Source organism: Accipiter gentilis, chromosome 10 (genome assembly GCF_929443795.1).
Source record: "Accipiter gentilis chromosome 10, bAccGen1.1, whole genome shotgun sequence".
NCBI lineage: Eukaryota > Metazoa > Chordata > Aves > Accipitriformes > Accipitridae > Astur > Astur gentilis.
The window spans coordinates 21574721-21863078 of NC_064889.1; the positions used below are offsets into that span (position 1 = coordinate 21574721).

The 288358-nt window shown below is 41.1% G+C and overlaps 3 protein-coding genes and 1 long non-coding RNA gene across 8 annotated transcripts in view; 2 read left to right on the forward strand and 2 right to left on the reverse strand.

Annotated features, from left to right (window-relative positions):
* The first annotated feature begins 4901 nt into the window (after window positions 1-4901).
* On the forward strand, window positions 4902-16303 carry PGPEP1L (pyroglutamyl-peptidase I like). Its single transcript, XM_049812584.1, has 5 exons — window positions 4902-4935; window positions 7561-7613; window positions 14281-14397; window positions 14875-15104; window positions 16099-16303. The coding sequence occupies exons 1-5, from the start codon at window positions 4902-4904 to the stop codon at window positions 16301-16303; spliced, it is 639 nt and encodes a 212-aa protein (XP_049668541.1).
* Window positions 16304-17799: 1496 nt separating this feature from the next.
* On the reverse strand, window positions 17800-213182 carry IGF1R (insulin like growth factor 1 receptor). 4 transcript variants are annotated; one of them, XR_007507444.1, is made up of 22 exons: window positions 212601-213182; window positions 180495-181040; window positions 69010-69322; window positions 66272-66417; window positions 64339-64483; window positions 57711-57925; window positions 55609-55735; window positions 54403-54641; window positions 53756-53923; window positions 53345-53549; window positions 48711-48997; window positions 47043-47179; window positions 46548-46707; window positions 45376-45481; window positions 43962-44032; window positions 41506-41735; window positions 41100-41210; window positions 38861-39020; window positions 36445-36574; window positions 31803-31937; window positions 24945-25453; window positions 17800-23517 (listed from the first exon to the last, which is right to left on the reverse strand). XR_007507444.1 is itself a non-coding variant. In XM_049811824.1 (21 exons), exons 1-21 carry the CDS (start codon window positions 212692-212694, stop codon window positions 25087-25089), a joined length of 4089 nt encoding a protein of 1362 aa, XP_049667781.1. In that variant the 5' UTR covers window positions 212695-213182; the 3' UTR covers window positions 17800-25086. The 4 variants fall into 4 exon arrangements, 3 of the variants coding, with proteins under 3 accessions (XP_049667781.1, XP_049667779.1, XP_049667782.1); XM_049811824.1 differs by having other exon boundaries at window positions 17800-25453; window positions 45376-45478; XM_049811822.1 differs by having other exon boundaries at window positions 17800-25453.
* Window positions 213183-266441: 53259 nt separating this feature from the next.
* SYNM (synemin) overlaps window positions 266442-288358 on the forward strand; it is a 23978-nt gene continuing 2061 nt past the window's right edge. The window contains exons 1-4 of one of the 2 annotated variants that reach the window (XM_049811682.1): window positions 266442-267304; window positions 273530-273654; window positions 281267-281340; window positions 282876-288358. The exon at window positions 282876-288358 is cut by the window's right edge and continues 2061 nt beyond it. In XM_049811682.1, coding sequence (XP_049667639.1) covers window positions 266519-267304; window positions 273530-273654; window positions 281267-281340; window positions 282876-286699 — 4809 coding nt within the window. In that variant the 5' untranslated portion in view covers window positions 266442-266518 and the 3' untranslated portion in view covers window positions 286700-288358. Of the gene's footprint in view, window positions 267305-267595; window positions 268684-273529; window positions 273655-281266; window positions 281341-282875 lie in introns of those variants that run through there. The other variant, XM_049811683.1, reaches the window with a different exon arrangement.
* Window positions 269343-275958, reverse strand: LOC126043391 (uncharacterized). Its single transcript, XR_007507435.1, has 3 exons — window positions 275344-275958; window positions 272768-272846; window positions 269343-271711 (listed from the first exon to the last, which is right to left on the reverse strand). It is a non-coding gene; the product is annotated as an uncharacterized LOC126043391 (long non-coding RNA).

The window sequence follows — 288358 nt, forward strand, 5'->3', positions numbered from 1 at the left end:
GAGAGGGCAGCCCTCGTCCTCCGCCATCGGGGCCCGGCCTTCGTCAAGTACCAGCCCAGGGCTGCGTCTTAACTTGCAAAGCTCCGAACGCAAGCTCCAAATTCTTCATTTAAAACGCACTAAGTGACAAACCGTAGAGCTAACGCCAGTTTCTTTACGCTGGGGTAGCAGAGGCAGAAGGTTTACGAGGGAGAGTTAAGTACAGAAATGACATTGCTATAGCATTCGTCAGCCATGTACTGCAGTGATGATTTTCAATATGAAAGAGGCTTTTGGAAAACCTAGGTGAGCAGCCTGCTGTTCATTATTGCGAACCATAAAAATGAGGTACAGGATTAAAACGAACAGACAGCTGTCAAAATTAGGAAGTAGAATCCAGGTGTTGACTCCTGGGAGCCAAGTGTGGGATGGTGCAATTATTTTTTAAGTAGCAGATACAAGTATCAAAGTCAAAGAGGTGAAGAGAAAAGTACATGGAAATAACAGTAAATTTGCAGAGGAACAAACGTACCTTTGCACTTGTGCCATCTCAGAGCACAGCTGTGACCTGGAGACAAGGTTTCAAGATGGCATCTTCATTGCTTCACGTTATTGTTAGGTACTCCATTGCCTGTCAGCACAGTGACCAGAAACTCCATAAGGATGCTCCTCCTTTCAAATAGTTTAAGACACATACTAAAGTACATTTGTATTTTCTTTCCTCAACAGGACAAAGCAATCTCAGCCCACAATCTAAAACTCCCAGAAAGCAGATGTCACACAACCAGACTTTACAGTACGTCAGTAGATTTCAGCACTTTCTCATGATCACTTGAAGCTTTGTACCTTCCACCACTCCTCATGTCAAGCTGTGGCATGGTCCAAGGCCTAGTTTGATGCAGCGTTGCCGTGTGACCTTGCCCCAGTTGTACTGAGAAAATTGTTAAGCTGTGAGAAACTACATGAGCTAAAGCTGTGAAAGACAAGACTCTAAAGTCACAGAAGCACCGTTGTTGGGATGACAGTAGTTAGCTGGTGAGAGATTCAGGAGAAAAGATACAGAGGGAAAGAAAAGCAGAAAATGCAAAGATAACTTAGTAATGCTGAGGATCATCCCATACCAAAAAATGGCAGAGACCAGCTTTCCCCAGCGTATTGGAAACTTCCTGGCCAGCTAAGACTCATAAGTTTTCTTATCAGGAGTGGTAAGCATATTACTGTTTAGTCTAGTAATCTGTTAGTCCTAGCTATCTACTTTGCATATTAGCTGATAAATTATTACTTAAATTGTGCATATCCTGCTTACACAGTCTCTTTGTGCATGGTAAATGACACCTGAACAAAAGCAACCCATTGATTATGAATTGCAAGTTCTCCTGCTAAAGTATTTTCTCCCTGCATTAAATTATTATAAACAAAAATAGAATTAAAAAATCTGTCCATACACAGCAATTAGTTTTTGCTAATACTGCAAGACCAGAACTGAAATTATAACAGCCACCCAACAGCTTGTCTACATTTAAATTATATAAATTTCATTTTTTTCCATTATTGCTAAGCACTGGGTATACACCAATGGTATCAACTGCAGAAGAACTAAGATAAGTAAGGCAACAACATAAAATACATAACACTTTCTATCCAAAAAAGGTAAGTGAAAGTGCTGTTACATTTTTCCATTTACCATTTCTATGGAGTTTTTATAGAAGAGGCACTGGTCCACAGGGAACAGTGAGCTTTACACTGAAATGTTTGTCTCCTCTCTTTTTGTGACATTGCATTCCATCTACCTAAAGACCAGCTACAGTCTTTCCTGAGGATCATTTATTTTTATTAGAATGGAAAAGAAATATAGAGTGTTAGATCCTGAAATACCTATTTAAAGTCCCATTATAGTTTAATTTTAAATAGCATAACAGCTTGATTTCTCCCTCCTCTCATTAAATGTTGAACAGCTGAGATAAAAATTGGAATATATTAAATACTTCCACTTAAGAGTTTAAAACATTGGTCAGTGCCTGCCAATAACAAGAAATAAAAAAAATCTATATGTAAGTGATAATAAAAGAGATAAAAATTAAAGAGCTCTTTCTAAATGAAGGGCCATATTCAGTTCTTGTTACTGTCAGTACTAAAAAGCTATTTGAGCAGTGTTCTGGCAGTTCTGCACTGTGGTCAGAATGCATTTGCAGAAAATATATTTTTCTCTTACTCAGCAGTTCAAATAATTTTTAACTGTATCAGACAACTGCACAGAAAAATATTCATGGTGATAACCAGGGCTTTCATAGTTGAGTTGCTTCCATTTCTTCTTTACCTCAAGATGAGTGCCATGCCAATCACATTTGTGTATAGCAAGAAGAAAAACAACCAGTGTTAAGCTGAGTCAGCTGTGTCTGTGACTTGCCTTCAAATATCCAGGGCTTGGTTTCTTAATTATGGATGGGGAGATTAATGTGCACAGACCTCAAATATCCAGTGACTTGGGTACCTATTGTTATGGGCACGTATACATACGTGAGTGCTAATATTAAAGCTACAATTACACTTTCGCAAAAATTTCAGGAGTAGCTTTGATTTCAGCTGAAGAAATGTTAGAGGAAAGAAAAGGTTTCATTTCTGAATAAAATTCTCAGTAGAACTTAGGCCTAACCAAAAGATTTTTTTATTCATTTTTGATCTACCATATCCTTTCTTTTTTGCTTGTTACAGAAATGTAACACAGCTGCAATACATACATTATTCCTCCAAGTATACTACCATCCATGTAAAGTTTGGGAACAGAAGCAATCAATTAAATCAGTGCAAAAATTAATTTCAGTGCACTCTGTAAAATTTCTGGTTTATTCAAATCACTAGCATTCCTCCCACATTTGCACAAGCATATAACAGCACTAGAAAGGTCTTGGAATCTTTACTACCAAATCAGCAAACCTCTACTTATGGAAAGGGACTAACTTAACTGTTGAAGATGATACTTAACTGATGAGTCATTAAAAAGTGTCGGGGGGGGGGGGGGGGGGGGCTGTCCCCCAGATTTCTTCATAAAAGATTAGTGAAATAATCTTCCTTGCTCTCTATTTTTTTCTACTCTCTTTTTCCAGTTGTGAAAAATTTGAAAACTATTACTGCAGTCCAGACAGGTAATATCAGTTGTTTCAGAGTGCATGGATCTAATAGACTTACATCTACACTATGCAAGCATATCTAATAAAACACCTACTATTTCAGAGCATTCAAGCCATACTGTTCATATATATCTATAAAGCAGCTATAATGTCCCAAACAAAACACATAATTTCTCATGCAGGAATTTAATTAAGCAACTATAGACCTTAAATCTTGCTTTATTCCTTGCATATGCTTTGTTCATTAGACCACCCTGTACTTAGATTTTTTTTTTAATTTTTTATTATTTTTTTTTAAAAAAAGCACAAATTGGAAGTAACTATGAGAAGACTGGTATGTCATTGTCCTGTTCAGTATAATAGGAAAAGTTTTACTAACTGGTCACACAGAAAAATCAATTGATAAAAATCTTAATTGACATAAGAGAATGAAAGACTGTAGAAATTTAGATGTAATTCACTGATGTCAGTGGCAGATTCTGCCTTATTTAAAGCTGCAGAGAGTTCTCTGTTTACTGTATTAGCTATTCCTTCAGCCTCAGCAGCTAGCAAAAGTTAGTTTTGCAAGCTGTATTAGTCAGGGAAAGCAATGGATGGTGGAATCGGGGTCTTTTTATTTGAGAGTCCACAAATTTCTCTGTGTCTCAGCACAGGAGGATTTAAATGACAGACACAGCTCACAGCTCCAAACCTCATTCAGCCACCACCCAATCCAAGAGATTTCTCCAGAGATTTTTTTTTTTTTCTTAAGGTCTCAACAGTTACCAGCTCTCTTGAGATTATATAGTGGCTTTCTATTCTTAGCATATTTCTCCCCTCCCTCCCTCCCTCCCTCTCTCTCACACACACACATACACTTCCTACTCAAAACAAGACCCAGCGAAACCCTCTGCCCACATAGTTATAATTCCCAAGAGAACTTTCATATGCCTTTGTTTTGGGCAGTGACAATGTGCATATGTTTTGATTTCAGCCCCCCCCATTGGTTCTCATGCTTCAGTTTAATGAAGACAGACCAGCTATTTAACTCACCAGTTTCAGCAAGCTATAACCCAGCTTCTACAGTTCCTTTGACCTTGCAAGTTGGAGTGAGATTTTTTAACATGTTGCCTGTTCAAGGATATTACTGAGTAAATGTTTTGGTTTAGCAAATACACACCTTTTCCTATTGGTGTTTGGTTTTAAAAGTGTAAGGTGTTTGGACTCTTTTATAAAAAGCATAAGAGCAAGATTAGTAAATTAGATAACTGCTAAGAAAAGGACCGGCAAAGTTACCCGTGAGTTAAGTCAGTAAGAAAAAGTCTAAGAACAGTGGAAATAGACAGATATGTTTTTGTACTTAAGTCATTGCTCACAATTAAAATTAATTACAGCTGTGCTAAAAATAGAATATCCACAGAGATACAATAAATTTATTCAATTAATTTTCTGTTTACTTGTACATAAACAGGTTTCTGATGAAAAATATTGCTGGATATTTTGCAAGAAGTTTCTTTAAGCCCTTCCTGTTCTTCCTAAATAGTATTGCATGCCTGAAGAAGGGAAAAGGAAGTTTAGGGCAGTCCCAGTCAGTCAGCCAGTCAGTCAGACTGCTATCTTTAATACAGAGACGTAACAATTTTTGCTCTGAAATTTACATGAATCACAAATCATCCCTGCCATATGAATCCAGACACATCACAGTTTGAAGAAAAAAAGGTGACCCAAATGAAGAAGTTTGCCACAGATAAATGAATTATAATACTGTTTGGAACTGAAAGGCAACAAGATTTCACCTTCTGGAGCATAGATTTCATGGATTCAAATTCCAACATTGTGGTTGTAACTGGTAAGATTTTTATTTTATTATTCTTTTAGCTGGAGATGGCATGCACACATGCTTGATCTTTGTCATAAACAGTTCCCTGGAGGGAAGACAGTAGCAAATGGTCATACTAACAATTCCAAATGGAAAATAACGTGCTGCTGTGCCTTCCTAAGAAAAATCAGATGCATGTCAGAGGAAACAGACTGCAGTCTGCCCTCTTTACTGCCATGCAGTTTGGTTTGTTGTTCATTCTCTCCATGTTTTAATCTTTGTTGACATTCTCTCTGATCCAAACCACATAGCTCAAGGCAGTGCAGGCTAGTATTAGATAAAGCTTACCCAAAAGGAGCTCTGAAGCAAGAAAACCAGGTTGCATCACAATGTCACATAGTCAGCGTCCAGAATTAGAGCAACACATGGCAAGTTTCAGGGTCTCTGTTTCATGGCAAGGTAAGGGAGATGTAAACAGGAGATGCTGCCTCATCACTACTAAACTAGTCAATTAAATTTAAATACACCAAAGAAGCATGCCAGAACATGCAGCACAAGGGACTGAATTTGGAGCTTCTCTTCCTGGCTCTAACTACTGCTGAATCACAGTGGCAGAACCACCAGCTAGAGACTTCTGAGCTTTAAAAGGTTAAAGCTCTTAAGGAATGCTGCTACTCACTATTCCTCTTGTTGCCACTGACTCATCTAAAGGCAATCATTACACATATCTTGACATGTGAGTTGCTGGATAATTTTCCGCTGCAGGTCATCTGAGGACATAGGAATGAGGTTGAAGCTACATCAAAGAGATTTGCATCTTGCTGTTTTCAGTTAAACACTTTTTTTTTTTTTTTTTTTTAATAGCTGCAAGATGGGCAGAACTAGTTTGGCTTGCTCTAGACATAACTGCAATTGGGCTGAATGGGAGTGCAGGAGAGAGCAAGAGGTATTTGCTAACCTCTTAAAAGGCTGACAATCTGGTTCTCTCCTATGATATTTAAGGCACTTACCCTTGATGGGTGCACTTCTTAACACCCTATTAGTTTTTCCCTCCCCTTAGATAGCCATTTAGGTGCAGAGATCTTGTTGGAATAGTTTGACTGGGGTGTCCCATTAAAGACACAGGTCCATCTTTAAGCTGTTAAAGAGATTATCACAGCATGCTTCTGTCACATTCTCACCTGCTCTAATATAAACCTGCTGGCAGTGAGCCCAGTTTATTATATAGTGCTTAAAAATATTCAGCCAGTTAGCTCTCTAAGTTGTTGCAGGTATTTCAGTACTGTAAACTCTTGCATTTCGTAATTTCTTTCACAGAACAATTTTATCCTAAGCAGTAGTTTCTTACGGCCACCACCAAGATGCATGTATTTCATTTTGAGCTATCTGATAACCTTATTATAATTCTACAGTTCTGCACACAGAGGTATGCAAACATGCACAACAATCACAGCTTCAAAATGGAGTAGGTGTCACTCTAATTTTGCTCTGAAAGCGGAGTGGGACTAGTGAGGGTTTATGTTCCCTGTTAATGTGAAATGAGTACTATTTCCCTAGTTACTACTCCATAGTACAAACTTAAACCTCAGGAAAACATTGTCAAAAACTATTAGCACCATCAGGCTTTTCATAATATTAAAGAGAAAAGATTGTGCAGTTATGAAATAAGTATTAACAAATTAAGAAATTCTTAAAGTCTAGCATTAATTAAGCTGTCATAAGCCTGCGTTTAGGCTTAATTGTCCCCCCATACAAGTACTTTCCACTGTGCAAAATAGCAATCATATGCTGTCAAGTATTTATTTGTTCATTTAAGGATTTTTAAATATTTAATAAGAGTTATAGTATTAAAACCATTTCACAAACTTGTTTTCCTCCCACCCAGTATCTAAGATTTGGCAACACTCTGGATTGAGAACAGTAATTGAGATTAATAAAGATAGTAGGAGTTTTCCACCAATCTTTCTCATGACAAAATGCCCATCTAGCTCAAAATGAGTTTTTTTTCCTTTTTATTTAAAAAAAAGTCTTTCACAAAAAGGATGCATAAAATTAAGTTTAATACTTTGGATTCATAGTCCTTTTCCCTTTCCTTCTCTCTTTTCCTGTGGGGAAAAAAGTAAAGGAAGAGATTTTGCCCAGCACCACAAAAAGCACATTTTCCCTGACAGAAAGCGTAAGTTTTCATTACTTGAAATAAAATTGAAATAAAATTTTACTCTTTCAAACATTTTCATTAAACATGCATATCTTCATGAGCATTTAACAATAAGAATGGTACATTGACTGTGACCTGGGAGTATTTAACACCAGATCTTTTAGTAGCAGTATTTCTATGGATGATGATCCTTGCCTAAAATCATGATTTACATGATCTGTCCTATTGGCTCCAGTACATTTACCAGCTTCAGTTAAGTTTATCTCATAAGTAAGTCTTGACATGAATAAAGATTGCAGGATTAGTTCTTATATCAGTGCACGCAAAAAATGAAAATACTATTCCCTTAAGTGTTATAAAGGCTAAATCCCATCTAAAAATCTCAACTTCCATAACCAAAAATACGAAGATAAAGAACAAATATGTGTGTGCATACATGTTGGCACCTAGTCCAGTATTGCAGAGCAAGCATAGGTTAAAATTACCTTTCTTTTCAGGTTTCGGTCCCTTTAGACAACACCTGGTTAATTCTAGCTGGGAAGCAGTGAAGGTAAGCATAAAAAAAAAAAAAAGGGAGAGAAGTGTTTTGTTTTGTGGAGATCCCAATACAAACTGTTTTCAGGCTTTCCATTCCCTTCAAAAAAGTAATTTCTCATGACCCAAACAGAATTGTGCCTGCTGGAGCAGACTCCCAACATGGAAGAAAGAGGATAATTAAGAAGTGAAACATTGTTTTATTTGGAAGAATATATTTTTTATGCTATTTAATCACTTTTCAAAATATTATTCTTGATTTTTAAAAAGGGTATTTTTTTACCCAGGGTTCCTTCTCTGCAACTAATGCATATGCCATAGGTTATCTCTGTCTTCAGTAAACAGATCATCTCATACCACAACTCATTTTATCATGTCTCTGTGAGGTGATTTCCTTCTCATACAAGTGTAGCCTATTGAGTTCTTACTGCCTACTTCAGGAACACAAAACCTAAAGCATGCCAATTCTAAGTATGTTTTCACATTTCAGCTTTGGCTTCCACTGTCAAATGACAGTGAAGTCTACAGTTAAAACTTAAAACAAGGTCATCCAGATTTCTGTCCCCTCCATACACTTGGACTAGCAGTAACAGGTCTAAGATGGAGTCTTGAAAATTCCCGCTTATTTCCTAGATATGTGTATTAGAACAAATTTAGCTGGGTGATACAAAGACATGGTTTGGATACCTGGCTTTCAGCATAAACTTTTCTGTTACAATTGTTTATTTTCAAATTATTGTTTGCGTGAACCCACATTTCGTGGGCCACACCAAAAATTTCCACAAACACATTATTTTTCAGGAACAGAATTATTCATTTTTAAAATATTATCTAAGTTTTAACAATAATATAACTTCTGTTTTTAAATATGTCTTACAAAATAAATACCCAAACATTGTATGTAAGAATATTTCTGCTACAATGAAATAATTTACTAGTTTGGTACTTTAGTACTCTAGCTCGATCTAAAGTGAGAAAGGTCATAGTATATATGTTCAAACAGTAGGAACAGCTGCAGAGATTTGCTGAGTATGTGTACAAGTCGCATGCAAGGTTCATTCATTCTCCCTAGCACAGACAACGGCCTTTCCTTGAGTTCAGTTACTCTCCTAAGATATTTATGAACAGAGTTATTTTGAGAGGGTCTTTCACACAAGTTCTTAGCAATTCCAAGGTAGAAAGAAAGTTAACACAATGAAACCTGAAACTAGTTGGGGAACAGTCAAGAGAGTGAAACTGAATGGGAAGATTAGTCCAATATCTGCAAGAAACAACAGATAATACTGGTAAAAATGAAAAGCAAGACATGTAAAACAAACTGAGGGGACTATGTTCTATTATGGAGACTGAAATAAGCCCATAAATATTTAAATTCTTCTGGACACCGAAATGAAAAAGGTAGCTATAAGAAAGTATTAGTAGTGCTAGAAAGATGATGACTCTACAGGACTATAACCATGTTACAAGTTTTGGTGAAAGCTACTGAAGATCTGTCTTGAAAATGAAGTGCAGTCAAGCCAAGACAATTGAAAAACAAGGAGCTAGTCCATTCTTCCGGAGACCAAAGCTATAGCAACTCCACCAACCCATATATATTTTCTATTCTAGCATTGTTAGGTGAAGAATGCTGAGTGCAGTTTGGTATTTGGTAGAATAAATCTATTACCCACTCAAAGTCATGAGGGATGTTATCCCTGTAGGCTAACAAGAAACAAAAATACTTCTATGATAGCTTTTCACACCCCAGTCATCACAGGAGACCCATAAATTACCTTAATTCCACCTTGACATGTGGCCTAAACCACAACTATTTGTCAGTTGACAGTGTTCTTGCTCATTATTTCCTGATTCCTATTGGTTCTAATTTTGGGTGCAAGACCATCCTCTTCTGGCTGAAAATAAAACATGTTCTTTAGCTGCAAGCAAAACAGCCTAAAGCGAAAATGCACCGATGAGATGAGTTTTCTGTAACAATGCCATGTGCTGGCTATGCCAGGAAGTTATATAACAGGGGCTACAGCATTCCATAATGAAACAGATGTCAGTTCTTGTGTATGGAGGAGAACAAATCCATTTCCCTCCGATGTGACACCCTCTGTGTGGAATTAATTTGTATTCATACTGGGGATGCTACTTTGTTTTCCTATTCCCTGGCAAAGGTGGTTAATCCAGGCAGTTCAGGGACATTTGCTGCAAATCTGGAAGTACTTTGAATTTTCATAGGTTTCTCCACACTAAATAGCAATCTCATGGTATTGTTCCATTGGCCTTGTTCACAAGAGTAGCCCTATGGTCTTCAGGAAGCTTATGCACATATATTGAAGTTAGCAAAATTTAACGTTTACGTCTGGAAGTAATCCTGTCTTGACTTGGGGTTCCTGCATAGATCACTAAAGTGACATAAAGCCCTCCTGCCAAGTCTCTTTTCTGAGAACAAAGCAAGAGTACACTCCAACTCGTCCTCAAGAAAGTACTTAGTAGCTCTGGTCTAGCTGCTCAGCATGATTGCTCAGGCTTCATGCCTTTGTAGCGTTATCCAGAGCTATCCTAATTACTACCTCAAAATGAACTGGGTTCTTATCAAAAGCCTGGATACCATGGCACCCTCAGTGATGTTGTAATGCCGATACATGTAATCTTAAGAGTTCACATTCCAGAAGGGTCCTCATACCAAAAGCATCCGAAATCCTGTAAAAACACACGTAACAGGAGTTCCAGAATCCTAATTCTCAAAGCATAGTCTCACCCTTCATGCTTTTTGAAAGTCTTTGCCAAAGAGCAATGACTTCACTTCTGTGAGCAATACTTGCTCTTACGCACCACTGCTTCCTTAAAATCCCTGTTACCAGCTTCTCCGTAAGATGCTCTTGCACTCTGCCTTGCTGATGGGATCAGCTGTTTTCCCAAACCACTTTTCTTGCTGTAGGGAGGATCAGAGATTGATCCAGTGAGCACACACCCCGTTCCAACAGTCACAGCCCTTCTATGCCCTTATTGGACACTCAGAAAAATGGTTGTGTGACATTGTTTTTCTTACAAATTAACTATTTACTACTACCTTTTTGGTGAATAAGCCAATTCTCATTTTCTGAAATCTCCAGTAATCAGATGATAAATGTTAGTAAAACTCTCCAAACCTCTATTTCTGTTGGTTTAGAAAGAGCATTTATTCTCAATTCTTGGATTTCTTATTGATACTATGTAGCAGTGCATTGTCCTGCATTGCCTGTTTTGTAATATGGAAATATAATTTTCCAAGAATGTGACAAGTACCCTGTTGTTTTTGCATGAACCCAGGTTCTCAGCACAGCACAAGATGACTCATGAGGCTTTCATCAGCATTGCATACACGGAGCTCTCATTCCTCAGCAAGTACCTCTCGAGTGTTCAGGGAAAAGGATAGTCAAATGGATCTGAAAGTACAGGTGAACCTGTCAATTCAGGGTCACTGAGAAAAGCTTCAGAGCTTTTATAGACACTGTCACATGGCCCAACATGGTTGTCTAGCACTAGAAAGACAGCTTCTCTTTTAGAAACCTGTCTCACTAAGTTTTTTATGGTTCTCATAACTCCATTCACCTGAAATACCCTCCTAAAATACGCACGAAAGCTCCACCAGCAGCGCTTTTAACTCTGGAAGTGCAAGTCGTTCTCTCTAAAGGAAAACACCACCAAGTATTTACTCTGCATTTGCTGACAGATCACATTGAGTTACCATGATGTGTTAGTTTTTCAGCACCACGTGGGACCCTCAGAATCCCAGATCCCCTGAATTATTTATTCCCTATTACAGATTGACGGTCCCACCTAATAACCCTCGATCTGACCCTGTTTCTTTGTCTCCTCCAGAAACTCCTGTATGCAACTTGGCAGCTAAACCACCTATCAGGGCAGTCTACCAGCAAGGTCAAAGTCCCCAGTTACTAGGGCACAAATTTGAGTGACTGCATTCATAGTAATTAAACTGTTCGTGCAAAGAACAGGTCACATTTCCAACTGCTTCTGGGAACTATGTTTGCTATCAGGAGATGAGGATCAGATCTCCGAGTGCAGTTTTGATCCTGCCACTGGCCACGTGGTCTTTGGAAATTTGACATCTAATCTCTCTCTCTCCCTCTCTGCTTTAGTTTCATCGTCTGTGAAACTAAGATGACATTGCTATTTAGTGCCTTCATTTCTGTTCTGGAAATTTCTTACATCCCTAAAGCTTTAAAAAGGCATCTTCAGGATTAAAACCAATCAAACAACCAAACAAAAAAACACCCAAAACCCAAACAAATAAACTTTGTTTGCCACACACTTGCAGACTGACTGGGTGGACTGAAAACTTCCAATTTTCTTTCTGCACCAACACGCGCTTTTTTGAATGAGGTCCACAAAATTAACACGTGCAGCCCCCTGTCCCCCTCACCCTTTCCTTGCAACCCAAATCAGTAAAAACTCAGACAAATTCAGTGAAATTTTCTGGAGTTTTCTAGAAGTTCAAGATGCTTCCAACACCCCATGTGACACACAACCACTGCATCTGAGCACAACGGTTCTGTGCAAATCACTGCTTTGGGGAGGGCTGTAACACCATGGGCCAGAACTCCAGTGGACTGGGACTACAACCATAACTCACCAACAACTCAAGTTCAGCTGATAATGCGGAATTTCATTTCCCTTTCAGAAGAACTTCCCAACAAAGAATCTTCATACTTTCTTTTGAACCACTTTCCCCACAAAGAAGTCCTCCAAAGCTTTTGTCCTCCTTTGAAGTTTCAACTACAAAAGACAGACACTTGTTTACTGAATTAGCTCACCAGTGTGAGCTCTAGTTTCCAAATGCAGTCATCTTCCTCTAACCATCTTCTGTCTCTCACCTTAAATGCAAAAATGGTTTTGGTTAAGGCTGAAACTTGGCTGAGACAAGGAACCTTTTTTTGTTGTTGTTCCATGTTTGCACAACATCTGGTCTAATGGGGTGTAAGCCCATGGTTAGGATTCTTAGACAACAGAGTAATACACATTATTGACAACATGCTGAAATTGCTTAGCACATAGCAAACTATATTCCTTTGACACAAATTCTTAGCTTTTTGGTATTGGCCAGCTTCTGGTTTTGTCATGCACAAAAGTATTTCTGCATGTTTCTCTCATGACAAATGGTGACAACAGAATGTCAATACAGAGAACATGAGAGGAGAACAGCCTAACAACTTGCTTGGGTCTCCACATTCTGTATCAAAGGTACGGGTAGTTGAATCCTCTAAGCCTTACAGTCAAAAAGGAAGAATCTCATTAAATGTTAAAATTAAAGATGCTTTAGAAAAGAAAATGCTAATTGTGAACCAGCTGGGGTTTTCTTTTTTGGAAGCTAACACAGAGTACAGCATTCTTAAGCAAGATGATGCAATGGTCTCTCAAAGACTGTCAGTGCCCAGAGGAAAAAAGGCTGGCACTGTTCTCTAAATGTGTTTACTTCCCTGCAGGCATTGTTTCCTTGCTTGTGTCAAATAGTTTATTGAGCACAGCTAATCAATGTTTCCGCTGACAAGAAAATTGGAACAGTTTATATAGGAAGCCAGTGTTGAAGGGCAAATTTCCCAGTTAACACAGCTTAGAACTGTGGGCCTCATCCACACGAGCATCCTTAGAGAGAAATGAAAACTTGAGAAGACAATGACATTTAATAAAATGTTACAGGTTTCTTTGACTAAGTAGATACCTCTGCTGATGAGTTTTTGCCGAGGCTACCCCATAGAAACTTCATCTGTACCCTCCTTTGGTAGTGGTCTACTCAAATGCAACAGGGATTTTCAAAGACCATTTTACTTTTCTTGGGACAAAGCTTTCTACCTCAGATGCCTTCCTTCTGCATCCTGCCATTGCAGCAGCCTCCCTTCTACTTAGAGGCTTATGCCTTGTGTTAGCCTTACTCCACTGACAAAATGATTTCAAGTCCTTTCCACATGACATTGTGCTCCAGACCATCTTCCAACCATCCAGCCAATCTGCTGCTTTGAAGGGTGCCTTTGTTCCTTTCACCTCAGTCCTGGACATAATTTTTGCTTCCTTCAGGAAAAGGTCCCGTGTGAAACTTCAACTCTATGTAAATGACAGAAAAGTGACATGCCAGTAATTGACATTTCCTTTTACTAGGGAAACATATTCTAGACCAAAAAAGAAATTAAACCCGTTCTAAATGTAACCTTCCTCAGTGTTGACAGTCACCTCCAGCAGAGCTTACCTGAACCAGTTCAAGACAGCAGATTGCGTGTCACTTGAGTGGACAGCTAATGTGAATTCTCCTTCATTTCTGTCTCTTGATAGTGCAGGTTTATCTACTAGACCTTTCAGAGGAACAGCTCTTACCTATTATCAAAGCCTATTTAGATGCTTTCTGAGAGATCCTGTATTTCACGGTTCCCCATGGAGCTGACCCTAAGCAATAACCACTCCCACCCATTGGAGCCTGAGCATCTCTCTGGAAAACACAGCAATGGCTCCATATGGACGTGACATTAGGGAATTGTTTAGCACATTTTAGTCTCTTCCAGTTAAAAAAGGGGGAGCTACTACAAAACAGATGAATTTCACTGCTCTTTCAGATGTTTTCTTAGTTGGTTCAGCCCAATTTCTTTATCACAGCCTGAGAAATCCAATGCTCTTGCAAGTCCATGGTGGCTTTTTTGTAAACACAGGAGCTGTCCAAGAGAGGCCTTGGTAAAAACATAGATCTCCGTATCATGCAGCTGCCGGTTGTTTACCAAAAAGCAAAGGAGCAAGTCTTCAAGATATGGAAAACTCTTCAGCCACTGGTGAGTAATTAGAAAGTTACTCTTCATTCATGAATATTATTATTCTGAGTGGATCTCTAAAAAGATCTCCAGAAGAGTATTGCAAAATAAGTGCATCAAACAGCTCTAGAAAGTGACTATTTAAAACTGTGATAAAGGTTTCAAACTGAAATTTGGAGCACACAATAATTAGCATGCTGCTTTAACCCCATGCCATTTAAACTGAAGAAAGGAAAAAAAAAATCCACCGTAAACTGCAAAAAAAGGTACCACAGCTCTTAAGTCCTGAGCTGACTAGACACAACACAAACTAAAGCATAATCTTCTTCTCATTTAAAATCTCTTATCAAAAAGGTTTCTTTAGGTATGAGCTACAGCAAGACTCCCTACCTTGCAGCTAGTATTTCACATAATGCTTGGCACTATTGCATTACGTGTTTTTAAAAAAACAGGTCTCATTTTTAATTTCCTGTTATTCACTCTGGTGGGAAAAAACAGCTTACTGTTCACGTTGGGCTGGCTTCATCTGCCAAAGCAATCATCATCCTTGAGCAGTGTGGGAAGAACAAAGGCTATCAAGAGATGGATGCTTGTGGTTTTCACCCAGAAGGTGACTGTTGCATGCTAGATGGCCCGGAAAAGATTGAATCTACAATTAATATGAAGACTCTCTGGAAAAACATTTCAGCGGAAGGGATTGATATAATCTTTTCCAGAGATGCGGGAAGGTAAACGTTGCATATCAGGGTCTCACAGTAAAAGCAGAAGTAACTCAGTCAACTTATTTAACCTTGAAAAATCTTTGCAATCACTTTTCCTCCAACCAAAATTGCTTTAAAGCAAAATCTTCAGAGGGGCACAAGTAAGAAATTGGGATAAATGTAAATTTTATGTAAAGCAGCCTTCATGAAAAACTACAGCCAGTAGATATTTTTCCATGGATTTGTAAATTCTAAAAGAAACAAGTTTCAACATAGCACACCCTGTGATTAACAACCCCAGTAAACCTGAGCTATTAAGAGAGTCAGAAAGCAATACTGACTAGTAGCAGATTTTAATCTATTTTTCCCAGCTGGGAGGGATACAAAACGTAAATACATACACTGAAGAACAGAGCAATTACAGGTACCTTTAGAATGATGTCTGTGATTTCATTATGTGTTTCAGTAGTAGTGAAGCAATTTTCTATTATGCTAGTCTTCATTGAAAAGGAACACACAGAAAAACAGAAAATGATCTCATTAAAAAAAAAAAACTCACCACACCAAAATCTTCTCATTTTGGCCCTTAATTTCAGGATTTGCACCTGCAAGTTAGAGGGTAGGGTGATAAGAAAAAACCCAACCTCCAGATGATGAGATTGTATGACTTACACAAAACCCAGTACTGCAGTAATCTACTAGAATGGCGTGGCTGTAGTTTCCAGTGAGCTGCGTTGCCTTTCTTACCTCACATTGCTTATAGACACCTAGAAAAGAATGCTTCTTATGATTTTTTTTAAAGTTCTTTCTAGGTGGGTGTCTGAGAAATCAATGATCAGATAAGGAACATGTTTCTCAAACTTGGTTTATTTCAGCATGCCCTTTATTCACTAAGCAAATATGTTTTTAATAATTTCATAAACCAGATTTGGTTTGGCTACTTAAAGAATATTTAAATTTAATCAAAGTTTACTGTTACTTAATTCAGGTTTCTGGTTTTGTTTTGTTCTGAACATTGCAGGTATATCTGCGATTATACGTACTACGCTTCACTGTATTACGGCAATGGAAGAGCAGCCTTCATCCATGTGCCTCCACTATCCAAATTGCTAACAGTGGACCTTCTAGGAAAAGCATTACAGACAATTATCTTAGAAATGTTAAAACAGTGCGGGGAAGAAAGAGAGTACGATGGATCATATAAGAAAAAAATGGGGATTTCTTAGAATGCAGTTCCTTTCTCTCTTAAATGAAGCATATCTAAAGATTATTTAAAAACCTTACAGAAAGGATTTTATATTCCATGTTGAATGAAATTTCCTTACAAAACCCAAGCAACTGTCAAGATCTTTGTGGTGTAAAAAGCTTGAGAGAAAAAATGCATGAATGGCAGCCTGTAGTGCTAACAATGATAAGGTTGCTTCAGATTTAAGAAGGCATAAAACTGGACTTAAAACATTTAGCTGCTTAATCCCAGTTCTGATGGTTAGAAAGACATTAATAAAGACTTGCTGAACCAAGATGGGTGCTTACAGCCGTACGGACATTCAGCATTGGATGGACAGAATAGGGGTGCCCTCAGCCCCTGCCCAAGTCCAGAGAGATCGTTCAGGCGTACAACGTGCCCACATAAAAAATGTAAATATGGGGGAAACAAAACACACATATGGATCCTGTTATGTGAAGTGTTATAATTATCTCTTACTGACCTGCTCTAAATGCTGGTTTCCACATCAGAAATGGGCTATGAACCCATGATGACTTAAAAGAAAGTGAACAACGAGCTGGAATCCAGCTTGTCCCAAGAAAGGCAATTGTTGAAGACCTGTGCTGTGGCACATTATGTTACTTACAAAACAGGAAACAAATGAGACCCCAAATTGTAAAACTCTGAATTGGACAGCGACACATCACTTCTGTGGTTCCCCCATGTCTTAAATACTATGTAGACAAGGACTGTGCCATGAAAGCTGGGTATGACAGAGGTTTACCGCACGTCCCCTTTAGCACACAGGGAACGTCAATGCATGGTCTCCTTGATAGCTAGTATCATGACAGACAAGGACGAGATAAAATTAGCAGGTATTTTTCAGAAAGAGTCACTAGAACAGGACAGCAGCAGCTTTATCTGGACACCTGGGATTCCTCCAGGGCGACAAAAGCCCATTCCTCAAGCAACACATCATTAAAAAGGACAACAGACAAACGTAACAGCACGGGCACACGATGAAGCTTTGGGCCACCATCGTGCCTTATTTTAGTCAACACTTCGATGACAAAAGTCAGAGGAACTGGAAATGCTGAAATAATGCTAATTTTCTTGCCACTGTCTTTTCCAGTGACACTTACAGAAAACTGATAACCACATGCTGGATGGCTGAATGTCTCATCTATGCATTGCTGTAAGGGTAAATAAACAGGTTTTCTTCAAATAAATTTCAAAAAAATGCTTACCTTATTCGAGGCAACTACCTACTGCAAAACAGGACTCAAAGACCCATCAAGAAAGGGCCCACAAGCTCAGTGTCACTGGCTGAAAATACTTTTGATTTCAACACAACGTAACGGCAGTACTGACCTCTACTAAGATTTATTCAGAGTAGCTAAATTAAATGCAGCCAAAAAGGGCAGAAGAAAAACAGAGAAGATTTACTGTGAGTTTTCTAACCTGTTCTTGCTTTGCATAAGGAGCAACAAAAATTCAGAAACAGGCAAATGCATACAGAATTCTTTTATTTAACTTAAATCATGTAGTACTGAAACTACTAGAAAAAAGCAGAGTAAGAGAAACTAAAGGAGCCTTAGCTTCAGCCATTCAAAATAGACAAAGTTCTTCTTTTCATAATGTAAAGAATCCCGAGTATATCGCAATAACAGGAATAAATTCTTACAACAGAATATACAAAAACATTTTGAAATTTTTTTTTTATCTACTGATTCATTTTAATATAAACACAGGAATTTCTTTAGGAATAATTTATACACAGCAAGTCTTTTTATGTAATAAATTGGCCATGTTATTGTTTAATTTTGTCTTAAAAAAATTTAAACAAGAAAAACTGGAAAATGTTGTATTTGCAACTGCATCCATTCCTTAGCACTTTCTAGTTTTGTTTTTATCCCAGAGGTAGACAAACTCTGGCCAATCCTTTCATCTCAAACCTCACTGGTTCAGAAAACAGAAGAGCTGATTTTTAAACAGTATCTAAATCACCCTTCAGCAATGTGGTTAGTCAAATTTGGGGTGAGTGAGGGGGAAGGGATCTTCAATATTCTTAAATAAAAATAAATAGGGACCCTGCCTTGCTCATTTCAACAAAGGTTCAAATGGTGCTCAACATCTTTAGAGGCTGCACACAAACTTTTCAAGTGATAAGAAATCTGCAAAGTTCTTCAATAGTAATGATGAGAACCGTCTTCCCTCTTTCTCTAACGCAGTCACATCCTTCAAACCACATGGCCACCGTAAAGCAGGTACTGAAAAGCACAAGTGAGACTGGGTAGCAGCAAAACCTGTTCTGTTTCCCCGACCAGTGAGGTTCTTGTAATCCGTAAGTTAACTGCCCTAGACAGTAAAGTGAAATGACCAGTTAAGATGATCCCACCCCAACCAGAGGGCTCTGGAAGACCAGGATACTGAAGATACAGAACATTTCCCCAACTCCTTTATTCATTCGCTGTATACTGGGACACAAAGCTTGGGCGGGTAGGGGGAGAGGGACATGCCATGAATTGGACAAGTTAGCGATCCTTTTTGGCATATTGTAAAGCTAGCTAGTAAACTGGTACCATCAAAAAACCTGATCACATACAGACACACCCATACACAGACACAGAAAAGTGCCCTTAAATTATATTTTAGGCATTTATAAACTACAAACATTTTATAAAATTATTCTATGTACTTACAAAATGCAATGAAACATTTAATTAGTTCTTGTAAACCAGATCTTCGTCAACTGACTACCCGTAATCTACTGGACTTAAAGCCCTATTGAAAATGCTAATGGATTACTAATCAACGAAACGCATACCAAAAAAACCCCAAAACCAAACAAAAAACACACGCATATGCACACACACGAACTAGTGATAGTCTTCAGGTACTTGCAAAACAGACCAACTGTAAGTTGAGACCGATTCATACAGACCAATGATAACAACCGTTAAACTCCCGGTAATGAATTTACCGCTCCAGCTGGGAAGTCCAGAGGTTTATTTACAAGTACCAACGATCAGAATTGTGATACCTGAGCTCTGATGCTGTCCCACATACCAAGCTCAGGAAACTACTTCAAACTTCTACCAAGCCCTGTGTCTTTGTAAATACCCATTTCCATATCCTTTTGTTTTTGTGTGTCTCCACACAAACCTTTCTCAATTCTGATTTACCTGGCTGCACTCAATTTCAGAGGCTGTTCACCGTCTCCGAGCAACCAGTTTCTGAACTGAGGCATCCTTCAAAGCCCTCCTGCCTATTTATAGTTCTGTATCTTCAGCACCCCTGGCCACTAGTGTTGTTTCTACATATCAGTCTTAAATTCTTGTCTGCACAACTACTCATGGGTTAAGTTGCAATATCTGGCTTTTATCACTGGTTAGTAAGGAGTGGATCCCTTGCGCCTTCCTCCACTGTTGTTCAGCCCAGTGATTAAATACACTGTTGACAAACAAAATAACAGGAAACAAGTGTTACTTGTATTAATGGAATGAAAAGGGTTTAAATATATATATCTATATTATAGATATACATATGCAGATATATCTATATGTATATATAGATATATATGTATGGAGTTATACCAACAATAGGAGTGTTGTTCACTTAGACTCAGATTGTACTACTGAACACCCCTCAGCAGTTCCCAGAGGACCTGAGAGCAGTTCCATCTGGTGACCAGTCGCCTTGGCAAACTGGGCTTGCTTTCCTTTGTTTTTGAAGACTGAGAGGAGCATCAGTGCAAACACGCCTCGAATCATACATCACTTGGAACCAGCTTTAAAGAGCAGAGGCATCACGCTGAGAAAGACTTGGTGCACAAAGGCTGGCCTCACACTTTCCATCACGCTCGGCTTCTGCGTCTGCTTTATCACTCCCCCAAAAGAGCATCTTATTTAGTACCACACAGCTGACACTTCTGTGTTTACGCAGGAGCCACATTCCTTTGCAACCAAACCACCTTCTGTGCCACCGAGCAGCGTGTTAATGCGAGTCAGGTGAGAACAATGGCCAAGCACTAAAATCAAAGCCACCTGCTCCCCACAGTGACACCAATTCTTTATCCTACTGCATTAAAACATCTTGGTACCATTTGTCAAAATGCTGGTTTTCTGGGCTGGGTGGGCTTTTGGTTTTAATTTATAAACAAACTGGATTACTTTAACTTTATTCAAACATAGCTGAAGTTCTAAATAAATTTTCCATACCAGACAAGCCAGTGGTCTCAGGGAAGAACAACATTACAAACCATATTATGACTCTATCAAGCCAACATTAATTCTCAGTTGTTCACATGCACAAACGACTTGATTTACTGTCCAAGGGAAGTCTGCATGAAAAACCCATGTAAATAAAGCTATTCAAAATGCACAAAACACAACAAAAAAAGCTATGGAAACAGAACAAAAAAGGAATTAAGCTTGAACTGCAAACACAGAACGCAATGGTATCATGAAGGTGGTTTGGTCCAGGAGAGCTGACTGTCATCACGCGTGCGTACGTGAGGTCATGTGACTGTCTTCTACTGAAGTGCTTTTTGAAATGTTTATCATGATGGGTGCTACGTCATTAGTGTTTCTTCTTAACGCATTTTAAAACCACCTACATACAATTATAAAAACCAGTAACTCGGACAGTTTTAACAAAACCCTCCTAGCCAGCTGAAAGATCTGAGGATCTCCAGTTGTGGTAATCAGTATGTGCAAGAGAAGGGAACAGCCACTGCACCAAAAGGTCACTAGAATCTAATAAAAAAAAAAAAATGGAAAACCAAACCAACCAAGTAAAAGCTTCAAATGCTGCCGGTTTCTTGGGGCTAGAGAGAAACACTCCCTCCAAAGACAAACTCTGTATTACTTAACCACAGTGCTGTGTATTCAAGAAGCCGTGTACAACTCAAAGTAGCCAAGCACCACATTATTCAGATACCACAACCAACACCTGCACGAACAGCTGCCAGAGCTGGAAAAAGAGAAACATTATACACCAAGTTGATGGTAAGCTCATGTTAGTCCTGTGTGCTTGTAAACCAGTTACACGCTGTCAGAGGGCTGTCAAAATTTGATGGCTGGTCCATCAGAATCCACAGTTATGAAGCATATAAACAGGGCAAGAAAAGGGAACTGAATTTTTACTGGCACGTTAAAAGAAATCAATTCAATGTTAGATTTGAAAAAAATATCAGTGCTCTCATCAAACAGAAGCAGCAAAGATCCAAAGCTGTAAACTTGATGTACTAGTATCATCAGGCAGCCTGTGACAGGTTCCTTCACTGTTTTTTTGGTCAAGAATGCAATGCTATTGCTGTACAAGCCAATTTATTTTTAGGTGCGGATTCAGCCAAATGTCTTTTTGGTGCTTGTGGCATCCAAGGAAAAACTGGCAGGAATGACTTAGCCCATTCCACAGGACAAACAGAAAGACCATTCCCTTTACTCTAGTAATTCTTCTGGACCTTCAAACATTGTAAATGATTGATTTCTGTAACAGATTTCATCAAATACTCATAATTTGGAGTTCTCATATCAGGTCAGCCATGTCTCTGCTCATCTAAACACGCAGCATTTTGTTGTTGACCTGAGGACTGCCATGACAGCACATTAAAAAACCTTTGTGTTTCCTTAAAGAATGGTCACACTAAGTCAGACAACTCTTGGATTTCCCCTCACAATTAATGAATCTGAACCAAAAAATTGGAGAAACTCCTTGGAATTGAGGCAAATATTCTGAAGTGACCCTTTGTGACAGGCAGCGACTGTTCCCCTCCACAACCTAGAGCATGTGGTATATGGAGTGAGAGGTTACCAGCATCAACGGCATTTATTGGCTGCTGAGAAATGTGAGATGTATTTTTTTTATATACACACATATAAAAAAAATAAGTGAGGTAGATAAATGTTTGAAAAAAATCAAAAACTGTCCCCCATCATACTCAAAAACCCTTATCTCAGTATTTAAATTTATTATGGGGCATCTCTACAGTGATTTAAACTGGTATCACAAAAATAAATAAAAAAATCCTACATAGAATACCTTCTTAATTAACTTTTTTGTCTTTTTCTTTTTTTAAAGGGAAAAATAACTATGGGACAGAGGCAAGAGAAGATAATGGGACCTAAACTACACAAGCAAAAAGCACTACAAACTTTTTAAAATCTCCAGTCAAAACTAGCAATCAGTATATTTTAATTCTTTGTTCTTACTCAAAAGATTTAAACATTTCCATCCCAGAACCACCTCTTCACTGCCATCATTTGGTTGGATCAGTGCTAAACAAAGGCTTAGATGCTGTAACTAACGTAAGATGAGCAACTGGTATGAATCCTTGGTTGTAGACTGTCTGATGGCCCCCTCCTTCCCCTTTCAGCAAGGCTTCTGCAACTGAGCAAACAAGCTTACTTATTTTCTTTTGTTCTGAGGTTTGGTCTATAATTTAAGCAACGAGCTTGTACGCGTACAGGTTTCTATAGCTGCCAAGACTTAAATATTTGCTAGCCAAGCCACCGGCCCCAGCTACATGCTTTCCACCCAGCCCCATGGATATGGCATGGTGGGTTTGTTCTTTTGTTTTGGTTTGGGTTTGTTGTTGGTGGTTTTTTTACCAGGGGTGCGAAGTGCAGCCCAGGGTGCTCTCCACAAGGGCTTGCTCATCAGGAAGGTGAAGAGCTGGGGTTTGCTGGAACCAGGTGTTCAATGGCCACCCTAAGAATGCCTGGCACCAACAGCTGCAACTGGTATAGCTCTTGTTCACGGGATGGAAGGGTTAAAATAGTATTTTTAAATATCAGTGACCCAAAAGCCTGGTGTCTGCTGTTGTACCCAACAAATAAAAAATAAAAAAAATAAAAAAAACCCCATATGTATGTGTGTATGTGTCTGTGTGGGGAGTGTGTGTGGGAATGGGTGGGTGGATGTGTGCCACAACCAAAACAAGCGGGAAAGGAAGGAGGGGTAGGACCCTTGTACAACAATGAATATAAACACTGAACAAGAATGTACTAAATATTTAACCTTTTTTTCTGACCTGAGTTTGTATCATGCCTTGCACTGTAAGAGACTTGCATGCTGTCTGGGCAGAGGTTAGTGGGAAGGAAGGAAAACCAGGGTTTAAGAACACCACACCACAGCACTGCTAGAATGTTTCCATGCGGGGTGTCCCTTCTTTCTCCGTGTGCCCCTCAAAAGCCCTGTAGCCCACACAGCCAAGATGTTGTAAAACAACTAATGGGAAAAAAAAAAAAAAAAAAGGAAAAAAAGAAAAAAAAAAGGAGGAAATGTATTTATAAAAAGGCATTGAACAGTTCATGGCAAATCATATGAAAGGTATCAGTTACTGGGAAGGAGGAAGTGAAAGTTACACACTATAGTAAAAAGCATAAGAAAATTTGTTGAAGTGGGAGGGAAGGGTAGGGAAGGAGGGCAGACCTGAAGGTTTTCATAGATTAAATCCACAAAGATAAAGAACAAAAAAAATAGCAGCTTTTTTCTGTACAGACATATAGATGAGTATCTGAACCGTAAAAAAGTTATAAAAGTGACACAAAAGACAATGTGTATGCAAATGATCCATGGTCTAACATAGAACTGCAAGACCCTTCGAGAAGTCTTAATAAAGAGAAAAGGTCAACAAAGCATCATATACTTGAATCCGGTTACTGCTTTTTTTTGTCTTCTCCAATTTATGTTTCTAGGTGTTTTTTTTCCTTGCAAGCCTGTGAAGGAAGGCAGGCTGCAACGATGGAGATCTCTGCCGGTTATTTTCATGTTTTTCATGTTTCATTTTTGGCGTGCAGTTGACTTTTTTTGTACGAAATGCACGTGTTTGTTTAGCTCACCACTGCCAGTTTTGTCCAGAATTCATTGGGATGGGGATAGGGGTGGAGGGAGGGCTGTTTCTTTACCCCATCCCTTTTATCTTCTCCATCATAAGAAAAAAAAATAAAAATCACATTTTGTCCAGTTTTGAAACAAGATCTAGACAATTTGATATTTTTTTTAAGGTTTTTTTTTAAATACCAGTGTATGATTGAATAGAACATATTGGTCAGGATCTCTTTTAAACAGAGCAGTTGATTACTGTGCTCCTTCCATGCCTACAAAAAAACAAAAACAAAAAAACAAAGAGTTCATTTTTTTGGCAAAATTTGGCAGCGTTGAAAATGGTAACAACCTTGGACGAATGATGGCCCTTTTTTATTTAACGTGTTCCTAAAAAGATTAAAGAGCAACATTAAAAATCCAGTCTTTTTAAATTTTTTTTTGTGTGGGTTTTTTGTTTGGGTTTTTTTTTGTTGTTTGTTTGTTTGTTTTTTAATAAAGACCTACAGTGTTAGGCAGGTGCTTGCAAGGGTACCAGGGAGCCACCTGGCCTGCGATATCTTTGATCTGATAAAAGTGCTGTACGGTTGAACTTGCACGCAGATATGTTTCCCATTATGAAGCAAAGAGAGAGATAGAAAGAAAGAAAGAGAGAGAAAGAAGAGAGAGGAGAGAGGAGAGAGAGACATCAGATCTCAAGTTTTCTGTTGCTATTAAGTGTTAACATTAGAGTTTTAAAAGGCCAACTGTGTGCCCCACGAATGGAGTCCTTTACTGAAACAAACATCTGCTTGCATATTGAAAAAAGAAAAATACGATAACTTGTTTACTGAAAAAAGGGTTCTCCCAAGTGCAGCTATGGCAGTTCTGAAGATCCACTGAGGTACAGTAGGCTTTTGAATATATTGTAATTTTCTTTCTTTCTTCCCCCAATGCATGTGTTTTATTTCTGTGAGATTCTGGTTCTAAGGATCAGCAGGCCGAAGACTGGGGCAACGGTAAGGCCCTCTCATTCTTGCGTCCCCCGTTCATGTGTGCGTACGGCTGTCTCTCCTCGAAGCTGGCCCGAAGGACCACCACCCCTGGGCCGTTCTCGGCTTTATGTCCTGAGTGCTTGTCAGTGGGTTGGAGGGTGGAGGAGGGATCTAAAGGAATGCTCTCCATATTTTCAGTCTCCAGGTCAAGCTCTTCTGTATCTGGAGGCTTGTTCTCTTCACTGTAGAAGAAGGAGACCTCTTTGAATGCTGGATCCAGCTCATCTTTAATGCTACCGATTATTTCCAGGAAGGAGGGCCTCATTTTTGGATTGTACTGCCAGCACATGCGCATCAATTCAAACCTGGACAGGAAACACACAGCAAAACCATTTACTAAGGTGTTTTATGAGCCTCGGCTGGAGCTCAACCAACCATGACTGAATCGGACAACACGTTTTAGAAAATCATTCAATTCTGAGGAACACAAAGTGACCGAATTCTTATAGGCCGAGATCCCTGTACTGTACTTCCACCTTCTAATCACTGATTTACTTCCATAGCTCCTGTGTCAACCTTCTCTACTCCCTTCCACACACTTGCCCATAAAACAGTCTCATAGATACCTGACATCCAGAGCATTTTATATTTTTATTCTGACGTGGTATTTCTCCATTTTTCCTCCAAACGTCCTGTACTTACTCAATCATACCACTACATGATAGTGCCTCTCGGAGTATCTTTTTCAAACAACCAATCCTACCCTATCAATATTGCCTTGGAAAAAATTAAAATAGAAAACACACACAAAGCAAAGCACCACTTTCCCCCCGCCCCCGAAAGAAGAAAATTACATTAAAATGAATTGTAATCCCCAAAAGACATTTTCCAATCCCAAAGATATTCTCTAATATTTTATTTTAAAATTATGTTGTTTTCATTTACGGCCAGGGATGCATTAATATTTTACGGAGTGTGAGATCATCTGTTTAAGCACATCCACGATTAGATCTGTACAATGTCCCATGCTGGCACAACAAAACCACAAAATGAAACAGTAATACATGCATAATGAAAACAGTATTTTCATGACACAGCAAAATTGGATATTCCTGAGAGACTGCCCTGAGCTTTAAACACAACATAAGAAAGGATTTCTCTGTCTGTGAAGGTGGAAGAGGGATGTCTTCTGCTAATACAGCACAATAGGACAAATTTAAATAAGAAAAGGAAGATTCACATTAATTCTTCGAGCCAATCCTCTGTGTACACAATAACACAATCATCAGAGAAACATGCTGTGCATAGGAAGTCAACACTGGCCAAAATGACTTTCTGTGCTAGAATCAGAATGGATCTTAAAAAAAAAAACAACCAACAACAAAAAAACCCAAACCAAACATCTTTCAGTTAATGTAACGTGCTAGAGAATCCTTCACACCTCTGACTTACCTGCCAGCACTGTGACCTGCAGTTCCATTAAGACACCCTTTTTCTGCCAGACCCCCTTTCCTTGCTTGCCCAGCATCCTGGTCCAGTGGCCAGTCTGGGTTCGTTTCCCCACCTTTGCCAGCCTTCCCATGTAAGTTTAGCCAGGTCACCTAAAATTTTAGTTTTGATTCTATAAAGCAACACCACCATTTTCCTAACTTCCACAGATTTTCAGAAAGTAAGCAAGCAATGCTATTTTATGCTTTAATTAGGTCTCACTGCCTTATCCCCCCAGCAGCAGTTTACTAGATCTCTGCATCAGTGTGTGGAGTGGTTTTATATTATTTTTTAATTTAAAAAAAGACAAAACCAAATGAACAAAAATTCACTCCTTTTTTGAATAGCACCTAAGTCCATCACAGAGTAATGTCTTAATGTCTCCAGAGGCCCTGCTCTAGAACAAACCTTTCAACAGGACTGTCACCGAGCTGGAAAACCCTGGACTCTGAAGCCTGTTGCTGTGCATTGCTGCGCACAGCGGGGGCTGGAGAGTCTGGGAACACTGACCTGAAACAAAACCAAAGCAAAGAAATCCCCTCCCCCAGCAACTCGCTCCTTGGGAAATACTGTTGCATTTCCTCATAGGGTGCACTATGTTCTCAGCTGACGTGAAACAGCAAAGAGACAGAAAAAGCTGCTGTGTTTGGGATGCAAACACTGCTGAGAGCGCTTCAACCAAAGCAAAAGCAATCTTAACTGAAGTGCCTTTGAAGTCACAAATATTCCTGTTAGAACTCAGCTGGCAAAACTGCATGAACAAAAGTCAGCCACCTGAGCATGGCCTTCTGACACCCAGAAAAGAAGCTGGCAAAACTGGTCTGTGCTGGGAGAACTCCCCAAGTACTCAATACTGTATTGTAACAGGCAAGTAGACATATAAACACTGTTAAACTATTGCTTGTTTTTGAGTATTGAAAAAGTCTTTGATAGTGAAAGTGAACCTAAACTATAAAACTGCACTATACCCTCACCCACAAACAAGGAGGAAAGCTTGAGACATAAATATATAAAATCCACTTCTGTTACTTCATTGCTGTTTCCTTTCCAGCTGACTGCTGCGTCCCTGAATAGAAGCGTTCGCTGGAGCCAAGAACACTGGATATTCGCTGGCGCTTTGCCCTGAGGCCTAAGGGCAATACTAAGGAGATACCACAAGCAGTGGAGTAATGCATGTGACATCAGCACAAACAAGGACATGTGATGTTTCTTTTAAGCCATTCCAGATTTAAAAACCCTACACAGTTCCCATAAAAGTATTTCTTTTTTTCTTTTTAACTTTGTGGGTTCAAAGACCTTGTTTACATTATCTTAAACAACAACAACAAAAACCTTTCCAGTAGACAATGGAAGAATTTACAGCCTGTTAATACAACCTGAGCAGTTTTATAAAGTATGTTGCTGACTGGTGGCAAGTAAGCTGAAGGAAGTCGGAGGCATTGTCATGAGATAGAGGAATAGCCAGTCTCTCTCATGCATCTCTTGCTGAATGAACTGAGCAGAAACAGAGTTACTTTTTGCACTGAGACAGTAAAAAACAAAAAATGGAAAGTTACTATAGAAGCTGCATTCCATTTGAGTGTGCATTTGTGCTTTGCATCAGACTTGATTTGGTGGGGAAAAGTGAAAGGACCTCTCCCATTCTGCTGTTGCTACATGCTGACATTACCTCTACACAGCAGACCCTGGTTTCTAACCCAGGCCTCGCCAGGAACAAAGGGAAAATCAGCAATGCATAAATAGCCTAGTCATAGACAATACATATGTGGGAAGCAATTCTGCTTCAAAACCAGAATGGAATTCCAGCCTCCACAACTTTTAAAAGCCCCATGTGAACACATTATCTGAGAGCTTCAGCTGTAACAAGCCTTCTTGCCACGCAGCCACCACCTGATGAACACTGCCATAACCATGATAGTACATAAAAACATAACTTATTACACAGGAAGAGAAGAAAAGCAGCAAAGCTTCTCCTGGCACCATCTTATTGAACCATCTGTCTTATTGCATAGTTCTGTCTGTAAAACCATGCAAACTATGCCAAGAGGGTGTAGCATAAACAGAACTGAGTCTTGTTTCACCCTGTGTTAAGACTAAAAAGCCTCAAGAAATACCGTCCCCTTTGTGCTTAGTCCTTTCACAGGGATTTACCACCTCTCTGAGCCACAAGACAATTGTGCCGTAAAATCCCCCTTTGTGCAGGCAGCCAATACAACCAAGTTGCAGAACAGAACCTCTCCAGTTCTTCAAGTGTCGTTGGGTCTCTGATCCATCTAAAAGCTACAGACTTGCTGCTACCAGGGGTTAGCAAAGCACAGCCACTAACAAGCGTTATTAGCACTGCAGTCTTAGGAGAGATGGAATGTCCAAGACTGTTTGCACCATGTAGCATTCATGTCGGGGCCTGCAATAAAAGGCCTTTACGAAAACTACTGTACTGTGGCTGGAACGTGCATGGCTGTGTCAACACTCACATAATCTGCAAGGTTAAAAATAGTAGATTTGGTGACAGTTGCAGCAAGATTCTTCGCTTCCCCACAGCAGTCTACCTCTTCCACTTGTTCTGGAGGTTTTTGTATTTCAGCATACTCACCTCTGTCTACAGAAAGGTAAATTTGTGTTCTGCCCATAATTTTAGTTGTTTCCAATTCAAATTAATGAAAAGAAGAAGAAAAAAGTATCTCTGCATTTGTAGCCTACCACATGAGATACACAGAAGTGCAGTTCTTGGCTCCCCTTCTCACTTGGTTTCCCACAATACCAAGCACAAGAAGTATACTGACTTCCCTGCAGCAGGTGGACTTTGCTTTCTGGACATCTTGAGTTAATATTGTGAGTTAATACTGAAGTATCACAGATGAGTCAGTCTCCACCAGTAAGAATTTGTGCTGTCTAAAAAATACCTTCCACTGGCAGACATGCCAAGAAACCTGTCTTTAAACAGAACCTTTTAGCAACCTCCACAAAAAAGAGGACCCCCTATTTTACAAAGGATTTCATAAAGTGCTTGCCAAAGCAGTTGCTTGAAACATGCTGGAGATGCATGGCAAGATCCCTGCAATGTCAGGGCTCTTTGCAACTCTGTTACAAGCACCTTTCTGCCCATTCAGTAATTTTCTTGTTACATCCCATGCTGAGAAGGAGGTTATCAGACAGCTGGAAAGGGGAGAGGAACCCTGCCTGCAGACCAGGTTTCTGTGCCTGCCAGCAGCAACACATGCGAGGTTCAAGACTGGCAGTAGTTGTAAGGTTACCGAGTGTTGCACAGCCTCTTTACAGCATCTTGGGCAAATGGGATGAAAGACAGGGAAAGAAGCAAAAACATGCAAAGAAAAAAGCACTATAGTAACGCAAAATAGGTTCTTTGAATGCCAAATGTATGTGCATAGAAAAAAGGTGAAGGTTATTCCTGGAGCTCCCTACTGTTATTCCTACAACAGCGTACTTGAATTTCAGCAGACTTGGGTGTCTGTCTTAATACAAAGACAAAACAAGCTGAAAGGGAGCGAAAGCAAGTCACAATAAGCTTCTAAGGTCAATGCTTTCAATTTACTTTTTTTTTTTTTTTATTTTGGACAGAGTCAAGATGTTTTATACACACTGTATCACCAAAAAAATGAAGACACCACTAAACTGGATGTGCCTTAGTTCCGAGTTCAGCGCTGTTCCTTGTTCTAATGGAGAGAAGGGGCTAAATTAAAAAGATTTTTTTACTCTGCACCTCTGCAATGTTGGACTACAGTCTTGGTTGTCATAACTAATGTGTGAACAGCTTCTTCATTAAAATCAGCACAAAAAAGGCCTTTGCTGTTATACACCGGTGCAAAGATTTGCTCTGCCAGACATTAACCAAATTCCTCCAGCTCACAAGCCAGTTACCCTAAAGTGGATTCACCCAGTAGCAACACCCAGCAAGCAGAGAAGTATCTCTGAGGAGGAGGAGGAAGGAGAAAGGGCCAGGTGGGCAGCAGCAAAGAGCTTCTTGCTGTCACTCCCCTCCCGCCCCCCTGTTCATACCACACATGCCCTAGGCTAATGAGGAATATCTAATGCTACATCTCTTGCTGAGTTTGCTCTCTCTTTAGAGGTATTTTTTCCTCCTATGAACTCGGGGAGCTGACCCCTTCACACAGCCTGTTTTTCCCCCATTTCTGCCTACTCCCCACCTCCATTATACAGCTCTGACCATGTTAAACAATCTCCAGTCAATCTGACTGCCAGAAATTCTCCACAGCATCGTGGAAGGGAAAGAATGCGAAACTGAGGAGTCACATGGCAGCTACACCTCCCCCTGCATATACCACCCACCCCCCTCAAACAACAAAACAACAGTGCCTGTCATCTGAAACCAAAGACAGTGCTCCAGCCAAAAAAGCTCTTTTCCTAAGAATCCCAAGCAGCTGAGGCCCTTAAGTGATTGTATCCCTTCTGTGGGCCTCCAAAAAATTTCAATAACTGCAAGACACAGTATTTCCTTCCCAAAAGCCAGTTTGGGAAGTATATCAAAGTAATAAAGTCTGAACAACTGAAACTGCTGTACACAAAAGCCAGCAGAAGTATTTCAACAATGTAAAGCTAAAAACTGAAGCCTGCTGCATTCCACGCCCTCCTCGGCTGCAAGGCTTTGTATTGATTCTAGGGGTAAGCAAAGGTTTTTCTGTGTACTACTTTCTGTGCTTACAGGAAAGGAAACTTAGCAGGGAAGATTTGTTTATCTCTACGTGATGAGCACTGTGACCGAAATAGCAGATCCAACACTGCTTCAGATAAAGGACCAATACCTCCGTTTATCTGTATGCTGAACTAAAAAGTTGAATTCCACGGAGTTTACACACAATACATTTAATCTCATCCTATGTTCTTTTTATGCTCAACAGAATTACCTTAAGCAGAAGAGACAAGATTTAGGCACAAAGTCTTCTGCTGTAGCAAATGTCACTTAGGAGCTTTTATTAAGTCTAATTTTATTCAGGAACACAAAGATTGGGGTTTGTTTCTTTATTAGAGGAGATAGCCCAAAGTGAGATTCTGGCCACAAGCAAAGTTGTTTTCTGCTATGTCTAACTACTATAAAATACTAGATTGACAGAGACTGTTCAAGAAGCACCTCACATTACTACCACTCTTTAGTAACCCCTCCTTTGGTAGATAGGACAGAAGCAGACCTTGAAGGGATCAGGAAGAATTAACTGTGCACAGAGAACAGTGGTAACTGCTGACACTTACAGCATATCAGGACAATTGTCTGGTTTTTCCAGCAGACCTCCTTCCATCACAAAGCGGAGCACTTGTTCATTGGTCATGCCTTGGTATGGCTGCTCCGCTAATGTTGCAATCTCCCAAAGTACAACACCAAAAGACCTGGAAAACAAATCAGAACTTTAGAAAGCTGAGCAATCTTTACAAAGATATTTTTCTTAGATGATGGTGACCACTAGGTGTCCACGGGTATTTTCTTTTACCAAAAAATTCCTATTGCTCAAAAATATGCAGCTATGGTGGTAGCCACATCACCTAGCATAAGAGACTCTTGATTTCAAACACCTCTAGTCAATGGTGAGAAACAGGCTCCCACTTCTGAATGACTCTCAGAATGCCCTCTGTAAGAAAAGACTGGTAATATTGCATCTCCATTTCTCACACCATAATCTACAGCTCAGAGCTGGTCATGATTATAATCATTCAGCTGTCCAACATTATTTGGTTACATTGGATCTGTACAGGTCAATCAGTAAAAAAGCCACCGCAAGCTCACTGCATTGACCAGAAGCCTCCAACTCAGAGGAGATTTAAGTGGTGAGCTTGCCTGGAGAATCAGCTCGCAGCTCATCTCCCTTTCCCATGGCTTTGAGTTCAGACTTCAAGTGCACTGTGAGGTGGAAAGAACAGTGGAGAGGGAAAAAGGAAAGATGCAGGTAAGGAAGAAAAAAGAAATTTTAAAATTCTGTTCCTATCTATGTACTTTCTGTACAGAGGACCTCAGGCTGGATAGACAACTGATCGTTAAAGTCTGCAAAAAGATCCATGTGTGGCTGGGTGCAAGGAATCAAACCTTCTAAGCAGGTGAAGAAGTTGCAGAGACTGGTTAAAGTGAGCTCGACAAGCTCCCCTCCCCAAGCCACAGATATAACAAGAAAAAAATTCTGTACATTTAAAAAACTAAACTCAAAATCTTCATGTAACATCTCTCAGGCACTCCTGATAGCAGTTGAGAAGGCAGTAATGCAGAACTGTAAGCTCTCATTCCAGTGCAAGCTGCTTTTCATCAGAAATACTCGAGTCGCACAAATCCAATTTAAAAGCTGCATTTTCCTCTTACTGCTCCAGCAAGCCGAGAGCTAGAGAGCAAATGCACACCACCACACCTGTGCATCTCATCTGCCTTACCACTAAAGCAAACAAACAAACCAACCTCTATTCCCCAGGCACAAAAACATTTCTTGGGCAATACTTTCCATTTATCCCTCTGCTTTGGTTTCTTCCACATTCTAAGTCAAAGGTGCAAAGGAAGGATCATCAACATACAGCAGCAAGCAACAAAACCAATTTTTGAAAAAGACATGGAAGAAATGTGAATGTTCTCCCACTTCTTGTACCAAGACCCTAATTAGCCACTTCAGCAGCAAAACATTTAAGCCCCCAGGAGAAACTTAGTTACCCCTTCTTGAAACAGAGGTTCTAGCTCCTTCCAATTTACTACAAAGGACAGTAAAAGTGAAAAAGTATGTCTGTCTAATAATAGGAATTGATTACTGGTGAAGAAAGATAAGTATAGTTATGTAATTGGGTAGTCTGGACCTAACTATTGACACTTCCTAAAAATAACTCTATTTAAAAGTAGTTTATTGAGCAGACATGGCTCAAATTGTCTGCCCTGCACCAAAGAGTCATCCACTTTCAGAGCTGCTGTGCAAAGAAAGGAAACTAGATGCTGTCTTGTCTTCTGTGGCTAAAATGCTGAGTCAAGCTTAAGAGAAAAAAGCATAGTTTCAATAGGGTATTGTTGTGAAAACAGGAGTCCAGTATTATTAGCTGGTTATGGTAGAGTGGTTTTATCTTTCAGTTATCTACTTGATCTAAAATGGTTTGCATCTGGAGCCAGAAGCCACAAACAGACTTGCAATTGTTTGCCTTTCAGGGGAGGCAGGGACAGAGGGTCAACTCAACATTTTGGTGCCTTTGAAGCTACTTTGATCACTGCAGGAATAATAATAATAAGTGTTGCGCACCTACTAGTCATATTATCATAACAAATAAACTTAGGTTGCTCCTTCAAGGCAACTACCAGCTCTGAAAGAATGCAAGATGCCGAAGACTCATTTATAGAAATACACCCTCACCCTGAACAGTATTATATTAATTTTAAAATGTTCTCTTTCCCTAACTACAACAAAAACAGTCTTGTCTAATTACCTCATTCTTCACTCTGAAAAGCAATAAAAGAATGAATTGCTAAAATAAAGCTCCACCCTTCAAAACCTCCAGACACTCTTTTTGCAGTTTGCCATTTCACCTTACAGCTTATAAATCTTGGACTCTGACCACTCACACAGTTTTGTCTTTTTGACATTTTGGCTTCTAAAACTGATCTCGAAGAACATGGAACCAGATGTCACAATATCTTACCAAAAAGGCAGGAAAAACAAATCTCAATATTTTTTTACTGTTTGATGAAAATAAATGGCCCCCAAAACAGCCAAGCTACATGGTTTACATAAAGCAACTTCAAAAACTGAATCAATTCAAGGAATCAGGTAGTTTTTCCTGGTGTGCATAGTGTTTGGTCTAAAAGTTATTGAGAAGTAAACCAGAATAATCCTTTTAGCCATAAGCAGATCAAGTAAACATTATTTCATGACAGTGAAAAGTCGAGCTCCACTTCATTTGGAATTCTGATTGAAATTTCTGAATCTATAGCTGTGGATACATGGCAAATGCAAATGTATACATGTTCTAAACAACTGGCTATTTCTCATGTTAAACCAGTTTTTTTTTTAATACCTCAACTATGTGAACCAAATTTCAGAATAAGTCACTTCTAACAATTAAGATGACAAACCATCCCATGGAGGAACTGTCTGAAATACTGAAGAGAGCTGTGGACCTCCTTTCCATAAAAAAACCTTTTTCCTCTCTATGCTTTCAAGTAAAAATCTGTCAGATGTTAATCCTCCTCCTCTTAAGTTTTCCAACCTTATAATCAGTAAGCTACTTTTTTTGATGTGAGTTCTGGCTAGGGTATTTCATCACTCAGACTGGCCCATTGATAAACTGCAATATTGTTTGCTCAACTCTGCTCTGGACTGAATGATGATGAATGCCAAATCTTGTTAACGTTGAAGAGAGAATTCACGTCCTTCCTGCAACAACTAAAGTACCAATTTACTTCTGATGACTGATTTGGCGTCAGATCTGTGGGGTTTTTTTGTTTGGAAGTTGAGTTATGTTTAAACAATACTGTCACTTAACAGTTATAGGTTAAAAGGAAAGCATGCATGGAATAAGTGCAGTACGTCACCAAAGCTGAACACCTGATCTGCTGTAGTCCGCTTTTGATACAATGGCTGGAGATGACAGCTGGACTTTAAAGTTACTGTTGTGTGGTAAGAAGAGGCAGGTCTGCCAGCCCTTCACCCCAGGCTCATTCAGTTCTACATCTGGGGATTTTCTAGTGATACATTCCAAATTTCTGTCTGCTTTGTGAAGACATTACAAGTCCCAAATTCTTTTACTGCAGGAGGACTGACAAAAGCATGTCTGTGCTGTTCCGTTAGATAAATGGCTGATACAGGGCTTCCATTTCAACTCAAAGTGGTTACTTTCATCTGTTTCCAAGTTTGAGGGGTACTGGATTCATAAACAAGTTACTAACCATAGGCAAAAAATTTTAAGCAGCATTCTGGTGCTTTGCTTTTCCACTTGCTACATAATTACTCTTATGAACCTTTCACTCAAAGCTGGTGCTGTGGACCACAGTCCACTGACTCCAAAATCCTCAAGCTGTTTAAAGAAAATGCAGTTTACTACTAAAATATCATTCCTACCGACTTCTAGACATTTGGAGGCAATCAGCTGCCAATTCTGTAACAGATCAGCAGTAAAAACATCTTGTTAGGAAGGCAGAGGAACCATAAAAGACAGAGTAGAGGTTTTGCCAGTACATGTTAATGTTCTGCCAAGTCCTCCCCACCTATCTGCAAAAGTTTGGGGGGTGGGGGGAGAATTGTTCCAGAGTATTATTTCTTCTAAGAAGTGTATTTTGAAATTTCCTGAAGGCCTCTATTAATAACTTCACAGATACAGCAGCTAGGCAATGTGCTTTAAAGAAAAACCTATTTCTGCATCTTGCACTATATAAAACAAGCAAACAAAGTTCCAAATGGAGAAGGATATACACAAGGGAGAACTCCAAAGAAAAAACCTGCTAGTGTACACAAACCATCTGCGTGAAAGTAGAATTATTTACACAGAAGGTTTTGATAGAAAAGCAGGTCAGCACTGTGAACTTTTCTCTATTCTTGGCAACTTTTAATGCTTTTCTTAAAGGAGGGCAATTTGAAAAATGACAACTTGCTCTTCCAGGTGAAGGTAATGTTTTTCACTGCACAACTGATTTTACAACCCACACCAGGAAACACGCCGCCACCTCCCGTTTTGGAAATCCATTTAATTCTGCTCTCTCTGAGAGCAGAATTTAACCTCAAGAGTTTTTGTTTTTGCAATGGAAATATGAAATACAAAGCAGAATGCTTCACAGTGGAAAAAGAGACAGGAAAAGCAGTATACTTAGTTAAGTCTACTACAACAAGGAAAAGAGGCTAGAAAGAAGAGGGGCTAAACCAGTTTTTCAGAGTCCCTTTTTTGTTACCAGACATCGGAGTGTGTTGTGAAGACTCCATCTTTCAGTGATTCTGGAGACATCCAGCGGACAGGCAGCAAACCTTTCCCTCCTTTACGATAATAATCTGTCTCGTAGATATCTCTTGTCATGCCAAAATCTAGAAGGTATAAATGTTTTCAGTTTGCATGATAAAATGATGAGCATTTCCCCTTACAACAAGCTATTGTAGCTAGCAGAGAATCACAGTTTGGTGCAAAGAATCTGCTATCTGTTACCACGACACCTTACTCTGCAGGCACTTTACCTGCTGCCTTAGGATTGGTTAGCTTCCCTCCCAACAACACAACAGACCATTTTACCATTTACTTCAGTGGGTGAGAAGTCTGACTGATTTAAATATATTAATATGAAAAGTTCCAGGATTTATGCTCAAGCTTTGCAGTAAGCTAAGAATTCTGATGGTCATATAATTTACAGATCTGTTCTCTGAATTCAATGCTTTTCTTTTCTTTTTAAAGAGTGTAAAGAGCTCCTTTAGTACTTAATACTATTGTCTTTAATTGAAGAACTTCATATGTTGAGAGGAATGCTCCTCTCGTATTTTATCCTCTCTCCAAAGGTAATATCCAGTTCCTGTATAATATTCCATTTCAAATGCTAGAGGATTAGGCTATTCATTTATGACTAACACAGACCAATATTAAAGACATACTTCAGGTTATACGCATGTCCTTAGCTGTAAATACGTAAGCATTTGCAAGACTTGCATCTAACAATACTCATAAGTCTGAGTTACAGTCAGGAGATTCCAGCATTTTTTTTCTGTACAATCAGCTTGGTGCACACAAAACTGCTGGGTCTTCGACTAGCCTATTTAAACCAGTTAGTATGTTTTCATACACTAACCAAAAAGTTAATTAATCAGGTGGCATCAAATCTCTTACTAATATTAAATGCTGTCTGCTAACACAGCAGACCTAGGGCAAAATCCATTTTATCGATACAGACCTGTAGCTGCCTCTTTTGTTCTGGGAAAAGCAGAGTGAAAAAAGGACAGAATTCCTCCAGTTCTCACAGTCATTATTACCAGTCTACAGATGTCATTATTACCATTATTACCACTTGGATGAGTGACGGACCACTGCTCCTTCTCATTCCTGGTCTGCTAGAGACACTAGTACCCTCAGTGATTTATGACTAAAAAACCCATCTGTACAGCTATTCCATCACTCCCACACACCAGGGTGACTTTATCCTGGCTGAATGGAAAATTCTTTAAAAATGTAATGCAAATAAGAAACAGATATTCAAAGAGCACAGGACAGTGTAGCATAAAGCTCCTCCTCTGAGATCTAAACAGTCTGAGTTGGTGTGTTCCAGTCAAGATGCTCCTAAACTGTTTCTGCATGAAGAGATTTTCAATACTGGTACCTAAATGACAGCAATGCAGCATATTTAACAAAATGCTTTCAGGGTAACCATGTACCATGTTAAAGGGAAGAAATGCACCATCTTCATTTCAAAGAGTTGTAAAACATGCTGGTGGGGGGAGGAGGAGTGAGAAAACCAGCATGGGAAGGATTCAGGCTGACTTCCCCCAAACCTGCAGAAAATGCATAAAATCCCCCAAAGATCTTATTTCCTAATTAACTGACTCAAAATGAAATCATTTTTTCTTTCTCCCAAATGACAGGATTACTTACACAAATTATCAAAATAGCTGAGTTAAGCTCAGAGAAAAAGAATTAGTTTCCTACAGCAGAAGGCTGCTGCTATACATGTTATTTTAATATGCACAACTCAAAAACAGCCAAAAGCTTAAAATCACTCTCTCTGGAGAGAAGTCTGAAAAAACTCATCTGACACTATTTTAGAGGGATGGTGAAGGGAAGATAAAGTGGTGTTCTAACAGCAGAGCAGAAGAAAAGCCATTCTGCTGTCTGGAAAGCAGAACTCCAGTTCAGACTGGAAAGCACCCAGCTGAAGTCAAGCCTTACATTCCACTTCCAAATCAGATATGCATTAAAATAATCCTAAAATTCTTAATTCTTGAATCAATAAACAGGAGGTGGAATTATTTTTGCGCATTAACAGAAAAGCAAGTGACACACTACTGGTAACTATGCCATCCACCCAGATGTCTGCAGCATCTGCACCTCAAATCACTGCTTCACTCGCTCTTTTTAAACCCACACGCTATACTATTTCCTCACTGGAACAGCAGCAAGTAGAGGTATTCCAAGAGTTTCAAATCAGTGTTGACTGCTCACAGGTCTTAAATCACAGCAAGCCTTCATAAGGAACATATTTAATTCTGCAGAAATTTAAACTAGAGCTAAGTTTTAAAAGGTCTTTCAAGCATCTTTCAGAAAATTAAAATGCCTTCTAAGACTGATTTTTCAGGATGATTTTTTTTGTTTGTGTGAAAGTCAAGAAAGCACACCTCCAATTTTCACTGTGAAGTCTTCTGCCACCATGCAGTTTCTCGCAGCAAGGTCTCTGTGAACAAATTTGTTGGCGTTGAGGTATGCCATCCCATCAGCAATCTCTCCTGCCATCTGAATCATCTTCTTTAGAGTTGGAGGTGCCTGGCCAGGATTATTCTGAGCAAGATTAAGAAGACAAAACAGGTAAGGGGGAAACAAATAAGTAACTATTTCTACATCAAACTGTAACACACTTTAAAAAATTTTTTAAAAAATCTCTTCATCACAATTCAGCCTGACGTGATCCAGGCTAAACAGAATCTCATTATTATATACACCATAGCATCTGCTTAGTGGGAAAACTGGCCATATCAAGCTGGGTTACAAACAGAACTCCCAAATATCTTTTATAACAGGCCATTCTATTATGGCCTTCTGGAATACAAGCCAGAAAGACTTTTTGGTATAAGGATATTATCTTACACCTATGGAGTTGAAATGTCCATTCCTGTGCCACACAAGTGCTGAGATACAAAGCAGAGGGCTTATTTTAAGAGATTCCTACTGTTTTACCATCTTTGCAAACAAACAGAAGGTATTAAATGATTTCATTTCCTGTTGCCCAGTTCTCCATAACCAGATGTCTCTGGAATTACTTCTGTTTGCAAGTAGGAGAAAAGCTTATCGGACAATTTCTTCAGAAGCAAATTCACTCCTTAGCATCCATCGATATATGGCTTCTGCCACTCTCAATCTCATGGATGATGGAGTTCAGGTATTTATACACAATCAGTTAAGTCCCACCATCCCTTACCAGTATGAATTTGCATAAACTTTACACCCCTTGGATAATCATCAGTGACAGAGTAACCAAAACCACAGCCTCCTACACTGAATTCTACTAATGACAAAAATCCTAAAGCACATAGACCAAGTCACTGAACTTGATCAAATCCCCATCCAGAGATTCAATGGTCCCTTACCCACCTTCCATGGAAAGTGTTCATGTCCAGTCCCATCATCACTTTCAAACTGTACTACTTTGTGTTGAGATAATGAGCCATACCCACTGCTTCCAGGCTCTCAAGTGCTGAATGCAACATACCCTACGGGAGCCAAGATGATACAACCAAGAAAGCCCAGAAGGACCAATGAGAACTGAATCCCCAGGAACAAGAGAGAGGTATGGGAGCTGCATGGTTAAAGTACGGGTAAAGCCAGTTTATCAGGCAAACCCTCCATCCAGACCTTACTGAAGTATCCTGCCTTCCCCCTCATACAGGTCCTCAGAAGACTTTGCTCAACTCTTTACATTGCCCATCAAGGAAGACAGGAAATTCAGGCACAGGCCTACCACAGACTGCTTTAAAGAGCACCAGCATACAAGACAGAAAAGCCACGTACAGAGCTCATCATTTTGTGAAGTTCTATATAAAGTCACTGTCCCTTTTTATGAAGTTTGTTGAATTCAACCAAAACTATTTAATATAACCTGAAACATTATTAATCATAAATGCTAGTCAAGCCCTCAGTCCATAGTCATACTGGTATTTTCTGAATGTTGTATTCAGTATGATTGTTTTCTGTATCCAATCACTTAAGCATTATCCTCATGCTACATGCAATGCCCTCCATTTATACCATATTCATTCTCCTTTGCACATACTGTGCTCCTGTTCTGTTCCTTTCAGTTATTCACATCAGAATTTCTAGATCAAGGGCAAAAACTGCTGAGCTCATTTTCTACATAGTCTACTATGATTTCAGTGGCAAGTGACCTATGTGTCAACTTTATCCTTCAGACCCTGTATCATATGTGGCAATTTTAGCTGTTAAGACTGATGGACTACATATTAGAGTCTGCCTATTAGCTATTAGATTTGTACTTGCCAACAGAGGCAACAGGCAGGGTATACAACATGAAACAATTATCCTAACATGCATGCTTCAACTAGCCAATTTTTTTTTTAACATCTTGATGAGAAATTAGATTAGACAAGAGATTTAATTCAAATCTGGAAAACAGGACTCAATAACACAAGAAGGGACCTATTCCATGCAGTACACTGGGCTATTTGCAATAGCTGCCTCATGAAAAAAGGCGTTGCAGATCACAGAGCAGCTCATGTTTTGTTCTTACGGCTTAAGGAGAAGGGCAAGAAAGGCTGATTGCCTGCTGCTTCCAACGTGACACTGTTTCATTCAAGATGATTCTAACTGAAGAAAGAAATAAACATCCAGCAATTCATGACTCACCTCTGTGTCTGGCCTCAATGATCTCAGGTAACTTTTGAGGTCCCCACGTGTCATCAGCTCCATGATAACCAGCGTAGGTTGGCCCTGAGAAACAACACCAAGCAGCCGAACCTGGAAGAGGCAAAACAAACATTCAATTACAAATACAGCTAACTGAACTGTAGTATCATTTATTCATGTCCATTATGTAGCCCCAAACACCCGTGAACCTGTGGGAAATGTCTGAAAGTAGATGTGGTTCCACTCTCTGACCCTTGTTGCGCAGTAAGATTATAAAGCTGCACAGAGTTGAAGCTAAAACTCCCAAGTTCCTGCTTCAGTCAGTGAAGACATGCCCTGAACACCCTCATGCCAATAAGCAACACAGCTGTGTGAATCACAGCCTTGTTACATTTTCATGACTTACCACATGGTGACAATTGAACTCCTTCATCACTGAGGCCTCATTTAAGAACTCTATCCTCTCACGCATGCTTGCAGACTCATTGACAGTCTTTATGGCCACCCTGGTCTCTGGCTCATCCTTCACCACTCCCTTGGCTATTCCCTCATACACCATTCCAAAGGAGCCTTGCCCAAGCTCCCGACACATGGTGATCTTCTCACGGGGCACCTCCCATTCATCTGGAACATACACTAAGGAGAGAGAGAGAACAGGCCATGATGTTCCACTTCTGCAAGTAGTGCGATCACTCACTGCTTTACAACACCAACTACCCAAACGGTTTTACTGTAAAAAACACTATACACAATGCCGAGACCTTACATGATGTGCGCATATAGTCCACCGTCTTTTCCATACAGAGATAGATAGATGCTTGGCATACAAATAAATCTTAAAGAAATGTGTAGATGGACCTGAAGTGGCCTCACTATGGTACTGACATAATGGGATAGAAATAAACCTCAAAGCACAAAACCAAGGCTGGAAGAGGCCTGAATCAATACTTTAGCTTGAACTTTTCTTGGGACCCTTGCTTTTCTAATTCTTCCAGACAGCATCAAACATACTTGATCATCTGTATCAGCTTAGTGTCTGCTATATTCTCTATTAATAGATTGATTTTATGACTAGAGGAAAGCAGACTCTCTGATCTAGTAGGCTCTTTGCATGAAACTATTCTGATCACTTGCACACATACTGTTGCATCAGTAAAGGCAGAGCTTGCTGCTGCAAGTCTTTGATCTGAGGCAGAAGAGAGATCTCAGAAGGTGACTGCCCGGAGGGAGTACTGCCTCAGGCAAGAAGACATCTGAGTAGTCACTGATGCTGCCGCCTATCAGTCACCAAAGGAGGGGACAGTTGTGTCACATGCTCTGGATGGGTGATATGACAGGATGCAAAAATAGAGGATTATAGCATGAACATTGACAAACCTTTATCCCTAATGGTGCCACTAGAAAAAAATAACAGTAAAATAGTCCGCTGCCACTCTGGCTAAACCCATGAGCCTCCTGGAGGCTTTTGGAAAGACTATTCCAGCAAGAAGTCTACAGCAATAGCACCAAATTAAACCATAAATAGAAGAACTGATACCTCAAGGAAATTCAGCTGACATTCTAATTTTCTCCTGCACTTGAAGAGCTCCACATGTACATAATCTGTACAGTATGGGCACATGCTCATTACAGACAACCACACCTCAGGGCGGGGGTGGGGGGCAGCGATTAATTATCTAGCAAGTAGGGTTCCAGTAGGAACATCGTGGCTTTTTGTATTGTATTATTTTTTTTAAAGCAATTCATTTAGCCAGAAAGCTGAATTTCCAGGGTTCTCTATTCCACAGCAATCACAGCCCACAGGCTTTCTGGAGATGCAGAGCTGAGGATCCCTGGACTGCCATGCTCACTCGGCTCCTGCTGCTGCTCAGGGACAGCCAACACAAGAACTGGCAAGAAGTTCATCTACACCATCAGCAGGCACAACCTGCTGTGATAGTGAAGTACAGCAATTTTGTTTTAAAGAATTTTTATTTTCTGGATGGTTTTAAACACTTGAGCACTATCCATATTGTGTCTCCCACAGAAAATTGTAAGAAATTAAAGATGTCCCCCCAAAACCCCATACCTGACTTCAGAACTACAATTATTTCATTGTTAGCAAAGCACTCAACACAAATATACCAGCTGGGATCTGAACACTGTCATAGTCTAAAACCTCTAAATATTGTCATTGCCAAGTATATACATCAGTCACAAATATATTAGACCAGTTTGAAACCAGCTTTAAAAAAATGTTTTGCCAGCTAGAGAAAGATGGGCTTATCTACACTCCAGATATTAAGAAAACCAAATATGGATTACATTAAACATCCCTGCTCATTTTAACACAAAATTTCTGCATATGACTAACTGTGAAAAGTTGTTGGAGTTTTATTGGGATACGAAGTAGGAGATACTGAGGAGACAGTACTGCTTTTTGTAAGTGTTAACTATTTTCCACATGAGAAGTACACAGAAACAAGCAGTGGGTTTGATCCAATAGGTCATAATAGGGCTTAAAAGGGCAAACATGAAAGACCATAAATTCATTAATTCTTCCTTCATTCCAGTGAAAACATCACTGGATGAGCAGATGATAATCTGAAAGTGAAACTAATGTCCCCACATTTGCCTCAGCTGAATAAACTACAGGAAAAATTCTAAGAACTCCCCAGATTCAATAGACAGGTGACATTTACTTATTATCAATGATGGATTCCATGGCTGTCCTAATAAAAAAAAGAGGGAAAGTGGTTTTACAACACCCCTTTTAGAGTTTCACACCTTTCAAAGTCAGACACAAATATATATACTTTCATATATATATATATATATATATATATGAAAGTAAAAGCATCAGAAGTGTAAGGCCACACTTACCATCTGAAGCACTGAAGTACTCGGGGTTCACAGATGCATAAAGTACTCCATTGCCCAGTCTGTCACTGTTCCTGTTGAAATATTTTTTCTTTTTTTTTAATCTTTAAACTTAAGTAAATTTCAGACCACTTCTTCTACAGCTTTTCCACCATTTGCTCAAACACAGAATATTATTTACTGTATGTGGAAAGCTTTTCAAAGGGCACATACCAAGTTCTCATTCTACCTCACATAATCAATGGGAAAACAGCCCAGAATACTTTCCCAGGAAACCTGCAGTCTTCTCTATACCAAATCAGCACCAGAAAAGTGTAAACACAAGGTACTTTTAGCTGCTGGGTAAACTTCCTTTAAGAAAGGCAGCTGTATGGTGGTACACCCAGGCGACATGTGGCTGAGAACATACTTTATAACATCATCTACTCTACTGTGGGAGAGAAGTGATCTAGCAAAGGGCAAGATTGTTTTTAATGGGGAATTCCATTCAACTATTTTATAAGTGCTTCTATTATTTTATTTTAAAAACACACACACATCCCGCCCCCCTCAATTTTACTGGGGTGATTTTCAGAATTAGACATATTTATTCGGCACTGTGAGAGCTCTTGCAGGAGGCAGGCTGTGAAAATAAAATTATTCACCAGACCTCAGAAAATCAAAGACAAAACATTCTTGTGGGCTAGAACAACAGTTTAAAGAAGGATGAGTAATCAGGCATTTCACCTACAAAAGCCCAAGGGAAGGCCAAGCAGGTATGGTACTTCACTAGATAGAAAGTCCTTTCTGGAGTGCCTGAGGAGAACTGTTACTACTGTAAGTGTAATAAAAAAACTCCATACCTAGAAAGTTGTAAGGCTGAACATTTGCACTGACTTCTATTAAGTTCTCATTATGTATTTCAATTAAATAAAAAAAATAAATTACTAGTTACAAAAAACCCAAAACTGAGGAAAACAAATCAATAGAACAGTCCCCTAGACTGTTCTGTCCAGAACGTAATTTTTTAAGTGGAAGACTTCAAAAAACCTCTAGAATTTGCAAGAAATCAAATTAATCTAAATAGAACTAAGTTTTCATGATTTATGTTGACCCATATTTCAGTCAAATCTTCTGATTATATAGGTCCAGTGTCTGCCATCGTTGTCCCAGTGGATATATTCCTGACAAGCCTTCCTCTTCCCTCTCAAACATGATACTGTAATGAAAAGCCTCTTCATATCTCAAGCAGCAGCCAGATGCTTGCTGGTAACTCTAAACTGCCTCCTTTTACACACCAACAAGACAGAAGCTACTTTAGCTTCTCGAGTCCTTTGAATGCCATTTCCCTTTTCAATTTCTAACTTGCTCCATGGGCACAGGTTTGAAAATAAACATTTCTCTTCTGCAGTTTTAACCACAAGCATATACAACTCACCTTTTTTTGTTAAAGACATACAGCATTATTAGTAATCCCCCAATGATGAGCAGGAAAGCAATAGGGAGCACAATTATCAAGTGCAGGAAGTTTCCATAGTTTGCTGCTGCAACCAACAAGAAAACAATTGTATCAGGGTTTCTATAAAATCTCCATTAACAAAGAAACATTCAAAACACACTCGGTGTATTTCCATACAGGGAAGAAATCAAAGTACTCATTTTCATGTCTGATGTGGAAAAATGTACTCAGAAACACTCCCTGACTCCTGAGTGGAACAAGAAAACAAACAGTGAAAAGCATTAATTTTGTACAGAACAGTGTCTGCCTGGAGTTTGTTTTCACAAGTTATGCTTAAGGACTTGCACTCCTCAGTGAACAATATGTAATTGTTCACTTGTATATTCATCTTTTTTCTACCTTTTGTTCACCTTGCAATTGCTTATACTTATATTCAGAATACACACACACGGCTCTTTACTTCAAGTTCTTCAAAGTCCAGCAATTAGAAAACCAAAAAGGAATAACAGATGGAGTTCCAGTCTTCTGTGTATACATCTGCTCTACAACTAAATGCAGAAGTTCTTGGGAGGGTCTCTGTGGACACTATGGTGGTGTTCTTCCAAAATATAAATTACTCCCATTGTCAGGACCAGCATCACCCTTTTGTCAGGATGTTATCTTTATCAAATATCACTCAGAACAGCTCATATGAAAAAGCACCTTGGTATTTAAAAAAACCTGCCAGCCAAAACCCTAAGCAAATTATTTGTTTCTTGAATTGTTTTGCAATTTAAAGCAGGTTTGCCTTATTACCACAGATTCTGTACAATCCAACTCCATGTTGTTATGGCTAACATTACATCCCCTACATAGCTGTACATCACAGAAAGCCACAGTAGTGTGTTCTACACACCCACCACCTGGTTGTACCTCTCATATCTATATACAATGCATGCAAGAAAAGGACCACACCTCAGATACACCTCCTGGTAGTCAACACTTGCCAAGAAAATGGAAGAGAGGAGTTCCCAAAGAAGCATCAGCAAGTAAGAGAAGTATTCAGAGAATAGGCAAGAGGCTCATACGCCCAGTTACATATGTAAATATCAAGAATTATTAAAAAGGCAATAGTCCCCCAGTTTGACACAGCCAACAAACATTCATCTTACATTTGGGTTGCACATAGAAAGAGACTGGCTCAGTCCATGACCCGTTCCCAGCTAACGAAGTGGCCTGAACTCTAGCAGAATAGTTTCCAGGGTTCAGATGAGTTAGTTTAGCTCCTCCAAGCTTCTTGTATTCCTGTCTGGAAACACATTCACGCTTCTCCTAAAAGAAAAAAAGCAATTCACTGTTCATGTTAATATCTTCACATTCCTTCATTCTTGAGAAAACAATATAGTTGCAGGATAAGCTAATTTTTCTAACTAAAAGCCCCATCTGATCAGTTTTTCTTCAAACATCTTAAGGAGATATGTGGAATTCAAAAACTGTCGAAATAAACAAAACAAAGGAATGGCATGCTGGTTGGTGCTGGGTGTTTGAAATCACAATTTGTATCTTGGGTCTGCAGCACTGCACAGAAGCATGTTAAGAAAGATCCCATTTTGTGTATAAATTAGTTACAAGCAGTAACTCTTAACAGAGAAATGTCAAATCCTCACCTCTCCATGCTGCCCGTATTTGATTTCATACATTAGTATCAGCCCATTTGGATTTGCAGGCTCTAACCACTTCAGGTAGACAGTATTTTCTTCTTTTGCTTCCCATGCTACTGTTCCTGGAATGTTATCTGCTCCCTCTGTAAAATATTTACATGTGATGTGAGAACACCACTTATTAGTGAAACAGGAACTTACGCAACAATTGAAGAAAATAAATGGTTCGTGCTATTCTTTAGGTATCAAAGCATTGCAGTAAGTGCTATTCAGAGATCCAGAGAACAAAATGCATTGGCCAGAGGCTTGCTGGAGAGACTAGTGGAGTCTGAACTGCTGGTTGCCTGAACAACAGTGCAGTGTATACAGCTTCACCAGGTACGGGCTCCGTGTTAGTCACTGTGCTCTGTGTGCCAAAAAACCTGATTATCAGCATCTGGTTCTTCCTTCCAAACTTTCCACTACACCAAAACAGTGCAGACAGCTATTCCCACCAAACGGCTGTGAACAGCAACCTGTCTGCAAATGGCTGTAAACACACAAAATCCACCCCAGTGACATCCCTTTCCTAAAACAGCCAGTCTTAGGAAATCTGTCACAGTTTAAAACCAAGTCTCATCAGCAATTCAGGAACTGCTTTATCCCTATTTCATTCCTGATAATTTTATGTCTTATTCAAAACTTAACAGGAATACAAAGACTGTTTCAGTCAAAGAAAAAAGACCACTTTCTCAAAAATACAGTTGTTAGGTTTAGAAGAAAACAGAATTCTTTAGCCGAAAACAGAATTCTTTAGCCTGTAATTTTCAAAGCCATGTGCTAAAAATCTGGGAACACTTATTTCCTTTTCCCTGATCTCACAGATTTCCTTATTTCCTTGAAATAAGCAATACTTTTTGCTTTTTTACTGACACAGCTGGATCTGGATTATGATAGTCTCTCCTTCCAGAAACAAAACAAAATTGCTACCATTCTGCATCAAATATTCCCACACATCTGCTGGAGTCAGAAGCTCTTTGCTGGATGCATATGAGCTTGCACTAAAATCATCTCTATTCTTCTCAGAAGTAGTACAATCTGTAAAAGTCCCAAACATGAGTACAGTATTCAACGCTTCCTATTTGAAGTACGCTAGATGCTGGCGATTGGGCACAAAGCAACACAGTACTCCTCCTGTTTCCAGGCTGGACAAATGCATGGCCATTCTGTGACAGAAGAAACATTTGGCAAACATTCCCACCAGCAAAACTAACATCTGCAAACAGTTCAGAGTGAACACAGCAAAACTATAAGCATTAGCAGAGAAATGTTCCCCCCTCTCCATTCAGCATACAGGGAACTGAAGAATAAAACCTTTCAACCCACCATGTCTGTGGGTCTCACCTATATCACTGGGAAATGGATTCTCTCATAATTACCTTGGTAGTTAATGCACACACCTCTACCTTTCTCCAGGTCACAGGACAGACTTGATATGTATCATGCAGTACACACAAGAGACCAAGCAAGGACATTCAACTACTGTAACAGATCTTTATACGCTTCCAATTTGTTTTCTTGCATATAATTTATTATATCTTAATGTTTTTCTAACTGTTTTTGGAGAGTTTGTCCTCCCTGAGACTGATCTCTCCCCATAAAACAAAACAAAGCTTTATACTTGTGAGGGCATACCTGAAGGCATGGTTCTTGCAAAGACAAAGTTGGAAGCACTGCAACCAAGTGTGTCAGCTTCATGGTTGCAGCTGTGAATATCAATGCGGTAAAGAGTAAAAGGCTGGAGATGGGAGATCACAGTTCTCTCCTTGCCATCCACTTTGGTCTCAAAGAACGGGTATTCCACCTCACTCTCCTCTGCATCAGAAACATTGGTGAAGTGATCTGTCCCAGTCGCATTCCTGTTTCGAGTAGCCAAAGTGGCATTTGCGATTCGGAACACATCCCTCCGCTTCCGATCGGGTCTGTGGAGCAAACAGGTATAGAAAAGGTCTCTTTCGAGAAAATCCACATTTCTCCAGCTCCAGGAAAACTGTGAAAAAAACCCCGGTAAAATAGGTAACTCTGCTATTAAAAAAGCTGAATAAAGGAAACTGCAAAACAAGATGAAAGCTTTCTCTTAATCTGAACCTGCAGCATGTCAGCACATCCTATTAATCTCTCTTGTGGTCAGAAACCAATCAAAACTCTGAAGCTCACACTGCGCCCCAAGATAAACATGCAAACTTCTGACCTCACACAATAAACCAAATAACAAAAATGGCTTCATTGTTATTCAATAAGCATCCTAGATTTGTATTTAATGACAGTAATGTTGATGCTTAAAATAAAAATCAGATGTTAAAGGTTGAAAAGGTTAGGGGAAAAAAATGTTTTGAAGTTTGCTGGATTAGCAAAGCTAACTCTCAGTAGGCTTAACCTTCTTTTCAGTTGCAATGAAATTACAGAACTTTGAATGTGTGGCACTGAATAAAGAAACCTTGGAAGGCAGCTGAAGACCATGAATGTTAATCAACACTAATGTGTGGTAATATCTCCAGTTCTCTCACCCAAACAAAAGCTCTGCAAAGAAACAATCTTCCTACATCAGAAAACACAGTACTAATACTGTGTATAGCAAAGAGTTCACCAAGCAACTTAGCTCTGCCTTACAGGCATCTATATGAAATTTAAGCAGAGTTAAAAAACTGAGGGTTTACAGCAACCCTACTGCTTTCTCAAGTCTAAGAAACTGTTGTAGTGGACAGGCCTGAATATCAGTATAAGCATCAATATGAAAAAACTCTTATAAACATTTGGATGGTATTAGCTAACCAACACAACTGCTACATGTTAGACTTGTCACTTGGTCTTGTGTCAGATCCAGGGCTGTTTTGCAGAGGACCACTAACTACATAGGGCAAGCTGGCTTTTCCAGCTCCTGCTCTCCTAGTCTCCAAAATTTGCAGGACTGCTCACACCTGGAAAGCAATGCACCAGGGGATTTAAAGAAGAATGTAAGAAGAGTCACACTGCACAGTTTTGGCTTGAAACCTACCCCACCTGAAATCACTTAGCCAGGGCCCATTTAGCACCTGGTCAGTGCAATAGTTATCAAGGGCAAAGGTGAAGTCTAACACATTTCAATCCGTCTAACACATTTTGATCAGACAGAGAGTTACAAACCAGGCAAATAAGGCCTCCCTCAAACACGCAACAGGAAGGAAGATGACTCAACAGGAGAAGTTAATTCACTGTCAAATATACCATCTTAGTACAGTCAGCCACAAAACAGCATGCTGCAGAGAGCGCCAAAACCAGACTGACTCGGTTTTGAAATCTTCTGGCAGAGATTGGATGTTTTTTTTTTTTTTTTTTTTTAGGAGTTCACTACAAAATTTTCCAAAATCCTTTTACTATGTCTTGAGTAGTCATTTTGACACTTTCAGATGTCGTGTAAACCACAGCACAGAAATATACAAAGACAAGGAAAAAAACTTCCTAAGTTACCAAGAAATTGTTTTAAGCAACATACAAGTGAGTATCTTAACCTGTCAGTGGAGCACGGGGGAATTTCATAGATGTAAGCACTTGTGCCTCCTCTACACTGGTATTTACGGAAGTTACTAAAGCTATTCACCTTGCTTAGGATGAGTATTCACATACTGCTTTAACTCAGTGGAAGGAAGAAACTTTCCAATCACTAAAAGCACGCAGGATGCCTAGCACTGAACTGGTGAACATTTGCACAGATTTTGTGATAAAAGCAGTGAAAACAAAAAGTTCATTTTCAATCAACCACAAAAGCATGTGCCAATGCAAGAATCCAAAAGGCATGACTTAATCACTACTTTTATGGGATGCATGAAGTTTCAACTCTTGGCGGGGGGGGGGGGGGGGGGGGGGGGGGGAGGGGGCGCCAGGCCAGCAGTGTAGGAAGTACAGTCCTACCTTGCCTTTGGGGAAAAACATAAAGAGAAAGCAACACAAAACTTGTTGGTGAAAACTACAGTTATATCAGGAAGAGAAAAAGACCTGCAGAATAACCACAAGGCAAACATGATTAAAACATCAAAAGATTTGACACCATCACATTTTGGTCAAGCAGCTTCCTGCTTTCATAAAAGGCATAGATAAAGACAAAAAACAACCATCCAAGGAAATAAGGGAAAGTCTAGATATAAAACATGAAAACTCACCTATTCTGTTAAAGGAGAGGAAGGAAGAGAAATGCAAGAGAAAAATTAAAAATAACACTATAAAAAATTAAATCAATTTGAAATTGAAGAAAAAAAATGTGGGTCATTTAACATAGAAGCTAACTGTTTTCACACTTTATGGCACTTTTAATGTTACTTCTCAGATACCTTCTACTACACACAGAGCCCATCTCATCCTGCTCATTAGAGAACCAAAAACCTTGAACAATAACTTATCCTCCTGTGGTTTTGAGTGTCTCTTCAAGACTAGCCAGAGTCCTAATGTCTGAAATCTACCTCACCACTGCATTAATGCACATGGGGTCATCCAGAAGTTGCACACAAGATTAGATCAACAGGCTTTTTAAACTGCCTTAAAACCACTCAGTCAAATATTTTCATGCTGTATTACATGCTGCATCTCTTTCATTATATCCTGGAGACAGGTAGAACACCGGAAACAAATACTACTATTGAGGCTTGCATTAACACATTAATTAACTTCTCCTTTGGGAAAGAGGAAAAAAAAATAGACATCAGCAAGTAACAAGCTGCTTGGATTTGTCCCACAGAGACGTCTCACTAGCTCATAATCTTTAATTTCCCTGACATACAGTCTCTTTAAAGTTGCTTAGCTATGCAGCTATTTCTGAGCATTGTACCTTATCTGCCCTTGCTGTTACAAAACACACCCTTATGTCAGTAAGTTAAGAAAAAAGGGAAATGCACAAGCTTTCAGGAAATTCTTTGTGAACTGGTCAGTTTATTTGTTACTGTTTGAGTTCAAGGTTCTGTGAGTTTCCTTTGAGAAGGGGAAATGCAAGAAAATTTGGGAGAAGGTAACACATTTAAAATGACAAAGCTTTGGTGAAATAAAAAAATCCCTTTGCAATAGACTTTCAAGTAATTTAGAACTGACACATGCCTTTCACAACTCCTTGCTGTGCTACTTCATAAATTCCAAAATCAGATCACATTTATGAGACTTCACATTGCTCAAGAATTACATCCTGGCCACTCATGGTGGCTGTTACTTCTCTACCTCATCTTTGCTGATGGTTCTCATCATCAGTAGGGAAACATTGCACAAGTTCAACCACAAATGCTAAATGTGACTCAAACACAGCTCAGACACAATACTTAGCATTTCCAAAGAAAGGCAGTATTTAGTTCCCTCATTTTTTGGATAAAGCTAAGAAGCTCTGCACATATCACAGTCCCAAACCCAAACAAGTCAATCCAACACTTCCTTGAATAAAGGTCCAAAAAAAATCACAGTGGAGAGTGATATGAACCAGTTTTAATGAGAAGCAATACCACACTTCAGAGCTCTCAAACACAGGACTTCACCATAAACTTCACCTGCCCAGAAAGACAATGAGATAACATGCATGATTGAAATCTGATTGCTTATAGACTGTAACATAACAGCAACACTGTGTGCTAGGCCCAGGATCCAATTATCTAAAATAAGAACAGCTTACATGAAGGATAAATTGGAAACTCAAGGATCAAAATCACCAATTAATTTAGTAGTATCTACTCTATGTTGCAGCACAAAATCGTTACTATTCCACTTAATGTGTAAGCTGTAGTGTTTATAATGGAAGAGTGGGCATATTTAATACTTCTCTGCAGCACAGACCAATATGCCTTTGCGATTAGCGCAATGAGAAAGGAAGACTAGTTTCAATTCTACGAGGTGACTATGCCCTCAATTTCAAAGGCAAATAAATCTTCAGATTAGGAACACGAGCACTTAAATGGCTATTTAGAGAAAGATCACATCTGAAACTCTATGTTTGCCACATGTTGCTCATCTCTGAAACCCTTACAGACAATGAGCTCCTCAAGTGACTCTTGACTCTGAAAAGAAACCATCGCTAAAGTCCTTGAACAATGTAGGTAAGAACCCTTGCTACTAGCTAAAATTAAGAGAAAGAGATGAAAATTAGTGAATAAGAGAAACTACAAAGGCTGCAGACTGTCTCACATAAAAGGAAAGGCAACGCTTATGTGTTTCAGATGTTATCTCCATATGCTTTCACATCCAGGAAGACTCAGCTCTACGAAATGGTAAAAAATAAAATTATTAGCCCCACTTGCAAAGAGAAAGTGTCCAAAATCCATCACCTGGGGACAAAGATGGAATTGTGAAGGAAGTTCTCAAAGACTTTCCGGTACTCTGCTTCCTCCTTCTCAGCTTGCTTTTCTGCCTCTGTCTTGGGACAAGCACAACAAGGTCCTTTTTCTCCCCCACAGCCCTCTGGCTTGGTGGGTTCAGTAGCTTCTTCTGTATCAATGGTCCCATCAGCATATCTTCGAATTGGGACTTTATCTTAAAAGAAAAGAACAGAGGCAGCTTGTTTCTTTTCTCTCCATATTATGAATACAGCAACAATCCATGTTTACCTACTCCCTTCTACTTGCTGTTATTCACAAAAGAGTTGTGAAGCAGGGCACAGGCTTTAGCTCTTGTCAATAAGGTGCACTGGCAGGGAAGAGTCACAGGCATTTCAACACAACCGCATTTCATTTTCCTACCTTTGGAACAGTAATTGTGTCTGTAAAGGTAACTGTCCTGAGGTTGCTGCTGCCATCGTACGATGTAGTATGAGAGGTTGCCATTGGGAAGAGAGGGAGGATTCCATTTCACAATCAGTTGGGATGAAGAGTTGGATGCTGAAATAACATCCAAGGGAATGGATGGCACTGGAAAGGAAAGAAGAAAAAAAAGAAAAAGAAGGTATTTAAGTCTAGAGCATTCTACAATGTATTTTAATGCAGGCTTTCAAAATGAATCCCAATCCATTTCTACACTGCAAGAAAAAACACCATCCTATAAAAGTTTTCCTACTTATGCTACACCAACAACAGTTAATAAGGATTCAACTGCAACCACGTACAGTCCCAATCCAAAGCTGTACTTAAATTCACCTTCACCAATGGAACAAAGTCCAAAATCCTAACTCCAAAAAACTCCCATAGTTCCCAAGGAAAATAATGTCTGAGCAACTAGGGAGTTTTAATTCGAATCTTAATGTTGCTTTCATAATTACTGAAACTTTCTAGCATTATGCATGTCATCTGCACATAAATTCAATTTCTGTATTAACAACAGAAATCACATAATAATACAGTAGCATCACTGCAGTGTTACCAACTTCTTACCCAAAAGCCTAGGATCTCACCTGCAGCATTGGTTCGTATATATACAATTTCACTTTTTGCTCCATGAATATGATGGTTTTCCATCATTGTGAGGGTAACAGCCTTCACATAAATGGCATATTGAGTCCAAGGTTTCAATCCCTGCAGTAGAATTCCAGGATTGTTCTCTTTGTTTGGTGGCAGGTCAACGTCGACCATGTTCCAGCTATTGGAGCCACATGCATCTTGTCCATCATACTCTGTCACATTTTTGAATGGTCTGAAATATTAAAAGAAAAAAATAGTACAAAATATTTTCTCCTAAAAATTATCATGTATTTATTAGAGTGCCTCAATTCAATGTTGCTCAATGAAACAAATAAAGCTTACTTGTTTTCCATAGCAGAATAAAACAGAATAAAATTCTTATTTATTTCTAAGCACTACAAAACTCAAAGTTCGGCTTTAGCTGCAGGTCTTCCCTTCAGTGACTAGTAATAAGGTAAATTTTCCAAGAAAACACTATGTTTATCTTTTTTTATCCAAAACAGACACTGAAATGCTTCAGACATATTTAGACTTTAGCTAACAATTTGTGCTTCTGTGTCTCGCAGAATGTCATTATCAACATTTTGAACCTCCCTTTCACACCTCCAAACTGCTTGGAGAGTTATTAGTGTGCTTATTTGTATTTTTTACTATTTTAAATCTGAGACACTAGAAGGATGTGCAAAGGCAGAGACACCTCCCAAGAAATTAGGGTGTCTCCAGTAACTGCACCACTCCTTCATTATCAAGAGACGCTAATACAGAAAACTACCAATGCTAGCTAATCTAAATAACCCAAACCCTGAGCAGACAAGTCATTAAGGTGATAGGGCAAACTCCTGAGCTGTGATGCTCTCTAGTCAATACCATGACTAGAGAAGGAAAAGATCTTGGTAAACATGACATGACTTATGAAGAGCTCCAAATTAGGCCCCTGAGAACAGCCAAGCCATCCATTTCTATTTTTTTTTTTTCCCCCCAAATTTGAAACTTCCTGATGGATTTGGAATTCATTTGTAGGCTTCAATCAAAACAATACTCTTTTTAAAGGGGGTTTGTATTCCACCAAGAAAAGAAATAGAACAAAAGCAGGATTTGAGGATGAAACATGTAAACTGGATGAGATATCCAACAGTCAGAGTAGAATTGTCTACTATCTCTTGGACTGCCCTGATTAGTCTCTGACGACATCTACTTACGCTTCTTTGTAGTAAACAGTGAAGCTAATGAGATCTCTATAATCTGGAGGGCGATACCGTTCCCATGTTAGTTTAATCCGATTTTTGAGTGTAGTGTTGGAAACAAAACGCAGAATGTGGCTTTCACCTGCAATAGAAAAGGACAGGACATGACAGAGTTAGCATCACATGGCCTATTAGTTTCTGATATTTCTTCGGTATCAGTTTTAGCTAACTAGCCTTTCCAGTAATGCCTATGATACCACAGTACACCAACAGCCTTTGTCTCTGTAGAGCTTCATATTTCATCCTACTACATTTGAGTGCTTAAGGGCAAGCAGTGACCTTGGCAATCGTTTTAGAATATGCTGGAGCTACTTGTTATTATTTTTTCTGAAGCAGATTTTCTTGTAATGCATCATCAGAAAGCTCTTGAAAACTACTTCAGACTCTCCCTGACTGAGGAATGAAGTCCTGGTCATTCACAGGACTGGTTTAGAAGCACTAAGTTCATCACCCAACTCCAATGTATGTGCAGAGCAGTAACTGGCCTGTGTGTTCTCACTTTCCAGGACAACTTTTGACAACTACAGTTTGTTTTCCTGGGGAATGGACAACATGGAAAGGACAAAGGAGTTTACATTGCTATTCATGAGAGGCTGGACCAAGAACTCCAAAACTCAGTTCATATACAGCACAACCATTTGATGGCAGCAGCTTCCAGCTACTCTTCTGAACAGAGCTGGATGGAAGCTGGCAGTTTTGAAATGAATGGCTTCCTCCTACCAACTCACTGACCTTTCCTATCCAAAACAAAATAGCATTTTAAAAACTTAATTCTTGGATGAAAAAATTGTGTTCGTTTCTAATGTTCCATAGAAGTCTCTGAAAATAAAGGGGTTTTCACCCTCATGTACACTGGCACTATTGGTGCTATCTTTTCAAAGGCAGTTTAGCTTTTGTTGATTCTTTTCCCCTTCTCAGAGTCAGAAAGCTTTCTGTAATGGTTTTGAAAAAAACAGGCAGTGGCTGGCACTAGCCTCAGTGGTAGTAAGGACTGGCTGTGTGTCTGTAACTCCTCCAGGACTGCAACCCTTTGCTCTATTGAATGTGCAAAGAATGGAGTGTGCTTACAACAAGGATCTATGCCATTTGCATTTATGCATTGTGCCTAAAGAGACATTCAGCAGAGTACATGTCCTACTTTTGTAAACACCATCCAGAACAAGGGGACTTGACTTATACACAAGATCCATTTTAATTTACTCAGCTCCAAGAACACCACGAAGACCAAAGAAAAATGCACCGTCAGTTCTAAGAGTTTGAGTATGAGGTCAAATTTGTAAGCATTCTGTCACCTTAATTCCTAGATGAGAGATTGCTTTTACATGTGTTGGTTACACCTGGAAACCTGACATGCAGACCACCAAAGCCAAAAGAGAACTTTCCAATAACTTTGACCATTGCAGAATCCAAAATTAAATGCAGAGACACTGACATTTAGGAATACTGTAGAAGACTACAAAGTGTTCTCAATTCAAAAGCAAATAATCTGAAAATAAAGCACAGAAAACTGAGTTTACAACAAGCATTTCTAGCAACAAGGTACAATATTTGGTAGGAGCTGAAAAGAAGCATGAACATAATAAAGTTTGTTTTGGTGTCTCTGTAATTGTTATTCAGCAGCTTCCTTAGTATCAAGAAAGAGCAGATACCTGAGAGAGGAAAATATCTATAATGATGTACACTTGCAAAGGAAACTGAGAAACTGCTCCTCATTGGATATACCAAAACACTGAATTTTATTTCTCATTTCCCAGGTATGTTCATATTGTCATATATGCTGCTGTCACATAAAATGGTATTTGGAAAGCAGTCACCTTCATCAAACTTTTTTTACAGATGAGAAAGTGACTATATAACCACGCAATTTTCCATACATGCAAACATACTTTCGCAGCTACATTTTAGAAACTGAACAAGTAGAATAACTGAAAGCCTACTTAATTTCTGAACTCTAAATACTGTAATGGTCAGCAACATGGCAGTGTGTTGGGTTGGGGTTTTTTTGTGACACCCTCCTATGCAGTTTGCCTTGAAATCCTTTTTGTTTGTTTACTTACAAGAGGCTCTCTCCCCATTGTTCCTTGGATTTATATCTCCTTTGCTCTGTCGTCCCTTGGTTCCTGAAACTTCCTCCATACGGTAAATCTCAGAAACACATAATTTAGGATTAAACGCAAAGTACATTTTCCCCTCCTTGATCGTCAAGTTATGATGGTTCCAGTCCCACAGCTGCTGAAGATTGTGGTTGTCAAGCACATAGAAGGAATAATTCCTAGAAGGAAATTTTTGAAGGAAAAACATTAGTTTTAATTCATAGCCAATTCCAACCAAGAATACCTTAATATAAGAAAACCTTAAAACACTATGTTTCCTCTTATTACTTTAAATTGGTGCTCAGCAGATTAAAGGATTTTCTTCTCTTCCATGGAGCAAGTTTTCCCTGAATGCTCACTTTGCATTCAGAGGGCAGGGAAATGACTGTAACACAGGACTTCAAGGCTGACACCACACCATGTAAAGCCCACTCCAACACGTGTTTTAATAATTGTATAGAAGCTGCTATGAGAAATATAAATTCATGTCCTGTGAACAGCAGGTCTCTACACTGGATTTTCCATTCTGTGGCAAGTGGGAAGCAATAACCTTACATACCTCATGGGAGGAAAAGCACGATGCAGTTCTGACAATAAAATACAGTCACGAACTTATGTTTACAAAAGCAACTCTAAGAGTTTGCATAGTGAGGTTTCCTTGCCTCTCTGTCTTAGTTTACCTCTTGGCCCAATAAAGATTTCCCACACTGTGCCAAGTACAGTTGCACTTATACATCAAAACCTGACAGTAAACAGTTGCACTGACTGCACAGCACAAGATCCAGACTTCAAAGTACAGAACTAACAACACAGGCAGCAGTATGTGCTGAGCCTATTCCCTAAGCACAGCAGTGGAATAACACGAACATCCTTTATTTCCACAGAAACTAAATATAAAGTTGTGTGTGGAAATCCTATTATATGTTAAGAAGAAATTCCCAGTACCACTCAATTGTCCTGAATTGGAAAAAAAAACAAACCCAGGTGCAGCCGAAGCAAGATTATAGGCTCTACACCAGCAGCAAGACAACACCTGCAAAGACACATTTTGGGATAGCAGGGACAGGAATGCACAATCGCGAAATGAGTTAAAGGTCTGTGTACCTGATGAACCTAAGTCAAACCAACCCATCATGGCAGCATTTATTATATTTCTGCAGAAAGTCCCACCAAGGTTAACTACACCAGCATGAAATCCATTATTAACACAATGAAGCCTTGCAACCTCTGCAAGCCATTTCGCATTGGTAAGCACACATCAACACAGTTAAACTAGGCTTTCTACAAATCCTTTTAGTCAGAGTTTCTGCATGGTAACATGGCAGACAACCATGGGGCTCATAAGAAGCTGACTTAATAATACTCATTTATGGCTTTCCTTCAACTACGTTGTTTAGAATTTCGCATTAATTCCTCCCTCACCCAACCTGAAGTGAAACCTGTGCATTCTGGTTGCAGTCTGCACAGGCCACATTTGCAGTTTCTTGTAACATACCAAAATGCTGAGTGTATTTTCAGAACAATGCAAAAGGGAAGTGGTTTCTCCTATTTCCAGCTGCCCTCTAATTATTCAGGACTTGATTGCTGATGAAATCAATATACCTGGTACCACTTCAGACAGATGCCAAGAAGAATGTGCTCAGCTGACAATGGAGCACATACACATTTGTGCTTTAAATGCATCTTGTCAGGAGAGAACAAGGATGCTAAACTGCATATGGGATTTGACAGACATCACCAAAAACTGTGTTTATTTGAGACACCTATTACTCTGTTATAGATGACTAAAATCCCTGCAGCTCCCTGTGCACTGCTGAAAAGATGACACTTCACCATAATTAACCACATGATTAGGTGATGGCAACTAAGCTCTTCAGGAAAGACCAAAAACTGGACTCAGACTGAACACAATAAACAGAGGTGTGCCTCCACGACTACAGAAACCATCTTAAATATTAAATAACAGCCTAGCTTGTCTCCTGCTCACAACTGCGGCAATTATTCTTTAGATACTAGAGATAATTCTTGTATCAAAGCAATGTGGCTAAGCTTTCAAGAGTGTGAATAAATGAGGCAAATCAAGTACACAACTGCACAGTGACTGGGCCAGAGCTGGGAGTTAGTGTGGCTTGTACGTCAAAGCCAGATGCACAAGTTTCAGCAGCCATCTGAAGCAAGGCAAACAGGTCCTAAGCGTTCATATATACAATGAAAGTATAAATTAGTGGAAGTTATTCTAGCATCATTCAAAGCACCAGGGAAACCACGTTTGGAGGGCTATATACAGTCTCAGTCACAGGAGTGGTGCAGCACTGCATGGCTTGAAAGATGGAGCAGAGGGCAACCAGACTGCACTTAGGGCTTAGGTTATAAATAAAGTTATAAATAAACATTATATGAGACTTTGGTTCTAACAGCTGTAGAAAAAATCAGGATGCCAAAGAAGATAGCATGGAAAGAATAAAAGATTCACTGTAGGAAAACAAAGCACTGCCAGTCAAACCCTGGAGACAGTAACTAATGTAGTGACTGGAGATTATGGCCTGAAGGACAGGCTAAACCTCTGAACAGGAGCAGGAGGCACATCTGGTCCCAGGCTTGCCATAAAAAGCCTCAAGACAACCTGCATAACCCATGTACACCCACAGGAGAGAATTCCCACAACATGATGTGTATCCCCAACTGTAGAGCACCCACAGCCACTTAACTATTGACTGCATACATTAAAAACCTGCTTCACACTGTATCTGCACACAACGTTAGATCTGGCACATTCATCCACCGTAAAGCTATTAAGCAGAACATGAGATCTAAACCAAAAGGAGACGTGGGTGACGAAAACATTTCAACAAGCTTTCCATCAACCTTCATCCCTTCCGTAGCATACAGGACACAAAAAAGCTCCTGAAAGCGGTAATGACCAGATAAGTGCACTGTTAATAAGAGTGCAATGCATTATCTGTAAAGGGAAGTGATTTGCACCAAAAAGGGAATGAGAACTGGCATAGGACTGTGAAGGAGAGCACTTGATGAGCTGGCTACAGAAGGTGACCAGACAGCAAAGGTTTATGGCAGGCTGACTACCCTGGGACAAGACGAGCAACCCTGCAGGACATAAAGAATAGAAAACTTTCATCTCTCAGTGCTACAACGATGAGAAAGACAGAAAAATCTCACTAGACCAGATAGCTGGGACATCAACCAGAAAGAGACAGGAGAAAAGGAAAACCCCTATTGCTTTAAATACACAGAACATGCCACATGTTGGCTAGAAACTGTCTATTAACATGGTATATGTTCTACACCTGTATCACAGTGTGACCCTGATCCCCGATGAGGACCTGACAACAAAGTCAAACATATATAACGCAATACCACAACAGATAACAATACAAAGGACAATACTTGAACAAAATGCTCCATTTGATAGTCTCTCTTTAAGCAGGTTCATTCTTCAGCATTTCTCTACAAGCCTGAGCTTTATCAATTTCCAAAACATTGCTAATGTTTTAATAATGCTGGTATATTCTTTTGCTTGTGTTTGCCCACCAGCACTTCAAACAGAACCACTGAGGTTATTAACAAAATACTTGTCACTAATAGATACTTGAACACACCTTGCTAACATAAATTGTAAGCAACTTAGAAACAGCTGATTTTGGCCAAGAATTGCATTTCCACAGGCAAATACGTGGGTAGGAAACTAGGGGCTTTTATACTAATCCATGGATTTGGAAGTAATGCACCTTACTAATACTAATAAAAGTTCAGTGTTTTCTTGTCTGGTTTGAAAAGGTGAATTGATGAGCCTCTTAAACCCCCACACAAATCCAGCCTCACACCTCAGCGTATAAACTCCCCAACTCACTTTTTGAAAGTTCACTTGCACATGGATGGCTGAGAAACAGTGTTTTTACAGACTCCTCTTCAAACAAAAAACAAGCTGAGGAGCATTCCCCCATGGAAGCCTGCCACTGCAGACATGCTCATCACCCGTGTTTACCGCCAGCCCGGAGGGTGTTATTCATTCCTAAAACACTCTCACACACAGGGTGACTGCTTTGTTAAAATGCTGTGGCTAGAACAAGCCCTGCTGCTATCATGCTGACTGTCTGAATTCACCATAATCTGACAATAATGATCCCAAGAAAACAAACAGTAAAGTCTTCAGCGAGGAGCCACACAACAGCTAGAGATCCTGTTCACACCTTCCAACAAGCCTGACAGCTACTGATGTCTCTGCTTCAAAATGATGCAGAAAACAGGGCGGGGATGGGGGGTGTTTTGCTCTTATAGAGATTGCCCCCAGTTTGCTGCAGAAGTTGAAACACAACATCAGCAGCCGGGCGGTGCCACAACAGACACTCTTCCTCAGTCACCATCTCCTTGCTTGCTCCTGAAGGCCACAAATTGCTCATTTTCCAGGTACCCAACCTGGAGGTGCTTTGAGAAGTGCTGCCCACGTACCATCCATCAACATGGCAGCTGCAGTCGATGACAGCAGTGAACACACAGTGCCCCAGCAGAGGAGAGAGATGGGCCTGGCAGAGTGAACACCAGACTAGGAATCAAAATCCTGCAACATACACCGAGACCCCTCCAGCACATCTCCATTTCAGTTTCCCTATTTCCAAAGAGAAATTTTTTTATTGATATGGGAGCACATTCACTACAGACATAGTGTTCAAAAGAGGTAATGAATACTCCAAAACCAAAGTAACCTTTCCATTTTCTGTAATAACCAAGGCAGGCACCAGAAACTGAATAAGGAAGAAAGAAATACTGAAGTACTGTTTTGTTAGTCTAGTTCAATTAAAAAAAAAGGGATGGTGGTGGTGGGGTCAGTCGTGTAATGAACAACTATCATAATGGATCTCAAGTTAACCTCCCTCTCACCCCCCAAGGCAATGCTGGCATAAACAGCTATTGTTCCAGCAGACCAGTACTTCCCAGGTTAAGACCCCACTCCCTGTTGTTCATAACTCTGCCAAAGTAATTGTTCAACCTCAGTCCCTTCTTGCCAGGTGCCTACTTCCATCTAAGTATTGTTGGAAACATGGTAATGCCTAAATTATGCTAGGCGTTTTCCAAGCAAAGAGCCTGCCCCTGACCCAAAGTATGTAACTGCAGGAATGTCCTAGCATGGGTAAATTTTAGCACAAAGTAGGTCTTAACTATAGATCTATTATTTTACCTCCTCCACTCAGCTCCATTTTTCCTCTTCAAAGCTGCACCTATTTACTTCTCTATTTGGGAATCCAATTTAAAAACCTGCCATTTCCCTTCGTATCAGCTCTGCTTGCTGACATACAAGGTACCAAAGACATAATTACTACTTGAAACACAAAGCTAAACTCAAATTTAAAGAGAGCAAGAAAGAGAGGGTGAGAGAAGAAAAGACAAATCGATAATTGGAGTTATCTGTGAGAGCACGCCACATCGTAAGTGGGCTGAATGAGCCTTGTGCTCGGCAAAGTGACAAGCCTCTAGGATTTGCAACTAGAAGCAAGCTTTTCCGTAGAGCCAGTGTTCTTACTGAAAAAGACAGAGTGCTTTTCAAGTGCAGGATGAAGAGCTGCCCTTTAACTCACTCTGTCAGATGGTGGAATTTTAAGAATTTAAGGCTGACCAAAGACTAGCCTGAGAGAAAGAGGGAGGTTGTGAAGAATCCCTCACTTTATCCTGTCGGGGCAGATAAATTAGACTCAAGCAACCTTTCCCATGACCCTCCCACTACCTTTTCTTATACGATTTCCCAAAATCCTTCATTTAATAGTTCTGTCATTCCTGAGGGAAACTTATTTCTTCCAGAGAACACTGGTTTAAACTTGGGATGGCTATCTGATTGAAGAAGAGAAAGCAAGGCAGTTGGCTGAAAGACCGTCAGCACACCTCAGCACTGCAAGTTTTGCGGAGATGAAAGCTTGTCTCAACTATCTCTTACCATTATAGGAAAACAAGAGTTACATACGGCAAAAAATATCATACATTGTGTAATTATAGAAGCAATATAACCCACAGCAAACATTACAAGGGATCAACTTTACTTTTCCTGACCAGTCTTTCTCCTGCTTGATAGATAATTCATTTAATGTTAGCATTTCAAGGAGTTGCAAACAATTGCAACTTGCAATCTATTTCATATTAGTTAGGTCACTTCCAGTTGCTCTCCTTAGTTAGTAAACTTCAGGTTTCCCTTCAGCTGACATTCTCCATAAAACTCTGCTAAAAGCCAACCGTAAAGAATTGCAAGGAAATCCAGTTGTATCTGAAGATGCTCTTTTCTCAAACAGAGCAAAAAGAACAAATGAAGACACCTATCAACGTCAAGAATCTCCCTAGAAAAACCTAAAGTGAAATACAGCAGCATAGTTACCATTAAAATACTTTTAATATACTCAATTTAATATGCTGATTTGGATAGCAATCCAAATGAGCGATGGCTGTGCAATGATGTTCATTAGGAGAAAAACACTGTGTATTAGTGGAAGAGGAGATTCTATAAATGGTACGTGACTGTTTACTAGGGGACTTATTCTCTGCAGCTTTCTATTAAAGTAAAATTGCATCTACAGATTATCTGAACACTTACCCGTCCACCTGTTCCTCTCCCAGAATATACCGCAGGTTCTTCAAGAAAGACAGGGAGACTAATGCATGGGAATGACGAATCTTCACATACCCTGTTACTGTCTCAATCAGGCCCATAAAATTCTCCAGTTCTGAGGCGATGTTATCTACAGTAAGAAAAATGTAATTTTATTATTGCAGAATTCGTAGCTTTAACTGCTATTTTGCTTAATGCACTATTAGCTTAGTAAATGTTTGTATTTGTTGCTTTTGAAAATGAGAGACACTGGTAGTCCTCCCTAACAGTTGCCTGTACAGACAGATGGCTGAAGGGCAAAATAAAGCCACAGAGCAACCGTGGAAAACCAGTCTTGCTTTTCCATACCGGCATACCTGCTTTTTCCGTGGACATTGCACTCTGAAGCCAGCACCAAATGTTGAGCCAGCATTCTGGCAGGGATGAAAAGACCCTTGTGTAAATGTACACATCCATGAGACTGGAGCAAAGCTCAGGCAGAAAGCTCCATTGGAAAACAGAGAATGAGACTGAAGATGAAGAGGTATGCTATCGGTCTTCTCTGGGGCATAAAGCATTGCTTTCAGTGACCTAAAAAGCTCTGGCTACAAAACTGAGAACTCTTGATGAAACAGCAAAGATAAAACCGTAAGGGTGTCCTCATGCCATGGAGCATGTTCCATATAGCTCACTAAAGGTGATTTTCTATAATAAATTATTAAAGTGACCGCAGAGCAAGCTCTGCTCTTCAGTACTGCCCCCTCCCTAGGAACTATACTGTCCTTGCCTAGGTCTGCAACACCCCAACCTTCACAAGACTGAAGCTTTGAAGTCCTTACCTCCAGCAACCCCTAGCCCATGCCCGTTGCATGGTGTCATTATCCTGCAGAGTTACACTGCAGTTGTGAGGGGAAGGTTTTAAGCACTCAGGATGGGAGAAGCTGCTATGGGGTATGTTTGCTGCCATAAACAAACTGAAGTCCTAACAGATGGCTGGGAAGCCCAAATACCAAATACCAATGCTTGGTTGCCATACCAAATAAGCTGGGAGGAAGCAGATGCTCTTCAGCACTCTAAGATAATACTTAAAAAATAAAAAACCCCACACTTTCCCCGGGTAACTGGAACATCTCCCATAAGGGAAAGATTGTACCTGTAGCAGCAGGACCACAAGTGAAATAATCCACATGCTGTTGTTTCTAAACCCTGAAGTTTTCATTCAGCAGGAGGAAGGGAAATCAAATATATCTCAATCTTCCAACCTTATTCAGGAAACCAAAAGGGACCTTCCATACAGAGATACATTTCCAATAAAAACTAACAGTGATTTTTACTCTGCTTTTAAGAGTTCATCAACTGTCAACACTTCCCTGGCTGATGAATCACTGCTCTGACAAATTTAATCCAGAGCTTGTTCTAGACATGTGACAAAGGTGGCCAGCTCACTAATGATGACCATCCAGAAGCACGGTGCTAGGCTTTATATGAGCTCTCAGCACTCTGGATTCCATGTTTTAGCAAGACACCACACCTTGCCTTAAAAAGTGATGATATGCAGTCTTACAGTGCCATGCCTTATTTGCAGACAAGTTATCTACCTACCCAGATGCAAGGATTTTCGACTTTTCCACATTCTCAGGCCTTTATTATGCCTTTGGGACTACTGCTCATCTCACTGCCTAATCCTGGCTCCCTGCCAAAAAAGCTAACAAAAATACCAGCTTTCAGTGCCTTACAACTCGGTAGCTGAATACCTATTCCATCCGCATGCTGGAGAACGGTGCTACAGTGGGCCAAATCAAACAGAAACACTGCTATAGGACTGCAAAGCAAACAGTTTGCTGAGTTTTTAATGTTCTTATCATTATGCTGACAGACAAAAGGAAAAATATTAAAAGCAGCCTTATCAGAGGTTCATAAAGGGAGGGCAATCACTTACTTCCACGACGGATGTTAATCAGCAGATTTCCCTTAAGTATTGTGCATCCCTGCAACATTTGTGCCGACGTGACAGAGTCAATGGTCTTTGTTTTCCCGTCCTCACAAATTTTGGGGCAAGGCCCCTCACAAGGACTGCAGAACATGCTGTTAGGAAAGAAAGGGAGACTGAAAATAAGCAACGATACACAACTCTTGAGTCTATGGACTGCTTTGAGTTAAATTTTGAAAGACATTTCCCTCTAAAGCTTAAATGAATCCTTCAAGTTAGAATTGAAGTTACCATATTATTGCAGAGGGCTGCAGATAAATTAGCACACTTGCCCACTGGACTTAAGAGGCTGCAGCATCTTACCTCCCATTTACAGCAACACAGGAGTGAATGGGACCCATACCCACTTGTCTGCTTCTGAAAGGCTCTGTGGTCCTTCCAAGTGAAGGGCACTTCAGGTAAAACCCAGTGCCCTTGTATTTGTGCATTTACTCTAATTATACCCAGAAAGACCACCCTTCTCATTTATGCAGACAACTTCAGAGAGCTGTGAAGTTTCATGCTAATCCAGGCCCAACCTCCAAAAATAGGCCACTCAGGAACTGGAGATGGGAAAATACTGTTCAAGATCTTATAAATGTTGTCTGTCTCCACACCCTTAAACCAACATTTGAAGCTCAGCACTAGGGAATTCCAAGCTCCTGGACATTTTAATTCAGGAAAGACAACTGTGGGAGCATACAGTCAGGAGTGATATGGAGAAAGCAAGTGGTGAATTAGTCACTATTTCTTATAGCTTAAGAGGTATTAAAGCAGCAAGTTTAAGCAAACAGAAGGATGCATCTTGATGCAAGGCAAAAATAATTTGCAACAGGAATTGGGAGTGACAGGTCAGAAGTCTAAGCAGTTTCAAAATGGATTACACAGATGGAAAGAGAACAGGTCTACCACTGACTATAAAACACCAAGACAGACATAGCCCCAAACTTGGGAGAAATCAGATTGCCAGAGGCTGGGAGGAAACACTGAAGCACAGGCTCACTTCTGCTTCTTATACTCACAAGCATTCACAAGCATTTTTTAGTGGCCAAACTCAAGGAGCAAGAACTCAGGTCAAACTAGCCTTTAGCTACAGCAGCTTTTTAAAGGCTCCATGTTATACTGTCTGCATACTCATCTCAAAGTTGAACACTCCATGTATGTATGAAACATGCCCTCTGGTCACTCCTCTTGGTAAATGTCTTTCCTGATTCAAGGTCATATTTATTTTTCAATTTGTTCTAGCACTTTCCTTCATATTTCATTATTACTTAATCCACCTTATCGCTTTAGAGGGGAAAAATGAAAAAGAAAAAAGCAAACGCAGCTCCAAAGACAAAGGCTTCTGATGACAACACCAATGAACACAGGCTTACTATTTATTCTTTTTAAAAGGAACTGACTCACTTTCTTGAGGCTTAAAGAAACACGTAAATTGATAACAACAGTTTTTCATCCATAAACAATAAAAGAAAGAAGGTTCCTTTTCTCAGTAGTAAGCTCCTATTTCAAAATCCTGCACTATAACATGCCACAAACCACTAAAAGCTGCAGACACAAGCAAGAGGCATTCAACTAAATGTACAAAGAATGCTGGAAACGCTTTCCATTTGCAACTATTTGTTAACACCACCTCTGGGGAGCAAAACATTCACTAGCCTTGAGTTACAGCTCCTTTCAATCTTTGCAGCAGCTTTGCAGCACAACACTGAGATAAGATAGGATGGCCATGCACTTCAGTGTAAGCGGTTCAAACAGCTGGTACTACAAGCTCAAGTAGATAACAAAAGAAACATTTCTCATGTGAATATCTGGATTCGAGCAAAGGCGTGTTAAGTTGCTTACATCCAAATGTCAACCAGAGACTGCCTCACTATTTGATCAAAGGAATGGATGACACACATGCATGCACAGGCACACAACTAGTGCAGGAACCATCACAGCCACCTTTCCAAAAAAACCAACATCTTAGAACAGCCTACAAAGATATCTTTTCAGCACAGTATTGAAGCACTACGGATTTTAGCATGCTGACTACATTTACTCAAATTCCACGACTTCCAAGGGTCAGTATGCTTGCTTAAACCACTGGCAAAATAAGAAAATCATAAGCATGCAGCACTCCAAATGTTAGAATTAAATAAGAGTAGGTGAGTGACATTCTTGCAAGAAATTATTCTGTATAATATTGTCAGCTGCTGCATTATTTTTGTCATCATCTACATGATTGCTCCCTTCTAAAACACCATTGTTATCTTCTGGAAACAGTGAAAAAAGGAAAATAAAATTAAATACACTAAAGAACACAAGTCTAAAATGCAAGCACACATAAAGCAAGTAATACTGGAAGCAAGATAACTCCTACAGTTTGTTCTGTATGATAATGGTCATTGGCCAACCTCCAACCTTGTGTTCCTGGGCTTTCACTTTCATTTTGTTACTATCTACTTGAAGACCCAGTCCTGCATTGTACTGACCTCCAAGTCCTTCAGAACAATCAGTGGCACCTGACAATGCACAGGACTACACACAACCAGATCTTTCAGTGGGGATTTCATCTAAGCAAGCATTTATCAGGAAGTCATGCAATTCCCCATCGTATGTTCTCATTTCTACCTACTCCAAATTGCGTCACAAGCTGCCACAAAATATGGGGTGGAAAAACCCAAACATGACAACTCCGATGGACTTTTCAGAAGCTGAATTACCTTTGGCTCCCATTGCGTATGAATCCAGAGGGGCATTCTGCCATGCACTCATCATTGTGAATCACAAACCTCTCATATTCACTTGTTTCAGTGGCAGGAACTTTGGAGCAAAACTCTTTAGTCACACAGCGCCAGCCCTCAAACTTGTAGGTGTTGGGAGGGCAGGTGGGCATGCAGACTCCTTCATAGTAGTAATTGCGGCAGGCCACGCAAGCGGTGTTGTTGTCAGGTGCCGTGCAGCTCCCCAAGCATTCGTGATGGCAACACTCATTTTGGTCTGTACAGGCTCGCTTGCCACATGAGCTGGGGCACACTGCAAGACAGAAAGCAAGGTAGCATGAACAAGGGCTATTAAAGTAAATAGCATTAAAGGAAAAACCCTGATCCATATAATCTAGGCTTTCATTCCCTGGGCTCTAGAGTATCTCTGCAAAAGAACCAACTCCTGTAAAACCGACAAATTAATTCTGTTTTTCTCAGTTTTAGTGGGCTGAAAATATCTTTTTCTCAGATCAAATGTATAACATGAACCAATTAAATAATAAGGAAAACTGCTGAAAGCAATATCAACATAAGGATAATGGAAACAGGCAAGTATTGGAACCTACTCCATAGCCCCAGTTTTACAGTTAATTTTTTTTTTTTTTGAGTGCTGACTTATTGTCTTTCTAAGCATTTCTTGTCTTCCCTATTTGTACTTCAAATTGGTCTTTTACTGGCAAGAAGACAAGCTTCCTTTAAACAACTTAATTACACTTGTACAATAAAGCACTGCTATACTGTAGCACACATGGTTAGGTTGACCCCAATGTAGCATCCCAATGTTGCTTATGTATGCAAAATGAGGTTTAATAAAGTACAGATGGTACACATCAAATACTGAGGAATCACAGAGCTACTATTTTCCCCTGAAGAGCATAACAGAATTCTGCCTTATCCCCAAATTCTGGGTTCAGAACACAAAATATGAAAGGGAGAAAAAATGGGGTGCAAATTTATGGAGACATTAGTTTTATGTGAAAGCATTTCAGCTTGGAAGACATGAACAAAGAGCAGAATCGTCAGCAGACAAGCTCACCACTGTTACATCAAAAGAAGTGGCAGCATTATATTTATGTAACAACAACATTTTGATTACAGCGTTGTATGGCCTTTTAGCCATGCGAGTTGTGTGCCAGAGGCTCTGTAAACAAACACAGATAGGAAATCTGGTTTGCATTAAGTAACTGTTTTCTAATTTCTAACTTAGCTAAAACACAGTACCAATAATAACAGCATAAAACAAAAATTTCAGTAGTACAACTACAGTGAGATCCAAGCAAAGCACCACGAGACATTTAAAATGAACAATCTGAGCAAAAAGCATATAACCAGCAAAGAAGTTAATATCTCAAAATGAACACAGAAGCAGCAGAGCCCAGCCTGTAGAGAAAGACAATGTTTATGAAACTGTGACAGTTCCACAGAAGTCTGCATTGCAATTTATTTATTTTAATTTTTTTACAATTGCAATTGTAGTTTGCAACTACATTGTCATTTTAATGCAGGACTAAACAGCCTAAATCTTGACCCCTCCTCTTCCCATAATGAGGTCTGAGCTTTCCAGTATGTTTTTACAATGCTGCTGAGCAGAGCACCACAATCATGACACAGGACTGAAAGCATGACAGTGCTATTAAGCAATAATATAAAAAAAAAAACCTATTCATAGCTCTGCATCAGGATCTAGACATCCTACATCAAGTTTTGATTACAAGAAGCCATTTCCTGCCAGCTTTAAGGTAGTGTCCACCTTGAAAATGACTTGTACAACTGCCATCAGAGAATTTTGCATTTCTTATCAAAATGGTTCTATATTGATCTTGCTTAATTTTATTCACTTTTTTTTTTTAAGCCCTAACTGCCAACTTTGCAAGCTTAAGCATCTGGGTATGAAGCTGGGCTTTCCTTATACAATTAAGGCTAAGAAAGGTTTTGTGGAGGAAATTCCACCTGCAGGTACTCCCCAAGTAACTTGACAGCCTTAACAGTATCTCCCCTATAATAGCAGGTAGCTATGAAGTATTATCAGCAGACCTGCTTATAACATCTGACAGTGCTATTACTTGTATATACGTAGCCACTTAGCACTAACACAAGCCACTTGCATTAAAGATAGCTTGGATACACTGAATTGAATGCAGCACGTCTACTGTATGAGAAGGTACTGCTGAAGTTGCCCAAGAGCTCATCTGTCTTCCAATTAGAAAAGAAACATAACTTAACCCTGCAGCCCTTTCCTTGCATATACTGCTATTATAACTCAACAGCAGTGCTGTTACCAACACTGCTCTATACCTGTATACTCAATTTTTTCAGAGTGAAACCAGGCAAAAAAGTAGAAGAGGGGTAGAGGGGGAAGACTAGGAGAACAAGCAGGTAGGAGCATGAGGATGACTGATGCCTGCCCAGGTAGCATAAATACCACATGCAGGTCAAATTAAGAAATCTTTTGCAGAGCCAGTTAGTTGTAAAGACTACTGAGAGCAGGAATGCAGAGGAAATCACTGCTAAATAATGCACTGTGTAAAGATGCTGGATTATTTTTTTTCTTGAAAAGGAAAAAAAACCATACACACAAAACCCTTACGCAAAAATAAAAAAGCATGGAGATGTATATTCTTTTTTTGATGGTAACCTGCATCAGTGTAGAAGGAGTAAAGTCTGCCCAGATGCCACCTCAGTAAGGCATCACAAATTGCCTCTCACCTTAATGTATACAGCACTACTTGCATTTGCAACTACTAAGGCATTTAAAAAAAAAAAAATATAAAAAAATAATCAGTGTGTCTTGCTAGCAGATGGACTGCTGTTCTGAGTGGGTGCCAGACGTAAGATTTCATGTGGTAGCTACATTTCCAGTTCAAAGCCCTACTAAGAAAAAAACCCAAAACCACAAAACAAACCACATAGCCCCCATGCCTCTACAAAGTTCATTACTAGATGTATTAACTACAGGATTTTTTTGTTTTCATCTAGACAATTTGCTAACAAAAACCCCAAAATGCTGCTACATTAAGTATTCAGTTAATATAGTAGAAAAAGACTGAGTTTATTTAATTCTTGGGAAAGAGTTTTGTATTCCCTTAATGTCATTCATGAAAAGTCTGCTATATAAATAGGATTCCCTGCATCTCCTGGTGAATCTGCTGACTATTGTCTCCAGAAATATAAATTGAAGCACAGAAGGATACACAAGTTCACATGAAAAAGGCAATCAGTGAAACAGGTTTTCAAAACTATAGTAATATTTTAATCGCAACCATTTTAACAAGAACTCTTGAAAACTTTTTAAAGATAATTTTTTAAAAGCTCAGCAACCTTGCTTTTCTCTCAGTCCTACTTTTTGCTTGTTCTTGCTAACGTTGGCATAGTTTTCAGCCTGGAGACAATACGGGTATCCTGTTTCTTTGAAGAGGCAGAACAAGAACTTTGTGTGTGTGTGTAGCACATATTATGAAGAACAAAAGACTTATCTGCCTTACGTGCCAGTTGCCTCAGATATCCCTGTTATAAAAATCTTACTAAACAACACTGGATGGTCTTACATTCCAGCCCCATCTATCCTCCCCTCTGTCCTCCCGAATTGTGCTACTTGGGCTGCTAGATTTGTACCAAAATATTTAAAATGCAGGTTCCAAAATAATTCTGTCAAAAAAACACAACCCTGAAATAGGCTCCATAACTTGTTGACTTTAGTCCACAAGAACATTAGAGAGACAAACATAAGCAAATAGTGGGCTGACATTAGGGGACAGAATTTATCAGCCAGGTACAAAACAGTGCCTTGGACCATGAAGGCCGATGACTGTATACAAAAAACCCCAAACCCCCGAACAAATCCTTGCTGATGAGCACAAGAGAAAAAATTGCTTAATTGTCATCAGTGGAGGTACTAAGATAATGGAAAATTTCAGAGACCTTGGAGGGCAGCCATGTAAGAAGGAAGTCAAAGCAAGACCTGAAAAAGGGCAGACCCTTAAACAGCTTCATGACTTCATTAAAAGAGATGACGGAGGCTTGACTAGATCACAGTGTCTATTTACCTTTAGGGAGTGAAAGTACTGAATAATCGTATCTTCAGAGAAGAACATTACAAGAGCACCAGTAGCCACAAATCAAATTTACTGGAGCAAAACCAACAACAGTAGTTTTTTTGAGCATCCATGTTTCACCTCCTCTCCAATTTTTTCAAATGGGAAGTTTTCCTTGTCAACAAAATTCAGGAGATTTTCCAAATACTATTAAGATACTATGATCACTCACAAAAAAGGCAAAATATTTCATTCCAAGATGCCCACTTACTGAGCAAATCAGATTCAGACCTGGCATACAGAAAGGAGATAGCTTATAACTAAATGCAAAGATCTTACAAACAAGAGGAGCTCCAGAAGAATCTGACTCAGAGACTCATTATTCTCAAATTAAAATCCCCAAGATGCTAAAGCAAAATTGCAAACACAAAGAAAGGTTGGGAATCCTCAAACACAACTCTCCAAAAAAAGCAAGAAACGAATCACCTCTCTGTATTTATGGCAGCAGTTCCTTTTTGGATAGCCTCATGCTAAGGAGGTGGTAGTAAGTTTGTCTGACATCTAATACCTCCCAGCTATTTGAAGTGCACACAGAGCTAAAGCTCGCTGCAAACACTCTGCGTTGACATCATGGCTATTGTACAGTTTGGACAGACAAAGTGTTCTTATCTCCAAGACGCCATGACTTACTTCAGCAATGCTGAAACAGAAAAATCAGGTGAATAAACAATCAGTCACAGCAAGTGAAAATGCAGCCAGAAGAGGAAGACTTCTGGCAAGTTGAGGCACCGGCCTCTGCCAAGGATGGCACCGTGCCAGTCACATGCGGGTGAGCAAAAGGTTGCCAAGTGTGGGATAAATATTTTTTTAAAGATTCTTTCTCTCCTTGTAAAACGATATTTGATCCTTCCTTTTTTATACTGTTTCTGCTTTTTTAGAGCATCCTTCACAAAAAATAATGTTTCAGAAAGAAAAAGGGGGGGGAAACAGACTAGTTTTGAGCAGAAACCAGAGGAGGAAGCGAGCATTTTTTTCCTAGCCAACTACTGAAAAAATTAGCTGTCTAAATTTATCCACAAAGACAAAAAAATGGTCATTTTTGGAATGTTAATCCCTCTTACATGACAGAATTCTTAAAATATTGCATTTTAATGGTTTAAACTTTGGTATGATCTTTCAAAGAGCTGAATTTGAATACTCAAGCAGCCTATATAAGACCTGATTTCTTTTGCCCAGTATACCTTGAGAATAGAGAGACTGGAGAGACATTATTCAGAAAATCCAGTTCTAGTGATTCATGGCCAGGGCTGGAATCAAATAACTACAGAATAAAGGCTGCAATGAGAAAATACACATATTAAATACATGCAGTAACGCATTCCTATCACAGAAAAATGGGTACAGATCATCTCCCAAAGAACTGAAGAGGCTACTTAGAGGGGTTGTATAAAATCTTTATATTGCTACAGAAACAGGTACTAGCAACATACTAGCAATGGTATATTCTTTGTCTTTTCTGTTTTGCCCCAGCACTCTAAAACTGGTTATCTTGCATTCAGTGAAAATCCTCAAGGAAAAAAACACTACCATATTGAATTGCTTTCTAGCAGTTAAGGCATAAAGTTTGGCAGATTTTGAAATTAACTGCCAGATCTCAAAGGTTCAGTTCAACCCAGCACTGATACTAGGACTTGAAAGTGATCACCTTCCTCTTTAAACCTGTAGTATGTACACAATCATGCCCACCAGTAAAATATTTGGACGGGTCTATGCAAACTTATACCAAGAAGCAAGAAGACAGCATTAAGTCTATAGCCTGCAAGCTATATCAGACTCAAGATCTTTTCACTGATCATGTGTTTCCATGTTTACACCCTAGTCATTAGCAGCCCATTTTTATCTGGCAGACCTTTCCAAGGATCTTGAAATTATTCTGAAGTTGTTCTGTGAATTATTTTTTTCCCACTTTACAAATCCAGCTGAAGTTTAAGTACATCTGGTCAGCTTCCACACAAAGCTTTTTGGTCTCTTGCTTCTTGGTATTTCAATTTGTCACAGATGCTGTACACCATATCTCCTAAGTGAAGGAGTAGGTGTGAGGAAGCATCCAGAACCTCAAAATAACCTCAAAGGATTTGCCCAACCTGAGATCAGCCCACTAGCTGCTCAATTTTTAATCATATGAAAGACTGATAAAGGAATCTACTATTGCCTTCGTCAGGATTTTATGGTTGAAAAATAATACCACACTAAATGCTTGTATAGTCAGTTGTGCAGCAGGTGGATTCAACTGCTCAGATGGAAGCACCTGTAGATTATTCTACAGCAAAAGAAACATAAGACAGGAGTGGAGACAGGTTAGGAGAAGAAAGCCCAGCACCACTCAGCATCTGGAGACTCTCAGATGCCACCAGATGAATTAAGGTCTATGAAAAAGAGAGGAAACATTCATCAGTCAATGAAATAAACACTTTGCTAGAACATATTGTTGTGGTGAGGTACTCGATGCCCTCTAGTTTTACAATCTTTTTCTTCAATATTAATATTTTCCCTTCCCCTTCCCCTCAAAATAGTTTTAGTACACAGAGCATTTCAGACTAGCACACACATCAACACAGCCCTGAGGACCCAGAGGCCCATGGCATGGTTTGTAATCCCTCAAACACACAAATGCCTCAGCATAACCTCCTTCCCAGCTGAAAAGAACAGAGCAGCCTATTAAAAACAATGAAAACAACCCAAAGCATATTTCAGTTGGACACACTGGAGTTTGATGACACCCCCCCAACTTTTTGGCTATCTATTATCATTCATTCCTCACCCCAGAAATTACCTCAAAACAGCTTCCAGGCTTCCCAGCTGTGATACATAACAACATGTGTGCTAAATCCATTTTATTTAGAGTGACTAGAAGACTCAGGGACACTATTTGGCAGTGTAAAACCTCCCATCCCTTCAGGTTTTCTGCAAGTGAAGCAATCAACCCTGCTAAAAGCTCCAGCAGTGTTACAGCTACTCACATCACACCGAAACTAGAGCAAATGGAAACCAGAGTGAAGAAAACAACTACCTTAGACCACAGTCAACAGGCACCGATAGATAGTACAGTTACTCCATTTGCTCCAAAGTGTGTAATACTAACAACCAGGAAGGTGCAAATAAACATGACTTATTGACAAACCCAGGCAGCACGAATCGCATTCTCTTTCAAAACAATTTATGTTGCCCAGCACAACCCAGACTGGCATCATTGCAGCTGGCACTCAAGAGAAAGAGGAAAAAAACAAGTCCATTTTGTCCCTTCCACGCCAGTATGAATTCAGTACATAAACAAACCCAACTGAGGCATATACGCAAGCATCTATCAGGCTTTCAGGCCAGTTCTACTGTATCTTCAACACTAGGTAAACATATTGGTTGGGAATGTTTTACCATCAGTACTGCACTGTGTTCTAGAAACATTTCCTCTACAAAAAGGGAAATTTCCCACTGGAAGATGCAAATCAGAACAGTAACACCAATGCCAGTGGGGATGAAAGCAGGAAAGTGAGGGTCACTGCACAGCAGTGAAAGCTGCTCCCCGTCTGCCACAATCACCCACCACTCACAGGCACAAATTTGTTCACATTTCTAAAGGGGCAACTGAAGTTCCTGAACTCTTCAGTAACACATAAGGAAAGAAACGGGCTGCTGCAGAACAGCTCTGAAGCAAATTATTTTTCTTTTCACTCCAGATTATGAACAATATATTGGGGTTTTGCTTGTTGTTGCTTAAAGCTAGATTTAATCTGCCTGTCTTCCAAATGCTGCAAGTGCAAGGCAATAAGCTTTACAGGATTTAATTAATATACTGCAAGCAAGGAGTGCTGGTCAGTCATCTCCTGGCAAAACCCCAGCTGGAGGAAGAACACTATTCATATTCCAGACTTATTCTAAAGGAGGAAGACAGTTTGATAACATTATCACACTGGCCTAAATGGTGTTGTTCTCTTAATGCTGAAGGATAATGGCAGTCAAAAAAGTCACTGGTTCAGAGGGATTCAACTCCTGCTTTGTTTCAGAAATGCCCTTCACATTTATGCATTAAGCCCATCAACAGACTTAACCATTCTGGCACAAGCAATGAAACATAATGCTTGTCTTAGAGGCAGACATCAACACTGCTCCAGTCGAAGGCTAATTACACTAAAAATGAAAAGAAAAAAAACAGCTTCAGTGAAACTAATGTTTACAATACACGAAGTAAGGCAAACCTACAAAGTTTTTGCTCATCTGCAGCCAGGATACCTGCATTAACAACAATAACAAAACCTGTTACAGAAAGGGCAAGAACATTCAAACTGTTTTACTACAGAGGAAGTTTTTTCAAGCTGTTCACCTGCTAGTGAGATAGCTCACTAAAACGAGGATTAAGATCTAGATGTTTAGGAACCCGAGAAAAGAGAAGAATTACAATGGAAGGACAAAACAAGATGCAAGAATACTGATGGTTTGGAAAGTTCACAGACACACCTGGGTGCATTTGTTTTAAATTACAGATTAGTAAATCTGGATGTACATCATCACTTACGATATTTGCACACTGTAAGTGAAGACATCCTGCTAAGATCAACATCACTTCGAACAATATTAAGGCAATTATGTCCAAAATGATTAAGCAAAGTATGTCCTTCATGAAGTTCAGAAATAAAAGAGAGTGCAAGCAAATCTGACAGCAACTGAAGGTTGTGCTCTTGAGATCCACAACAAACAAAAGGTGAGCTCTTCCCTTGATTTTAATAATCATGGAATTATTTTTTCATTCTAAATCTTTCCTCTATTATAAACACAGACAGAATACAGAAGGTGCCAGCGTTTGTAGGACCCAGAAACAGACTGGAAGTTCACACATTAATCCATCTCTTAACACATTTTAACAAATTTACAGGCAACATGGACAGCGGAAAGGATACAACTGACTTAAATCTGTATTAAAATTAGTTTCTTTTCATACATCATGACTGTGGATGGACGTGTTTCAGATGGAAAAAGGAAAACGTTGAGATACAAATTGCTTTCATAGTCTGTAAATCATCCTGAATGGGACATGAACTTTTAACTCCCTCCTACGTGGTTCATCTCAAAAGAACAAAACCACTGCAACTGTTGCCTATTTGCTAGTGCGTTACTGAACAGCTTTGCTTGCCACTAGAAAAGGCTGAGCCGGGTTGCAGAGCCAGCTTTGAGAAGCACAAGGATGCTCCCAGTCTGCAGAGGCACTGGACATTGCCACAACCCCAAAGGAAGCCCCAAGTGAACCACTGTGAGTTCAGTAGCTCTGAATCCCCAGCTCACTCAAACCAAGTAAAGGACTAAACCACCTGAATTAGGAGACACTGAGAAAAAGTGACTTGGGTCAATGAGGGGCACTGATGGGAAAAGCACATGAATTTGCTCAGTGTTTTCCTCTAACCAAAGTGGAGGATGACATTACATCGTCCAGCCTGCACTTAGTCCACTACTATCTTTAAAAACATCCTCCGTTATGAGACGGAACTATTTCAGTTCTTCCAACACACTGATAAAATAAACGGAACAAGGAAAACCATGCTTGACTATGCCATCCTCCAGAAACTGCAAACACACATAATATACTTACAGGACAAACAGCACACACACCACTGCTGGCCATGCAGTCAAATACACAGTTAATACTTGGATGCATGAGTTGTCTCTGCTTATACACATGAACATGTTTTTGAAGAATTCCTATTAGTATGACTGGAAAAAAATAATAATGACATTGCTTCGGACTTTCTAAATCCTTTCCTGTAGTAAGGATTTGTGATCAGATTAGGGAGTAGCAGACAGTTTTATTTATTTATTTATAGGAAGGACAGTCAAGGTGAGCTTTATCACTGGATCTGACAGAGGCTCCAGGCTGCAGCAAAGCCAGCTCAGCGAATACTGCCTGGCTGCTCTGAAGCCAGAGACAGCATCAGATGGCATTTATTAAAGAAAAAGGGGGAATTCATGTTTTTGATACTGGCACAAAGTAGGAAGCACGCTGCTTCCCACTCTGTTTCTGCTTGAGTTTGGCGCGTTTGAGCTACACCTTTCTCCTCCGGTACCTTTTTTTTGTCATCTCCAGGCACATTCACATGAACATATAAATACACAGATCCTTACACTCTGTGTATAGCAGATACTTACATGGATGGTCTCAAAAAAGAATATTCTTTTCACGCACTAAAAAAATTATACAGAGTTATTTTAAATTGAGAACTGTTTGTATATTCCTTATAAGTTTATAAAACTCTCACTGTCCTCCCATGACTAACAAAACTGGAATTGAGAGAGTATTCTATATTTATAACTCGTCTGGTTGCTCATGCCTATGGCCCTATTTCCACCCTCCGTTACTGTACACAGAGCTATGTGAGGTATTGTGGGTTCCCAAACTTCACCGATTTCCTAACAAGGCAGGCCTGTGTCCCAGAGGAACAAGCTGGGGGCTGTTTCATTCGAGCATTGGCTGAATGCAGAGGGAGCGGCCTTGAGTGCTGTGGTTTTGGCAGCTCTTCTTGAAACTGGTATTAGAGGCCATTTCTGTGCAATTACATGCCTAACTGGCACTGGATTGTGTATCAATGCTACCGATATACCTTCTACAGCCCAGGCCAGTTTACAGCCCAAATGGTATTGCTATTGCTATACACTTACCTTATTTATTTTAGCAGTGCCTGCAAGCCGAAGCACTTCGATGCTTAGCTGGGCAGCTCCGTCTGTCACCTACATTACAGACACACCAGAAGTACCAGGCAAATCCAAGCCATTACAATGAAGTTCAACAGACTATTCATTCGCCTCTCAAAATTGAAAGGAGAAAAAACCCTCAAACTTTACCCAAAATCCCCCCAAGACCACACTGTGTTCAGTGATGCTGGCACACTACAGACTCCAAATGGGTGGCAGAGAAAGAGACTGCATTAGGTATAATGCAGCAAAATGAGGAAAAAAGATTAATTTCATACAAATGGGGGCTGGGTGACACTTGTAATCCATATGAATGTCCTAAGGTCTGCCCAAGAATCACGCGCCCATATCTCATCTTTGTCATGATAGAGCTGCGTTTTAATCAATGCATTTTTAACACGTGCTGGGCACCTGCAGGGCACAGAAGCTCTTTCTTATTTGCAGATCCTACATATGTTCAATATAAATATTTATACAAAAAGCAGGGGGAGAAAAAGACACAGGCAGATTTTTCAAATTCAAAATATGTTGTGGTAGCTGGGATTGGAATCTAACTTTCATGGAGTTAGATTCATTATGGTACTTAAGCTATAAAAAAACCCACAAAAATCAAGAAACCCACAACTCTTCCTATGAGGCTTTGCAGAGTCTGGAGACAGAAGAGCACCGAACGGTGCTGTCACACCAGGAATTAAGAACTGAAGGGAAAAGGAGGCATGGAAAACATTTTTCTCTTTCCATGTAATTGCCTTGTACTCTAGCCTCCATGTAACAACTCAGGTAGTTTCGACAAATCCCCCCAGTGCTGAGGAGTCAGACCATATTCAAGTTCAGGAGAATTTATTTGGGGATCTACATGCTTCACATACAAAAAAGTGGCAAGATCTGGACTGTGCTTAAAAAGATTAAGCCTCCATACCTACTAACCAAAAAACATTACCAAGAAAGCAAATGGCCAACATGGGCAAATTTGTTCAGCTGACTGAGAAAGTTTTCCTCTAGCAAAATAAATTTGTCCTTACAATATTCTAGCTGAGAGAATCATCTGAATCACCCCATAAAGCAAAACGAGACTGCAAAAGGAAGGGGCATAGGTCAATGAAGATATATTTAGGTTCAAAGTAATTGCTGCTGTGAATGCTGAGCAGAGTAACACACCACACCTGAAGACACAGGTACTTGCAACAAAGAAACATTACTTTAAATCCTCATGGCACTCTGTGTCTGGTTTGTGCAAGGTGTCTGGTTTGTTTGCACCTTACCTATGCTTGCTCGTAACAAGTACCAGCATAGGGAGAGCCCCTGAATGTGTTTTGCAAACAATTACAATAACCCGAAACAATGCACTGTGCCTGAAGTCATCTCAGCAAAGGCCCCAGTCTCGCTAAGTGGCACCATTTCCAAATTCAGTTCTCATCAGAGGCACAGAAGGGAAACACCCTCCTCTCCTTCCCTTTAATCCCAGGGTCTCAGTCTATGCTGCAGGTAGCCAGCAGTGCTGCAATTTTTTATTCCAGTTTATTTAACTGCTCTCTTGTTTTGCAATGAAGCTGTCCAAGATTAACAAACAACTCCGGTGAGTCAGATGTTCAAAGAAAAAAATAATCTGTACTTCTCACCATCTAAACAGTAATGCTACCGGTGTAATTGTTTTCCATCGCTTTGCATACCCATAACACAAGACAAACCATTAAAAACTCCTCCTACCTAGCAAGAAGAAGAATGGTCTAAATTTATCCCAAGCTACAGTTAACTTCACTTTGAGGGAAGGATTTAAATATGGAATATTTTTTTCCCATCAAAATCAGGGAGGAAAATTATAAAAAGGGCTTTGAAGAACTAAATACAGCAAAGCTTAGTATTATCTTTTGAAATTATTAAAAAAACAGGTTCCACATATTTACACCATTAAAAAAAGAGTTTATGTTGAAGTAATTAAAGAACAGATATTATTCCACAAAAGCATTCCGATTTGACTGACCCTTTTCTACAGTTTTTTAAAATTCTCTTTTAATATTAAAATTCCACTAAGTATTTCATTTATGCTGCAGAGGGTTAGTATTAGGTATAAGAGAAGATGCAGGTTTCCAAAACAACGAAGCACTACACAATTAGCAATGAAAGCATTTATAGCTTCTTCATGCAGAATGTGCAGACTTCAGGCAGACTGTGAAGACTTCTCACAACCTCATTTACCCTAGAAATTATTAGATTTATAGGACACCTACAAACACCTACAAATGGAAAATTTAATGAATTCTAAGCTTTCTCAGTAATACTGCAGTAAACAAGATTGCAATTACCTTTTCTTCCAGTTATGGGTCTCCTTGAGCCAATAACTGCAGATATCTTTGGTTATAGAGGTCAAATGGGTGAAAGCATCAGCATGCTTCCTGTTTTCAAACTCCTCATGATGCTACGCTGTCTTTTTACTATTCAAAAGTGCATCCTTCTCCTTTTACTGATCTATTCTGAAAACGCCAGACATGCCATTCAGGAAGTTCTCTAGGTGTATCTTTACAATACACAAAGCAGACCAGGAACAAAGTATTTATGGCTATGCTAGAGTTATCAATACTGTATCATCCCCAGAAACATTTAATGCTGACATTGAGAAATATTATGACAAAGTTACCTATCACCTCTGGTCCAGATACTCATGACTATAAAAAGAGCCCAGTGGCTAGTTTTGACCAGCCACAGAGCGACAGTGCAGTATTGCCATCAGACCACACTCAGTTTGAGAAACGCTTTCCAAATCCATCATTAGAAATGACACTTCTCTTCCAATGTTTACAACTGCAAAAAGAAACAATGAATGGATCTATTTCAAGCAGAGAAGGCCCTGCCTTCTCTGCAGTTATATGAACTGAAACTTCCATATGCATTAAATAAAGTTTTCTGTAATTATGCAAACACTAGCCTGAACACACTGTTTAAAAATCACACTGATTAAAAAATATTAAAAAAAAATCACCCAAATCCAAATTTGCAGACAGAATTTCCCTTCACTGCAAAACAGTAAAAGGGAACTACCAAATAATGGCAGATCCTGCTCGTTGATGGTTATGAAATAAGAAACAGGGAGGGGAAAAAATAATTAGTATTCCAGGATGTCCCACCCCCCCCCCCCCCCAAACTAAAAGCATTAAATTGGATGGGAATAGAATAACTGATTTTGCCTGCAGTCAAATACAGGGAACTATCATTTAAATTGCAAATTACAGAGCAACAGATTTTTGCACAAAGTTCAAGGGTTTTCTATGGTTTGTTTTTATGAATTAGGAATGACATGGGGAAAGAGTAAGGGGGTTAGGCTAGCACTACCGTTAATACATACATCAGGTTAAATATTTCTCAGATTCGTTTGATGCACTTTATCTTGGCACTGTGGCTTGTTAAAGTGATGACAGAAAGTAAAGCAGCTTCTCAGAGATCATCCCTGAGGATGTAGTATCCGCTGGTGGCCATGCTGGCGCTGGAGGATTAACTGCTACAGAAGGATCTCCAAACTGACTAATTACTCCCTCCTCCCCACAACATGTCTGTCCCCACAAGGGAAACTTTTAATCCATTTATACCTTCCCTGGGAAGTGCTTTTCAACCAGTAGTTCATTTGACAAACGTTCTGCTTCCCTTTCCCATGTTTTAAAGAGATTGTTCCTACTAACATAAGCTTCTTGGCCTTGGTTCCTACAAATTAAACTCCATGAATGCTTAGTAACAGAAAAATACATACTTCACATTTATACAGCACTTTTTAATCAGTAGTTCTCAAAATGCTTTACAAAGCATGAAATCTTCTTGAGTGGTTGTTTTTGATGCCCATTTTAAAGCGGAGGGGTGAACAGATGCAGTAAAAAATGACAAGTTAATCAAGGTTACAGCAAAAGATTTAGGAACTGAAAAAGCTGTTTGTCTTGATATGCAAAAGCCCCTGACACTACATGATTAATAATTTTCTTTTAAAATGCAGCTAGCCCTGAATTACAGACTTCAGCACACAATTCCAGAACACTATTCAGAGCACCTGGGGTGCAAATATTTTCTTGCCAGGCTGTTAGTATATAACAGAGAAAAGACAAAGCAGAAGCCACATTACCTTTTTAAAATTATTTTAGAAATCAGCTTGTTTGGGGGATATTTGCAAAAAATTCTACCAGTTGGTATGTAAGTAACCACAAAGAAATAGGTATTTCAACTCTTAACAGCGGACAACAGCCTAGCCTGAAATGTAAAATACCATTGTAATATCAGACTTGGGTCCTTGTGACAAACGCATGCAAAGATTTCTGGTGAAGTTTCCACAGACTTTAAAGGATGACAACGAACATCATCTTCAGCATGGAAAGAAGTGAGACTTGTCTGACAAAACAGTACCAAGACAACAGCTTTACAGTGATGCATGACAGATCCATACAAGTCAGCACCAATTCACTTAACTGTAAGATTTAGCTGGAAGGAGTATTATAAACTGCATTAGCAAAAAAATATAAAACAGAATCGTGGGATTCTTTTAAGAAAATGTACACAAGGTATCTTTTCCAAAAGTTTCTAACGTTGATATTTTGACTCAAGGGCGTTTTGGAGATTTTTTTAGTAGTAAGCCAAATGGCTTTACAAATTAATTTCACTTTTTAAACTACATTATTTTCTTTGTTTCGTACTTCTGTTTGGGTTTTTTTGTGGGTTTTTTTTTAATCACAGATGCAGATGGGCAAGTTTACACCATTGAGTGTCTTTGAATTAACTTCATACCAATAATTGTTTTTAAGAGATATCACTGCCAAATTTGGCACTTTAGAACAGAAAGGTTAATCTAATTCTGCTTTTCATGCTCGCTGGAGAGAGATGGTGGCCTCTTTCGTTGTGGGACAGACGGCCACACACACACAGATAGTTTAGCCACTTTCAGACACACGACTCCCATCCTCTCAGTCCTATCTTTTTTACCTCTGGTCCCCACTTAACTCTGCTGTTCCATGTCCAATATAACCTCTACTACATAACTAGTGTCAATCACGACTGGATTCTCTCAGCCACCTACAGCCACAACATTCAAGTACCCTGCAGTCACTGGTGGATTCATCTGCCTTACTCAACATACTAGTAAGGAAGCAACAGGATTTCATACGGCACAAATAAGAAACCTGGAGTCTATGTGACCTGCCCACAGCTGCACAGCTTGGGACGCAGTCCAAACCGTCTGCATCTTAACTAGGGAGATTTCTCCAAACTGCCTTTTTTGAGATTAACAAATGTATCTGGCTTAAAAATTATAATTTAGAGAATGACATTACCAGGTCAATGTGTTCCTGAGCATTAAGTACCTCTGAGAAAAGACGATTTCAGAAGCATTTTGTGGTTCTTGGTGCAATCGATAACAAAAAAGAATAGGCTCAGCACAAATAACTTAGTAGCAATGTCTCTGGAAAACGAAATCTTTTAAAATGTAGTTTGAAATCTGCCAAACTAAACTTAAAAGAAAATCTACAAGTCCACAAGCCCCTTGGCCAGCTTCTCATTCGCTCAGATTTCATCTCGCTTGCATGGCAGCATGTAGCCTTGCTCACATCTACCTCATCTCTGGATAGATGATGACAGCATCCTGTTCACTCTACCATCTTCTGCTGTATATTAGCTGTTTTCCTGCTCCCCTGTTGGCCTAAATTATCCTTCAAGAGCTTGTACACTCTGCAGTCTCTTTCTTGAGCTCTTAAATCACTCCTCAAGCCTCCCCCCCACCCCAGACTCCTAAAAATGCAACCTCATAAGTTACTCCCTGAAAACCATTAATAAAGTAACATCATGAACTTGGTACTTCCCAAACATCAATACAATCTACTGGCAACCCTATCAATAACCAGAAGCTACAAAGTTCATGCAAGTGCACATCTAATTTCTGCTGGTTTAGATCAGGGTTAGCCTGATAAAACAGCAATGCTGACAGGCATCCAACAAACTAAAGGATTGCTGAGCTCCAATATCTAAAGATGAAGATTACAACTAAGAAGTATTCAGCTCTAAGTCTGATCTCATGATCTAAGTTACGTTCTTAGCAAAGTACTGCAACATATATTGTTTTATGGGCAGTATCCTACTCATTTATCATGTGCACACTGTAAATCAGAAGACTCAACACAGAGAAATTGAGCTATGATTACATTTAGAGCTAAATGCTTTTGAAGTCTAATCATTCACAATCAAGGGTTAGCAGACTGGTCCAAAGAATCACCTTGCATCCAGAGCGCTGCGGCTTCCACTGGGTACACGGTGGGTCTAAGGAACTTCACACCAGCAGAGAAATCCATTTTTAATAAAACCTCTATTGGTTAAATGGAGAAAAAAAAAGACGCGTAGAACAAAATTCTTTAAAATCACAAGTACAATAATTACTTTATTTGCACCTATATATTCTCTCACATGATGCTAAGGGTACAGTGCTCGCTCATGCCAATATATTTTTGTCAAGAAAGAAAAGCAGGCCGCCTTGCAAGCATGTGCATTTAGAGAAGCTTCTTACAGGTTCAGTGACTCTTTGTGCATCCTAAACCCTGCAGCTGAAAAGAGAAAGACAGACAGACAGAAAGACAGAGGGAAAAAATGGGAAACCGAGGGAAAAAAAAAAAGCGTCGTGTTGTTTCATTCACCACTCATTCCAAAAACATTCAAATCAGCACCAGCTCGGAAGGAGAAATCCAATAAGGATAATGCTCTCCCTGTCTATCCCTGCCTGCACAGTGCTCTGCAGGGCTGCGCAGCCACGTGACAGTTTGTTTATGAGTCTGGAGCAGCATCACATGAGGCGCGTCCCCCACTGTGCCCCACGGGGCCCTGCTCCGTGGGCAGGGGACAGCCACCACTCCCACACCAAACCAAACCAAGGCAGCACAGCAAATCTGCATAAAAAAATATCTTTTCAAAACTCTGCACATGTACCAAACATATTACAAAGGACAGAACGTTTTTATGCTGTTAACATTTCAGCACATATTTCTTGACTGCAGGCTTAAAATTAAATGGAAGCAAAAGCAGCCATTCAAGGCACAGAAAAAAGGCACTTTTAAACACACACATGCACAAAACAAAGAAAAAAATTAAAGGAGTATCTTACCATAACCTCAGTTTGATTCTGCAGGTATAGATTTCTCTCCAAAAAAATCAATAAAAGATTATTTTATGTCATTTGATTTCATCACCCTGTATCAAATCTCTGCTATGAATGGAACATCTGAATCAATTTGTAAAGCTCCTACAGTCTACACTGTCATAGGCTTTCAAGTGTCTTTTTTTCTACCTCTCTTACCACGAAGACAGTAAGATAAAAATCCCACACTGGAGGTTATTTGATGTTTCTAAACAAGTACCAGAAGATATTTTTTTTTGTTAGCCCTCTGATTCCTTACACTGATGTTTCAGGAGGAAAGGAAAAAACAACCACAAACTGCACAGAAGAGAGGGGGCAGTTCAAAACTGCAGAAATCCACTTTCTTGGGTATGATTTCTTCAAGATGCACCTAGCTGCAAGAACGGTTTGTAAAAAAACAAAAGGGCTTTGTGTGCCTAGGAGATCCAAAGCACGTACCTGTGAGTGATGCACAGTGTGCCTTTCCTGCCCTTTCTAATGCCCCGCACGCTCTCAGAAACGCACTCCTTTGCTGCAGTGATGACTGAAGAACTAAAATGTCCTACTTCCAGTACTGAAAGAGGAAAACACGTTGAATTAAACAAAGACACATGTACACTGTGCACTCTTCATGCTGAGGCAATGGGGTTTCACCACAAAAGAAACACACTGTACATCATTTAATGCATTAAAAAAAGATGGCATAGTGGATTTCTATGCAGTGCACTGAATCTTAATGAGAGGCTTATTAAAAACTGAGCAGACACACAAAAACAAGTGTCACAGCAATAGGGTTATTTTTTATATCTATTTTAGTCAATGTGTTTCAATATAAAAAAGCTGGAGCTTCAATCTCCAGGCTTCTCTGACTTCCCTCCTCCCCTAAATTATGTCCTTTTAGTTAAATTGCTGCCTTCATAATCCAGTCAACATATCCCAAGCTCCACATTCAGGAAGGTTACGATCCCATTCGTTTCCCATTCATAAGATGGCCAGCGAGAGAGGAAGTGAGCAGCACAGCACTGCCTCCCGCACACCCCCCCCAGAACTCTTCAAATCCACATGGGAGTCACCCCACCACCCAGCTCCGCACCTCAAAGGCTGCACTTGTAGGAACTTCAAACAAATATCTCATTCCTCTTGCTTGCATCCTTGTCAAAATTACTTAAAGAGTGAAAAATGTGAACAATTTGCCTCTTTTGTACACAGACTGCCCCCAATATGATCAATATGAACACTTTGTAATTTTGAGAAAAAAGAAAACAATTCAGCAAAAATAATGAGTAAAGCATCAGACTTATAATCTGCTAAATAACTGCTATGAAACCTACTACTGGGTTTTGGGGTGTTTTTTTTATTATGGCTATTCTGGATTACTCTTAAGACTGCTTTGTTTTACAGAATATGGACACTTCTATTACCTGCCTGGTAAACTGATGTATGTAACACACCACCAGTAAGTACTCAAAATCATCTGCCAGCACATGTATTTACATTTCAGGGGAGGCAGGACTCAGTGGGACCGCAGGACAGTTGTTTGTTTTTTGTATTCAGAATAAGAAAGTGAAAATGAATGCAAATACCTCCTTTCTTGGCACCAGGCAGTGCATTGTTAGCATCTCAGCCTACTAGTCTGAGCACTGCAGCTGCCGAGAGGAAAAATAAATAAATAAGAGCCGAACCCTAACAGCAAGGCATTTCAAAGGACAAAAAGATATAAAAAGAAGTGCAATAGAGATTTCAGTACAGCCACAAGTGACATATCCTGAATTCCTCCAAGTTACAGCCACTCTCAGATTATTCCTTTTTTTTAAGCTCCTTACACTTCAGTGCTACTTAGCAGTCATACGCTATCCACCCCTCATTTCCCACCCTGTTTTGATTTGCTGTAAAGGCCATCCACCATCCATCAACTCTCAGCTGTTACTGTTCCTTCACTGAAAATACATCCAATGAATCTGGAGATCCAGGTAGCAAATCCAGTGGGCTTTACATGCACTCTTAATTTAAATGCACTGAATAATCATTTACACCAATGCTTTTCAGAGCTGATGTGGTGATGGACTTTAGGGGTTTGGCTTTGTTTTTTCAAGCAGCCCTGGTCCCTGCGTAAGCCAGGTGAGCAATGCAGGAGCATCAGGCACCGTGGCCTCCTGCTCTGGGCTAGAAAACCAGAAGAGACCCAGATAGAAGCTACACCAGTGCTTTCGAAGTCTGCATTTGTTTTACTTGGGTTGTCTCATCAACTAGAAACGTAAACATTAGCTGGAATAGCAATATGACTTTATCCCTTTCTGACACAGTGAGGAAACATCAACCTTGAAGACAGAGGTCACAGCCTGGAGCCTTCACAGGAGAAGGGACTCATTTCCAAAAGAAAGCTGCTTAACTCCTGCTCACAAAACCCCAAGTCTGCTGAACTCTGTATGTAACAGGAAGCCTGTCAGCCAACACTGCCTGAAGTACACCAACACAAACGGGAAAGCGGTGTTAGGTGCAGTCACACAAGTCGAGTGTGGGAAATGGTCAAAGAGGTGGTGCCAGTATCAACATGGACAAGGGGCAGGGAGCACAAGCCACATGGAGAGCTTCATACTGGCATTTCACTCTATTTTACGTCGTGAGCCTTGAGTGGTACAATTTGAGGGGAAATTATTACAAAGGAGACCACTTGACAGGATATACTTACATTTAAAAACTTTTTAAAAATCTACCTATTCCATTTTTTAAAAGCCATGGAAACTGCTGGCCCACAAGGTAGGAGACTGATTAATTGTAACAAGAAGTATGTCGCTAGGTGTTTCATTTACCTAAATTTCATGTAACCTGGACAAGTCCAAATGAAAAGTATCTTATTAAACTAGTAAAAATCAGTAACACAAGGCAGAAAACATTTTTAAGCTTTTTTTAAAAAGAAAAACACTTTTTTTTTTTTTTTGAAGCAGTACTTAAATCATGACTTCTCAAAAGTAGAAAAAGGTTGGTTTTGAAACCATGATGATTAGGATGATCACCTGGGGTAGAAATGCTCTACCCTTGCACAGCATGGGGGAATAAGAGAATAAGAATGGAGTAGAAATTGTTTTCTAAAGAATTTTTATTGATTATTTTGAAAGCCAGAAATACGATCACAGACAAACTAATTGTGTCTCTTCACAATCAATGCAAACACATGATACTTTACATACAGGCACCATACAGTACACAAAAATCATTTTTTTCTTGTAAAAGAACAAATTACATACCTGTAATGTTTACTTGGGGGGGGGTGGGGTGGGGGGTGGGGGCACAAAGAAAAAAGAGAGTCAGACAATTAACCTCAGTGATTTAATACTGCTTGAAAAATTCAGTAAGTAGAAATATTGCTATCCTAGCCACATAGATCTTAACTTTCTAGAAGTTGAGCCTAATTCCTTACAAGTGATTTTATCAGATCCAGAATATTCCGCACATTTGAAGATGACTGCTACAAAATATTTCAGTGCACAACTCAAAGGAGTAAACACCAACATAATTCTTCATCTTGTATCTGAAGACCTGTCAGGTTTGCTCATTGCTAAATATGTGAAGTAACTCTTCATACTCCAACCGCTGCTCAAAGCAGCACGCTTCACTTCTCATAGAAAAACACATTTCAAAAGCCACTGGTAAACTACCACCCTACACTACCCAAGATCTGCATTTAATTAAAAAAATTAGTTAAGTACATCTGTTCTAAAAATAAATGCTATCACAGCAGAGCAAGATTTCTCCCTACACATACTGCCTCCAGAATCTGCTGCTTCCTCTGGAGCATGTGCGTCATTTATGCAACACAATGAAATTCATATTGAACAAATAATTCCAGCAGAAAACTCCACAGAAGTTTCATAAAAGGCAAATAGTTTTTTGAAAAGTAAATCCTAGTTATGAAGTTGTCTTCATTACAGAAGACTACTAGAAGTGTAAAACAGAAAAAAACCCTTATTTCAGCACATACGGACAGAAAGGTGGCTAGCCATAGGGTTTAGTAACTTGAATGGTCTAAGGATATAAGCAAAGGATTTTTACAGTAGAAAAATCTTTTATCAGACGCTGCTGGAAAAGGAAAGGAAAAAAAAGTAAATTTTGTAGCATACAAGTAATTTTTCAAGTCAGATGCATCTGTTCTATTAAGGGACTTCACTAGTACTGCTTTTCAACACCGTTATTCTTTAGCCAGAAGATTATGCTTTTCCCATTTGACCCTGGAATGGAGGAGACACTAAAATATTCAGAAGACTTGACAAAGCTGGTAACAAGAAGAAAGTGTTCAAAATGAGAGTGTGGAATTAAAACACCGGTAAACTAGGTCAGATTACTGGAGGAGAGAGCACCCTGAAACACAGCAAAAAGTAACTATTATAATTGTAATTTCCATCTTGGATGATTTAAATGATTAATAGCAGGAGTTAGCAAAAATGAATTAAGGCCTGCAACTAATTCAATTTTACTGTATTTCCTTAGGGTGTCTGGATTTTTAAGCTTAGTATCCAAAGACCTTTGTGCTTTTACTGCAAAACCCCAATGGACTTGTATTTTTACACTTCTTTCTTTTTGGCCCAGATCTCTTTCATAACTGTTCATATTTATCAGCATCTTCTCTGAAACTTTACTTCCATCAAGACCTGCACAGAGGTATCTAAAAGATCCAGCCACACTCTGTGTGCTGCGGCAACTGGAAGTAATTACTGCAAATCATCAATTGCACAGATGCAAAGGTCTCTGCTAGTCATTATATCAAAGTTGGATGTGTGCAGCAGCCCAGGTCACTAGGACATTGCCAGCAGACACCACCAGGCCCTTCAGCCTCCTGGATGGATAGAGCAATGCTCAAATCTGATCCACTGCCGTCCACATCCTGACCGTAACCCTGTCACAGAAGGGACCTAGTTTATAAATACCTCTGGCACTCAAGGGAAGATATCTAAGTGGGCAACGAGCCTGGCAAAAGCCTGCATACCACCACAGTGCAACAGATCACAGCACCTTGGTTTCCTTCGCCGGTGGCTCGGCAAGGAGCCTGGGAGGCAAGAGGCACCCGTTCCCACACACGGCTCCACTCCACATGTTCCCAGCAGCCCCGACACAAATAATTCCAGTCCACTACTCTTCCATCACACCCACTGCAAGCACATCATGCTGCTGCAAAGGGGGAAACCTGATTCGGGTCACTGCAAAAGGTAGAAAAACACTTATTTTAACACGACGCTGCCACGCTTCCTTCTCCATGCTCCCCCCGATCCAGGGACAACCACCTCCTGGCGGAAAACACAAAGGCGGCCTTTGCCCAGGGAAGGGGAGATGGTAAACAACAACATGCAGATCCCCCTCCCACAACACAGCCATACTGCACATCTCCACAGCCATGTCTGCCCCAACACCTTTATTAGCAAGCAAGGAGCTGCTCCCCTATTCAAGTGGCCCCATATCAGTCAGATGGGAGGGGAAGAGGGAAACGGGGAGCTCTGTGCCACACAAAGGAGCTCAGAAGAACAGGCCCTCCCTCCTTCCACCCTCTTCCTCCCCCCTCCTTCGCCTCTAGTCCTCCAAAACAGACCTTGGCCTTTTATAAAAGGTGGAAAAAAAAGCCCCAGCAGAATAACCCACCCTACAGCAACCCCATGTTTTTCCCTGCAGAGTGATTAAAACAGCTCCTGTATTAATGAGGAGAAACCAAATTTAGAAGAGGCGCAACATCCAAATATAGACTTAAACATACCTCAATCCTGAAAAGGGTCCCACTGTTTTCTCCCTTGCCCCTCCCGAGAGGAGACGTGGGCAGAGCTCACATTGCCAGGGGCTCTGCTTGCCCTGCTGCTCAGCAGCATCCTGCATCCCACCACCCCACTGGCAGCATCCCTGCGGGCAGCATCCTGCTGCTCCATGGGCACCATAGCCATGGCTAGTGTCTCGCCACCCCCATCGACAAGATCCCCAAGGGCAGCATCCCACCGCCACCAGCCCTGCAGCCAGGCCCGGCACCGAGGTGGTATTTTGGCAGAAGCCAATAATCCTGCTCCCCAGTGAGGATCCCTGGGACTGGCCTGTTATTCCAGGTAGAAAGTAGTAAACAACCTCCCAGGGGCTGGAGACAGAGGTAAACCCCAAAGATGCCATGTCCTTGCTCAGGCAACTGTTATTACAGGCCAAAACCAACATGGAGCTTCTGAAGCTGTGCTAAAAAATTGCAAGGCAAAAGTTAAGAATGCTGCTCCTATAAGAGGGGGAAAAAAATTAAAAAAAAAAATAAATCCAAAGTCATATGTTTCTCCAGAAGGACTTTATGAATTTGTTTACAACTATGGTCATGAATGCTCTGAATTTCAGAGAATAAATCCACTTATTTTTTACGCAGGTAGGTTTTTATAAACATCTTTCTCTTCCCTTTTACAAACAGCATTTTCTTTTTTTCAAGACAAAAAACAAATGGGAGAGGGAAATTACCAATGCACTGAAATCAGCAGTGGTTGATTTTTTCCTACACATATAGAAACATTCGAGCAAAACCAAGACTTGGTACTTAGCTTGATAACATACAGATGAAGAAAGAACATTCCCAATACAGCAGCCCCACGGGGGAGGATTTTAAAAATTTGTTTAAAATGGTATTTGACCACATTATGTTGCTATATTCATGTGATGTCATGCTTGTTGCAAGACAGAAAATGTGCTGCTCAGACTAACATCTAAGGCAGCTCTAACCAGGATGGGAGGATTAGTTTGGCCTCTTTCAAGAGAATAAATTATTGCTGAAGATGTTTACACAATGCAGCTTCATGAGCCTGAAAGGTTGCTTTCAAGAGAGGCCCAGGCCCGTGGCCGGAGGAATGCAAGTGCAGCCCGTGTGGGGAGACAGCCCGGCAGGGCAGACCAAAACCCAGCAGCTCAATTTCATCCTCTGTGTTTCACTTCAGGTGACTATTTTTGGGAGGCACAGAGTTGTGTGTGCTGGTGCTGTAACTAGCCAGCTTTGAAAACATTTGGAGCCTTTTAGACATGATGGTCTCCCTATCATGTTTTAAAAGCAATCTGCATTGTAGGAAATGTTAAAAGAGAAAAAAGGAAAAAGTACACCAGTGGCAGCCTGCAGAATTAAAAAAAAAAATCTAAAAATCAGACCACTGGGAAAAAAGTTGTCCTCCTTTATATCACTGCATAACTACACAAAGAAAAAAAGCCTAGCTGTTCTGAAGTCAACGGCAACAGAGAGTATCGTAAATGAGCACAAATTTGGCCTAGATTTATTCCTCAAGTGCTCTAGAAGACCACAGCATTTACTAATTTTTACACAGCTGTATGCAGACATCACTACCACCACTGTCTACATATCACACATCAAGAAACACTAAATTAAACAGAAATTAAAGGAAACATCATTGACATTTTGGTTCCATCTTCTCAAAACAGAGAATAACCAGACTGAACCCTTTCATAACACTCAAAATCTGTGTATTTAAAAAAAAAAAAAGGGGGGGGGTGCAGGGAGGAAGAAAAAAGGTGCTCTCAGATTTGTGTCCAGCTCCTCACTACTGATTCTTTTGTTCAAATACACAGTAGAAAATAGGGAGACAGGGGGATTGTCAGACGGGTGCTGAGATTCAAAACAGAAGGGCTTACAAGGAGGACCAAAAAAGCGTGCTGTAAAGCATCTGCAAAGTAAGTAGGACCTGAAATCAACCCAGTACTCACTTCAAAGTCTTGCCCATTAAGTTCCTGACATAGTGAAGACAAGAAAACCCCTGACTGACTTTAAGGCTATGAAGAACCTACATTACATCTCAAGGCATTACTTGTGCTTAAAATTAGGAATTAACTCCGGGATCTTGCCAAACAAGAGCCCAAGCCACCAGCACCCGCTGATACCTCAAACCCCCAGAGCAGTGAGTCTCAACCTGGGATGCACAGGCTCCAAGGAAAAATAAAGTCTTAAGAATTTAACAGTTAACAAAAGCAAGATTATTGTCTGTAGGCTTAGTGGAGTTTGCACTGGGGGGGGGGAGGGGGTGGGGGTGTTTGTGTGTGTGTGCGCGCAAAGAAGGCCGAAGCTATTCCATATGCAGTACACAGCAACAACTGCACTGGGAAAGAAAAACAGATGTCAGCACACCTTGCTTCTATACCTAGTAATAAAATATTTATGAATCATTCTCCTTTCCTCCCTCTCCCAATTCCCTTTGCTCTCCTGGACATACATAGTCTCTCAAAACATACTCTTTCAGCTTCTTAAACTTGACTTTTTGTAGACTTGGCAGTGTCATGTTTACAGTTGGACTCAATGATCTTAAAGGTCTTTTCCAACCTAAATGATTCTATGATTCAGGTATCACCTGCTTCCTGGAAACACCCTCCTGAGTCCCCATGCAGCACTGTGTGAGCTATTGCCTTCCATCCCTGAAGGCCAAAGCTATCGTAACCGCTGTCCTAACAGGTTCTTCCACAAGGAAGCTTGGGAAAGCGGTATAATAATTTCTGGGGATCAGGCAAGGTTAGACATGCCAAGTCACTCCAAAGGAATGACACTATATCAAGTAACAGAATACCTGCAAAGCAGTATTTCATGCATCCACCTAGTTGCAAGAAGAGTCACACCATACAGCACCTGACTTTACAGTGTAACCTTCCATTATGCATCTCACACCAAACACCGCAGTCCACTCCCTCATCCCCACGCTTCCTTCTTTCTCTCCTTAAAAAGGAGGGGGAATGGGAGGATGAAGAAAGATAAATCTCCTTCTGGAAGAGGAAAACTTTTTTTAAAAATTAAAATATTAAACCTTCATCTAGCAAGAGAATATTCTGAATTTATGGCTTAAATTTGGAAGCCTGCAGGCAAATCAGAGGCAAGACATCTCGGATCAACTATGCAACTATTATCTCCCTTGAACACAGAAACACCTCCATCAAGCATATGGATCGTCAACATGCCTCTTGGAAGGGACAAGAGAGATTAGGTATATCATCAGTTATACAAGCTGCACTTTACAAATCCCGTGTCAATTAAAAGATGCTGTGTATTCTGAAACTCCCACACTCCTCATGCCTACACATCTTCTGTAGGCTTTATTGGCAGCAAAAGTAGTGGCATTTGGGCCAATAACTGAGAGGATCCTAAAGCTTAATTCAATCCTCTTCCCTGCACTGAGTGCAAACAAAGCTAACAAACAGAACAAGTCAAAGCCGGCCAAAAAAGTTTTTCCAACTACTACTACATCATTTGTGCACAACAAACCATCCTGCATTTTTTATCATGTAACAGAAAGCCACAGTGCCGAAGCCCACCAGAATACCTCTCCTTACTCTTACCACAGTTGCATCTTCCCTTTGGGACCTAGGGGGGTGACCTCACCAAAATCCACACCACTGAGGACTTAGCACTGCAGATACTGCACACCACTAAAAACTTTGTTGAAACAGTGGGAAAAGAAAAGAAATTCCATTAAAACACCATAAACATGCAGGTTGCTCACATCTTGAATACAGGCTGCAACTCTGATCCCTTGAGCTCAAAAAGGATGGAATAAAACCAGAAAACATACAAAGAAGCATGACAAAGACCCAGAACTATTCACATATACATGAAAACAAAGACTTTTCTTCAGTACTTCAGCCTGAAGAAAAAAAAACCGAAGAGAATTAAAAATCACAATTACTATCAGACTAATTGCAAGTAAAATGCTTAAACCCACAATTAATTCTTATGAATAACTGGACTGTAGCTGCACATTCCTTCTACCACCCAAAGATACTGTTAGTGTACAGAAATCAGTTTTGCTTTTTATACAACAGGTCTCCTGACAAGTCTTATCTTCAAGTGATGTAAATTCACATCACTATACCAGAGTCAATTACAGTTCCAAGGAGCTGTAAGGAAAGCTGTAAGGCAACATAGTATGAAAGGCCCTAAAACTGCTGCATGGCTCATTTCAAATAAAAGTAATGTATTTATATTAATCAATATTCTTATAAGCCAGCTGTCTTTATTACCATTTAAACACTGTATTTGATTAATTTAGAGAGCAGCATTTCACTTGAGCATTATCACACAGCCAGCAGGTATGCTGAAATTGGGATAGCGGAACTCACTGCTTTCTACAACAGTTAGTTTTTAACTATAAACTAATGGCACATCAGTTTTCCCACTGTAAAATTTAGCAGCATTACCCTTAGAGTCTAACGGACATCTAGGTCTAAACGGCAACGTGGGTATCTCAATCCCTTTCCCCCTAAAAAAACAGACTACAACCTGAAAAAAAAGAATCTAAGTCAGAAGCAATCCCTGGCAGGTATGTCATTACACTGACTAGCTCTTAATAATCCTGTACAATACTCAATAGCAGCATTTTGTCTCCCATTTCCTTATATCATCTGGAGCTGGACTCTAAACAGTGGGGAGGGACACAGAGACACCATGGAAGACACTGTTGTTGTCACTTACACTCCTCTCTCTGCTCTGAGAATCTGAACGAACCCAACCTGTAGCTGCTCTCTCTGCCCAACTTTGCAACAACCACTTCATACTGGCTCTTCTTCAAGCTTACAGTTCTGTATCTCAAAGCTCTGTACTTTTTATCTCAAACAGCAAGAGATTGTGTTTGGTGGTGTAGCAATTCCAGACTCAGTACTTCCATAATAAACATCCATTGGCAAAACTGGTTTGACGACTCGGTCTAACAGGTAAATGGTCTCCTCAGCCACCTCCAAGCCAGCAGCCATCTTTGAAATTAAATTCTATGTTTGTTAGAGCTCTCAGGGTGGGTGTTCAGTTCACCTTTGAAGTGAATCAGAGTATTCAGACCCCAAAATCCTGCGGGCTGTCCAAATTGTCCATCATCCTCATGGTTACACTTTGCCTACTCCAGAATCTCCTCCTTACTCATAAAATAAGATGGTATTTTCTACTGAAATATCTCTCTAATCTTATTTTGGTGTTCTTCTGCAAAACATTTAGATGTTTAGTTCCATTTTTTTTTAATCCTGCTACAGCTAAACTAAATATTCTCATGAAGTAAGAACACATTCAATGATGAAATCTTCAATTTTAATTACAATTTTCTTTCCCAATCTACTTTTAAACTCAAACCAAGCCAAGACTGTTGTTTGTTCATGTTTGAACAATGTTTTTATTTACCATGGATAAAAGCAGAATTATCTAATACCACTTACATGGAGTTATAAATTGATTTTTGATTAATATTGAATCAAAACCAAAGAGACCTATCTGTGGGAAGAAAAAAAAAAAAAAGGGAGCAGAAAGCCCTGTTCATGGGAATTTCTTCTGTGTCAGCTCTCCCTAGCTGTGGGTAACAACACTACATCCTTCCTCTTCTGGTACAAGGGTGCAGCATTGTTGACAAAGCACTTCACAATAGCCAGATAGTTTCCTCTGGGAAATGCTAATTTAAAACAAGATTATTTATTTTAAATACAAAGGCTTTAGAGCCAAAACCAATGAGTAAACATTTTAAATCTCAAACACTCATAAAAATTAAAAGCATCAATAATAACCTTCCCTATTTCTGGCAGGCAACCAGCCATCAAGTTGAAGGTGAACAAGTCTCAGGTACCTCCAAGCTCCCTCCCTCCCCAGCACTGCCACCTGACAGGGCCGCATGTGAAAACAGCATTAAAATCTGATGTCTCACTGAGGATGAAGTCACAGTTTAAATGAAAACTGAATATTAAAGTCTTCATTGGAGTACACGTGACTTCTCCATCAAGACTCAAATGACCAGGGGAGCATCAGCATTTAGAAGCAATCAGCATTCGAGATCAATACTGTGTAATAAAAAACAAATACACAAGAAAAAATAAACATTTCTAATTGTAAACAAAATAATAAAAGAGGTTATTTAACCTCAAAAGGAAGTGTTCTCTTTCAAAGCAGAAGCATATACACCAGTTTGGTGGTGTAAATGCCTTGTCAGCATGCCCTCGGGAGGGATGCAGCAGTGGGGGATGATCCCATCGCAATCCTGGGATATTTGGGGTGATCCAGAAACATCAAGTAGGCAGAAAGTTTTTAAGAAGCTAGTAGTGTAGTGGTTGCTTCCTCTTCTGGATGGAGCCTGAGTATGACCTGAGTTAATCCACAGGATCTTTTCACTCCTTCCTCCATTTCTCTCATATTCATGTAAGAGTCCAGAAAAGCAAACGACACTGCTTTAAAACATTTGGTCCCCAAGCCTCTTTTTGCCAAATGTAGATACACAGTAAATTTTTTTCAACAATTACGATCTCCCAAAGAAAGATGGTATATTAAAAAAGTGACAAGAAAAATCTTAATTATAGCTCTGTTAACACATTATGATAATGAGTACTTGTTCTTTATCAGACATATTTTAAAAAAATTATTATTGTTCTGAATTATACAAAGGCTGGTCTAAAGAACAAGGATCTTTGCCTCTTGCTGCCAGAAGAAACAGCATTTGTTGAGGCCTGTTTCTGCCTTCAACTAGCAGTTTTGATTTTGGCTTTAGAAAAATGACTGCATGTCCTCAGCTGGAAGAAAAAAATGTTCCCTTCTTTCCCCTCTCCCAGATGCTCACAGGAGAGCAGCATTACCATTTGTAGCAACACTGTGTTTCATTAGCGGGGGGGGGGGGGGGGGGGGGGGGGGGGGGGGGGGGGCGGGGAGACACGACACGACTAAACCTCTGGCTATCCTTGTTCAGGTAAACAACGGGAGATTACTACAGAGTTAATACTTGGGTTTTGTTCATATTCCTCTTCCTCCTTTTCACCTCCCATTGAAGCCCCAGACTAGAATTACAGCCCAACAATAGCCCAATTGTCGCCCCCGGCAGCAACTTCCATCCAAACAATAGATCTTTCCTTTTTTTCTCCACCCAAAGTAAAATTAATAAGGACAAAATTCTCTGATTACAGGGTAAAGAAAAACATTTTTAAGGGGGAAGGAATAGAGACCCATGTATATACCATGGGATTCTGAGCTTCCTTTGTACAGAAGAATGTGCATTCCCTTTCCCAGGCTCCTTTGTATCCCACAGCCTCTCCTATGCAGGGGAAGAGATGGGGAGAAAGGTTATGTGCTCTGGCATGAATGGCATTTCCTAAGAAGGTCATTTTAACCACTACACTGGGGTCTTTTCTTAAACAAGTCTCACCTATTCTTACAAATATCAGGGGGAGAGCTATGAGCCCCCTTTATTTCAGCACCACAATAACCTGAAAGTGCATGTGCCTCCCTCCAAAACAGAACTCAGGAATTCACACTATGAGGAGAAAACCAGACAGGATTTACAAAGCAAACATTTTTTTTGTGGGAAAAAAAGTATTTACATATAGAACAAATATGTTTTATTTCCCACTTTCAAGATGAAAGAATACATGTTGCTGCACTACAAATATTTTGGTAACATGTGCCAAAAGCCAAAAATGATAGAAGTCCCTCCTTTCGAGAGAGGAAAAAAACTCCCACCTACTACAGCCATGGCTACAAAAAATCCAGCATTAGGCTTATCATTTGTTTCTGTCTGCTAAGGAACCCAACATTTATTTCGGAAACAAAGTGATAACAGTCAAAGCTACTTTCCAAAGAAGTTCTCAAGTATTTCAAGAATTTTCTTGTGCTCTGCCAAATATCGGTCTGTTCCTCACAGAGCTCTACCACTGCAACCAGGGCAACATCTGTTGGTTGTGAGGTGACAAGAGAAGGAAACACAGTATTCTGTGATTTTGCAGTAACTGCAGAAGCTGCCCAACATGAAATTCACACTGAAATTAATTTCAGCTTCTGCCTACATAGTATTTACTCATGCAACAGCTAGGTAAAAGCTCTTTCCAAGTGCCTTAAGATTTGTCCCCACTAATCAAGGTTTATTCTCCTTTAGGTTTAAGTACTTACTAAATCACTGCTCTCAGTGTTTCTGACATCTGATTTCTTCCCACTAAAACTATTAAAAAAGGCTTTGTAATTTGTCTATTGCAACTTGGAACGTTTAGAAAAGCAGATTTGATTTCTTATTGATTTCAGTAAGAAAATACACACAGAAAAACCCAGTACTACAAATGTGCACAGAGGTTGCCTCACCAGCAGGCCAAGGCTCCCATGGTAGTTGAAGTCCCTGCCCCAGTCTGGAGGTAGCACGTTCTTTCTAACAACTAAATTCAAAGTTTGAGTTTTAATAGAAACTTGCAGCTCACCAGGAATATGTCCACCTCCATGTAAGGGAACCTCCAAGAAGCCACCTGGGGATCAGGCCAGAATTTTTTAGTCTTGCTCAGGACACACCTACAGCTGAGGAGAAGCCAGACACTAGCAACGTGCAGCTCTTAGCAGCAATGCACAAATCATGTTTAGGGTCCTGCGCAGCATCCGAGATCCTTCACAGGCTCTCAGACAAATGATGCCTGATGCCAGATACTCAACCAGATCATAGGTAATGATATTCTAAGGGAAAACCCAGCTTCTTCTTTATAATAAATAATGTGCTTTTAAGATGCAAAATAACTGAAGAGAAAACCTATCACATGTTGATACAGTCTCTTTTACTGCTTTGAATGCCAAACCAGTCAAAGAGGGGAATCTGTGAAGATGGGGAAAAGAAGAGGTTCTTGCTTTGGATATCCCACCTTGACAGGTCCCTGTACTGAACCATCAATAATGACAAGGTAGAATCCATTTTGCACAGAAAATGGTAACAGGACTACAACATAGTTTACTACACAAACTGTACTTGCTCTTTTATGCAAGGAGATTGAACGCAGTACCTATGTCAATTGTTTCAACAGAAGGCAAAATCTTTCCCTGTTTGGAAAAGCTGCGAGGCCATTACCCTTGCACATGTGTAGGAACACAGCAAAAAAGAGGACAGAGTGATACTAAAGGCACAAAAGATCACTGTACATCTGACACAAGGATCTATGCGAAGAGAAAGTCTGGGACTGTAGCACCATCCCACATTCAGAGGCCAGTGCATTTGCTGCTGATAAAATGATTTTTCAGTGCAGTTACTCATTCTGTCCTCCGTACTACAGACTTCAGCTCTACTTTCTCCCAGTGCCACAAGCTCACAACGGGGAAGACTTCCCCATTAGCAGGTGCCAGTGCACCAGGAGGACGGAGCAGCTCCTGCACACAGCGTTGACTGAAAATGGGCACAGCTTCCCAACTGCCTGTCACCTCCAGTAACAGCTCAAATCAGGAGGTTTTGGCAACTAAAGGAGGGAGCAGGGAGGCAGAGGGTACAGTTGTTGACCATAAAGTTTCACAAAACTACCCAAGTCTCACAGCATCAGAAGGCTGTCATTGTATCACTTCTTAAGCACGCTTTATCTGCTCTCTTCAAGCAATTTCTCCAGCAATATGTGGAGCTGTGATTTAGGTCCTAAATTTTGAGGAAAGGGCCCATTTTCAAAATGCCAAAGCCATGCTGTACCAACAATCAGCAGGTATACTCACTGTCCAGGAATACTGCCATATTCATGAAAACTCTGCATCCACCAGAAAAACATTGTAACAGGCAGAGATGATGGGGTTTTTTTGAAAGAACCAACACTGACATTGTTACTTACACTCCTTAAGGAGGATTACTAACATTTCCTTGCTTCATTTCCTTTTTGGTTTATGTTTAAAGACAAATATTTTGTTTGTAGTTAACTGAGCACACATCCATCTGATCTGTCTCAGAGTACTTCCTGCAAGTTCACTTGGCAAAAATCTCTGGACTGCCAAAGGCTGCCACACAGTCAAGTCAGATAACCAGGGTACGTCTGTGGGAGTTGCAGGATTGGAAAACGAAAAGTGCCAGCTATTCTTATTTCTCCAACAAGACATTTATGAGGTGAAGATGTCATGCGGAAGTCCAATATTTGCACCAGCTCATAAATAACATGCAGTTTGACACTTCTCTCACAGACACAGTAAGAAGAAGAAAAAACACACACCAACCGTGGTTTGTTTATGTAGGTAAATTTAAAATTAACTTCAAACTCCCTTTCATTTTATGGTTGTGAATAATCTCCACTTCTGCCTGTCCTTTCCATACTTATGACTATAAAAGAAAACAGTATTCCTACAGCTTTCTAGAGCTTAACCTTCATTGCCAGTTTCTCTAACCTGCTAAGAAATGAGCACGCAGGTAAGTGATATGCTATGACTACACAGTGTCTCTCAAATTCAGAATATTTGTCTACGAGAAAGGGATTTTGCTTATAACGCAGCCCCCTCCTTTCTGGAATAGACTGGAACTATTTCCCAAACAGAACTGTTCAAAAAGCAGATTAAATTCAATTGCTACAATGGTTAGCTATGGTATCTCTCAAGAAGCTGTTCAAGACTTTTGGATAGCTGAGGCCATTTTAAGGTCATCCAGTGCATTTCTCAACTCATATCTGCAATTCTGTAGTCAAGCAAAATGCAGGAATTTTTCCTGTAGATCTTTATAAAAGTGGTTTAGAAAAGGAAATTGAAGCAAGAACACAGAGGGACTTGCCCAAGATCCCCACAGACCCCAGAGTCTTCCCAATGCCCTACATCCATTCCACAAAATCTCTACATGGAAACCATCTCGGGTCACTTGTGGAAGTCCCAACAAACTGACTGTAAACCACATATGGGCCATGCCTTCAGCAGACCAGATATCTTTAACTATTCTCTGAAGCTTCACTCAATCTTTTACCATCTGATGTAGCCACCCTAAGCTCATGGACCATGTGGAAATACAAGAAGAAAAAAAAAAGAAAAAAGGGAAAAAACCCCAAGGTAGAGCAGAGGAATATGATTTATGAGATTTATGACCAACCTTGAGAAGCCTCAGCCTGGCTCTCACAAAAGGGAGAAAAGACAGAAACAAACCATATCCTCTTCTGTACAGTATCATTAACATTCTGGAAGGTGGTATGGAAGGGTTGCTTTTAAAACTGCTGAAAATCATATATTCTGATTATATCTTGCAGCCTTTAAGGGCTCAGAGTAAAGACACAGCCGGCTCCCTCCCTGCCTTTACTGATAACCCTTTATGTGTACAGGTTTCCAGGTAGCCGCCAGCATCTTAAGAGACATCCCTCAATGAAAAGTTGTTTTGACTCCAGAGGTCACTGAAAGCAGGGACATTTTCCAACAAAGCTTAATGGGTCTTGATCCAGCCGGACAGAGACCAGGACATTGACCTGAGACACACATACTGCACATACATAAATGAAGTCTTTGGCAGGGGGTGCTGCAGAAGGCAAAAAGGAGAGATAGTAAAGATAGTGATTAAAAATATCCATCACAGTAAGATGTTTGGCTCACATGCAACACAGTCTATATTGGCCTTCCTTCTACTTGTCAAGTTACAGCCACCTTGGTTTCTAGGCTAGAGCACAGATCACCTCTAATTCTTTACTGCTAAAGCATATTTCTTATAGAACTCCAAGAAAAGTAGCACTGAGGAAAAAGTGACCAGGAAACCCTGCATACCACCCGAGCCCCCACTCCTGAACTTCCTTTCTGACTCACACTTAGCTGCACTTACAATTTTTAGCAGTCTGCTAGGCTAGCTATGATTCCTCACTTCGTTCATTTAAGGACCTTAATTGTTTGTTTTGGCTCAAACCAGCAACCATGTTTATGAAAAACAGGTTAAGCTTTTGGCACAGTATTGTTTTCAAAAACCCTCAGCCTTTGAAATAGTACCTTCTTTAAAAAAATATTTTTCTACCTTTAGATGCTGCATTTTCTCTTCAGAGAGACACTTCACTTCCACTTCTCACTATATTGGTGTTAGCTTTCTGTGTTCCCATTAATAACTCGTTTTCCTCAGCAGTTCATAACTTGATCCAAAATATTCTGTCTAAGCTAAGATGTAACATGTGACAGTTCAGGGAAATCTGAAGTTATTATTTCTAAATAAAAATAGAATACCCTCCTGCCCCACATGACCATTCCTGGATTTCAAATTTTCATAGTAGATTTGCATAAATAAGGTGGACTTGTACACTGTGAGTATCTCTAAGTGGAAGCTAGCCTTTACAATTTACCCGTCTAATTCAAAGAAACCCTTCTGACGCCTCGTTGCATCCAGTGTATTGCTACTGAACCCTGTACAAGACAGTTCTACGAAACAAAAATCTCACGAGTCCAAAACTGGCCGCAAGAGTTTAGGCTCACATTTGAGTTTATAAAAGCAGATTTCACTCCACACTTAACAGCCTCTAGTGCCAGAAAAAAAACCATCCAGCAATCACATCCCAGAGTGAGAACCCATTGTTCAAGGGCAAAGGGCAGATCACGCTCCTGATGAAGGCACATGTACAAATGCATTAGGAAATTCTGAGCACAGGTCAGTCACTTTCTTTTTTAGTTCATTAAAAAGCTGGTTTTGTTACTTTTTTATTCTAGTTTAATAGTTTTCTACAGTATTGTATGAGTCCTAGTACTTTGAAGATTCATTTGGATATAGAGGAAGGGAACCAGCTGTGACTGTTTTCTCACAAAGGTATAGTCAGAAATGAGATGGCTAAAAGTCTCAACACTGTAAAATTGCCAAAAGCTTATACTAAAACAAGAAACACCAATCTTTCCACCAAAAAAACAGGTGAAAACAGAGTATCAACACTGAGCCTCACTGGGCCATACTAAGATCATAAGTGGCCTGATGTCACATCTCGTCCATTCGAAATGGTTTTGGTCTCTGGCATGATCATATCCAGGAAAAAATTTCCAATAGACTAATGCCAATACAGCCACCCTCTTTTAGGGTCATAATTAGTAGACATTACAAGATTTAAAAGCCACAAAATGTTCCAAAACAGCCTGGAGTCACTAGGACGATGCTCTCTTGGGATAAAAAAAGCTCCAATATTCTTCAGAGTCTACTTAACAGAGCAATAAAATGAATTAAAGCAGTCATCATCCCTCTACAGGCAAGCATCTCAAAGTGCAACACCAGAATGAAATGCAGCCTAAAAAGAAGCACACACTTTCAAAAGAAACTGCCTGTTTGTCACCTATGTTGAACGACATGCTTTAATTATTTATTTGCACAGCACTGAAAGAATTAGAAATATCTTGATGAGGGAGGAAAGGGAGAGAGGGAACCAACAATCAGCATCTCACAGAAAGCCATTTAAAAAATACCCTCCCATCACACAGTGGTGTCAGGCAGCAAAAGCAACAGGAAGCACGCTCAGGCTGCTTTCAAATAAGCATCAACTACAGATTTGAACCCTGGACCATGTAAGCCTCATGTCCTGTGTCCTATCTTGCTCACTGCTCTTTACATCTGTTTTGAAACAATCAGAACCTGAGACCACAAGGCTCCCTCAGAGCATTTATACCCTAGGGAAAGGCAAAGTTTAGTGAGAGAGCAGCCAACCCATCTTGTAGTAAGTACTCAGCTAAGACACCAAGCACTTGGGGAATGGTCAGCTGTGCCACTTGTGGAGATGTCTGCAGAGCTGTCACATCAGCTGCCAACAACAGAGAACTGGGAAAGAAGGAGGAGAGAACAAAAAGCACAAATATATCCAAGCCCTTTCGGTAACTCTGTCTATCAATTTAAACTTAATATCAGCTTACTCAAAAGTCTAACCTCAGAATACAGCTTTAGTCAAATTACTGACATCTAAAATTAAAGCTCATGCAATATGCTAGAAGACTCTGATGGAAAGAGAAGCTGTATGATTTCAACTCCTACAGCGTCAGTCAATGTCTTCTAACCAACTGCCTACAGTTAGATCCCCAGCTCCTTTATCTGGCCTTTTAAACATCACTCTGTGTTTTAAAAGGAGAAAAAAAATCTCACCATCACCCCATTCTAGTACCGAAGCATCCTTGCTGGCAAAGAAGGGACTACTCAAGGTGTAGTGCACGAGCTGAAGTGGGAAGGATGTCCAAGCCATCTGGCAAAAACAGAGTCATCTTCACCTACCAGCTGGGTAATCACCACATCCCCTAACCTTGATAATACAGTGAGAAACCTTCACTCCACAAATCACCACATTTAATTGTTAAAAGAGAACCAGGACATCAAGCAAGTCAGCACAAGTAAAACATCAGTAATAGTTCAGAAATTCCGAATGCATGACCCAAAAAGCAGATCTAGCATCTGAATGTAGACTTAGAGCACTGCTGACATGCCTTCCAATTCATGCTACTCGCAAATCCAACACAGGAACATAAAATTGTATTAAAGGACCTCAATGGATTTGTACAAGCTCAGCTTATTAACATTTCAACAGTTTTACTTTATAGATAAGCCATTTCCTATGTTAGATTATTATTTCCATTACCACAAATGATCAGAAAAACAATTGCAAAACATAATGAAGGAGCCAGGATATACATGCACTTGCTTTACTGTGGTTAGGCCATGCTGGCTGGTGCATTTTTATATCACACTTTTTCAAATAACCGTATCTACGGTCTCTGTGTTGGCAAACTCAGCCCCACAAACATCTCCAATTTGTTTTATAATACAAAGTTTACCATTTTAACACATCAGGAATGACTTTGAGTCCCAGCTGCGGGTAGCAAAAAGATCATTATGTCTAGTCTTCAGTTTTCAACTCAGCTATGTAAGACTCTCCCAGAATTAGACAGGCTAAAAATGGAAACACTTAAGCTGTACTGGTTTTGCTTTCAACTAACAAAGGTTCCTCTAGGAAACCATGTTATGAGACATGCCCTATAAATTAAGATTAAAAAAATAATTAGTTGCTATTTTTCAGCAATGCCCTATAAAGAGTGGCTGTCCAGTACAGAAAGCTGCAACTTCTCTGTTTAAAGAGGACTCAGATCTGTTTGGGCTTCATCTTGCTTGTTATGAAGCCCTAAAGCTTGCCACAAGCACAGGAACACAGTAAACAGTGCAGCGGTAATGATTCCTCTCAGAGCATCTTCACCTGCTTATCTCATGTGAAACACTTCATGTGCCTTTGGCTTATTTCATTTTCATACGAACAGAAAATCCACGGGCTGTACCTCTATACACGCACACAGTTACATCCAAGCATCCACACCAACAGCCATCCACCAGCTGGAATATTTTACAGTCTCTTTAGGTGTTTTAAGCTGTTTTGGAAAATATTGATAGTTGTAAAATATGGTAAATGTTTTCCTACCATCATCATCAATGCTGCTAACCACACAAGATGAACTTAAATGCATCATGTTATTTTAATTATTTTTCTGAAGCTTTTTATTCTGATGTCAATACTTGTCATTACAGCAGGATTCTTTACAAGGAAAGAAGAAAACTATGAAAAGGACTGCAATCTTAAATCTCCACTCCCATTGGCCTAATGATACAGGATTTCTCCATACACCTGGCAGTGAAGAAAAATATAAATTCAAAGATGCCTTTTGATTTACAGCTCCAGTGTGGTTTCTTAATAATACAGCTATCTTAAGCTGTTTCATACATTTAAAAAATATTCCAACTCCTTCAGAGAAGGATTACAGTAGCTACATCTTTAACTGAAGCTCACAAATATCTTCTTTTTTTCTCCAAGAAAACAATTACAAAACATTAAATCACTTTTATATTGCACTATGAAAACAAAAACCTTTAATTTGGGTCACGATATGAACAGTTTCCACCAACCACCAGAGGACATACAGGCTACTTCACTACTTAGCTTCTTGCCTGCAGCAACTCCGACTTACCAGGCACTTGCCACGGGGTCAGGAGAAATCAACTGTTCACCACCCTTCACCTTGCAATTTCTCAGTTTATAAAGACAACACGACTCCATCTACCTTCTGACCCCTCACGAAAGTGATCCAAACCACAATCTTAACACCTCCTTTGTACTGTTTCCTAAGCCTCATGCTTAACTCTCATTCCAGTAAGAGTTTTAGGCAACCCAAATTGGGTCACATGGCTATCCTTAAAGTTGATCAAACGTCTCTTGTACATGCCATGTGAAATCCAATGTAGACTAAAATAGGAAATAACTTCCAGTACCTGGACTGGAGAAGATTATCTACCCCTGAAAATGTAAAACCATCAGTGCCCCCTGACATTACTTCTCCTTACCCCAAATGCAGACAAAACCTATAGCCTTCCTTTCTTCCTTCCCTCCTCCTTCTCACCGTTATGTTTCTGCGGGGGGGGGGGGGGGGGGGGGGGAAGGTAGTCCTAGAAATAATACCACAGGACCCTGTCTATCCTCTAAGACCAAGTTTTTGTTCTAGCTCTGTTTGCTGACTTCTTTCTCCTCTAGCTGCTGCCAATGATGTCCTCACATGGTATAATTTTTTTTATTTTTTTTTTTTTTTAAATCTACCTCAAACTGTACATACAGTCCTTGTTTTGAGTATCAGAAAGGGCGTCTCAGCTCTCTGGTTTGAAAATCTGTTAAATTTCACTCAGGAATAATAAACAGCTCTTAAAGCCTCCAACAGCTCAAATCACCAAGATCCTCAATTCAGCCTCTGCTAACTGGATAGGAGGAAACAGAAATTATGTGATTAATGTATAGCACAAAATAAATAAGGAAGAATATTGTACTGTACACATCAAAAGTGGAAAACACATACCAACACATATCCTACCCAGCACACACAGAGCAGAACAACAAGTGCAGTTAAAAAAAATAATTAAGAAAATCAGTCTGCCTGCTTGTCATGTGTTTCATGAAAGAGCTGTAAGAGCTCCCACCCAGCTCTACAGTCTTGGGAAACTTCTAAATCTCATGAGCTGCAGGAGCGATGAATCGTGTTTTATGTGCACTTAACTCTCAACTAATAAACTTCAAAAGGTTTGATCCCCAGTAGTTCCTAGTGGTGAGAAACAGAGAAGTGGCAAGAAGGGGCTGCTACTCTAGTTCTGTGGGCACCGGGGCTGCCAGGCATGTGACATCACCCCTCCTGATTGGCTGCCAGTGACATCATTTTATTATTCAGCTTCATGTTTGCATTTCAGCTTCCCCCTTTCAGGGACCCTCCAGACCTCACACAGCTCTGCCAAGTTGAGAGGAACGAGGCAGCATGCCCCAAGCAGCACATGAGAGCCCAGACCTGCCTTCCCCAGCTTGGGGCTTCCCTACACAAAAGCGGCAGCAAAATAGAGAGACCTGTTGCTTCTCTGTTTGTTTTCTGAGCTGGGGAAAGGTGATAGTGCTAGGAGGCTAACCAGGGGTCACAGGCTTATGGCAAGGCAGCAACAGTTAAAGCAAAACTCTTAAGAAATTTGTTGCAGAAAAAGACCTGAAGACTGGAGAATGAAAACCATATGCAATTTAACAACAGAGACACAGTTAAAAACACCCATGTACATACACGTAATTATACACGGATGCACAACATGTATGAAAAGAGCGTACAAGCAGGGCAAATTCCTCCAAAGACTGCTCAAGTGCAGCCGAGTATCCGTTCTTTTGTCAACATCCATAAGGGATCTAACACAAAGTGGTACCATCTCCTGTTTAGCCCTCCGCAATGCGAGGCTGCCTTTGTTCCAACTCAACATCCTGCTTCCCCTTACGAGCTCACCCCTTCTGAACTCGGTTGCCTGTAACCTGATACAAAAGAATGTTAATTTCTCAAGTGATTTTATAAAAGCACAGAATGAAAGTAACTTGATATTTTCCCCATCTTGAAAAATATTATTTTATAGCACATACAACCGCAGGAAAATGTATCTGACCTACAACAATGCTTTGGAAAAATAAACTGAAAAACTGGCTGCTCTGCCTCTGCCTCTGCCTCATACTAAACCGTATGTTTTCTATTTAGCACACACATACGCACTAGGATGTGTATGCATGCATATATACAAATGCATATATGTAAGAATTATTCATGTGCACGTGAACACAGATCAATCAGGCAGAAGATCAGTTTCAAGTAAGTACCAAAACATGTCAATGATGAGCTTAGATTCATAACATGGCATGGAGAGTAACTCATCTCAGACACAGCTTACTGTACTTGCCTATTAAAGTATCAAAACGTATCTACAGTGCCTGCAATTTAGAAATGTTTTATGAACAATTTACACAGAATCAATTAAGCAAATACAATCGTGCTCCCAAAACTAGGTCCTGTATTTAGAAAATGCATTTTCTACACACTTCCATCATCATGCATTTGAAGTGTATTTCCCATAGTCCACATCATCCACGTATCCTATGGAAAGAGCACAATCCTAAAGGATGGCCATTCTACAAATCCCGAGCCTCTGACCCATTTCCATGCATAAAGGCAGGACAGCACCACATCACGCAGGAGTGTACTTTCAGACAGGCTGCACTGCTATCCTACCACATCCTGTGAAGAAAAGCTTTCAGAGAAAAGCTTCTTATGCATGAAAGCTAGTACCATAAGCCACTATATAAATTCTAGCCAACGTAACTTTAGTTCTACCTAAATTCACATACAGCATCACTAACCTAACCATTTTTACATGTTACGATACCACTATTTCTTCTGTGTTAAGGGAGGATAAGTATTTCAAGACACTAAATCAATGTATTTAGTTTTATTTTTAGAAGTATGCCCAAAACCCCAGAACTACTTTTAAGACTGTGTCTTAATAGTGTAAGTTTTAATGTATACTGCTTCCTACCTCAGCACATTTGACCAAGACAGTAATTCAGCCCTCCTTAGACACAAGGAAACTGAATGCTTTTATGTGCAAATGAAATAAAAACACTATAAAACTGTTCTAGCTTCAACTTCTACAGAGTAACAAGGTGGGGCAAAAAATGCTGGTGAAATTAACCAAATATAGAAGTGAGATTTTCTTTTGTTTACTTTGTGTGGTTTGGAATATGGTATTTTATAGGGGTATTTTCCACCAACCATGATCTCAGCAATCAAAGTTTCCTTGCTGCCATGTGAGAAGTGATTTGAAAACACAGAATCTGTTCTCATCAACGCATGTCGGCTGGGGTTAACAAGGTAAACCCCACATGCATCAGGGACAACATCGGTAGAGTTTAGTCTGTCTCATCTTCTGCAGCACACATGAGACAGCTGCTAAAAGATAGATATGCTCTTTGCTACTATCACAAGGGAGTTGGTCGTGCTTAGAGCACCACAGTGAGCCTTCAGGCTCGGCAAGCTTTTCCTGACTTCAGCAAAACAGGCTGCAATCATTAAGCAAGACCTGAAACATAACAATCCCTTCATTTATCACACACTTCCCAGAATGCTCTAAAAATCCAAGTGATCCACTTTGCACAAAGCAATGTGTTTTCATCACTCACAAGAACACACATTCTTCCCCCATATGTCTCATCAAGAACAACCCCAGCAGCATCCAACACTGCACCCAAGCATACCTTGGAGGAGGAACGGCCTTGGGAAATTGTCCTACAGTTTCCAGTGAGACAGCACTTCTTTAGCTCCTTTGGCAAAGGGAAAATATTTACTCCCTGATTCGACATAAATTTTTCAAAGAATTATGAAGTTGAGTTCCCCTCACTCTGGTTTTGGCTATAAGATTCTAGAAGTTTTCAAACCTTTCCTACTAACCACCACAGTTCACAGTGAGCCTCCACGACATTCCCTCAACCAACTAATTAGAAGTATCAGCCTAAAAATGACTCAAAGAGGAGGACCGGAGGAGTTACCACTGCAAGAGGACTCTTCCATCACATGCCAGAGGCAAGAAAACGCAAGACAAGGCATCACGAGACAGGTCCTATAGATAGATCAAAGACAACAAGCACAGAAGTTCCCAAGTCCACTAGCTAAAACAAAGTATCTCCCTAAAGTAAACATGAAGCAAGCTCCCACAATTCAGGTGATGAAATAATACTGATGAGTGTCAGCCTCAGGCAGATTTCTTTTGGAAACCATGTTAGAGAAGCCCATCAGTCATCTATAACAGAGTTTCTCAAGTTCAATTCAAACAAACCTAGAAGGACCACTTGGCCTTTAGGAAAATGGTTCTGAGATTTATTTTGCACAGTACTGCCACAAAGTGAAAGGTGTTCTAAGTGTTGGGTATTTACTCATTACTTCTAGAATTTTCTAGTTTAGCGCTCTCTTGCAAGTGTGTAAAGACTTTTAATTTTACTAGTGTTACTTTCAACCTGCACTCCTAATGCCTCCTATGCCACCTGCAGAGAGGGCCCAAAGCTGAGAAAAACTGGTTCAAGTTATGCCATTTATTTTGAGCTTCTCCACCAGGATCATGTTTTTCTGGATCCTCCCTAGCTCCTTCCTTCTCTCACTACACCTACGCTTCCAGGGAGCACTGAGGAAAATCTAACATTTCCAAATGCTACCACTGTAAAACATACGAGACAAAGGCACAAAGGACATGAACCAAATCCCTAGAAGGAGCTTGTGGTTAGCTTTACGACAGCGAATGAAGTTCTGTAGAATTAGTGTGTGTGTGTTTGGTTTAACAGCAATACTTTCACTGCAGCACAGACTATGGGCATGGGCATCTCTGCTGTTTAGAAAAACTTTGGAACAACTGAACAGGAAGAACAAATGGAAGAAACATTACTTCCAAACAAGAAGAGAGGTAAATTCAGCTTCCCCCACCCACCTTCCACAAAAACATCAAATATTTTCTTTCATAAATAATTGCAATAGGATGCCGTAGACATTTCCAAGCAAACAATAGCTAGATTGTGTAATGCTTTGCCTTAGGCAGGGCTCGGGGGGGGGGGGGGGGGGGGGGGGGGGGGGACACAAAGGCCGGCTTTCAGGGCTTGGGGCCTCTCCCTCCTGCTCCGCCAGCATTGCTCCCTTCCTACTCCTTTGCCTTCTCATGCCTTCCCTCCACTGGGACTTTGAAGCAGTAGCCATCGGAGGGGTCCTTAAAAAAAAAAAAAAAGGGGGGGAACGACACACACACACAAACAAAAGCTTACTAGAAAGCCCCTCAGGCCTTGCCACAGACCTCACACGGAGCAACATTTCTGATTTCTCCAGAAGGTGACCCTACATGAGTGCTGTGGGACTGATTTGGGGGTGCTGGTGACCTGTAACAGCCACCGGCATGCACCCACTTTTGCACGTCTGCCCCATCATGCTACTCTCCCGGCTGAACAAGTGGCCTCTGAACAAGCACAGCCGTTTGCTGTTTTTGAGATAAAAGCTGTCTAAGGGCAGCCACTACAGGCCAGGCAGGGCTGTTCTGTGGATATTAAAAGAAAACAATGAAAAGACCTTTTCTGCCTATAAGGTGTTTTGAAAGAGTCGCCCATTTGAGTTGGGAAACCGGAGAACTGTAATTCCCGTACTGATTCACCTTCCTTCTTCACGTCAGGAGTTAGAAAACAAACCACCCCAGCAACATGAAAGGAGCTCCAGTGCTCCCCAGTGCCCAGCCAGCAATCACAGGGACTCCTGCTCGCCTTTCATGTCCCAGACAGTGCCGCTGGTACACAGCTAGTGATGAACCCAAACCCCAGCAACAGATCTAGCTGTCCCAGGGCTGTGGGCAAAACACTTCTTCCAAATAGATTATTCAGCTGGTTGCCCCACCTCATAGATAAGAACATTCAAAAATTATATACATGTTCAGCTGCATCAGGAAGTACTCAGGCTGGGAAAAGACCAAGCCAGAGAAACAAGAGTGCCCAACCCTGCCTGCCTGAAATATGCATTAATTCTACTTACTACTAGCAGCCCGTACTAGTACCATCTCAGCACTGTAATCTCCCCAGAGCTGAATGTTTACCATAACATATTATTCTGTGTAAACCAAATATAATAGCATTAAGTCAGCTATCAGACCAAATAGTTACAACCGTTCTTTGCAACAGAAGAAAGCAGAATACGCGTGGCCAGTTGCAAGAGCACAGATAGTTATGCCAAGTTTGCAATAATCAGGTTGTTTTGTTTGTTTTTTGAAGTGCATCAAAAAGACTGCCATAAATGCATCAGTGCAGGTAAATTGATCTGAACTACACTTCAAAACACTCACCACGCTAGGCATAAAGAAAATAACAGACAGGTGCTAGGCACAGCAATAAACCAAATTTGTGACAAATTTTTGCAAAATGCCTGCTTCAAAACTTGCGGAAAAAACAGAATACAGGATAAAAATATATGGTCAAAAACCTTTCCAAGATGCATCTACAGATGGAGACACTGCCTGTTTTTCTACAGGCTAAGGCATAAGGAGGAATACAGAAAACGGGAAAAAGCTAATGGAGCAAAACCACCTTATCATTTACCTTACCTGGTCATGCTTTTAAAAAACATGCTTTGAAACATGACAGCGTATTTGAAAAATGTTCTCCTTTTCTACAAAAGGAGAATTTCTTTCAGTCACTCGATAGCAACAGAGCACACTTGAGCATTGAAGGCTGAAGTGCCCCTCCCTGCCCCATATCAGAGCTGTCTAGCTTCACCTCCACCAGCCCCAGCATGGCAGCACTGGCTCCTCTGCACCCCTCATTGCTCTAGGGATCTTTCAACTCCAGTACCTGCCCACTTCATGACACTAACACTTGCAGCGTGTTGAAAGTTTGGATGCCTATGCCAAGTAAACTAATAAGAGACTCAACCAAACTTCACTGAAGCACTTTAAAAAAAAAAATTTAATGAAAGGGTTTTTTTGGTCAGAAGTATTTCCCTTGGCTCTCTACACATATAAGTCTATTTTTAACTTCAGGCTCATTACTGATAATTTGCAGAGAGATTTAAACCACCATCCATCAACTGAATACTAACATGTTTCCACAATACATATATGTAAGAGCTTAGTTTGGGGTTACAGTGATTCTATGTGTTTCCCTTTTCTCAGGTAACAGAAGGTCCTGGCTAAAGTTAGAACATTTATAGGTATATTTGACACATACAATAACATCACGTATACATTACTTAGAATGAAAGCATTGGATAAAAACAGCGTTACACAATGGACTCTGTAGGTCACCAAATTAGTCCAAAACTGCTTCAGGAGTTCATTCTACAAGCTACTTCAAACAACCTCTGTCATGACAAGCTCTAGCCTAGGCTCGGTAAATCCCACAGTCCAGAGGAGCAGGGCTGGTTTTCAGAAAATGGTGATCACACAATCACTGGTACAGCCACATCCTGATTTACTGAGGGCTTAGGAGATCAAGGTCTTGTGTGGATCACTAGAGCCAAGTGGCAGAAAAGTGCAACATTCTTAGCCACCTGGAGATCCAAGAAAGCTTCCCCTGCCTCTGTCTCCAGGCTTAGTAAAGAGCCAATTGTTAAAATGTAAAAAACCCCATGAATTTAGCAAGGCTGCCTTCCTTTTCCATATCATAAACAGAAGTGACTTGACAATATGCAACAGCCTGGATTACAATGCATTAACTCATCAGAAAGTATGCAACTGCTGCAACACAGAAGTGCGAGGAGAACAAAGAGCACCTTCACACGGGACTTTCCATACTTGCATTGCCCAAGTTCTAGAGGTTATCTGGACATCACAAAACCCTGAGCATAGTTAAAAATCACAACAGCCCATCATCCTGACTGTGCCTACTCATGATTCCTGGGAGAGTCAGGGTAAGGCAGGTAGCAGAGGTAACACTCGCACAGCTCAGTCACACCTGCTGCCGACACAGTGTGAAGGAGACAGAAGCACTCTCCACTGCCATCTCCGAAGCTAGCCTTCACCAAAACAGCATCTTGGACTGAGACCTGCATTTCTACAAATTTGGACATAAAAATTCTAGTGGGCTTGGGAGAAGCACTCGCTTTTCCAATTAACACCGTGCTTAGTAGGAAGAATGACTTTTGTTTGAGAATTTTCTTTACAGTCAAAAAAAATTTGACATCTTATGTCAGAAACCAAGAAGTGCACTACAAAATTCTTATTTCTCATATTAAACTTGAGGAAAAACTCTCATGCTCACTGGTAGGCAAGTTATCAGTAGAATCAAAGACAAAACACAAGTTAGAATTAACCTCTACTAATGGTTGCTCATTATTCATAAAATCTATGCACTATTGATCCCATGTATTTTCAATGCAAAAGATAATGATTTTCTAAGAAAAAAAAAAAAGAAAACCATTATCCTGATCTCAACATGAGAGTTCAGCATATACTGGTGGTCTCTTTTGCTGTTTTTTGGGGTGGTTTTTTCATTGTTTTGGGGGTTTTTGTTTTGTTTTAAAACATTACCATCAATTCAACAAGGTTACCTCACATGTCATGTCCTCATTTACCAACCACAGCAACTCAAAATGTCACTAGATGTTAAAGGTTTCAGTGCAAGCACTACCTTAACACTCTAGGAAAAATGCGCAAAGTATAATTGCTTCATACCTCAGAGGCCCCAACTATGAATTGAATAAAAAGATATAGGTGTGCCAGGGAAAAAAAATTATATGTATTTCTGATATATTTTATAAAAGCACCTTAGAAAAAGACTGACTGCACTTCAAATAGCTGAGAAATAAATCCTCCAGAAATTAATAACAAAGCAGATCTCTACATTTATACCTATTCCTACTGGGGTTTTTTGTGTGTATTATACTTTAAAATACATTCATGAAAATCATGAGCACTTTAAGAAAAGCATTTAGCTAACAAAACATTAAGTTTCTAATACCAAATTTCATACTTCCTAAAAACTTTTATCCAGAGATCCTAACTGTAACATTTAGATGTTAGGCACATCTTACAGCGCCTCTGTTCAGCACAGGGATTTGATCCTTTAAATGAAAGGCTAAACGTGTGCTGTTCTTGACTAGTGGAAGTCTGGGCTTTACAAGGCATCTTATCGTGAGAACAGGCTCTCTCAAGATTCCCAAACCCAATTTCTAAACCAAAAAGATTCAGATAAGGATCTGAGCATTTGCAATGCTTATCTGCTAGCTGTTCTTCTGTTCATTTCTGCCTTGATGTTTTGTAGGCCTCCAGAATCAATGTTTGCCTAAAGAGAATTTCATGGTTATGCAAGTTAAAATTCCTCCACACATACAGATAATTTAGAAGAAAATCTCCAGTGTTTTTCTGGAGAACATGGAAACTACATTTCCCTTCTTTACATGCAGAGCAGCCGTTTGACAACACTGACAAGCACCTCCTACATAGCTGCATGACCAGTGTTGCGGTCTCCATCAAGTTTGCCCTTAACTCGCATGCACAAATTGCCAGAAAGAGGTAATTTTCCTTTGCAACTTCATTTTTCAGTTTGATTCTTTAAGAGCTAATTTGTTGGCATGCTTTATTGGCTTTTTTGTTGGCTTTTTTTTCTCTGTGATCTTGTAGGATGAGCTACTTACCCTAGCAAGGAACTTCTCACCACTCTCAATCAAGCACAGCCCCTTACATAGCATTGTTTGACCTAATAACTTTATCTTGCCCTTATGGTCCTGATACTTTTCTGGCTCATCACATTCTTCTTTACTAATAGAACTCCCCATTTCCAATAGCAGGATATAATATTAGCCTAGGTTAGTATCCCGTGTTTAGGCTTATCTGAATGTGGAAACCCTGTTTTGCAATGCAAGGTAGTATTTCATAATTACATAGTGAGGTGCTCTCCGTCAGAGGCAGGTAACTTGCTAATTAAAATACTTGGGGTACAAAACCAGAAAGACAGCACAGCAGCTCCTAGCCAATCTACAATACAAGCTTCTGTGCAAGCCTGGCAACTCAAGGTTTTTAAAACCACTTAAGACCCACAAATACAGTGCCAGCTGGGAGAGGGCAGATCGCATGTTTAAGCTTTATAACGAAGTGAGAAGGTAAGATACAGCAACTTCTGCAAAACACCTCCTAATGACAGCCCACACAGCCATTACAGAGGCCAAACATATCAGCTTCCCACTCGGCAAAGCTGCCAGAACTCAAATCAAAGCAAAATTCATATAAACGGAACAAACAGTATCATATTCAGCTATCACTTATGACTGCCTTCATTTTGAGAGCAAGTAAACCAAAGGATTTTGAATTACCAAAAGAAGGGGGGAATGTCCTTTCCCACCCTCACAAACAGAACAACCCTTCTGTTGCCCCATTTTGAAACTTCTCAATACTCAAAAACAGGTCTGCAGCCATAAGGACTTGCAGCATTTCAAGACAGCAGTTTCTTATCCTAAAATCAAAACACATAACTGAATGCTCTTAATATGAGTTCTCCTTGCTTTCACACTCCAAATGTCATAAACTTTGTTAGCATCTTATTGCCTGTATCCCTCTCATTTCCTCCTTACTCATTAGATCAGAAGATCTATTAACTATTTACTATTAAACAGAGTAATGTGGTGATCACTACCTGGATTTTTCAAGAATTACACGTAGCAGGCGCTCACTCTCAGGGCTTCTAAAATTTGAGATTGGGAAAGGAAAGTTTCTATGAGTATGAAAATAGGTTGCTTTTATATTGGATGTTAGTCAGATGGAAAAGGCTGGCGCATCTAATATTACTTATTTTTTACTTTGAGGAAGGGACAAGCTTACAGAACTTCGGACTTCCAGTACTTCATTCTTAAATTACATGATATTACTGGAGTCAGCAGGTTAGATCACACTAGTCTTGCACCCAAAATACATAGAAACCTATCAGGACAAAATAAAAGAGGGTGGTGCAAATAAAAACAAATTATCCATGAATAAAAGCATTACCTAAGAGCCAGCTTCCCCTTCAATATTTTCAAGAAATTTCTAAGAGGATTTGCAGAGTTAAAGATAAGGACCAGAGGAGAGATAACAGATGGCAATGGAAAGAAAACAGCATGTAATAACCTGATACAGTACATTCAGTACTCTAGTACATTAGAAGAAATCCAGAGACAAATTCCACGTACACGGTGCTTGGTTCACTATCTATGACCAAGGGATCATCACATAATATTTAGTTTTCTATCTACTGGTCTCTGTTTTAGCACCGTGAAGCATATTATTCAGATCCCATCATCAATACCTTATGCTTTATAAAGAGCCAGCATCCCAAACCCTGCTGGAAGAGGTACTACTTGAAGTGACAGAGATGGAGACAAACAACCAGCATGAAGGAAATGCTGTATACTGTATTAAGATTTTACAGGCTATGTTCAGAGTCTGAGCTTCACTCTAATTCCCCTCTCTCAGCTGCCAGATGAGGCACACAAGGCCAATGCCTACTAAACTTTTATTTCAGACAAACTTTCCAGAATCTATCAAGATACTTGATTATTTCCCAAAATGTTCAACCACTTGGAGGCAGGGATAACACCTCGTAAGTTGGTTGTCTCAGGCAATCACCCGCCTAACAGGGCCTTCCTGATAGGCCAGGCACTGTAAGGAAAGACTTTGAGCAGCTCTGCCTCAATATCACCTTGGCATCAGCCTGGGCTCCTCATCCCCCACACAATCCATGCAAACAAAAGCTATGCCTCCAGTGAGAGACACCTGAGGTAGTAACATTGTGCTTGCAAACATCCAATGTTGAGTACTTTTTGTTTCTGTGGTGGGGTTGGATGGTTGGGGGATTTTGTTGGGGTTTTTGTTGTTTTCGTTTTTTTCCAAGGCTGCACTTCAGAGCTCTGTGTTTTCTGAGAAGCAGCAGACAGTCTCCCAGTCCTGCCAAGCAACCAAAATATCACTGGTCAACAACCTTCTCTGCTATCACCACAATCATCACTTTTCTGTTTTGCTTAAATTTCCCAGGCTACAAGCCAAGGCTTCCATAGGCAATGCATTGCCATTAAGATAAAGGTTGGCAATCCTGCATTTTTCTTTACATTACCAGCCTCAATGCCCTGGCAGAAACACTACTGAAAAACACAGCTACTTCTGCATAACCCATTTGTCTCACTCCCGTCAAAGGAAGAGGTCAGTCATAGCAGGCACAATCTCTATTCCTGGGCCCCCACAGTTCTTAGTCCCAGAAATGGAGGCACATTAGTAGCTACTCTGAAAAATGGCAGTGAACAAAGGCAAAAAACCCCACCAAACCACATCTGAATCCATGCATGATTATTACAGGACTACAGAAGAAAAACAGAGTAGGTCTAAACCTGCACCTGGAGAGCTGAGATGTGAAGATATTTTGCATCCACATGGCAGGGATACGAAGACACACACAGAGGCAAAGCTGCTAGCTGCGACCTGCATGTGTTTGGGTTGTGGAAGACGGAGACATACAAGGGAGACAAAACTGCCGTAAACATTTGCTGAAAACAAAATTGATTTATTTCTAAACAGGACTCCTTCAAGACCGTGTTACAGGAGCAAATACCTACACAGTACTGAAAAACTATGTAAACTGTACAATCCAAGTTGCCAAGACATTTTGTACTTACCTTCCAATGAGAGAACCTTCCTTCGTAGAGCTTAGTCTTTCAGTGAAGTCAGGGTGCTCAAATTATGATAAAAGACTCTCATCCCTGGCCACGAGATGTCAAGGCCCCAGTACAAAGTTATGATGATTTGAGAAGGGCAAACTACAAGGTTACTGTAGATGGGGCCAGTTTTAACCAAAGCAAGTTACCCCCAATGATAGCAATTACAGCTCTGACCCACATGCAAGCTTATCTTTTTATTTGTGGAGAACACAGGGGCATAGAGACAAGTTACAGTAGTCTAAAAACACAAAACAAAAATCAAAACAAAAAAACCCCCAAAACTCACACAAGCAAATAATACTGAACCCCACCCCCCAGAGCAACTACAACATGGTCTATACATCTGTATGACCAGAGAACAAGGATATACTTACCATGACAAGCCAAGCCAGCACCTCCCTAACTGCACCTATCCTTTTCCAGGGTCACTTCAAAAAGCCCTCTACGCTACTCGGTGTAACTCAAGCTGCTGTACAAAATCTGCTCTTAAATAAGTATCTATGTATACACACACACATACATTTAAGAACCTCTGAGTACAATGCCAGCCCTTTCTTGTGTTTATTATGTTTCTGTTCAACCAGCTGCACTCAGACACGCTTGGTAAAAAATACAGCTGTGTAGAAATCACATTAAGGAGAATAGTTACATTTTTAATTACCTCTAAGGCAAAGATTCCAACACACAAAAACACAGAAGGGCAATGTTTTGCTTTGGTGGTGGGTTTGTTTTGTGTTGTTTTTTTAATTTGTTTTAAAAAGTGCTCAAGTCAGTGGCAATTAAAAATTCCTGCAGTAGCTTAGAATCAAATAAACCCCAGAACAATCCATAATAGCAGCACACGGTATCACCTTATTTATCAGCCCAATGCTGCTTAACCACAGATAAAAAATTTCTGCCCCAGACAGAAATAAGCGAGGGCAAGTTTACGTCATGCAAAGAAAGCTCTGCAATGAAAGAAATCGGTGAGACAAGCAGAGATGCAGATAACATGTTCTTTATGTTTAAAACACCAAAGTGGTCTGGAAGCATTGCAGTTATGTGCATATGCTACAGGAAGAAGAATTCATGTGGAGATCACAGGAATATTTTAAAACCAGATGCAGTCAAGATGTATGAAGACAGAGTTACTTCTGAAATGTGTGAACTGAAAACTGTATCCAAGCCAGCAGTTCGTGCACAATTTTAACCTGCAGCAAGGTCACAGCTTCACATACCAACACAGAACTCTGCAGGCAGCCAGCCTTGGCCCTCTCCATGTGGTTTCTCTCTGAAGAATGGGAACAGTCCATCAGTTTACCCCACAGGCTCATTTTGAATCTTTGTTATGTTCAAACTGCTCAAATGGAAATCACCTAACAAGCACAGAACAGAGGCTTAGCTCATACTAGATTTAAAGATTAGAAAATCTGGGATTTCCCCTATCTCCTTTCAGTCTTCATTTAGTCTACCATTGGCAACAAATGAATTTAATTTCAAGAAAGATAACCACAAAATAAAATAGTATATATTTTCCACCCAAGAAAAATAACTGACAATTGTTATGGGTTTGTTTGTTTAATAATATATTAATATGAGGAAACTAAGAAGTATTTTCCTTCTTTGTTTCAGTTCAGTTTCACTAAATAGCTTATAAAACCCCCAAAGAGCATGTCTGAAAGTGCAAAGCCACAAACGCATCCCTCCCCACTTCCCTTCCCAAATCCTAGTACCCAATGTGCAACTAGGTAAGTCTCAGAGAAGGAGAAAGGAGTTTTATTAGCAGAGGGCTCAGAATTGGAGGGCAACCACTGAACATTGCCTGGAGCTAAACCTCTAAAGTTACTCGTTGGCTAAGTGTGCCTGCCTTTGATCAGAAGAGTTCAGAGTCCGCTTATTTAACCTCGACAGGAAGAGCACACTTATGTGGTGCAAGATGAGCTCTTTCCTACACTTTCTTCAACACTTTTATAAAACTGGCATACTGACAGGCTTTGCACGTTTCCAAATATTAAAAATAGCTAGGCAAGAATTTACAAGTAGTGATATTGCTGACGACAACTCACAAACCATCTACCTCCCAAACTGCGTCGTTTTTCTGAGCCAGGTCCACAAGTGACCACAAGTTCCAGCATCAAGGACATCTCCTGAACTAAACCCAGTAAGCCAACAATCTTGCAAGATATTTAAGTACCATGTGCTTGGTTGAGCATCCTACCAACATAAATGATACAGAACTGCAGAGAGAGAGACCTACAAGGTCCTTCCAGAACAGAAATCCAAAACATTCCAGTACCTTCCTTGTTTATAGAAAAATTAAATAAAAACTGGCCCCAACAAACTCCCTGAAACATTTAGAGGAGAATTTTGCAGATGTCTGTGCACCTCTTTGGTGGGGTCACACTAAACAGCTCTGCAGCCTACACTCACGCGGAAACAAAGTATTGATTCGGTTGACTCTCAGGAAAAAAAAAAAAAGCAAGTAAGACTACATGCATGCTGGGATAGAAGAACAGCCAAGGCTGCCTGGTTCTACTGCTCAAAAGCTTTCCGTCTGCTGGGTTTTGAAGGTGCAACTCCTATGCCCATACTATGCCCCAAGTACTTAATTCTTTATGTGAAAACTGATTTCTGCACTACATTCCATTATTTGTTTATTGCTCATCACTGAAAAACTAACATAATCTGCAGACATCTTTTGTAGCAACTTGAAGTCTCATTCCAGTTGCTATTAGCCAGCCTTTCATAGCCCACAAGCCTCCCAAGTCATCTTGGTTTAGTCATCCCTTAAGGCTTTTCTTCAGACAAAGACTTGTGTCTACATTAATGGATATGAGTCACAACGAGGCCCTTAACTCCAATACTAAAAAGGATATGGATCTTAGGGAACCAGATTACTTAGTTTTATATCATTAGAGGTTTATCACTGCTTACTTTGGTATCACCAAAATGTAAAGTGGTCTCTCCAGATGTTGCTCTGAGGAAGGGAGCTCTGCTCAACTCTATCTACCCAAATAAATGGTGCTGTTTCTGCCTTCCCCTCCCTTCATGACAACAGCTATCAGCGATCAGAGCTGCTCAACACAACATTCAACCAACAGTTCAGGATTTGTTTCCGAAATGTAAAATGCCTACCCAGTTTAAAAATTACTTCAGAATTGTAATAATAACAGGAAAAAAGCAAGATGAACCTTCCCTTCCACCTCTGGGACAATTCATTCCCATGTCCTGGTTTCAGCTGGGATAGAGTTACTGTTCTTCCTAGTAGCTGGTACGGTGCTGTGTTTTGGATTTAGTATGAGAATAATGTTGCTAACACACTGATGTTTTAGTTGTTGCTAAGTAGTGCTTATCCTAAGTCAAGGACTCTTCAGTTTCCCATGCTCTGCCAAGGAGAACGTACACAAGAAGCTGGGGGGCAGAATGGCCAAGACAGCTGACCCAAACTGTCCAAAGGGATATTCCATACCATAGGACATCACGCTCAGCATATAAACTGGGGGGAGTTGGCCAGGGGGGGCAACCACTGCTCAGGGACTGGCTGGGAATCAGGCAGTGGTGTAGTGAGCAACCGTATTGTGCATCACTTGGTGTTTTTAGCTTTTATTTCTCTCTTTTTTTGTTATCTTCATTTTCATTACTATTAATAGTATTATATTTTATTTCAGTTATTAAGCTGTTCTTATCTCAACCTATGAGTTATTGGATTTTTTTTCCACTTCTCCCCACCCCATGGGGGGGGGGGGGTGTGGGTGTGGAATGAACAAGCAGCTGCATGGTGCTTAGTTGCCAGCTGGGGTTAAACCATGACACCCACTAGATACAATTCCCAAAAGATCCCATAAAAATAACCCAAGAAATTAGTTTCCCTCACCATACGCCCCAATCTTTTAATCAGTTTCCCATATCTGGCCAAATAAGCCTTTTAAAGAGTCTTTCTGAAGTCACAGGCCAGCTTGAAGATCCCTACTCTTTACTGAGATTTTCCTTATTAAGAAATCGCCGCCCCCCCCCCTCCCCCCCAAATATTAGGCACACCAGAATATGCACACTTTTCAATATCTCCTAGGAAATTACCATTTACTTAGCACAAGGTTAAGTGGATTAAATCCTAGCACATCCTCAGATGATGCAAATACCAACTTCTTTGGAAATAACAATATAGGGGTTTTATTGTTTTAACCCAGTGTGCACTACCCTTTACTTGAGGATGATCAGAAGAAACTGGGCTGTTAGTCAGGAAGATGACGAGCAGCAGCATCAACTTGCCACTAACTGGCACAAACATTTTCACTCTCCTACAGCCAACAAATGACCACTGCAGTGGAAATGACCTGTAAAGCTTCCCATCCAGGCTAGGAAAATACACTTACATATGGGGTATTTTTGACCACTTTATGGCAGTTCTTATGAGACAAAGTGCAGCATTTTGCTGTAACCAATGTAGGAGAAGTAGAAAATGACTAATTGTTTTGAGATTTCAAAAGACAAGAAGAACAACAGCTAACACTGTAGCTTTACTAGGGCAAATGAGAACTACAACACAATATAAACTCGATCAAGCAAATGCTGCTTAAATATTTTTTGAAACTGCTGGCTTAGCTCTAAGCTGATGAGATATTCTTGATGCTGGAACTTGTGATGTCTTGTGGACCTGGCTTGGGGTAAAAAAAAAAAAAAAAAAAAAAAATCAAGTTTGGGAAGTAGGTGATTTGTGAGGTGTCACCAGCAATATCACTACTTGTAAATAACATTCAGTATATAAAACAAAAAAAAAAAATCAACTTGCACACCTTAAATTAAAAAGGGATGCTGCACTGGCTTTAAAAAGCTTACTGTTAGTAATTAGGTTTCTAGTCCTAAACAGCCTCCACTGTTACAGCCCAAACAAGCAGCTTTAACTGAGTTGCCCATCTCTTTGTGTTTTTGTTTTGATAGAGGCTCAATTATACTCAGGACAATGGCCTGTCTCTTCATTTTGCTGTGAATAGGAAGCAAGGGTGCCATTGTCACCCGGCTTCAATTCAGTCACAACAAAGGGGTCTGAAGTGCCGAAAATAATGGGCTACCTAAAGTAGCTAGAAGGAGGAAGGAGGGGGAGCTCTGCACTAGCCACAGTCCCGCTTCATCCGGTCCTCCCTGTGCCTCAAACCAGGCTGATGCTTCCTCCGACAAGAGCCATGTCAGGGGCCGGTGACACAGGACACACGCAGAGCGCTGCTACCACGCCTGCACACAGAGCGGTGAGGGGCACAGGTCTGCCCATGCTTCCTGACTGGGGTGGAAGAGAAACGGAGTAGCTGTGCAGTTTGTTGGTTTGTTTTAAAGAAAAAGCAAAACCAGAAGCCATGACCTTTAGCATATGGGTGGGCTTCAGGGTGGAAAGGAGAAGAGAGGCAGGAAGGCATGGAAGGATAATAAATCACACAACAGAATCAATTAGAATAAGGAAGAAGGTATTTTGTTGTTAAAAAAAATAGGACACAGGATTATTAAAATACAGCATCAATTACACTGAGACTTCAACGAGTGAATGAAACCCAGTAGCAGACTGTTATTGTAGCTGAAATCCCCTCCTCCCTCTTCTGGTGCCTCATTCATAAATGGCTGCTCAGCAGCTCCAGCTGCAGAGCCCAAGCACTGGCACGCACGCACAGCAGTGTGTGCCCCTCACTGGCACATAGCCAGAGGGACAAAACTTGCTTTAAGAAGTATTTCATTACTTTTCCGTAGTGTCATGGTTTAACCCCAGCCAGCAACTAAGCACCACGCAGCCGCTCACTCACTCCCCCTCTACCCAGTGGGATGGAGGAGAAAAATCGGGAAAAAGAAGTAAAAGTCGTGGGTTGAGATAAGAATGGTTTAATAGAACAGAAAATAAGAAACTAATAATGATAATGATAACACTAATAAAATGACAACAGCGATAATGAAAGGATTGGAATGTACAAACTATGCACAGTGCAATTGCTCACCACCCGCTGATCGATGCCCAGTTAGTCCCTGAGCAGTGATACCCCTGTCCCCAGTCCCCCCGGTTTATCTACTAGATCTGACATCACATGGTATGGAATACCCCTTTGGCCAGTTTGGGTCAGCTGCCCTGGCTGTGTCCTGTGCCAACTTCTTGTGCCCCTCCAGCTTTCTCGCTGGCTGGGCATGAGAAGCTGAAAAATCCTTGACTTTAGACTAAACACTACTTAGCAACAACTGAAAACATCAGTGTTATCAACATTCTTGCATACTGAACTCAAAACATAGCACTGCACCAGCTACTAGGAAGACAGTTAACTCTATCCCAGCTGAAACCAGCACATGTAGTCATCCAGTCTTTCTGTCCTCTCTCAAACCTCTTCCTCAACCTGAAATTTAGGATGGTGGGAAGACCTTGCAAGCTTGTTTACCAAGAGTGGCTTTACAGCTGCCACTCAGCAATGGAGGTGCCTGCACATCAGGCAACAGGAATTCCAGCAGGCTCAGCCTAGGTCTCACGCAGCACCTCTCCTGCCAGCCTGACTTCTCAGAACTTGCCTTTGTCCTCACTCTGCGTAGCGGGTTGCTAAGAAAAGAATCTGTAGATGTATGTATATAAAGAAACAAACAACTAAGACAAGATTTCAAGAAAAAATTATCACCTCAAATTTTGCTAGCTTAAAAGCAATGAAAAAGCTTTCCTATGCATCGCCAGCTTACATGCATGTGTAGGTAACTCTACAATTCCTTATGTTTGTCTTCATGTTATTCGCAGCTCAAAATTCCTTCAGAACATTTTAATTAGGTAGAACAAGACTCAAACGTGCCATAACAATATCAGTACTAATAAATCATGGGTAATAGAGTATAGTGTTTGTAGTTACAAAGGGGAATTTCCAAAAATGTTTAAAAAAAAACTGAAAGAAAGAAGAAAAATGAAATAGAAAATAACCATAGGAGCAAGGAAGGTACATGAAGGAGGGTAAAGAACCCACCTGTTATGCTCAGGACTTGCACAGATGTAGGAATGCTAAGAAAAACATTTATAAGCACTTCCCAAAAAGCGAGTAACTAATGATAGATTGTAGAGAGGACCAAGGCCTGACCAAGGACCTTATTTCATTATCAGAAAATAAATTAACCTACTGAAATTGTCACCATCAGTATGAGTTACTCATTTCTGATTCTCCTGCTAAACAAACATAAAATCCTGCTGAACAATGAACAATTCTCCTGCTAAACAATAAATCAGGAAGTTTTAATCCACTTCTTACAAAGCCATTTAATAACAGACTTTACTTTTACAGCCAACTTTCCAGGAAGATAAGTAATTCCCTTAAGAAAGCAGTTCCTTATTCCAAAATTAGAATAATTTGACAATGTAAATATGAGAAATAACATCTCTCTTCCATTTTGCTAAACCTTCAGAGGGGCCCCCAGTCCAAACAGCATGCAAGTGAGAGCAGGAGGCATTTGACCAATTCACAAGCAGAAGGCGGCCTGCCCTGCTAATTTGTTCAGTTTACACTGTGTAGGAAGAAAGGAAGGATCACACTTACACTAGTGGCAAAATAGGTATTGGAGAACTAACTCAAGATCCCAGCTACATCTTTATCACCGAAACAATTTTCTCTCTAGACCAGAAAAAAACCCAAACACAAGTTCAAACCTGAATCAAAAGAATTAAAGGTGCTGATATTTCAGTGTCAACATTGCATAGAAGTGCCCCCAGAATACTGTGAGATGGTGCAAGACCCTCAGCAGTGATCTATTATCTTGCAGGCATTTCAAAAGAAAACAGGGTTTCCAAACTCCCAACCAGACAACCATTACCACATCTGACCCACCTGGATGTGTTCAGTTACCAAAAAGAGGCAATAAAAATCCTGAGAGATGACTGCTTACTCCACACATATATCAATCATCTCAGATTCACAAAAAAGGCACTCAAAAAATGCAGGAGGTGTCACTCCCACCCCACATCACCTCTCACATTCCATTCCCTCTTGTCACACATCCGTGAAACCTGGAAGACAATTTTTTTACCCATAGTTATGGCCTCTGAAGAGCAGGCATATTGTTATCAGATCCAAAGACATAAACCACAGATGGCATCTCTCCCCAAAAGAACTAGTTGTAAAGTATTTTGCGAGTTGCCTATGTAAGTCTAAAGCATACTTCTGGGGAGAGATTCCCACTGGCATTTGAAAAATCATCTGCAACTGCTGTTCCCCACAGGTGTGATCACCAAAGATTTTATACTCCAGAAGAAATGGCTGAACCCACAAGCTCTGCAGGAGAACATTTCTTGATGAATACTCCAGCACCAATTTTCTATGGGGATGATTTCCATTTACAATTGTGGAACTGTTTTAATTAAAACAGCACTAGCAAGGACAGAAAATTCTTAGAGCAGAACTGTAATACCAAACTGTTGTGTATATCGTCTCTGCCTCTGAAAGTATGGGGTGCTTCAACAGCAAGAATTAAAAAAAACATGCACAATTTGCTAAGCAGAACACATTCCTATATTGTTACTTTAAACAGAGTAAGACAGAAATCAGGGGGTAGCATCCGTTCAGCTGCTTGTTTGGCTTGATTAGCCTAGACTGAATTTTTTGTTTGGCCAAGACACACGCCAAACAGTTACACTTTCTCAATGTACAAGGCCACATGCCTTCAGCTAAGCTATTGTACACTGACCACATTTTAGAAGTGCCAACTAAAGTTAGTACTGATGGTTTTATTTATATACATATATATGTACATACACACACATAATACATACACACGCTATATAGATATGCGCATGTATCTTAGCACTGCTTCAATGAAGAAAGCAATATCACAACAAAGAACCACTTTTATGAGAAAAAACACAACACAATGATCCACCTTTTTCACAGCACTGGCTTAAAGCTTCTTTGTATGTAAACCTCTGATCATTACTGCATAGCACGTTTTAGGAAACAACCTAGGAAGAAGTTGATTGATTTTCCTTAAATTTTGTGCATCTGCCCCCAAAACAAGACCTTTGGCAGAGGTATTATGTGATGAAAGAAAGTCTATGGACAACAGCCCATTCAAGTTACCAAAAAAACCCTAAACAAACCCCCAAACAACACCCCCCCCCAAAAAAAAAACCCAAACAAATACACACCAAAAAAACCACACCAAAAACAAACCCCCAAAAAACCCCACAACTTTGGAGTATGGTATCCTTTAAAGCTCTGCAATAGCCTGCTCCTTAGTACCAAAAGCAGATCAAACTTTTCAGATAAACAACGTATTTGGTTGTTTTTGCAGCCTGTAAATCACAGCTCTTCCTCTAGCTCATGAATCAGATTATTTTCAGTATGGAAAATATGACAATCTGAAAGGGTCATTTCTCTGTCTTAACCTCAATCCTCCACAACCTCAAGCAGCACAGAGATACGCTTTTTGTCCTGGAGGGTCCAAAGCTTGTCCACGCCACACTTACCCAAACATCACGAGCCACAAAACACTCCCCAAAACCCTATAGCTAATTTAAAGCTTCTTGTACAAAAACCAGAAGCCACAAACTGCAAGTGCCAGTGATTATATCTCACAAGAGGAAACTAGCTCTCAAATCTCAGCGATCTACCAAGACCCCAGAGAGCATTTATTGATGGAAATGGCTTGTTCACCTTGAACCAGAAGCTCTAGAAGACTGCTTAGTATTTAGTATTCATCCAAAATACTAATTTTGCATCCAGCCAGGAAGCCCACATATTTTTCTGTTTTTTTCCTGCAGGGTGTCAGCTGAAAGTCTCTTATACAGGCTGAGCACTGGCTTATGACTAGTAAAACAGCTTTTATACATTCCTCTTCCACTTAAACATCATTACGTACTTTCTTGCAACTTCACCATGATCAAAGTCCCCACAAAACAGCAAAACAAAATGACAAACAGGATGTACACTTACAACTTAGTTGTGCTGGCAAAATACACAGTATCATTTACGTTTCATTTCAGATCAGTTTGTCCAAAAAGTAACCACTACAAATCCTATTATGTTCATTTCAGCAGGGAAAAAAAGATCAGATACACAAAAAAAGCAGAGCAAATGCGTTTCCATCTCTGTCACAAAATAAGAACAGTCTATTTCTGTTAGCAAAGATACAGCCACTGTAGACAAAAGTAAGGAATTAACATTTCCTGTCACACTGGCAAGAGCCAGTAGCAATCAGAAGGTGTACAGTTAGGAGCCAGGCTTTTCTGCAAAATACTGGAGAGATCACATGCAAAAAATCAAGCCAGTATCAGCTGCTTCCTGCGTCCTAACACTGAACCCTTGATCACAGTTCTTGAGTCACAGCTAGAACAGGAACTTCACTTACCTCCATTTTATCTCAGCAACAGGTCACCCATTTTATAGCTGCGTGGACACTGTGATATTCTTGTATTTATAATCTTTTCACTCACCTGTCAGTCCACTCCTTGTGACCTAGAGCTAATATTTCAATGCTGTACTGATAATTGAGACTGCAGGTGTCTCCACTCAATCTAAAAGCATCTGTGTGTGGCTCAGTAAAAAATTCACTAGTGTCCCAATACTTTCCACAGTTGATACTGGAGAAGAGAAGCAGGACACCTTACAGAGCACACATTTATTTTCATATGGAAAGTTAGTTCTCACTTTCCCGACTACTCAACCGGTATCAACAGGACCATTCACAAATTTGAAGTGTAGTACATTCTTAAAGCATTCGCTGAAGACAAACGTTCACATACAAGTTTCTTTGGTTTTTAACTGAAGTTTGCAACTAGATGATTTTGCTGTCTATGACAATGACAGGCCAAACACAACAGTGGGGATATTGGGTTTCTCTCTGAGTGTCCTTGTCTAACACTGTTAGAGAGCTGCTTCATAGTATGACTACATTTACCTATCAACTTCCAGATGAATTTTTTGTGGTGTCAGATTCCTACAGGAACTCCTTGGGCATCCTTTTTTCTATTCCACCACATGGAAGATGCTCACTTCTGCCTCCCCTGTTACCTTCTCATTTTATGAAGTCCTCTTCCAGACCCTCTTTATTCATATTGACAAGTGACCCAACGTAATATGCAGAGTACACATGCAGATAGCTCACCCTTGCTGTACTAGCAAGATCTGGATGTACCTACAGGAGGGAGATCATACTGCTGGTGTAATACTTAATGCTACTTTCTCACTGCGGTTCAGTACCTCAATTTCCCTTGCTGTGGTAACAACAGCTATCAAAATGGAGAACTCACCAGGGCACAGAACCTGTTTTCCTATTTAGCTCAAGAATTACTCAATACATACAATAGTTCTAGTAACTATCATAAACCAGTTTTACCCCAAACCGTCAGCTCTAGCAAGACTATGTCCACGGTGGGGGAGCTTCCCCGAACTTATTTGGGCACAGTATTTAGCGGACTTAATTTGAAGCTGCTTTTCCCTTCAAAACATGCACGCCTACTCAGCAAACTGTAACCACAGCTGACTCAGAGGAGGAAGACAGGCTCCTTAGCTTTTTTCTTCCTGTACAAGAGAAAAACAAGAGGGCACAACATTCATTGCCTCCCTCCTTCCTCCCAATCACAGCCAGCACAAACAGCACTGGCTCATAAATAGAGCCAGCAGAAACCTCTTTCTGGGATACAAGCAACAACAAAACCTCTGGTCTAATGGCAAACAAGCATCCTCAGTTCAATCTCAGGGAGGCTATGGGTTTAAAAAGCTATGTGGAAAGCCAAACTCCATGTCATTCCTCTTCCCACAAACACACACAAAGGGCAGAAACAGGCCACCCTCTCCTTTCCCCCTTTCGAGGTGCCTCACACTGACACGCTTGCTGAGACTAGGTTGCAGCGCCTGGAGCAGCTTAAAACAGACAGAGGGCCTCGCAAAGGCAGGAGAAAGAGGCACCGAATTACCCTCCCTAATCACCACTTTTAAAAGCACACGCTCCCTGTCTCTCCTCAGCACTTTGTTTTCTTCACCCCTTTCGTTGCTGCTGCTTGTTTTCATGACTTTGAGTGCAGAAAGAGCCAGCCTGCTATAACCACACCCTGGGAAAAAAAAAAAAAAAAAAGAAAAAAAAACAAACACCAAAAAAAATTATAAACACAGACTGATTTACATGCATGCATTTCTTTGAAAAACACATCCTTGGCACATAAAAATCCTCTGGTATGGGAAAACACCACCTCTAGTCAGAGAGCTGCAGCACAGAGAACCCAGCTTCTCAGTTGGCCACCTGGAGCAGAAAATGCATTTCCAGCTTCCCAGTAACATGGAACAAGAATCCTCCCCAGGTATGCATGAAAGTGGCAACTCTGGAGAAACATCACAAGCCTTCTAGAGGCAACACTCAACAATCTTTATGCAAAAGATGTCTCAAAAAAGTGCAAAAAAAAAAATCATACAAGAAATACAATCACAAGAAACCTGTTCTCTGAAGCATTAAACAGACTTTCAGTCAACAACATAATTAGTTTCCTTTCTAAGGAATCAGGACTGCAAATGAAGCACAGAACACATCTTTTCCTGAGGATATGAAAGTGTTTTCTGTGTACAAAATTTCAAAACACTCCCAAGATGGCCACTTTTCATTTCAGAAAGGGGAAAGTGGAAAGAAAACGTGACACAATACTACGTAATTTCAAGCCATTGAAACAAGCAGGAGTGAGGAACAGTTCCTGTAGACTTTGTCTCATCACTCCCTCACTCTAACCCCATACATTAAACCTGACCAAAGTGCAAGAACAAGATTTCCAGATGTTTCTTTAATTATCGACTGGACTCAGGAAAAGCACCTTACAAAGCTTTGATGTCCCCATCACACCAGACTCTTTCCTCAGTGCAGTTGATTATTCCCTGCAATGCTGTATACTGGACACACAAGCTTTTGAACTGACCACCTCATGACAGGACCGATTTACTAAACTGAGAGTGATGAAATCGTAATTCACATGCAGTCAATACTTTTATACTTCTGGAAAGTTGCTAGAAACTTAACTCTTCCTAGCACTTTTGACTTTGCAGTGCTTTAAAATCCACACAGCAAATACAACAGAAGTACACTATTCCTGTATGGGGTGCATATACATTTCAACCCCACCTGGCTACTCTTCTAAAGGATTCTTGGATTTTAATAACCACTGAAAAATGTCCTGCAACTACTTACAGCTACACTTAGATCACTGTACAGTGAAGAGTCAGCAGTACAGCCTTCTGCTCAGGGGCTACACAAGGAGCATTTGCGTAGACGAACTTGTCATTTTGCCCTTGCAAGACAATGAGACACTGTGTCAGACTGCGATAAACCATCCATTTGGTCAGATACTTAGCTCCCAAGCCACAATAAATAACTTATTTCAGCAGCACAAGTTGCACATTATCACCAATGCACTACCTTAAGGATTTTCTTCAAAACTCTTAAATGTGGTTAAATTCTTTCTGCTAAGTATCAGGAAAACCAGAAAAAAAGTATCAGAAAAAAAGTCCGACTTAATTTGCCTATTACCAAGAGACACGTTTTCCAAAGCTATATCTCAATTTAACTACAACCACTAATGCTCCTACAATTAAGAATTTGCATTATGAATCCTGTTCTAAGAAGTTTATTGGTTAGCTTCACAGGACTTCCTTTGGGCTGTACGTTACTCTGAAGTCTTAGCCCAGAAGCATTTTCAACCAAAAATCTTTGGTTTAAAGATGTTTCGTAAGTTACATCAAGTACAAGAGAAGCTTTTGGAATAGCTTAAAATTATGATGATGTTATCCTTTTACAGGTCAAACTCAATGCAGAAGAGTAACCATATCTGACATTTGGAGAAGTATATTAAAAGACAGTAGCTCCTTCAAAGATGTCACACCAGCTAGAACAAGTCTTTTGAATTTAAAATCAAACAAATGAGCATCCTTACAGTACACCTATAGCATACGCAGTTTTACTTCAAGCACTTAGTTCTGCATTCCTCGAACATCTCCCTGATTTTGAACAGAGCATTACTTTCCTTTGAATGACACAGTCAATGCTGTCAGCATTTACTGACACTATTTTTCAGATATGTTTCATAAATCACACCTCAGAAATTCAGGAAAAAACACCAAGGCTGGAAGGAATCTCCTGGATCTCTAAGCCTTGCTCACGCACTCTCTCCATCACAGAATGCCTAGATGATAGCTTATACATGACCTTCCTCCAGTTTCAGAAGCAATGAAACCTTTCCAGCTACTCTTAGAAATCCTCCAGTAAAGCACAGTTGTGTGTGCTGCGGACAGGCTGCTGAACAAGTATCTGCAGCATGTGACATGAAAGATGTCCTGAAACCGTAGGATGTTTGTATCAAACATTCCTCTACAATCAACTTAAAATTCTCTGAACTTCTCTTTTCTTCTCAACACAAGGATTCAGAGCTCTCTACCTAACAGGACCCACCCCTGAACTGATCTCCTGCACGATGCATTTCCTGGATTTTATGTTTAAGGTAGGAGGAGCTGTTGGAGTTAATATGACCTTAATTACACTACTGAGCTGCTCATCATTATCAGCTTCATTTCTGGCAGCAGCAGGTCCCCACTGAGCAGATGCTTGCAGCTGTTAGGCTTGCTGCTACTCAGTGATGCTGAGATTATGAAAAGCAGTTTCAGTTCCCCCCATCACTCCAAATGAATACAATACAACTAGGAAAAAAATAAATATTAACTGACAAGCTGTCCTCCGCTTCCCCTCCTCTCCTGTCACAAGTTCTTACCAGTAAGGACTTTTATGGACTACTGAAAGCTAGAGAAAATGGTGTCATCACCAGGTAACATAAAATATCAGACTACCTGCTAATTTCAGCTACAGAAAGAACTTGTTAATGGAAAAGGGAACCAATACAGAGCAATACAAGTTTTGAGCAACTCGTGGTTCCAACATGCACAGCCTCAACCTTAAGCTTTTCAAAAGCCAAAGATGTACCAAGCTCAGGTCTCAGCCTTTCAAAGGCGCTTCTGTGTGTGACAAGAGACAAGAATCAGTAACTTGCCTAACAGGCAGGAAAACACATTGATCCTATACCCAAAATACCAGCACTGCTATATATCACATAGAGATTGCCCGAGCATGGTTTTATATGTAGTAAAATACAGGTTGCTTCTGTACCATCAATAATCCCCTAAATTTAATTAAAAGGATAAATTAGACCACTGACCACTCTGGAAAGATGGCATTCCTAATGCAGGCTCATGCAAGGGTGGGCATGTGAAATGAAACTGCCCTCAGTAACAAAACAAGGCAGCTTAGCAATCACAGCCTTCAAGTCCTACACTGCAAATCAAGTCCTCCAATTTCCCCAAATTTAAATGCATAGATGAGGCCAAACTGAAGTCAATACACCTCCACAAAATCATACAGGCTCTTACAGACACATAAAAATGCAACACAAGTCTCCACTTCCTTTACAGCAGGGAAAAACCAAGACACAACCAAAACCTGCAAGTCCCTATTTCATCAGTTTTCCAACCCCAAACTCTCACTTCCACACAACTGGACAGTTAAGCTGCAGATACACACTACACATCACATACCCCTTCTGTCAGAATGGTACTGTTCAACAGCCCATACCATTACCTGTTGCTACCAAAACTAAGGACAGACTACTGAAGTCAGGAAGTTCAGGTGCTTGGAGTGGCAATAAGGACTTAAAATTTAAAAAATGGGAATCTTTAAAATGTATTTTGTTACTTCTAATTGCACAATGAAAACAAAACCCTCCATAAAACAATTACTTTGAATACAAGAACCATCAAGACTTTTCAATAAGAAGTGACTGCTAATGTTAAATAGTTTCCTTGGGAGACTTTTAACTCTCATTCAAAGGAAAAAGACAGTTAAAATTTTAAGATAATTTCCTGCAGCCAGTTAGGCTAAAGATGCAGTTAACTGTCTGCATTTTCTACAGTACAGGTGCAAGAGCTAAGGGGCTAGGTGATTCTTGAACTACCATCTAGACTGTCAGCTATGACAATACTTTTTTTAAAAAAAAAAAAAAGAAGAAGATTTCTTCGCAAGTAACAGATTGACTGTCCTGAAAATTTTTTCCACACGCTACACTTTATTGTCCTTCACTTCAGAGCTCTGGAAATTCAGAAGCCTGAAATACATTGTAGTTAATAGTATTTGCAGTTTCTTAGGTCTAATTACAACCTGAGCCACCACTGCAAATTAACTTACACTCAGTTTTGGCTTTTCCACCACCCAAAACAAAGTTCACATTTGTATTCTTAATTCACTGACTACATTGGCCTATTTTTAAAGTAGCAGAAATTATTTTTATTGTTAAATATATAATGACCATAAATCAGTTGGGAGTTGCAGTTAAAATACCACTTGACAGTATGATAACTAGACAGTAAGAAAAGCAGATGATACAGACTGCAACTAGACAGAGCAGAAAGAACATATATCAACTCATTTTTTCTAAAGCAAGGATCCAGAAACAACCTGCTTACAGAACACAAATGCATTATTCATTTATATGTAACACCGCACACATACATAGAATACACTATATACTCATGCATGATCACAACATATTCAATCTGTAAATTAAATTAATGCATCTGAGTACCTTGTATTTTGAACTGATCAGCAACACAAAAACAGCAGCAATGAAACTGCCAAAGATGAGGTTATTTTCACTCTGCTGAGGGGAAAGCTCTGATAACAAATTATCCACGAATCTACTAAATGCCACAGAGAATTCAAAAGTCTCAACGATTAGAAAAGTACTGAGCTTAAAGGCTGAAGAGTGCAAATGCCAACCGCCCTTGTAGCAGTGAGAGTAGGGATCCCAAAGAGAGAAGTCTGCTTTGGCCGGGGGCGAGGTGCATGCAATCTATCCCTGAACAGCAAAAGTTGAAATAGTTGCAAAAAATAGCTTATTAGGTAGATTCAAGGTCAGCAAAATGTTACAACCTGCAGCATTGCTCTCCAATGGAAGGACTTAGGAATTCTGCATTTGACCCCACTTTGAAGCATGTGCAAATAGTGCTATGGCCATCAGAGGTTTTGCAAAATTTAAACACTTCATTTTAAACTGTCTGGTTGAGGGAAAAACAATAAAACTAACATGAGAAAGGTAAAACAGAGCTATAGTAAAAGGATGGATGAACCAACACCCCATAAATGTGACTGGCCAGTCAAGTGGGTGGAGAAGAAACCCCCCCCCCCCCCCCGCCCGCCGAAACAGGAAAAGTTGTACTGTAGACCAGTCATCAGGAAACCGTAGAGGAAACGAGCAGGTTTATCTCACTGAGCCCCTAAAGACTTTTCAGGAAGTACTCCAGGAAGCAATGAAAGGCTTCCCAAGCCAGCCATGGCCGCCAGGAGAGATCCAGCAGCCAAGTGAGGTCTAAGGGAGGGGCAGGGGTCCAGGTGGAAGCCATCTGAAGCCTCCTTCCCTCCAGGGAACAATAAAGAGGCTTTACGGTGTGGGAGGTACTCCGTCCCCTCTCAACAGGCTGATTTGGCCAAGTGCAAAAACCTGCCACTGATTACAGACAAGAATCTTAGCCAACATACAAAGGAATTAAACTTGAGGGAAAAAAAAGAAAATAACACATTTACAGTCTATTTCCATCTCTGTGTAGTAACAAGAGACACTGCTTATTCCAACAGCAAGCAAAAGTTTTCAGTAGAGGGCATGAAATATTAATATTTTCTGTTGTATGGGTTTCAGAAGTCTGCTATTGCCTTAAGGGAAATCCAAAACCACTGTTCAGGTACTGCTTGGTTTGCAAGCCATCCAAATCTTCTGCTCACCTCTCAAGCACCACAGACAAAAATGCAATGTTCAGATGACTAAAGCCATCAGGTACATTTCCAAGCATTACCAACTGTTGCCCCAACTGCTGCTCTGGCAAAGCACTGAAATGGCTTCTGACACGTTTAGAGACATTTACTAGGCTCTGGAAATAAACCAACCTTGCTACTCTAAATGCAGAGCATTGGATTTCATCCACCCACGTTTCAAGTGGAATCAGGGCACCAGTGACCAAAGAACAAAAAGTGGACTGTCTCAGCAGCTTTTTGTATACAAAAGGGAATAACCTTCAACACAGCTCTTTAACCTAAAAAACACTAAGTAATTGCAAGAACACCTGTATTTTTAAAACATCAAGCCCATTTTCAAAATTATTTGCTATTGATGTGTACATACACATCATTGATTCACTAATAAATTTTTAAAGACCAAAATGCATAGATACATATTAAAAGCAACTCACCTACTCTTCACAGGTTAGTACAAAACAAAAATCCTACACACATACACAGCACTCTGACTAGCAAATTTGCTTCAGGCAAGATAGATGCTGCACCCTCTCTCCAAGGCCATCTTACGAGGGCTGCTGGACACTGGAAGGATTCACTTCTGCAGATCAAGTTTACCTAACATGAGCAACTTGGAGAGATGTGAAGACTTTTTGATTCACATCCTGTTGGGGTGTTTGCAAGAGGCTCTTCAAAATATATAGTGATTCTAGAAGCCCAGAAACTGAAAAAAAAAGGGGGTATGGATATTTGTGCAGCTCAGGACAAACTCCTCACAACTACAAGTTATTTGGAAACAACATGCTCCTTTCACAGTCCCTTCAAGAGGTTAAAGTGAAATCATCATAGGAACAAAACCCATCCCAGTCAAGAGCATGCTTAAGAGACAGTTGATTAGTCAAAATAAAACAACATGCCTATGCCAGATAACAGCCACATAAAACCCCCACCACACACACACATCCCCAAGCAAGATTTTTGCAGTACATTTGTGAATAATAAATGACATAACATTTTTTTTAAAATCACCCTTTTTTGGTCTACCCTAGCAATAAAGTAGTATCATAATAGAAGATATTGCTGCTTGTTGTGTCGGGATTTGAAAAAAATTTAAATTTAAAGGACAGCATATCAAATTTAGTATAGATCAGCAATACACAAGCCTACACAAGCCTGGAAGACAAGTACTGGGATTATTAGATAGCTGAATAAGTGTGGCACAGGCTCTGCTTCTAATACAGCCACAATGCAAACTACAATTCTTGGGGAAAGCTCCAGATGCAAAAGCTATGCAGGAAGCTGTGCCATCCACACAACCCAGCCTCTGAATGCATAGCACTTTACATCACTGGGTTACCAAACTGCCCAAAGTACAAACACTTCTATGAACCTCTAAAATCGTAGCTGAATCTCTCCTGCTCCTTTCCTCTCAATGCATCCTTTTCCCAGAATGAGCTGCAAATCTTCTGTATACCCAGGGAGGAGAAAAAAAGAAAAAGAAAAAAGAGAAAAAAGGTTTATATTCATCTCATGCATTACCTTTGCATGAGCCCTGTTACAAGCTGTCCATATAGCAATGAAAATTTAGCCTTTAACCTCAACTCCTAGCAACATATTAAAATTCTAGTAGCAGCACCTTTAATGCTTTGAAGACTGCTGACTTCAAGAGTCAGTGGAAAACACATCTATGCATTGCAAGTCAATACTTTTTCATTTCTCCTATTCAGACTCTGGCAAATCATTTCTACAGTTGAAGATTTTAGTTTTAGCCAAGCAAAGAGGGAAAAAGGTTTGCAACACCTCAGTGAGAAAAAACAGCAGGCAGACTGCAGACAACCAGATACCAAAATAAATCCTTGATCAAGTCTGCGTTTGTTCAAGTAATTTATCAAGAGCAGAAAGAATTTGAGGAATACCTGCTTGATAGATCATAATTCAAGTAAAATAACAGAAACATTTAACTGTTTACATTAACTTTGTTTTCAGCCTTTTTTTTTAAACTGCTGTACTACATTAAGCAGCGTCTCACTTTGAGAAAACTGCAATTCCTAACCCTCTTTTAATGCAGACCATGATCTCCACAGACATCCTGTAATTCCTATACCTTCACCTGACTGTATACTGCCTTTTCATACTCAAAACTTACTCTATGTATGCAGAAACTAAAACCGTGGTTGGCGAAAGCTCCATCGTTACTTCTCCACACAGCTTTCTCATGTTCTCAAGTTAGGAGTAGTCATCACGGCTCTAGAATGCACTTGGGAAAAGCATGTCTGGTGGTTATGTCAGAGAACAGTAAGTCTGGCACTGGACTTCTACTTCAAGCGATGCCAATAACTGTGACCTTGAACAAGTCACTTAACCAGACATTAAGGTAAAGACTTCAGTGTGCAAGGAGGAGTTGTGATGCTTAAAAGTTTTAGATTCTTCTTTCAAAAGCAAGGGGTTATTATGAAAAAAAGAGTGTTTTCAAGTACTGGATTAATCATATTGTAGGTGGGTTTTTTTCTTAGCTCAAATTGATACATTATCCTAGGAGAATGAAAACATGCAAGCCTCATTACTATTACTGAATTCTTGAATGCTAGTGTTAAGAACTGTTGTTTGTAGTTATTCATCTATTTTTCATCAATCATCACAACTGAAATAGACTCAAAATGCATTTCGTGTCTTTTCTTCATCACTACTTTTTTCTCCTGCTTTTAAGTGAAGTTAAATGTTCCCCACCCCCACCACAAAAAGTCACACTTCTCAGTTTCACTTTTCAGTTGCAAAACCATTCCACATCAGTGCTGCTGGGCTGGGGCTGATCCCTCCATGGATGAGGAAATAAACCAACAGTTTTTTATTAAAATAGAAAACATTCTTATTCATATCAGGCAATTCTACTGCCTCGTTTCTTTTCTTACTTTTTAAGTAAACAGGACTTAAATTTAGAGCTAACACTAAATTCACAGTGACCCTGTTAAAACAACAGTACTTCAAATGCTTTACAGTCCAGTGCCAGTTCAAAGTTTAAATTCTGGCCCACTGACCACTGGAAAAATAAATTAATATTTCATTACAAAAATAAATTTAAATAAACTATTCTGGTTTGAACTCCATATCTTTATCAGGAACACAAGGCAAAACAAACACACTTTTTCCAGAAAAAGAACATCCATAAGTTCAAAAGCAAACAGTAGGTTTCAATGAAGGAAAAATATTATTCAGCATCCCAGTTAACCACAGAACGTCACTGCTGTTCTGCTCTCAGCACACCGGCAGAGAGGTATCTAATAATCCTTAGAGGGATTTGTTTCAGCCCTTTTGCACTATGTAGATTGGAGCTGTCAAATTATTAGACACAAGTTTAAAAGATCATTTATCAAATATGCAATTTTATTTGACACCCCCCCCCCTATCTATCCACAATTATAATTTCTTTCTAACCACAAAGTGCAGAAAACACTGGTCTTAAAAACAGGGCTGTGATTACAAGCCTCTGACAACACACAGAAGGAAAAGGTTGCCCTGTACTTGGGCAGATTTATCTGTCATTCCAGACAAGGTTCCTTTATTTACAAAATTTGCGTGGCAGGACACAGCTTCACTCTGGGATTATTTTCTATTTCCAGGTAGCAAAGCTGTCCCCGAACAAACTGCGTTATTTCGCAGCTATCTATAGCACATACCAGGCAGCAAGTAATTTTAATCCCAAATCCTCTTCCCCCCTCATCCCCAAACTGACACCAACAGCTTTCAGAAAAAGCATCTCTGACTGAGAAACTTTGATGAAACAGAGTCTTTGGATAAAAAACACTAGATTATTCCCTGCACTAAAACATCAACCATATAGGCTTTGTCATAGTCTCTACTTTTGCTCTTGCTATCATAGTTAGAAAGGGCACATCTCCAAAAGTGATGCCTTTTGTTTGCATCTGGAAAACTTGAATCACTAAGCCCCAGAACTCAAACAGCTTTACGTACATATATCTGAGCCAATAATACAAATTTTAAAATCTAGCCTTCATAATACATGTAAAAACAACTCCGCCTGTTCACCTGAAGCCAACAAAACACCCTGACACCCTCATCAGCCCATGCACACTCTTTTATATTTCATTACTTATATAGTATTGCTGGTAACAAGTGTCAATAGCAGTTCAATCACAGGAAGCTGTTTCGGTGGTGTCATCTTACAAAGTCTATGACTTCCCCACAAGTTCCACGTCTTCCTTTCTTGCTTTCATACCACCCCACTCCCAGCAAATCTCCCAAAAGGAAAATAAGGTGTGGACAAATTTTTATTTGCCAAGTTCAGTATCCATAACTTGTTCCAGGTTCCTAAGTCCTGCTCACAACTTCATAACTGAGAACAAAATATATGCAAGAACATAAACCAATGCAAAAAGCAGCCTCTAATTTTAGATATTTGGTTTATATTAAACTAATCAAGCCTATTAATCTATAAAAATTATTTCAGTCACTTCACTTTAAAAGGGTTTTTTGCAGTAAGTCCTGGTTAAGTTTTGTTAAAGTTTTCCCCTACTTAGTCAAAGCTTAAGAGCATTGTTATTTAATTTAGTAAGAGCATTTACAGAGCTGAGAGGTGCCCCAAGAACAAGACTGCCAGAATGAAGAAATGGATGCCGCTTATAGATCTTTTTTTTTTCTTACTTTGAAGAGTTCTGTAACTACATTTTATTGACTAGCCAGTGAGTGCTAATTCTCCATGTACTTCAGCAATAGTCTATTCTCCCATATCAATTACTAAGAAATTCACAAGTGAGAACCGAGCTTTATATCACAAGTTCTCACACTCCCACTAAGCAGCTACTACAACTGAAAAACTGCAGAATCTCAGTATTACAGCGCAAGCAGGAGGGGAGAGAAGAAAATGTGAAGACAGACCACACACAACAAGCTCCTCTGTCCACAGAGTGGCAGAAGCTACACTGAAATCAAGGCCACCAGCCTTAACCTGTGTTACTAAAATTATAGCTGATCACAGAGGAAGACTTCTTTGGAGAGGGGAAGAGTATTAAAAAATTAAATTATTCTCTAGTTTTCCTCCAGGACTCAAAAAAACCTCCAGTATTCTGTGAGATTTCTGAGGCTTCTACTTTTATGCCTACTCTCATCCCAGCAGAACCTATAGTATTTCATGACTAATACAGGCTGATGGACAGAGAGATGCTCTAAGGATAGCTGCATTTCAGTAACAACAGCACAAATTTGGATTACTTTCTCCATTTAAAACCACTTCCAGGCTCCCAGGTTACAATCAGAACAAGTTTATTCCATGCTGCCCATCACCTAGCCAACACTAACTGAATGCAGACTTGGAGGCTTCCCTCCACTCCAGGCAAAAAGGTCACATACCAACAGCTTCAGACCTCTAAACATTGAGAGCCACAGACCAGGTTTCAGCTCTGCTTCTCAATTCCTTGTGTTTCAAAGTGAATCATAACATAATCCCCTAAACACTTAGAGACTCCCAAGGCTGTATTTGTTAAAGCAGAGCACTAAAAGAACTTTCTAGGGATTTTGGCCCTGTACTTTGACTACCTCCAAATCAATAAAAACGTTCTGTCTTCAAAAAGACCACACTAGATTTTTACTGAATCAGAGGTGCAAAATAACCGAAAAACTGGCTTTTCAGTCCATGATAAATAATTTGTATGAAACATTGATCAACTTTTTCCTTGTTCTTTGAAAAAGAAATCTGAATACATTCTGTAGTGCACCATCCTATGGGATTGATTTGAATATAGAAGTCATCGCTGAGATTATAGACTGATCTCTACAAAGCTCAAATCCTCCTCCTCTATAGACATGATGGGGCAGAGAGCCTTAACCTGGACAATACAGCCAGCATATTGAAAAGAAGAACAGAAACCTCAACTAATCTCCCCTCTTTTCTGAAAATTTGTACCCTCTGGGATAAACACCTGTTTAATCTCCTACTCTTTTACTAACAACAGTCATCTTACAACTACGTGCAAAGGCCCCATTTAACACAGATTTAAACATTACCATGACATTCTTGTCCCTCACTGCCTCCAGGAAGTCTGAGCAATTTGTAGAAAGCTTTCCTACTGTTTTCCTCCTCTTCCTCTGCTACAGCAAGCTGCTACAGCACTAGAACCAATGCATTTAAGTGTATACAAAAGATAAAAGGCACCTAAGGATATCAAAATCACTTCTCCAAACGCAGTTAATGCTAATGACAGAAGCCACTGCCACCCCAACTGCAAAGATGAGGGAGGAACTTCAGGAGCACTCCCAACCCACTGCAGAAGCCTGAGCCAGCCCCACTCTTTCCATCACCTATGAGGTTTAGGCAAACCTGACTGACTTTGCCTGGAAGAAGTTAGCACTCAAATTATTCTACCAGCTCTTGAGAGAAGGTGGAGCAACTGCTGGCACAGGAGCAATAGAAAACAGCCAGGAATCGGCAAAGTCTCAACAAGCACAGGATGTAGATGGACAACAGCTAAATTAATTTACTGAAATGACTTAAGCTCTTTTGTAAGCTTCAGCACTGGCCTCAAATACAGCAGGTGATACCCTGGTCACTTACTCAATCTCAAGCATTCCAGGCAAGGGAGAAGCAAAACATCAAACACCCTCTCCTTCTGCAGCTCCTCCCACCCACCCCCCCCAAAATCCAAGGCAGGTTTAGGGTTTCTCCAAGGGGAGGGGGGGAAGAGTTGGCAATTCCCTCCATAATACTTCTTAAGAAGGACTTACTTAGAAGCCTTAAAAAACCCATAAGCTATTATATCAAGGAGAGGTAACTCATTATCTTGCTTAGCAAAGTCAGAAGTAGCCAATTTAGGCAGTTGAAATTCCCATTGATAGTTAACCCTCACTTCCACAGCATTTGGAGGGAAACAGTATCTGTGCCAGATAGCAAGAGCTGCAAAGAGGGAATCCAAGCCAAGTGTACAACCTACGTTAGTGCGAATGCTGTGCAGAGGCTAACAAAACTTGAATTTCCTCCAGCTCAGCTGCAACCTGTCATCCTTTCTACCAATACACCTACTTGACCCCCATAATATACCTCCATAATATAATCATTATTTTAAAATGTTGCAGGAAACCTTGAAGTGACAGCTTCATTTGATACATGTAACTGATTTGTTTGCAAACAAGCCTGTTCAATGATTATAAGAGACAACATGACAATAATAATCATACCTCATCACAATTTAGAAGCTTCCAATATTGGAGTACTTGTTCTACTTTAAACAGTTCAAACTGAAATTCCCTCTCTAAAGCAGACTTGTGCTTGGGAAGTGTTAGCAAGATTACTCCTAGATGGTATTTCAGTAACAGCAGCATTTTTACTACACTTATCTCCTACTTCTGCCTGACATGTCTTAACTAAATTTAACCCACTAATCCTAACACACCTGAGAGAGACAGCAGCAGCTAACACTATCACTCCTACCTTAAACAGGAAAGCAAACCACAAAGTAAGATTACTCAGATTAAGCGATTGACTTGAGGTCACAGGAAGTATATTGTCTATCCCAACATCTATTTGGACATGCTAACCTCCAGCCCTGAGTTTGAACCAACAGACCACTCCGGCTTTTTGCAAGCTGCTGTAGCAACTGGACATCTCCTTTCCTGCTTCCTTTCTCAGCACTACCAATACTGCCACACACGTGCCTCTGCATTTCAGCACAGCAGATCTAGGGGCTGTGGCTGCCTCTGTTCCTATTACTTGGGCCAAGCATGCTCTGAGGAAGAGCCACACAGCTGCACAGTCCCCCTTAACACATACTACCAAGCTAAGGCTAGCTCTAACACTGTGCAGCCCCACACTAATTGGCTTTCCACAGCCAGTGAGACTTTGTTTCTCTTTCTCAAAGCAGATTTTTTCACCATGCACCAGCCTAAGGCACCCACCCCTCACTGCCAGCCTCCCTGTTCCACCAGCAGCCGCCCAGTAGCCAAAGGAAAGAAACGAGGGAACATCAGTGAGCCCACTTAACATGGTTTGAAGAAACTCACTAAAGTTTCCACCAAGCAAGCAGATTTTATGGGTTTAAGCCATTAGAAAAAACAAGTATTGGCAACATATTACAGCACATCAGCTTGCAGCAAGAGTCCAAGAGGGCAAAGCAAAACCATTTATTTCTAGTATTCAAGGAGAATGAAAGAGCTGACAGGCCAGAACAGCACTCGGCATAACATGATTGAATATGTAACCAGCATTTCCAGTCACCTTGGAAAAGACAAGAGACCCTCCCCATCCACCACAGTATTTCAGCATATTGACTACTGCAACTATATGGCATCTGGGTATTGTGGGTTCACCAGAGAAGTCTCTGGTTAAGACTAGATGTGAAGTATAAGCAACAATTAAAACCGAGTAACATCAGATATGATCAATGACTACTAGCCTGGAATTACTCAGCCCTGTAAACTGGTAGTCTTTAGGGTGACAGAGGATAATTAAAATACAAAAGATTCACTAGATTAATCACCTTGCACATGATATAACAACATTTAAATTTGTGTGCATATTATGTGTATATTTCTTTTCAAATATACAAAATGAAGGTGCTTCCATATATTACACAACTTCCCCTTCACAGAGTATGGTACATTCAAGAACATGAATATAACAGTTAATCCACGGTGAGGTCCACAAGGTATGTCAAAATTCTTCATACTTAGAAGGTTGCATTGAGCCTACAGAAAGAAAATGCTGTGCATTAACACAGATGTCAGCTTTTCTTTCTTGCCTGACAAAATTGTTGTTCTTCCCTGTAAGGCTGTCAGGTGAGTACTGTTCCACAGCTACAGGTGCAGCTGGAGAGAGACTGAAGCCCATCTTCGAAGGGAGTATTGTAATAATACAACCATGTGGGCCAATGAAGCACTCAGATATGCTGGAAAGGTTCTGCTGGAGAAGATTCACAGTGAAACCAGATTTTTAAAAGACCCTTCTTATTTCTGCTTGAACTCACAGGAATGAGGACTTTAAAAAACTCCTCAAGAGACAGACCACATGTGTTATATTCCTAAAGGGAAAGGCTATATATTTTATTCACTAACCACTCTTTTTCTCCCATCTCTTTTTCATTCCCTTTCCTGCCAAAGCATCAGTCACAGAAAAAATAAGTCCCTAATACTGAGTTTCATCAAGTAGTCACCTGCAAAACACCACCATGCCAGATGCTTTCAAGATACTGTGCTCTTTACAAGTAATAATCGAAATTATTGAGATTGGTCAAAGTAATAAAGAAATCATGGCTCTGAAAGTCACCAGATACGTAAATGTTTTCTCATCTTATTACTTGTTCCTCATTTACTTTTCAGAGAACACTACAAATATGGCATAAGAAAGAATTTTCTTAAAAATCACTGGGTTTAGTATTGTCTCTTTTGTAGTTACTATGGATGCAGTATTTTGTTTTACTCAGATGCTAATAGTTTGACTGTTAACACTTGACTCATGCATCCTAAAAATGTGGAGCTGCTGGAAACCCTTATCCTTAAGGGTAAGGGAAGGTGAGACCATACAAGATTCAGCACCAAATAGGAAAATTCATGGTTCAACAAATTATTGTGGTGCAGACACTCTTGGCAGAGGATTTTAAACAATGAGGAAGGAGTATACTTTAATATTAAAAATTCAAGGGCCTAACACTTTTCCACATACTTTTAATTCAAATCTGCCGGAAGAAGCAAAGAAAAAAAAAATACAAACAGCTTTTCTCTTGCCTGATGCATCTTGGTCCAACAGCTTCCTGCTGATTTCTGTAGTTAAATGTTTGACCCTTGCCAGGAATGGGACCCAAAGTGAAGAGAGTCATAGTTTGCCAAGTGAAGCAGAATCCACAAACAAGCATCTCTCACTGGCTACAGACTATTTCCTTTGAGAGATTTAAGAGGGAGAAGGGAAGGAAGCCATATTGTGGTAAGTCTGTGTTTTCTTGTGACATGTATTATTTACAAAGCAGAAATTAATGAACAAAAATGTATTAGCCAAGAGAGGAAGCCACCCAACTTACTCTCCAAAGCCTAGTATGTGTTTTCTAGCTCATCTCCCCCTACTTCCACAAACGCACATTTGCTTCCCAGAAAGCCTAGTGTAACTGGTTTGTTTATCTTCTAGTGCATTTCCACTGCCAAACACTGTCTAACCAGAGAAAGTTGCCACAGAAAAAATTTAGCTTCTCAAGATAAAGTCTTTTCTGTGTGTACACACTGTTGAGTTGTACAAGTCCACTAGAAAATAATGTGCATTATTTATTATACATAACACTAGGAAATCTCTAACACTTACAAAGACCATTATGATGCCATTAAAAAGATTTCATGTTCAGCTTTCTAGGCATCTTGGGCACACAGCCATCGCTACCATAATTATTATATTTATCACTATGTAAACTAACTGTAATGCTTCATTAAGATAGAGAAAAATGATATCACTGAGGTCCCTGCAAGAGCCAGTAACATTCTCCTCAGTTATATGGAGGTTTCCTATCTGCAACTACTTACTGTATCTACTGGACTGCTCAAGAAGATTTTATTCTGGTAAGACAACACAGCAACGCATGCTAAAGAGGGTCCTGAGCTACCATGTATGGCCTGCAAAGGCATTCATGGAGTAACTGCACATACTGAACTCTTCTGAATGCCACAGTATATAGTTTTAAGCTCATATAAAAGGCCCCAACCTTTAGACGTATGTCTTTATACCAAAAATCCTTGACAGATGCCTTTTAAGATTATCCAATAAGTGAGGGAAGTCTCAGTGCTCTGAACATGTGCTGTACATCCATGCTGTGCTGCAAAGAGAAGACAACAGTTCTGGCCCCCAGTGGGTTAAAAATTAGACTGATGGGCATGAAAGCCACAGCTTCCTGGTATCTATTTGACCTAACAGCCTGGCAGGCACAGGCAACTATTGTAAACTAAACTGTCCTGACACATGCATCTAGTTTGAATCAGAAGGATCCCCTTCTGCCCCTTCTGACATGGAAAACTACTGACGTGGACTTCAACATAAGCTATAAGCCTTGGAGAGATTTCAAACATGTTTGACACTGACGTGGTACTAATTGTTCAAAACTCTTCAGATCCACAGGGACAGAGAGTTGGTGGCAAGGCCCCACTCTCCCTTTTGAGTTTGTGCAACTGGAGCCTTCAAAAACAGTGACATTTTCTGTCAAAAAAAACCAACCCACTGGTGTGTTCTCTGTTTTCCCCTCTCCCTCCCCAGAAGATTGTCGTGTTCATCTGAGAGCAGACTGAGCTCTTTGCTGGTGGATTTTCAGAACTACTTAACACCGGGTGATTTTCATTCCTCGCTAAGCAAGCAATAGGGACAGTCACCAAACCCAGCTGCAGTACACTGAGGCCTCAGTGCCTGATCTTACAGGTTGGACATTCTCCACATAGGTTCTATCCATTTTATTAAATCAATCAATATATTTTAAAAAAGCATAGCTTCTAAAACAAATTTATAAATGTGCTGCCTTTGGAATTTTACATGATTAAAGAGGAGGTGGTGAACAAAGCTATCAGAGGCAACTGTCTGAATCACACCAGCATCAGTTAACTGTGTCCTCTGCACTGACTAATACAATTTATGTCAGCACAACCACCACAGAATACTGGATCTGCTTGAATTTACGTTACTGGTAATGGCAGTTTACTGCTTCCATATTTAACCACCACAAAGGCATAGATACTTTTTCTTTTTTTTAAGGGTTCTTATCTAAAAACGGTTATGCAGCTTCTAAAGCAGAATTCAAACAGCCAGAGAGTCAGCAAGAGCTGCCATAACTTCCATTTATGACCAGAAGAATTTGCTCTCAAAATAAAGTCAATGTGGCAAGATAAGAGAGAGTGGCCACCCAGACCTCTAACAACTGGTCACTAGAGCCCTGTCACTACAGATAAGGGTCATTTAAGAAACACAAGCACACAAGAGAAATGGGGATTTGCAGTGTGGGGAATTCCTGAGGAGTGACAGTTTTAAGCTTCTAAAGGCAGGAAAAGCAGGAGGGGTGATAAGTGCTGCAGTTCTTCCCTGCCCGCACACAGTAAACACTTCTAACCAGGCCACAGTGATTAAGCTTTTCCAAGCCGACTAGATTATCAGAGAAGGATGGGAAGATGCTTCCTGCCTCAAGTCAACCCTCCTCATTACTGTCAGAGAGGAGAAAGGATCAACTTCAGCACATTTTGTTACAGAGAGCATTATGCCTCGGAATACCAAGCATCTACCCCAGCTGATACAAATCCCAGATTTGCTTCATTTTGTTCTGCATGAAAAGAGTAAGGACACAGGGGTGTTTCTTTTCCAGAGGGTGAAGAGGGAAGGCAATGTAAATTTCAAGCACTTGATATGCAACAAAGAGCTGAAGTACAACCTCACAAATTTCACAGCCTGTTCTCCTTCCTGCACAGCAGGCAGACCCAATTGCTACACAGGCCACAGAACGAAATCATCCCAATTCATACATTTGGGCCTCTCACGCATTTCCTTAGTCAAACCCTAAATGGTATTTTACAGTCAAATACTGTTATTTACTGAGGAATGCAAGACCTAAAGAATAAGACCAAGATTCCATAAACATTCTTGCTTTCAAGGGCAGGATTAGAGCAGCAGCAACATTATGGGTATTTCTACAGCCTCTCTGTGAAGAGGCACTCACATACTTGTATAGTAACTGAAATGCAGCCACCACAGGAGCATGCCACATGCTATGCAGCAAGAGTGGATTTTTGTACAAGAAAGAATATTACCATGAAAAGAACCACTGCAATGTCAGCTACAAGCATGGGAGTCATGCAGAAAGCAGTGTTTGGTTCTTATAAAGGAGGGGAAAAAAATACATGCACTCAGGTTACAGGTAAAATGGTTATGTTTCAGGCTGAGCAGCACACAGAAAAAGCTCATCGTCTACCCTAGGACAGAGAATTCCACATGTCTCTGCTCTAAATCCTGCTGCTTAGGTAAACTGCAACACACTATTTTCTAAGTGAAGTACATAATGCCAAATCATACTATTTCTTTCCCCATCCCTTCATTATCAGTAAAAATACAAAAGAAATACTGAAAGCTCTAGAAAACTTTTCTTATTGCAATCTAAGTCTTTTCTAGCCTAACACGACAGGCTTGGGGACATGTGAATACATACATACATGCTACACAGCTCTCCAGCTGCACTGCTTTCTTCAAGGTAAAAATAATGTCACAGTGACCTGGAGTTACTGCATATCTACTGCCTAACCACATGAGCATTTTAAAAAAAATTGTGATCATCAGTGCTAAACTACCACTGCGTGCAACAGGGCTTCTGCTGGCTACACCATTAGTTCACTGTAACACTGAACTGGATGGGGTCTCCCCCATCCCCACCACAATCTCAGTGATGCTGCAGAGCAGGGACATCTCTCACTTTGCATTTAATGAAAGCAGCAGGAGCTGAGATAGAATGGAAGCTCAAAATTATCAATAATTCATGGAATTATGTGAAAAACTACTCCTCTATCTGTAAATGCATGAGTGGGAAAGCAATTTGGTTCAATTCTTCATAAAAAAACACATCAGCACACTAATTTAATTGGTGCACACTCTAACCCTGTAAATCTAGGCTGGGGAAGGAAAGGCAGCACTTCAGCAGGCAGGACAGGCAAGGCTTATTTGCTGGCTTGCGTGGCAGGCAGCACTGAGTGCCACAGTATAGCAGACGAAGCCTTGTTGATGGCCTCCCACCTTCCCTGCTTGCGATGCAGGGAGCTCAGCCTACTCACAGGAGCAATGTTCAAAGTCCCCTGTGCCTGGAAGAGGGACTAGGGGTGCAAAAGATCAGCTCACAGCCTTGGGCAGTAGTTGTCTGCCTTGGCAACATTCGAAAGAGCTTGTCAGTCCTGGGTGAGTCCAGGGGAGAGTATAAGGTTCATGTACAACAAGCAAAGGTGATGATCAGCAGTTGCAGCCAATCAAGTGGAAGAAACTCTGCTGCACAAAACAAAGTGACACATGTTTCTGAACAAGCTATACCCTTAAAACATCCCCAAAATTCACAGATTCTGGCTTTATTCACCTCATAAGTAAAAATAAGCATTTAGCAGGATGCTATGCCTTTCATCTGCAATGCCGATTACGCTCAATTCCTGACATCAAATATGCTTCTCCTAACATAAAATAACTGTGCCACAATTGAGAAAGTCTGCAACTAGTCCCATTTCACTAATGAGGCAAGTTGATGCTAATCTTAGAGATGCAGGGCAAAGAAGAAAATGCAACTCATAACTGGAGTTTGTATTTATTGCCTTTTCTCTTTTAATATGAAAATTAACCAAAAAAAGCCTGAAAAATGCAGTGTCTTTATGAAATCAAGTCAAAGACAGTCCTATAGATAGTAGCCTATTACCCTAATCCTGCCCAGAAACCTAGACACTACGCCAAGCAGAAGCCATTACACTATCCCCATATCTCTACAATTACAGCCAGAAGTGGAATTTATTTCTGGGACAAACTGAGACCACACTCCCCAAACAAATGGGGCACAACAGCTTCCAGTAATTCTATTTTTCTAGTTGCGATAATCATTTCTCAGGGTCAATAGTTAGCACGAAAGAAACCCCATATGAACTGAAGGAATACACAAACTCACTCCAGCAAGAACGTGGAATCACACAGCACTTGCCTCCCAGAAATCAACATTGCCCCATTACAGACCACTTGCTGTTCAAAACCTATGAAGTTTGTAAAATTTCTTTTGTCAAGTTTTCTGCAAAGACTTTACCTAAGCAAAGAAAACCAGTGAGACTAACTTGACTTGCTAGCTTCTCAAATCTGGCACAGCACTAGGAGAAATCAGCAATAAAAGTCTGCCCAAAGCATTCCCTAGTTCTCGAATGACAAAGTACCCTATGCACTAGCTCCTTCAGCAAAGTGGTGGCCTTTGGGGGAGCACGCTCTTCATTTCAAATTAAATCACAGCTACTTGCAGAGTTTGCCTGTCCCATCTGTGAACTGCCAAAGCTGTGAAGCTGTGCCCAAACTGTAGTGCCCACCCTGTGCTGGAAATGCCCAGAGTCACTCCAAAACTTCTGACTAATACCACCTGTGTTTTAGCACTGCAGCTAAGCCAAGTTTGGCCAGTGAAATATGGGGAAAACCATTCATCCTGCAGGCTGCAAAGGGAGAACTGCAGAAAGGCATAAGGAAAGCTTGAGAAGTGCAGTTTGAGGTAACCCCCAAGCAAACAGATTTTCATTGTAAGCGGCGACCTTGCTGTGTCTTTCGGCTCTAACTGAGGTCAGACCAGCAATAAATGTGAATGCACAGATCCAGACTAAGCGCAATTCCCAGAGGAATACCAAAATCTGAGCAGGAGCCAGGGTTAACTCTGCAAAGACTATTCCTGCTAAAGACTAGAGAGAAAGAAGCCAGAGCAGCTGCAGTCAAGAGTTTAGATAGAAAACGATGGCCATGACTAGCTAACTGTTCCTACAGCTTTCAATCTGAAGCCATGGCCTAAACAATGGTTTCTTCTGAACTGCTATCATGGCCTCCTTTTATCCATCCCACTAAAACTTTCATTCTATTGCTCCACCAAAACCCATTTGACACTTGCTACTGCTTCCCCATCTATTTCATACCCAAACTGAGACTTTACAGGTTAGATGCTTATACAACCCAAAGTCAGCACACAAAACTTCTCACTTGGATATTACCAACAACATTGCTTAATTTGGTCAGGCAAACAATTTATGGCTGAGGTCTGATCAAAGGGTCAAAGACTAAGAACTACACGTTTAACTACTTTTTCCTAAGTATTCAAGGAAGGACCCTCTTGAACTTGGCAAGACAATGTGGTCCAATATGTGCATTTAAAATGCATTTTATGCATTTATGTGCATAAAAACAAATGTATTTTTGAAATCAGCATTTTGAAATTACATAGGTGGCCCTAATAATGTACCTCATCAGCTTCCACATTACAACAACAGTTCAAAGTTTTGAAACAGGTTGCAAGCCCAACCATGAAATGCCAAAGAGCACAGCTCAAAAAGGAGTTTCCAACAGTAACATGTAGAGTCTGCTACAGTTAAGTAAGAAACATGGGCAAGCGTCCAAGCACAGGTCCAGGACAAATTTAAGAAAAATACCCCAGAATATAAAAAGTTTGCAAATGAAACACTAAATCCAGGATAATTCCCACGCACTAGGAACAGAATGATTAAGAAGGAATTCTCTCCTTTGTTGCTGGTAACCAAAGTGCTACATACAACAGTTGTAAAGAAAGCAAGAAAACCTGCTTGGAAGAAAATAAAATAAAAAAAAATTCCTTGTGCACCCTTATTATAAAGCCATCTCCAGCAGAAACTAGCCCCCAAGGAACCATGCTAATTAGAAAGACGCAAACAAAACTACACTAAAGAAGGACTTTATTTACTCTGATACTATCATAATAAATTTCTTCTCCAGGGTGCACTGATCTTCAAACAAACATTATTCTCCCCACCTCCTCCACTGCTGCCACTCTGAAGTTTTTGTCAAACATTTTAGTGCCTAATATCCAACACACATTTTCTTTCAGTAGCAGACATCCACAAATAGTTGGGATTTTTATACATGAGAATTTTCAGGAATTGGAATTTATTCTTACATAAAAATAGAAGGGAGTGTGAAATTGGGATATCTCTGAAAATCATACACATCTACCAAGCTATGACAGTCAGCGCTTCTTACATGTGATTACTTAATCTCATGACACAGCCAAGAAAAGATACTTTTTAACTATAGCAAAATAGGATAGAGACATTTCTAAATAAGATGAAAAAAAAAATCAAATATAGAAAAAAACATGGTAATTATGTAAAAAAAAAAAAAAAGCCCTGAAGAATCAGATTATATTCAAGTATTGGCATAGAGAAACTCTCTTTAGAAAGTCCCTTCACTTGGAGCACTCTACTAGTTAGTACCACAGATAAAACTTCTGTAAAACCAACCTTCTCATGTTTCACCCTAAAAACAGTAAAATCCAGGCTCGAGCTCACAGAGTTCCAGGCTAAGTGCTGCCAAGCTCCTCATTGTTCCCAGATAGTACTGCTTTAAGCCCTGTCCACTTGGAGTCCCTGATAACTGCATTATTCCAGACTGAAACAGCCTCTAAAATAACCAGGGCCAGTTCCACAAGAGCTTTGCAAATTACAGCCCAGACCTAAAAACATGTCTGATACTACATCTGCTTCCTGTGTGTTATCTGCCATATTAGGAACCAAGGCATCCCATCGCTAGATCCCTAACTGAACTGAAAGTAGATTTACCATACTAGAAGACTTTTGTGAAGTGCAAGGAAAAAAAAGGGGCGGGGTGGGGGGGAGGGGGAGATGGTTTCACTCCACCTTCTGTTTCTAACACTTTTAGATCATGTCTTAAAACAAACAAACCAACCCAAACAGACACACACACACACCCCCCAAGCACTAACTCTCCCCCCCCACACCCAAACCCAACCCTGGATCATAAATGGACCCATTGCTTCTAAAACCCTGATGGCTAAGTTGTGAGATGATCCTAACTTGTCAGCATTCAGCCCTCCATCTCAACATTGAGGCAGAAGCAAAGTCTTAAGAGGGCAGAAGACTGACCCAAGGTGGACTCAGTTGTCTCAACCAGATGCACTTTGAAGACCATAAGAGCAAAATCCTACAGGCCCATGGCGTGCACCTCCACCCTCCTCCCCCACACCCTGAAACAAGATACCAATTTAAACTGTACCACAGAGAACCCTGAAATTAAAATCCACATTCTGAAGAAGACAGAGCCCTCTGGCAGAATTTACACGTGAAAGGCAGGATGCAGCTCACTCCTTAGCAACTACATGTTCTTTTCATTTTTTTCAAGTGCAAGCCAAGTAGGACTTTTCTTTTTGCTAGAATTGAAAATGAGACATTTTTGTTTCAGAAAGATTCCAATTTTTACCTACTAAAAGCAAGTCCAACAAACCTGAGTTATTTCTCTAACGCTGCTGGGGCCAGAAGATGGCTCAATATGTGTTTTTTCTAGGGTGCAAAAGATGTGAAAAAGAGGCTATGTAGGGTGGGTGACAGGAGATAATATACAGACAACTCACGAAATGGCACATCCAATCAAGTGGATGACACACACTTACACTAAAGGTCTCCACTGAGTGACATACAGATCACTGGCAGCCCTTCGACATCTGTAAAAGGTATGGTATTCTGTCCCCACTTGAGAGACCTTGAAAACCATCCTACCTTTTCAGCACAGACCCACCAAGTATCGGAGGAGAATGCAGAACATGTAGAACTGCACTTTGTGAGCCTCCAGATTTCACAATTTCTCTCTCCCATTGCACGCCAGATGCTCCCCAAGTCATTCCACTAAAATACTTCAGTATTAAAAGAGGTGGAATTTTTTACAATTATTACTGCTGAAAAATATGCCTTACTGGTTAAATGACAATGTAAAACATGCTAACAAAAAACTTAGTACCCAAAAAGGCCCCAAACACCCACAAAGCTCGTCCCTCTGCTGCAGGCTTGGGAAAAAGCAGAAATTGGTTTCTGTATCTGCTTGCCAAGCCTACTGCACTTGGGATATTACATAAAACCTGGCTTAAACTGCCTCAGCTGCACCCAAGGACCCCCATAGCACCTACACACTTGTGTTACTACAAGTGTTTGCAAGGCTACACAGTGCTCTGTATCAGGAAATCTGATCCAGGTTAAAAATACATTTTATTTTTTGGGACCAAGTTATTTATAACCCCGATGGAAGTTCTCTGCTCCCAGTCACTTTATGGGCTCAAGCCCATAAAGAATTGTACCAGCAGAGGTTAGTACAGGGCAAGGAAGAAGCATTTAAGCCAGCCATGCTACTGAGAGAGGGAAAATAAAAAAAATGAAAAAACATAGCTACTGCTGTACAGCTGTGCTCGGGATTGATGATTGGCATCTTCAAGGTATCTTCCTTCAATACCTATGAAATATCAATTTCACTGCCACTGCAGTAACCCTCACACAATTCTTATACTCCCAGACCCTACTATAGAGTCATCAGATGTTCTACCAACCCAACCCTACATTCCTCCTGAACATTCACTCTTCTTCTGTGATCATTAACAACTGTGGCTCCATTTAAGACACGATCCCTAGAATTCAAATTGGGACCTAAGGGGAAGAAGAAAAAAAAGAAAAAAAAAAGAAAAAAAACAAACAACCCAAACACCAAAACAAAAACAACAAAAAAAACCAACCCAAAAAACCCCACCCCCTGAACCCAAACAAAAAACCCGCCCACCCACATATCAAGACTTATTTCCGCATCCACACATTTTAGTTTCCCCGCTGCCTCTTTTCTTTTGAAGGTTTTCAATAGCGGTAACAGCTAGAGGATTTTCGGCATGTCAGCCTAACTCCGCACAACAGATGAGAAACCCATCCCAGCCCCACACTGGGAACCATCAGCTCATGCCCTCCTACCGAGCTATGGGGAGGAACATCAACTTCAATGAAGAGATAATGACACCAGTATGGCCTTCATTTTGATACCAAATTCAAGTAGTCACAGGCCTAAAATATTTTCACTACTGTTTCAAACTTATACCAGTAGAGAAATATGTCAGTAAGACCCTAAACCAACACTTAAGTGCCACCAGTCAGCCGTTTTGGTAGAGATTTTTTTGTTTTAAAGAAAATAAGTGTCATCTTTTTGCAGGTGCTGATGTGGCACACACAAGGAAAGCATACTTTCCTTCTTCATTTGATACTCATAAATAAGATTAGGTCATGATTCTTCAAATAGAGACATAATATTACACGTCTTTACTCTTGTGAACTCAAAAGTGCTTTGCCTTACGTTTTTAGTATTTCTAATCCTGTATCTCACTGTACTGGTGATTAAAAAGCAGAGCTGCATGTAGCAAGATAGTTTTGCAGCTTTTGCTGTTTCAGCATTTCTTATAAATGAAGATAATGCCCAGATGAAGTTTTGTTAATTCCAACACAATCCCAAAAACTCACATTTAACACCAACTTACATAGGCGTGGTCACAAACAGCAACTGAATGCATGCAGCTGCTGGAGCACGCTTCCCTGTGATTACACTGCAACCCAGCACAAAATTAAGGAATTTATCTTGTGGTGGGTGTGGCAAACTTGAAAAAACAATGCCTTCCCCCCCCCCCCCCCCAAATAAAATTGCTCCCAACTACACGGATGAAACTTATTTGTGCATTTCAAAGTTCAAAAAATTTTAAAGGCAACTATGGGTAGATAAATCAGAAGAACTAATGTGGATTAGAGTTGAAGCAACAAAAGACTCTTTTAGTTCAATAAATGCTTTTACGGTTACTTCAAAAAATTACCAGGTTAATTACAACTAATTTGTAAGATATTTAATTGTTTGAAAGAATGTGTTGGTTTTGTGCAAATCTGAAATCCAAATACTTCACACATATACCTAAATGCATATAAGCATGGGGTTTTTTTTTTGCTTGATTTGCAATTACTTTTTTTAAATAAAAAAACTTCACAGATACAACTTAAAGTATTTCAGGGTTTCAGATTAGGCAATATGCAAAGGTAATCGCTTGCAGAATTTTAACATGATCCTCACATAAAAGCACTCTCCAACATTAAACTGTTGGGTTTTATGTGATGTGGATAATACTTTTTTTTTCCTGCAAAACTATCATTCTAATCCTAAATTCTCGTCTCAGAACACCATTCTGTAGCACAGGGCTCAAATACTTAATAAAAAGATTGTCTAATGGAAATAGTGTTTATTAAGTACTTTTCATTTCAAAACATCCCAACATGCTTTGCAAACAGTATCACTGTTTTCACTCACTTCTTGGGAGCAACATAGCAGCTGCTCTGAAAGCGATTAATAGTACATCACAGTTAAGTCTACAAAGCCATGATGACAGTATTAAATTGAAAAAGCAAGGAAAACATTACGTAGTTGCATACTCTGAACTACTTATACTTAGCCTGTATAATTCTAGAGAAAACATATCTTCCACAAGTGCTGATTCAAGCAGTGAAGATCTCCACTGAGCACTCAGAAAGATACCATTTGGAATACAACAATGCCTCCAGCACTAAGCTGCAGCATCATTAATTAAAAATAGAACACCAATTTCAATCAGTCGAGTTCTTCCAACATTTAAGCCTTCTTTGAAGTTCTCCCTTCCAGTACTGACTAGGCCTGACCCTCCTTCGCTTACAAGATCTGACAAGGTAGCAGCCCAAGGTAGCATGCCTGCAATACAAGAACACTAATATGCCCACAGCGCATCTAAACGGTACTCTTAAAACACAAAAACTTTGTAGCCTAGCACACTGGTACTCATAAGCTTTGGAATGCTTCACATATTTTTAAAGGTTTACTATTTTTGGCAGGGAGATGAGGGGAATTTAGTAGTCTTGCATACAGTTCTCCAAGCGTTGCCCAAAGAAGTTTGCAACCTTCATGTTGCTGGTGCATGGAAATGGTAACACTTACCCTACTCAATTTAGAGGAAGGAGGAGCAACTAAAATAGTAAAATAGTTTCTTCCTCACTATCCAGAGTCTTCCTTTCACGTAAGTCTCATCCAAAAAGCAAAACAAGCCAAATAAAATGAATAAATTCATAGAACTGTGCCAGCAATTCTCAAATTGGCCCAGTTTTAGTAAAACTTAACTGCTTTCAACAGCCAGCCACCTCCAATCCTTCTTTTTTCCCTTAGGCATTTCCAGGAGAGTCTTCCATGTAAAATAGGGACAAGGAAGATTACTAAGTCAACTTTTGCAGGTCACAGTTCAATACTGCCCAGCCCTAGACTTTGGCAGAGCAGCAATGCTAGACCAAAGACCTTAGTCCATGTGTCAGACAAGAAGAAAATACCAAGCTACAACACAAGGACAGCAATCCATGCGCCATCTGCAATCCAGAGCAAAACAGAGAACTGTTTGCCACCTATGAGCTGTAAAAAAAGCCCATTGTTTCTCTCCTTGCTTGGGTTCACTTTCATTGCATTGATAAAATTTTGCCGGCTGAACTCGTCTGCTGCATAGCTAACGTAGGCTTTCTTTGTGAGTAAACTGAAGGATGATGCTCAGTGGATTATGAGCCACACAAAAGCAATGTGCTTTCCAGCCGTACAAACCCAGCTACGGGGAATCCAAACAGAGCAAAGAGACCACTTAGAGCGCTTCAGCCAACTCGCAGGGAAAAGAGCCTTTAAAAACAAAGTATTATGAATTATAACTAGGGTCTTGGAAAACACGTTTGTTTCTACAAATGTAACCTAAGTCAATCTTTCTCAGTCAATGCAGTACACATAGATGACTCCCCGGAGGATTTATTTGAAAGACTTAAGCTTCTTTAGAATTAAAGTTTACTGCATCTTTCTTCTAGTTTCAACAAATAAAACGCTCACTATCCACTCACACTTCAGTAAATCTCCAATTCTAGCAGGTAAATAAAGGAGCAAGAAAAACAAACCCATGCCCCCTTCTCATGTGGCTCTGTAGACTGCAGTTACACATACAACAGATGCACAGCAAAGTTTTTTCAGTTTAAAAATCCACAGGTATAGCAAATTTATGGAGGAACTCTCACAGAAGGCCATGTCCTTGTCATTGCTACTAAGCTGGCAAAGCACAACCTTCTAGCTGGATTACCAGAGCAGCAGCACGGGATTCTCCTCCTGCTATTACTGTCTTAGGCATATGAATCTGATCAAGTCACCTAAGTATTCTGTATCTCATTTTCCCCATACATGAGCATAAGTTTCCTCCTGTCCCTCCAATGGCATTATACTACAGCCAAATGCTTCTCAGAATCAGGATGTTTTCCCTGATGCATAGATCTAAGCTTCGCTCATTCTAGTTAACTTTACCTTTACCTTTTCAAGCCATACCTTATTTCTGAGAAAGGATCCTACAGGAAGAACTTTGCTTATGTTCACTCTCAGAAAAGCACACAGACCTCTGTCTTTCCAACATTCTCCCACAACAATATGCAAATTTCTGTATTTGCTACCCACAAACCAGTTATCCCTGAGGAAAACTGTTCCATTTAGAACAAACAAAATCCCCTCTCAATAAATTTTTTGCTTATTTCATTACAGGAAAGCCCTTCCCAACTCTTCTACACTCCAAAGAATAGCATGCTCCAAGAAGACTACAAAAGGATGCTTCTAGATAACCAGGTGACTAGAGCTGACTATTAAAAAAACCCAAAAAACTATCAGCATTGTTTTGCTTCTTTAAAATGAAAATATATATGCACCAAAACCTTATTCATTATATATTCCTGAGTGATACCTGATACCAAATAAATCTGACCAAATTTGTCCGTTCATGTCAAATGATACTTCTTCTGTGCTGTCTGGAGTGGCCTCTCTATGTCTGTGGCAAAGCAGACAGCAAGTCAGACACTGCTGGACTGTGGCATGGCTGACATGTTTATAAAACAACAAAAGTGAGTCAGTCTCCCTTCCTGCAGGCTACCCACTAACTACCACTTTAAAAAAAAAAACAACAAAAAACCAACACACTTTAAGTACAGAATTGACCTATTTTCCTAGGCCAAATATACATTATTCCTTCCTAACTGAACTTGGTTGGATAACGATACTAAAAGGAGACAAACAGCTTTTACACCACTGTTAATTAAACTCAAAAACCTGAAACATTTCAACTACAAACTCAAGAAAGAAGAGGGTTCATTTGTGGGGGCTTTTTGGCAGTCATGGCAGGTGTTATTTTTTTTAAACATCTATTCCTCCTCACAAGGAGGAAAAAGCAGTGTCAGGATGCATATACATTGCAGGCTTCTTAGCAAATATTGGAACAGCAGTTCATTTTCCCAAAGACATACCTGCACCAAGATTTTAGCAGATAATTGATTTCACCTTGAGCATTCAATTCTAGATTCACATTGCTTACATACGTTTTGTGCTTAACTAGACTGGGCTTGGAGATGAGAACAGGATCTGAAATTTGTCTCATTTTTTAATGCAGATCACATAAGTAAAACAGGTAATTTCCCAATAGAGCTGGATTGTGAATTAATTATAAAATAAGATGCTTCACTTATTTTCAACCTTTTAGAAGAGCTACAGTTCAATTCATGCAGCATTTCATTCAGGCTGCTAACAGGTAACATTAGCCTCTCTTGCTGAGATACCTCTTAAAAAAATTTTTTTTACAATTTAAAAAAATCAGGCTTTCCAGAGCAAATACTCTGTTCACATTAGCTACTTCTCCACCAGTAGTGACAGAGCAATATGAATTAATATGATAAAGATTAAAGTAATCAGTTAAGGGTTGTTCCCTTACTCCAAAAAAATTAATGTATTCTGTTCTTGCCTTAGATATATGAGTAGATACATGAAAGAAAACACGAGTAAAAAAAAATAATAACAGAGAAGCAGATATTCCTTCTCGTGTATATTTCCTTCTTCTACAATATCTCAACTCTTTAAGAAGCATGCTTGAAGAACAATCTGTAAGCTGTCCTCTTGGATTTTTATACTGAAGTGACAAATATAAGTCTCTTTCGCTTAATGTGCTTTACATGTGCTTCCAAAAAAAGAAAATATGGTTATACAGTAAAAAAAAAAAGCATTTAAAAAACAAAATTTCCAAGCAAGATGCTCATCAATTTTTTATGTTGTGTATATAAGGTACCTGCAATCAGTCACAAACATTAACTGGTGCACCACGTTAAATAAGATTATCCTCCTTATTGGACAGATGGGAGGCTGTAACTTAAGTGACTTTCCCATAAAGCAAGAATAAGACAGAGACATAAACTGAGCCCACTCTAACATCTTAAACAGCAAGACCATTTTAAATAGCTGCCCATACACAGAAATATAACACAGAGCAGACACAAATACAATGCATCAAGCAGAAAAGAGGTAAAGACCTTCAAAATTCAGACACACGAGAACAAGTTCGGATTCATCTAAATACTGTGACAATTAAAGATTTAAAAATACTGGAAAAGGGAATTAAAAAAACAGTTTGGGGATTATTTGAAGTATTTTATGTAGAGAACAGTAATAACCTTACTTCTCTTACCATGGATAGTCACTACAATTTTAGACCCATAATTATGTAAGTTTCTGTATACAGAAAACATTAAAAATCGAACAAGCTGACAGGTTTCAAATCACTATCAACAGTGTTTAGCATATAAGTTAACACAGACACAAAGTATCTACAAACATTTATTTTAAAACTGTTGGGAACACAGTAAATTATTAAATATTTTTTCTCTTTACCCACAGGAAAAATGCAAGAATACAGAGCATAAGGAGCATTGCTCAGCATCTTTCTAAAACCAATACATTTAATACACATCAAATGCACTGGGAGAAAGGGCTTCATCTTGCAGAAAGGTATCTTTCCAAAAACAACAAGAACAAAAAACAAACAAACAAAAAAACCACACACACACCAAAAAAAAAAACACCAAAAAACAAGCAAACAAAAACCAAATTAAAAAATACGGCAAGACTACACATTCATCATTTATGTCTGTTGATATTTTAATGATACCAATGATCAAATGATTCAGCTTTTGAAAGATAACAACAAGACAAAACTGAGTTATACTTTGAAGAAAAATATATAAGGCTTCTTTCACAAGCTTCAAAATTAGCCACTCCAGCTTTCTGCACTTTTGGTTTACATGCTTAGAAGCAGGCAGCATTGTTTTCCCCCTTCCCAAATCAAAACCTTCCAAATGAGGCATGACAAAACAAGCTGAAGTCCCGAGTTAACTTACACGGCAACCTACAGGCATGCAGGGGAATCTGTTGTGCCAGTGTGGTTCTCAACAACACTGTTATCAGAGAGAACGCTGACATCCAACATTTAATCTACCATCAAAACCAAAGTCTACACTCTCTCTCACCAGTACCTCCAAAACTCACTTGCAGTACTGACTGATCCATGCTTTAACAAGACATATTAGAAAGTAATTAAATTTATTTTCTGGTTGATTTTTGGACTCAAATAAAACATGTCTCTAGGCTATAACCAGCAAGAGATTCTTCACTTGGAATTAAATTACTGGTTACTTTTCTGCACTCCTTGTTGGGGTTAAATTAAAAAAAAAAAAAAAAGTGCCTGGGGTTCCACAAGGCCTTTCTCCTGCCATAAAACAATCAAAGCTCCATGGACATTTTCCCACCCAAACAATAAAAGCAATAAACACTATTCAGACAATCCCAAAACTCATGGATTAACAAAAGAGGATGAAGGGCGTGGGGGGTAAAATGAGGTCTGACAACAACAAACCCTGGGGAACGCACAGGACTGGGGAGATTCCATAAACCCAATTACAGCCACGTGACCCATGCACAGGGTGAAATTGCTCTCAAGCCCACAAAATTAGAGGGGAGTTTACACATCAGAAGAGTGCCTGCAACAACTCTCCATTTTCATCACTTATTTGTGAAAGGCAGCACGAGACAGACTCAGCTCAGGTGCTGTTCTTGACTCTAACCAGGTAGATGTGAGAGGTGGAAGAAAAGGCAAGGGAAGAGATGAAAAGCTCTCCAGTCCCTTACACTGACAAGAGACATCAGTTGTAACAAGAGGGCTGTACTAACTATATTGCCAAAGACTGCTTTCCCCCAAAACTCAATTATTCTGGCTGCTAGAGGGGGAGCAACTCTGGAAAGGCGTGCTTCTAAACAGAGCAGCAGCATTTCTGATGAGATTGCTCCGCACCGAGATTTGAGGGCAGCATCATTCCCATCTCTGCTTCCAGGGCAGATCATTGAGATCCAGATGCTGGTTTTGGAGCTTCCACTGTGAAACAGGGAAAACATAGTATACACCCACCTGCTGGCTCCAATGGGAGTTGAACAGGACCCAATTCAACAGTTAAGCTGGGGGCTTTTTCAAGTTATCTGCAAAAATAGCTGAAATAATCAAAGTCTCTATGCCTTCCAGGCTTAAAAAAAAGAGAAGGGAAAAAAAGCAATGGAAAGGCCCAATAAAACTCCTGTTGAAATCAACTGGAAGATTAGTTTTAAAGTGACTGCTTAAATAAATAAATCCAGTGTAATTGGACAATCTAGGAATTACTACTATAGATTAAATAAGCCACTTTTGGTTGGCCTGCTTTAAACCAACCCATTTAAAAAATCAGATATACAAATGGCATAAAAGCCTGGGTATAAACAGCCATGTCAAGTCCATTGTCTGTCTTCAATAAATTATATTAATGAACTAAAATTGTTTGGTTGTTTTTCACACCATGAGACAATGTTTTACACTTGGCAAAATCCTTTAGCCTGGATTTTCAAATGGGACTACTCGCTTCAGGCACCTTACATTTGAGCTGTCACACTGCCCATCAGAAAGCTGCGGACCAGAACACTTCTTAAGATAAATAAAATCATTCAGTCAAAGTATCTCACTGAAAAACCCAAATTTCACCATTTTTTAAAATTACCATATCCAGAAAGAGCTGAGCCTGTCTCCCGGAAAATGTTCATAACACACCTAAGTCATTAAAATGAGAATCCAAATATTACGTTACAGTATGACCCCACTGTTTCATATAAAAAACCCACACTAGGGAACAAGAAATCAGTGGCAAGGCTGCTGCACAGTTCTGTCAATGATAGGAAGGTGATATATACAAAAATCTTTCCTATATATTGGAGGATGCCTTTTATTTTATCAATATTGTCCTAGGATGGAGCAAGATGTAACATGCTGCATTCACAGAGAAATACTTCGCATTAATTTAGAAGCTCTGGTTTGCAAACTGGTTTTGGCAGAATGTCCAAGGAGTAAAAATATGACAGGAGCAAAGAGGTGCTTCCATAATGAAAGTCCACTTGATGAAGACAGACGTCTGCAAACTCATCTCAGTCTATGCTTTAACTGAAGCTGCCGATACACGCACCATTGTAACTCAAGCTACCAAATAGTTTGTCCACACAAGGCACAGCCCAAAACAGCAGCAGCAAGGTATGTAAGAAAAGGCTTTTGCCTAATAATATGAAAGACTCCTCCTTTGTCATTTCAGTTAGGCACTAGTCCACAGAAGAAACCTTTCTGAAGATCGCTTGCACTCTCTGTGTTTTATCAATATCTGCAAAGGCCTTTCACATCAGCTAATTGGAGATCAGCATTTCCTTTGTTTTGACAGGAAGCAATAAGTTTGTCAGAGTGATGTATGATTTAAAAGTTATCCGACACTTTAGAATGCAAAGGGTTTGAACCATTACTCTACTCTGGAGGCTTTCTACAACTCCAATTCACAAAACACAGTGCTGAAGACAAATCAAACAGCCCTCTATAATGCATGCTACAAAGCAGACCATCTGGCCCGGAATATTTTTCTCTACAACTACTATTATCTTACCTAGTCCTATACAATAGGTAGTGTGAAAACAGACTAAAACACGTCAGTAGAGATCTTCCAAAGGAAATGCATATAGAACAGACCCTCAGGAATACTCTTCTCACCTGGAGACAGGACTACTACAGACACAAGAGTCATGCAAGTACAGATAATGATTTATCTGGAAGTCGTTTTGAGAAGCAATTCCCTCATATAATTAAGGCAGCCTGTCTCAGGAAGCACTGAGGCAAAGTCGAACAAACAAGTTTGCAATAACTGTCTAACTTGTATCCATCGCTTGTGTTCAGAATAGAATGGCTTGCTAAACCAGAGTGCCTGGTCCCTGTTTAACTGGTTCATCACTTGCCTCTGGGTGTCCCATTAGCTCTCACATCTGCAGCAGCACAAACACTGTGTTTTTATTATTTCTGCTAATCTTATTTTCCCTGTATTACATACAACAGTCTAAGTGTTCATTACTGTAGCATACAGGTAGGTTAAACCACACTCGCTTCACAAGAATGGAAAAAAATTGCTAGCACAACAAAGCACTTAACAAGAAAAATAAAAAAAGAGTTCAATACCTGCTTCACCTAATTTTACTCAGGAACACACTACTATAATCACATCTGTAGACTCTTCCTCTATTGGTTACTGCAACCACTATGCTTCTTAAATTATAATATCCTAGAAAGCTATTGTTTGCAGACTGTCTTTCCAACAGTATGATGCCAAGATCTACCTTCTGTACCTGCTCCTCTAGGTAATAACAGTTCAAGGCCTCCCCAGATACTTCAAATGCTTCACAGCAATGGCCCAAGCTACCTGAGAGATTACCTCTCACTGCTGCGACTGCGACCTCCCAACAGCAGTTGCATTTCACTAGACAGTCATTGGGAACAAAACAAACAAACAAAAAAAAAAATCATAAAAGCATAGAAAGCAGAACCTTCATATAAACTGACTCCAGAAAGTAAAATGACCAAAGACCTCACAGCTTCCAAACTAATACAGAAACATAGTCCTTTGACTCTAGCCCTCCTGCAATTGCTTTGTCATTCACAAGACACCCACTCACCCACACAAACCAAAACAAGCCCAACACAAACCCTATAAATTTAATCAAGGATGGAAAAGCAAGCATGAGATGTTTATTTTTGTTTTTAAATACTCAGGAGGTGCCCCAATGCTCCCTGCCTAGATAGGTAACTAAGTAGGTGCTCCAGAACAGTGAGATCCAGTGCACGATCTGGCACATCCAAACAGCAAAACATCAGAGCAGCTCAAAAGGCTCTTAAGAAAGCTATTAAGAAAGGCTTTTGAAATAATTGTTTCCTCTAAGCCAGGACAGACAGTAAATTGGGGTGTTACTGCAGAAAAGAAAAGGTACATATATGTACACATACATACTCAAGCACACCAAAATGCTCTAAGCAACAGTATGGTTTATAGAGAATAAGACAGTCTCCTCCTTGTTCCCACAGTTCGTTTCTGCCTCAAGCAAAGTTGGTTGCCACTCTGGTTGCTCTCTCCCTCACCCAAATGGTTTGCATAGCAGATATGCTGAAACATCAAGTTTTAACCAGGCCCTAATCCTGCTGACTTTTCTCGCAAAACTGCTGGAAAGGAATTCCTCCTGGCAGCTGCAGTGCCTCTGCTCATTAGTTTACCAAGCAGCAGCAGAACAAAATAGACAGGCACATCATTTCTGTGCTGCTGCAGAGAAAAGCAGCAAGGATCAGGCAAGCAAAGGGAAAGCTCCCAGTTTCTCAAATGCTTATTGGAACGGAAGGACAGAAAAGGCAGAGGTCTTAAAAGGAAGACAGGAGCACAGCTTGTGAGAACCCAGGCAAGCTACTGCCACGCTTTGCTGCTGTTGCTGGGATCACAAGCTAGGAGGAAACTCTCCTTTTCCTTCAGCCTTGATTAGTAAGATTTGGGGGTGGGGATGTTGTCATTTTAGGGGTTTTTTTTTAACTCTTGCTTTAAGGCATTGTGTTTAACCAGGCATGGCACAGAGTTATTTGCACCAATTCCAATGTCTCCTGGATACTAGAAGAATGAGTAGGCTAACATTGCAAAATAGCTGTCCACCTGCTCATGACATTCTTTGTCCAGACAGCACCCTCACATACAGGTCAAATCATGCAGCCCACTCAGCAGATACAGGAAAGCAAATGTTTTGACTTCTTGCTATGCAATTTCATTGAAGTAACCCTATTAGAGATATTGTTTATTAAGCATTCTTAATGTAAACAAAGTACATCTCTTGGAGGATCTGCAAGGAGCTTTGCACCATTTATGGTGACTGGTTAGCCCTGTGTTGTTCCATATTTCCTCCTCCTCCCTCATCCCAGGCTGGCTACCATTTTAATAAATATTTAATAAGTAGACAAGAAAAGCAAGAAAGCTTCACAGCTTGAAGTTTTCAGGTACTACATGCGTGATGTTGAATTTATCTAACCACGAAGCATATGGACACTGCATCGAGAGCCCTAACAGCACACCACAGGTACAACACAAGATCCAATTAAAACAGTATCACACTACAGTAACGTCAGTTCACAGAGCAAAATGTTCCTTTTAGAACAGGCAGCCCAGTTCTCAAGTCACAAGAAGCTAGAGGCTGGAAGCTGCAATCACCACAGATTTCAGTGGCCTAGCACTTTCACCAGGCACTGCCATACTGAAGATTTCCACTGCATTCCCCATTTGAAAAATACCCTCTCACCCTCTTCTACCTATATTTCACTTTTCTCCTAAAAAGACCATCTGCTATGTGCAGACAGTTCTAACCATACCAAGAAGCTTCCTAAGGGTAGAAAAGAAAAAAAGTTTTGCCTAGGAAGAATATTAATTTTTCCATCTGTAAGATATATTCCAATTACTTATATTCTCCTGTAAACAACTTGATCCTAAACCAGCCCTTGAATTTAAACTCTCTACAGCTAATTTGCTGAAAGGGTTATTTGCTTTGCCTGCCACCAGTCTCTTATTTTCTGGAGCAAGGTATCACTGATATTATTTTAATTTTTGTAGAAAAGAAGAGAAATGGATGCACACAGACAAACAACTGCAGTAAGTAGAAGAGGAAAAACGCTTCATCTCTGTATTAAGGATTTGCATACTGGGTTTTATCTGTAACACCCACTGCAGTATTTTATCCCAGACTCTCAGATCACAAAAGACAGAGCAGACAGTGACTCACTGCAATTTTGGTTCTGCATGTAGCATTTCACATGTTCCAGTCAATTCTGATTCTGCCAAATAGCCTTCCTCAAGCACTTAGAAGTAAAGCATCTTCTCTAAGAGAGAGTTCCTATTCACGTGCTGCCTTCATGAGGAAAGCTCCAGAGATGGAAGGGAATTTAGTCAATGTCTCACCTTTGTGTTGTAATGATTTAAGATTCAGTTAATACTACATGGGGAGGTACTAGTTCTGAAACACCTGCCTTAGTGATAACCAGATGAAGACCTCCAAACTTGCTCCACTCCAAACAGCAACAGCCTGCCAAATGACAGCAGTTGTCAATATCGACCAACTGGAGGCTGCGTTTTCTGTTAAATCCTAGATCACTCTTTAAAGAGGATTCCCCACAAAACAGGAGGGGAAAGATTTTTTTTTTTTTTTTAATTAAAAAAAAAAATCATTGGACAGCTCTGAATTTTTTTAGCCAGAAATCACAGCTCCTCCTCTGCCTGCTTTGAAGCCTGGAGACTGGCAACACTCCTATCAGATCCTTTCAAAACCCTTGAAGGAAGATATAAAGCCAAATAAAGAGTAACGCCACCCACAGAGACAGAGCTACTCTCACTAATCAATACACTGTGCACACGAGAGAGAACATCTTGAAGATAGATTTGGGGGCAAAAAAATGGGCAGGGTGGGGGAAGAAGAATTGAGCAGCTGGTTTCACTGTGAGAAGAGCCAATAGGTTGGGGGTTTGGTTTGGTGTTTTTCTTTCCCTGCACCCCCACGAGAGAGGGGTTTCTTTGGATTAGTTTGGGTAGCATGAAGCTTCCCAGATGAACACAAAGTGCCTCAGAATTAAGACCATGGTTGTCTGAAATCTAGAGAGAAAGCTTTAGACTGGTGTGCCAGCCCAGTAATTAACAAAGTGAAAGACTTACCTACCTTTTTAATGCCACAGAAACTATTTCAACCACAGAACAAGGAGCTGATTTTTTTTTTTAACCTTTACACCCCTTCTTCACACTCACATATCATGACCTATTGGAACCACACTTAAAAGCTCGACCGAGTGCTCAGTGATACATAACTTCCATTTTAGTGAAACAATCCATCTGCTCCATGTGACTCAGAGCCTGCTTTAAGAATGCAATACTGTTTAGGCCAACGGTTGCACCGCACAAAGTGTTTTGTTCACATGCATTCCTTTGGGATGACAGAGCCTATCCACGGCCTGTAACGGTTGGGGCCTGTGGTTTTTTTCCCTCATCCGCTGAATGCTGCAGTGACTAAGCTGACAAAAATTCCTAGCCAATTATAAACCCACTTAAAGAGACAGGCAATCCCCCTGCAACCTTCTCTTGCCATCCTATACGGGAAGTTTCTATACATAGAAAAACATCTCCTCCTCCCAAGGCCTGCATCGATATAAAAGACTTTCTCTGCACGCTCAAGACTTCAAACATGCTTCCTAAATGGCATCACTTCCCAAAACTATAACCTTTAATCATCCATACATATCCCTCACACATCAACCGGAAAAAAAAACCAAAATAGGAGAATCAGACCCCTCAATTGAGCTACGCTAGTAAAAAGTTAGAGAAACCATTAATAGAGGGACAAGGAGTATGCTGGGAAGAGATGAGTCTTAACAGCTATAGAACACTGTTTATTGAGAAGGGAACAGTTAAGTGTCAATAAACCCAGTATGTTGCACCAAGGAAAAAAACACATCAGGAAGGTCACACTGGTATACAAACTAGAAGTTTGATCCACCTAAGAGCATAAGCTGAACTTTAAGCAGCAACGAGAACTTTGAGTTGCCTCTCGAATCCCTCTAAACATGCAAATCAGCAACCAAATTACAAAAAGCACCAGCCTTTCCAAGAGGGATCTTCAAGTCATGTGCTGAAATCATTCTTGTCTACATTGTCAAGGGCTATACAAATGCATTCAGTAATTAGCCAGAGCATACAGAACTACGGTTTGGGCACGTAACTACAAGTTCACTTTGCCCAGCAAGAAACAGTAAACAACAACAAAAAAAAAAAAAAAAAAAAAAAAAAGAAAAAACCACCAAAACAAAACCAAACCAAAACAAGAAATTGAATGGCACATGGTTTCTAGCTTTAAAAACCCAGGTTATGGGCACCTCAGACCCTTACCATTTCATGGTGGGCAAACTACTTGCTAACTCATTTTTAGCCCTTGGCTGATAGCACATGCACATTCCATTCCAAACGCCTGAAAACTTTGCTGGGGAGACAGGAAGAGACAGTCGACAACTCAGGCTGAGTTCACCTCAGAAGAAAAAGGCAATTCAACAATCTGTATTAACATACTATTATCCGAGCGTCTTTTTATTACAAGTTAATTCTCAGAGCCATAAACAGACTTGAGAAGGAAATCACACTATTAGTGGGAAGGAAGGCTAAACAAAGGCTGTTTCATCACTGTTTAACACTGAAAAACTTGTTTGCCACATGAAAACAATTCATGAAAATGCTTAAGGACAATTCATTCCTACATTCATGTGTGTTTGGGGAAGGAAAAAAAGGAAAATGGTGACTACTATTCAAAATTTTTAGAGGGCTTGATTCCTATCCAGGGCTTAAGTTTGGGTTTTTTACCTTTAGTTCTTATGAAAAGTAGGCTGGCAAGTCCAGTGATTTTGCTCACACACCTACCTCCAAACCCTCCTTCAGCCCATTTCAGCCAAATTCAATTGCAGATCAGTCATCACAAAAGATGTATTTCTATACATTCCATGAAAATGGACAGCTAGGTGGAGGACAGATCTTTTTCAGGCCCCCACCAAGATAAAAAGAGTGTGGCTCAAGTTGAACCCTGGTTAGACATCCATACAAGCATTAACTGTCAAAACAGAAATCCGCAGGAAAGCTAGCAACCCACCACAGGTCAGACTCCTTGCGTGGACAAAAGCCACAAACAGAGAACTGCAGAAAATGCTAAGCCAGGCTGAGTTTGCCTTGTCCCTGTAACATTTGCAAGAACACAGCAAAAACACAGCTTGCTTCTGGTTTTACATTTGACATTTCCTTGACATTTTCCCTATAACGTGGCTAGCTATTCCCAGCTCCCACTTGTTTTGCAAATTCATCACAAAATTAATGTCTTGTATCACATGTAATTAACTATCCAATACAACTGTCTATTCTATTAACAAACATTTGTCTAATATATATCAATAGGGCCTGGAAGTCCATGTTAAGCAGGTTAAGCAAAGATTTGGTTCAAGTTTAGATGCACATGTAATTTCATAAATTTAACATGGTACTGCTGCACAGGAAGTTGAAACAAAAAATAATTGTCTAAACAACGCATCACCCTCAGTCTCCTCTAGAATGAAAGTAAGTCACTAAGAACAGCAGAAGTACTGCAAGTAAAACCAAAAGCATTCTGTTTCCAATCCTAGCTAGTGCCAGATCATCAAATTTCTGAAACACTAGCATTTTGTACTTTTGAAAGTACCTTTAGGATGTTACTGAGGTTTTAAAGTACTTTTCTTTTAAGTTTGAAATAAATCGGCAACATCTTAGAAACCCTCACTGATTGTAATCGTAGACATCATCTTCCTATCCCCCTCAGGCCCCTTGGGCTACAAAGTCCATTCCCTTCTCCCATGAGCCTCGGTATAATGAGAGGTTAGACCAGGACTTCTTTTCAAGCACTACACATTAGAAGATTGCACACTGTACCCATGGCAATATAGTGATGCTTTTGTATCTTCTTGTAAGAACGACTGGCATTGTTTTTCTTCCCTACACTTCACCACAGAGCATCAGAGAAACTGAACTGAGGAATTAACATACATGCAACCCCATAAAACCAGAGAATGACTATTTCCTATAAGTGATCTCCAATTATACTTTTTCAGTTGTTTTTCTGACAGTGAAGCAGTTGCTTGGCATGAGATAATTCAAATAAATCCATATTGTAGTAGCAATAAAGATTACTCAGTATTTCAAAGTTTCATGGGAAAAAATCTGAAGCCACAAAAGACAGGCATGTTGTGTATCCAGAAGGGCTTTCTGTCCAGCCAGGTTTCAATCACAGCACGTTTTTGTTTAATTGCAAGTATAAGATGCATTTACATAAAGCACAAAAAACTCTGCCTCCACTTCCTAGCTTGAGCAAGTTTGTTGTAGGGTTAACATTAGAACTGCTAATCCTCATTTTTTAAATCAGAATGGTCTCCATGAAAAATAGAGTTTATATTACTCAGAATAAATGGGCATATACATTTAACTACCCTGAGTATCACTTACAAGGTATTGTACTTCCACTGAAATCATGGCAACATTTACTGTATCATTCTGCAACACACTGATTACCCCTCCCCGTATTCAGAAACGATACCAAAAGAATAGAAATTAATTTTCCCTGGTAAACATACACACACCTCTGGACTGACAAAGATAAAGTCAAAGCAAGTGTAAAATACAATGTTTTGTAAGGAGAAAAGTGTGTGAGTGTGTGTGTGTACCTATGAGTAGAAAAGACACAGGGTATTTTCAAAAACCCTAAGAACACTTCTAACTTTTTTTATTTTTTATTCCAAAAAGTGGGCAAAAAGTCTAGATTTTTTAAAGGATTGTTAAAAGTGGGTTTTTTTAACCCATGGCAAAGTGTCATGGATAGACCAAGTTAATTGCATCAAGTCTTTTAATACTAAAAAACAAAACTGCAAAACTTGAAGTCCTCTCAAAAACACTACACATCTCTAAGCCAAAAGTAACTAGGAAGCCAAGAAGAGTATTCAACATTAGCACTTAGTTTTTGGTGACTAGTGCAGGCTTCGAGATTCAAGATATTCTTCCCAGGTTATGGCATTTTGCAACAGAACAAAGAAAAATGGCAAGTATACATTTGTTTAATTTTAGCCCTTTTCTCAGAATATAAACCACTGCTACAGTAATTAACTGCAGATTGGCCTAAACTGTTCTGTGGCCATTCCAGCGTACTAATTAAATATGCACTCACAGCCATAATAAAAATTCTGGGAAACCTCTGGCTGAAGAGCAGGCTTCTCAGGAGGGGAGCAAAAGTCAGGAAAAAACTTCATTCAGAACAAACACACTAACAAAATTTTTTTTAACATGCTCCAGATTTTTGTAATTCAGTGACACCAACAGTGCCTTTTAGTTTTTTTTTCCTTACCCTTCTGTTTATTCCTTTCAGAATATGTTTATTTGCTGGAGAGTTTGCATACCAAACCACTCAAATGGACAAACGGTCCATTTCAAAATACGTTCAGGTTTATATGATGCTTTTTTTTTTTTTTAACCCAACAAAGGTAGGATTGGCATTACACAGACTAGCTTCACTTAACATTATACAACACCAAATTTGTTTGCTAAAAGAGCAAAGCTTTTAAAGCATGTTGTCCTCTGCTAATATACACAATTTCTACAGTATTTCACAGGGTTTAAGAACAAAACACGAAAAAACTTAAAGCAGCAAGCAGAAAAAAGCATGCAAATGTAATTTAAAGCAAAATAAGTGCAATTTGATTCAGCATCTCTGGCTCCCAACTTCTTCCTCTCTCTCTTCATAGTTCTCATCTACATAGTTCACATATGTTCAATATTTCTAAAGGACGGGGAAATATAGTGAATACTGCTCAGAGAGGGGAAAACAAGAAGGAGAGAAAGGAAGAAAAAAAATCCCAGCACATGGTTTTCACCACTACTCTGCTGAATCAACAGGGAGCAGATTCCCAGATGGTGTACACTGGTAAGTACTGCACAAGTCAATGAAGCTAAGTCAAACGATACCACTCAACTGCATTATCTTTTGAGCTCCGTGTAAACAAACAGGAGCAGATTCCGAATATTTGTGAGAATACATCATGTTACTGTCTCCATATGTTTAAACATTTTAGTAGAAGGTACATATGGACCACTCTTCCCACTCACTGTCATTCTCTCCCTCCTGTTCCTCATTCCCCACATACACCATATCTTTCCAGGCCACTGTCAAACCAATTCAAAAAGGAATAAGGATACGTTTTCATTAAAAACATTTTGTGCTTAGCTGCCATCTGCTTCCTTATCAGCCTCCAAATCCTCACATGCCTTTTCCATGGTCTTCAGTTTCACGCATTTGGACGCTGAAAGTTTTATTCTGTTACATTTGAAGCACGGTTTATGTGAGCAATTGTTTTTCATGTCAAATTCACCTCTTTTGAGACAAGTGCTTAACGCTTATGGCCTTAATCCATGTTCTCTCTATAATACCAATTTAAACCTACTTTTCTTATGCCAGTGGCAAATCTAACCTTAAAGGTCCCTCATGCACTTCAGATACCCACCTTCGTTGTTTTTATGGGGAGCATGGCTATTTCATTCCCTTTGTGCAGCACTGTAATTTGCTCTCTCAGAAAGCATGGACCCAGACTTCCAGACTGTGCTCTTGTCCTCTCACACAGAAGCTGCTATTGAAACCATTACCCCTTCATAATGGGAATTAACAGTCTGTCCTCCCCATAACCAGTCCCCTACTCTTTCTTTTAACTAAGTAGAAAAACAAGGGTTTCAGCTAATTCTTGACAGTGAGCACGTCAAACTTAACTTGGGGGTAGATAGAGAGCAAATGAATAATTAAGATGAAGTTAAAAAGAAAGGAAAAAACCACCCATGTACCACAGATCTTACATATGATCACTGCGAGTTTTGCTATTACTTTCCTACATAAACAGTTTGCCTAGTTCATTTCTTATGGCCTCAGCCAACACAAAAGTGTCTTAGGAAGTGTTAGCTGGACTTGTTCAAAAAATGACACAAAGGGATCCTAAACTTCCAGGCAGGCTTTCAAGGTTGTAATTTACATTCTGTTTCTGCAGGCTTACAAAGGCCTAGTGACTAAGGCAGCAGACCTCAAAACTTAATCATCAGCAAAAGGAATATGGAAAACAACAGAAGTTTTCTTTACAGTAGACCAATAGACACGCAAAGCAAGCATGTCATCAGAGACTAGTCTTTCAAGGGGTACAGCAGGAACAGTTTTTCTGGTTCTCACATCAATCACTGAGCAAAATGCAGGCAGCTTCCATAAACATTTCCAGCAGTCATAACTGCCAGAAAAAAAAACAACAAAAACAAACAACAAAAGGCCATAATCTTATTTGTATGTCTGGACACTCAATTTTTATCTTTTCCATCTCTACCTGTGCCCCAAAGCACAACCACTGATGCAAACTACTTCAGTACTCTCCTTTTATCTTGCGGGATTCTTCTATGTGGACCTGCAACCAAAGTGAAGTACAGCTGGCATTCGATATGCCAAAAGAAAAGTAGGAGCAAGCCAGAGAGATGATAGCATGCCAAACCCAGTGCAGCATGCTACAGCTCCAAAGCAAGCAAACTAATAAGGCTGCTGCCTTGGGGCACTTGAAGGTAAAGGAATGTATACTACACAAAAACCAGGGCAACAAAACTGGTAGAGAAGCAACTGATGCTTTATGCAGAACCTTAAAAAAATTTTTTTCAAAGTTACAGCTTTGCAGCTTGTTCTACTATAGAAATGTCAATGGATTATTGTAAGTCAAACACAGCATATCCTTCCCTCTCTCCTCCCTCCACCCTCAACATTGTTGCTGCACAAGTTATACTGAAGGAAGCACGGGTTTCTTCCTTTGTTTTTGAGCAAGAAAAAGAAGGAAAAAAACAATTTCCACTCAACAACACAACTAAACAGAAGCCAGGCTACTTAAAGTACTTAACATTCCCACACATTTACCCACCAACTTCAGATCTTCCAGCATTAAACCTAAGCAAGGACAAAAGAGATTTCTTATACACTCCTCCACAGATCCAGAGCAAAGAAAAATAAAAAGGCATAAAGGAACTCTGAGTGCTAGACAGCACTTTCAGTTTAACATCACTGTGACGCACAAGGAGAATGTCAGGGTTAAATTAGATACTACACTAGGAAAAAATTCCCTGGAAAATAACATAGGTCTCCTATCTCTACTGGTAGGAAAATGCAGATTGAAACACTCAGTAACTTAAAGGTCCTTGCTTCTATTCTTTTTCAGCTCTTGTGTAATTTTTGTGCTGCAAGAGTCCTCTCCAGATCAGGAGTTTGCCAAAGCATCCAAGCAATCTAGCAGGAGAGACAAAAAGCTTCCTCTTCAACAACTGCACATTTATACCTCCCTTGTTTTTCTTCAGAATGGGAGTACTTTTGGGTTGGTTTGGTTTGGGTTTTTTTAGATGAATGGCTGGCAAATTTAAAGCCTTCTTCCACAAAATCGGTGGCCTATCACAACAAACATTACATAGGTCCAACTTTCTCACTCTTTATTGATTAGAACTTGATCATTTCTTTATATGCTCTGAATCTTAAGATACTCTAATCCCACATTGTTTTTCCACAGTGTAATGTTCTTAACAAGCCTTTCAAGGCTCTTTTCCAATACTTGCTTTCTTCTTCACAATCTCCCACAAAGCAAGATGAAAGTATACAGGAAAAGAAAAAACATTATCTACACCCTTGCCTTGAAAGTGCTGCTACCACAGTATAACTATGACCTCATTTTATTTAAACAGATCTCTTCTCAAGTGCATTTGGGATCCAAATTATTTTAACGTTCCCCTAGGAGTCAACAAGCTTTTCTTGCACGTTACTTTTGTCTACTCCAAATAGCCAGAGCACGCAACAGAAAGCAAGTACATTGTTCTATCTCATTAAATACACTCTAGTTACATCCATTCAAACTACTAAAGGCAATGAGGTTGCACAGAAATCACCTAGGTCACCCTCTGAAGACAACAGAGTTACACTCTTTTAATGAAGACATAAATTTGGCCTGCAGAAGCCTAACGACTCATAGCAACACATGGTAAGAAAGCAATGCAGCTCGCTTCCCTCTCCTTGGACAAATCACAAAGTCTCCCAGTAACAGGCTGAGGGGTTTTCTTTTCTTTGTTTAAAAACACAACTTTATTTCCTGAAAGTATTGATAAAAGCACAGGCCTACAAATGCCTTTTCTCAGAGATATTTTTGGCACGTGTTGACTGAAATTGCCCTACAAGGTACTTTAATTCCAGTTCTAATTGAACACGAGGGCTTAACAAACAACTGATGAGCCACTTTAGAACAAACAGCATCCCCAAATGAAGGTAATCTGAATATAGCCATGTTCCTGTTTTCTCTCACACTGTGGTGTTTTCTATCATTATAGCAGCTTTGGTCAAGACTGCAAGTGGAATTTAGGAACTGTTCCTCCCAGTGACGACTGCTTGTAATTAAGCCCTACTGATACTGCAGGGCTCAGCTTTCGTAAAGTTACAGGATGAACTCGAAAAACCTGCCATGTAATCATGTTATTTGAGTAAACTATGTATTTGTTTACTCTATTTTTAAAAAGTGAGAAGAGATCAGGTTTTGCTTTTGCTAATACTTGCTATCAGAAACACATAAACCCCATCATGACAGGTAAGAACAAAACAGGCAAGGATAATTTCACCAAGAGTCAACGTATCCATTGACTCTTTGACACTACAGACTGTACTGTAAAAGCTGATTTCAGTAAAAAAGTTCTTATGTACAGAATTTACCATTACAGGAATTTCTAAACAAAGTCAGTCAAGTTAACTTCAGCATGGCAATGACTGGCACACATGTAACATCACTTCAGCAAGGAGAAGGAGATGGCATTCAACAGCCACCTCCTCCCAAAGTCCTCAACGGAGGTAAAACTGTTTCCAGCTTTCCTATAATGGCTTTAGTTCTACACTTGCATCTTTTCCATGGAGAAGTAACCCAGAAAGTTTGTGGGGTTTTGTTTTGATTTTGTTGGTTGTTTTGGTTTTTTAAATCAACTGAGATGATTCTTTACTGGCTGGGGAGGAATCCATTTGTGTAGTAACTGGACAACTCGTTATGTGGACTACACGCAAATAGAATAAAAGTTTAAGTTGCTAAAGAGCTTAAAATAAAACCACAAAATTAAACCTATACTTCAGAAAGAGGTAACAAAACCACACTATCTACTCAAATCTTACTTTTCTGGCAGTGGTTGGTGGTCCAGCAGCGGTAGTTGTACTCATTGTTAATAGATGTCTTCTCACACAATGGCTTCTCTTCCATTGTTCCTGGACACAAGTCCCCACATTCCTTTGGAGGTTTATTCCCAACGATGTAGTTATTGGACACTGCATCTAGGATGAGAGACCAGTCCACTGTGGAGAGGTAACACAGGTCAGAGTTCTTCTCAATCCGTATGGCCCCGCGGGTTATGTTCCTCAAGTTGTGAAGCCCAATCTCTTTAAGATTTGTCATTTCAAATATAACCAAGGCATAGTTGTAGAAGAGGTTCCTCCCACGAATGACTGTGAGGTTGGGGAAAAGATCACTGAGGCTTTCCAAGCCTGCCACACGGAACAGCAGCAGATAGTCAGTTATGACAGTGAGCTTTGGGAAGCGGAAGTTGCGGTAATCCTCTGCTTTAGAGATGAGCAGAATTTGAAGGAAACCCTCAATTACCGTACAGTTCTCCAGGCGTTTCAGCTCATGGATATCATTGCGAATGTCAACATTTGGCCCACAAACTGAAAATGTAAAAGGAGAAAAGAAAGTTAGTAAATAAGGCATTTTTAAGCCTTTTGAAATTGGAATGCAAGTAGGATATTCTAATCGCCATAAAATTTTTAGCTCCTTAATTAGGTTGCAATGTTAAAATAGGAAATGAGTACTCGATTTACACATACACTGAATATTCATCTCATTTAACCTATGACTATAAACACTACCAGGACCAGCACAGAGATGCAAGCTATCTATATTCTGCAACAGACAGAGAAATGTTGTTTTATTATTGCTGTTGAAAAGAGCTGCATTAGACTGAGGAACATAAAGATAAAGCAAATGCATTTGCACGCTCTGTTTCCAATTACATCATGGCATGTGTGACCAAACCAGGGGTTCAGCCACATGACTTCAAACAAGTTTGGTAATATAGAAAGTGATCCACTGGTCATTATGCTACTAATTTACCCCCACCCCCTTAAGATACATGCACATAAAGGGCAACCCTTTCCAGAAAATTACAACTTATTTCTCAAATTACTCTTTCTTCCCAGGATCACAAGCTAAACTAGCCCTAATTCTTGAATGCTAGTCTTGCAACAGATCAGCAACAACACGAAATCCATGGGAAGCTGGTCAGCACTTCCTCCACTGTGACTGGGAAGAAAAGAAAAGTGCTTGGACTTGTAGCTAGTGCACTGAATTCCTGCTTGCATGTTCCACTGAACCGAGTTTCACTAATTTTTGGCACAAAGATATAAAAAAATTAGAGGTCTGAGAAACACAGGATAAATTTATTTATAAGAACAAACAGCATTACAGTGAGGAATTTCCCTTGAAAACAGCAGACTGAACTCAATGCACTCTCAAGAAAACAATGACCAAAAGGATTATTCCCTAATAATCTATATATTAGGTCTTTCCATATTAGACATGTATCACAATAAAAATTTTAAAGGGGCTGGAAGTGTACTAATAGTGTAATAATTAGACACATGAGATGCACTTTGATGTAAAACAAAGAACTAGGGAGCATAGAGAGCTGTTGTTCTTGGAAACCCTCAGAGCTGGTCTTCTGTGGAAAACGTGGAAAAAGGATTCCCCAGAATAGATAATAAGTTGCTTGTAAGCAAACAAAGTAAAATGCCAATTTATTTAAACAACCTAAAACTTAAATAAATCCCAAGCAATTCAATTTTGTGGAAAGGTTCTCTTTTTATGCATGCTAGGCTTAATTATTTTAACACCACCTTTTCCTCAGACACAGAAAAAGTCTAAACAAACACTGCAGCCAAAAAACTTAAATTCTAACCCAGACAAATTGCCCTTAGATTCAGAAATTGTGCTGATAATATAAGGCAGTCCTTCCATTCCACAACACTTATCTAAGGCTAATAACTTAAGCTAACAAAGGATCCAGAACATGAGCACACTAAAACCACAGCAACTCTAATATCTGACAAGGACTTAAAGACTTCTAAGTCTTTAAAAGACTACAAAACTTTCTTGTTAGAGGGACAACATAGAAAAACAGGGTGAGATCTTTGTTAAGAAACAGATGTTTTCTACACAAACTATTACCTAATCTTCCTTCTGTAAAAATCCAAGCTGAAAGCAGAGGCTATTAAAATGTGACTTACTGCACTAGAAGCAGCTATGTGCAAGAAAGTTCATTCCCTAAACCTTTAAAAAAAAACCCAAAACTAATAAACACCAAACCTGATGTACCAACAGTAACACTTGGCCATCATGACCACTGAGACAGCAAATCCCCATTTTAGTATATACTGACTACAGAACAATTGCATACTACTGCCTGGAATACGTGTCAAGGCTTTATCTTCAGGAAAACATTAAAGGTGGTGAATGGGTAGGCACTACCCAGATTTAGAAGCCAGATGGGAGAGGGGGAATGTTAAAGAACTCCAAGACAGTAGATCCGATAAGAGATGTTCTGGTCATGTGCAGCAGAACTGTGGGCTTGTCTCCTGAATCTGTAGGAAAGACAACCTCAACCCAGATTAAATTCCTTTAATAAACTGGTACCCACATCTTGCTTTCAACTTCTGAATTTTTTTCTAAAGCAACCATCCCTCCACCCACCCCCAAGGGACAGTGCCCTCTGGCCAAAGCACAGCCTGACAGTAACACGAGTATATTTACATTTTAACATTGGGCTTCTCATTTTTAAAAAACGCAATTAGAACACACAATGTTTTTCCAATTAAACTATTTTGTTTTCTGTCCCTACCTGCTGGCAGGACAAGGTGAACAATATGGTTCCTGTTATGGCAAAGCAAAAGTAGCAAAATTTATTTTACTGACATAAAATTTTAGAAAGCCTAACTGCTCCAAGCCCTTTATTTTGTTAAAGAAATAAAATTTGCACTTGCGCTGACATTTTGTAGGCAAGGTTCCAGAGTGATGGGTTTAAAAACAGCTGAGTTACAATACCCTAAAGAACAATTTGTGAGAGAAATGGCAGCAACCATCAACTAAAGCATTATATATCTGCTCATGCATCTATTCTGAGGCTGGGCTTTAAAAGTCATATTGCTTTTAGCTTTATGTTTGTTTCAGCTTGAAAGTTACTTAATTTTAGGTATTTAATGCTCTTATAAATCAATGAGATTTCTAGAACTTTATGGCAAAAGTATGCACTCACTTGCCTCAATTATGAAACATCATCCCCTTAATACAGAAAAGGATAAAGTCCAGTGGGCTCTAATGTTAGAAATTGATTACAGATGAGCGTGCTGTTGACATTTTTGATTTAAGAACTTATTAGTTCATCTAGTGAATTACGTTTTGCAGAACTTCATGCACATAATGAGAACTGCAGAGACCCAAACATGAAATAGGACAAGGATCTTGGTCCATATTGATATTTGGAAAAAAAAAAGTTCCAATTAAAACAGATTTTTTTTTTTTTAAAGAAATTTCATTAAAGTTCACATTGTTCACAGAAGGTAATTATACCACAATACATCATCTTTTTCTCACATTTTTCTTGCTACCCTGAAAGGGTTTATGTGAAAAATCAGAGCTCAAAGTCAACTACAATTTCCATCTGGCTGTGCTGTGTTTTCTTTGGATCTCATTTTAGAGAAAGTGTATAGGGACTTACAATATAAACTGATCTGTCAGACACAATCAAGTGCACATAAAATGCTCTTCAGAGCATTTATATTCCATTTAGCAGTTTTTTGATATTCCAGCTTATCGAGCTTTTTAAATATGACTAGTACAACTTACCTTTGTTTCATGTTCAATTCAAAACTGGAAATTAACTACTATGTATTTATTTTGCTCACCAACGCAAAATAAAAATGCAACATCTGTTTATTACCCTGCCCCAGTAGTTTTGGGTAGATTATAAACACCCAGGATAATTACCAATAGGCAGATTCATGCTGTTTTCATTCAGCTGCTTACAGATTTCCAAGCCTTTCCTTAAACAGCCTATCATTTCTCAGACTTATTCTAAACTAAGCACCTAATTCTGAATGAGAAGTTAGTTCTTTAAAGAAATACATATTTCTTTGTTTAAAAACTAACTCCCTAATACAGTAAAATACCACAGAGAAGCAATGCATTCTTTACCTAGGCAAACACAAATGCCTCCCTGGAAGCAGCACTTTAGTCCAAAATTACTGAGCTTCACCTACTATCCAACAAGAAACCCATTTGTGCTCTTTTTTTTCTGGAAGCATCCCAGGGCAAGCTGCAGGGCATGTGAATTTCCAGAGATAACAGAAAAACCCACTCCACACTACCTTCCTTCTGAGGACCTGCAGACCACTCCTAGTCAGAGGACAGATCCAAGCTGATCATGTAACCGAGATGGGGTCAATGAACTACCAGGAAAAATGATTGCACATAACAGGTTCATACGATTAGAGTAATTAACGTGACCTGCAGTCTATTCCTTGATCTGGCAGAATCTCCTGGCAAGTCTCCTTTCTAACTGCTTGCTCCAGGCTGGGGCACCAAGGAGCTGAACAGAGGCTGTGAGCAAACATTGCACAGCACATGGGTAGTGAGTTGACTCTACTGAGTACACACAGATTGGGCAGACTAAAGCAAAGCTGTGTGTGACAGAAAGAGCTCAGACTACAGTGATCCAGTAATTTCTTCTCGACCTTAACTGTGATTTGCTAATGCTCATTTTAATCATAAAAAAAAAACCAACATTCTGACATGGAGAAGAACCTTGCCACCTTGAGAAACACCTGCTATTTAATCATCGTCTACCATCAAATAATAGTTTACTCCACGCAGCAGGTCTTTATTCTTTTTATAGATCCACTAGTTATTTCAGGTCACTAGCTACTCCTAAAAGGACTTGCCTGTTGCCCTTCAGTGTTTTGAAGGAAACCTTCTTTTTGCAAAATGGCGTGCTATGAAAGACAAATCAGCAGAAAGCCTGCTGTTCAACATTCGGCCTATAATATAACTTCTGCTTGCTACAGCATGTCACAGCTGTACATATATTCATAGCAGTTAATTCATTATCAATACTAAGGTATTAGAGGGCAGGATTGACAGTTCACACATTCACTGTTTTTAATAAGAGAAGAATTCATTTCCTGCAAGAAAACATTTCATCATGGTATAGTTCTTGCTTCCACATTTTGTATTACTCCCAGTTACTCCACTTAGAAGTTCTAAAGAAACACAACTGTTTAGGTTTTTCTTGAATAAAATACACACCTTCACATTTCAAGCCTTGTCTTTGACCCTTTACTTTTTTAGGTAATGTTAAAAGGTTGTACTACACTGAATGGTCTCAGTATCCTCTCAGCTAGCCAGAAGTTAAAGATGGAGCAACCATCACCATCTGGCACTGTCAACGCCAGAAAGTATTATACAAAGCAGCACCAAGGCAGCTCTCAGTCATCGAGTCAATCCAGCACAACCCTTTCACAAGTCTAAGGCCTTTTCAATCTAAGTCTGTCCCAGCTGGGTCAAGCTTGCCCTAGCAACAGAGACTTGTTCAGCCTGTGCAGTCATTTACCCCTCTCTGAAATGAGCATCAGGATCCTGCTTGACATTAACATCTAACTAGCAATCTTGAAATGAACCCATGCCCCTTCCTCCTGTTTTGTGTATTCATAGTGTGCTACCAAAACAAGTTATGATCTCCCTTTGTTTCCCCTCTTCTGACTTCCCTTCTGTGAAAATTGTTTCCTTTAACTTCAGAGTAGAGATGCAAAGCTTTATTTTAAATGAGGAGCCTGGATACCTTCACCTTTTCCATTTGAAAAAAAAAAAAAAGTATCCCCTTGTTGCTGAAAGAAAGCGCTGAAGGTACAGAAGTTCATCTAATTCCATATCGTCTTCCTGCTCAGGGGTTAAAACACCCATCCTGAGGACAAATTCTGTGATCCACAAGGATCAAGAGGGTTCTTTTAAGGGAGGGCATGAGATTGCTCAACTTCTCATCTACTCTGAAATTTTGTACAGTGGTAACAAATACAGTATGTTACCATCAGCACTGGAAGATTTTCTATACAAAGAAGGAACTACAAGGCTTAATACAAAAAAACGATTGTGGCTAGTTCTACTTTTAGAGAGTAGCTTGCTCACACCACCACAAGAAAAATCTCACTTTGCCAATAACGGCTTTTTTTGAGTACACTCCACTTCAATGACAGGTCTGCTTTCCCAAACAGCTACTACTACTATCTGGTCAGCTAAGGGCTGATGTTACTGAATACAGTAACATTGCTCTCTCCCAAACTCCCCTAATGAAAGAGGCTTGACCACATCATCCTTCAGTAATGTCAGCTCAGGGCTGTGGGTCTTTCTGGGAGATCAGCACACTTTCTGAACAGTGTTGTTATTTATTCCCAACAGAGTCACTTCCTTTTCATCATGTGTTTTTTAGTTTTAATCTATGGCAAGTCCTTATTAAAAAAAAAAGGTCCACAGCAACTACTGAATATGGCTGCAGTCCAGCAGCCCTCATCCCAGATCTACAGCATGCAGCACCCTTTTTAAGGCAAGCATCTCCCGTGTTACCATCCCTCTCTCATAACAACAAAGAACACGTTTATTGCATTGGGTGGATTTAGATCTGCATAACATATGATGGTCTGCATATTGAGATGTTTACTATATACTGGATCAACTCAATAGAGGTATTGTCTGGCACATCGGAAAAAACCCCATGGCTCAAAAAAATTCCTTGCAGATACTTGAAGGTTAAAGAACAACTTTGGCTGATGACAGCATCCTAATCTCCATGTTATCTGAAAAATTGGTTTGAATCAGGTTAGGAAGAAGGAACTAAACATACAATAAAGCCCATCAGCAGATTTAAAAGGAGCTTCTTTTCTACACAACTGCAATTGCTCAGAAGAGAAGCAGAAGGACGCATCAGTGGAAACAGAGAGGGAATACTCTGAAAATGTTACGCCCATACAGATTATAAACAGGGAAAAGTAAAGCTTGACCTTAACCTCTCTCTTCATTCTTACTACCAAGTATTCTGCTTAAGAAAACTATCAGGACTGTTACAGCCCTGAAGAAAAAAATCTTTAAGTGTTCTTATTCGGTCATCGCTGAACAGAGAGGTACTACAGTCCATGGCTTGGTCTTAAGCCTAGTTTGTTCCTGTAGTTTCACTCCAAGACTTAGAAGGCAAAGGTAGAAAGACTGAGAAGGAACTGATTAGCAACCACGATTTCCCTTCAAGCCCATGAAAAGTTTCAGCATAGTTGCACTATCTGCAGATGCAGGGAGAAATAATTACTACAGAAGTCTAAGGACTCTTTAATTGCATACTATGCGAAGAAGAAATTAAATGTGGAGTTCACAGAAATCAGTGGTTGGAGAGACTGCTTATGACACTTTACATTAACACAGGATTCCACCACCCACTGAGCTCTTGGGTTTGCCTTCATAGTGACACTATGAATGAAATGTATATTTTAGTGTCTTTAATGTACTTACACAACCTCCCACTAAATTTCTGTACTCTCTAAGCTCACCTATACTGCATGTGTCACATCAATCACTAGATCTCTTCCCAAGGAAGCCAGCTTCTGTACTACCTCTTGGGAAGTCAGAACTGGTAACAAGGAGGGAACTAAATCTACACCACATGATTCATGCTGCCTCCCTAACCACTGAACTATTCCTCTTCATCAAATATGCTACATAAATTGCTTTACATTTACCAAGATTTTATGCAGTTACGTCTCTCGGGGGGGAATAGATAAAAGGCACACCACACCCCAGAAAACATCAACCATTTTAGCTTTTGCTAAGCAAGTCCATTATCAAATTTCAACAACTATATTTCTAGCACTAGTACAACGCTGCCATCTTTGGCTTGCAAAACATGAAACAGAATACTCAAACCCAAACAAAAACCAACTGTTTCCATTTGAATATGTCTTGAGAACATTCTTGTTTACACATCTAAGGCCCAGGAAGAGGGCTTGGGGGTTTTCTTCATTTAATTAAAAGTTAAGCTTTTTAAAGGACAAAGCCAGACCACTGTGATCTTCTAAACACTCAAGGGACTGGAGATTATATTGCAACGTAGCTTGTAATTTCTGAGAAATATAGTCCATTATCATTAATTTACTTTGTGTCACTCATCACTGCTAACAACCTTTTACAGAATTCTTCTCTCCCAGATTTGGAAGGAAAGTGGTGTCACAAGAGGCCAATCAAATTTGGCGCAAATACCTTAAAAAGTAACTGGATTCCCCTTCTCCACACATGTTCTTGTTGTCTTCCAAAGCCCTTAGAAAAAATACACACATCCTACTTCAATTTTCTCTTTTACCACTCTACTAACTATATATTTCAAATCCAAGAGCCACTGTGTTACCAAGCTGACCAGAACAAAACATTCACAAAAATAACACACAGAAGGACTACAACCCACATCACAAACTCAAACTAGCTCTGCCTTTTTGCTCTTGCAATTTCAGCTGTCATTGGCTAAAGATATCTCTGGCATTGCTGCTTTCCATGAACTTCCTCCAACTTCCCCATAAGTTTACATGAAAAAAATTTCAGGATAAATCACATCTCTGTCCCTCACCTCACTTGCTTTCTCTCTGTCAACATTTTACTTTGAATGTTAACAGGAACAGCAGCTTAGCAAAAATGGAGCCAACAAAATGAACTGAATCCCTTTAATAATATTGATTGATGCCTTCTCTACACAGTTCACCAGAGCAAGTGGGTCGACATTTAGCCTAGCTCACGTGAAAGCATCCTCATAACAAAGTCATCCCAAAATTAATCCTCTCTCACCAAGACTGCACTGACCCAGCACATCCCTCAGGGGTTCCTCTGAAGACACATTTGTTACCACCTACTACTGAAATAGCAAAACATGAGTGAGTGGCTCAGTTGGCATGGATTTCTCATTGTCCTCATGGGTACATAGGGCAAAAATGGAGGAAGACACTGTGGAGCTAACAACATTGAAGTGGCTGAGCCCCAGAATCCCTGGCTATCAAAGCAAGTAAAAGTAGCACCAAACTTTTAACACCGATCTGTATTGCCCAGGTTATGGACAATGACTGCAAGATTCTCTGCCACTCAACCAGAGAAGAAGAAAGATAAAAAGCTAACAGAAAGATCAAACCTACAGTAAATTTCTCACCCGTTAATGCCCAGTATATGTCAAACATTGAAAGTCATTGGTTGAGCGTTATAGTTGGAGCTGAACACTCAAACCTCTGGCGGGATGCTTCTGTGTATTTACAAGGAAGGGAAAGCTGTTTGAAGCACCAGCTGCATGCAACTCCAGAATAATTCTATGAATTACACTGCAACACTTCAGAGTTACAGTATGGCTAAGTTTGCCAGCTTGTGAGAAAACTGACAAAGTCAAACAAAAAAAAACCCTGCAGAAGAAAGCAGGTAATGCCTAAATCTCTAAAGATGAGCTCCATCCTCACAGGAAGAAAGACAGACTTCAAACCTTTGCACTCTTTCTTACCCTGCATTATCACTTTTCTAACACCACCACAAAATGAGAGCATGCCATTCTACACAAAATACGCAACACAGAAGTGAGTAGATGGTGTGTTATGATCAATAACTATGAGAGTAAAATATTTTTTTTAACTGTGATAATAATGTTTAAACCCTATCCCAGTAGCTTCAGTCTAATGCCCACTAAAGCAAAAATGGAAGACTGAAATTACAAGCTGTTTATAACACTGCATTTATGTTTCAAAATCTGTGATGACAATAGAGCTTAACAGAAATTGTGTCTCCTGGGGACTGTTCTTCACCGCCTTTAAAAAAAGTGTGCATTATTTTATTTATTTATTTTTAAAACAATTGTCTACACATCCCAGTGACTCAGCAACTGGCTGACAGAAACCTATGGGATATACACTTAGGTAGCCGGGATAGCCAGCCAATTCTTCCAGAATGAAAATTCATCATGTGGCTGGGCTTAGCAACTCACATTTAGGGAGACTTCGCTATGCTTTTAGCTGCCTGCTGAGCTGCCATCCTGCAGTAGTCTAGGAAACCTGCCACTCTTTAAAGTTGGGGGGGGGGGGGGAATTTTTTTATTTATTTATTTATTTTTTTTAAACAAATGACTGGCCAGCCAGGCCAGATCATTTAGGCTTCATTAGAAGCAAATTGACAAAACAGTATCATAACATATAATTGCATCCATAATGCTCAGCAAAAGGATTTAATAGAGAATTATCAGGAAGTTATACTTAGATCCACAGAAAAATTAGAAGTCTGATGCAATAATCAATAAGCAAAACATGGCCCTACTACCCTGTGCTAACCATCTCTTCTATGATGAAACACAGAAATACTACATTCTCTGGCCTTCCATATTAATGCTTCTGTTTTAACAAACTGAACTAAGACTTCCATTAATTCCATATTTCCACCTGAAGAGAGATTTAAGATTGTGTAAAAAAAAAGAAAAAAGATCTAATTGCACAGAAGAAAAAAAATAGTGCAATCAAACTTTATTTAACAGAATGGGGAGCCCTCCCAGCCCTCCCTTCACATGGCAGCTACGCAGCTTAAAATCACATAGGTCATGCCATAACCTGCTTTCTCAAGACTGTTAAAATATGATCAACTTGCAATCCCCAAAAAGGGCTTTAAAGGTGTTCAATTACATATACGCAGGTGCTGTGGGGCTTTCCAGTCATGAGCTAACCAGATGGAAAAAAGAACCTTCCTCTCCAAATACAAGGTAAAACATGTGGGTTGGCACCAGGGACAAGGTGACTAGTAGTTCAGGTCTTATCAATCAAAAAACAGTTGCACCAGAACACAATTTAAGGCAAATATAAACTGAAGTAGCTATACCAGTAAGAGTTCTTATGTGAACTCGCTTTTCTGGCCAACTGGATGTGCTTTTGACTCACTTTTAAAATCACAAACACAGCCCAAACAAGGAAAGTGCCCTCTATACTAGATACTAGAACAGCAGCATTCACACACAGTATTTATTGTCTCAGAGGCATCACAGCACAATAACTGGGGTGAGGGGGAACAACCACAACCTCTGTGATACCAGTCAAGGTGAGTCTCACCACAAACAAAGCACACTTAATGCACACAGGTGAGAAGCAACCAGATAAACAGGGTTAAGCATGGAAAACTAGGCACAGTCAAATACCAGAACTCCAAGGTTTTAATTTCTCTGAGGATAAAGAAAAGCTTCCAATCATAAGTATAGGACTTTCAACTTATCTATGCAGATGATCTGTTCAGTAATTAATTGACATTCACTGTAAAATAGTGAAAATAAAAATAAATAAAAAGAATATGAAAACTAAATATACAGCCTGTCAAAAAAAAGTGCCAACAGTGGTTTATTCCCAGTTGCTTGTCCACACTTGGCTTTTAAGTTCAGGGTGACATTTCAGCCCATACTCTCCATCTTACATTTATATACTGCCCAAGACATTGGATTTTCAACCATACATACAGTTTTTAGACACTGCCTATAAGCACTGTGGGTGATGCACAATGTTATAATTCTGGTTAACAATATGGTTTAGGTATTTAATCAGCCTAGCTGTACTGAGTTCTATTGCTTGGCAACTGCAATTAATTGTCACAATACCCACTTTTATTAGAAGAGGATTGGAATGGCAGAGCAAGCAGGAGAATTACTTTTCATCCTCTGGCAGGTAATTCTGGGAGAGCCTGGGATGCAAAAGGTTGCCCTAATACATTTCTAACAAAACCACCCATGATAAAGCAGTGGGTTCAACTGGGTGAGAGAAATACAGGCAACAGCACACTTCATTTAGCAACTCATCATCAGGGATTATCTATTCTGCTCCCTTCTGAGCCAAAACTTCAGGGAAGAGTGTTGGAAGAAAGGTATGCAAGAAGTTACACGAGATGTGACTTAAAGGCAAACCAAAAAGCAATGTCAAATCTGAATGCTTGAGACACTGCCAACTTTAGGCCCCTCCCTTTACTGGGATCTGCAGCTGCACACACTTGTTCCAGTAGGTAAATCAAGGCAAGGCTGAGATGGAGATCTCGGTCTTCATCATTATTTTTACCCTATACCTTGCATACACAACCCACTCCTAGCTAAAGATACAGCTGGAGAACATATACTTAAGCTGAATTTTGTGAACTCCCGGGTATTATTTCACTATTTGTTCTGGTCATGAAGATGACAACAGAAGAAATTACAAGAAATTTCAGCTAGAAAGAAGAGGTGGATAACATCAAGGACAGAAAAACAACCAAGTGAAAGAACGGAACAGTGAAATAGCTCTTAACCAATGTGATTCAATCACTAAGTTTCAGTTGTCACTTGAATACATAAACATAATATTCTGACACAAAATTAAAGTTAACTATTTCATTTTGCCTTTATGTTTTGGGGGGGGGGAGGGGGGAGTTGTTTTTTTTAAGTTTATTTGGATTTAGAACTACTAAATTATGCTGATTTTTCACTAAAAATGGCTTTTCTCTTCACTTGGTACTTTTGCCTGTTGACCAAATATGTTTCTTCAGCAAAGTGCTCCGTCTTTGTTAACAAGTGTCCACTACTTAGTATTTAAATTATTATAGTAAGTACATTTATAATTAACCTATGATAAGAAATTTTTCCTTAGAGAACTTATTAAAAACTACTTTAAACAATGAACCTTATCCACTGCAACAAAAGGAGGAGCTATACAGAAAAACGGAAGAGAAACCACATGAACCCTGTAATCCACTCTTAAATATATAAACCTGAATGATATATTCTTTAGTTTCGTTGCATTCTGAAACTCCTTTATCATGAGTAACAATACAGCCACTCTGTATTGTGCAAGACAGACAAAAAATATTACATGATGTTCACTAGCTACCATGTCTCAAACAGAGGGACCACCAACAGAAATAATTCTGCACATCTCTTCACAAAACAGAAACTGTTCTATGGGCAGAATCTGCTCACAAGACTTCAGAATTAGGCTATAGGATTGCATCAAAGAAAATATTTCTCTGGATCCAGACTACTTTACATTAAACAAAGCTTTGGCAAGACCACTTCCTTTGGACAAAAGAAAGGTTTCACCAAGCTCTGAAATCCCAGACCTTATTATAGCATCCTGCTTCTCGCACCACCCCCCCACTTATGTATAGTAAAACCAGATGCCAATCCTGTAAGGTAAAGGGAGAATCTAATCTCCAGTGCAAAGGATGTGCCATCACAGCCACACCACCCCCACCACCTCCCACACACACAAAAAAAAGTTCTTCTGCCTGTAGTTATGATTTGCCTGCCCAAACAACATTAAGTCACACCACTCAAACAGCTCCTGCCAACATAAACTGCACCTATGGGGTGGATGTTCAATGGCATAACGACATGGGGTAACAGTGCCACACAGACATTTAAACACAGCTATACTGCAAAGCTTTAAACTAAGTCTGATCTGAGAAAGAAAAACATAAATTAACAGAACAGAAAAGAGCATAGGTAAAAAGGATCTGAACAGGAAGACATATTAAAAAAACCAAAAACCTCTTTTCCAGCTGCTAGCTTGAAGCCAAAAATCATCTGGAGACTACACCTGATGGACAGTCCTTGGCATTGCCTCACTTGTCTGACAGCTCTACTGGCCTCTCATTGCTGTTCTGAAAGAAAACCATGGTATTTGTGCAAGGCTAGTTGGTTGCATGTTAAGAAAACATATCTGAGCGGACTGTGCTTTACTTTACTGCATGCCAGCCAGCTTCATTCAACTTCAGATTCAGAAACCAGGACTTAGTCTCCTTATTTCCTCCACAGTTAACCAGCAATTTAGGACACTGAGAAAGTCCTGAATTCACAAACTGCCCCCAGATCTGTGAAAGGTCACACACGGTCTTTAACAGAAAATTTTCTAGTCTGCTTTGGAAAAGGCAACCACCCAAAAAAGGGAGCCCACCAGCGTCAGGAATGACTGCATTGGGTAGCACCACAGCCACAGCCATCTCTGGTGTCCTCTGTGGACAATAGAAGCAGACTTGTCCCCATCAACATTTTCCCTTCCCATGCTCAGACTGCCAGAAGACATCTACCTGCCCTTCCTTCTCGCTCTCTTTTTGCTCTCTACTTGCCCAAGACACTGGCTCACCTTGAAACAACCAACAGCTGCCACAGTGTAAAATGCTTCTGTGCACCCCTGCATTAGGCCTGATAAAGTCACACGTTAGTGTCCCAGCTGCTCTGGTTCTGCCCAGCATCTATGCAAAAGCCCATACCTATTAGCCACCTCAGTTCAGGCAAAGCTGCAAACTAGAAAGTCAACGTAAAGACATGCTTCCAAGCTACATTTGGTACAGAGGACATAGGAAGACAGTATTCTGTAAACAACACTGAAGGGTCATGGTTTAGTCTCAATTCAGATACCTAAAGTTGAGTTAAACCGAAGAGGAAATAAAAAACAGCACAGGCAAATCAGAACAGAACTTAAGTGCTGAAGTCACTTCAGTTATGCTGAAGTCTAAACAACCTCACTTCCAACCCAAGTCACATTTTTATATTCCTCACCAAATTAATCTAAAAATCCCAACTAAGACAACTTGTGCAGGAAAAGGGAAAAAAAAAAAAAGAAAAAACAGTAGTCTAAAGTAACACACAGGTGAGCGCTCCTCCTTAAAATGCAACACATGGAATAGCCTCTACTTAAAAGAAGCTTATAAACAGAACAGATAAAAACAAAGAAAAGAAAAAAAGACTCCAAAGCAATCCTTTTTTTGGTGTGAATATGTACACCCCCATGCTAGTGAAGCTGAACAAGAGACAGGGAGGGGTCTTTGTGGAGATTGTTAACTTACAACAAAAAGAGAGTAGCTAATGAACTAACAGATCAAGTGAGCTCCAGTTGTATTAACCAGTCCAAAGGATGACATTTTATCTGAAAGGCTAGTCAAAAGGAAGTAACGAAGAAGATATCCATTAAAGAACAAAAAACAGGTCTGAGCACAGAGCCAGCAGCAAGACTGCACCAAAACTTACAAATGAAGCGTAAAACTTCAGACTTTGTAGTCCTGCTGCCAAGGAAGTATTTACCACATGACAATCAATATTACAATACACACAGAGTTATGTATTTTTATCTCAACCTCTATTTGACCCAGTGGGAGCTACAGACAGTTTCTCACACTAATTCACATTCTTCAAGAAGAGTCAAGATGGGGGGGGGGGGAGGGGAGGAGTTGGAAGCATTTCAGGTTCTGTCTCTTTTCAGCCCATTTCCACTGAATGGTACCAAAACTATCTTAAGAGAAACAGTTCAGAACATATTTGTGCTTCTTGAGCACCTGATCAGTAAAGCAAAATACTTCAGGAACACAGCAAGAGACTTCATTCATGCAATAAGCCAAGCCCCTCATTGTGCTGTCAGTCCTTTCAAGTCCTTGCCCTTCCTTCATTGCATCAAAAGCAAAGCATCTTTTACAAATTCCTCTGAAAGGCCTGATCAAGTGCCTAAAGTTCCAAGTTCTATTCTCTATAGCCTTGAGCAAGAGTGACAGGAGATAAAACTTTTCTCCTCAATGGCTGCTTTTAAGTTTAAACAAAATATATATATAAATAAATAAAAAGACAGCCATCAGTACTAGACCTTTTGCAAATTTGGAAACTGCCAATCAGGAAACAGGGAAGGGGGGGAAGGCAGTGGAGAGAGGAAGAGGTTTGATTTTCAGACAATCAATCTGAAAAATCCTTACTTCAGTGAAGTGGTAAATAAGCAATTTCTGATGTTTTCGACATCTTGCGTTACCTTCTGAAACATAACAAAGCTAAAGGGAAAAGGGTTAATTATATCCCTTACACTCCAGAGTTTTTCAGCAGGCTACGCATTACATTCTTCTGAAGGGCAAGTTGTTATTTTATTTATTGTTTAAAACACAAACATAAACACAAAGTGTCCAACACTAATGTGGCGATTACCAGTTTCACTAAAACAAAGAAATAGAGGGCTGCAGGCTTTCTGCTGCTATAAAACATTTAAACCTATTCTGTTTCTCTGACACTTTTTTCCCTCACTCTTCTCTGATACAGATCACAAAAACAACTAAGACATCTGACATACAGGAGAACATCCTGCTGATTAAAAACAAGAGCACATTACTCTTGAGAGGATACAAAGCACCACTTCCTAATGCACTCTACTTTGTCAGCACAACAGGCTTCTTGTCATTTCAAAGGGAAACTGGTCATATTGATTTTTCCAAAACAGAAGTATTATAAAAATATTATGCATTTAATTGGTTTAACAAAGTGTTTTTGTACCAGGACATATCAACACACATCCTACAAGACAAAGTATAAGGTATCAAGATGTTGCTTTAAGTATTTGAAGCTTTTCTGCAAGCGACAGCTTTGAGAACTGCCATGATCACTCCTAATAAAGCTCTCTTGCAGCTCCTACAACCCTTAGTAAGACTGAGACGTTTTTTTAAGTGTGGCAACTCTTACTCCTGAATTCACAACACCCTGAAGAAACGTCATACTTCTCTAAAAACTAGTGTCCTTTCCACACTTCACCAAATTTCAAACCATGCAACTCAGTGCTCCGTGTTTGCTCAACTTTTTCTAGAGGAAAGTTCTTCACACCCTCTCAGAGCAATTTATTTCTCTAGTTGTTCCCTTGCAAAAGCCAGACCAACTGAATCAGCTTTCTGAATGTGAAAACCACACACCTAGCCTGTCAAAAAGCCTGGAAGATTTTTTTTCCCCTGTTTTGTTTATAAATTTGAAAACCAAGCTGTTCTCAGACAGCAAGATCAACCATGTCTTTTTTCCCCTTTTCGGTTTTCTATGATCCTAAATATGGCAACATTGGGAAAAGCTTGTACACACTTTCCAAGGAAAAAGTATATTTCTCCTAGTTCTTCTGTTTTAACACAGCATATCAGAGTCCACATCCATGACAAGTTTCAACAGTTCGAAAACCATCCGCATAGTCGTAAGACAGAACACAGATTATTATTTTGCCTTCTAAAACACCACTTAAGAAAAATTCTTTATAATCAGAATTTCATGAGGGATGCAATAAACAGAGGAGAAGGGACAGCCTTACCTCATACCTCCTCTTATTCCTCCAGGGACTAAACTAAGTTTTCTCTTCCTAAAATGATACTTCAAGGCTTCTTTATAGCTTGCTTCCAAATAGAACTCAAAACTATATATCCTCCCTTTAATTTCTTCCAATGAATCCCCTTTCAGCAGAATTTACTCTCACATATACAACATGGGCAGTCTAGTAATGTAACTTAATAGTTCCTAACAAAAAAAGTTTTGCTAACAATAAGTTCGGGGGGGTTGGGGGGGGGGGGGGATAAATTTGAAATCTTACCTGCACATTACCACAATGTTTCTAACTAGTATCTGTCAAGAGAGCACTAATCCCATTTCATCACAAGGAAAGAACAAAGCTGCAGAATGATAAGATCAAGGATTCATCAAAAGATAATCACAAACAATAACCAAGATACGCAAAATTTTCTCCATCAGGCAACACTGCTGTCCCTACATCCCATTCTCTGTCATTGTGCAGTCTGACATTCATTCTGCAGTCACACTGCAAAAGAGTAGGAGACTTCCACAGTAAATGGTACCTGGGAGCAAAGGGATTTCAACGTAAAATCTTCTGAGCTAAGTGAAGAAAGACAGGTCAGTGAGATCTCCAGTACTGAGGAGACCAATGAAAAGTTTAATCTCAAGTTTCTACCAGTAGACACTTAATAAGCCTCTTCCCCCCAATCCTGCTGCAGAGTGTATTTTAGTGCCCAGATTATTATTACTTCTACACAAGTCAGCTAGCTAGCCCTTCATGCTTTCTTCAAAGCCTCCCATCTCAGACACACACCTGTTCTCACTATAGACATTTTTGTACTAACATCCAGGGCAGCACTGAATTACTTTAGACAGAGTCACTTCCACATTCCACCCCCAAACTCCCCTCCAAGAAGTCATCAGTCACTCTTGGCTTTCACACTTCAGTAATTTTGGAATCAACAGGAAATGGAGATCAATTGTGATTTTACTAACTCAATAATGACTCATCACTCAACTCCCTTAGCCCTCAAATTCATCTGTGAAGAGACATGATAGCAAGGCCAAATTAAAAATAGCAGATCTGGCTTGCCCACAATTAACACTCACTTGTCCATCAGATTTGCCATGGATTGAGACATATTCAGGCATCTTGAGATACCACCACATTATGACCATCTTTCTTATCTCCCTGTCAGATTCCAAACACAGTTACAATTTGGCTTTCTGAGCTTAACCAGGAAGAATAATCAATAAGTAAAATTTATTACATAAACCCATTGTACTGCATTCTGTAACATCCATCACTCAATTTGAACACGCTTAAATAAGAGTTAACTCTGCCTACCAGTGCCCCTAGCTAGTAACAACGAATCTTCTATTCTTTGTATGATGAGAATACTCTCAAATCATTAATTTCTTTCTGCTTACATAACCTAGAAGCCAAAAAAAATCCCCCACATTTGCATGACATTAAAAGTCAATAAAAAACAATTATTTCATTTACAAAAATAGAAAATCATTTTATATAAACCACTTAAATGCATTCTTCTAAAAATAAACTTAATTACAAATCTAACGTGAAATTATAACAGCATATATTAGGGCAAATGCCTACTGTAATTTAAATAAAATAAAAATAGTAAGCATATAATTTACACAAAAAAAGTTTCGACTGGTGAATTTACTGTTCAGTGCTCTCTTTGTTGAAATGCTAAGATAGCTTTTACATTCAACATCTATTTCTGTAAGTGCCTCATTTCAGTTTACTCCAATGGTTCAGTTCAACAAGCACTTAATCCCAAATTAAAAAGGACTCCTGCATAGAAACCTGTGAAGCAGTCAGTGGGCAAGATCTATTAGCTTTAAACTTTTGATAAACAATTACAAACTATTTTTTCTGTTGATTTTTTTTAAATCATGCCTGTCCATCATACTTCAAGTTTTAATTAAGTTTCAAAATTCAGATCTTCTGCATTTCAATTAAAATTCCATTTTCTATCCATACAAAAAAATAACACAAATGAGAAGTAATCTACCAGAAAATACGTTATTTGCCATTCTGCCACTTAAAAATGTGAAAATTAAGGATCTGAGTAGATGTATCCAAGGCATCTCATTATTTACATGAACGTGTAGGAATGGCAAGCGCTACTCATTGGCAAAAAAGCCTGTACTTTCCAAAATGGTTGTATTTGTGAATCAAGGTGTTCTAACAGCTGTCAGCCAATAAAAAAAATCCAGCTAAAAATATGCAAAAGGAGATTAAAACTGTGTATTTAAAGCAAGCTCTTCCTGCTTGCTGTTTTAAGTCACTATGAAAATCACTCACTCCATCTCATTAAAAGAAAAAATTTCTAATATGCTTTTAGTGCTCCGAGGCCTCGATACTAAGGAAGAAATAAACTTTGGAGGACAAATTGGACCAAAATTCATGACATTTCCAGCAGAAGGTTATGAAGCTACATAGAATTGTAGTGCCCAGTGGAAGCATCAGAATTGTTTTTAATTCTGTAAAACTATTATATTCATCAAGCACTCAGTCTACAACTTTTGCTGAGGGCATGTCTTTGCTAAATAAACAAAATCCCCATATTTCAACAGAAATAATTCAGCTACTTTGAGAAGATGGCTGGATGGCAACACACTAATCCTAATGTTGAGATTCACAGCCATTTCAGCAAGAAGACCCTGCCTTTGCTGGCAGCTGCCCTTGCTAGCAAGGGACAGGCTGCGATGCTGCACCTCAAAGCCGATGCAGAGAGACTTTTTCCTCCACATACCAAATGCTCCCTAACCTGGAGGAAGTAGTTTCCCTTCCAGTCCCAGAGTCCTGCGTGATGCACGGCTAAGTCTCTGAAACCCACCTTTCATGGTACAGACACAAAAATCAGAGAGTACTGCTTGCTTGAAAACTGTGCTAAAGCAACTATTTGGTTGGCTCCTACCTCACCTTGTTCTCAACCACACAATCCCATCCCCTCAGGCTCTCATCACACCCTTCCATGAGCCAGTGTAACTCGCTAGTTAAGTCAGCTGAGAGGAAAATAAACTCTTCCACCCCTGAACATCTCAGCAGTTATGATTGTGCACAACATCCCATGGGCCCACAGGCTGAAACTATGTTTATCGCTTTCTGGCCACCAGGCTTGACACCAACAAAACCAGCCTTGCAGTCATGCTCTTCTTCAACCAAGACGTCAAGGAGCCATGTAGCGAGCATATGACACCATCAAAAGGCTGAGCACTGATGGAGACAGAGAACAGAGAAGGGCATACCCAACCAGGGTATGTAGGCATCTTAAATGGAACATTCCTCCCTCCCCCTGCAAAAATCTTTGGACATGACAATTATATCCTTAGCCCCTCTGCTCTTCACTTCTCCCCCACCCACTTCCCCCTATTAAACAGGATTCATATCTTCTCATCTCACCAGGTCTAGGGGAAGTTGCAAGGGTGTTAAAGATGAACTCGAGGCAGGAGACACTGTGAGCAGCGACAGTCATCCTGAGGTCAGAACAGTATTTTGATACCACAGTAAACAAGGCCTGTGGCCACACATGCAACAAGCAAGAAACACCAAATAGCTGCACACTTCTGTGAGTGGTTGCTCCTGAAGAATGAAGTCCTATGGAATGAACAGACAGCATCACAGCACATCCTCATAGGGAGGCAAAACCATGCTCAACCAACCATAACTTTTGTTTCATTCTAACTGCATGCAACACCAGGTAATCTTAACAGTCACTTGTGAAGATCTGGGGTTTATTTTCAGTGTAATATACCATCTCCTTATAAGCTACCCGATTCCAACACCCCCATCCTCATACTTCTGCTAAGAGTACAGTCTTCAAACACCTCACAATGCACAGCTTCCCAGCAAAAGTGCCTTCACCTGGATGACAGAGTCACACGAGCATTTGAAGTCATGTTAGTGTTCTAAAACCAAAGCCCTTTAACCAACCCTCAAGGATAGCATTTCTCTGTATTTTACAAATGGGGAAGGAAATACAAACACCCGGAGGAGGAATACAGTTTCTTCCCAACTCTTGCATACTGTCAGCTTCTGAAGCATGAGATGTGATCACTCCCTATTTTAGCATGCATGACTACCAATGTTGTTGCTCACAAAAATTATCCGGTCCCTTTTTAAAATCCAGTTAGAGTATTTAACTTCAGGCTTTTCTACCCAACTAGTGGATGGACAGAGGTGAATGCTCTGATAACAACATCTTGCTATGCTTTATTTGCTGTTCACAAAAAAAAAGAGAGACCCTTCCTCTCAATTTATACTTGTCAGATCAGTATTTAAACAAAGCCAAATCTGGAAAGAAAAACAAATCTGAACACAACTGTGCAGCATTATGATACAACATCTGATTCCCGCATTCCAATTCTCTCGCTCTCACTGCAATGTATTGTGAGTAAATTTAAAAATAAAGTCACTGATATCAACTACAAAAACACCACGAAAATCCTCAGACAATGTTGGCTTAGCCAGTGGAACGTGTAATTCTTGTCTTCTTACTATCACTTTCTTTCATGAAAAATACTGGAAATATCTTTTTGCCAGGTTAACCAACTTTAACTTCAATCTTGCTGACATTTCTTAAGTATAGCTGAATAATTCCATTCATATGCAAATTGTATAATAAGCCATGAGTAGCAGCACTTGCAGAGCCTCCCTCACAGAGATGAGCATTTACTCTGCCCAAGTCTAATCTGCAGTGACATATCTGAAATGAAGCAAGGCCCAAAAGGTACAGCTCCAACATTTTACAGAAGGCATATTTTCAGCCTTGATGTTGTTTTTTTCTTTTAGTTTGTGGGGTATTTTTAAATATTACAGAGATGAAAGAACCAAGAACTGAGATTGCATCTGTTGCCATCACAATTTAACCACAGTCCATGTATTTATACAGTGGAATCTCCAAAATAACACTGCATCTGTTAAGATGACAGTGTTTTTCCATGGGCTGTGCTGTGTTATAGCAAAGTTACTCAAAAGCTATTGCTTTTGAAGTGCTGATTGTGATCCACCCCAAATTCTTTTTGTAATCTTCCTCAAATGGGTTGAATTGTAAAGCTATTGTTTCTCAGTATGGTTCGTGAACAACAAAACCCTAATACACCTCATCAGCGGGCATTTGGCACTAAAGCCTTACAGCTAATGCAACATGTTTATTTAAACAATGAACTACCAAAAGAGATACATAAAACACAAACCATCTAAAAACAGATGTCCATTTCACATGTGTTTCTGCTGAAGTCCAGAAGCACTGCCACATACACACACACTCAAATGCATTTCTCTGTCTGTGCCTTATTTCTGTAGGATAACAAATGAATCAACTTGAAAGGACCTTTGTTCATTCACTGGTAATGCTGGCCACATTTTAGAACCACAACCCACCAAAGATTATACAAGCTTTAATTTTAAAAGAGACTCTCATAACCTAATTTAAGTATTAAATACATATTACATGCCTCTTGTTGAGACACAGTATCAATGAAAATTATTTGTCCACAACATCAGCCTACTCGAATGTGACAAAAATAGAAACATTTTATTAGCACACATACAAAAAAGGAAACAGAAACAAACAAAACCTTCAGTCACTCCCAGACAGGACCCAGGTAGGCTCATGTCAGTCTCAAACCAAGCCAAGTCTCAAGTTTGGAACAACAAGTGTGCTTTTCTCTCTTCTTACACCCCATTTTTGCTCTTTTGTACAGTGACAACTACACAGACTCAACCTCCATCATGGGTGTAGCCACTGGAAGAGCTGCCAAGGGAATACCAACATAACTTATTAAAACAAAATCTACATATCCAAGGTGTATGAGCAACAGGACTAACAGACCCTTTGACTTTTGGCATCCTCCTCCACACACAAATGGCCATACATCCTACTGGTCTGCAACTTTCCTTTCCCCAGTCGCAGTACCTCTCAGGTCCGAGGAAGAGGAGAAAAGTACACACAGTAACAGTAACAACAACTTATATGCATCTGAACACAGTTGGATGTTCACTCCCCCCAGGAGACATGGCATTTGCAAGGCACTAATAAAATATACATCCATCTCAAAAAAACAAAAAAAAAAAAAAAGAAGAAAGAAGAAAAGGAAAAAAAAAAAAGAAAAAATCTTCAGCTACAATAAACTGAAAAGATGTTAACTGAAGTCAATACAGAACCACAAGCTGCTTCCACCTGCTGGGGATCCAGAAAAACCAGAGAGAAGCAGCAGCTAAAAATCCCATCGTGGCAGCTAGACACCACTGCAATTTCAGTGGGCTCCCCGCTCCATCCCAGTGGGTCTATTAACTCTTAACACAGTCTGCGCCATCATCATGTTAAGGGTCTCAATGTTCGCAGCTAAAAGAAGGGTAGAGCCACCTGAAAGCTTAACAATAACAATCCACACTATTTAATTCCATCAGTATTTTGGAGAACAAACCAAATCCCCAGTGGGATACATGAAATTTGACTAGAGAAGACAACAGTAACAATTTAACTACACATCAAAAGCCCCTGGAGAAAGCAACAAAAACACCACAGTGAAAGTAATTTCTGCACTGGCAAAGAGCATTGAGGACAGGACAAACAAGGTATTTCCATTGCCATTTCAACTCTAACACTACAGTCAAATGTTTCTCTAAGGTCAGCTGAGCAGTGCAAATACATGTTTGTTCCTACAGTGCAGTGCCAGTGCCTTCACTCCTCCCACAAGGTGTCTGCAATGTGCTTTTAAGCCTTTCAAGGTACATACTACTCTCACAGAAGGACCCAAGGGGATGTGACAAGAGCAGCAGGGAAGCAAAATTTTCCACCTGTAGAAGGACAAAACGTGGAGACAACTCTAAACTGGAGCCAATGCAAATAATGAGGAAACCACCCCAGTGAGATCCAGGGATAAAGCCCTTCCAAAATCCAAGCCAATCCTCTTAAAAAAGTTTGATTATAGACTGTTTCCAGGAGCAGCTGTCACCAGACCCTTCTCCAAAATGCTGTACCCATTCAATTAATACTTAAGATTTGAACTATCCATCTCTATAAGAAGACCTTCCACTTTCAGAAAAACTTCTGACTATTTTTGAGGGCTGCTCTATCACACTTTATTTTAGGATTTTTTCTATACCATAAACTACTTTGGGAGTTTACTTCTCAAGTATAATGAGCTGCCTGTCTACTAAATCAGGAAAACCAGCACTGTGTCAATTTTCGTCTGGGGAAGGTGTTTCTACATCCAAGAGCTCCGGAATTATCTTTCCCTACCAATAGCCTTTTCCAAACACAACAGTTCAGCTCTTGTGAAGTCTTCCTCTGCATATGTATCACGATCCATAAGCACACCAGATACAGTGTCCTATGAAGTACAAGGAAAAACCTCCTATCACCTTGCTAAAACACCTCTTACAAACCCACAGCAATGCTAACAAAGGAGAGTACATAAAACAATGTGATGCTATCCTAGCCTTACCAAAACACAGCTACTAGCAGACCCTTTCAACTGCTGTGCTTACAGAAGTTTCATCCCATAAATACTCTCCACGTCTCAGCAGAAGTGTGTATATAACTAAATACAAAGTGAGCACCTCAGTCCTCCCTGCCACTTCATCTCATCTGTCTTACGTAAGAACTGCCACTATAACACAGTTTGAAGATAATGATGTACTCCATACTTGAGAATCACACATTCAGCTGCCGCTACCTACTGTATTCCAGTAGTAACAAATGGAAGAGATACTTCAAAGAGCACATTATCTCAGCTCTAATTTATGCATGCTCCCTCTTACCATCAAGCCATTTATTTTAAACCTGTCATATATACTTGTAATGTAGCATCATGAATAATTTAAAAAGTAATCTGTATAAACCAAGTTTATAAACTTAACAGCAGGTACAGTACCTTTCATTCAAGCAGACTGCTCTCTGATAAAGTACAAGGGATCTTTGACTACTTCAGCATGTATTCATTTCATGCATTCCAAACTTCAAGTAAGTCTTCTTTCCTGCCTCCAATCAAACCCTCCACTACTTGAACAGTATTGTATAAGTAGCTGACTTAAATGAGTAGTGTACTAATCTGTGAACTGTTCATATTGAAGGAAAAAACTACAAAGCTTCCAGAAACAATCAGTAAAAGTGACCCAACACCCATTCAACAGCAGGAAAAAACCCCACACATGTAAAGTTTGCCTCTATCATTAAGAACTCTAATATTCTCTGCATTTGCCTGATGTTATCACATTCTGACAATGCTCCCCTCCATAGGGAAAAGGGATGTTCAGCAAGGAACTCCAAGAAAAGTCCACCTGTTAAGTGAAAGTGTTTTGATCAGAGTTGATGCTCACACTTCCAAGTAAACAGAGCTATCTTTACAGCATGTAATGGCACCAATAAGAGGTCTGCAGATAACATTCACCCTGACTAGTCACAGAGCTATTTCAATAATATGCACCTCGCTGGCAACACACAGCAAACTCACTCATTAGGTCATTGGACTTGCCCAAAACACACATCTTCACAAACTGAGTATTCACAAAAGCAGGACACACACCTATTTTATAAACTGTTACAGTAAAGCACATACATGTGCAGTTCACCCATTTCCTGCTTAAAAAATTTCTTATTTGTATAATGTACCCCCCCCCTTTTTTTTTTTTTTTAGTGTAACAGCATAGCATAAAGTTCTTAAAGCACAACCTGGTTAGCACTTCTCTTCAGTGACAATCTCAATGTGAATTATTGCTCCAAGTTATTACTAAAACGACTTTGTGTTGCTACAAAAGCATACATTTGCTGTTCTACCAAAATATTTACTAAGTAGATTTGTTCCTCTGGAGGAATAATCTTAGTACTTTATTGGGATGTAAGGTCCCTTCTCACTGGGTAGGTCAAATACAACAGTCTTAAAACAAAACAAAAAACAAAACAAAAAAACAAACAAAACAAAAAAAAACCCCACACACCTATCTGGGGAGTCACTGAAACACACAGATGCTTATTTCTGTTCATACCACCAAGCTTAACAAGAAAGGAACAGAATCAGAGGAAATGTACACATCTGGGTATTCCAAAATTAATAAATAAAATTATATTACATTAAAGCTTACAAGTCATATGCAAATTAATTTGTAAATAAATAACTTAAAATGTGCTGAAAAGCAAATTTGTTATCTTGTGCCACAATAGCAACTTCTTGAGGATATCAACATTGAAGAAGTTAATTGGTGTCTCAGAAGATATCCTAAGGGAATTGCTCATAAGGTTAAAAAGAAAAACTTTCAGTGATAAATGCAAGTTAAACCTTCACAATACACCACCATGATAACACCAGTTTTGCCAGAATGCATCTCCTTAATTAATGAATAAGCCAAACCATTACTAAACTTATTTAGCAAAAACAAGTCCTGCCTAAAGGAACTAGAGCCTATTTTTGAGTTTGAGGACTTGGTACAGCTCTGTTTGCAGAGCACAGAAATGAATGAACACTCCATGTTGCTAATCATTTGCCAGTCCTCAAAGTTTTCTCAGGCAGTTCTGGACACAAAAAAGACAAATACAGTACTACAGAAATCAGTCCAGATTGTACCTGTCATGACTTGGCTAAGAGGGAAAAAAAAAAACAACCAAAAAACCACACACAAGACAGGCTGGCTAACAACCACAAATGCGTCTTCATCAACTACTGTTTGTTGAGTTCTGCTGCTGTACAATAAGAAAAAAATTTGAAACTATTCTTTTGAAAGTGGCTTTCATAAATCTTAAAAACTAATCCAACTAACCTACACAAAGCAGCTGTCTATACAATTTACAGTGATAGAAAAATTATACATGTCAAATATATCAAAATACTAAAACAGTATTTCTACCTTTCAAACACATCATTGCATTCCTGAAGTCTTGAACACAGAACTCTTAAAAGCAGCATGTTCCATTACCACCTAAGCCCAGAAACCTTAAAAGCTCAACTTTGTCAAAGACCTGAAATAAACTGAAACTCAAATATGCAACAACTTTAATTATGAGACTCTTGAGACAATTACTCAAGCTGCAGCTTTTTTAAAATTTAGCATACACAATAGTTTTCGATAACAAACTGCAATTTACCCATTCCTATGTGCACACTCACACATATAAATAAAAAACAGCTGCTACTTAATAACATCACAAAGCACTTGCAAATGTGAAAGCTTTACACTAAAATCCAAACAAGAATGTATTTAATTTCATAAACCAACGTTTAAAGAACTTTTTCAGAAAGTTGCTATTGCTTCTCAGCCACTACCTTTTCAAGAAAGTAAAATAATGTTCACGAATTTTATTAATTTAACTACAGATAATCTAGAGAACTCCTGAAAAAAAAAATTTTAAATAATTTAATTCAGTACATTTTCTAAGTTATGCACTTCAGGGCCATTACAGATGATGAGCCAGATAAGTTGTTTTCTGTGTGGGATCATAAAATTAACATCCAGTGTGAGAAAAACAGGTTTCCTGCATATATTATTTCCTCTCTCTCTCAATGTTCAGGACCATAAACAAACTTCTCTACAATGAAGTTTGCGGTAGCTCACAATTCACACAGATGTAATATACACACAATATAATTAATCATTTAACAAAACTGCCTCTTCTGGTCTCACTGAATTAGTAGTTCCAGTGATCACTGGTAAAATCTACCTCAGAGTAAAAAGAAAAAAAAAATACTGGGGAAGAGAAAAAGGCTTCAGTTAAACATGAATCGAAATTGTCCTTTAAAGCTATAGTTTCAGCCCTTAAATGTATTTTAATTCTAAATGTTAGATGATTTAAAAAAAAAAATCCTCCTCACTAAAGATACTCTCCTCCACCATTTTCGTAGTAAATGCTAGTTTAGCAGAAAATTAAACAGGATTTGAAACAACTTTTCCCAAGGTAACATATACTGATAGAAATTAATTCTTTACCAATGAAGACAGATTTGAAAATCATCACATGGAAATTCCTCAACGCTAGATTTTGCACATATATTTCAAGACGAAAACAATTTCAGTGTGACTGGAGTTGTGCCTTAACTATACTCTAGAATTAGTTTGAAGCAATAACTGGTCAGGGGAAAGCTGACATAAAAATTAACACAATAGTTTATCAAATCTGAGTAATTTCCCTATCAAACCAAATAAATCATGCCTTCTGTTGTACAGAAGTCAAACTAATTGATCTGTCTTCTCGCTCTTTGTAGCCCCTTCCTTTCCTCACTTCTCACAACATACTTAAGTACTACATCAAATTCCCTTCACTTTACAGACTATTTCTCCCTCTCAAATGCTGCTTCAGCACTGAAATTTCTAACACACATCTTCTTTCCACACTCATTCCTCTGCTTTCTCACGTTCTCAACACATTTTGCCTGATATTAGCTAAGTCACTACCATTTCCTAACCCTTTCAGTTTCTGAGTCATGCAAGCCTTTGCTCCAGTTCTGGTATGGAAATGCTTTGAAAGTACAATCTAACACAATCAAAAAAGTCAAAGTAGTGCCTGGCTCACTGCTCCTTCCCATGAATTCCAATCACCATCACTCCCTGAACACTTTACTCCACTTTCTGGTGAGCCCAAATGACACCAATTCCTTAAACACTCTGGCATTTTCTATTCACAACTTCAATTAGAGAAGAAATTATCCAACTCCCATTTAACAACATTGACTAACCACTAGGCATATATGAAAATGCTGATGTGAAAGGTAGGTGTGTGTAACACTGACACTCAGGAGGTCATGAGGGTTTTTACTAAGCAACCTGGGAGAGAGATTGAACACACAGCATGAGCTACTGTTTATTAACATCAGAAACATAAAATACAGCCTGGATAGACAAACAAAAGCTCAGAGCTAACACAAATGGATCCATCAAGAAATCTATCAGTCTGAAGTATTACCAGACCTAAAACTGTTATTTTTGTTCTAAATGTTTAACCCATTCCCTTCTAGACATTCCCTTTGTAAATGTACACAAGGGTAAAAATCAAAACCCCATCATGCTCAAGGTAGAAAAGGAAGAAAACACCATGTTTACGCTTCATCTTAAACCCACCCCTAGGATGAAACAGCCTCCAACAGTTGCAGCTTTACACATCAAATGCACTGTTACACCAGGACACAGTTTACCTTAATTAAAGGTCTTTTTATTTTTATGCCGTTCTAACAAAACCTCAAGAAAATCTCAGAATTTTTAATGACTGTTTTTGAATCAGAAGCCTTCCACTGAAGCTACCTGCATTTTAAAGAGGCTTCTGTCACATAGCCACGAACAGATTTTATATTATTTAGCATTAAAGGGATGGGTCTCTCCCCTTCAGTTGTAACTCCTTTGTATTCCTATTTAGGAATGCCTTGCTTGTTTGACCGAAAATGGAAGTGCCTTTTAGCTATGACACAGTATATATGAAAAACAAATAAAAATTAAGATTAATCTTCCTTCTACTATTGTGGGGAGAGAGAAGAATATGAAGAGATGCAAAACATCTGCTCTGGAGATCATTTTTCCCCCTAACAGCAAAATTCTTTCAACAATAACTCGTGAAAACAAAGGCTATTAAACTGTAAACTACAAAGACAATCGATTAGAGGCAGTATTCAGCTAAGACAAGTTTTTCAGCATATCTTCCCATATTTAAACGCCTAAATCCTCTTCAGAAGAAGATATTTCATTTGGGAGGTTCTTAATTGGGTCATTTTAGCTAAGTGGCAACCACAAACACTTCAGAGGACTGGAACCTAAAATCCTAACATACTGTTCCTGCGTTATTTTCTTGCAAGAGCCGGGCAAGCATTTTTATTTGAAGGTGTTCTGTACCAGGTAAGACAAGGAAAAAAAAGAAAAGAAAAAAAAAAAAATGTAAGCGTGTATCCTAGCAATTTAAGGATACACCAGATCTCCTCCTCTCCTGTTCTGTTTCTCCACACTACTCGATCCTTTGTAAGCCCTTCCCTGAAGAAGGGCACTGGGGTTTTGTTTTTAAACTTAAAGAGATTAATCTTCCCTCTTGAAAACAGCTCTAGCCAAAAGTTCAACTCGTGGAAGTAAGACTACAGCTCTCCAGTCCTAGCTGGCCCTGACGCTACAACGCAAAAGCCTAAGTTGGGCCTTAATTTGCAAGGAGTTAATTGGCATTCACTGGCTAATGAAACACAGTATTACTCAACATGCATTACAGACTACGCAGTTCTTGCTCTTTTTTTTTTTTCTTTTTGTAGTTAGCTTCATTGTCAGTGCACCCGAAGAACTTCCCTTTCTTTTCAACCTGAAACTACTACTTTTAGAAAAGCCTTTCTAGCTGCTAAATTCTTTACCTTTACATGTAAAATGGAGAAAATTGATCTCTCCATTCCTTCCCTCCAACGCCTATCTTTTTGAAAGTGAGAGACACACAGCAACAGCTCAAGGAGTATGTTGAAAAACACACAGCAGAACAAATTAAAGCATCAAGATGCAGTAAAGAAACATCCCTGTTTCTGCAGATGCTGAAGGAGAGGAAGCAGTTTTTAAAATGGTTGGGCTCCAAGGCACATTTACCATCTCCCTGTCTACAGAGATACTCCAGAAAACAAGGGAAGGCTAATTTCATGCAAGGGATCCTCAATCCAGCGTGAGCCCGACACACCAGACGAAAACCGATCAGCACCGGGATTAATATGGTGATGATTGCAGTCTAATCAATTGCAGCGCCAGCCATCCCTGCCCCCTTTATTTCCCCCTGCGCCCGAAGGGGGCGGGCACTGCAATATAATCATAGGTTTGAAACGCACAAAAACAAAAGTCGGGGCTTTTGCAACTCCCAAGCAAGACAGACAGACACACACCACGATCCGCAGACGATAAACGGCAGGAGGGATCCAGACACCTCAGTGCATTGGGGACCCGGCTGCTCGCAGTGCGGTCACGCACAATGAACCACGTTTTTCTCGGTGCAGCACTCGCACACACGGAGGAAGCAGCTCGCACGCTGCTAAGTCAACTGCACAAACCTTAATGCTAGATGCAACACACCTGCTTAAAAAACAAAAATCACCTGTAAGAACATAGCCCATCTGGCCATCAAACATTTCTATTTATACCCAAGCGTAAAGTATCAACCTAGAAATTAATTAAAAAAAAAAAAAAATTAACAGCCGACTGTGACCTTTAGATTGCGGGATGCCACCCTAATTCTGCACCCTGAGCAGAGCGAGTGAAACCCTTCCTCGGCAGTAAAGCGGCAATAAAAGGCAAGGTGCTTATTTCCAGGAATTCTTCACTCACTATGGCAGGTTACTGCATACAGTCCCTAAATATTGACAAAGATCAAGCTCTTTCCATGCGGGGACAGAAAGCACCGTTCTTCCCAGACTGCAAGTGTTTACTACACAGCTCACAGCCCTTGCTGCAGAGGGCTAAACGCTGCACCGGGCTCTGGAAAGGGCTGTCAGGAGTAGTACGCGAGTCAGGTGGGGGAAACACAAAGGAGGGCACGGACGGGCATCGCGACCCCCCTCCTCCGGGTTGGGGGCTGCGGCTCTGCCGATCCCGCGTGTAAAACCAGCCAGCCACCCCCCGGGGAAGGAAGGGATGGGAGAGAGGGAGGCAGGCAGACAGGCGTGCAGCCCCGGGTTGTTAAACGTGCTGGAGGAGCAGACGCGTAACAGGAGGAAAACACGCATATCCCCGCGGGCAGGGGCGAAGCCCGCTCACCGCGGGCGGGAAACGGCGCGCGCCCCAGGAGCCCCTCACACGCCCCGGGAGCCCCTCACACACAGCCCCCCCCCCCCACACACACACACACACAGGCAGCTCCACACACGCAGAGGGAGCCCCTCACCGACCCCCTCACACACATTCACACCGGGACACCCCACCCCCGCTCACCGACACCCTCACACACACCCCCAAACGCACACAGGCTGCCGACGCCCTCGCTCCCCCTCACAGGCAGCCCCTCACGCCCACACCGGGAACCCCTCCGCCGCTCACCCGCAGGCCCCCCCGCCGGGCCTCTCGCCGACACCCCCCCGGCCAACGCACCGTACTCACTTTCCCCATTTGTTGGCCACAGACAAAGTGCGGCGAAGACGAGCAGAAACCCCCAGACGACGGCGAGGGACCCTCCTCCAGCGCCAGACTTCATTCCTCTTTTTTTAATTGGACAAAATCCTCCTTTCCGAAAACAAAACAAAACAAAAAAGTCCAAAATTGTTCGCTTCTTTTCTCTCCCCCGTCCTCTAAAAATAACGAAGGAGGCAAAAGGCGGACGAGAAGCGGGGCAGGATAAATAAATCCACGTTGCCTCACGAAATGAAAAAAACAAGACCCTTCGGAGCGGCAAACCGGAGGGGTTTTGAGGTCCCTGGGTGTTGATCTTCCGGAGCAACCACACCAAAAATACACAGATATTCAAGATGTATTAACGGCAACGAGAAGGCATGAAAGCCCCGGGGCGACGCTGTCTCCGGGGCGGCGGGGCGGGCTCCGGGGCGGCGGGGCGGGGGTCGCCGCCGTCTCCCCTCAGCGCTGGCTGCAGTGGTACATCGTGCACAAGACTCGCAAACATGAGGCACATCGAGGCTGGCAGTCTGCATCTTCAACCTCCATTTTCAAACACCGCACACAGAGGCAGCGCGCACAGACACACACGCAGAGACACAAAAACTGGGAGGGCTGGGGGGGGGGGGGAGGAGGAGGGGGGGCGACCCAGACAATCTTATTACAAAACAACAACAGCTTCTCAGTCCCTACGGGCGGGGACGGGGCTGCCCTAGCGGGATCCCCCCCAGCTCCTCTCTCCGCTCAGCGAGGAGGGGGAGGGAAAAAAAAAAAAACAACCAAAAACCCACCCCACGCACAACCACCACCCACACCACCACCACAAGTCCGGCTGGCTGCAGACACTCGAAATGCGGAATTTGCAACGAAAATGAATTAAAAAGGCTTCCCCCCCTACTCCTTCTCTTCCTCTCCTCGGCGCCGCTGCCACAGGCTCCTTCTCAAAAAAAAAAAAAAAAAAAAAAAAAAAAAGAAAAATCCAGGACACACACACAAAGCAGCAGCAGGGCGAGCGGAGCAGCTCAGCACCCCGCCTCCTTCCCCCGCAGCTCTCCTCCTCGCATCCCTCCGAGCCGCCTTGCCATCGCGCCGGGGGCGGGGGGGGAGGACGACGACGACAACAACAACAACAACAAAAACCACCCAGCGAATTTGTAAATCCTTTTCCTTTTTTTTTCCCTCCTCCTCTGGGTGTGCGCGCGCTGCAAACCTTCCCCTCGCGCTGCCCAGCCCAAGGAAGGGGGAGGGGGGAGCCGGGAAGAGGTGTGTGTGTGTGTGTGCGTGTGTAAGCCGGGGGGGCGGCAGGGGGACGAGGAAGGCGATCCGGTTTGCTGAAGGTCAAAGCCCAGGAGCTTGTTGCGAAGGGTCTGTAATTCCTCCGGGGAGGGAAGGGGGGGGGGGGGGGGGGGGGGAAGGGTCTGCTGCTGCTCCTCCCAATTAATTCGCCGCTCGCCTGCAGCAGGGTTTGCAGAGCTCTGCTCCCGCGTCTCCCCCCCTTATTCTCCTCCTCCTCCGCGCTGGCTCCCTTTGCACGACGGAGAGTGAACGCTGGTAAACAAGAGCCTCGGCGTCGCTCCGCCGCCACCGCCGCCCCTGCCGCCGCCGCTTGCTTCTCCTCTCTGCGGCCGCACGGGGACGGGGTTCGCGCCCGCCCTCTCTCTCTCTCTCCCCCCCCCCCCCACCGCGCGCGCGCGCGCACGCGCCCTCTCTCGCACGGAGGCGCGCACGCGCCCTCTCTCGCACGGAGGCGCGCGCTCACATTCCCCCCCACCCCACCCCACCCCCCTCCCGCCTTCCCGCGGGCTCCCCTCGCCCAGGCGGCGGCGGCAGCGGCGCGCGCGGAGGCGGCGGCGGCGGCGGCGGCGGCGCGGCGCGGCGCGGCGCGAGCGGGCGCGAGGCAAAAGCCGGAGCGGCGGCGCGCGGAGCGGAGCGTGGCAGCTGCAGCCCGGGCTGATGTGGGAGCGGGGCTGCCGCCGGGCCGGACCCGACCCGACCCGACCCGCCGCCGCCGCCGCCGCCGCTGCTGCTGCTGCTCCTGCTCCTGCCTCTGCTCCGGCGTCCGCGCTAACGGGGGAAGGGGAAAAGGAGGCGGCGGCGGAGGCCGGATGGCTGCACCGAGCAGCCTGCGGGGCGCAGGAGGAAAGCACGGCGGGGGAACCGACGAGCGACCCCCGCTAGTGGAAGCACCTCTGTGTTCTTCAGAAATGGAAAAAACAACCAAACCCAAAACATGTAAAAAGGAAGGAACCGAGTTAGGAGGAGAAAGAAACACATAGCTTTGATTTTCAGATGGTCTGTTTATTTACTGCGTTTAATTGCAGTTGCTCCTCTGGGTTGAACACGGAGAGCACAGCCCAAGGGCTGAGCCTGAAGTGCGCTGCTCGTAGGGATGCAGTTTAGGCAGGAGCGAGGGAGCGCCAAGGAGCTCCCTTCGGAGCACCAAGGCTTGGGTCACCTGAGGGAACAACGGCCGAAGGTGTCCCCTTCCACACGCAAGGTCCTCAGTGAACGCTCCAATATTGTCTGTTCCATGCGTGTTTCTCCACTGTTCGCTGGTCTCCTACAGTGACGTTGTGCGCCCAGGCCCCAAATGGGGAGAGACAGGGTTAGCTGAAGCAGAAGAGGTTTGGGCTTTTCGGAACCAGAAAACGTGGGCTGTGTTCCCACTGTTTCGCCGAAGTTCGTAGTAGCCATGCTGCACGACATATGGATGTCCTGAGTAATCACAGATTTGTTGCAGTACTTTGGCATGGGGAGATAGCAAAATGATGCTGAAGTATAAGAAAGCAGACATCTGTGAGCATTAGCTACATTCTAGTTTTTAAAGACAAGCTACATTAAGAAATATGCAAATGTCACATCATTAATGCAAATGTCAAAATTAAGTTTTTACGTTTAAACCAAAATTCTTCTTGAACATCTTGTGTTACAATAGCCTTCCGTTGCGTTACTACATAATTTTCCACAACCTTATACATGTTTTTCTCCTTGTAGTTTCTCCATCCATTTTTATACCATTTCCCTTCTCAGAATGGTCTGGTATTATTGTCTTAGTTACACATTAGCTCTCATACCCCTTAGGAAAGATGAAAAGGCTTTATTCTGCGTCACAGAAGTTAGGGGGAAAATCATGACTGAGTACAACAGGGGCAGAATTGCCACACATGCACACGTATCCAGGACTGTGTCAATGATTCAATAATAATAAGCCAAAGCACGAGTGCATGTCCATTTGGGTGGTAGCACAACTCTCTCGAGGTTCATTGCAGGAGAATGAGGCATTTCCTTTTAAGACTGTCCTGGACTGCCATGCATGTGTCTTACCATAGACTTTATCAACTGCATGCAGGCTTTCAAGGCGTCAGTTAAACTGGACCAGAAAGATCTTCGTGGCCAGTAAATTTTTACTATTGCTCCGTTCAGCTATGCCTATACTTGTGCTGGATACTGAGCAGAACAAGTGTCCTTTCTGTGCGTATTGTGGCATTGATGCAGCATAAATTGCAATGTGTTATTTACAAATTAATGTATTGTTGTGTAAAGACAGAGCTGAAGTGGGAACTGGGCATCTATCATTTATCATTCTGCTGTCATAAAGAACTTTTATTATTGTAAAATAGCCTTTCTTTTATTACTTTGACAAATAGGGTAAGTCATGGATAAGCACGTTGTACTGGATGCTGTACAAGCAGAGAACAAAAAGATGTGCTGTGCCCCCAAAGAGCTTACAGTCTCATATAAACACAGTCCTATAGGTGTCATAGCAGTTTGTTCCTGGAATCTGTCAGATTCTTTTAAAAGGAGGGAAAAAAAAAGATTATAATAACAGCACAGTGTTGAACTAGAGGCGTTCGCAGTGCTCTCCATCCTCCCGAGCTGCCAATGTGAAATTCATAATTTGGAATTACTTGGCTGGATTCCACCAGGACATCTTTACCTTTTATGCTATGGAGGTATATGGGAAGAAGCCCTTTTTCTATGAATGCTGAGGTGCCCATAGCTCTGTACTCTTAAGAAGTTAAAGAGGAGAGCTATGCCCAGTGTTCAGCTTTCCTTACCCTTTCACGTGTTTGGCGCCTTTCAGTGCCAGCCATACACGTACACATGCTCAACTTCAGTGCACACTTTTAATCAGATTCAGCTCCTGTATGTTGCCATCTTTCTCCAAGAGTGGTCCTGTTATTTTCAGTGGAGATATTTAAGTCAGGATTTTTCAGTGTGTACAACCACAGCATGCTCCTGTCTTTGATGATGAAAACCTCAAGCAAACTGTACTACATGCACCATGTGAAAAATTAGAGAGTTATAATTTGGACAAATTAATTTTCATGGTAATGTGCAAAGGTGCTTCATGATGAAATCTGTTTCCTTGCCAACACTGTTTTCCTCTGCTTTTGTCTATAGACCTGTGCAAAGGAGGTTGATATGAATGGTGAGAAGTTTTTATTTACTAGGAACCCAGATCTGGCATCCTACAGCTGAACACCACTCAGATCCTAAAAGCTGCTTGAATAGCTTAAGCCTTTCTTTGGATCGAGAAGTGATTAAAAATGTTTTGCTGAAACTTCATCACAAGAAAGTAAAACTGACTGGATATAAAAATACCCAGCCCAAAAGGGAAACGTTTCAGACAATGGATTAAATGAGGTGGTCAAAATGCAAAATTGCTGTAGATCATAGTCTCCCCAAGACCATCTGAATACATTAAGGATGTGTTAGGAGAAGGCTTCCCAAGTTGTGGCCATTTGCAGTCTTTGCTGAGATTTGGTGAAACCATCCCTCCGTTTTTTTCCTAACCTGTTTATTTTGTCAGTCATTCTCCCAACTTAGACATCATTTCGCTTTTTCTGCCTGTTGCATCTTGCCCAACAGCTTAGCTATAAACTGTAGCAGTCACTGTTCTTTTGTTATTGCCTAGTAATTCACTGGGGTCTTGATCCTTGGCAAAGTCTCCTACGTGAGGCCACTAAAAATAAATAAAACTTTTTAAAAATAAGGTATACACTGTTCAATACATATTGTGCGTCTGGATTTGTACAAAGTTTTCCCCTCCTTTCTTTTTGGACATAAAGTCTAAACTATAATTTTCATTAGTGTAAGAAATCATTTTGTCATGACTTGATCTTCCCTGATGGTAGAAAATGACTTTCTTCTCTGTCCCATTTGTTCTACAATCATTCTTCCTCTCCGTTTGCACTGGGCTTCATGCCTCCCCTTTTTCCACTGCTAGTTTATGGTCCTTGAGATAGACAGATGGACAGAAAGAAACACGTGAATGCACACACACACACACATTTTACCCTCTAGAGTGTGATGCCGAATGCCACCAGCATACCTGCGTCCTGGTTAGAATGCCGCTTAAGTGGAAAATTCAGGAAGTGTGGCAATAGGGATGAAACAACGCGGTTAAAGCAGCCACTGACCCTGGTCTCTCAAAACATATATCTGCCCAAGGCAAATATCCTAATACTCAGCCATATTTTAATTTTAACAGCAGCCTTACCGCTGCTTTCTGGGGCCACCACTGGGGAGAAAGAGGCCTCACTATTTTCCCTGCCTCAGTGCTCATACTCCGCATAGGCTTGACTAGACTTTATTTTGGCTTCTGCAACACTTTCAGGGCAGACTGACCTCTTTACCAGACGCTAGCTTGTCATAACCTTTAAGCATCTGAACATTTTGTATTACCGGCTTAAGGGAGTAGTTGAAATTTATTCTCCTGCCTTCTCCAACTGTGTCAGCTCCCCAGGATGAAGGTCAGCCGTTGTAGAGCATTGCCTGTGTCTGCTTCTTAGAAGGTCTCTGCAGCTCCTTGCGTGGCCTTTGCCATGCTCCCAGAGGCAGAGAGCAGCCACCTTCCCCTTCCTCAGGGGCTCCTAAAGTCACCAGCTCACCTTGTTTGGGCTCCATTTCAAGCTAGGCATTTTTGTTGTATGTAGGTGCGGGTAGGTAAGTGTGCTGGATAGGAATTATGGCTGAGCGAGTGATACATCTTTTACACAACTTGGGTGAATGTGATTTGTACACTTCAAGGACACATACAAATCCTTGGACATCATTCCTTTTCCCCCAAAATCTCCACTTACAAGCTGCGTTTTATAGGCTCATAACAAGCCCTTCAATGTTAGGCAAAATGTGGGTTTCCCATTTTTAGCGTGTTTGCCACTTTTTGCCACTTTTTGCTCTGGTGTGAATTGCATCATGTACCAATGACCTTCATGGGCTCCTGGCTGCAGGAAAATGTTCTGTCTCCTCTTGGCAAGGGGACAGGAACACAGCACACACTCGGATGGATGTTGGGTGGGCAGGTTGCCGTTAACTCCTCTGCAGTGGTCGAGGTGTCTGTAGAGCGTCTCCATCCGTCAGCCGTCTTTTCTTTCCCAGATCTGCAGAGTTTGGCAGGATTTGGGTAGAAGTTACCATCTCCCCGTAACAGCAAGAATCTTGCTGAACAGAATCCCTGCAGCTGCCGGAGACCAACCTCTTTTAAGGCAAATGGAAGAAAAAAAAAAGAAAAAAAAAGATTGGACGTGTTTGATGTGTGCAAGACTTAAATACCAGAGTACTAATCAGATAGACCCAAATGAGGTACACTTCTTTGGCTCTCAGTGATTTCTAATTCTCCTGGCCCTAATACTACTGCAAACAGTGGCTCAAGATTGGTCCCTTCTGGAGCAAATAAAAAGCAGAAGGAAAGAAAGAAAAGGTATTGTTTATTACTTCTTTCCCATACACGTCCCTCCTTCAAACAAAGAAATATGCAGTTACATGGGCGATTTAGGGGCAGCAGCTGAGCAGGAATAACTATAAAATTCATGTTTTAATAACAACAACAATAATAAGCACACAACAGCATTTATAACCCTAGTTACGGGCCTGAGATATCATATCCATAGCAACTGCAGCAAGCGGTGAATGCCATATATTTAGAGTTCCCGTGCACCTGCCTAAAATAGCCACCGATAAATTATGCTGATGTTTGTGCCTTTCTGACAGCATTTTAAAAGGCTGTCGATGCACTCTGCAATCGCGCCAAGCCTTCACGGCGCAGCACAGCAACAGGAATTTCACTTCCCTACCAAACCTCCGCGTTCTCATGTTTGTCTCCCCTTTTGTGTTTCTGAATGTGACAAATTAGTCAAAAAAGACACCTCGAAGGTGAGCGTGGCGGTGCGACTGAGCGGTAGGTGCAGGGGAACAGCTGCCGCTTGCTTCCAGCGCCTGTTGGCTTCCCCGCTCCAGCACCGCAGCTGTCAAAACGTGCTTACCATTAATGTATCGAATTAATAAACTGTTGCAAGTAATTAGGGCTCTATCCTGCTCCTGTTGCAGACGGTGGCAACGTGATCACGCTGTATATTAATGGCATGTGCGTAAATAGTTTACAAAGAGTTAATGAATGACTGAGAGGTGTTTGAATACATGGCTAGTCAGTTGTGGAGATTGTTACAGAGTCCAACAGGTCAATCGCATGCTTCTAACCGTGGCTTATAAGCATCTACCAGACCATCTGTTGATGTGCTTATTACATTTTATAACACAAACTCCTGATGTCTGCAACATGCTTATAACAGCTATTAATCTTGTATTATTAACTCTTTTGAAGCAACATATATTTTAACTTTAATATGTAATACTACCATCAAGAATTCCACCACCCTAACTGGGAGAGGGATCAGACTTTTACCCCATGTAATGGGCAGAAAGGATCTGTCCCTACTATATTATATGATTTTTGCATTGAGCACTTTGGGTTTTCACCTCTTAAACTTTGGATGTACATGAATCCTGTTGAACATAAACTGGGCCCACCCACGTGCCCTCTGGGGCGACGTGATGCTGACCCATGGTAGCAAGAGGCACATGCTGTAATCATATCAATACCTGGAAGAAACTTGCTGCATTTTCCAAATGAATAGTAACACCCATCCCCAGATCTTAAAATATGTTTATAGGCAATTAAATGTCACCATTCATTTGTAACGAGGATAATTATTGCTACTGGGAAGAAAGAAACACAGGTGCAGATTGACTCTAGCGACTTTAAGCTCACCCCTTTTACCTGCAGGAGAATTAAAAGGACCATGAATGCTTCTAAGTTTTTTGCTTTTGTTTTTTTTTTTTTAAACCTTGGGTATACAATCATTTATTTAAAATGTATTTCAAAATAAACTTCTTGTTTCTCTCTCTATTTGCAGTTGACTCCAGATGGAGCTGGATATATGAAAATTAAAATTATTTGTTCTAGTTTGGCAGAACATATAAATGGAACCCAAAATAAAGTCAATAATGGATTAAATTATGGACAGTAGGTATTCATTTATACCAAATCTTTGGTAGAGTTCTATACAGAACAAAAAGACCTAAACATTACATGTGCACAATACATACAAGAATATATATGTTTTCATTTATTCATGTTTCCGTCAGTTCGATGACATGCTAGCGTCAAAACTCCTTCAAATCTAATGAAATCCAAAGTATCTTACATTTGCAAGAAGAAAGAAAAATGTTTATTCAAGAAGATTATGGAAAAACACAGCCTTAAAACTAATAAATTGGATCTCCAGCATAAAAAGCAAAAACATGTTTCTGAAAATTGTTGAAGGAAAAAAAAACCAACTGACGACTTCTTGGTTGAAATAGGATTTTTGACTTCCTATAAAAGCCAGGATTGGGCCAGGTGTTTTTTCAAAGAGAAGAAATTATCATTAGATTTTAGGGTAAATTAATGTACAACTGTGAATGGCTGTATATACATTTAAATGATATTGAAAATGTTTTAAAGCAGTTGGAACATATTTCCAGGTGGTTCGGGAATGTGTAAATATTAGCACATTCTGAAGGTTGGTTTTAAAAGGCCCTTCATACTCCATAGGTCTTGACATCAATTTTCCCCTAATTTACTCTGTGTGTGTACACGTTAGTGTACTGTATGACCACCACATATTTTAAAATGGATGACTCATGGAGGTTCAGTGGCAGCAGAAGGAATATTGGTCTAGAGATGAAGGACGTGGAAAGAAGGTTGTTAATCATAAGCAGCTTGGAAAAGAAATTTCTAAACAGTCTTTTCCAGGGCATGCTGAATACAAGAAATTACAATATTCCTTTGAAAGATGGCCTTCCATCAGTACTTGGGTACCCACTGCCTTTACCCCATTCCTCTGTCCTTATTCTTTATACCACATATGAGTGTTCAGAGTGGGCGCAATGCCCGTGCTATGAAATGAATATGGCCTCGATACGTTGTTTAGAAAACTACTGCATTTAAACAAATAAGTCAAAGGTATAGAAGGCACTTGTTTTGTGTATTAATGAAATGAACTTGAACCAGAAATAGCAACTTCAAATATTTTCAAACGTTAGGTAAAATCAGAATATAGGATATGGATCTTATGCTGGTTTTGTTTAGAATTTAAAAAGAACTAAAACTGTCTTTTCTTTCTTTTTTTTTTAGTGTGGGGGCTCCAAGATTATTTCTTGTATTGCGGTCTTGATTTTCTCTTTCTGTACTTCCACTACCTACAGACAACTTGCCAAGAATACATGTTCTATGTGAGGAGACTGGTTCCATAATAGAGAAATTACTCAAAAAACAGACTTTGAATCTCAGTTGTTTAAATCCCAGTTACCAGCCAATTATAACCCCAACAGAGACAAACTGTCTCCTTTACATAATGCTTTTGTTAACTTCTCTGTATTCAATGCCACGTGGATACATTCAAGCTACTGCTTTTTTCTGGATGGACTCCTCTAGCCCTGTCTGTACTTTTATTCTGCCCCTGGAGACAGTCACAGCTAAAATTCAGTCCAAATTGGGAAGACATAGCGTAGCAGCTCTTGAGACCAGCCATCAAATAGCTCATATACATACAGTATACCTTCCTTAATGAGTTAGGACCGCTATTCCTGCAAGTTAACAAATATCTGGGATAAGTAAAATATTTATCCAAATGATTTGGACAAACCAATCAAAGCATTTCCCCTTGTATCTCTACCAGCCACGCACTCCCCATTTTCTTCTCTCAGAGCATTTCTGAAACTGGTATTCATGCAAATGAACTGGGGGAACACTGAGAATTTGTCCTTCAGCATCGTGCGAGCTTCTGGATTTGTTTTGTGCAAGAGAGTTGTCATTTGCCTGGAAGTTCCCATAGTGAATTTATTGGTCTTCTGACGTTCCTGGCGCCAGGTCTGCATTCCCATAAAACTAGCCAGAAGAAACTTTGGAAACAGAACCTTTATAGTATCCACATATTGGGCCATATTCAACTCCAAAGTCAGCAGGTGCAACTCCCATTGATTTCAGTGGGAATTCTGTCTGCTTACGCTGGAGCTGAACTTAGTCCATAGTATCCGGGCATCTTTCCCAAAAACTCTCTTCACTGAATGCAGGGAATGAACCAAAGCTTAATACACTCCTCTGCTGTCCCTAGGAAAGGAATCAGTCTGTCTTTTCAAGAGATTGCAGGGAAAAAAAAAAATACCTGCTAGTCTTGCAAAGCTTTTTTTGCCGTTGTACCCCAGTGTGAATATCTGAAATGTTCTCATGAGCTCACACTTCCCCTTGTTTAAAGATTGTCTGTCCAAGATCACCTTTTTTATTTTGAGGCTTAAAAGGAAGAATTAATTTAGTCTCCTTTTTTTTTCATGGCACAGTATTTGTTATGCAATGATTTTTGAACATCCCTGAAAAAATCTTCTAATGCAAGTAATTTAAGAAAGAATCTCTCCTGAAAAGGGATGTGATTTTGTCTGCAGAAATGCTCTTTCTGCTAAGTCATCTTACAGAGAAAAAGTCCCCAGTTGCATTAGATAATATTCACATAAATCCCTGAGAGGGGAAGGAAAACTCTCAGGTATGTTTTTAAGACCCTCACTCTTTAGGATGTGTCATTGAAACTGAACATATGCTTAAGTGCATTCTTAAATGAGACACTTTTGAATAAGATCTTACATAACTGTATCTTCATACCAGAGGATTTGCGTTTTGTAGTATTTGCTACAGTAAGTGTAGAAAAATTAAAATAGCATTATAACCTCCAGGCAAAATTTTGTGTGGGTTAAGGCATGACATGCCAATTCGTCAGCAAAATCTGGTGAGAGCAGATTTTTCAGGGGGATGTCCATCATCGCAGGGGCAGGATCTTATCAGAGAAGGCCATTCTCACAAGAGTTTGGCATAGATTAGTTTACATAAATTGAAGATAAGCTGCTGAATGAGATAGGAGGATGTCTGGCTACTTTCTCCACCCTCGCAATCCAGATGGAAATAACTGAGAGGAGGCCACATTGTTACCTGCTCAAGTCAAGTTGTCAAAATGTTCCTCCAATCATTTAGTTGCACCATATTCACTGTCAAATATGCTTTTGAAAAATCCTCTCATAGGCTTCTAGTTGGCATAAATCTGCCCCTGTATGTTTACAAAACGTTATTTTCACTTTCCAACACACAAAATTGCAGGAATTTTCCTGAGGAGGCAGTTCCATCAAAGACAGCCATCCTAGTGAGAAACCAAGCTGTGTGGCAGTGGTCCCCAGAAGATTCCAGCTATTTTCTCCCTTTTTTTCTTTCTAGGTTGTGGCTTTTCCTTTGCTCCACTCCAGATACTCATAGCAGCAGCTATTACTTACAAATCAAAAAAACCCCATGCCAAAATTGTGGGATCTTTTCAATTGCTCTTAATCCAGATTATTGTCTTTTGTACGTAGAGTCCTCAGAGCAGATTTCAAGTACAACATATTAGCTCTACAGTCTCAAGGATCAAGAACAAGTGCATAGAAGATGCACCCCTGTCCAGTGTGTTGAGGAGAAACCATGGCAGAGGACTGATTGCCTTCAGCAGGCGAGAGGATTTCTACAAAGTTCCTTCCTATGAGGAGCCAGATGGCAGGACTCTGTCATTCAGCAGTGCCACTCAGTGCATCATGTACCTTATATATACCATTTAACTGATAAAATATATTAAAGAACTATCAACTTCTTAGGCAAAGCCAGAAGAACCATGAACACAATGCCCAGGAGAAAAATTCATAAGTTTTCTGAGTCAAAAGATGGAGCAGGCAGTGCTAGAAGATGTGGTCCATAAAAGTGCCCTTTTCTCTTCAATTTTTTTCCTGCTAGTAGCCCTAACCACCATTCTGCATGAGTTCAAGCCAAAGATTTTCCTCACTAGAAATATTTGTGCAGAGCCTGCATGGGGAGAAAAATATTTTATAAATCACTGTGAGAGGCATCTTCTGATTTTACCAAGTCTGAAGTACCTCAAGAAGAGGCTATGAAAAATATTAGCTTTCTGGAGGGTGTCATTGCTCCTGAAGAACAAGAAGAATGGACCTGTATAGTCACTTTTTTTGCCTGTATCCCATGCATTAATCCTGGCATTTAAACACTGAAGCCTCCTTGCTTCCCCACATGCCCATGTTCCCATGGAGCACAGCATGAGTCATGCTGGCTGTAGTGATGATACAGTAGCTTTATCACATGTACTGTAATATTGTCCCTTGTAAAGCGTAACACTCTTTAGTAGGCATAGTAAACTGAAGACAATCAAGATCTTAAAGGGTAATACATTTTTATGTGTTTAGTAGCTTATGACACTATATAACTTCAGAGTCCAAATGCAGCAGTGGTCGCTCCAAATCACGCTATTAATATCGTATAATGAGCAGTGCTGCTACTCTTGGATTCTGGCACATCAGAGGGTAATTTCCAGCACTTCTAGTCCCTAGTAAAAATGTTATCCTCTCTACTGTGTATGTGTTTGGCTTATGCTGGGCAATGCTGCTCAGGATTGCAGTGGTGTCACTGTGATTGAAGGAGAATTTTCCACACTGCCCCTGGTGTAACTGAAGGTGGGAATTTGGCTTTTTGCTGCCTAGGGATTACCTAAATTGCAGTAGAAGAGAAGTTTCCAACTGCAGAATAAATTTTGTTTGCTCGTGGGACCCTTCTGGGATTTTTTTCTCTAAGAACTAGCTCTCCTCCCCACTTTAACCTCAAGTCAGGACAGGAAGCATCTCCAGCGTTGCACAGTGTAACCTGACACACTCCCGTAGCTTGAGCGGGCTTTGGGCATTGTACAAAACTCCCCAGATAGATAGAATCAACACTTTTGACAACTTCTTTCCCTTCTGCCTCAGTGAGAGTGCTTGTCCACATTCACGCACGGGATAATCAAGAAAAGATGGGAGCTGTATTGTAGTGTAGCCAACAGCCCTTTCCCCGTTGAATGTAGATGTGGATCATGCTCCTCTCAGCTCTGGCATTCAGCACTTCTGCAGCTTCTGGATTTTTGTGATGGTCCAGAGAACAAAATATGTCTCCTACTTCCCATCTGCTCTCTGAGAACAGCTGGAAATTATTGTTAAAAACTGCTTTGCCTTTGGGCTTTACTTTCCTCTGCCTCTCTGTAGGAGTCACAGGAGCATCATGCCTTAGAGCAGCCTCCTGGCACTACACAAGCCTTAGCAGCTGATCGTGGGTTTGTGTGCCCTGAAATCTTTTCTAAGATTCCACGTGAAGATGCCTGTAGAAGGAGTCACAAAAAAAAAAAAAAAAGCCACCCAAAAAAACCCCCCCAAAACCCCACCAAAATCCCAACCAAGAAACACCCAAAACCCAACAACCCCAAAAAACCTGCTGGAGAAGGTTTCCAAGATCACTACTGGAGGACAGGACCAAGCCCAGCTTGAATTACTCATCAGTTTTATAGGGCACTACTGTACTTACGAAAAGTGGGTTTGAAATTACTCTTTTTTGGAAGGATGGCTGAGCAAGAAGCAGCATTGTGACTGCAATGCATCCCTTATTTGCCATCAGTAAGTAGTATGTGAACGGCAGTGGAAAATGACAGTGGCTGTGCATGTACAATGCACTACCACTTCAGAAAATTTGGTTTCTGCTAATAAACTGTCACATGTGCAAGGCTAACACAAATTAAGTCTGTGATACACCAAATGTCATCACGTTTTGAAATTGAGAGCATCTTGCTCAGAAAATCTCTTTCAGTTTGCGTTCCCAATGCCATAAAACAACTCATGCAGCAAACATGTCCCAGCACCTGGCCAATGAGCACAGGACAGAATGGAATAGCAGAGAATAGTTTTTTTCCCCATTAGTGGTATTTTGCTCATTCCCACAGTAATTGGAATTCAGATAATGTTAACGTTCCCATTCTTATGTTAAAATTAATAGTAGACTGCTGGTATTTCAGCTAGACATTAATTGTATAATATTCGTACGACAAATGCTATTAGTTTTAGAAATCTTCCGGATAAACTTATATAAATTTGTCACCACAAACCCATGAAAAACTTTCATGCATATTGATTAGGGCTTTTCTATAGTAATGCCAGAATCCTGAATAGTCCAATGGTAGCTGCCTGCTTCTAAATAAAGGAGAACATCCAGCTGTATCGCTCCATTCTTTCAGTCTTTTTTTTTTCTTTTTAATTTTAAGCTTGCGATTTCTCACCAGTACGTAACACTGAAGAAATTACCTTCATACCAGGAGTTACTTCCACAGAACATGTTGTATAACAGGTTAATATTTTACAGCTATTATCTGAATACTGTTTGAATTTGAGTGATTAGAAAAGGAGAATACGTACAGATCTTCTGTAAAGATTTAGCGAGTAGCTGGTGTACACTTTCCAACAGGTCTGCAGTGGGAGCTTTCGAGGCCTTTTCAGCCACAGGCAAGTCCACGAGCCCAGTTCACCACTGATGAAACCCTAGTGGTACCAGTGTAACAGCAGTTTTCCAGGGGCCAGACCCTGAGCTGAGCTACGGGGCCTCATATGGGAAATAAAACAAAGTAATTGCAGACATGCATCAGAGGGAAAGGTGCAGCTTTACATTATGTACCAGCCCTGTCCCACCAGTCACATCCTAGCCCATCCTTGTCAGGCCATGCCTCCTCCGGGCCCTCAGCTGCCATTCACATTCACTATCAACCAAGAATTATCACCTTAGATGTCCTCTGTACTTCTCATATTTTGGTCCTAGAGAGAAATACTAACTGCTGCTTTCCTTTACCATATAGACACAAGTATACTCTCATTTCCCCCCTGCTCATCCCTCTAGCTGGGTTTTCTCCACACCATCCACACCTGCATGTTATCTTCACAAACCCTCTCCTGTGTTGCAAGTAAAAGGAGACCCCCAGCTGGCATAAACTACCAGAGATCCATTGAAGTCACCTGTCTGATGATCTTCCTGGATATTCTATTGTAAAAACTTAATAGCATGTTTTATCGTTACGGTATTTGCATTAGAGTTACAAGCCAGATGTTAGGATCATTATTCTGTTGCTCCTTTGAGACTGTATCAGGTATTCTTTTCTTCCAGTCCTCCACTATCTCCTCAGCTCATCCATGATTTACCCAAACAAGTGTTTGAAGGGTCAATTTATTTTCAAGACAAGAATGCAGTTTTAATTCAACCCTCTTCTCCTGTAAAAGGATGCACCAGCCTGACTACAAAGTGCAAACTGGTTCAGTGGAAAACACACTTAAGAAAGCTTTTGAAAAAAAAAAGAAAACCAAACCTGAAAAGTGAAACTATTTATCTTAGTAACTGAACTGTTGGATATTAAGGCAAATACACACTTAGCAGTGTTCAAAATCCCAGAAACTCATAGACCTCAACTCTGTACTCATGACTGTCAGAAAATGATTTTCACAAATGCTCTGCAGTGCTTTGTGTAACCTGAGTTTTCCCATTTCCCTTCATTGTGTTCCTTTGTGCAATCCAAATTTGTAAATCATTCCAGGAAACTTTTTATTAACTCACAAAAGCCCTCCAAGACAATATCCTGTAATTTCCACTGGTCTGAGTCAGACCTAGTCATATCAGCTGAGAAATATCCATGACCTTTTTGTGCCATTTTGCTTCTGGTGATCACAGAAAACCAAAGTAACTTCTGGATAAAGTTCTGATTCATGATTTTGAAGGGGAAGGTTTTGCCCATGCTTGCAGCCCAGCTGAATTCACACTGAATAATTTCATTATGCCTCTGTAAATTCCCCTTACAGCTTAAAAGGCACCGAGTATTTTTCTTTCATTGATTACAGCTGAGTAGTCTAACGCAGCTGCATTTCAATGGAAGTGAAGTGATTCCTTTATATTGTAGCTATTTTGCCAAGAGCATATGGTGTGAGGTGGATAAAAAGGACAATATTGCAGACAGCCACAGCAGAACTTCATCGGTTGTGCTCTGAACCTCCCATAGAACAATTTGTATGTCTCTCCATCACTAGGGGAAACATTAATGAGGGTGGCTGCGTTTTCCCATCCTCTGCTTATGTTGTATTACAACAAAGTAAGCCAAGCTACTCCACGGGGGAGCTGCTGTTGATATCAGAAGGGACTGGTGGCACAGGGATTTGGGAACTTCTGTCCTACCAGCAGCACTTCTGTCCCCCCAGAGCCACAGGCTAGCATTTTTGCTTTGAATGTCTCCTGAGCAATGAACTACAGGCTTCAGGGCAGCCCTCTGCACAGGGGGCTTGTGCTTTATTTCTGGCAACCGCTGCTGCTGCAGAACGTTCACTAATGCATCCAAAACCTTCTCCTGCTTCCCAAGAAAGACAGAAACTCATCCTCTTTTGTTTTCATCCATTTTCACAGTGTACTTCTGTTGAGCTGACTGACATTTGAATAAGCCCCAGGAGAATTATACCTAGGACGTTTCTACTAAATATTGCCATTGTAGTAGGAGGGTGCAAACGCAAGGGAGGCTTTTGGAAGAGACTTGTAAACAGTTGCCTTGGTACTACCTAGTTAGAGTGTTACATTGTCTGGTGGGATCCGCTCCCAGGAATGTGCATAGCCTGTATTAACTTTTCCAGAGCCAGGGTGGTGGGCTGTGAGCAGTCAAGATCAGGAAATCATTTATAAAAGGAGTTGGGTCACTTTTGAATCTCTTTTCCTAGGGGCTTCTTTACTGGTGAGCAGAAAAGAAGTTGTTTCACCTGATACTATGGCAGCTGTGCCTGCATAATTGAGGGGTCCAGGTTCTTTAATAAGAAAAATTGTGATTTATCCTCTGTCTCTGGGTTTGCTCACGTGGAAAGCAGTGTGGTCTAAGGAACCATCTCCAGAGGAGGATTTCAAAGTCCTGGGTTTTACTGCTAAGCTTGCTTTTTACCTGTTTGGCAACCTTGGCCAAGACACTTCTTCTGCCCTTGCTCACACTCTCTAAATTTTATTTTCCTGGTCCTGGGGCTCCACAGGTGTACTTGTCTGTGCAGGAGCCAAGGCACACCAAGGTGCCGCTGCAGCTTAAGGTAACACAAGCAAATGGTAACATGTCTAAGGAGATTTCAGGACCATATCATCTGGGTACCATCTGAAGCATCCTTCTCTCAACACTGCCATGAATTCTTCCACAAACCATACCTATGGTCAAAATAAGCTATTTTTTATGTTCTTTTATTCACCTAATCTATCACACTTGCTTATGTCAGCACCTGTTATTCCTCCAGGTTTTCCTACATATGGCTACGGAAGAGCCATCAGGTGAGTATGTTCTGAGCTGCTTCCTTCTTCAGGAGTAGTCAATGGCTTGGTACTTGACCGCAGAAATCACGTGCCCACCAGCTATACTATCAGGGAATATGGTAGTGCTTCTTCCCTGAATACTCTAAGGGAAAAGGGATCCTGCTTTTCTCCTCAGCCACAATTCCCAGGAAGTTTCTGGAAGTCTTTCCTTGGTGAAGGACTGCTGAGAACGCAAATGCTGGTACTTGAGGCAGGAATAGAAGATGTGCATGTAGGAGATATCCTGGAAAAGGAAAGGAAGTCTTCTCATCCCTCAACAGAGAATCAACAACACTAGGTGATCTTTTCTGTGCAAAGGATCAGACCCAACTTAGGATGTGTGAGAGATCTCATTAGCACAGACTAGCCATTTATTGCACACACTACTTACTTAATGGTATTGCTATTTGATTATTTAATGGCTGTAGCATCTCTGTTGATCATTCTTTTGTACATGCTTAAATGTAACAATTTCCAATTAAATGGCTCTGGATTTCATATTAGTATTTTAAATAAAAAGAAGAGAGGTTAAAGATAGCTATTTGAATAAAGTCTGGGATTCCTCAGATTTTTTGAAGCCTGTTTGCTCAGTTGCAGAGGAGAAGTATTTCCCGGTTCTGAATTCTGAATTCTGAATGTACAGTGGGAAAAATGCTGGGAACCAGCTCAGCCCAGAAAACCGAGAGCAATGTTTCTATGGGGCTCCTGATGATAACCATCTTTGTGAAAAATTCTAGATTATGTAGTTTCAGCAACTTTCCCTACTGTGATTTTTTTCCTTTGTAGTGCCAGCTGAATTGTTGCTCAACGTATTTAAAGTGATTTAAAAATTTAAAAACTATCCGAAAAAATCAAAATGCAAACTTGACACCATGGATCTGTGAGTTCATCTGGCATGATGTCCATGGGAAATTCAATCAATTCCACAATAAATTCTTCTTTTATTAATGAGTAGCTGATTGGATTTGATTTCTGTGAATTGACATGTGTGAGTACACCTGCCAGTTTTTGTGGCTTTAACCATCATATTTTAAATGGTTTTTCCTCTCACTCTCTTTACATCATTATGAAAAAAACCCCACATGAAGAACAAAAGGAAACTACCTAAGTGACTGCACAGTGGAAACACTGAAACCAAATACCCTGTCCGCAAAGTGATATCGAATGAACCAAGCAAACAACTTGGAAAGAAAGAGATAAAACCATTCTTCTTATCTATCTCTTTCAATTTTAGTAATCTTAGACATTATTTCTGACCACAGCAAAAATCAGACTGAAAGGCAATTTTAAGAAGCTTTTAAAAAAATGCGACAAGACTCCTGCGGTGGAGCTGGTCCCAATTCACCCCAGCGAGAGCCGAGTCGGGCTCGGCCAGGTCAGGCTGTGTCCCTCAACCCTTGGAGCCTGATATGGCAAAATTCAGGTTGTTTGCTTGCTCGGTCTGAAACCATTTCTTCATATTGGTGTTGAGTGAGTCACTAGCCAGGAACTGCATATCATGCAGACCATATGCAGGGAGCTGCAAAGATCTGACTCAGAGATGTAAATCTGTGTCGTGGTGGGGTTTAGTGACACTTTTATTCTTTCCGCCTTTTTTGCTGTTGTGGGGGCGGCAAAAAAAATCCCTTTTGTCATTTTAGGGATGTTTACATTGGGAGAAATCAATTTCTTTTTTGCGGCTGTGATCAGAGGTGCGTGGAAAACGGAGCTCGGGTGCTCCCCGGGTCAATCTCTTACAGAAAAATCCCCGGAGGTCTCCAGCGCTGCGCCGAGCTGCAGCGAGATGATACGTGAATCCGATCGCTCGCATTCCTCTCGCCAGGACCACCCACATCCGATGGGAGCCGTGGAGGCATGGAAATCGTTTTGCTTGCGTGTGTGTGTGCGTGCGTGTGTGTGCCTGAGGATGTAACCTCAGAGCTACGAGAGCTGGGCTCAGTTTTGGGGCACTAAAAGCTAAGGCCAAGCCACTGACCTGCGGCTGGTCCTTGGCCTTTCAGGGATGGCTGGGGGGGCTGCCGAGAGGCACCCGGTGCTGCCCAGCTCCCGTGGGGTGCCAGGGGGCTGGTGGTGGGAGCACCTGGGTACTTCCCCCACCTCCTTGCCCTAGGGCTGCCCTTGATGCCCAGCACCCATGGGTCTCCCTCCAGGTCCTGATCCCACCCAGGCAAGAGACTCCACTCCGGTTTTTAGGGCGCTGCATATTTTGCTCATGACATATGGACTGTCTGGGGGTTCACGCCAAGAGGCGGGGTGGACTTTGCTTCGGGAAACCTGGATCCTCATTGAAAAACCCTCATTCATTCAGAGCAAAGAGAGGGAAAAAAACCCCAGCTGCAATGCCTGCAGGCAGGCTCTGCTCCGCTATAAATAGACGCTGTTTATTTTACACCAATTTACTGCACCGTACCACCGAATCGCGAAGCAGATTTCTCCGGGTGCAGGCTATCTCTGCCTCGGCTACCTGTGCTGATGCCAGTGGGCTTTGCCTTGGTTCCTTTGTTTTGCTTTGATACGTGGAATTATTGTCTGATAAAATGTTCCAAGCTGGGGTGCTGAGGGAGGAAGAAACGAAAGGGGTAGGGTGTTAATGGGGATCACTCAGAAAGAGTGACTTCTTCACATGATTTGGAGTTGTGACGTCTCGAGACAAGACGACAGGTGGGCGTCCTGTTGACCAAGTCTTCCTTAGCACGAGAGGAGAACTTTGTTCAGTGCCTTTCCAGTACAAATTTGCCCTTGTGATCACATAGAGAAGCTGCCGCAGGCTTCAGCTGGACAGAAGAAACCTAAAGTAAAGAATTATTTGGGCCTTTTAAATTTGAAGTTAAAGTCAGACCTAAGAAGTAAAGAAATTCTAAAAGAAATCAGCATTACTAATGCCTTTTGTCTCATTTCTGAGGGCTGGCAGGGCTGCCTGAGGCCCCCGTACATTGCTTAAGGTTGGGTCCTTGGTATTGCAACTACTACAAAAACCTGTGCAAGAGCTGCTTGAGGCTGGACCATTGCATCATGCCCGTAAACTGCAGATGGATATTGCATAACCCTCCAGTTTTAATTCTGTTGTTACAGCACGCTCTGGGTGTCTGCAATGGCTCCGCCGAGGAGTGCATGTTCAGAAGCTTTCCAGAGGCTGGAGCAGACAGAAGATCCTAATCTCGGTGGTGCTGTTCCTGCTGGAACAGAAGCGGTTGGGCTCTGGGGCTGTGCAGAAACTCGCTCGGGGCCTGTTGTTAGCTCGGAGAATTTCAGGACTGTCCTAATTGTTTTTCTGCTTCTCCCTAGCCCTCAAAAGCTGAGCAGACCCTAACGGAGTGAATGCAGGCTGCACATCCGTCTTCTCTGCCGGGGAAGCCTATTAGTGGGGAATACACTCAAGTGGTCACATCTTTCCAGAAATGATGACAAGGAGGTATTAGTGCAAGGCTGAAAATCAGATGGTGGCTGCCGTGTCCGGAGGGGTGCACAAGAGCAGGTACAGCAGCCGTGCCATGCACAGGGCAAGAGGAGCTTGCAATGCCTGTGCACCTCCTTCTTCCCATCTCCTGCTGCCTGTCCTGCTCGGGAAACTTGGATTTTGTTTTGCCACTCTTGAGACAAGTGGATGGAGGCTGGGGGTGCTTTCTGGCAGACAGGGGACAGGATGGGTTGGGTAAGGCAGAAATGATATGCAATGGCAGAAAGAAAGAGGATGGGGGGAAGAGCAGGAGCTACAGGTCTAGGCACAGTCATGCCTTCGGTAGGAATTTTGCAAGTCCCTGTCTGCATAGTGTTGTTGTTGATTTTGCCATCTTTGATCCAGGTAAACAGGACTTGTGTGCACAATGAAAACAAACAAGCCAGGCTGGAAAATATCATGAGTCAGTAAGGCTCTTTAGGTGCCTCCACCTTTCTTAACCCCGAGTCAGCAAATGCTTAAGTGCTTGGCAAATCAAGGGAAGAGCCCGGGACTCAAAGCCTGGGGCAGTCCAGCCTCCATGCTGGGCTCCAGCCACCTTCTCCTGGTTAATTAAAAGACCATCAATGAAATGTTTAAATACTGGGCAATCAGCGTTGTGTTATGAATAATTGTACTGACACTACTGGAAAGCAGGTTCCCTCTGCACCTGAGCCTTACACTGACTAGTGAAGGATCCTCCCAAATTAAATTTGTGGATCAGCAATACACTATTTTTCACTTGCTGCAGAGTAGCAGCTCACTCCCTGTACTCCTTCTCACCTCTTATACATACCATCAGCCAGAACTTACACTTTGTTACGCTGCAGATGTTTTCTTTCATCTGGAGCCGCCTCTTGGGATGATGCAAAGTTTGGTTGTTTCTTAAAGTTTTCTGCATTAGGCTGATGAAAACAAAATAATTGGAAATCTAAACCCCATTCTCTCTTTTTCTGTTTTATTTTGGCTGGATCACTTCCTGCATTATTTTTTCTGACGAAGCACTGGCGCTTTTTGACATCAGGACAAATGCTGGCAACTTTCTGTGAGCCCGGGAAGTGCAATGCACATTAAAAGCTGCTCTGGCTGTCTTCTGGTGTGAGTGGAAGTTAGCTGGGGTGGAAAGAGTTTTTCCTGAGCACCAACTCTGTGCCCTCTAACATGCTCTCTCAACTCTGCCTCTCAATGCATCACTCAACTCTGTAGCCTGGGATGCTCAGAAAATTATAAGTGTATTATTAACACAGCACAGACCAGTAGCACACCATGTGGGTGCTTTAAATTTAGTCCTTGCAATCTTTATTCCCTTCTCAAAATGTGCTTACCCTCCCCTTGGTTAAGCCAGAAGGGCCTGGCATCTCTGAGCAGCATTTAATTGCTTGTAAACCTCTTTTTTTACTTTTTAATTTTTTTTTTTTAGCTCTGAGGACAGTAAAAGCCAAACACACACTTCTCATCATTAACCCTTTTCTGGTTTATCTGTAGGTGAAAACTGTGACGCTCTTCCCCACTCACTGGAGAGGCAACGGTGACTTCTTGATCCTGTGGAACCCGCGTGGCACTGTAGGCGATGGTCCAGGCGATCCAGGACGGAAACCCCCGACACAGAAGAGTTCCTCCCTTGGGAGTGCCCAGAGCGTGTGGGACACGTCTTTGCCTGGCATCATCCTTCCCCATGGGGATCCCATGTCCCAGTTTTTCAAAAAGCAAAGCCAAACACCACTGGGAGCAGTTTGTCCTTTTCAGCATGGTCTTCATGACTCCTTCTGACCTCCTAATTCGCACCCATTTTCTCTCCCTCCTCGTAAGCTTGGCTATTTTGACCTTACAGGCAATGGATGAGCAACATGCCCCACTCACGGCTTATCAGCCCTATTCCTTAACAAGCTTTTTTTAATGCCCCAATACCTCAATGATGGCCTCTCTAGAAAGAGCGCAAGACCTGCAGCTCCCACATGGCAATATGGGACTATTGCGATTAAGATTCAAGATGTCAGGAGGAAAAAGACACTGGAGACTATCCCAAGAAACCAAGGGTGGGTGTCACCTCAACAGACTGCTCCCCTCCCCATGACACCCCACAGGCACTTAAATTATTTCACTCATAGGGAGGTGCTGGTATCTAAATGGCTTAATGGCAATTTTTTATTATTATTATTACTTTGAAGTAATCGTGACTATTGGATATTTGGGAACCTGCGAAGAGAATTCAGCCCCCACATATGCACTGAACGATTTCTCATTTCTGGGTGGTTTTGAATAGACAATAAAAAAGCCCAAGATTCTAGATAACATTTTATTGCAGAACATAAATTAATCTCTGTTTAGCTAAGTAGAGAATATACCACTCAAGAATTAAATGCTGGACTCCTAAAAAGTAATAAAATTATTAAATAACATAACTAATAATAAGGATGCCCCACAGAATTATCTCTGTTTTCATCATACGTAGCTCTTAGATGCACTTGTGATTATTCATCTATTTTATTCTCTTGTTTGAAAAAAAAATACCCAGAATTTTATTTAGTTATTTCCATATTAAAAAAACTTTACCCACATATGAAATTAATTTTTTTAATTGCATTACTGAAATTAAGTAAGACTTATTTCTACCCCAAAAGTATCATATGTAAAAGTATGAAAAGTCTAATGTGAAGAGAACGGTAGAACAGGTTTTCTATTTGCAATATTTGATTTATTCTTCAGAGCAGTTCTACTATTTTCAGTAGAAATTGTTGGCTGTCCATTTCATGAAGGACCATTAATTGTAACCAGTTGCTCAGCAACTATTTTAATGTTTTCTTTTTAAAACTAAATTATTTTTGAGCACAGATTTAATGTGAAACTTATCTAGACCTCCGTCAATTGTTATAGTTAAACCACTTTACAAATGACACACCAGTCAGCTGTCCAGAGAACTGTACAGATAATTCTTTATGTTTTCCAGACTAACAAAAAATTTTGGTGTTTTCTCTGTTTACTTGAGAAAAAGAATGGATTTTTTTCCAATTCAGGATTTTTAAGAGAATAGCCAGGAAGTGGAATTAATCATATTACATTTGCTAATAGACTTCTGCAGAGGCTTTGTGAAAAACAGTCCCATTCCTGGCCTGTTCACAAAGTACGTTTTCCATTGAGTGTAACAGGAATTTATCTGAAAATGGGCATCAGGCTTTGCTGATAGATCTGTTTTGAGACAGATCTGATTTCCACCTCAGTACTACAAGAGTAATTCAGGTGTAACTCTGCTGCACCCAGTGGAGTTGTATTTGTGTAAAATCTCTGAGAGGAAAGCTAGAGGATGAGTGCCCTAGAAATGTAGCTATGTTCTTAACAGGAATCCAACTTGTAAAGCTTATTTTCTCTGATAATCTTTAACTCCCTTCAACTAGTACGCCTTTATTTTTAAAGCCTGGGGCTTCCCGCTGTGTTCAGCCTCCAACTTTCCAACCAGCATCCACTCCTGATGCGTTTTCACCCTCCACAGTGGTGTTAGGGACACTACCAATATTTACCCTGATGCTGCGTCTGCTGTTGGAGGTGGGAGGGTGGAGGCTGTGGAGTTAACACAGTTTAAACCTCCATTTTGGGAACTTGTTCAGATTTCAGTATGCGTAAAATACTTTCCTGGGGTTGGACTTCTCATTCCTATTCTGCACTCTAGTTTTCATTTACAAGAAAAGATGTCCCAGTTACTTGCTTTTAAAGATATCCAATACCAGTCAATTCAGTGACAGCGAACAGGTTTTAAAAGGAACAAATTCTGGCCCTCTCTATCCATCACATGGGTAACCAGTAACCAGGGCCACAAGAAAAAAATCTGAGTAATTTTGAACACGTGTTACAAGGAGTAACCAAAATACCAGTCGTTAGAGAGCAGTCGTGGCTCTTGTGGCAGCAGGGGTCTGCCCTACCCCCAGAGAAGTCGATCCTATGGCAAAGAGTATGCCTGTTCTACTTCAAAAAACAAAGGAAGACATGGCAGACTTAGTCTGTATAGTTTTATTAGCATACTTTTTTTTTTAGTTGCATAAATTGTGTTGTACATGTAAGTGAGGAGTCTTAAAAACTTCCCTTCTTGTAATTGCGTTCAGTCTTTACATGGCATTAACAGCCACCATTAGGATTATTAGAATAATGTCTGGAAAACCCAGCTATGAAATGTGATGCCAGTGTCCCAGAAGCTGCAGAGACTCAGAGCCAAAAAGATAATCCTTGAATTCCCCAACCTAAATAAATCACTGTGGTTTTCAGGAACTGTTTGCGGGATTGGTAAGATTTGCTTAAACTATTATGCTGATTTTAAATTTTTAATAGCAAAACTACTGGCTTAAATGAAGTTAAAAGAAAATTATACCTTTCTGTAGAATCAGTCAAAATTTTCCCATCATAGTTTTATTATCTGTATTCTATATATATTATATATATTCTAATTACTATATTGTAGTTATTATCTATTATTTAGGCTTACATCAAAATTGAAAATACGAATACTAACATTCTGCATTTACAGACATTTTTAATAATCTGAAAAAACACAAATAAAAGTGTAAAACTAATGGGTTTTACGTCACCTTTTTTTTGCAAGTTAATTAGTAACTTTTCAATCTGATATGCATTTTTCCCATTGGCTCCTGTGTTTCCTGATTGCAGCCATGACCAGGGTCAGAAACAATAAAATTCAATGAGAAAGGACAATTCCCAGAGCTTTCTGAGCCAATATTATCTGCCTCAGAGGTTGGGATCATTCAAATAAAGATCAGCATGATATCAGAACTTTAGGTTCTTTATCCAAACAGCTGAGTCTTTTCCAGCTGGCCCATCACAGCTCAATAATCATATAGAGTTATATCAGTGATGCTCATTCATATTTCACAGGCTATAATAAACACAGCAAAAATTAGAAGAGGTTCCATTTGAGGTTAAATGTTTCCATGAGATAATAATTTCTGTTTATAACAAGAAAAAAAAAAAAAGACCACTGGTCTATTTTTAAAACCTAATTTAGACGTGGTATCCAAGATATCAGTTCACAACAGACCATGAATGAGACAGGATTATGCTCTCTTCTTCATAGTTTTAAATGTAAATGAGAGCATTGGGAACCCTGCCATGCAGAGGCTGAGCAAGAGGGAACCCCAAGCCTTTGTCTTGCCCACATTGCAGGTGGTTTTTGGTGTATCGTGCCCAATGATTCTCACGATAACAGAATTTCCTGCCTTGTCCAGGGCAGGACCTTTACATCCTTGTGCCACACTCTGGTTTGTCCATAAAACTTGAAATCTTCCCAAGGAAAAGGCATCGCATCCCTTTCCGCTCCCTCACAGCTGCTTAGGGGTTTTGTGGTCCAGCCCTGGGGACCTCCTGCCAGCACCACAGGGAGGGTGGGATGTCGCTGTCTGGGACGTCGCCATCGCACACAAGCATGGAAAGAAAAACAGGGGGGGACCAATAACACAAAGCTCACACTGGGAGGGATGCAGCCTCCGCTGCAGGGAGCTCACCCGGGGCTGTGGGCACATGGGAACGGGCAACATCGGCCGAGGAGTGAAGCCTCAAAATCCAGGACTGTCTAGTTCAACAGTAAATTTTGCTATTTGTCAGTGGGAACCTTCAAACAAACACTTAGAAACGTACCTCCGTTGATTACACCAAAACATGTGGCTATTTGGAGCTGTAGGTAAGCAGGAACCTAACAGTGAGAGCAATGCTGCTGTCTAGCTAAAGAAAAGCAGGACCAAAGAATTATCATTAATTGTACCTTATCAGTGCGTTCAAGGCTCAGCTGAAGTTTGAGCTGCACTCCCCTGGGTGCTGAGCAAATGCACCAGCAAAACAGGATCCCTTGCTGTGAAGAGCTTCCCAGTGAGATCAAAGGGTGAGAGGTAAATGCATTAGTCTTGTTTTGCAGTTTGGAAACAGCAGCAGCAGCACAACATTTGCAGGTGATTTTCCCCAAGGTCCTACTAAAAGTCCAAGACAAAGGTTGAGCAGACCTCTGAGGCTGTGTTCGGCACCATGATCACCTGGCTCTTCTCCCTACGTTGAGCTTGTGGCTGCATTTCCTGCACTCTCCTTGACTTCAGTAGATTTTTAGGGCACACAGAGAGTAAAACTTCCATAATTACAGGCACTGATGTGTTAAAGAACACTCCAAATGCTTTTCTCTGGTTTTGCATTGGAGCAAGAAGGCATAGTTTCTTTCTCCCTGAATCATGTGGTTATTTGGCGTTTAGGTATCTCTGCCTACGGAGCGGTACGTTCTGTTTTTATACCATGTTGTTTGTGAGCCATAGGCTCCAGTCTCTTTTCAATGAGAAAACAATAAAATTACTTGCTTTTATTTCTTTTCAGACACAGAACGTTATACTAGCTAAAAAGTGCCTTTTGGAAACAGCCTTGCTTGTGGAAGAGGGCTATTAACATGTTGCCCTGTCCTCCAGCAGCTATAATTCATTGTGCCATTAAGATGGTGTCACAGGCTGATAGCAAAATAAATAGCTATAAGGAAATGTTCAGTAAATTATTTTGCAACTTGTGTTTATTAAAAGTGTGTCCTTTAGCCTGCCTGCCTTAGAAAATTTAGGCAAGGCAACAGGGGCCGATCCTATTCTCCCTGGGGTGGACAGAAAGATGTCCCAGGACACCCAGCAGCTCCCACCATGAGGAAGGAGATCTACTGCTGTCAACCCACCCGCAGGATGGAGCCCGGGCCATGGCACAGGTTCCCTCACTGCTCTGCAGGCAGCTCAGGCACAAGGCTTAAATTCACACTCTACAGGAAAAACCTACATCAGTGCAGGTGGAAACCACCTTTCCATCACGGGAGTGAAGAAATCTCAGATAACTCCAGCAACCCGACCCTGCAAAAAACTCCGGCGAAGGGTCCTGGAGGTGAAGCTGGGGAGGAGGCACCGTCCCTCAAACTGTTGCTCTCAGGCACATGTGTTTTTATTGACTACTTTTCAGAAAACCGCAGAGCTGTTTATCGAGTGTTCACATGAAAATCTCCAATTCCAGAAGTTTTGTTGTTGTAGAGTCAGATAACCTAAGAAACGTGAAGCTGAGGTTTCAAATTCAGACAGCCAGTAAGTGCTTTTTGAGAGTTTGTAATCTGGAAGCCCTGTCTCTAGAGACAAACAACGAAGCTCCTTTCCACTGAGGAGGATCAGATGCAACGGGCTCGTGCTTAGCTAAGGGCACGTGGTGTATGAGCTAAGGGAGTAGGTAACTCAGGATTTTTCAGCCTGTATGTAGCACTACCAGGAAAAAGAATAAAATTAATATCCCCTGTGGTGTGTTTTCATTCCTCCTTCCAGTGAGATGCAGCTAAAAGAGACCAACTTATGTCAAAACTTGAAAAAAATCAAGAATCACAGGAGTTAAGGCTTCCTTCCAGAAAAATAAAGCCTGTTTGGCAGAGGGAAGGTTTCCAGGCAGGACATAGCTGCCCATCCAAACAGGCAGTGAGCTGAGGGAAACAGGGAGGGATTTTGGACACCTAAACAGCGTTCAAATCTCATTAGACATGGCTTTGTTTCAAAGCAGACAGGTAACTGAGAAAGTTACACACAGCCCACTTCGAGACTGGAGATACCCCACATGTTTTGCACAGTACCCTCATGCTAACTGTGCTCGCTGAGGGCTAGCTCAGCCCCCCAAAATCCCTCCCCTCCAAAAAAAACCCCATACACAAGCCCTTTCCCACAGCCAGCCCGTCTCACCTCCCCAGCACCCATGCTGGGGTCCGGATCCTGGGCTCCTGGGTGGGTTCCCACCAGGCCTGGCAGAATGGAAATCTCCCAGGGGCAGATTTTACACTTCCAGGTGAAAAGGCTCGATGAGGTGGAAAACGGAAAAATCCTGAGCAATTTCCTCAGTTTAATGACTTTTAAATTGGATGGCATTGATTGTTTTAGTGATGAAGTGTGTTTGGAATATGGAGACAACACAAAAGCATGAATGAAGATTAACTCTTTTCCAACCCTAGAAAATGTTAAAAAGAGTTACCAGAGTATTTGAAAATATTTTTAATAGTTTGGAACAACTAAATTTAGCTAAGCTGCAGATAGGCCTCTCTTTATTACAGCTAGAGTTACTATGGCAACATGCTACAATTATTTATCGCCATGACGATCCACTGTAGATTTTTTAAATGCATTATCTATTTTTGTTTGCATTGTCATTCCTGCCAGGGGAGGGAAGACACCAATTTGGTGCGCTGTGAAATGGTCAACATTTCATCCAGGCGATCGCAGGGTGGAGGCTGGGACAGATTTTAAAATGAGCAGCAGCAAAAACCAAGAAACAACCACTCTCAGGATTATTTTTTTCTTTTTGCTTTTTTAATCTAAAATAGGTTACTGTTTCTAGCTGACAAGCGAATAGGAGCTTGTTCTTTGCCAGTCTTTCTCCTGACTGCTCTTTGATAATCGGAGATACCAGAAACAAATGTGAATGAATGAAGTTCTGCAACACCCATGAACTGTTATTATCTCTGCCATGGAGAAAGGGAAATGCGAACAAGCTATATTAGGCAACTTCTCTAAGGTCACATCACCAGGCAGCGATAAGGACACAATTAGGACCTGCTTCCTTAGCCAGATTTTCTAGTGTGGCGGCAACATCGCTATTACAGTGCCGCTGTCGCAAGTGCTTTGCATATATATTGTCTGTACCAGGTCAGGGGAAATCGGAAAAGCCTGTCCATCCCTAGTTTGCAGGAGAAAGAGAAGGATATCTACTACGTGCTGCAGCTTTAGTTGCTTAGCTGTGACAGTACATGTGCGCCACCAGCTCACCGATGCTTGTGGGACTTTTTTTGGGTGCAGAGTGGGTTTCCACTGACCTTGCTCAGCCCATGTCAGCGTTTGGTAGGGAAGTAGGTGGTAGCCAGCTGCTCCAACTTGGAGATGTCTTGCCCTGGCAGAGGCGCAGCAGACCTCCCTCCATCCCAGGGCACGGTGCGTGAGCAGCACTGTCTTGTGCAGGAAACACACCGCCCACCTCCCTGTACCCCTCTGTGGGAAGATGCTTGAGTGGAGCAGACATGCTTGAGGAAAGGATGGTGGATGTTGTTCTGACACATCCAAATAATCCTTTGCTGGTCTTGTCCAGAGCGATGGTTAAGTAATCCTGAGGAGGACTTGGAAAGAGCTCCCTTTGTGGCTCTCTGACTAATAAAAAGCCCTTTATATAATCCTGCAATCAACTGCATGGGGCTGCTGGGACGGGTAATTGGGCTACAAACGGGCTCCATTTACAGGAGGTTATGTAATTTACCGTTCTTGTCATCGTCCGCTCCCAAAACTGTGATTCTTTCTCCAAGGCTTACATTCCCAGAGATGCAAATAATGATCAAGACTTGGCTCTTCGCATCTCAGATCATGAACAGGATCTTTACAGATGCAGTTAGTTTGGATGAAACCCGACTCCCTGGTGTGCTAAGGAGCATCCAGAGGCAGCTTCTGGTGGGAGATTCCAGATTTTTGCTCCTGTACAGCATGTGTAGATGCAAAAGTGATGGACACTCAAGAAATGAATTGACATGCAAGCTAGACAGAGAAACGGGGGACATTGTAGCTTGGACTGTATGCCGGCTTCTTTCTTATCAATGGGTGTCCTCTCACGGCTTTGTACAGCAGGTGAAATAAGAAAGGTATTTTAGGTGAAAGAAGTACCTCAATAAAAAACAGACGTAGCATGCAGAGATAGAAAATACTACATTATACACACATATACTGCGCTGGCAAAGAATTTGCAGAGGTGCTTGAATTGACAAAACATTAAAGAACACGAGTGTTACTTTTAGTAGACAAAATGTCCAGGGTCTAGAGACAAGCCATAACTGCCCACTAACAAATGCCAATGACAGCTAGTGAAACTGGGGAGAAAAGCTCACCGGTGTTACACGTTGACAAAGACAGCCTGGAGAAGCAAGAACCATTTTGAAACACCTCTGTACTTTTCTGAACGAAACCCACCTCATTTTAATGCTTGAGAACACGGGCTATATAAAAAGAAACAAAAAAAAAACCCCAAACAGTAGTTTTGAAATTACAATCCAGCAATGACACCCTCCTATTAAGGGAGCTCTTGGGTCACACATCTCCTGCTCAGCCTAATTGAGCAGACAGTGCTGGTGCTCACCCCTGGTGTCTCCTGGTACTTCGTACTGCAAAGCAACCCCATATTTGCTGCTTGTGAGGGTGTTGGAACCAGGTCTTTACTCGTTAGCAAAAAAGCAGGACACGGCGCTTCCCGCTCCTCTGTTGCCAAACACGCACCCAGCACCGTTGAAGTGGAGAAGAGTTTTTACGACAGCCCCAGCAGTGACTCACCCGTTGGCTTCCTGGTCCTTACCAGGGGAGATCCACTTGGCAGAACAAGCACAGTGCTGCTCTGCATCCTTGGGCCTGGGCAGCTTCATAACTCACCATTGCCCCTATCTACAGGTACCAAAAGACTGCAAACCGGGCAGCATTCCCCAGAGCTGGCCCCCACAATTTGCAAACTCAAACCAGTACGTGAAAGATGGAGGGAGAGAGCAAAGGGAGCGGGATGAAAGGGGGTCGCAATAATCCCAGTGGGATTTCACATGGATTTGGTAGGTGTCCAGCTTGCAGGGTGGCTACCTGCTGCTATTAGGTGTGTGTGGATTTACGTGGAATAGCAAAAAAGCCTGACCATCTCCAAGGCACAGTTTAGTGTTGGGCTGAGGTATTGGGACTAGCTATAAGCAGGCTTGTGCAACGCTTTGCCATGGGTAATTCATCCTGCTTCTCAGAGAGGGCTGTTGGTCCAAGCAACACGTCCTGTGAAAGTGGCCATGGGACTTGCTGTGCCCAGGCACAGCCAGACGGACATTCCCAGAGGGTCACACACTATTTACAAGAGTATTTCCAACAGTCTTCAAGGGGGATCCTGCTGTAGGTCAGCCCTGTAAGACCAATAACCAGACTGAAAAATCCAAAAACAAGTGTAGGAGAGGCTTCCTTTCCAGGCCTGTTTCTGAGGTAATGGTTCCCTATCTTGGGCACATGCCGTGGCACAGACACTCCTTCAGAGCGGCACGTGGTCCTGCCTGCAAAGCCCCATGCCACGTCCTGTGGCAAATCAACGAAGGTGCATGGCTGTAGTGAGCCCCAGAGCACTCCTGCTGTCATGTCAATAGTCCCTGGGCAGAAAGAGTTTAGGAACTGCTGCTTTAGACTAGAGAAGTTAACAGTCATTGATTTAATACTTTTCCAGCACCTTCCACAGTTGAGCCATTGCTGAGTAGATGCACTCTTTTGCTTTTTTCCCCTGACTACATGAACTACAGGTCTGAGTACAGAATCCACTGGTGACTGCTAACAAAAGCCTAAGAAGCACTTGCAGAAAGCCTGAGCACAACCAGGCTCTGTGGCAGGAGCGTTTGGTGGGTAATGCTTGGGTTACACTGAAAATCAATCTCTTTTCCATCTGGCAGTGGACATATCGCTTGAAGGAAAAGAAAGAGGCAGGACCAAAACTGCTAAGAACTGCAGAGTTCATTGCTGCTGCAAAGGTCAACAAACAGAGAGAACAGGAGTATCTCTGTCATCATGGTTTGAGACCCTGAGGCTATGGAAGGTGAGTTGGAGCAAATGGGATTTCCCTGATTTTGCAGGTTTGATGCCAGGATGGGGACAGGGCAATTGTACCCCTGATGTCGATGTCCAGGGGGTCATGGGGCCAGTTTTGCAGTGGATGCCATGAGATGACAGCTACAGCACAAGCCCATGCAAACTCTGCTCCTGTGTGGGAAGCTGCGGATGCAAAAGTGGATTATATTTTATGAGTTTTGCAGGACAAGAGAAAAGCTATGAGGAATTAGGCCCTTGTACTAAGCACTGCAAATGTGCAAAGTAAAGGGCAATATCTGTCTCCAGCTGCTTATGACCTGTACAAAGAAAGGGTGGGATTTCAGCAGGAAACTGGAAACACGGGTATATTCAGTGACTTTTCACAGGTGACGCACACCACAGTGTTTTCTTTGCTCAGACTATTTACTGACGTGAAAAACAAAATCCTGCTTGTAAAATCAGACACACGCTGTTTGGAAAGATGTTTTCTAAGAAATAATCTGGTTAAAGTCTTGAGCCAGTCTTTGCAGAGACTGTTGCATTGGATGCAGGAGAACAGATTTAGTTTTAGGACAGGTCTGTGGGATTACAATGAGCTCTCTGATGTTTCTCAAGGGATGAGTTATTGCAAGGAACAACCTGGGCTATAGCAGCCCCTGTGTCACAGTGGCAGGGTGAGAAAGGAAGACTTTTAAATGTTAATTAGTAGGGAAGAGCTGTCTTGCACGCTAACAACAAAGATCTCCGGTGATGGTAGGAGGCAAAGGAGAGCAATAGAGCATTTAATTTGTAATGCATGGTTTTATTTCACCTTGGAGATCCGCTCATTGATGGATTTGGCATGCAGATAACGAAACTGCATTGCTGTAGGGTTCCTGACTGCCGGGTGCTTAAGCACAAAAGGAAACCCCTAGGAAACCTCCTGGCAGGGGGCAGGAAGCATGGCACTTGGCAGGGATTGTGGGAAGAGGTAGCAGGAAAGAGCTGTACCTGTAAGCAGGTGAGAAACAGCAGAGGCTGGTGATGCACAGTCCCCAGCTGGGCAAGGGCAGGGTGAAATGGCAGAGGGAGGATGAAGCAGTCTTACACAAGTAAGACAAAAACGATGAGCTGGGCGATGGGGCCAGTCCGAGCTCGCCTGCTCCTTTCTGGTGCTTCCTTTTTCATGTTGAGGTCTCCCAAGCAAATCCCACTCGTGCACCACTGCCATCAAGCTGGGAGCGGTTTCCAGGCCTCCAGCTTCGCTTCCCATCACACACGTCTTTTTCATTAAGTGGACAGAAGAGCCATGGCTCTACCATGTGCAGTTTTTGAAACGTGGCCAAACCGGGGGCATGGTTCTCCTCCGCCCTGCCCCAGTGTCGTACTTTGCACCGGGGGAAAGGGGTGGGGAATGCTGCTGCATCGGGGCAGGTACGGCTCTTGAGCTACATGTGGTTTTTGCTGGAGTGGTGATGTGCCAAACGCCACACCAATGGCCATCTGCTCAGAGCAGACCTCCGTCCTGCCGCTCTGCTTTGGTTTCTTCCACTGGGGTCAAACTCATCCTGCCAGGAGGGTCACCTCTGCCCCAGGCTGCCCCACTGTCCTGTGAAGAACCACGGTGGGGAAATGCCACCCTCCCCCCTGAGCCAGAGGGCACATCTCAGCCATTTCTTGGGTTGCAACAAAAAACACCTACAGGCCCTCCTAAACTGGTGTAAGTCAGGAGTGACTTCACTGGTGTTAGAAGGGCCAAATACAGTGTCAGGCAAGAATGAAGCCAAATGTTCGTGCCTGAATCCTTCCCTCTAATTAAACTTAAATTTAAAAAAAAAATAAATTAAAAATGGGCAGAGGAACCGGCTGGTGACGTGTGCTGGGCTGGTGCAACCAGCGGCTGCATCTCACCTCAGGGGCGGGTGACTTCAGTGGCTGCATTTTGCTCAGTTGCACAGAGTTTTTAAAGTGCTTTTTGATCCCAGGATGAAAAGTGCTGTATAAATGTAACATTCCCTAGTACAGCTGTCTGTCTGTCAATCCCCAGAGCACGGTCTGCAGCTTGCTTATTTTCTGCGGTTAAGGGCAACCGCAGTTACAGCACTCCTGCATGTTTAACACTATTTCAAAGTCCCTCTTGACTTCCCTTTTCATCCTTCTTCAGGGCTATGTTTATACTCTGATTTCCAATCTCCTGGACTGAGATTGTTATTAAAATGCAGCACTGGTAATGCTCCATGCATCCCAGCCATAACAAACCACTGCAGGCGAGTACAGCATTGGGGAGAGGGGGGGCTCTGAGTAACCGTGTAGCGTTTAGGCTTTAAAACCAGCCATGTTTGCTTTGTTTATATAGATCTAAAGACTATTCCCATCTACTATACACAAATATGGCAATGGAGAAAGGAGGGGAGAAAGGAGGGATAAGAGTGTAATCTGCAGAACCAAATGTAAGGGCTGTAATTAATCAGGTAATTGCAGTATTTGCATAGAGTGTCTGTAAATATTACCTCTATTTCTAAGTATAGTACTTTGGACCACATATCTTATCATGAAACAAACCGTCAAATAGAAAACACATCCACTTGACTGGAATATAATGAATATTAGGTCAGCCAAAATGCAAACTGACTAAATTAATTTGTAGTTGTGTACCAACTGATGTTAGTGTGATAATTTAATGAAACCCTTCAAATAAATATCCGCTGGGGGAACAATGCAGAGCAGCAAATGGAGTGTGCAATGAGGGATTACGGGGGTTTTGTGTGATTACAGATGGAGGACCCAGAGAGCAAACAGAAACGAGGGGTGATCTTGTGAAGCACAGGGGAGGATGCAAGGGCTGAGCAGGGGACCCCGGCAGTGCTTTGCGGAGAGCCTTGGACCTCGGAGCTGCCCCTGAAGGACCTCAGCTGGGACACCCACGGCTGGACTCAGCCCTCCGGAGCGAGCGTGACGCAGGCAGAGGCTCTGTGGGTGGCCCTCAGCTCACGTGGGGATCCGGCTGCCCCGACGCTGCGTCGTGCTGCTGTCCGGGAAAGCCGTTGGTTGACGTGACGGCAGTCTGGAGCGGTTTGAGAAACTCTGTCTCGGTCCTGTGAGAAATGCAGAGCAAAACAAACAGGTTTGAATCCTGCGTTAAATGCTTTGGTCCCTCAGTCAGATGATTTGGGGATTCTGAAAACCGAAACCCTCTCTATTTCTGCCTTTTTCATATCCTTTTTTGTTTCCTTTTTTGTTTTGGCAAGGTCAAAATAATCACTGAAACAGTTCATTTGAGGAGCCACGATATGTTGATCCCAATGGGAATCTGGGGGCAGAACGAGCTCTTTCTGAAGGGGGAGCATGTCCGATCTCTGGCATGGGGGGGATGCTGCCCATTGCTCCAGCACACACTGGATCGGATGCCATTTCCACAGAAAAGCACAGCTGAGAAATAGGGTGCTCGGGCAAGACCCTGAGCAGTGCAGTGGGGCTCAGGGCCACCCTCTCGCAGCAGCCCTACAGCCCACCCCGTGCAGAGCACAGGCCACCCAGGAAACCTCCCCAGAGCACTTCTGGTCGCTGGGGGTCTCACGCCGCCCCGATCGCAGCCCAGGAGCTGTGCAGATTGAAGCGTCTCAGCACCAAGGATGAGCGACCCGTGAGAAGTGCTGGTTCTGATGGTGCCATTCCCCGCCCCCGAGCGCCTCGCTGGCAGGTGGGGTGTCCCACGTGCTGCTGGGGTCCCAGCCCAGCAATGCAGCACACTTACCCTGCAAGAACCAGACCCCTGGGCCGGGAACGGCTCTGCCTCTGAGCTGCCGAATCTTCCAACGCAAACCCGACTCCTGCAGTGCCATGGACAGTCCAAGAGGAGCTACAAGGCATGAGCTGCCTCCTCTCAGGGGAGTCTGCTGTCTGCACTCCCCACAGGGAATGTATTTTGCCCTAAGTCCCGAAACTCTGTTTCAATCTGGATGGCAGAAAGACAGAAAGGAGTGAGTTGAAGCTTGAGAAATGGCTAAGGAACAATTTGGTGAGTGGAAAGTTCCCCCTAAGAGCTCAACACACATCTTATCTCCAGCTCAGCATGAGCTTTTCGCAGTGGTCGGAGCTGCTGCCCCATGGGTCGCAGCGGCGAGAGGGAAATCCCTCTGACCCAAAAAGTTCCGGTGCTGCCTTCCCAGGGGAGCACAGTAGCCAACTTAGTGATGTTGACATAAGAGATGCCCTTGAAGTGGGATTATAGGACACATGATGAATTTATTGGGGTGTCTATTAAATTTGCCCACATGACATGCCATATGACTGTCTGCTAAGTTTACATCAGCCATTGACAGTAATATCAGGTGCACTTTATCAGATTCGGCATTAGTCACCTCAGAGTGAAACAGCAGAGGACCAACTGTTAACAGCTAATAAAGTAACAGCTACAATGATAATGGGTAGCCGTAAATGAGAGTCCTGTTTGTGGTGTTTGATGTCAGCCCAAATCCGGGCAGAGCGGAGTCAGACAAACAAGCTGTGGATAGCTCAGGCAGGGTCACGCCAGCACAGACCAAGCAGGAGCTGCTTGGAGGTTGCAGTTGGCCACACTGATGACCCAGCATGTGTCCCACCAGGAAAGCCTGGAGCAGAGGCCATGGAGGGTCCTCGCTCCCACTGAGGAGGCTCCAAGTTACCTCTGCTCCTCCGGGATGCAGAGGATGTTTGTGCAGACGGATGCTGGAGGGGTTGTGCGGGATCCTTCCTGCAGCTCCAGGACTCATTGCTAAAACAGCCAACAGGTAGGAAAGCAGTTGGCTGCGGGCAGAAGGAGGGAGGTGGGCTGAAGGTTGAGGAACAAACGGGCTCGATCCGGGGGGGGGACACGACTGGCAGGATGGGCTGCAGCAGGGGAGAAGGGGCGTGGGGGAAGGCAAACACAGGGACAGGCAAAGCTGTGAGGCTGCACTAAATGCACCTTCTGCCACAAACCAGAGGACCCGGTACTAACTCTCAAACTCATTATGATGAGAAATACCCTCCCATATCACCATGGGGTGAGATAAACACCAGCACAAGCTAAAAAAAAGATTAAGCGCATAAGGATAGAGAGAGAAGGAACCGAGGGGCTTTCTCAGCATGAACGCACTTACCCCACGCAATGGAGGTGTCACTGTCCACATGCAACCCCAAGGCACCACCATTTCCCAGTGCTGCAGCATCTTGGCTGGCGGCTGTGGATGTCCTTGACAGCTCCAACCTCTACATTTATCCCATTTGGCACGCGGGATTTGTTGGGTAAGCGCTGTAGCTGCGTTCCCAAGGTGGCCCTGGGTGTGGGCCGTGGGCTCTCCCTTCCCGCAGGCGATCCGGATGCTGCCCAGCGAGGTCCTGGGGAGTTTCTCTCCCGCCAGCCGGCTCTGCTGGCTCCGGCATTAGCATTGCCATAACTTGAAGAGCAGGAGGAGGAAGGAAGCTCTCCTCCTCGCCTTGCTGCTCGGCTGTGGGGGCAGGGAGGGGAGGATGCTGTGGAAGGGCTCTCCAAAAAATGCCTTGGAGGCAGAGAGAACCACCTCTGTGCAGAAGCCTGCCTGTGCCCGTCTGGGCAGAGCCTCTCATGACATCAGCTCGCAACCGGCTTCACAACAACGCGCCGGAGGAGACCCTGTTGTACGCCGTGGAGGGAATCTGCTCCCGGCCACGGCAGAGGCGTGCTGCAAACCAGAAACAGCCTGGCCGCGGTGAAGCTGGGAGGGAGTCTCTGCTCTGTCCCCGGAGCCTCTGCCACCCAAATCCCTGCTAGGGGTGTAGGGGATGCTCCTGTGAGTATGGAGGTGAGCTTCATCTTAAGCAGTACTGGCCTAACATAGGCTCAAAGCACCCTGGGATCGCCCTTTTGATAATTGGGAATTTTATATCAGTTTAACCACTCCCTCACCCACCCCCCCCCCAGTGAAACTGCCCCTTTTGCTTGTACCTGATTTACACAGCAGCAACCAAGGCCAGAACTGGCCCTCACCCTGGGAACCCGGATAGTACTGATGCTAATGGGGGGAGCCCCAAAGAGCCTCGGGAGCATCACTGGGGGTTCACCACTGTGGTGCTCCTGGGCTCACTCAGGCAGAAGCAATCCCAGGAAAGCTGTTTTCATGCTCTTGCTTCTCCAAGTCCTCCCAGCCTCGCGTTTAAGCCGGTCATCACTTTGACTGTAAAATGGCATCAAATTAACCTGGCTGTGAGCACCTGCTTGTAAACGTGACCGCTCTGATTCTGCTTCGGGGTTGTTTCCTAAATGCACCCGGGAGAATTCAGACTCCCACCCCGTAATCCTTGTCAGGCGGGAGGTTTGCTGGGAGCGGTCAGCCCGCCCGGGCCCCGGCTGCCTGCCAGGGAATGAGCCCTGCCTGACTGCGGGCAAGGGCCTGCAAGCCCACGGGAGCCCGGGACAGGTGTTTTTGCTGCTCTCGCTTGTGGAGGCATTGCAGAGTGTGGGAGGGTGCCGGAGACTCTGTAATTATAGCCTGTGAATTTAAATCCCACAGTTTGCAGGAGTTCTGGGAGATTTCATGCAGCGTAAGCTCAGCAACACCTTCGTGACAACGTGAAGACTCATAAGTTTTTGCCTCGCTGTAGCAAGGTGGAAGCTTTCACTCATTAACCCTTGCATGACCAGCGACTCCTCTTCGCCATCTGTAAATGATGGGGAAAAGGACAGAAAAGAAAGAGGAAAAGGTGAAGGAAAACACCCAGAGGTGCCTTTAGTAACTGCAGAGTTCAGTGGAGGCTTTGGCTGCTCCTGGTTGCCTGCCTGGGTTTGTTTCTGCCTCTGAGCATAGAGCAGTAAATAAAGTGAGAGGTTCATGTATTCACTTTTTGAATTTTCTTCACCTGAATTAATGCCTGCTGTGTATACAGAGGCAGAGTTGCTATCACTCTGTATTAACACACACACACACACACCCTCCCCCCATTCTCACTTCCTTTATTCAAAGCATTCCCTTTAGTTTAGAGGGGCTCATATTGGGCTGCCAAATTCGGGGATGTCATCTGGAAAAGGGATCCTTCACTCTCTGCATCTCGGTTCGCCTCCCACAGGGGAAAGCAGCAGGGCTCCAGGGGTTACTTGCTGATATGTGTAAAGCGCTTGGAGAGGTTCATGATTTTCAAGCAACGAGAATTAGTTATGAACATTGCTTCAGCATTGCCTATTATCTTAGCATATTTATCTGTTTCCTCTACTTCAGAGGTGACACTGCCTTGTTTGTCACCTGCAGCCTCAGCAATGCTTTCGTCCCCCCTCCCGCCAAGGCGCTTCACCTGCTCTCCTTGTTTATGCAGACTTTCCCCCTGACTAACACGCATGCCTTCACACCCCAGGTTTGTACATGCAAATTGGGGATGAGGTGTGTGGAGAGCAGCTGTGTGTGGTGCAGGCACCCTGGGCAGGTTTCCCACACCTCCTTGGCACCCTGCGCTCAGCCAGGAGCTCTGGGGCCGCAGGCACGATCTCGCCGCCCCACCAAACCCCTCCGTGATGCTAATCACCAGCAATGTTCCTGTGCTTTTTAGAATGTATTTAGCTTTGAAGAAAAATATAAAAGCCATTTCCTTTGGTTGCTTAGTGCAGCATAAGGGAAAGAGGTTGTTGGTCACTTCTGTAGGTGGGCAGCTCGTCCTGCAGCTATTGCCCTGCTCCCCAGTGGTCTCCCGCAGTCTCTCGGCTTGGCTCCTGTGCAGCCCTCCCCCAGGAGCCATGGGAGCTTCGCTGAAGTTAATTCCCACAGGCTTGTGACAACAGTACTGAATTATACTTTTAGCTACCTGAGTTTTCCTTTCTGAACCTGAAATATGCAGAGGCTCCGGCTGCCCCGAGTTTGGAAGTCCATCATTCACCCTCTTATCATAACTCACGGAGCCAACAGGCTGTTTCCTCTGGAATAATAAATATAGCTTGAAACAGAGGTTAAAATAGGGCCAGGGAGTGCTGCGAGCACCAGGGCAGGCAGTGACATGTTCGTGTTGCTCCTTCTCTCTCTGTATCAGCGGCAGCTCTTCCTGCTCAAGTGCTGCCCCAGGCCTGGGATGGGGATGTGGGGACAGATGTTTTTGGCCCCTCCTGGGTGAGGGAAGCATGAGGTGACAGCAGGCTGGGAGCCATGGTAAGAAGGTCTTCCCTGACCTGGCAAGGAAACCAAAGGGTTGGGTTGCAGCTAATGTCATTGCACAAAGGTTTGCCTTAAGCGTTTTTCTCTCCCTGTCCTAAACAGGTGGGCATGACCAGCCGATGCAAAGTCTGAGGCAGGAATCTTCCCCGTTCCCAAAAATTTGGGTTTTTACATTCCTAAGTACCATTGGAAAATGTTTGTGAGTAAGAAACCTAAGTGACAGGTGACAACTCCCATGTACTGGAGCATCAGCTTTTCATACAGCTGTGGGTTTTCTAAAACTTGGAGAAATTTAGTGTCTTCACACCTCTGCTTCTCTGTTAAAAGTGATTGCAAAGTTCAAAAATGACTCTGGGGAGAGAGGGGTGCTAGTAGACAGACCAAGAAACTTTCCATGTGTGACCACAGAAAGAAGTAACAGCCTGCAACAGGCAGGTGAAAATATTGGGTGAGCGATGGTGAATTCTGCCTTTGTGTGTGCACATCCTTCCATGGAGCTCTTTAATACACCCAGTAGATGCAAAAAAAAAAAAAAAAAAATACATCTGAGCTTGAACTTCCCCACAATCCAGGTGTGAGTGCTTCAGACTGGTTAGTCATAAGAAATAGCAGGAAAGCTGGGAGATGTTGGGAGGTTTTTTAGTGTAGCATGATTGTACCCAGCACTTCAGCAAGGTCATGTCATAGATAAATAGATAGTTTTCCCCATCACGGCTGGCTTTGGCTTTCGTTGCATTTGTGAGAGCAGAACAGCAACTCTGAACCTCCTGCCTGGGTGTAACTCCATTGGCATGAGTTGTGAGACTCCCACGAGTGAGAGCAGAGTTCAGCCTCTGGCTTTGAAGTATCCTTGTCCCAGCAGATTTATCACCGGGCCACACGAAGGCCTTGAAAGGAAGCGGTTCTGTTTTGTAGCCCTTTCTTCCCACAAGTTTGTTTGCAGTTGTCCTTTTATTATTATTTTAGCTCCAGTGATTACACATGTGGGGCCCTTCATGCTTTGAGATCCTTTTGCTTTGTCAGAATCTCAGGGCTGTTAATGAAAAGATTATTTAAAAATAAAAATCACTTGTTAAGTGGGTTTAGCTTGTTGTGGACCTGGTATCAGATTTTACTTGGCAGGTCATAATTAGTCAATGCATAAAGACTGGTGAGTGGGAGGCAAAGGGTTAAGAGCAAACGCTGGAGAAAGGAAAGATACGTATCATTAAATAAAAATGTGACCACCCATGATTACAAGTGTTGTAGTCCTCCTTTTAACAAGCACACACCGTACTTTCATTAACCCGGGCTTGCCTGAATAGCAGCCTGTCTGGCCGAGCGGGCAGTGATTTTGTAAAAGCTGTCCCTAATGACAAAGACAGGCCACCTACCCTGAACTTTTCTCTATGACTTTATTCTTCAGCAGTGCTCAAGTGTAAATAAACTTGTTTACTCCCATCAGGATGGTAATGATAATGAAGCCTTATTTGTTTCGCCACAATGACGAAGTAATTTGTGCGTAGCCCAAGCAGAGAAAGGGGCGGGGGGGGGGGGGGGGGGGGGCGAGAGTGCAGTTCTGCTTTATGGTTTCTCCATAGGCAAAGTTGCTGCAGTCAGTGTTTTCCTTTGCTCTTCATTGTGTGCGACAGGTCGGCGAGGGAGAACTTTGCATCCCGAAGCTCTGCCATAGAGCAGGGGCTGGAAAGGGAATGGCAAAGAAAACAGAGTAATAATAAGCCAGGAGTGAAGTGAGGAGTCAGACAAGCCTGTCTGGGAGGGAGAGAGTGACTAAGTGAGAGGGGAGTTATCTGGTCAGACTTGTGAGTCACTATAGAAAATGTACAGAGCAGCACCACCTGATGTTTGGTTAGGTTTTTTTCCATTCACTGGTATCTCTGAAGCACTAGTGAATCACAGCAAGGGCAGGAGAGGATGTACAGAAGGGGGAAGGAGAACCTGAGACAGAAGGGGCAGAGGGTACAGCCCGGTGGGTGCTGCAGGGGAGAGGGCCCACAGCAGCGAGGGGAGAGGCTGGAAGGGGCTGGGGCATCTCCAGGGAAGAGGAGGATGAAGTGAGGGTGTACTCGTGGGTGGCTCAAGCTGACCTAAGACTGCGGTGACAGAAAGGGTCCCTCCTGGCTGCACTTACCCTCCTCGTGTCCCATTGCCTCTCCCTTGCCCGGCGTTTGGGCAGCCTTGTAGGTGAGGACCTGACTGAGATGGAAACCGATCCCTTCATTTTTTGATATGGTTAGTTTTCAGCTGATCGTGCCGAACTGGAGAAAGCGTGTGTGGGAAAAGATTTGTTTTAAATGTTAAAACACACGGTTTAAAGCTGGCTTTTGTAATTGTTGCTGGAAGTGAAAGCAGAGGTGGGGCAATGTGATCCCAGCTCACTGTACCCATAACGAGGCAGGCAGCGCAGATTTAGCTTGTGTTTATTATTTGTAACTTCCTGAAAAAAACATGATTAATAAAAAAAAAAAAAAAAAAAAGCCAACCAACCAAACTATAATTTAGAATAAAGACTACCACCACCCCTCAAAAACCCCGGAATTGAAGGAGGGAAGGAAAAAGCCAGCCCAGACGAAATACACATTGGCAGGCCCCCCAGGAAACCTAGTCAGCAGCTGCGGACTGCTCTTCCAGAGCCGGGGAGGCCAATGGGTCTAGAAGCTGGAGATGATTTTGCAGGGGACCCACCTTATGGAGTCTCCCACACAGGGGAACAGATAGAGGAGTGAGGGATGGGGAAAATGGAGCCCAACCCATAGATGCAGAAGCACCCAGAGCTGTGCAGTGATTCCCAAGCACAAATGGGTCTAGCAGGAGTTTAGGTGGGGCTGGAGAGCAGCAGATATCTGAAAGGTGCTGAAACACTTGGTAGGGAATCGAAATGTAAAATCCCTTAGGCTGTAGCGTGTTACCTTCCTGAATTGCAGACAAGTATGTGGTATTACTCTGCCACAGCATCGGGGTGCAATCTGCTCCAAGCTATACCAGAGAGCTCTGTGTTCTCACCCCTGAAGTCAGGAGCAGAAACTGGCCTCCTAATTGCAACTGGATAAAGTGGGTATACACCCCTGAAGTGGCTGGATATTTCAGTAGCAGTAAATAGCGTCTTCTAACAGAGCTTTTGGGGAGTGACCCTCCCATCCAAGGCAGCGGTGGATCCCCAGTTCGCCCTGCTGTGCAGAGCGCTGTGAGCTCTCACCGGCTCTGCCCTACTGCCTGCTCTGTCTAGATGTGCACCCGAGCACATCAACAACTATGTGCTACCGTTTCTTCTTATGAATTCCCTCCATTTTTCCTGCAGAAATCAGACTACTGAGCTTTCTAGAATGTATTCTCTGTCTGGCTGCAGCCACAGAAGTTTCACTCAGACTTCCCATCGGTGTCGAGGTGACTTTCTGCAGCACAGACGTGCTGGCAGAAGAGCTCTCCAGGAGGCCAAGAAGACCTCCCTCCCTTTTGTGGCTTCCACCAAGCACGGGGAACACTCACAGCTGTGACTCCAGGGCAAAACAGAAACAGTTAATCTGAGGTAATAGCACTTTGCTCCTCTGTAGCACCTTCTTCAAGGACCTCAAAGTGCTTTTCAAACATTAATGAATTAAAGCTTTGCAGCCCTCCTGATGGAAGTGAAAAGGAAGGCGAAACACAGCACAGCCATGCTACACAAGCTCAGAAACTCTCCAAATTGTTTCCATGGGGACTGAAGCGCAGCCCTCTCCACTAACAGCAGCGGGGATCAGCCCACCCCTCCGAAATGCCAAGGGAGCGGGAGCACAGCGCCTGCCTGGTGGGAGATGGAAACCGAGGAGGGTGTGAGGAAGTCTGGCTGGGAAAAGACCTTTCTGCTCAGGAACGTATTTGTATAACTCTCTGGTCAAAGATGTCTAAAAATCAAATCACCGAATCCTCCTGAGCAAGCACCTGATCCAACTCCTCTGAGAAATGATTGTTCGCATGAAGCTTCTTAATTTGTAAGAACAAGAAAGTCCAGGCAAGGCTGAGGAGCTGCGCATGCCGCTTAGCTCTAAAACCTTCCTTGTGCTGCACAAGGCACAGTTCTGCTCTAGCACCAAGCCACTAGCATCCCTAATGACCTTGTTTTCTCAACTCATCGGAGATAGCATAACACAACACCCTTCCCCACACCACCTCCGATCTGGCTCAGAAATAACAAGTGTCACCTGCGAAACCTCTGGCACCACCTCACACGCTTCTTCGAGGACTTTCACCCCACGCCCGTCTCGTTTTGATATTGCCTGGTGAGGAAAACCTGACAGGAACCCTAACATGGAAATACAGGAACCAAATTCCCTGCATAAGCCACCTTTGCTGCATGACTAAGGATGCAGGTGCCCTCAGGCTGTAGGAGCAACTGCATCTACACCGAAAAATCACAATATCTTCATGCCTCTTCCCTTTCCAGCGGTCTGTCCAGAGCCAACTGCTCTGCTTGCCCTCACGTCCACTACAAGCAAGGGCTGGGTTTCTGGGTTTCCAGTTCTGCACTCTTCCACTGCAATGCTGCAGCCTTCACCGGCAAAGCTGAGGCTGGTCTCCTGGGATGAGGTATGTTGAGAGCTCCGGTGTTATAGAAGAACCCAGAGCAGAAACTGGGTGGTCATGATTTTGGTTCTTAATGTAACTGTTCTCCAGTGTTGCTTCAGTGGCGCTGACAAAGGTGAGGTAAGAGCCAGGTGACTTCTCCCTGTGACAGACTTAATATGGGAGAAAATGTTTCCAGGGCAAAACCTAAAATTTAGACTGGGGCTCTGAAATCTGAAAAGACAAAATAATTGCACGTATTAATCCCTCTGAACAACAAGAATTCATCACTCTGATGTGGCCAAATGTTAGTTCCTAATTGAGATTTGTTTGATCTAGTGAACTGGAATAACAATTAAAATGGTAGATCCAGCCTGCTTTATAGGCTTTCCAGTACCAAACCAGAGCTAAATCTGATGAGCACCAGTAAGTAAATAAAAAGGCCAGATAGATTATTAGAAATAAGTGTAACACACATAGTAAGTACATAATAAGTACTGAGATCAATAAAAAAAGCACAGTACAATTTAATGTTGGGGGTCTATTATAAATTACTGAGTTATTTGCATTTTGGAATCGATTGGCACAATAACCGTCTTGCAGATGTTCCTGTTGTTAACTCTCCAGGCCTTGAGTGGGACAAATGGCTCAGATTATCATTTATAAAACAACTCCTTTCAAGGCTTTTTAAGTTTGATTAAATATTGTCCTAAATGAGGATCCAAGGTTAACGGTCAGTATTGCTGAAATAACAAATTAAACTTGCCTCCCTTAGCTGACTGTCAAAATAGGTAAGGGCATGGGAGGAGGAATGTTAGGATTGCTTGAGCTTTATACAAGTCTGAGATAAAACTGGGGTAGATCTGAGACAGTCCGTCCCACCACTGCTTTTTAGAAAGCTGACAGTAACTGCAGGGCTTGGAAAATGCATTTCTTTGTGTGTGAAGAAACTTAAAAGATGTCTTCTGTGTGAAAACAGCCAGTGTGTTCCCAGCCAGGATGATACAAAGGGTTGAGTGGGGTGCGGAGAATTTGGGGGAGATCATGCCACGTCAACACGTGGGCTGAAAACATCCATTTGGAAGGTTTGACCCAAGATAGCCACGCTAAGAGGAGACGCGAGACCAGTCTGGTCCCTGCAAGGGCTCTCCTTGCCCTGTGCCACCACTCCAGGGGAGGTAGGACCACCAAGGTGGGAGGGACCACCCTCTCCCGAGAGCACAAGGGCTTTTAATCTTAAATAACAATTACGGCTGGTGCTAAGCCACGACCGAAAGATTGTGGGGACACAGGATAGCAAGACGATAAGCCTAATGTCAGAGGTGATGGATCTCTGTGAGCAGATCTACCACCACTTCTCCCCACATTCGCCTGTGCAGACACCCGGCTGACAGACGAGTTGAAGAGCAGCGCTGTTGCTGAGGCATTTCTGAATATTTTGGGCCTGATTAAATTCCAAGTGCAAACGCTCTCAGCGGTTTCCTTGCAAACAACCTGCTGTTAAAAAATGTGATCAACAGCCTCTCAGGTGCGTTTTCCAGAATCTAAAATAGCCCAGCTGCGGTGCTGCCCTTCACGAAACCCCAAACAGGGGCAGCCAAAACAGGAGGGGAGGCCAGGAGGAGGTTAGAGGCCAAAAAATTGTGGAAGGCTAAAAAGGGGTGAGAGGATGAAAAAGGGCTGAAATAGGGGTGCCAGGCTGAAAACAGGGTTGCAGGCAGAAAAAAAAAGGTGGCAGACTGAAAACAGGATTGCAGGCGCAGAAGGGAAGGGAGGCCAAAAAGGATGGGAGGTTCAAAAAGGGATGGGAGTCCAAAAGGGGATGGGAGGCTGGGAGAGGGGGTGCCGGCTGAAAAAGGGAGTGGCAGGTCGAAAAAGGGGGAAGGGGGTGGGAGTTTAGGACAGGCTGGGAGGCAGAATAAGGGTTGGAGGCTGGTGGTGGGTGGGAGGCTGAATAGTGAGGTGAGAGGCCAGAAAAGGAGAGTTGGAGGCCAGGAGGCCAAGAGGGGTGGGAGGCCAAAAAATAGGCAGAGGCCTGGAGGTAGTGGGGGCTGCAAAAGAGTTGGAGGCCAGGAGGGGTTTGGGTCCCAAAGAGGGTGAATGGGAGGCCCAAAAGTGGGGGAGGCTGGAAGGGAGTGGGAGGCCAGCAAAGGGTGGGAGGATGACGAAGACCAGGAGGCCAAGAAGAAGTGGGAGGGGGACAGAGGCATCCCCCGAGAAGGTTCTAAGTGCCGTCTTTGCCCGACGGCCCGGCTCCCGTGTTGCGGCAAGGAATGTCTGTCATCCACACTAAAACTGGGGGACATAAATCAGGGAAAAAAAGAAAAAACCCAAATGATGTAAGAACGGATCTCAACACCCACCTCCAGCAACTGAAACCAGTGAAGGGAACACTGCATTCCATCAGGACACAGCAATAGCCACGTGGCTGCTCAGCCCCAGCAAGCAAAAAAAGAGGGGGGCTCAGCAAGAGAGGTACTTCTGATGATGGCATTTATGGGCCTCCCAGCAATCGGCAGGAGAAATCTCCTCGTGAAAAGCTAAATGACACCCTCTAGCAACACCCTGCGATAACCACATGAAAGCCTAATTCCTGTGTGGTGGCCTTTTGTCAGGCATCCGCCAGTGGAGCTTGGAATGTCTCATGCTGCAGAGAAGCAGCCCAGGTTGTGCCCTCACTCCTCCCTAGGCTGCTCCTGGAGAAAACAGGGTGTTTAAGCAGATGTAACAAAGCTGTTGATATCCTAAATTGTTCTTTTACGCTTGGGAAGTGAGACTAGCCTCAGCATCAAAGAGAACGTCATAATAGCCTTTTAGTGGAAATAACCCTTATTTACAAGAAAGTTCTATTGCTAAGTTGAGATGTAAAATAAAAGCAGTAGATATTACTCATAATGCACTAGAAAAGTTGATTCCATACAGGGCCTTTTTTAAAACTTGCTAAAAGCAGCAATTTCAGGTTAGAAATCATGGAGAAAATCTTGGACCCATTGAAGTCAGCACGAGCAATTTCCTTACCTGTATTATGAAGAACATTTTAGCTTATGAAAGCCCAGCAGATTTTTTTGATCTAATTTCTTTTTTTATCATTTATTCTATTTGATTAATTTCTGTGCATTTCAGTTGGACAGTGCAAGCAGGTTAGTAGTGCCTTTTCTGCTCCTAGTTAATTTAACTGTACCATTCCTATGCCCAAGCACAGGAAAGAAAACTACATGGTCTTTCAATTTCTTAAAACAAACAAAAAAAATCAAACTAATAAACCCCCAAAACAAAAAGCAGCAAAACCAAATGGTCCTTGTCTCTAGCCCCAAACTAGTGATATTAATTCTCTATGTCCTCCTTGTTGCTTTTCTCAAGTGACAAAAACTGGGGGCTTAAATTATCTCGTGTTGTTCCTTCAAGCAGATTTCCCTGCTGTCATTCAGAAGGAAACCACTCTCTATTTCAAGTAAGTCACAAACTGTATTTTGGCTATTTGGTTAACCAGGGTATATCACTTACTTTACACTCCTGGGTATTGAAGAGTATTAGAGAATTAAAACAGCATAACAGAGGCTGTGACACTCATTCTTCTCAGACATACTTCTGTACACTTTTCCTCCAGACTATCAAAAAACAGGTAAAAAATAACATCACAAGTCCAATGATAGATCAGGTTTTGACTCTTTCAAGACATTTCTGCAGAGCAATTCTACAAGGTCTATAGTAGAGCCCAGCACAGCCCTACACACATGTAATGTGTAACTCCCTGGTTACTGTACATCCCACAGCAAAGTAAATCTTTACCTGCCGTCCTCTTACCATCATGATGAGTTGTGCCTGCTAAGATGCAAATTCAAATGGCAGGGAGTTGTGATCATCCTCCATGACATAGATCTGAGAGTCATCTTCCTTACTGTCTGTCCTGAACTGTTGTGCTACATATTTAGAGCAGCTGTGATGTCCTGAAAGGGGTCTGGGACATGAAGACCATGTCAGGATCACTTAATCTGCCTCACAGAAAGGTTTGAAATCTTAATTAATTAATATCTGGGAAGAGTTCTTTAGCTTTTTGGGCAGCACGCCCCACAGAAACCATCTTAAACCAGTCAGGAATCATCTGCCCAAGCAGCCTACAGCTCTCAAAGAGCTTCAGAAGTTTGTGGGAACGTTACACACTTGCTAAAATACTTTTTTTTTCCTCCAGAGTTTCATAGCTGCAGCCTATGCTGTCCAGAGAAAAGAAGCAGAAATACTGTGGACAGAGTTAGTTATTACAACACCACCACCATTTTAGCCTTGTGGTGTTACCCACCTTTGTTCCTTCCCTCTTTCTTTACATTCAAGTACAAGAGCAGAGGCATTGTATTACAAAAAAAATTAGATTCTGTTTTAATTTAGTTAGCACAGGAATGAACCCAGAAGACATGCAATGCTATAGATACATTACATAGTAGGTACCTCACATGTCCAACCAAATGGGTCATATAATACACGTTTTGAAGCATCTAAGTAACTTTTTTTTTTTTTTTTTTTTTTTTTTTTTTTTTTGCATTACACTGCAGCCAGAGTCTCATGTTAAGAAAACAAGGAAATACTAAAATCTGTGTGGTTTGGTTGAAAAGTGTTTGCAACCTCAGAGAAGTGAGCAAAAGTTACGTAAAGCCCAGGCATAAAGTTCTTCTGAGTAAAGCACACCATCTAGAGGTGGACACCATTTCTGCACATTTCTCTTCCGAAAAACTGCAGACAGATGCGATTAAGCAGCTCACAGAAATGAGGAAAACTCACCTCGATAGAGGCAATAAAAATACCTTAATCAGAACTTTTGCATCCTTTGAAATAAATATTTCTGAGGGAGTTTCTAAAAAAGGCACTTCTGTACCACGTCAAATAAGGCTCCTGTTTTCAAAGGCCTTTTGAGAAGAAAACCAGGTTACTGCTCATGCTTCTAACATCCAAAGGTCACGTGTGGAAAGCACAAATGTCTCTGCAGATAGACTCTTGCTTTCAGGTTCTATATCTGCAAAGATTTATCCAAAGGGGTGCAAATATGACAGGATGGCATATAGGAAATTGATCTTCCTAGGTATCTCTTGCAGAAAAAAAAATCCATAAACTGTGAACTCCTGCTGCAGTCAGCGAGGACAGTGGAGACACTTCAGGGACTGTGGAAGCAGCACAGCATCCCCCCTGCTCTGGAAGCAGAGAGAGGGTCCTCAGTTCCAGCCCGCCGAGAAACATTCCCCCCCCCCCCCCCTCCCCTCCTGTGACATTTTAGCTGGTTTTTGAGGGTTTCCAAGCTTTGAAGAGCCCAGCAAAGGGGATATAGAGAGCTGAAGTCCAGCTTTCCCCAGTATTGGGGAAGTATCTGATATTCATTAAAATAGTAAATGGCTGGTGTTTACTTTATTATCTCTATTATAAATATAGGGTAGCCATGAAAGCCAAAAGGTGAAGATGGGAAATATTGCACTTCTCACTCCTTCCCCACCCACCACAGGGGAATACTCCTACATTGATCTAATTGCAGGAACTGTCTGTAAACAAACGTGTGTTTTGAAACTCCCACATAACTAGGCATCACAACATCTTGCACCATTTTAATAACCTATGTTTTCTTTGTGTCAGTCTATCTCAAGAATGTTGGAATCGGAACATTTCCCCAGTGACAGCTTCATCCTTTAAACTCCGCAGATGAGAGAGCGTGCAGAACAATCTGTGCTGAAGCAGGATTAAGAGTTACCAGGGTGACACTTTGTAGTCTGCAGGATGCTGACAATGAACCTCTCAAAAGCATAAGACCTTCACTGGAGCTGAAGAGACCACAGCGACCCAATTTGCCTCTGCTGTCACTGAAGTGGCAATGAAGATTGGCAATTTCCCCTGCCCTTTCCCTCCCCAGATCTTTGCTGCTATTGCCTGTGCGTCACAGCTGGCTTCCGAGGGGCAGGATGTGGCCCCTGGTGCCTGGGATTTCCCTTGGGAAGAGGGATGCTCCATGCCATTGCTTGTCCTGGTTGTGCCGAAGGTCCGCTGCTTCACTTTCTCTTCTGTCAGGCTCTCCTGCAGCCATCTTCAATGGCAGTGACAGCACCAAGTTGTGGCTCCATCACACTTCTTCCCACAAAGAGAAACAACTGTGGGAGCAAGCACCTCTCTTTCATTTGCCCATCATGGGTAGAGCGCATTAGGTTTCTTTTCCTTTGTCTGCAGGTGCAAATTAATTCATTAAAGCCTTCGGGGAGGAGGACTCCAATGACTCGTTTGCATTTCAGGTCTCCACATAACTGCTTTGGTCAGGGGATTCTCAATGGCCTACTGAGTGTTGGAACCCAGCTAACAAAACGTCAAAATCTGTTTCAGAAATGGCTTGCCCAAACTTTGTCCATTTCAGGCATTCCCTGTCCTAGACCACAAATTCCTTGCCCAATTGCAGGTCCAGGCCCAGGAATTAACTACTGGCTGTTTAGCAGACAACAGTATATGCAACTTCGATCGAGAAGTAGATCCCCCAGCCTGGAAAGCTATCCAACATCTAGAGAGAGGTCTATGGTGTTTTTTTCAAGGGAGATAAAAGCACAAGTTCAGTATCTACTGCGTTTTCAACAACGAAATCGTAAAAATTTATGAATACGGTTGCAGGAAAAAGATTAGTCAAATTCTCAGTAAGAAAAGACAAGCAACTGCTAGCTTGACATTTGGCAGGACATCCACAGTGAACCCCAGAAAGCTCATTTAAACCAGCTGCCCTGCTCCTGCCAATGCAGCAGTGTTTCTCTGTGCAGTGCGCTCTTTACTTGGGGTTTTTAGGATAACAGTGACATCAGACGTAAAAAAAAGCCTCGTAAACCACAGGAACTTACCTCTTCCCAGAAGCATAGTGGTTTCCCTCATAAAAGAACAGCAGGTGTTGGAGTGTCACCGAGGGACTTGATTTTGACCACAAAGCCAAGAAAAAGCAAGTGTCTTTAGTAAATCTCAGCTTCTCAGTGACCTCTGGCGGAGCAAATCTGCCAAGGCTAAATTGGCTGACTTTTAGGCCAAAGTCAATGATTTATCTGTGTTGGTTGGGCTCAAATCCTAGAGGCTGTGTTGAGATTAGAAGGAAATTTACTCAGCAGAGAGCAAAGAAGCAGCCGAAATTTGGCCTTTCTGACAGCAGGGAGATGTGGTGCTGAGTTGGAAGGCTTTGGGAAAGGTGGGAGAGAGCAGAGAAGGGGGTGCAGTGCCCAGAGCACATCTGTGCCCTGATCCCAGCTTTGCAGGGCTTGTGCCAAATACCAGTCCTTTCCCTGCGTGAGCTTTGGTTGGGAGTGGTCCTGAGAAATAAATGCAGAGGTGGGAGCTGTGCTGCCTTATGCGAAGCAGCAAATGTCTGCAAAACTCCCAGTGCTGTGGCACTGGGGGAAATTTAAAAGTCTGTGTGTGTGTCGGAGAGAGGGAGAGAAAGAATGCCGGGGGAGATGAAAAAGTTTGAAATGAGTCACTCCTCGTCTTTTTGTCTAATTTGGTAGATAGTACGGGGTGGGATGCTCCACTCTCTCCTTGCTGAGCAGCACAGTACAGGGTGGGATGCTCCACTCTCTCCTTGCTGAGCAGCTCGTACATCGCCAGTTTCAGTGCAGTCAATGAAAGGACTTTTCTGGATTTAGCCCATATATGGAGCAAAACAAGGCAGAGGAGAATGGGGCACAGGGATGCGCTGGCTGCGGGCGCTTCTGCCGGGCGGTGAGCCCAGGAGGTAGGATGCTTTTCTGTCGTGTGAAGATTTTATGAGTTGTGACGCAAGCTCAAAACTGGAGGCATTTCAGCATTTCAACGTAAAAGTGGTGTTCTAAAAAGGCATTGGACAGTTTATATTACCTTAAGCCCAGCGACTGTCCAGTAGTAGCAGCCGACGGACCACAAACGCAACAAATACCTCCTGGGGAACAGAGTTCCCACGGCGATGTGCTGGAAAAGTGGGCTCAGAGTCAGCTGGTACGGCCCACACCGGGGGATGGGAACAAGGATGTCGTGAAGGGGCTTCGTGAGAGCGGTGCTGGGTGCTCCTGGAGCAGGGTCTGCTCCCTAGAGCGGGGTCTGTTCCCAAAGCGGGGTTTGCTCCCTAGGCGGGGTCTGTTCCCTAAAAGTGGGCTCTGTTCCCTAAAAGCGGGCTCTGTTCCCTAAAAGCGGGGTTCGCTCCCCAGGCGGGCTCTGTTCCCTAAAAGCGGGCTCTGTTCCCTAAAAGCGGGGTCTGTTCCCTAAAAGCGGGCTCTGTTCCCTAAAAGCGGGGTTCGCTCCCTAGGCGGGTTCTGTTCCCTAAAAGCGGGGTCTGTTCCCTAAAAGCGGGCTCTGTTCCCTAAAAGCGGGGTTCGCTCCCTAGGCGGGCTCTGTTCCCTAAAAGCGGGCTCTGTTCCCTAAAAGCGGGGTCTGTTCCCTAAAAGCGGGCTCTGTTCCCCAGGCGCGACTTTGGCGTCCCCCTCGCAGCAACTTGGCGGGAGGCGCCACCAGCCCGGCAGGGGGCGCCGCAGGGCAGCGGCGCGGGGGCGGGGGCGGGGCAGGGCGCCCCGTGGGGCGGGGCCTGGCGGGGCCGGGCCGGGCCGGCGGCGGTCGCGGCGCTCAGAGCCCCGCGGCGAGGAGGCAGCTGCGCAGCGCCCGTCGCCCGGGGGCCACCGCGGCCCCGAACCCGCGTCCCGGGCAAGATGTGGCGGCGCTGGGAAGCGGGGTGGGACGAGAAGAGGGAGCTGCAGGAGCTCAACTCCCGGCTGCGGGTCTTCGTGTCCCGCGTGCGGGACCTGGAGGAGGAGAACCGCTTTCTGGCGCGGGAGCTGGCGGAGCTGCGGGAGCAGGAGCTGACCGGGCTCCGGGTGCCCGAGCAGGAGCTGGCCTGGCTGCGCATGCAGCTGGAGGAGCTGAGTCGGGCGAAGCTGGAGGCGGAGCGGGAGCGGGACGGGCTGCGGCGGGAGCTGGAGCAGCTGCAGCTGCTGGGCGCCGAGGTGCTGGCGATGCGGCGCCGCCTGGAGCCCGAGCTGGCCGGGCAGCGGGAGCTGCTGGAGCGGCTGCGGAGCGAGTGCGTCGCCCTGGAGGAGCTGCTGCTGCGGCTGCGGGCCGAGCACGGGCACCTGGCGGAGCGGCAGCGGCGGGAGGCGGCGGAGATGCGGGAGCTGCGGACGGACCTGGCCGCCTTGCCGCCCCCCTTGGCCGGGCTGAGCCTGGAGGAGCTGGAGGAGACCTACGAGATGCTGCTCGGCCAGAGCTGCCGGGAGACCCTGCTGCGCTACCAGGAGCAGATCCAGGTGCTGCAGGAGCAGGAGGCGCGGCGGGGCCGGGAGAGCCTGGAGCTCCTGCGGGAGGAGAGCCGGCAGTGCCGCCAGCACCTGGAGGACCTCCACCGCCAGGGCCAGGAGCTGTGCGGGCTTCGGGAGCGGCTGGAGCTGGAGCTGCTCGCCATGCAGGACCGCCACGGCGCCGAGGTGGAGGAGTACCAGGTGCGTGGCAGCGCCCGGCCGCCGCGTCGGGCGGGCCCCCGGCCGCCGTCGCCCCCCCCGGTCCCGGTCCCGGTCCCGGTCCCGGTCCTCTCCCAGCCCTCCTCGCCGGGACACTCTAGCCGCGCCGCTTCCTTCCCGCCCGCGGTGCTCGTGTTGGTGCTCGCCCGGGTCTCCTTCCGCCCTCCCGCTCGCGTTTTCCCTTCAGCCCTGGCCCTCCGCGAGTTGCCATTTCCCACGACCCTGGCGCTCCGCTCCCGTAGGTAGTAACTCCCATCCCTCCCGCTCCCTCTGCGGCGGGAAGTTGCCTAAACCCTCCGACTCGGCGTGGGCCAGGGCTCCCTCGCCCCGGTTTGCCTCCCTGCAGCAGGGTTTCCCCAGGCTGGAAGAGGAGGTGGCCCAGCAAGAGCTCGTTGCTGCTGAGCCCTTCTCTGGGTGGAGCAGGGAGTCCCTGTGAGACCCCCTGCTCCGTTTGGGAAGAGCTGGGTGCGAAGGGTGGGGATCAAAAGGCAGACGGTGACCCCGAGGACATCCTCCTGGTGACAGGTGCTCCCTTCCCAACCTGCCCTTGGCAAGTACCCAAGAGCATGGAGCTGGCGCACGGGCTTGCCAGGGCTCTGGCTCGGGTGGGCCTAAGCAGATGGGACGTGGAGCGATCCCTAGGAGCCGATGCACCAAGTCCCCGTGCGGTGGGACACGAAGTTCCCCTTCTAGCCTGAGACTTGAGGCTGACCTATCGTGATCAGAGAAACGATCTGAATTTTCTTCCTGCCTTACACACGCCCCTGTGGGCCCCGAGCCTAGAGAAAAGCTCCCGGGCCCCAGCGTAGGTAAGAGAACTTTTAGTTGTTTAAAGGCAGGAAGACTCGTTGCTGTGCTACAGGCAGTGAGCAGGGCGGATTTTTTTTTTAAAATAAAACTTCAACGATGTAGGTGACTGGTATGCGTTTGAGGTGGACGTTTGGTGTTAAAACAGAGGGTTATAGCATCTGTAGCTGAGAACTTACTTGCTCTCAGAGTAATGTTTGGCATAACGATGTGTAATGACTCTGTGCTTGTGAACAGATCTGCAACTACCGGAACAGCAAAATATCAGTTCATCAAATTTAGAGTGGAGAGCACATATTAGATCATCCAGACCATCGATCGATTTCCTGAGGGCAACATTTCTTTTGTTCATTGCTAGGCCTTTTATTAACACTCTGCTGGAGCTCAGTGTTTGTCTGAATTGCATTGTGTCCGACAGCCGTGGTAGATTACGGAGATGCTGGCAGTTGGGAAAGGACTGGGACCTGTTGCTCTGTGTGCGTCTGGTTTTTGTACATCGCTAGATTGTTTGCAAGTTGCATAGTTTGCAGATGCTGTGAACTGAGGCAGATGAGGTATGTAAGAAGTAATCAGAAAGGCTTTTAACTTTTAAATATTATTATTTTTTTCATTTTTGACAGGGCAATTCATTCTTCCAATCATGTACGTAAACATTTCCAAAGCTTTAGAAGAAGATGTTATATGTAAATCCTCATTAATTAAACCTATCTATCAGTCAAAGCCAGGTAAAAATGTAGGGAAAAAAACCCCCTCTTTTTTTCCCTTGTTTTTAAGGTATATAAATATTATATAAATGTACATAAGCCTACTAATATTTAAAGTTATTTCAATTTCCAAAGTATGTCTTCCTTGCTGTCTATATTTGTTATTAGGGATTTATAATGAAAATTTCATTGATCTTCCATCATCATTGCTCAAATTGAAAACCTTTAAATATGGTGTTATTTTAATAAGAGCATTTTGTATAGCTCCCTATCCATGCTACAAGTTTTTCTTCTAAAGCCAGTTAGAATGGGTGTGTTTAGAAACATAACTCTTTCTTTCAGCTCAGTAAGGTGTTTTTATACTGGTGTGTTGTCTCTGTACCTGGTTGTATTTTTAAAGAATTTTATTCAGAAGAGCAAGTGGAGACAGACCAACCCGTTGTAGAAGTCAGATAATCAAAATCAATGCACGCCCCTAAATTGTCCTGATTCTATACTAAAAAATGGATTGTTATTTTGCTACCAACATAACAAACTTCAGGTTTACTTTCACAAGCATTTGGCGTGCTTTGGATTTTACAGGAACAATAGCTTCAAATCTTAGTAATACAAGAAGAAAAAAGCGGTTTGATAGCCAACTTGAAAACATGTGAGCTGTATTATCTTTGAATATATATCTAGATAATATTTAAATTCTGGTGAAAATTATATCACAAGGTTTATAACTTCTGAATGGTTTCATATTTAAAATGTTTGGTTTCTAATGAGAAAGGCCTTTTCCAGTGGCCAGTCTACTGTACATGAGAAATAAAATATCTTTTGCTCACATCGAGGAATAAAAATTATAGAATGCGTAGAAGCAGCTGTTTCGGGTTTTGTTCTTGTGATTAAAGCTTTTTTTCACCTCCCTCATTATTTCTGTTATTGGTGAAATTATGTTCAGCATGGATTTTAAACTAGTCTTTAAAGACCACCCATTCCATGCTTATTTATTGTAAAGTGTCACATAGAAATGATATGTCTGTACAGATTTAAGTCAAGTGGTTATTGTTCATTGCAGCTGCAATAACAATTGGATTTATTCATATTTTCCATATATCATCCAGTCGCCTTATATGTCCATCCATGCCTCCTGCACTGTCCTTATCCTCACAAAAGCTTTCAGCAGTGTTAAACAGAAATATGTATTTGGAGTTATGATTTAGCTGAACCAGGCAAGCTGTAAGTCATACATTGTTTGGAAAATTTTCACTGATCCTGGGTGCTAAAGGGATGAAATCAGTACGTCTCTTACTTCCATAAATTTAGTTGTGTGCTGTGACAATACTTACATGATTTGAGAAAGCCCTGTGTTTTTTGGATGTAAAAATGGCCATGGCTCATCCTGCTGCTTTGAAATGAGGCAGATATTTTTCACCAATGCAGTGGGTTTAGGATCGGTTCCTGCGTCAGTGTTGTGAGCTCCAGAAAAGAAGAAAACATCTTGTCAAATGAAAATATCAATGTCGCATGCATTTTCTTGTGTACCAGTTTCTAGCCAGCTAAGTGCAGAGTGTCAATTCTTCCCTTGCTGAGCCACTGAATGAGCTGTGGGATTCGTAGATAGTACCAGATTTACTGGAAAGGGCTGCAGCCTGGGATCTTCTCTTTATTCCCTGAGTAGGTGCAGCTTGGGCAACCCAAGTAAATTCTTCTCCCTCTACTGCCCTGCTAAAATTTCCCATTGCTGCCTGGAAAGGAACATCTGAAGGGTGAGAAAGAAAATCACTTCTACTGAGTTACTGAGTTCTAGCAGGACATCAAGTGGATTTGGGGGGGGCATGAGATTGATGTGGTTAAGAAAGAAATCTTTCCAAGAACGTCCTGTGTGATGCAAACACAGCTGCAACAATACAGGTTACCTTTTGCAAAATGGAAGTTTGCCATCTTGCAATCTCCTGAACTTGGCCAAAGTGGTTTCTGTACTTTTTGGCGTACTTGGAAATAGTACTTAAGACCAATTGTCCTCTGCATTATGTTTAAGCATCAGTGACTGGAGGGCTAGATGACTGGCTGTCTGCTGTCCAGTCTATGCAATGTCTGCTCCTGTTGGAATGAATTCCTTTGGAACTATTACACAGCTGGCTGAGTTATGTAGCCCCATGTGGTAATCATTCCCAAGTGCTTTCCCAATCCATCAGGTTTGGGAAGGCTTTTCAAACCCAGGCTATAGAACTTGGTGGTGACAAGCTGAAGTTCCCATGTCTTTAGATGGGTGTGAATATCCCCAGTCTTCCAGAGTTCCACAGACTCTGTAGTCCGGTGTACGGATTCCCTGTATAGATTCATGTGGGACTGCAGGAAGACCTGTGCATTGTGAAGCTCTTTTTAATATATGCATGTATGTGTGTATGAGGAGGCCACAAATGCCTGGGTCATGTTTTGTATCAGAGCTCTTAGCATCTTTATGGGTTGGTCCCATAGAGATCCAGTTTTTCTTGTCTTTTGCTCCTTTTGCTGACTCCTCTGGTTCTGTCAATACCCTGTCCATTCTTGGTTGACAGCCTGTCGCTTTTAAAAGCAGGGCCTGGCACTTTTCTTCCCTTCTCATTTTGGGATTTTCCATTATGTCAGTTCTTGAACAGGATTGTTGCCTCAGAGCCGCTAAAGGTCAGCGGTTCTGCTTGCTGCTGTGCATGACCATACAGGATGTTACCTCTGTTGCAGTCGGGATGAGGCTGTTGGATGGCTGATAGTGCTTTTTTTCAGATATACAGATATGATTTGTCTTCTGCCATAAAAAGGAAGTTTTAGGTACACTGAAGACTGTAGGCAAGGTTTGTCATGTAAAGGAAAACATCAGTGTAATCAAAACATCAGTGTAATCATTCAACAAGAGCTGCAAATGCAAATGAAGAAATAGATTAACATGTGTTATATAATATGAGAGATACACCCACACGTATATGAATATACAGGCAGCTTCCTTCATAAAGCTTTCTTTTTACTTTTACTCAAAAAAAACCCCAACAAACCACACAAAAAAAAAAAAAAACACCCCAAACTAATAATGTTTAAAATGTCAGCACTTCATATTCTTAGTTCTTAAACCTTACTTCTGCCCAGGCTATTATAATGGCATTAACCAACCTGGGGAGTCCCCTGCTGTATCTTCATTTTTATGCTATTCCTCATACTGTGATACTTGAACGTTGCTGCATGTAAATGATGTAATTTGATTTTTTTAAAACTAGACTATCAGTCTTGACTTTCCAGTTTGTATTGCAAAGCATTTGTTAGGATGCAATCTAAAATATGCTGCCATGAATTCCTGTTCAGTGCTGTACATGTGTATGAGATTTTGCTCTGTAAATGACAGTTCAGTGTCCTTGCATAGTGCAGAGTGATGTGAACAAAATAGAATCAGGCCTTTGCTGAGATTTAATTTCTGTCTTCCCAGCCCCAGAACAAAGTGTAATCTATAGCATTTTGGTTAGCATCAATCTGCTGGCTGAGGAGGATTGATCTGGGTTAGTAGATTCTATCCACCATGAGGAAACCATTAAGAACCGTACTGAACAGGTAATACTGATAGTTTTAGTTCTGAGTCTGTACTGAACAAGCTCCTCTCAATTATCAGGGGAGGGCTTATTTTCTGGAAGATGGCAATTTGCCCTTCATGTGAGAGGTAACACCAGTGATTAAAGCACTTATTTCTGCAGTGTTCTTTTCAAGAGAATGAGAGTTGGTTGTCTTGGTCTAAATCAAGTCTTAATGTTCTTTTGCATAAGTCTTTGTAGCTTTTTCTGTTGTGTACAGTTTTCAGTATTTAATCTTCCATTTAGAATTTCAGAGTATGTTCAAATTTAGATAATTTTGGACTTTGGTATTTTTCTGCTCATCAGTCCCTTTCTCCATTTCCAAAACTTATTAAAGAAAGGTGGACAGGCCTTACCTACTATCTCATCAGTGCTGCTGCTCTCAAGTCAATTGTGGGTGTCCTATAACTACACTCCTCCCATACATGCACACACCTATGAAGGTAAAAAGTTATATTTAGTTATCAAGATGAAAGTGAGCAATCCCTTGTATATCTTGAGTAGCAGTTAGGACAAAACTGGGTGGACTATGAAGCAGGTGTCCAAATACTGTAGAAAACCTGGCTTGAAGGAACCGCTGGAGGTTCATCCTTCACCCTCTAGGCACTATGAATATCTCCTGATGCTAGAATCCAAAAACTGGTTTGGACCCACATGTCTATGTAACTGAAAATACTGATAAACAGGCCAGGTTCTCATGGCAAAGCAAATTGGTGAAATTCCTCATGTCAAGTATGATTTAGGCATGTACGTGTATGCTCTTAAAATGACAAAAGGAGTCACATTTAAGTCACGTTTATAAAGGAGTGTATTTTCCTTGCTATGTATATGTGATAACTTTTGTACAGGGCATCTGAAGGGGTTTTACTGAAATATTTAACTAGCTTAGTAAGGCATAAAATGAAATCTTAGCATAAAACTCTGCTTCAGTAACAATGTATTTCAGATTGTATATGGGAAGATCATAGAGCTGATTTGTTCTGGTTTTTGAAGCAATGGAACATACTGATTTATTGTTCTTTCAGCTTATTTTTTAATTAAGAATTTTAAGTTATTAGGCATTCAAGTGTACAGATTTTTATGTTGGTTTAAAACTAAAAATCAACATTTCTGTTTAGAGGATAATTGATGCCTTAGAAGAAGAAAAGCAGTTCCTGACCATGTCAATCACAGATTACCTGAAGGACTACCAAGAACTACTGCAGGTGAAAGCAGGCCTTATCCTTGAAATTGAAACTTACAGGTAAGAATTGCAGTCACACTCAATTGTCTAATCGGAGGATAATTTTAATCCCTTTTTATAGATATGGGAGCCCCATACATCATCTTTCCAGCATTTAAAATACAGACAGCTACTTTTAGAGTCTCAGATCAAGACTCCTTGTATGTACTGCGGTTTGTTAAATAGTGTGAATGGACCCCTCATGCCAGTTTTTAGCTCACTATCGGCTTGTTCTGTGACATGGGTCACCATGCCATTCTGTGCTTTACTGTGCTGTCTGTGAAAGAAAGATAACACTCCTTCAGAAGGCTGCTAATACATGTGGAGTTGTCCGAGATCTCTGGGAAAACTCTAAGAAGAGTAAGATACTGCTATTCATTAGTAATACTGATAAGAATTACTAGTGGGCAAAGATGACTGGAATTTGATCACTCGAGCAAAAGTATCTCTGGTAGTAATTCATTCTATTCTTCTGTCCCCAGAACAACACATTAGAGAAGCCAGTATAATCCATAGGAATCCTATTAACTTTGTACAAATACAGTGATATGTAAGAAACCTTCTTAGTCCTGGTCAAGTTGGTATCAAATTGATGTGAATTGCTAACGCAATATTTGATTACAAGGTAAAAAGCCAGTATCCCTAAATTGCAATCAATAAAACATAAGGTAGCGTAATTGCCACCTGTCAACTTATATGGCATGTTTCATTGTTTAAATATGTGTCCACCTGCAGCTTTGATATAAGTAGCGAGTTTCCCATTCTTGTTTCAGCTGTAGGATAGCGGGAAGATAACAGAAAAGTCTGTTTGATTAAATCCTGGCTTTCTCCATCCTTGATTTGTTATGGAAACATGTTTGCATCAGCAAACATCTCTGCTAGTGAATCTTCAGTACTGTGTATCTCTCTAGCCACTAGTAGCTGTGGGGTTGAAAAGCCAGAGTAATTATCCTGTCTGGAGAATCATGATGTGTCAGTTGGCACATGGCATAAAAGCTATTCAGAAGGGGAAAAAACCCAAACCAACCAAAAGCTATGAACTGGAGGAAGATACTACCTTATTTTAAAGGTAATGTTTTTTTCTACAACTAGCACGATATTTTCAATAAATTTAGTTGAGTTACTGATCTTCAGAGAAGTGCCATCTTATTGAGCAAGGTAATAGAAATTTAATGTCAGACTACTTTTGTATTCTTTTTAAGGAGTATGCCTCCATCGTTAGTTTTGCTATATGGTGTGCATTATTCATATTCAACCTGCGTAAACAGACAGTGGTATTACCAGTTATATATGATATATGCTTCTCTGTCCTAAAGTGTTAACACTACGTTCTAAGCGTGTAACATTGCTATGAACCAATAAGCATCTAAGTCTGGATAAAGATGGTACCAGCTGAATTATGGGTGAAATGTGTAGACTAAAGCAATTCACTGATAAAAATGAAATTTAATTGCAGTTGCATAACTGAAAATATGAGGAGCTTGAAAGAGTAACTTCTGAGTAGCTTGATTACAGACTAGTGAGCAAAGGATGTCTGTAGTGCATCAAAGAGCAAAACCAGTAGTCCATCAAAGAGCAAAAATGGTCTGTTCAAGATGCCTCGAGTACTGTATGCTATGAGGTACAGACCAAGGCTGGCTTCTAGACAAGATGAAATCACAAGCAGTATGTGGGACAAGTACTTTGCAGTCAACTGGTTAGCAACAGTACCTGGATGTTTGTTGGTGGAGTGGGATCTCTGTGATCCTTGGAAAGCCAGTAGTGTCTGGAGCATTACTAGTAGCAGAGAAACTGTGGAAATGGTAGCCAGTTGTGATCCTTATCTGTGTGTGTTAATGCTGTTAACTGTGCTAAAACATATGATTCTTCTAAATCTAATCCTAGCTCTGATGTTGACTTTTACTGTTGTCACTTAAACTTTCTCCCTCAGCTTATTCATCTGCAAAATGGGATTAGCACGTTCACAATAACAGAATTATCAGAATTGTTTTCATCCAGAAGTAGGAATGACAATGCCCAGTGGACACGCTTTTAGTTAATAAGTGAACCATCAGTGCTTCTGCTCTGTGAAACCTTGTAAGCCCATTTAATTCTGGAACTTCTCCAGAGGTCATATCACTGATTATCTGAGCATTATTGGTTTGCCTAAGGATTCCCTGCCCCCATTAAATGAAAGGAGGCCAATTCAGCATCGCCTGCAGCATGTGTTTGCTGCCCAGTTAAGAAGCTCCTTAACCAGTAGGGTTTCTTCATCTGATTGTAGTGAATGCAACTTGTATCATCAATTGCGTTGGCAAGGCACACTTCAGTGGACAAATGAGCATCTACCTACTGAAAAAGATCTACAGATGAAAGTGGAGAAATGGGCCTTGCTACAGATCAGAAAACATGCTATCTAATGCCTGCAAACAAAATTCTTCTAAAATAGCAGTGGCTGAAAGATTTATTTAATTTTTTTTTTTTACATTTATACATTTTTACCTATTCCTCTTTTCTTATTATTCACCCTTCACTTAAGAAAATAATGCCTTTCCTACTGTATGCCTTTATCAACACTGCTGTGGGAGGGAATCAGTATGGATCCAGTTAGTAAGCTGTCTAGTAAAAGAATTCAGGCCTGCTCATCTGTGTACTTTTTCAAATCCTGTTCCTTGCCCAGGTCTTTTTATCTGTGACAACCAGGGCATGTGAAGCCAGCTTGTTTGTTTTCATGAAGGATGTTGGCAAATACCCTTGCTTATGCGTATTGGAAACAAAAGGCACCTATTCACACTTAGTTCAACATCCTGAACTTTCCATTGAGAAGTTTCCATGAGGGCCTTGGCACGTCCTCTCCCCCTGCCATTATAGATTAAGGGTGTGGTATCTAGTCTACTTTTTCTAGCTTTCTTTGTACCTCCTACCCTGTATTTTCTCTTTGTTTTACAACTCCTACAGGTCCTGTTTTAAAGCTAGTTCTTTCCGTTAGTCAACATTGCTCCTGGACTGGCAAGAAGGATCATTGTTGCAAGGAACACCCTTCCCAAAGGACCAAGGGTACTTCCTTTCCAATTCTGCTCACCCTTCCTGTGCTGGGAGCTGAGGCTCACTCAGGAAGTGAAATATATGTCTTATGTGGCTTTATGAAGTTACACTCATGGGAATCTTCATTCGCAATCCTTTTTCACCAGTGAAGTAAATACTTATCATGTCTTGCAGTTTTGTTGTGTGTTCTTGGGATCCTGCAAAACTGCAACTACTTAGACTATGCTTAAGTTTTATTTCCAGAGAGAAGTGGTGAATTATTCACTGTGTAAGACTCTTAATTTTAAAAGGAGATAGGAAATCTGCCTAGGATCAGATTCACTATCAAGACTTTCCCTTCATCTATCAGAAGCTGCTTCTCTTCAAATAGCAGAGGCTGCCCAGAGCCTCCACCACAGGTTAAGTAGTTTTTCTCTCCTCTCTAAAGTAAGTTGTTGCTGAAGGGTAAAACACTTTCCTTTGAAATCCTAGTTCATGGAAATGTTCTCTTCTAGGTTACTACCCTGCATCTTTAAGCAGTGGAGGCTACAAAGCTTCCCCCTCTCCCTTTTTTTTTTTGTCATGGTCATTGTCAGGATCTGTTAATACACTTGCCAGGCATACTTTCCAGTCCTCCTTCGGTTGGTTTCCTACATCAATATTTCTGACACTTTCCATGCCTTCCTCTCAAGAAATCATCAGCAGCATTAAGGCCTCCTCAGCTGCTCACCACAGCTTTTTCAGTCAGTTTCATTATTCCTGTTCACAACTTATACCATCCAATATGTCCTATTCCTGTTATTTGTTTCATTTTGAGAACATTCTGAGTTTTCTACACCCAGGGAATTTAACATGCAGTCAGTTACCTGCTGTTCTTCACACAGTGCTTGTCCTCCCATCCCGTGATGGAAAAAAAAATGTGGAGTGGCCTTTGTCCCTAAAATTTCTTCTTCCAGTCCACTTCCTGGAGAGGTTTTGTTTTTTTGTAACTTCTTGCCAAATACCAAGGATAGAGAGGATGAATTTTTACGGCCTGCTGGCTAACTGCCCCATCTGAGATTTTTGGGTTTCTGTAGTTGAAACAAAGTCATTGCTGTTGTGAATGACCATGATAACATTTGCACTGCATCCTTTTGTTTTTGGTAACTTTTCTCTCCCCACCCCAACCAGTTTATCTCATCCACCTACTTTCATGGACTAGTTATTTCTGTTGTTATCCAGCACACCGCAGGTCTTCAGGCTGACTAGCATGTCACTGCTAACTTTAGATAAATGACATGAATAATGAAATGAGTTAAAGGTGCAGTTGGAATATTTTCTGGCAACACTTAAACTAAGTGTTAACACAATGTGTATATGTCATTTGGGATCTGATTTCCAGGAAGTAGCTGACATGGTTATTTATTAGAAGTGCTGCTTGGAGGAATGTTTTTTGTTATTACTGTGAATACTTAAGAGTTCATATAGTTGAGATTAATACCCTGTTCTTCAGGCAGTTTAAAGGCAGTCCTCACCATGAAGAGGTTATAGTTAAAATTATTAGTATTACAAAAGCATGTAAAGGAACAGAGAAGCAAAATGACATGCATAAACAGAAGCTGTGGTGGAGCTGAGGAACATAACCTGAGTTTGCTGACTTCCAAGCCAGTGCTCAGGACATTACACTACAGTTTCTCATGCTAGTTTATTAAGCCAAAGTCAGTTTAACATTTTCTTGTTTATCTGATAAGCTTGAGGACCTACATACTATGAACTGTGTACAGTAAAACACTGATTCACTGTCCCGTTTTATAGAGGTTTCATAAAGCTTTGCCTTTTCATTTTCGAATACAACATATTTTCAGTAGTAATATTTCAGATCCAGTTTTCTGTGTGCTGTTGCCCTTTGCCATATACAGTTACCTCTTGGAACTTATTTTTAGTGACTTCATACGTTGCTGCAGCAACTGAACAACTGTTGTTTTAACAGCAGCCAGAAATCCTTAAGTCAAACTACCCACATTCCTAGTTTCCTTCGTCATGGTTAACACTTTCATTGCCAGATCCTTGATACCTGCAACGTCACCACCAGCTTCTCTAGCGCGTCTATATCTGAGCAATTTGTTTGGCACTCACTAGCTCTGTCAGCTCAGATGTTTGGTCTTGGGAACGTTCTCTGTATGCGCTGAAGTCATCTAATTCCTACAAAGCCTCTCTTAACACGGAGGAAGAGAAATTGCTTTTACTTTGTTTTTTTGATTAACAAAGAAGTAAAGGTATCCATCTGAGCCTGTTTTAAGGGGGAAAATGACCTGTAAATATGTTAGATAATACTAACCTGGCTTTTCTTCTGAATCTAGGCAAATCCATGATTCCAAAGAAAACCTTACTAATGGTATTTTGCTGATGTAGCATTGTCCTACTGAATCTAGAGGCAGTCAGAAACCAAAAGAAGCATAAAATGTCCACAGTGATCAGTCATGTGAAGTGTGAAATCTACAGGTGACATTTAAAATGTCTGCTTTGTTAGTTTTCACAGAAATGCCCAGCAAATGTGTTTATACCACAACCCTAAATTGCTTTCAGCTCCCGCCCCCTGAAGCCAGAAGCCTTGGCTATCATAATCCTCCAGCCTTACTCTTGACAACTTTCATGTTGCAGCTGTATGTTATCAGTGCAAAACATCTGGCATTTCCAAAGCTGGAAATGATGAAACAGATATCTCACTAGTAGAAGTGAATAAAGTTACTGGACTGATGATAGCATTCTGTTGCATATTGAAAAAACCTGCTATAGAATTTCTAGGCTGTTGTACCAGAATGCTGCAGTTGAGCACTTTTTTGGGGGATAACATAGCTTGTTGCCCTGCAAAAGTAGAAAAGGGACAAACTGTCTTTTTTTTTTCTTCTTTTTTTTTTAAAAATGGCTGGACATATTTTATTTCAGACAGTAAAAGCATGTGGACAGCAGGAGGGAAAGAAAGCACACAAAGATTTCCAGATCAGGAATTCTGAGACTCAGTCTTACTGGATAACCATCTCTAAAACTTCCAGAACTGAATAAGATCACCCTAATATCTACTTTTTGTATTTGGTATATGGAAGAAGCCAACAATTTTATTTTTTTAGAGCAGCTGAGTAATTCTAGAGAATGCACTCAGTTGCCTCACCTGCAGCGCTGCACGCCTTCCCCAACCCCCACCCCCCGACAAAAGTATTCTGTGTGCCTAGTTGAATATTCTTAATGCAAAGCAATTACTCCTGAAAATGTTTTGCCCCTCAGTTGTGCTAATCTCCGTGGGAAATGTACCTCTGGAGTATTTTCCACCACTGTAGAAAGGAGAAAATATAGGGTAGTAACCTTATGCATGAATAGAACAAGCCTGTGGCTGCTGTCAGATGGGTCTTGAGGGAGTGTGGTCCTTGTACGTGCATGCTGCATAGGGAACAAAGTTTGGCGTAAAGGAAGGATAGCCAGTGTTCTCAAGCAATCAGCTGGGGATAATGTCTCCAAGAACAAGTAATGTGTGTCACCAGCCTAGAAGAGGCAATTCAAAGAGTTTCTATTCTGTGCATCAGCACACCAAGAATAGGTAGTAAATGAAATTATGAAGCAGATTATCAACAGTTTGCCTGCTTCTGCTCTTTGCTTGTAGTAATCTAAGTTCCATAATGTAAAGATAAGCAAATTGGTGTCCTGTCCATTTCTGATCAATTGCTGCTCAGCTAACATGATGTCTTGGTTGGTCAACAAGAGGAAGCCTTGACCACAATAGTCCTGTGGAATTGCTAGCTTCCTGAAACTATGGAAGCTATTAGAGAGTCACTGCAAAAAATAATGAATTTTTTGCTGAGGAACAGAGGGGACAAACAGAGATATCATTAAAAGAAATCAAGCAGTTTCTGTCACAAAGCATTTTCCTAGTACTTTCTTGTAAAATAGTTGTGTTGATTTCCAATTGAATAGGAACTAAGAACAGTTACTTCAATACTGTAAGTTGTTTCCTCTAGCACTAGCCAGTGTTTGACAGGAGAAGTAATACTTTCCTTCAATTTTCATTTGAAAAGGATAGAACTTAAAAATCCTGGCTGTAACAGTTCCCTCATATATCGCACTGCAACAACACCTTTAGTACTGTATTACCAGCAGGAAAGCTGCTGACTATTTGCTTGCAAATATTTTTTTCTTTTTTGCCTTTTCTTTATAAAATGTCACCATGTGTTTTTCTGAGAAAGCTTTACTGAATATCTGGTAAGTTTAGCGTGGCTTTGTTTTCTCCTAACTCTGTTATAAGATCATAATTCTGGAAAAATTTGCTAGCTTGTATGAATCCATAGTGGAAATCAGTGGATCTTGTCTATGTCAGGAAACAGTATGTTGGCTAATGTGGAAGATTTGATATAAAACTGTATTATGTCTGCTGCTGTCACCTACTGTAAGATTATTGCATTGTTCTCACGAACTGGACTCTGCAAACAAAGAGTCTGGAAGATGCTAAGGATTTCTCATTCCCGGTAATAAAAATGTGTGTGTGAAAAACACTCAGAATTTGACCCAACTGCAGGGTAATTGTTTCTAAGACTTATAAATTTTAAATATTACTATTATTTTCCCAATATTTTATTGGAATGCCTTTTTATGTGTTTTGCAGAGCTTTGTTAGAAGGGGAGAGCAACCAGTGGATTATTACATGGAGAGATCAGCATACAGGGAAATTGCCTCAAGGTAAAAAATGAATATTAAAAAATGAATGTTGAATGAAATTCAATATGACTGGAAACTATGGTGTAGTTGTATTCCTGAAGAATACTTTTTGCGAGTGTATTGCAAAATGAATATTGAATTGGCTTTGAGTGTTAATATTTTAAATCAACATAGAGCTATTCTTTATGAGATAATTTATAAAATCATGACTTAAGTGGAGAAGGTGAATAGGGAGTGATGTTTCATAGCTCTAATGGTGCAAGAACTTTTGAATGCCCATAGGTCTTAAGAGAGTTTTGAAGTATAAAGCAAGAGGTAGTTAACTAAACATGTAGTTAAAACTGTGGAATTCACCATCATGAGGCATTGTGAGTGTTAAAAAGTTTATGTGGGTTTAAAGAGAAGTTTTAGTGAGTAATGAAAGAAAAATCAAAGACTTACTAAACATAAAGATACCATTTCTATCTTAGGAGCTGCAAATCTCTGGAGGCTGTGAGAGTATACCAGGGAAGTATCACTATTTACTTGCCCTGTTCTTATACTCTTCCCTATGTATCTACTGTTGGTCACTGTAAACAGGATACTAGATAAGATGGACCTTCGATCTGACTGTTATGGCCACTGTTATTAATAACAGAATTAGTCTCAATAATACTCCTGAGTTTAACAATGTATGTTCTTAAAATGATCAGACTATCATAGACAGTAGTCCCAGAAGAGATTTGAAGGTGGCATCTGTAGTAGTAAATTAAACAGACTAGGGCCTAGGCTGAAATGCTGACATAGAATTACCTATGCTGTTAAATCGTTAGCACTGTCCGTGGCACAGTTTTGATCTGGACTAGCCAGTACTTTTGCAGACAATGCTCAGGCATATTTAGTGGTTACCACAGACCAGAAAACACTACCAAAGTCAGAGGAGATGTGGCTAGCTTTTTAGGAGTAGGAGATTTGAGTTGTGCAGTGCTGGTTGGTTTTAGAGCCAGACAATGATTCCCGGTACATTTTATTAAATTGTATAGATATAGCCTAAAAGGTTCTTTATTTCTTACCCGTGTTGTACCTTGTGGCTATTAAGAGTTGTGTTTATGTTTTCAATTTCCAGTTTGTGGTGGCAGGTATGCCATTAATTCTCAGTAGGAACTGCAAAACTTCAGGCCACTTTGACTGAAAGTTTTTTGAAGCAAAAAACCAAGCCTAGGATATTAACATACATTATTTAATAAGAAGTTGTAAATGTAAATGAGCATTAATATAAATACAAAAGGTGTAATTCTTAAGTAAATGCTATAACACCCAGTAGCTCACAACAGGTAAAATCAGCAAGAACTTGCAACTTAGTAAATAACTTTGCTTTCAGTTTTAATATAATTTATGCATAGATTTAATTATCATGCAAAACCTACAGGAATGTCATAAGAAAGCTCCACTGAAAATGAAGCCATTATTTCTTTAAAAAAATTTAGTGTAAAATTTCTTACCTCATGCCTCTATTTTATATTATTTTAAACACAAGCCATTATTTTAATATATGGTTACCTATGCTCTTTTTGCAGGTATTATAAACACGTCATATAACTACACTGATACTTATTCTGCTTATCGAGAAAGAAATGGAAATAAAGTTTCACCAGCTGTCAGGATCACTGACACAAGACATAGAATGCCAGTGATGAATACTAGCAGTTCTGCACGTTATTCAGCTCAATCAACACAGGCTGGATCACAGACAACAGCTAGTGGAAGAGCTTTTGGAAGAGAGGTACTTGGTTCAATATATCGCCCTTCAACAACTGTTACAAAGGATGAAAGGATTGTAACAGACCACAAAGATTTAAGAACATTTACTCCAGCCTACAGTAGCTGGAAAAACACTGAAACGCAGCATAAGATAATTCCAGAAAGAAAGAAAACAGAAGTTACAACTTCACCCACAGTATCTTTTTCAAAAGAATCAGCACATGCTGAAAGATCAGGCAAGGACCACAAGCCTGACACAAAGCCCGGGATTTCTGAAAACATAAGAACAAAACCAAGCTTCACTAAATTTCCGACTTATGAGTTGAATACCAATTTTAAACCATCTAAATATGAAGAAACCATAACTGAAACTTGGACGACGCTAAAAGAAAAAAGAGGAGGCAGCAAACCAACTGAAGAGAAAAAATCTCTGCTGAAAGAAAAAGATAAGCTAGAGAAACAAACAAAGGATGAGAAAAAGAAAACAGATGAGAAACCTTTTCTAGAGGAAAGAAGTGTTGATTTTGGAAGGAAAACTGAGCAGAAAAAATATATCCACGAGGAAGTCATTAACCAGACGTTAACAGGGACTGATATTTCTAATGCAAGAACTTGGAAAAGTGAATCAACCAAAAAGGATACCAATGTGACCTTGGAATCAAGAAGCGAAGAAGTCATTGAGATACCTATTAGTCTTGAAATGCCTGCTCCCAACAAAGAACCTCAGAGTAATAAAGAAATAAGGTTAGAAGGTTTTAAAACTTCCACAGGAAGAGAAACAGACAACCATGTAACTAAGCCTGTTGAAATTCACAAAGTGAGTATTTTGGAAGCAGAATCCAGACTGAAAGATGAAAAGCAAATTAGTGACAGAAGTCATAAAATGGGAGCTCTGTCAACTGAAAATATAGCAGAGAATATTGTTGCTGACATTCTTAAAAGTTTTACGCAGTCTCCTAGTTCACAGATATCAACAGACAAGAAAGTGACCTATTTTAATAAGAAAGAACAACCAGATGATGGGAAAATAAAGACTGAGATCACAGTGCAATCTCAAGTTCAAGAAAATATAGATATTTCTGATGAAGCTGACGAAAGAGGTCTATCAACTCAGGATGTTAGAAAAGTGGTTCGAGAGGGTCTTGAGGGAACTCCTTCTAAAGAGGAGATAGAAGAAATAGTACATCATGGCCTGAAAGGAAATGAAGGCAGAAAGAACATGTCTGTTAATGTTGAGATTGTAGAGGAGCCACTGGATTATGCCACTGATGAAAGGACTGATTTTTCAACACCTTTTGAAGTAGAGGAAGTGGAAGATACGTTCCCAGAGAGAGAGAGGCGTTACGGTGATGAGGAGGAACAAAATGTAACATTCACATATGAAGATGTTAAAAAGAAGAAACAACGCCCTGAGAGTTTCACTCATGTGGAAGAAGTAACTGAGGAAGATGACTCACCTACTGAACAAAAATATTATGTATCTGTTCCTGATGATCATCCTATTATTAATGAAAAAGACAATGACTCAGTATATGGGCAAATTCATATAGAAGAAGAATCGACTATTAAATACTCTTGGCAAGATGAATTTTTGCAAGGTACACAAAGTAAGAGACATGAAGGTGTAAGCTCTCCAGAGGAAACATATCAAGTGGTAGGGGAGGAAGCAAGTGCCCATATTTTAAAAGAGTATCCTGAAGCTGAAACATCCCATGTTGAATCCATTGTTATTGAAAAGGAAATTAAGATTCCCCATGAATTTCAGACTTCAATAAAAGGGCTTTTATCAAAGGAAACAAAGGACCCTAAACATCAATTGAAGGAAGCTTTGGAGCAGTTGGAGGGCAGTCTCCCAGAAAGTGTGAAAGAGGAGCTGTCTGCATTAACAAAAGAAAATCAAGCTGACTCTAGTAGCTTAGAATTTGATATCAAAAAAGTTGATCAAACGGAGGAGGGTGGCTTGGTAACAATTGTTGCTGAAGTCAATCTGTCACAGACACTTAATACTGATGAATTTGATGTAGCTCAGCTTGGTGAAGTAATTGCAAGTGAGAAGGAGAAGGCAACATTGCATTCCCTGAAAAAAGGGTGCTCGGAGAGAGTTGTTGATGGTAGAAGCAATATAGAAGTAGATGTTTCTTCCCATAGTGATAAATACACGCCTCTGGCTGATCAAGAAATCTATAACTCATCCACAATGAGGAGGAGTGGTGGCGCAGGGTATCATACCACTGAAAAAGTTATTTATCACAGTTCGGTTTTGGAAACTGCAGATTTTGGAGAAGTCTCTCACTCACCACAATCAACTGATGAGACCAAATCCATAAGGCATATTAAGGTTGGTCCAGCAGAAGTTCAGAGATTTGAGCAGATAGTATATGAAGGGCCTGGTTCTGAAATGCTGGAGCTCAGTGCTACAGAAGATATTGTTCAGACAGAAGGATCATCAGAGTTTAGCCAATCTGTGAAGCATTTTAAACTGGGTCCTAAAGAAATCCAAACAACAGAAGAAGTAATTTATACAGGCCCTATTACTACAACTGTAGAAGAGATTGATTCTGGAAATCTTTCCCATAAGTTTTCAACAGACTTCAACAGGTCCACCAGACATGTCACAGTAGGATCAAGGCAAGTAACTGAAGAAGTCTCTTTTGAAGGGCCTGTGTCAGACTCTCTGGAGCTCAATAGCTCAGGTAACCTTTCTCAGACAGAAGGGTCTGAGGATGCCAGCAGATCAATAAGGCACTTTAGATTAGGTCCAAAAGAGATTCATACTGAGGAAGTTATCTTTGAAGGACCAACCTCCGGTAAAGTGGAGGTCAGTGACACTGGAGACTTCTCAGAGACAGAAAGTTCAGTCAGACACATTCAGTTGGGTCCCCAACATTTTATGACAGCTGAAGAAATCATCTACCAGGGGCCCATCTCTGAGCACACAGAAATCAGTGAACTGGAAGACCAGACTCTTTCAGAAGGCTCAATAAAGCGTGTTAGACTAGGTCAAGTGGGAGTTAAAACCACTGAACAAATCAGATATCAGGGCTCCCTCTCTGAAACTCCAGAGCTCATTAACAAAGAAGGACATCTTTCAGAGAATGAAGGAAGCTCAGATATCAATAGATCTTTCAGGCATGTTAAAATAAGTCCTGTAGAAACTCATGCTGAGCAAATAATCTTTACAAGACCTATTTCTGAAACGCTGGAAGATCTTCCACAAACAGAAGAGTCATCTGAGAGCAGTAGGTCTGTAAAGCATTTTAAAGTAGGACCCAAGGAAACATCTTTTACTTTTCAAATAGATGTTTCCGATACGGGTGGAATATCTACAGTAAAAAGTGGAGAACAGCAAGCAACGATGCTCATATCCAATAAGCAAGACCCTTCTTTTGGTCAGTCACAGATTGTAGTTGAAAGTGACCAGATTGTAGAAGACGAAAATCAAAGAAGAGGCTATGTTCTCTCCAGTTTTTCTCAAGATCATGGTGAAAAGGTAGTGGAAAGGTCCTTTTTTGATAAAACTGTACAGTTGCAAAGAATGGTAGACCAAAGGTCAGTTATTTCTGATGAAAAGAAAGTCGCTCTTCTTTATCTGGACCATGAGGAGGAAGATGATGATGATAATGATGGACAGTGGTTCTGAAAGGACTCTTTAATGAAGTCTACGTAGCAATTTGTTTATACATATTTTTGGTTATCTTTCTTTTTTAAAAAGATAAAAAAAGGGATGGGGAAACACTCAAACTATTTAGATTATTAATAGTGGACTGAGAGGTATTGAATCTAAGCCTCTACCTAATCAGCACACTTTTTGCTTTATTGGAAATTTTATTTTGGGGAGAAATCATGCTATTAGTATGTTTTCATCGGAGACCTGCATCCAATAATTTCAGATTTTTCCACCCATAGAGACAGGAATTTGCTGCTGGGGAATTCAAAAGACTGTATTATTTTGTTTGTTTTATAGCAGGTCAATTAATAAGTGTGTGCTTGAATAGGACTTTTCCATTTTTTTTTTTTTAATACTGTATTGTACTTGGTTACTAAAATATTCAGCAATTCTATTTAAATCTCAAGCTACTGACCACAAATATAACAGACTATAAGACTAATAAGGATGGTAGGTAGCTGATTTTCAGTTCCATTTTTGAGTACTTAGATACAACACCTAATTAAAATGTTTTAAGATACAGTTATTACAGCTATAAAAAAAAATACATTTCTGTAGGATCAAACTAAGCATAGCAAGAATTGACAAAAATGGTATTATTTGTATAGCTAAAATGCAGTGCAAAAAAGAAAGAGGTAATGCTGAAGCAAGAATTTCTCACAGTATTCCTAATGAGAAACAGTGATTTTTATGGATAGGCAGTAGTACATTTAATACCTTTAAAAATAAAATAAATTTAAAAAATACGCTGGATAGTATTTCCACTGAAGTAAGGGGAACTCTTTACAGGTTCAGCGGCTATGTACACTAATAGCATAAACTTATTTTGCAGTATATGGGTTACCTTGATACTAGGTATTGCTAAACGTAAGTGTGAAGTGTCAAACCTTATTACATAATGCCTGATTTCTTAACACAGTGAAATTAGCTAATACGTGTTTTGTTCTGAACAAAACTTGTAAAAATGGCATTGATGACACTTAGGATCATTGTGTGTTGAGTAATTTCCAGATAATCCTTTCTTTGTTTACAAATGAGAAGATGCCCTTTTCAATTACTAGCCCTGTAAACCTAACCTGAGATTTGAATTTTCCTTTTTTTCTTTTTTCCTTTTTTACAGGTTGTAATATTTGCCTTAGGCCAAAGTTGGTTTCTACTTAAATCATTTGAAAATAAGCTAATTTCACTTAGATTGCACATTGGTTAAATGAAGGACATAATTTAACTTTACAATTATAATTCAGTGACTTCAAAGTCCAGATCAGAAGACAGTACCACTAACTGTACTAAACTGTGCAGTGCTAGCAGAAGCAAAAATAGCAGCCAAAATATTTTTGTCACTGGGGTAAGAAGATACCATACTGGACACATGTGAGAAATAAGATACACAAATGAGAAGCTGCTGTTTTTACATGCACACACACATGCGCACATTCACTCAACCACTCACTCTTTCACACGGCTGCAGAGTAGAAACACACCTGTATCTGGATGGCTATGTTGTGCCAGTCCAGTGGTCGCTGACTCAGATATTTTTTTTTTTCATGTGGTTATGTAAGCATAGTTTTGTTTGTGCTAATCCATATCAGAATCCAGTTAAACTATCTTAGTCTGGCATGGCTGGTCACTTTT

Coding starts and splice junctions, on each gene's coding strand:
- PGPEP1L (XM_049812584.1), top strand. CDS start 4,902: ATGGATTCAAATTCCAACATTGTGGTTGTAACTG. Junction 4,936..7,560: donor CAACATTGTGGTTGTAACTG/GTAAGATTTTTA, acceptor CTTTCTTTTCAG/GTTTCGGTCCCTTTAGACAA. Junction 7,614..14,280: donor CTAGCTGGGAAGCAGTGAAG/GTAAGCATAAAA, acceptor TTGTAAACACAG/GAGCTGTCCAAGAGAGGCCT.
- IGF1R (XM_049811822.1), bottom strand. CDS start 212,694: ATGAAGTCTGGCGCTGGAGGAGGGTCCCTCGCCGTCGTCTGGGGGTTT. Junction 69,323..180,494: donor CACCAACCACTGCCAGAAAA/GTAAGATTTGAG, acceptor TCTGTCTTGCAG/TGTGCCCCAGCTCATGTGGC. Junction 66,418..69,009: donor ATACGCAATGGGAGCCAAAG/GTAATTCAGCTT, acceptor CTTTCCTAACAG/CATGTTCTGCAGTCCTTGTG.